At 44.7% G+C, this 288,358-nt stretch overlaps 1 protein-coding gene across 2 annotated transcripts; it reads left to right on the top strand.

The window, feature by feature from the left end:
• The first annotated feature begins 81,731 nt into the window (after positions 1–81,731).
• On the top strand, positions 81,732–217,688 carry DUSP10 (dual specificity phosphatase 10). Of its 2 annotated transcripts, none has more exons than XM_076334615.1 (4): positions 81,732–81,747; positions 192,260–193,105; positions 211,546–211,923; positions 215,377–217,688. In XM_076334615.1, the coding sequence occupies exons 2-4, from the start codon at positions 192,304–192,306 to the stop codon at positions 215,640–215,642; spliced, it is 1,446 nt and encodes a 481-aa protein (XP_076190730.1). In that variant the 5' UTR covers positions 81,732–81,747; positions 192,260–192,303; the 3' UTR covers positions 215,643–217,688. The 2 variants fall into 2 exon arrangements, with proteins under 2 accessions (XP_076190730.1, XP_076190729.1); XM_076334614.1 differs by lacking the exon at positions 81,732–81,747 and adding an exon at positions 190,575–190,616.
• The last annotated feature ends 70,670 nt before the right edge of the window (positions 217,689–288,358 follow it).

Genomic DNA, 288,358 nt, shown 5'->3' with positions numbered 1-288,358 from the left:
CAATGCTATGCTTGGATCCCCCTCCACCCTGCCATGTTCAAGTAACTGGAGAAGCATCGCAGAAAGCAAAGATTCCAACGAGACTGAAAGGCAGCTGGCCCCAGCGCTGTCCAGTTGGTCCCTGTTGGTCTGAGTAACAGCATAGCTTAGGGACACCGCACGCCTGCCACTGGGCACAAACAGCAGCCTGCACCATCCTGAGTGTCCCTTATTTTGCTTTTGACAGAGCAGCTGTCCCTCCTTCTGTCTGGAATAAGTAGCTCTCACCCTGATTAATAAATATCCTGTGAAGCCACCTGAACATCTAGGGGGAAAATCTTATTTCCCCTTCCACTCCCCCACCTGCATCCCTGCTGCTTAACAGCTTCACTGAGCTGCGTCCTGTCCTTCCCCTTCCCCATGTGTCTGTAACAGCTCTCCCTGGGTAGCTGCAAGCTGCTCTCTTCTCATCGGATGAATAAAACATCACGGATTTACGTCACGATAAAACCTGCTTGGCTGCGCTTTTAAAATCTTCTGTTTATTTATTTATTTATCTATCTATGGCATGCGGCGCTAATATAATTTAAATGGTATATTAAAGACTGATGTTACGAAGTTAAAAATGTGGGGTTTTTTTCCCTTATTGACTGGTGTCAGAGTACTGCTGGGGAATATTACAGCATGCGTTTTATTATTCAAGATGATGCCGATGTAGAAGTTTCCTGACTCATCTTTCACCATTTCTCTGACACTCAAGGAATTTTTTGCTGGCAGTCAGTGTAATATACATTAAAGAATTATTGTTACAATGTATTAGATTATACAAATGTGTTACTGTAAACCAGTGATATTTTTTCAGTCAGTAACTTAACTCATGGTCTCTATTGGAGTGAGTGAGTGTACTTTTAGGCTTTGAAATGCTGGACACTGTCATTCAAAAGGAGAGGATTTTCCTGAAAGAAACAAAAGTATACTTAAGATACTGAAGTGCCTTCCTCCTCTTCCCATTTGAGCTAATATGAAGTTTTTGCATATAGTCTAATAGGAAGAGAATGGGTAGGATGACAGATGACTAGACAGACTTTTGCAGCCACTTAGTTTTATATCCATGGAAGGCTATTAAGTTTCTGAGGGGAAATATCTCGTTTATGTCTCTGTTGAAACCATTTCATCTCAGATGTGATCAATGAATCAATGGGTTTCTCAGGATGTGCTTGTTCCCGTCACCAAAAGGAAACCGTGGTTCGTCATGGGAAAAGGTAGTCTGACCCAAAAGCCTAGCCCATAGTTGAGAGCAGGATTATGAATCTGGTAGATAGTTGAGCCATGTTTTAACAAGGCAGTATGGCTAATGTAAGGTGGAACCTCCTCTGGTTCCTGAATGCAGGAAGTATATACGCTGTTAATGGCTTGGGTTAGAGTATTTTGATCTTTGGCTGAAAAATTGACATTTTCTGTGGAAATTTTCTCTCTTCTGCTCTCCAAATTTTGTCACCGTCTCCACTTGACTTCTCTTCATGTGTGTTGAAGTCACGACAAAATGCAGAAAATGGGCTCCTGATCTCATGGAAATCAATGAAAACATCCTGTTGCCTGCAAGGTTGCAGATGTTTCACTCATACATATCTCTGTATCTTACACCAAGTAATCACATGCTTTGGTCTGTAGTTTGCTTGTCCCTGGATCTTTTCCTGGTTCCTTGTCATTCTTTCCCATTTGATCAGTCCTAAAAGTAGGTTTATATATTTTATAGCATGTCCTGTGTCTTTTCAGGGACTTTCTAGTCCAGCTTTGACCCAGATAGCATAAGGTTTAGGTAGGAGATCCAGTTTCAAAAGCAACCTCAATTAGTAAAGGTCCAGGTTACCCATCTTCCAACGTGTGGGGAGGACAGATCCTACTGAGACATTTATAGGGCTGGAGAAAATGTGATGATGCTGTCCAGGTTTGGGTCTGGCCACTTACAGTCTTTCAATAGGTGCTTTGTGCTGCTTTTGACACTGTAAATATATATATATATGTATGTGTGTATATATATGGCAAAAGGCAGGTTTTGGCACTAAATATGTAAAGGTCATTTACCAAAAGGATGGTGTTACTTCTTTTGGAAATGCACACTTGAGCCAACATATGTGGGACAAAGCAGAGCAGCCAGTGGCCAGGCTGAGCGGGGTCTTGCCTTGTTTCTGAAGTCATTAGGGCATGATAGCTCTGGAGGAAAGATTCCCAGATCTTTGTACCAAAGTTATGGCAGAGGCAACCAGAGCGCTGCCCTTTTTGCTGGGTGCAGGCCTTGCTCTTTGTGTACATATCGAGTTGTGTTTTTTATTAAAGTTAGACTTTGAAAGCATTTGAACTGGCAATGGTTTTTTGTAAGCTGTAGAGGTGTTTAAACTGAGGTCAAGCAAACAAGCGAAGTGCCATGATGGTTTTGTGGGACCAGGTCGAATTTGATAAGAAGGATGAAATGACTAAGCATGTGCTAAGCTTTATTGCTACTCAGTGCATTACCATTTCAGTTGTGTCAGTGTTTCCATTATAAATACCTCTTCTCAGGGGAACTCAGCTGTACATCTCATTTGGGGCTGGAAAATTCCATTTAGAGAATGCTATTAATTATTTAAAAATACACATTTGCTTTTTAGGTCAAGATTTTCAAAGTAGTGATTTGCAATGCTCACCATGAGACAGTTCAGAGAGGCCTGATTTTCAGGTGGTCACTGGAGATAGGCAACTAATCAGAAAAATAACAATCCTCCCTCTCTGCCCACCCATTTCCAGATGCACCTGCTCCAGTTAAGTTTCTGAAATATTCATGTCTGCCTTCTGTTTTTTTCTTCCTCTCATCTTTTGATGATGACCAGAAGCTCAAGATGGGTGGTTTGATTTATTTCTCATGAAGAAATAAAAGGCCTAAGATCAGAATGTGGCCTGAGTAATATTTGAACTTCTTGTATAAAAAAGAGATGGAGTTCACTCTCGTGTCCCTGCTGCTGCTATTCACCACATCTGGCTGACTCTCCTAAGGCAGTGCTATCTGTTTTATTAGATGTATTCATCTACTGCTATGTACGTTTGGTGTGAGTTCTCCTGCAGAAGATCAGGGTCTCTCAAGCCACGTGCAGGTTGGTCACGGCTTGTATTATTCTTCCTGTACTGTGTGTATGTCTGTGTGCTTTCTCACAAATGGGTGACTGTCCGCAGACAGCATTGCCAGTGCTGAGGATTTGTACTTTCTCACCCATTTATGTTCCAGACCGAAAGGACAAGCCGAAGCCCAGAAGGAAGGAAGGTGAATTGCATAAGCACTTGCTTCTGGCAGCACAGCAGGCAGCCGTGCAGTTGGCAGGCGTTGCTAAATACCAGTGTCTGGTGAAACCATTACAGCTGGTTAGGTTACCATGCCATATGTAACTGGAGAACCATTTTGCTGACTGTTGGTGAGCAGGAAACCCCCTGGCAGACAGTGGCACTGTGGGATAAACTACAAAGAACCCAATGTAACTGATTTTATGACATGCGTTGCGTGTTTTTCCTGAGCAGCGGAGAAAGGCCATAACTTCAAACCCTCAGAAACGGCATATGCAGTTGCTCTTTGTGTGTAGCAGAAGCAGATTAGCAGATGGCATTTTCTGTCTTTAATCTATGAAGCACACTGAAAATTCAGGAACAGATTCATGTGCCTTTACAAAGACAATATTGTGCCTGGTAAAGTCTGTCTGTTTGCCCAAATGCAATAGCATTTGCTTAAAAGAAGGTGCTAGAAGAAGCCATTAGCAATGTTATTCTGAGCAGGCCCATACACAAGTTCAATATACTGGAATGAGAAAAAGCTCTTCTTCAGGGTAGCTGTAAAAGAAATATTTGCAGCTTGACAGATAACTCTGTAGGATGTTATTCTGCAGTGAGCTTTGAGACCAGAGTAGTAGCATGCTTGCTTGTATATTCCATACGGCGAACTTGACGCCAAAGCACTGACACACAGCTGTCCCCCATCATTCTGTTTTTTATGGCTTTAACAGGCTATTATAAAACTAGCGGTGAGATTTTGTCAATTCTGATAATAAAAATAACACATGCATTTTCACAGTGTGCTTTTCTTGTCTCCCGTGTGCCTTCTGGAAATTTATCTATAACAGTATCTTTTGAGAATTGTGGTCAGGGATCATTTTGAGGCTACTGAAAGTAAAAGATGATGGGTAATGTATGATGTTTTTCTTGGGCAGTAGCTGAATTAGATAGTTGTCTTTTCCAAATCTAGAGGTTTCCTGTATTTCAAGACAATATAGAAAATGCACAGATAGAAAATGCACTGTAGTGCTCATCATGGGCAATACGGTGCATTTTCTTAAGCAATGTGTCAGTGAAGTGAACTCTTTGGGATGGTAAGGGGCTGATAGGCAAAAACCTGTCTCAGATTAAGAGCCAAGAGGAAGCTTGAACCGAGACAGCTGAGGCCAACCCCATGCATGAGGGAAGAGGTTTAAAGTCTGCTCTGAGGAGATAGGAAAGCAAACTATATATGCTCTGTTGTATGCTGGGAACAGGTCAATGTCCCAAAAAGTCCTGAGATCAAGACCATCCCTTTCTTCTGTTCTTGGTACCTACGAGTCTCTGCCATGCAAAATGTTGAAGAACACAGTGTGAAATGCTCTTGCATTTTGTAATGTTGTTACTATATAGACTATAACCGTTAGTTTGTTGTCTCAAACAGCAAAAACCTTTGAAGCAGAATCATGAAGCTAACACTGTATAAACTCTTAATGGGTCTTAGGAGCATGTCTCCCTTAAATTTGAAATAGCGGTTCTTGTTTTGACTTGCAGTCCATACAGTGCACTTTTTCAGTTATTCCTGAGAATAATTATCTATATTTAGGAGGTAACTCTGTGATTTTCCTCTGAAATAGGAACTGGTTTTGGAATTGGAATGACAGGTCTGTGACATTTTGCTTCAAGGACGTTCCAGTCTTAGTTTTTCCAGATGTAACCCAATGCGCTTAGAGTTGGAGAAAATTATTTTTATCTTTAGTGCCAGAGGTTTAGCTAGTCAATACAGATTTCAAATTGCTTTACTCATGCAGATGTTCAGCAGGACTTGATGGCTTGAACTCTCCTCTTTTTTATTTTGGTGAGTTGTTTGTGTGTTTTACTCAGCGAAATAATAAAAATAGTCGGCTACTTGATGATTTTTCTTCTAATGACCAGTTTGGGATTAGTCCCATAAGATGATGTTAAGAGAAAGTATTTTTACGCTATAAAGCATATAAAGGGAAGAAGATGTCTTGGTGGACCTAGGTCCATAGTTCGCATTGAGAATTGTCAGCATATATTATATGCTTTATTGCTTAGATGAATGCGTTACTTAAGACTGAAACATGGTTCTTGTGGTTTGAGGGTGCATTTATTTAAATGGTGCTATTCATATTGCAACATATAAGAACCCAGAAGGAGGACAGCCACACACTAGAAACCAGAGGGTGGAAGCAGCACCAAGAGGGTCCTGTGCAGAAATTTAGTTTCAAAATGGAAGAGCTTTGCAGGCTGTTGTCCACTAGGACACTAGGAATATGTCGATAGAACAGGTAGCTTTCTGAGACAAGCAGCAGATGCCAGCAGAACTAGAGACAGCCTGCGTCGGGCTGGGAGCACTGTGCTGTGGAACATGTCTTCACGCTGTCACCTGCTGCAGAAGACCAACATCTCCATGATGCTGGTAGAGATGTAGCTCCTGACAGAGACCTTTGCCTAAGCAAGGCAGATGGGGAAGCAATTGTTGGATCTGTGTACTGAGCTGGCTGTACAAACCAAGATGAAGAACTAAACATGAAATCTTTCTTACTCTCTTCCTGAGAAAGTAGTTGAGAGGTAATACTGTGTGGGATCAATGCCTGAAGCAGTGGAGTGGCTGTTGAAAGTTTATGATTTTTGTGACCCTGAACAAAACAAGACTGTGTGCCTGTAAGGTAGGGTTTCTGTGTTTTTGACTTACCAGATGAAGGGGATAGCTAGCTTCCCCAGAGAGCTGGGAGCTCCGGAATTGCCGATGATGGGCTTGCAATTTCGGTATACTAGAGAGGTTTTAAGGAGAGAAAAAGGCAACCCTAAGGAAGTCTCTCTAGAGAGCAAGGTGATCAGAGTCCCCAAGAAAGGCTAAAACAACCACATACACAATACCAAATGCTCAATTGTAAACCAAACTGATCTAGGAGGCAAGTGGGAATGGCGGCGTCCTGATCTTGTTATTCAAGATGAAAATGGCACACAGGGTAGGCAGAAAAATACCCAAACTGTGGGCAGCAGTGTGAGAGGTGTGGGAAATGATACTGTTTTATTTCAAATGCCAGGAGAATGCCCCAGGGAAGGTAGGACAAAGTACCAGGATATCTTCCAGTGCTGCATAGCCCTAGCAGCACTGATAAACAGTGACCATGGGCTGGCAAGGTGTGACCAAGTATGGTGGCCACCATACAGGATGGAGAACCAGCAGTGCTCCACACACCTCCCGCTGAGACCTCCATGGAGAGCATCCACAGGGCTCCAGGGAGGAAGCCTGTTGGGAAGAGCTAAGGAAATCTTGCATTTGTGAAGTTTTGCAAGTAGCGGAATCTATTTAGTGTCTTGTTTCCCTTCTCTTTAATGAAGGGAAAGATGCACGTTATCTGGCATGTTCTTGTCACATGTTTTTGATAGATATAATTTGAATCCTAAAAGATGAGTGTGAAGGGAAGGGAGATTAGAAAAATAAGCTGGGAATTAATTCTGGGTTCTGTTTCCGTTTCTGTTACTGGCTTTCTACGTGACTACGAATGAATAATTTCATATGTAATTTCCATAGAAATAAGAAGGAGAATCCAGACCCTCATTGCTCAGAATGGATGTGAAAAAACGCTGTCCTTCCACACTGTCTATTTAGCTTAGTCATGCCTCAGGGCAGACTGGGACCATCTCACAGAACATGTTTGTCAGGGGTACTCTTATGTGTTCTTATAGTGTCCTGGATGGGGTCTGGAGGCTGGAGAATATGCTGCAATAAAAATAAACCTTTATTAATAATAAAAAGGGGTTCTGCTGCAACCAAAGAATTCATTAAAGATTAAGCTGGTATTAGTGGAGGACGGGCGTGTCTGTGTTTTATATGCATTATTCATGTAGACCCCCTCACCAGAAATACATGTTATTTACTCATAACTTTTTCCCAGAAGATTTCTCAAAGATTTGTTTTGCTGTCTTGTGATAAAATTTCAAGGTCACGGAAGAGATGCTTTTAGTGGTGCTCTTACAACTGGCATTGTAAAATTTTATTTCTTAGTGAGGTGCTGCTAGTAGAAAGGCTGATAAATTTTAATTTCTATTTCATACCGGTACATTGGCTATAACTATCTAATTGCACCTGCACAACACTGTTGACAAGCTTGCTAATGGATTAAAGGGAGCTGATGTCATGATAGCTACAGAGAGGAGATACAAGCAGAACATGTAGTTTTCTTGTCCAATACATTGGGGAGTGCAGACCAGTTGCCAAAAATTGCAAAGATTTTTCAGCTTTCAGGACAAAAGGGCATGATCCTGTGGAAAGCAATAGGAGCGTGATGGAGCTGATGGCTGCATCAGAGGTGCCTGGGGAGGTGTTTAAAGGTATAACAGGTAAACCCAGAGAAAACAGTCATGGAAAGCAAGAGAAAATAAGATTTCAAGGGGAGGAGTGTGGCTAATGGTGTGTTGGAAGGTGGGCAGCTCGAGGAAGGTGAAAATGAGCTGCTAGTCGTGACCTTTGAGATGGGGTGAGTGACTTCCATGAGCTGTTTCAGCACAGCGCAAGTGGTGGGAGCTGCTGGGGGGGGTTTCCAGGAGAGAAACTCCAGGGAGCTGCAAGTATAGACGCTTATCTTTCTAACAATGAAAAACTCTCCCCCCTCCCCCCCCTTTTTTTTCCCTGTTTTTCCTTAATTCAGTAATGCATGGAAAGCAATTAAGGTCCCTTGCAAAGGAGCACAGGACTTGGAGATGCAGGACTTTGCTTTTACTAGCTGTGATAAACGGTTTGCTGGGCAACCTGGGCCAAGTGCTTTTGTTTCGGTGTGTGTACACTATCTTGCTTATGGGGATAACAACATCACTTTAGCTTTCTAGAGCAGGTTAAACATCAGTATTTGGGATATGCTGTACTAGTGATAAGTAAGTTCTTTCCTGACAAACTTGAATTCTCTTAGTTTTCAACTAACCATTTTTAATGGCCAAGAGGCTACCTGAGAAGAATTATGCAGCTGATTTGTACCACTTGACAAATCACATGGTTTGGGTTTTCTGTTAATAAGAGAGAAAAAATGTCTCTTATAAAATATAGGTCTTTTAGATGATTCTGGTGCTTAGATAATCTCTTCTCTTGCTGTTCTTCAGCACAGCATTGTAAACATAATTAGTCCTTTGCATTTTTCTCATTTAATTGACTCTTCACTGCATGCATCTTACCATGCATTAGAAGCAAGTTGAAACATTAATTAATTTGAGCCATTTCACAGAGCTGAGGGAACTCATTTAATTGTCTTATCACTTTGAATTCAGAGGCCAAGCACATAGTGCCTGCTTGCTGCTTTCATGTGAGAGCAGTCTGGCAAAATTCTTCACCTAAAATGAACTTGCAGACATGTCATTTCTTGACTGGCATCTGCCATTTAATACCTAAATTTCCCATCTAGAAATGCAGAAGACTTCACTATGTATCCTGTACTGTGTATGGATTAGCACCTATGTCTCTGGATTCTATTTACACTCCCTTAACATATTTTATAATTCACATATGGGTACACTGATTTTAAAAAACAACCACCAAACCCCGCATATTATCTTTCATTTTCATTTCTTTGTTCAGTGCTGAGTATTTTCTTACAAGCATTTCTGTGGATGAGCAAAGGGTTCCTGCTGTTCCTTATGAGACCTGTTTTTAATCCTGTCCTCATTATGGACAAAATCTTTGCTTTGGTCAGGAAAGCATCCTGCTGCTGATACCTGCTTCTGTGCCAAATGCTAGGTTATAAGCAATCAATGCAGTACAGGAAACAGAGGTGAATATGATTTTCAAAGGGTAACCAAGGCAAAATTGACATCCTGTCATCTGGCACGTTAAGCTAGAAAAAAGGCTGGGGCATCAGGAATTAGCACTGTGAAAACCTAGAAAGGAGGAGGGGAGACTTTGAAAGAGATCCAAATAGATCGCAGAAAATCCAGATACTGATTCTTCTATCTTCCTCCTGTTCCTTGCTAGAACAACCTGATAAACTTGTGCATGTTTAATGCTTCACAGGTGGTAACCAACTTCATTAGGTAGGGTAGGGAGGAAGCAGTGTTGCTACTTGTGCAGCTGGGGCTTGATTTGATTTACTCTGATTTGCACTAGTGTGATGGAGCATGAACGCAAGGCACCTATCTCCAGGTTTCCATTACAAGCCTAAAAATATAAGCTATCCATATATGAGAGCTCTGGACAGGCTGAAGCTGTGGAGTTGGAGGTTGTGTGCTTTGCAGATTTCAGGAGGTTTGTTAGTGATTGTCATTAGTAAGATCTCTGTCTCATGATGGACAGGGAACCATGACTGTATCAGTCTCTAGCATTTGGTGGGTGGAGAAAGACTCTGGCTGCCTGCATAATGTGGGCTTATGAAGCTTTTTACTGTCATCTAAAGGTTAAATCATTAGCAAAAAGAAACTTATTAAAGAACAGAGGAAACTGTACAGACAAGTTTCCTGGAATACTTCACTAAATCAGAAGGAAACCAACCATTTCTATTGCATTTGGTATCTTTCTTTATGCCTGTGCCAGATGTTCTAGGGTGTGAGGCCTGAGCCCCTCAAAGGGGATGGAAAGTGTCCTTCTGCATCTTGGATTGCGCCCCGGGTCTGCTGTGCACTGGAGGTCGCACAGATCTGAAGGCACACTCCAGCTCGCTTGGCCTTCATCCTGGTCTAAAACAAATGTACTCATAGCCGGCTATCAGAGCCATGCCAGTTTCCCCGTGTAACCTTTCCTCCTGTTTTTATACCATCGTAAAGAGCAGCAAGGTAAAAGGCACTGGATGCTTTTCCCATGTTAATATTAATTCAGTTGTCCACTTCTGTTTTTATCTGTGGCCAGTTTCTCGTGTCTGTTATATCTAACTAGACAAGTGCTGACATTCTTCTCTCATGCTTTGGACTATGCTGTGAATGGATTTATGTAAGTGTCTCTCTCTCCTGCTCTGCGTCTTATTTTACGGCTTGATGGATAGGACCATTTCAGAATTATGGGATCCACAGTAATGCTGCTTTTAGTAGCCATTTTTGTCAAGTCTCCTTGACAAATTGCAGATGAGTGTGTTGTAATTAAAATAGTTTGAAAATTTTGCTCACTGATCAATTTTAAATAATTTGATTATTGCTAAATTCTGTGAGACTCCAGTAAAGTAAAAGCAATGGGGAGTGTTTTGTTATTGGAGTGGCTTTGTGTTTAGCATGACTTGCATAATACTTGACTACTCCTTTTCAAATACGGTTGTCTGAAAAATACTCTGGGGTAATTTCTGATTCTTCCTTCTGTGCTCTGGGAAATGAATAGAGGAGAATCTCTTGTGCCTTGTGCAAGTGCTCAGTGCACTGCTTGTTCTTTGGAGGCGTTTTGGACCCAAGTGTCAAACTCGTGATCTCTGCAGAAATTTACAGGGCCACTGCGAATTTTTCCCTGTTCTGATAAGTCTCATGGCTTGTGGCGAAACTGTTCACTGAAAAATTTTCTAGAGTACTGAATTAGGTATAACAGCTTTACTGTATTCCTGTTTGGAGGGAAAAAGGAGGGCTTTGGGGTAACAATGGGCCTGGCACTCATGAAATATGAGCTTGGTTCCCGTTTCAGCTGCAGTCTCTTAGTATGCTTGTGGATGAGTGACTTCACCTTTGTTTTTCTCAGTTGTCTCATCTGCAAACTGGAGATCTTAATGATCCCCTATTCTGTGAGAGGGTTTTGGTATTGCATTTGAATTCATTATCATCTGCAAGGGGCTGATATTCCACGGTATCAGTAGAAGACAGCAAGTTGCAACGTGTGCTATCAGGTGTAACACATGAATGGAAAATGTTTCTTGTACATAGGTTAGCCCCTTCCGTGATAGAAGACAAAAAGTCCAAGGAAAATATTTATCTCTGGTGACAGCTTAGTCTACTTGCCATGTTATTTTTACAGGTAATTTTTTGGATATGTTTTTAGCTGCCAGTCTGGTCTGTAACAGAAACTGTTGGCCATGGGAAATTTGCAGTGAAGCACCAGTGTTAAACAACAGCAGATCCCTTAATTTTCCCAGTGTCCTTCTTGTCTAATAAGAATAATGAGCTTCCCTTTGAACACTGCAACCCACGTCGCAGGACGCTTCCATGTTTCTCTTCAGTTTTACTCTTAGTTGACTGCCTGCACCATGGGAAGGGACTTTGCTCTGAACAGGGCAGCTTGGTGCTGATATTAGGGCAGTGCCAGAATCCCCAGCTTATAGATGGATGCTCCCCAAGGATTTAGGTGGTCCTGCCTCACTTAAAGGCTCTCGGGCTGCTCGTGGCATCCACCTTGTGTGTCTCATTCTTTTTGTTGCATTATTCACTGGTAGTTTTTCCCCTCCTTGCAGAGCAATCCTGAAGATATCTGCACTGAAAAGGGTAAGGTGTCCTGTGTGTTTGGGTGTACATAAAGTGTTTGGCCAGGGAGTTCCTAATGTGGCAGGCAATGTGTAAACTGTAATGAAACTACCCTTCCATGATGTTTTGTTCCTCTCCAGGTTACTTTTTGCTGTCAAAATGAAATGTGGTGTCCTTCTAAAGTGGATCTAACACTGCAAATGAGGCCCAAACACCACAGAATGATCTGAATTGATTCACACATTACACTCTCATTAATGCAATCTAATGCAGCACTTGCATATGCCGAACGTGTTTGCTAAAGATGGATATTTACAGACCCTTCCTACTTGCATTACTCCTCCTTTGCCTCTGCAATAAAATAAAATGCAATTACTTTAGCAGTCCCTGTATCCTGCAGAAGTCATTAGATGTTAACTAAAATAATTTCTTTCTTTCCTGTCTTTAAAACAGATCTGGAATAGTTTTGCTAAGGGAAAAATACTATTGTTTTTCCTCAGAGCTACGGTTATGCCCAAATCAAAACACCAGATCTGAGAATCCTTAAACTTGGGCTCCAGACTCAATTTGTAATTTAAAGGATGGGACTGATACCTCTTTTGATGGGGAGAAACAGCAACTGCCCGGTCCAGAAACTGGGTATTGCTGAACTCTAGGAAAGACTGTACATGGACATAGAGTTGAATTTTGCAGCTGAATCCTTCTTTATTCTGTACAGAGCTTACTAACTAATCTGATGGCCAGCTTCTCAAAAATGTTCATTTTTTGCTTTGGTACAGGCCTTCATTTGGAACTGTGAACGTGCAGTAAAGAGCTTGACTGAGCTGTTTGGGAAACCAGTAAGTCCTTTAATTTTATATTCCAAAGCTTGCCTTCCCCTTCTCCTCTAACACCAGAGCTCCCACGTCAGCTGTTCAAATGAAGTTGAAAGTCAGGGAGATCTTTGTGGGTGTGAATGACAGGTTTGGATTCTCAAACAGCTATGCAAGATTTAAAGCATAGTTTAATCTGTTCATCAAGGACTCAGAAGTTGACTTGCTTTATTTTTCTGGACCTTATTAAAAGAACCGGTGTAATTCCTCCCTCCATATCACCCCAGCCCATGTGAGGAGAAACTCAACTCTTGTGAATCCTTGGAGAAATGCCAATGTATCAGTGCAAAACGAAGCCTGAAGAGCTTTGTCTGTGCTTTATGAAGATAGCAGATACCTTGAGATGCAAGTGTGGGGCCCAGTCTTGCACTTCTTTGGCCATTCAACACCTGCCACTGTACTCTGGGGATGATTATACTGCACCTTTAAATGCAGGAAACCTTTCAGGCTGCCTTTGTGATGGTGCTGATCAAGTGATAAATATTCCATGCCTGAAAATGTAGTAGGTGCTTCTCATTTGCCTTGCTTGCAGGAAGCAGATGGGGTAGTTAGTGCGGACCTGGCATCTCGCTCTCCTTCTCGGTCAGCACGTTGTAGTTTTCAACAGCTGCCAAAATAGGAAAAGTGAAATAGATAGGGTTGAGAGGCTGACCGAAGAGCCATCTATATGACCATTAAATTAATTGGTCAAAGTGGCCATAAAACAACAACAGGAACAAGCCCTGCTTCTAACTTACTCATGACCTGAACCATTGCTGTAAATTCTCTGCTTGCAGCTGCAGCGCATGGCCAGACAGTTGCATTGCTTCCACAGGTGGAGTTGGGCTGTTCTTTTATCACACCAAACTGCTTGTCAGGGCCTCCAGCTTAATCATGGCAAGTAGCTGCAGTACCTGAAGTCTGGTGTTTTGTTATCAGACAACTGAAGAAGGGCTTGTAAGCTAAAAGCTTGCGATCAATGAAGGAAATAGCATGTTTGAGGAAAGATCATTTGCTTCATTCATATTAACTTTGTAATCTTCAGTGCTGATGTTTTTTTTAAATTCTGTAGCACTGCATCTTCCATCACTGTTGTGGTTTAACCCAGCAGGCAGCTAAACACCACACAGCTGTTAGCTCACTCCCCCTGCCCCACCCCCATGGGATGGGGGAGAGAATCAGGGGGAAAACAAAAAAGTAAAATTTGTGGGTTGAGCTAAAGACAGTTTAACAGGACAGAAAAGGAAGGGAAAATAATAAGAAGAATGATAATGATAAAAGAATATACAAAATAAGTAATGCACAATGCAATTGCTTGCCAACCAATGCCCAGCCAGTTCCCGAGCAGCAGTCACCGCTCCCCAGCCAACTCCCCCCAGTTTATATACTGAGCATGACATCACATGGTATGGAATATCCCTTTGGCCAGTTTGGGTCAGCTGTCCTGGCTGTGCCCCCTCCCAGCTTCTTGTGCACCTCCAGCCTTCTCAGTCAGTAGAGCATGGGAAGCTGAAAAGTCCTTGACTAGTGTAAGCACTGCTTAGCAACAACTAAAGTTATAAACGTTATTCTCACCCTAAATCCAAAACACAGCACTGTACCAGCTACTAGGAAGAAAATTAACTCTATCCCAGCTGAAACCAGGACATTCCCTTACTCTGGTATCCTCCTTTAACTAATAAGAAAGGACAAACAAACTTCCCAGTGGTTTCCCACTTTCATTGATTACACTACTTGCTAGAACTTGCAGGTGTGCTGCCCTTAGCCTGGGCTGAAAGGGAAACTCTCTGTGCAAAAGGGGACTGTTGAATCAGGTGAATCCCAGCTGCACCAGTACTGCAGAAGGACAGAGCTAGAAACACGTTCAGCACTTGTTGTAAAACCTAAGTTAAGGAAGTGTATCTTGCAGTGGTTTTTGAATATGGTCTGGTTTCTTTTACTAGAGAGTTCTTGAGGTGGTGTTATTTGAGATGTTTAGCTCCTAGAGTCACAGTGTGGTTTCAGGAATGGGATTAAGTGACCCACTGGAGAATGGGGCTGGCATTAGAGCTCAATTTTCACATACAGTGACGATAAGTATATGCTTACTGCTAGGCATCGAGTAAGAGCTTTCTTCCCTTCCCTGTGTTGAGCTTAGCTACTGACAGCTGATGGTGTTTGGCCCTCTGTACAATTAATCATCAATTTATGATTATGATGTATAATAATTATGCTCTGGAAAATGGAAAAAATTATATGGAAAATACCAAAATTACTGGGAAGTGCTATAAAAAGTTACCAATTGAAACTATAAATCTAACATTAAATTTCTAAGGTTTACTCCTAAGATAAAAATGACCTTTATAAACGATTTCCAAACAATGAGCTCTTAATCGGTCTATCACATTGAGCAGTGAAACCATCTGAGAGGCTTGGAACATGAAAGGTAGGAAAAGCAGCACTTGGTCTTTTAAGGGGGTCAGATTTTCCTGTTGGAACCTCAATAGTTCATACCACAACGGGGCAGAGAATTTAGTCAGAGACAGTGGAAGACCTCCTGAAAACATCTTGTGAAATCTCCAAGAATGGCTGTGTACTTCATACTCAAAGTTACGACTGAGGGTAAGAAAAAGAAGTTTGCATTGTAGCATGATTTTTTTGAAGTGTACACATCTCCAAGAACAGACTTACAATTACAATAATGTATTTGTAGTTACAGCAACGGGGCATCTGCATGAAATCCATGTGCAAGTTTCCAAAGACTGGCCCATGGTTTTGGGTGTGCTGCAGCTTTGTTTTTGACCCTTTGTTCAGTGTTGTGGGCTAAACAAAAAGGCCAAGTGCTGCAGTGTTGTTGTGCCTACCGAGGAATTTGGAACAAAGCAATCCTGTTGTACTGCTGGAGTCACCTCCCAGTGAAGGGAGGATAAGTTATCCCATCATCCACTTTTTCAAGTGGTCTAGAATAGATGTGTGAGTAGATTCAATTTATTCACAATCCTCTGCAAAATTTGAGAAATAACATGTATTAAAATGCTGATGCCGATGAAGTTTCGTCTTTCATCCACCTGACTGACAGCTGATCACAGAAGAAACGCAGAAACTTTTCACAGTGGCAAGGCATGAGTAGCCATGACATTAAGAAGATCCATAAAAGAGTTTTGCAATACATCACTCAGGTGTTGGATTTATTTTGCAGCCTCGTGAGAGGTTTTGCCTGAAGCACTGTGAGTTCAGTGAGTGATAAACTCCCACCATTTTAATTGGAGCTGGATGAAACACACTTGCTGCAGGGCTCAGGGTGCTGCTTCTGCCAAGATGTAGTTATTGCACAAAACTAAAGCTTGCATGTGTTCTCTTTAGTATTGTGCTGGTTTTGGCTGGGATAGAGTTAATTTTCTTCACAGTAGCTAGTATGGGGCTGTGTTTTGGATTTGTGCTGGAAACAGTGTTGATAACACAGGGATGTTTTTGTTGTTGCTGAGCAGTGCTGACACAGAGTCAAGGCCTTTTCTGCTTCTCACACCACCCCACCAGCAAGCAGGCTGGGGGTGCACAAGAAGTTGGGAGGAGACACAGCCGGGACAGCTGACCCCAACTGACCAAAGGGATATCCCACGCCATATGACATCATGCTCAGCATATAAAGCTGGGGGAAGAAGGAGGAAGGGGGGGACGTTCGGAGTGATGGCGTTTGTCTTCCCAAGTAACCATTACACGTGATGGAGCCCTGTTTTCCTGGAGATGGCTGAACACCTGCCTGCCCATGGGAAGTAGGGAATGAATTCCTTGTTTTGCTTTGCTTGTGCACGGGGCTTTTTCTTTACCTATTAAACTGTCTTCATCTCAACCCATGAGTTTTCTCACTTCTACTCTTCCGATTCTCTCCCCCATCCCACCGGGGGGGAGTGAGCGAGTGGCTGCGTGGTGCTTAGTTGCCAGCTGGGGTTAAACCACAACAAGTATATAACTGGAAAGTATGCTATAAAAGTTTCTTCCCTTCCTCCCACCATTTTTGTTTCTGTAAGTTTCTTCATGCCAGCTAGCTTGGCAGGGACAAGAACATGCTGAGAAAAGTTCTCAGTACAGTTGGTAAGCTTTGCATGTTGAGGTTTATTTAACAGCAGGGATTGCCTTACATTGTGAAACATGTACATAGAGAGTGAAAGGAGGCTGCCCTTTCCAGAACCCTATGGAATATAAGACTTGGAATATAATATCACCTCTCTATTAATGTCAAAGTGATCCACTGGTCAAAGGAGGGATTTGCTTGGGTTCGGTCAGACCCCAGGGTATGTAGACCAGTTCAGAGAATGGATTTCCTTGCTGTTTTCCCTCTGGTCTTTGAGAAGGTCAGTCGTCTTTCTTGTCCTGTGAGCTTTGCACCTTTCATGCTGAGACTCAACACAGCCTCTATGGAAACAGCAGGCATGATGGACATGGTGGGGAATTGTAGAGGAAGGTCTTAGATACAGGCCAAGAAAGTGGCAGCCGGGTGCTTTACATACACCCCATGAAGACCTGGGAAACCCTGCAAGTATCCTGGTTATTAGGGAAGCATTGCCCTCTGGTTCTTAGAGGAAAGCTCCTCTTGCCATCCTCACAGTGATGAGACTTACTGGTGTTACTGGCACTCATTATGTTTGAGTGCACGGGGGCCACCTTGGTGCTTTGTAATCATGGCCTCACCTCAGAGGTGAGTGATACCAACCTAGACAAGGGCATTTGAAATTGGCATGTTAACATGCAGAGGTTACTTTCTTCAGGTCCCTAACTAGAGAGATGAAGCTAGTAGAAAAGAGACCAATCAGCCCAAGGTGAAGCAGGTCTTGTTTTATAGTGCATGCAGAAGATGCTGACGCAGGCCGTTGGGTGTGTAGGCAGCACTGAGCGTTCATCTCGCTGCCTGCTCAGAACGGGGGAGTGCATTTCTAAGCCAGATACTTATTTTTTGAACCTCATTATTTTCACTCTGGAAACCACCTGGGGTCAGGAAGTTGAAAGCATTGACTGAACTAAAAAGTGTATACTATTTTAACATATAAGTTAAATGTCTGAAAAAAAGCCGGTGAAATCCACTGGGCAGATCACACGTTCAAGACTGAAACTTGCAGCTTCTTGTTTCTTGTCAGCATTTTCCAAAGCGTGGTGGTTCAAGAAGTATTTGGGGCATGAACCTAAAACCATGCAACCTAAAACAGCGTAGCTACCTTGGCTTGCCACTTGACTGATGATGGCCATGAACAGTAGAGCTTACTTGATGCACTGTGAGTAGAGGAGTAGGCAGAACACACTGGCAACACCCCTGAGAGTCTTGCATTTCTCCTGCTTTAATTTGTAAATCAGGCTATTGGTACATCTGTGAAACAACTGATCAAAAATCCAAGATGTAAAGATAGATAGTGAAGCTTTCTGTGGTACATCATACAAACGAGCTTAAAAAGAGACATCCAAGTTGTCTTAAGCAAAAATACCCAGTGACTCTGCACAGTATGACTCCTGCATGGCCATGTTAAGTTACCCTTGGGAGGTGCTTTGGATCCCTGTGGCGTTCTCGCACCTGCACACATGCTATTGTGCCCTATAAAAAGGGAGAAAAGAAGAGTGTTGTGAGGCTGCGTTTTTAATGTCTCAGAGGATTTCAGTGGTAGAGTTAAAGACTTGCTAAGCTTTGGAAAGAAGGTGTCATTTCAGCACTGATCTAAGCCAGTCTGAGACCATACTGCCCCTGAAAAGGGTGGTCTTGGTCTTTATGAAACAGTATCGTGTTCCTAGCATCTCTCTTGGGTTGGAGGGGAAGACTGGGTTGGACTCATGTTGTGGGTAGGTGCGAGACTGCCTTTTGGCAGTTCTGCCTTTCCTGAGATCCTTGATTTGGAGATAATCTTCCACTCATTTCACTGGGAGCTGAATCAGGTCCTTAGTGATGCCTAACTATACAAATGAAAATAGTGGTGTTGTGGAAACAGAAAGAGAGATGTGAAAAGAAGGCCATCTTAATCTTTGCTCGAAATCTAAATACTCTGGTCCCTCTTTTCTGCATTAGTCTCTGCTAATGAAGATTATCCAGTGTTTAGAGAGTGCCGTAAAAAAAAAAAAAATTCCAAAAAACCCCCAAACCAAAATAGCATAGAACAAATCTATCAACACTCTTCTTGGAGGAAGATAACAAAGTTAGAATGTCCTTTCAAATTCAACTAGACTTTCATTTAAACAGAAAAATTTTTCCCACATAAAGAACCTTCAGGGATTTAGTTAAAATCTGCTAAGATAAAATATATACCACATCTCACTCTCCTCAAAAAGCCTTATTATGTTCATTCCCATTAACTCCTTCCTCAGGGTATTTCGTATGTCTGCAGAACATATTATGGCCATTTGGTTCTGAATGTTTTTGCAGGACTGTCACTGAATTTAAGTCAGAAAATGGCTAAAACTGTGAACATTTCAAAGACTATAACAAGAAAGTTTCAGTAATAAATAAGTCCGCAGATAGAAATGTCTCACTAATTCCCTGTCAGGCCAGGCACAGTCAGAGCTTGAAGGAGAAGGTAAGACATATTTTATTTGATGTCTCCTGATACGGTGCTATCCAAGTGAAGCTCTGCCAACATTTTCACTTTAATTTTGCATTGCAGAACCCTGCCGGAAGTTGTCTGACTGCCGTTAATCATTAATTTCTTTCCAATAGCAGCCCTTTCACCCTCAGAAGTAAAGTTGAAAAACTGGCATTGACTCTGCTCTATCCATCATTTTCATGTTATTTACCCTTGAATATCTGTGTGGCATATCTGTGTATGTCCAGCTTCCTCAGCGGGTAAAGACTTTAATCATGTTCATGAGGAAGCAGCATGGTGATTCTTGTACCAAGAAAATTCTTGAGGGTTAGGTAAAGCCTCTTCATAGATACACACAGTGGAAGAGTTAAAAGACTTCATGCTTATTGACTCAGATGGCTTTTATATCTAAGTAGGAGTCCTTTCATTTTGAAGTTCAGTTCTCTCGCTTTCTCTTGCAAGGCTGAACATTTTATCTGTGAATTTCCTACTGGACAAAGGAACGACGAGCTCCTGTTTCTCAGGAAAATGAGCTGCTGGGTTCATTATCATCAGCTCTGTACAAAATGGTTTGCCAGACGTTCCAAGCATGAGGTAAAGTCCCTTCTGGGCCTGTGCTGCAGTCCTCACGGTGGGGAAGACAAGCTTTTGAAATAATTTCAATTTTTATTCATTAGCATGTATAAAAATAGGACATTTGATCCATCCAAGAGCAAACAGCCAGAGTATACTGTGTCACCCAGCAAAAATACAGGACAAAAGGGCGGAGATGCAAGGGAGCTCAGCAGCACTGGTTCAGAACAACGGTCACCTGCCCAATATCCTCTGCCAATGGCAGATATTTGGAGGATAGGCGTATGCAAGACTTTCCACCAACTTTTTTTTTTCTGATCCTTTTTCTCCTTAGTAGATCTCTCTTCCAAGTAAGTGTCTGGTCTTCTCTTGGATCCCTCTAAACTATTTGCAACAATAACATCCTTTGGCAAGACATTCCACAGGCCGACTACCTGTTGCAAGAAGAACCATCTCCTTTACCTTGAGGTTGGCTCCTTCTAGCTTCACTTTATGGCCTTAATTTTTGTATTGGAAGAGGCAGTGCATAATTGATGCCTGCCTATCTGGTTCTGGCCACTCTTGATTTGTAGATCAGACCTTTTTCCATACTAAAAGGACCATATAGAAATTATTCCTTGTAGGGAAGTCGTTCTGTAGCTTTGGTCATTGTAGTTGCCTTTCTCTGAATGTTTTTCATTCTGATGCAGCCTTTTGCAGTTGAGGGAAAAAGAACCACACACTGTATTGAAGATGAGGAAAAGCCATAGATAGATTAATACAGTCACATAATTAGGTTTTATATGTTGTTCATTTCTTCTTGATAATATGTATTCTTTTATTCTCTTTTATTTGAATTTTGCTATTTTGATTCCTACTGAGTTGACGTTTTTATGGAACTAACTATCCTAATGCCAAAATGTTGTTCCTGGCTGTTAATTGTCAGGTTTGAGTCCATAATTTCCTGTGTGAAGTTATGATTTTTTTTTTCTCTCTATGTGCATTGTTACCTAAATTGTCACTCATCTGCCATTTTATTCCCCAGTCACCAAATCTTGTATGGCCTCTTAGTAAGAATGAGGGCAGACTAGGAATAATTGCTGTCTTGAATAATTTTTTACCAGCAGCAAACTTTCTCACCTTTTGCCAGTTATTTATAAGCGTATTGAATATCAGCACAGTTCCCTGAGGGAATCAGCTGATGATCTCTCTCCATGGTGAAAGCTTACCCTTTGGTTTTTGTCTTTTAACCAGTTATTTTTCCTTGCAAGGACTTTTTGCTTACTCCATAGCCATGCAATGTTGCATAGATATGATTAAAAGAAAAAAAATCAAAGTAAATCATCACCAGAAGTAAAATGTCTGCAGATGAAAAAACTCCAAGCAGAGCCAAACTGTGCCCAAACAATAAATGCAGTTGCATAGCAGTAGTAATCGATGTCCTCCCAACAGAATAATTTAAATCCACACAGTCTGTATATGCTTATCCCAAAATGTAATATGTCATCCAGTACTCCAGGCAGGGCATCCACTGGGCCACAGAATGAACTGCCAGGCATCTGTAAAGGGGCACAAATACCTAGTTGCAAAGGAGAAGAGTGTGTGGGGTTTGTTTTGGCGGGGTGGGGCTGGGGTGGAGTGTGGTGGTTTTGTTTTTTTTTTTAATTTCACAGAACTATCTCTCTGCTTCTGATCTCTCAGGATCATCCTAAAGGGAAATGCTGAAGTCTGGTCCTAAAACTTATATCCCCACTGAGAAGCAAAAATCATGGTGCCTCCTCTTGTATTGCACAGGAGGTATTTCCCCATTGCTTTCTGTCTCTTCCAGAGGCCTGTCCCCTAGCTACATCCTCTCTTCTCTACCTGTTCTAGCAACCAATTTCTTTCATACTGATCAGGGAGGCTTCTTAATCCAGCCACTTCAGTAATGCAGATTACAGTGTCACCCACAGAGAGATGCATCAAAGCAGCATGGTGGAGCGAAGTGCAGTGGTGGCTGGGAGGAGCAGCCTAGAGTTTGAGGGCCAAGCAGGGACAGGAGGAGCTTTTTACACTGATTTTGCTGAAGAAGAGCATGATTCCTGTGTATAAACCTTTAGCGTAATTGTGTCTAGACCATACATTGCTTAGAGTTTGTTAGTTGCCTGAGAAAATGTGGAGATTTGAGCCTGAAAAGATGTGTTTTCCAAGCTTTATCAGATGGTAAAACAAGGATATTCCATCTCCCTGAAAACCTCCCCTTCCTGTTAAACTGCTTCCCTATTCAACCTGGCTCTTGTTTAGCAGAGTTGCCATGTTCTTGCAGGTCTCTTGTTCTGGAGTTGAGGTAGGTAGAACAGATAGCGGATGTGTGCCCTGGTTTTGGCCAGGCTGGCAAGACACATATGCGGCAGAGCTGGGAGTGGCAGTCAGGCTGCCTAACTCCTCACATACAGTTGTGCGGCTGTGGACACCAAGCACTCTCCACTCAGATAAAGTCCTGTAAATCCACAACCAACTGGGAGCAGGATCATAGAATCATAGAATCATTAAGGTTGCAAAAGACCTCTAAGATCATCGAGTCCAACCACCAACCCAACACCACCATGCCCACTAAACCATGTCCCTAAGCGCCTCATCTACACGTCTTTTAAATACCTCCAGGGATGGGGACTCAACCACTTCCCTGGGCAGCCTCTTCCAATGTTTCACCACTCTTTCAGTAAAGAAATTTTTCCTCACATCCAATCTAAACCTCCCCTGGCGCAACTTGAGGCCAATTCCTCTCGTCCTATCGCTTGTTACTTGGGAGAAGAGACCGACCCCCACCTCGCTACAACCTCCTTTCAGGTAGTTGTAGAGAGCGATGAGGTCTCCCCTCAGCCTCCTTTTCTCCAGGCTAAACAACCCCAGTTCCCTCAGCCGCTCCTCAGAAGACTTGTTCTCCAGACCCCTCACCAGCCTCGTTGCCCTTCTCTGGACACGCTCCAGCACCTCAACGTCCTTCTTGTAGTGAGGGGCCCAAAACTGAACACAGTATTCGAGGTGCGGCCTCACCAGGGCCGAGTACAGGGGCACAATCACTTCCCTACTCCTGCTGGCCACACTATTTCTGATACAGGCCAGGATGCCATTGGCCTTCTTGGCCGCCTGGGCACACTGCCGGCTCATGTTCAGCCGGCTGTCGACCAGCACCCCCAGGTCCTCTTCCGCCAGGCAGCTTTCCAGCCACTCTTCCCCAAGCCTGTAGCGCTGCATGGGGTTGTTGTGGCCGAAGTGCAGGACCCGGCACTTGGCCTTGTTGAATCTCATACAGTTGGCCTTGGCCCATCGATCCAGCCTGTCCAGGTCCCTCTGCAGAGCCTTCCTACCGTCGAGCAGATCAACACTCCCACCCAACTTGGTGTCATCTGCAAACTTACTGAGGGTGCACTCGATCCCCTCATCCAGATCATTGATAAAGATATTGAAGAAGACCGGCCCCAAAACTGAGCCCTGGGGAACACCACTCATGACCGGCCACCAACTGGATTTAGCCCCATTCACCACAACTCTCTGGGCCCGGCCGTCCAGCCAGCTTTTTACCCAAAAAAGGGTCCTCTCATGGAAACCATTGGGCAACCTTAATTATAGGCATCAAAATGGGCAGCTTGTCTGATAGCCACAAAATGGCTTTGTTGCTAAGGTAGCTTGGTTGCACCAGGTTCTTGGTGCAAGGACCGCTTTGCTATTTAGCACATTTACAGGCAAATCTTCTCACGTTTAGGACCCCCAAAAGGCCAGCCAATAATTTTTTTATGAAAGGCTTTGTGTTCTTTCAGTCGGTGCATATCCCCACTGTTTGCTGAGCTATGTTGTATTTATAGGCATCTCTGCTTAGAGGATCTGTTTCTTATTTATTATCTGAACACCTATTCAACAAACAGGTATTGAGTCAGTGTCAATGCATCAGGTCAGTTTTCTAGCAGAGCAAGTCGATGCATTTAAAAAAAAGAAGTGACAATGATGTGGATGTTCAGGAAATACCTGTAACATTTTTTTATCCAAACAATTTGATGCTGTCTGAACACCAACAGATATTTCTGAGAACAAAAAGGAGAATGTCTAAAAGATCTTTGCCTGGTGCTGGGTTGAGTTTACTGATTAGAGCCATGTGAAATGCCCATCCTCACGTTGTCCCCTACTCACCTGCCTGTGCTTGCGGGAAGGACAGACTTCTGCCTTGCTCAGTCCCTATCCTGATCCCCACTCTCAGGCTAAAAACATGACCATCATGCAGCATTTCTTGAAATCAGTCTCTGTCCAGATGGAGCTACAAATAATAGCTGTGTCAGTCCATGGCCTCTTTTAGTTGTTTATTTTGTTGGGGGAAGCACTGAAGTCTCAAAAATGTTGACTCTTATAAGAGGATGTACTGGGCATGCCCATATGAATAAGTGATCTGTAATTGTGTGCAAGTGCTTCTACTGGCTCCAAGCATATTTTTGCAGGTGCCCCATCTGGGGAAAAAATGGCCACGAATGAGACCCTAAATCATGTTAAATATTGCAGAGAGCATATAAATGAAGTATTTAAAGATTTTTAAAAAAATCCCGGATTCTGAATTTACAAAACACCATTTCCTCCATCTGCACTCAGTGCTCATCATTTTGTTACAAAACCACTTCATTCCTTCATCGCTAATAGCTCTCTTTGAATACTGAATTGCTTCATTAGGCTCTTTTATCCCGTGAATGAAATTCTTCCTCTGAGTCAAATAGGCAGTTCTTTATTTTTCCCATTGATTTTTAGTTAAATATATCAGACTGGTTCTAAGTAATCAATAAAGCAGCGTGGAAAGACTTCTGATCTTTGAAATTGTGTGGCGTAGGCCTTTCTATTATAATCCCTCTTTCTTTTGAAATCTTGTGTTTAATGGAAGGTTATTTGCCACCGTTTTAAGCATATGGCTACCCTGTTTGCTTTCATCTGAAGACTTCCTCCTTTCCCCACAAGAGGGAATGGCAATTCCAAAAGCCTGATTCCTACTGCAATATAACTTGGCAGAGTCACTGCTAATGAGAGGGGTCACACTTGTGTCAAACAGCTGGAGGAGTTCGCAAAGAGTTGGACTGGTTTGCTGAATTAGCATGTCAGTCAGTGGAGAAGTTAGAAAGAAAGCTCTGCCTTGTGCTTTGATGTGATAGCTCTTCTCAGTTGTTAATAGGAGCTAAATAACCACTGTTACGATGATATTGTCTGCTGTAAATTCGTCTCCCTAATTGATCTGTTGAGCAGACTGCATGTTTCTAAATAGGGGTGTAAGATGCTCCCTTCTGTCTCACTGGTTTAACAGTCTAAGTAAATGAATACAGATGTTCTAATGCTCCCTTAATGAGTGAGTGGAAAACCATGGATGATTTTCTCAGCCGTATCATCTCCCTGTAAAGTGCAATGTCTTTTGGGACCTGAAAGTCTGGATTTGGTAATGAAACAGTTACAGGTTGTTGGTTAAAATCCTGCCGAACGTGGGCCAGAGGACTCTCTGATTTACTGCTCATGGCTTTAGGGAGAGGTGAGAGGGACTCAGGTTATGGGTATGCCAAAAAATTGTTGCAAGGAAAGCTAAGGCCATCTTCAGTCCAGTGTGTGTTAGCAGAGAAGAGCAGACGCTTTGCTCCAGGACACAACTGGGAAGTTGCAGTCCTGCAGTGTGTTGATCGCATTGCCTCATATCAGTTTAGCTGTCAGGCTGCCAGAGGCCATGATGCAAAACTCACCGTCCAAATGGCACCTTTATTGAGAGCCAATGGGAACAAACTCTTTTTTGTGTTAGGTTGGACTAAGTATGGCTGTATGGGAAGTGGGTGGATAACAATTGCGGGTGCATTTGCCCTCTTGGTGTAGCTAGATAGGTAGTTTCAGCCAAAGTGGTGTTTCTGAGAGTATGTGAAACCATGAAAGACAAAGGCAAAATCCAAATAAGAGCAATTTGTTTGGTAGTGCACAGGCAGAAGGAGACATGTTTATGAGCTGTCAGATCATGACAGTCTCCTTGAAATCAGCCCCACACTAATGCAGACAGCACAGTATGTTGTTGTGGCCAGCAAGGAGCTGATGCAGGCCCTCATGTCACTTAGCATGAGACGCCAGTTCTGATATATGGGTGGGCTGGTGTGAGTTAGTGGCTGATAACAAGATAGCATGTCCACTCCTTCAGATTTAATTTCTGGATGTGTTTCTGATGTGTTTTGTGATGCTCCATAAGTTACTTAACCACTCTGTGCTGAAGCTGATTGTAAGACTTTAGTTAATGTTTTGGGGCTGATCTAGAGTTTCAAGCGGAGCTCCATACTATCACTGAATAAAACTGTCGGCATACTGTAGGCCAGCATTAGCTGTGATATAACTCAGGGTCTACAGCTGCCTGACCTAAGCACCTGTTATCATACAGTTTCTAAGCTTGGGGAAACAAATAGTGTCCTTAGATCCGATGATGTGCAACCCAATAGGGCCATAAGGCTGCTGTCAGAGGCCCGGTGCAGCTCCTTGTAGTGGCGTTCTCTGTTCTTAATGAAAAGCCCTTCCACGAGAGCGTTTTGCTTTTCCAGACCCGGGATTGATACTTCACGTATGAGTCAACAGCTGCTGAGCTGAACTCAAACCACTCCAGTCTGCACCAGCAAGCTGGCAGCTAGCATTAATATCCCACAGGCAATGGAAGCAAAACAGTGGTGTGTTGAAGAGCCGGCGAAAGCGGGGAGTTGCTGCTGTGCAGCACAAAATCAGAGGCCCAAAGTTACCATGTGCAGAAGTGGGTCTTTTTGTGAACACTATAAACACTCACAAATACATATGGCTTCAGCGTGCTGGACAGGTGAAATACCACATAATTAAAGTCAAGTGGATTCTTATGGCTGTTATCCAGCACAAAAGCAAACCTTGGAGCTGGCTTCCCAGCTGACATAAACCAAAGCCAGGTGAGGTTATTGAGAGAAGTGTGCATGGGACTCAGGGAATAAAATGCTGTCACTCAAATCCCATCTGTGTGGGTGGCCATGTGGAAGGCAACCTGCTTCTCTCTTGCGGGCTTTGAATAATGACCTCCACTTGCTGGTAGTGGGGTAGCAACACTGGAGTCAATTGAGCTATACCAGTTTACACCTGATGGGAATTGGTAAGGTGGGGATTGGTATATTTACTGCCTGCCTGGCAGGCATGAGAAGGGATATTTGTGCCATTTACAAATGTGTAGAATATGATTTGTATGAGTGTTAAACATGATAACTTCCTTCTGTGTGACAAAGTGTGGTGGGCAGTGCTGAGGGAGTGCTGCTGAAGCAAAGCTGGGAGGTTGAGGCAATGTTGCTTTCAAAGCAAGGAGTGAAGAAGACTAACCTAAAGGAGAGGAAATACAGAGCAACGAGTGAAAAGAATGAGGGTAAAGAAACAGATGAGACTGAGATGAGACTGGTTTGATGCTTGTGATTTTGCCATAATCACTAATCCTGTTATTGCACCTTCCTGCCATAAACATGCCTTGACTCAACATGCCTGGGGTGGAGACAGAAAGGGATGGGGTGGCTTCCTGAGCTTGTACGTGAATACTTCTGCATTAACTTGTTTTTACAGTGAAGTAACTATTGGAGTAAATTAAGAAAAGGCCTTCAAATCCAGCTCACCTCAGCATGGTTGTTTGGATGTCCTCTGAGAGGACAGCAGAACAGCACTGGCATCCACACATCTCATGCAGAGGGGTTATTTCTAAGCTTGTCCGTCAGTCCTATATATGAGAGGTCGCCCCTTAACAATTGTGTTAGAAATATCAACTTCCTACCAGATCCTGTAACAGAGAACTCAGCAGCGTCTCTTCATGGGAGAAGATGGCAGCAGGACAAAGATGTCCTCCTCCGGCCATTTGAAACAGAAACAGTCTTAGTCTGTTGATGTCAATCCAAATAACCACGTCAATGTTGTTCCGCATGTATTGAGGTTGTCTCTCTCTGCACTGTGATATGAGTTGGGGCACCAGGTTTTTTCTTGCAGCTATGTCTAGGGTGCTTAGGAGAGGCCAGATGTGTAAGATGGTCCAGTGAAGAAAGTACCATAGTCTTAAAAGTTAGTAAGCTGCTTGGCACGGATAGGTAGTGAGCAAGCATCTATACTGCCTATTGATAACCTTTACCATCCCTAGTATGCACTTATGTGACTGTCTTCTTGGATACTTTACAGTATCCTGATGGCTGCTTTATTGTGCAGTGTCTCTGGTATTCCACAGAATTCAGGATCCTTGGGAAACCTTTGCTGTAACCTTGGCTTCAGCTTGATGGAGACAATCAAAAGCAGGGAAGCTTGTAAAAGGAACCTGATTTCAGCAGAGAATCCCTCTGGACAAAAAGAACTGCCTGTGAGCAGGTTTAAGTGTGAAGGTATTGCAGTGGGGTTGCAACATGCAAAATGGACCTGCTCCATTTTAGTTATACTGTTAAAACCAGTTGTGACTTAAAATGCTCTAGCACTGAGACTTACTTCGTAGAAACAGGATTTGCTAAAGTGATCCCCTTTCATGGTGACATACTGAGTTGTGAGGCAATTGCAGTTATTTACACAATGTGTAAATAAACTTGCTCCCCTGACTGTAAACTGTGTCCATTAGCCTTACGGCCTTGTAATGAATCCTTTTAAAATATGTAGCCGGGCTGTGCTTCTAGAGAGTTAGTACTCACCTGACCAGAGTCTTTTCATATTCCAAGATCTCTCTTGTATTCCTCCTTTCAGTCATTTGCAAAGCTGCCGCTTCGGCTCTTGTAAACTGTCTCCTCCTGCCATGCACTTGCAGTCTGCTTCTCCGATTGCTTCTCTGATTGGGTGATGCCAATTTAGAGCTGCAGCCCAATGTCCTTTTTTTAGTATAGATTGCTCCCTCTGCCTACCTACGGCATGCCTTTCAGTAAAGCACATACGGCTCTTGGATACCAAACATTTATGCGAGTTGTAAAAATGTCATTTAATGGGCTTGGTCAGATAGGGAAATTTCTGCACTTTATTTTCATGAACAGTGGCTGATATAAGGAAATGGTATTGACTTGTAGTTTAGAAATTCTAGATTTGGTAGCAAATTTTGGAGAGATCATCCTACCTGTTGTGCTTAGGTCTGGGATCACTAAACAAAACAGACTTCCCTCCTTTCAGACATCATATTGCTGCCACTTGTAAACACTGTTGTAGAAGAATGACCCAGCTCCTTCTGGAGGTCTGCAGAGCTGGATTTATTGTTCCCTGCCTGTTTGCTGCAGTAGCACTTAAAATCTTTAGGGCTTATGTTCATGTTAGCTCCTTGAATCCAGAATGAACATTTAGATGGTTAGTACTAGTATAAAAAAGTTGCTCCAATGAGTAAATAACAAAGTCACTGTTTGTGCTGGTTTTGGCTGGGATAGAGTTAATTTTCTTCACAGTAGCTGGAATGGGGCTGTGTTTTGCATTTGTGCTGGAAACAGTGTTGATAACACAGGGATGTTTTCATTGTTGCTGAGCAGTGCTGACACAGAGTCAAGGCCTCTTCTGCTTCTCACCCCACCCCACCAGCGAGCAGGCTGGGGGTGCACAAGAAGTTGGGAGGGGACACAGCCGGGACAGCTGACCCCAACTGACCAAAGGGATATCCCACACCATATGACGTCATGCTCAGCATATAAAGCTGGGGGAAGAAGAAGGAAGGGGGGGACGTTCGGAGTGATGGCGTTTGTCTTCCCAAGTAACCGTTACGTGTGATGGAGCCCTGTTTTCCTGGAGATGGCTGAACACCTGCCTGCCCATGGGAAGGAGTGAATGAATTCCTTGTTTTGCTTTGCTTGGGTGCGGGGCTTTTGCTTTGCCTATTAAACTGTCTTTATCTCAACCCACGAGTTTTCTCACTTCTACTCTTCCAATTCTCTCCCCCATCCCACCAGCGTGAGCGAGTGAGTGGCTGTGTCGGGCTTAGCTGCCGGCTGGGGTTAAACCACGACACTGTTGCATAAAGAAATAGGTATCTTCTGTCTCACGTTGGTCTTTGGGTTGTACTTACCATCGTGGTGTCTGAGTGCCTGTCAGTAGTACATTCAATTGTGTGGGAGTAACGTATCAGGTGATGAGTGGCTTGGCTTCATCCTCTTCCTCGTGCATATGCAGAGGAGCACTTAGCATTTGTTATGTAAATACAGCATGTGTATGTTTATCTGTGAGAAGCAGTTTTGGTTTTGCATTTGGCTGAGAAAGTGGTGACATTTGCAGTTGTGTGGCCCATTTCTTGTGAACTCCGGTGTGCGATTTGTCCCTGGTTGAATGAAGCTGACAAAAAACTAAGCTACCAGTCTAGCTGGCTTTAGCCTTCTGTATATCCCATTAGCTCTCCTAGCTTTTAGGACCTCAACAGGGAGGCAAAGCCCACTCCCCCTTATTGTCCCCTGTGGACATATTTAAGGGGAATGCTATTAAAAAGCATCTCTAGAAAACTTTCCACGCCTTTACTTCTTCCTGCAAGCTTGGCCACAAGAGGGATTGAACCAGCTCAGCTTTCACTGTGCCCTTGCTCAGAGCTGTGCTTGCCAAGGAAGGACCCCACAGGATTTGACTATTGTGGAGTAGATGCATTACTAGGAAAAAAGAGACAGCTTTTACGGGAGTGAGGCTGTATCTTAACTACTGCTCAGTCACTTGGGAAGTCTGTAAAAGCTTTCTGAAACTACCAGGCTCCTCCCAAAGCACCACTTGATCTAGTGTGTTTTCAGATTCAAAGCTGAGCCTATAAAAATCATCCCTGTACAAAGACCACCCAACTCTAGCAGGGTGTGCAAAGAAATTTCTGTTTATAGTTTAGTGCAAGGGTCAGATAGTTTTGCTATGGTTCAGGTTATCCATCCAGAGAAAGCATGCTCTTTTGCTAAGCATGGGATACATGAGTCATTTCTATTACCCAGACCTCTAGACATAACATAAAATAGATGGCATGAAATAGTATTAAAGATATTAAAGATGGGAGGAAATTAAGTGTTTTCCCCCTTGCATTCTTGAGCTATAGAGTAATGGATTTCTCGTGCAAACTCAGCTACTAATGCAGACATAAGAAGTGAGGGCAAACAGTAGAAACCTCAAACTGTGCTGTAGGATTCAGAAAACTCAGTCAAGTAAAAGGCAACACAGAAGTGCTTTCGCAATACAAATTTGGTGATTAATTTCCTAGCAGGGAATTAGCTTTTATCTACTTTTATAAAATGTTAGTAAACTGGGTTTATCTTAAGCTGCTTAGAATTTGTGACCCTGCCAGTATCTGGCATATTGCAGAATTTTCTCTCTTTGTTTGAGAATGACCCATAAGCCCCCAAATCTGTATTTTTCCTTTTTCGTATTTAAAAGTTTATTCCTTAAAAAATAAATTCCTGCTCAACTTGTGCATCCCCAGTTCAGGTATTTTCTATCATCCATCTCTGTTACGATCCTGTGGAATGGCTAGAGGGTTCAGGATAACAGATCCCACACCCACCTAAAACAGAAAGAAATTATTTTTATCTCCTTTTTTGAAAGGTGTAAATTGTAAACATCAAATTCCCTCAAAACTGGAAATAAACTATTTGAAGGAGCCCCTCTCCTCATTAGAGACTGCACTTAAAAATACTGGCTCCCTGGTATGCTTGGGAACATTTACATTTCATTTTTAGGACTTTTTCCACTTAGTAATTAATGCTCATCCTTATATAACACTTGTGACTGAAAGCACCGTGCAAAGGGATAAAAACAGGCAGTCTGCCCCATTAAAAGATGAATCTACAGTATGCTGATGGACTTGCTCCCTGAAATTCTCTAGTGCAGAGAAGGTTAAAAGTTATATGTCAAATATAATATTCTCGCTCTGTTGCACTCAGTGACTACAGACAGTCTTTTAACTATTAAAGTAATAGAATTTAAGGCTAAGTATTTTAGCAGTTTTTATTGATGGATTTCTTAAGTTTCTGTTTCAGAGGTTTTGTGATCATAAAGCAGGATGGAAGGAGTTTCTGTCTAACTAGTGTATCCAAGCTTCATTCTCATACGATCATGCACATGCATCCATTTAGGGCCAGTGCACCGTTTCCTTCTAGTAACTAAAGATTGCCTGACTTTCATGATTGCTCTGGAAGTCAGAAATACTTCCCATTTGTTGGCTAGAGGAAATGAATATATTTTGTTTCAGCTGGATTGGGTCTTGCTATATGATTTACTGTAGCCCAAATATGTTTCTTATAATTTTGAAATCTGTGAAGTCGTATCGATAACATAAGCTTCAAGTCATGTCTCAAATACATAGCTATTATTTTATATCTACAGGAAATGCAAAAGAAAGAAATGCAAAATAATAGAAAAGGAAAACCCAGTTACTTGACTTACCTTCAGCAGCAAAGAAAGTTTCCTTTCTTTGTCGAGATGAGGATAGAAACAGTCCATAATCCAGCTTGTTGAAATACTCAGTAATTTTCTTTTATTTTACTCTCTGAAAGTACACACCATTTACGTAGCGCATCATGTATGTAAAAGAGATTGGGAATGAACTGAGACGTAGTAATCAATGCCAGCCCTAATTTCCCCAGCAGGAAATTAGTTGGGGCAGAGCTGATACTGAAACATGTGGGATGTCTGTATTATCTGAAGTAGAGCACAGTTGGTTGTTTCTGTCTTGAAAAAAAAACAGGCTCCTGTTACTTGGAAAGGGCAACTGCGTTTATTCACTATTTTCTCCTGGGCATCCCAATATCTTTCTATGTGTTGGCAGCAGAAGACTATGAATGTCTTTTTTGGAAACCTCTGGCAGATATATCTGTTTTCCTTGCAGGTGACTGAGCCCAGGACCAGCATGAGGTCTTGGTCTCTTTGGCTGTCTATAAATTGAAGGATGACTCAAGTTGTGAGCTATAGGCCACTAGAAGGTTAAGGTGGCGACTCTGGTCTTTCATATACACTCTTCTGGCCAAGGGGCATAGATGCGTTCGCACTGCTGCAGCTGAGTGTGATTCCTGAAGGAGATGCACTTAGTGGAGTGATTATACAGTTGAAGAAAATACCAGGACAGCACAAAAGGGTAGAAAGATGACTGTGAGATCTACCTTCCTGTGATAGAAAAGGGGAAGTTGTTCTGAGTGAAGAAGAAATGAACTTCAGCCTGCAGTCACTGATGGGAAGCGGCTGATCTGTAGCAGCTACTTTCCATTGCTGTAGTACAACAAACCAGCTCTCAGGAGATCAATACCGTGGTGTGGAGCCAGACCCTCCCCCTGCTGTATCTAGAGCTGGCAAAGCAGCGTGGATTCAGGACTGAACGTGGGACAGAGATCAGGGAATCCCAGATCAATTTGACTTGTGCCCCTACTTGCCTGTATGTGCTTAAGCTCCATCCTGTTCTCATTTATCCTCCGGTGACCAGATGGCTCTGGCCCTCTATGCTTTTTCTGACAGACCCATTTATTGCTGGGAACAATAAAGAAACCATCCATTTATTGCACAGTAAAGAGCAACTTTGCCTTGTATATACAAAATTATTTTGCTGAGCTTCAAAGGATAATCAGACTTTTTTTTTAAAGAAGGAGACCAGTGGCAGGGGTTTCTCTGCACAGGCTATCAGCAATCCCTACCAGGCTGGCACTGTATGCAGTCTCTGACATAGCCCCTTCCATTGCTTTGCATGGCACGCATGATGGATGGCATTGCCAGGACTAGTTTCCTGATGTTTTATAGTACTAAGGAAGAGACTGTCTTCTCCTAAGTTAACCTTACTGATTTTTAACCCAACCATTAGTCTTCATAAATGATACTGTTTTCCCCTTTGGCATGAAGCAGGAAAGCCTGTTGAAAACCACAGCATCCGTTGTAAGGATGGACATATTCATCACTTAAGCCTGGGGCTCAGCTGTGAACACAAGTAGGACTTCAGAAGCCAAAATATATTTGGCTAAACTTTTTTATGTAATGGTTTCCTCAGAACTCCAAGCTGTAGTCAAACGTTTCATTAAAATGCCTTGGGAATATACAAGAAAGCTCTCGATTGTAATGTTTGCCTAGGGAGTTTTGTTTCAGTCTTCAGCCTAGATTGTCCTTAAAGCCTATTGTACTGCATGAAAGGTAATGGAATATCTCGAGGGAGAGTCACAGGCAATTCAGATTCATGCCAGTGAGTTCCTGTACCTCCTGCCTAGAGCCTTCCAGCAGCCACAAATTGAGCTGGATAATATGGTCATTACTGCATCTCCTCTTCAACATGCTCACTGCAGCCAACATGAACTACTTGCTCTTGTGTTGGTTATAGTGGCATTTCTGGTACATGTCCTCAGAAGCAGGGAATGTATCTTGATGATTTTGGTAAGGAAGTGGAAGCGCTGATGTCATTATTACTGTTATTTCAGTTTAGCCAGTTCCCTTTTACCAGTCTATCCAACTGCCAGTTATACCAGTAATACCAGTCTGTCTAACAGTCAATCTAACAACCTCCCCACCATTGTGGTACCCAGCTTCTATGTAGCCCTAAAAAGATACAGGGACTGGTTCTAGCCGGTGCTCTCACCAGGGCAGCAGCATTTTATGCTCAACTTCACCCGGACCTTGTTTGTTTGCAGATAGCCAGTGCTTTTAGCACTCGATGGGAGGGGACGTGTTCAGTCGCAAAGCCAGAGCTCATGTGCGAGGGTAGCTCTCTGCATGCTCCTAGGCCCAGCTTTTTGTCTGGCAGCACAAAGCGATTTGCAAAGAGGGTGGTTCAGCTTTCTGCGTCTTTATTAAATTGTTTATTAGCAGCCAGTTCCGGGTGAAGCATTTAATGTAAGTAAGTTGATTAAATAATGGGATGCTGTTCCCCTCTTATCCCAGCCACATGACAGGTTGGCCATTTTCAAGTGACTTGTTCTTTCCCATTAACAAGCAGAATAATTCAAATGAATCGCTTCCAGAAACAAGAGAAACTGGAGTGTCCCCAGTTATTCATGCCTCTCTTCCATCTGAGCATTGCTGCAGTGGGCATGCAGTTGTTCTAAACATAGGATATGTTTTCTTTCAGGACCGTTTTATCCTTGACAACCCATCAATCACCTGGAACAAAAACTCTGTTCCACCTTTCATTATTTTTCTAATCATAATGTCTTTTCTAGATCCATAATTGTTCTTCATGGGTTATAAAGCTGGCATAATTCGCTATATTAAAAAACATTGATACCGATTTATGTGGTTTCAGTTATGCAGTGTACATTTCATTTTATGTCCAGTCTGGGGGTAGAAACCTCTCCACCCTGAGTATGTGCTGTGCAACAGGACCCCTGCTTCTTTTCTTTTATTGCTCCTATGGAGAGAAGTATATTTGCTTTCAGAAACATTTCTGAAGCTTTGTTTTCTCTTGACAGTCTCTGCCTTCCACAATCACTTTATTGCCTTGTGGCATGCTAGGGCTGATTTCATGGCTTGTTCTGTGGTTGTGGAATATCTGCTGTTTCCCAGGATGTCTGTAAAACAATCTGACAAACCAGCCTGGTGCTTAGCACAGCCCACAGTTTGCTTCATTGCTTCGGATGGTTTTAGTAGCCTTTGAAACCCATTAATGTGCACCTCCCTCATATGAGCCCTATTTGTAGTGTGTCTGTGCATCGTTAAATGCAATTTCAATTTTGCGTTTTTAAATTGAGGTTGAAAGAGGAGAGAGCAAAAGCACATCTGCATTGTACATTGTGCTCCGTGGGCATACCACCGTGCTCAGGGCATAGGTGTTCTCCACGGTGCAGAGCCATACTGAGCTGTGGGGCCCAAAGGCAGGGCATGAGACTGGCTGCACAGTTTGTAGCTCACTGCATGCTGCTGCTTCAGGGACAGCTGTGCAGTGACGGCAGCTCTCTCCTGAGGAGCGACGCTATCAGATGCGATGGCTGAGAGTGCAATCCTGCTCTTACTTGGAGATGGTGGTGAAAACCCTGCTCATGTGGCTCTTCTTTGCCAGTTTAGACAACTGAGTTCCTATCTGCCACTTGATCATCCCAAGTTAGTGCTGGCTGTGGCACTGTGGGGTTAAAGGAATTTTGTAACTCTTGTCAAGATCTAAAATCCCTGTAAAACAATGGAGAAATGTTGGATCCTCGCCTTAAATGTTACTTACTGCCTAATACAATTTTTTATGGGCATAAGCATTTGCTAAGTTTTAGTCTCAGTGAGGTATAAGAGGTCTGTTCAATGCAGCTTTGGAAAACACGCTCATGTACAGCTTCTTTCCTGGCAACTTGCCTTCTTCTCCACAATGTATTGCTTATCTCATACAAGAAACGGATAGCAGAAAAACGCTGTTCTTTTTTAAAGCACCATTTCTTTCCCCTTCCACGTTCTTGAAGCGTGGGAGAGCATAAGCCTGGTCCACTTAAGAGCATGTTATTGTCTTTGGGCCAAAATCTGTTGTGTTAAATAGAAGTAAAGCTATCTAAGGCAGACTTTTTACTGTAGTTGTGCTCCTCTACGTCACGGAGGCTGGATCCAGCACTTTGCAGAAGGCCAGCTGAAGCTAGTGAATCCCGCAACAGTGGTCTTTGCCTTGTAGATCTGAGTGCATCCTAAACAGCCTGTAGGTGAATTGGAAGCTGTGGACCTGAGAGCCCTGGAAATCCTCTTTCTGCCTTTTAAAGGGTGTCTAGGCTGGGGGAGAAAATGTTTCTCAGCTGGCAAGGGCTGCTGCCTCATATTTTGATCCACGAGGACTGTGATAGTCTCTCATTTTATCTTTGCTAGTGAACTAGGTGATGTTTGTGTTATCGTCGGGACCTTGGTTTAAGGCACATGCTAAGCTCCGCATCTTATCTGTGTACTCTGACAGGGGGAAGGTTCATGTGTACATTTTAAGTTGATGCCTTTCTGGTATCACCAGCTGTCTCTCATTTCTTGCATCAGAATAAGAAGGGAGATTAATTATTTAACTGAAAATGTCTCTGGATCGCTTACTTGCCTGAGATTATTGATGCCACGACCCCTCGGGGAGGGAAAGCTGAATAGTAGTGGCTGATAAATGGAAAGTGTTTCTCTCTCATTCTCCCCTGCCACTTTCTCCTTTTTCCCTTCTCCAGTAATGTATACAGACAGTTTTCTGAAACATTCACTGTTACCTTTGTTGACAAGACCATCTAGAGGCACCAGCTAAGTTTCTGTGTTTCTTGTGCCAGGTACACATTGAGAGCCCAAAGAGCTGAACAGGACACACATAGACACGATGGTCCCAGAAAAAAGACAGCATTATTACAATTTTATAAATAAAACACTTGAATAGCGTGGACATTTTATAATGGGCTATCCTCATTAATATAAAGATTGCTGCTATCATCAATCATTTATGTATTAGTCTGATAGCAATTAGGGAAATGTGGTATTTATAGTAAGCTAAAAATTACACATCAGAAGCCACGGAGGTATCGGAGAAAACAAAGGTTATATATGAGATTTTGTCATACAACTTTCCAAAGGCTGTAATACAATTCATAGTTGCAGCTCCAAACTCCAGAAACATGAAGCTCCTGGCAAAAGGTCAGTTTTCTGCTCACAGTTAAGTGTTCGTCTCTAGTAACAGAGCTGATCTGAGGTTACAAACTGCAGGATTTCTCATCTGAAATTCCAAGGAGGGAAGAATAAGGCATTCTGCTTGCGGTGCTCTCTTACACAAACAAAAGAATCAAAATAATACCAGCTTTTGAACTGCTTTTATTCATATTCTCCTTAGTTTTGGTTATGTTTCTTTCTAGGCTTGGAAGGCTTTTAATTTGGGATGCTGGCAGATATCCTTAGGAAATTTCAGTGGTATCTAAAGTATCCTTGAATCTCTTTCTTCTTCCTTTTATTTGTGACAGCTAGGGATGCTATCAAGGATAGAAGTATTTTCAAATATTCCAAGTCTGAGATGAAAAAGTTCTGATGCTTTTGTTCAGACTTTTTCTAGGCCAAACCCCTTTAAGCTGAAAAAGGGGGTCCTATACGAAGAGTTTTATATTTTTCCTAACATTTCAGCACTTATCCTTCCAGTACCACACAGCACCTAGAAATTCAGATTTTTCTTAAAAATGAAAAATGGGAACAAAGAAAATGGCCTCATGTAGGAATTTTGTTACAGTGTGGATGAAATTTGACCATAGTGTGGTGCTGATTCCAAAGGGCTCCTGGTTTTTCAAATGTTTTCTCCTGGGTCTCTCTCTTCTGGCTACGCAGCTCAGAATTGCAGCGGGAGGTCCAAATCCTGTTCTTCTAACCACCAAACTGCACGTGTGTGAGAAATGGCGAGTGAGTTACAGTCAAGCAAAGGAGTGAATTTCTGTATGGATTTCTTCATTTTATTGACTATGCTTACAAGAAATGCAGTGCTCTCCATGCATCCTGTTGGCTGCAAATGCCAGTGTGAACCCAGACATCAGAAGCTCCTCGTACTTTCCAGCCCATTCCCTAAAAGCCCCCAAAAAGCCTGCAAGAGCAATGCTCATACTTTTCTCCCCCTAAAAGCCCAGGACTCACCTCCAGAGGGCACTGCAAACTTGCTGTGCTGGTGGTCACCATCATGAGATGTGCAAGAGGGAGCTGTTCAACGGGCATTTTGTTGCAATTAGCGGACATAAAAATATTTAAGTAATATTTTGACTGTCACTTTGATTGCAAAGCACGTGTTTTTAGATATAGCTTGTATGCACTTTGAACTAAAAAAATCCCTGTGGCAGCTGTCTTTTGTTAACATGACATTATTGTGCATATAGAGTGAATGTGAAAAACATATATAAGCAGCAAAGGAACAGATCTAAGTCAGTCATGAAAAAAAAAAATTAATATAACTCTTGGGTCTTCTTTCCTCTCTGCTAATTTGCAGCTGAACAGCTGCTATACAAGCAAATATTCATACAGTAAAAATATACAAAACCAGAATTCTAAGGAGCGGTACAATAGTGTTTACAGACTCTGTGATAAACCCTCTCCTAACATTACTGAGAGACACTCCTTACCTTCCCTAAGTAGTGTCCAGAGCAGACAGAAGCATATGGGGAGGGAATCGAGGCACCGAGAGGACAAGGAGAAATCTGAGTGCTGGGGAAGGTAGATATGATTATAGCATTAGAAAAGTGCCGCTGCTTAGTGTTGCTTATAAGGCTGTGTAGGAAGCCCATGGCAGAGATGCTAATCTTATGGAATGATGAGTTTCAGGATGCCACTTCTGTCATGAGTGTTACTGGGTTTTTTTTGGCCTGCCCCAATTAAAATGGCTGCAGAAGAGCACAGCAGCCCGAGGGACCACTGCAGCTGTGAGGCATGAAGTTGCCTGCTGCTCTGCTGCTGGCCATGTTCCTCGGCACTTGCACGGCAGAAATCCTCTCTGGCTTCACGATCCCTTGGTGTTGCTCTCCTCCACTTGGCTGAGATGAGCTGGGAGGATTGCCAGTCCAGTGCTGAATCACTGGCTCTTTACTGGAATTGCCCCGCTCTGCGTACTGGAGTATGCCCTCCCGGCTGCCAGCTGCCCGTGCCTGTTGGTGAAAGAATTGGCAGGAAGGGTTGGCCCTGTCTCAGGATGTGCCTCCCCCTCTGAGTGAGTAGCTTGCTGGGGTACCGGAGGCAGAGTCAGCGTGGCACTCTGCCTGCCGGATTTGCCACGCTGAGACTGTATTAGCTGGTGATGTAGCATTGCACTTGTGTGCAGGTGTATCACTTCCAGTGCGCAGGCTGGTGCAGGTGCCCTGGTGCAGCACTGTGCCATCTGGACAGACACGGTGAGGCTGAGCTTGCGAGAGAGCTCTGAGGAAGTCCAATGCCAGGAGCTAAAAGCTGTTTTAGCCATAAATGTCTCAACTGTGCTGGAGTGGGAACAGGCAATTTGCTCCAGGCTATCTTGTTGGTGGTGGGGGGCAATAAGCAGTGTTCAGAGAGGTCTCCAGCTTGGGCAGGCAGCTCCTCTTGCCTCTGGCTCCAAAACAAAAGGAACCTCGGGCAGATCAGCTGAAGTAGTAGGCAGGAGAGCACATTGCAGCCAGCCAGGGCAAATGGTGGAGAAGCAGCCAAGAGGTCTTGGATGGCATGGTCACTGGGATGGTCATGCGCAGCTTTTTCATAAACTGGAATTTGAGTCCTGTGGAAAATGGATGCTTCAGTAGTTGGTTTTGGTGTAATGGTTCAACAAAGAGTGAAGATACTAAAATTTATCATGAATTTATAAGATGTTCCAAATTATGTTCATACTAAAAGTCAAAGGGTTTTGTTTCAGCTTGATTTGAGCACATCCGCTGGATCAATCGTAGTGCCTTAGGCTTCCCTTCTAATTTGTGGCTGGATTCATCTCCATGGTACGCAGCAGCAGTTCAGCTGGGGAGGATATCCCACGGCATCTTCTCAGATTAAATCCAAGGAGAGAACGCAGAGAAAGGAAGGGGTAGGGGAAAAAAGAGAGGAAGAATGTGAGATATCAATTCTCCAAGACAGTGTGGTAGATGAGGCAGACAAAGATTAATGAAAAATTGACCTAAAAAGAAGTGTTTGCAAATGGGTCAGCTGAAGTGTTTCAATTGGGTCAACAAGACCTGGAACAAAATCTTTCATTTTGGTTTTCTGATTAAAAATAAAAATGACTGCCTTTTCCTTCAGAAAGCATTGGCAGAAAATTTCCAACCAGCTCTACTGGTAGCACAGAAGAGAAGTTTCTTTCTCTGAGCTGGTAGCAAATTTCCATACTCAACTCCTGGTCTTCTAGATAAGACTCCTCTTTTGCCTTCATAGTTGATTTGGCCTTTTCGGGGAAACCAATGGCTTGGATTTTGAGGGAGGCAAATGCACTGGGATCTTGAGATGTTTTAGCGATCCAGAGTACCCTCCTCTGCCATCTGGACTCCATCCTTTTTTTCAGCTGAAAATACATGTTTTCCCCCACATCTGCAACAACCCTGCTTTTTGTATTCTGGTCCAGTTTTGTTGCCTCTAGCCTCAAGATTGTCCTTTGAATTAGGGGTCCCATCTGTTGTTATCCTGAGCAGCACAGAAATAGAAAATCCTGCGGGCGAATGGAGCGTTGCTTTGCAGGACCAGACTGAGCTCTGCATCCAATTTAATGCTCAGTTTAAATTCTGTTGAATATGCACCTTAGATCTTTGTTTTTCAGGGGCAATGTGCCAAGTAAATGGAAATTTGTATTTGACAATTTTCCATTTCCTTAAAAACGAAACACGCTACTAGTAAGCAAGCTAGGGGGATGGGTGGGGAGCAGGTTTGCTGAGAGGCAGGGACGACTCTGAGCACGTAGTTGCCCATGCTTGTCAGTGCATCTTTTTCTTCTGGTGTTTGACATTTTGTACTCTTATTTGCAAAACTGGAACCCTGAGGAGGCTGTGTTTGTGGGCAGAACTGTGTCCAGCCAGGCACTGAGCTATCCTGTCTTACAAAACCCATCTGCAAACATTTGGCCTCTGGCCAATTTCAAAGCTTCTTTGAATAAATGTATGTGTATGAACTACTGTGTAAACAGTTCCTGGGTGCACTAAATAGGAATGGCATGGCTTAGTGCCTATTTGATGGCGCATTCTATGAAGACATCTCACTTGTAAAACAATAATACGTCCATTAGCTGAAACATGTGACTTGGGGGTTAGGCAGAAAAAAATCCTTAACATTCAAAATCCAAATCTTGATCTGAATTTTATAGCCTCCCCATCTTCGGTAACAGCAGAAGACAGTTTTCACATGGCTACTGTCCACATCTTTCTTTTACTACACCCCAGTGGGATGTTCACACCATCACTGTGCAGTTGAGTCCATTGCTGAATGGATGTGGGCTGGGAAAGACAGCTGGCCAGACTGGGACACTGAAGGACTCATGGTTGAGAAGCAATGGCTTTCTCTTTCTTTTTGTCTGCCCAAGCTTGTCTCCAGTTAAGAAGGCCTATTTCTTCCACATATCCAGATACCAAAACCTGCAAGAAGATCCCTTACCCTATAGCACAGCAGTGTTACCACTGAGTAGTACAATATGCTTCAAGGATCCTGATTTTCAAAATTAATACTGATAAAAGGTGGGTCTGGGTAGTAAAGTCCAAGTATAATTCTTGATCTAAGTCCTCCATAGTCGCAGGTGTTCAAACCCTGGGCTTTGGTATATGCCATTGTAAGAGACAAGAGCCAGCTGCAAAGTTCGGGTCAGGAACCTGACTGAATTTCAATGAGTTACAGGGATTGTCCAAGCAAGCGGTGGTTACTGTATGTACTGCTGAATTCAGATAGAGTCATTCTTTAGGGAAAGAGAAAGCAACAGAGAGCTTGTCACTCACTGTGTTTCTTTTGGATTGGAATAAAACTTTTCAAACTTTAAAAATAAAGCTGTGAAAAGCAGCTACATTTTATGTAGGCTTCGCACCATGTAAAAATTAACAAGAAAGCAAAGGGCAGAGATTTTACCGCTGGAATCTGAATCAGATTAATTTTCTGGATTTGGCCTTGGCTCAGATCTGAATGTAATTTTAGATGCAAAGTCCCCAAAGTCTACAAATTTGAATCTTCTGTCACCCTTGGATACTACCAGCGTGTCGTAGACTGTATTGCACCCATAGTATGAAAAAGGTGAAATTAACTTATTTTGCGGTTTTCATTACTGTTCATTGTGAACTCAGGTTTCATAAACCCCTGGTATCTCTGGCGGAAACATGGAGTACAAATGGTAAGAATGACCATTTATTGTGTTCTCCTTCTTGGGTTCCCATCCATCCTTACTGGACTGTAAAACAATCGAGAATGTGAGGAAAACTTGGTCACCTACATCCTGTTTCATCCTGTGGCATGAAATGCTGACCTCAGTATTTCCAAGCTTGTATCCAGATTGCGGCAGGAGGAAGGATGATAGAGGTGAATGTGCATGTTTGACATACTTGATGTACAGGTGCAACCATGCAAACTTGATCATGTCTGTTTGCTAACATTTGATTTCATTTTTCACTGCAGCTCAGAGATAAACACTGTGGCTGGTACTCTGTGATTTTATGACCAAGAAGAATGTTTGTGGGTATGCAGACCAAGGAAGGGAGAACCATATCTCATTTTTCAGGTGTAAAAAGCCCCTCTTTGCAATGGAGAGAGAGAATTTTCATTCCCTTTGTGTAAAACATGATCTAGTGTGGCTCTTGTCTTCTTCCATCGCACAAGGTGTGAGTGGTGCCTGCAGGATGACAGAGGTGTTGGGTAGCACTGTCACTTCTTTGCAATTCTGTGTTCTTAAAGCATGGAAATGGCCCAGCTCTCTTGGCATGGCAGCGCCGTGAAGGTCAGAGCATGTTGTATTGGAAAGAGGCATCCTCCCTCCTGCACTGGCTGATAGAAATCCCAGGGAGGATTTTAAGCAAGGGTTTATTTGAAAACAGATGAAAGCAAGCAAATTAATCAGCTAGCAAAAGGAAAATGATGTTCTGGAAGACTTAAGCAGTCTGAATCATGAGCCAGACCTGCAGCCAGAGGCAGTGGCAGGCTTGCCAGCATGAATACCCGAGAAAAATGTGGAGCGGGGCACTCATGTCAGTGAACAAGACACTGCAGCAGCCTGCTGCTCAGGTCTTGTGTTTGCAGTCAGTAGTGGGAGGGAGGCAAGATGGACATGCTGCAGTTGATGTTCTGCAAATGGTTCCTCGGCGGTTACCATCCATCTGAGAAAGAAGAAGAAACACAAAAAAAGAAAGCCCTTTTCATATTAACAGTGTTCCTCCTCACTAAACCACTCAATTTATGGCGCTTTCAGAAAGAAATTGAAAAGACGCCGGTTTGGTGCTGCTGAGTGCATCCAGTTTTAGTGTTGTGCTTTAGGGTGTGTGGTCATCCTAAAGGAGCTTCAGTGCTCTGCTCTGTGTCAGGGGCCAGCATGTCACTAGCAGGGTCAGTGCTATCATCTGGCTTGGAAGACCTTTACTTTACCACTGAGTTGTAAGGTTCAGGATGCCTTTCCCCTCTGCTTAATTTTTGTACTGGTAATTTATGAGGGCCAGTAATTGCAGCCAAGAGTGGGTAAATCGATCTGTTCACCTGGGCGGGAATACTGTAATATTCTGCTTTTCTGGGAGAAATAAACAAATCTCTCATCTCGCAGTGTTGCTGCTGAGAGGAGACTCTGTGCTGGAGTCTCCACGTCTTGGAAGTGGGTAAATGGGAATAATACGTAGGGGATATGTCAAAGAAGCCTTAGAAATATGAGTATGTATTAATTTCTCTGTTTTGGCTAACTCAAACATGCTAAATGGCTCCTCCCATCAGCTGGGAGAAACAAAGGAAAAGTAAGAATGTGTATTTACATTTTTTAATGAATTTGCTTAGACTCCAGTTATTCCTGTTCTGAGTTTACTTTTCGTTAGTAGCCTCCTGGTAGGAAAGTCTGCTGGAAAGATGCATTTGAACTTAATGTAGCAGTTGATCCACAAGACATCAATCTTAAACTTGCAGTCCTGTGATCTTGCTGTGGAATCGTAATACCAAGAGTCACACACAACTATTTAAACATTAAAAAAACCCACCCCATACGGCATGGAGTTATCATTCCTAACACGGAGCTGCAGCAAATAATTCTTTACCAAGGGTTTTTTTAACACAAACAATTTTCAGTAACAAATGCCTTTGATAACATTTCCAACTGTTTGTTATCAGGAAACACGCAAGCAGAGAGGAGGAGATTTACTGATTAGATGAGATGTTTCACATTTTTCACCCACTGCAACTTGCATCCAGCTGCAGGCCTCAGTCTGGAGGCTGAGATCAGTCGGCAGCGAAGGCCAGATGGGGAGCTCCTTACTGATCCCTAACCTGGTGTCACTGACAGCTGCGGGGTCATTGGTGGGAGCCACTGCTCTGCAGTGCCAGAGAGTCACATCTTGTCCCTGAAGAATCTTGTTATTTTCCTTTGCAAAGACAAATGACTTTGCTTTGCACAGTAACTCATTTCCCGCTGATGGTGCCCAGCACTGTTTTTTCCAGTGAGGGGTTAACCATGCCCTTGAAGGACCAGCAAATTGCAGTTCAAGGGTTCGGAAGTAGCCACTGGGCAGACAGCTGCTTCCCTTAAAAGGTTACCGGCGTGTATTGCTCACCACCACACCGTCCACCCTGAGAGAACATCCTCACCCAAGCCTTTATTGGAGATCGTTCTTCTCTACCGGTCTATAAATAAGCAGGTGATGTCAGCCTGTTTCTCCTTTCTTCCTCCAGGCAAAATCTAGCCACAATGAGCAAATAATAGGTGAGATTTGGAGAGGGGATGCTGATGGTGTTGGAATGCAGGGTGAACCCAGGAACAGGCACTGCTACTGAGTCAGAAGATGACATCAACACTCCCGCTCCGCTGACAGGTTTGCTATCTGCAAAAAAAACGGGCTTAGGCCTGTGCTCCTATTGTGTTACAGTTAATGCTGACATTCACTGGCAAGCAGCGGCCGCTGTTAGTTAATCTGATCAAACGTTTAATGGGATGGATAACAGCAATGTAAATTCTAAAGGGGTGATGCCATGCTCTGGTCTGGAAATGAAAGTGGGCTCAGGTCGCAGCGGGGAGTCACCCTCTCACTTCCCTGCTTATCTGGGTGCATGTCCTGGTTGGGGCAGGGCAGGACTACAGATGCTGTGGGCGGAGCAGAAGCAGCTTCTTGGCTGGGAATGAAACGTAAAACTGTCCTCTTGCCACTGTTCCTCTCCAGCTTTGCCTTTCCTTCAGACTTCAAGGAGGTTGTTCAAAGCATCGGGAGTAGGTGCAACAAAATGGTCTATGGAGAAGAGGGGGATACTTGTCTGTCTTCCGTGCAGCGGCCCATCAGAGAATTTGCAGGTTAGAGAGTACAGTCCTGTGGGGATACTTTTTCCATGTGCCTGTGAGATCGGAAGGATGGCTGCAGGGTGAGAAGCCCTCTTCCATGGGTCTTCCAGATCAGAAGACTCTGCAACATGCAGTGTAGCCCTCCCTTCCACTCCCACTCCCCACTAACACAGGTTTTTATGTAGTCCTTGTCTCCTGAGTCACAAATACTGCACTTTTCTTGCAGTATAGTGATAGGAAATGAATATATTTCTGGTGAGCAGAAGCAGTGGCTTGTCCTTGAAGACCTAGGGGTGGGTACACCTCCTCTCAAAACTGCAGTGGGGGCACACCTTCCTGAGCTATGTGGAGAGTCCTTTTGCCTGATCTTACTCACAAGTCTGTTTGATGGACCCCAGGTCCTTGTGACCTTACTTTGTTGTCTCCATTGGGTGTGTGGAATTAAATGGTGGCCCCGTCCATGCTGCATGTTACTGTATACCTTGGGACAGAGGGTGATCTCAGTAGGTACAGGCTGACAAACTGCAAAGTACTCTGGCAGTCATATGCAACAGCTCACTACAGAAAAGTTTCTAGTGAGTATTCTGGTGAAAACAGGCTTTGGGTTAGATTTTTCCCTGTCTCTGTCTGTAGTCCAAACCTCACAGCCTCAAATGATGATGAGTTTGAAACAGAGATAAGTATGAGGCTAATCTGCTTTCACGATACAAGGTGGGAGAAGGGTAGAAAATCAAGAACCAGAGATCATTGGGCTATTAAGATTTTCCTGCTTTATTCATTCTTCCATTACTAATCAATATGTTGCTTTATAATTGCAAGAGCCAAAGATGAAGTTTTACTCTGCTCCATCCAACAATCTCCCACAAATCCCAGGTCGGGGTAGTTAGAATCTGCTATATTCTGCTTATTTCCAGAATAGACTAGAAAAGCCACAATAAGGCTTATATTTCTCTTCACTTATGGGAGGCAAATGGAATCTGAAACTGACCATGAATCATTTATTACCATTTTTTAAAGACCTTTACAATTTACTTCCTCCACTCAGAAACAGAGAACCGAGTTTCCCCAAAGTATTTTCCAGTATTTGCAGATTGAATGAAGGAAAGTACTAGATGATGCAGATATAATCTCTTGAACATTAAACAAAAATCAGCAAGGCAAAGTCCAGACTAGGAATCCAGTAGCTTTAATAGTTGGCATAAGTCAGAATACCTCTGAGGAGGATGCCACTTTTTTAGAAAGCTGAGGAGGTATTATAATGCCCTCCTCCTTTGCCCCCTTTCTATCTTGCTTTGGCTGTTGCAGAAGAAGTTGCTTCAATGCCACTGTTCATTCCACGTCATGCATTGCAATAGTGCAACACCACTCTGATTAGGTTCACAGCAGGTCCATGGGGAACCGCTTGAATCCCAAAGGTGACTGAAAACCAGCCCCTGAAAACACATACACCAATACTGAGTTTTATATAACCCTTTTTTAGACACAATCTAAATCTGAGGCTACCCCTCTTTCAAAAGAAGTGCTTTTTCCCTAGGAAAAAAAATAACCAGCCTCTTCCAGACAATTATTTCCAGGCCACATAGCAGGAGTGAATGATGTGAAATAATATTTCAGTAGCAGCCCTGAGTAGAAGGGTTGCATAACCAGGAACTGTCCTATGTCAAATCTCAATGGATGTTACTAAGAAGACAGGGCATTTTTACTCCCAGCTAATGTAGGTAGTGTGGGTTTTGTGTTGGTTACTCACGCAGTCCATTTTGTTGTGGCATGACTATTTGTTATAGGCGGCTGCATAAGTAAGCCAGTAATTACCTTGTTTGTAATGTTAAGCCAACAACTAGAACAGCTTACTTCAAGTTAGGTTACATGGATTTAGCTGGACTCTGCCACTGACTTAGTATGTGGACCCAGATAATCCATTAATTTTCATGCAGCTTGTTATTCTGCATTTCATTTAGAAATTGTGACATCAATCTTTATAAATCCCTTGGTCATCTTTGACTAACTTTTGTGGTAGGAGGTCAATCCAAACACTGTTGTTACAATAAGGAGGGTTTCTGTTACAGGGGCTTAGGAGTTCAAGGGAAAATAATTGCAGTTACATTATTGAGTCTGATAATTATGATCAAGCCTTGGTAGCTTCCAGTTTAGCAGCATAATCTGTAGAAAGGTTCTCCTTGCCAGGTTTCCAATGGGCTTTATTTGGTATCATGACTGTGAACACAAAAAAAGGCAAGACAACAACTTCTCTGTTTCCAGGGTGATTTAAAATAATCTGAGGGAGCGTCAAAATTCACATCTGCACCCACATTTTAGTTTCTTCTCCCTTTGCTGCTCAGTGATGGTTCTAGTGATGATGTTCAGTCAACTGCAAAGTTAGTTGATCCAGATCTGTATTGAAAGTCCATATTTGGAGCTCTAAAAGCTAACAGTGTATAACTGATACTTAGATTTAGTGGATCCATCAGTAATTAGCCTAAGCATGCTAAATGGCTAGGCCAAGTGGGGCAGAGACATCTAGCATAAATGATATTTCACTGTTCTTCATTTTTTATTGAAGTGCTCATAATGTCTTGCCGGATGCCTGGTGTAATATATGTCCCTGTTCTGAGGAGCTTTGTTTAAGAACACCTAGGAAAGGATAGGAAGAAATATGTATGTATTTTTAAATACAGATCAATTAGGTTCCCTGAGGAAGTCTGGCAAAGTGACGTTTCCAGGGGGGGTTGAAAATGGGAAGTGTCCCTATGCTGTGGTTGAGCTCAGAGGTGAGGAACAAGGCACAGTCGCATGAAACAATACATAGGGTCTCTTGGTGAAGAGGCCAACAAATACAGATGTGAGAACATTTGTGTTTTGAGAGCAAAGATTTACTAAGAATGCAGTATTATCTTGAGCTGTAGCCTCAAAATCAGCGTCTGTGATGCCGAGGGGTTCAAACCAGCCCTCTTTCTCGGCAAACCCATTCCTGTTTGCTTGTGAGATGCCTTTTCCGTTGCACAGGCTAGTGCGTGTATTATATATGAAGATACTGCTTCGGTAGGCAGGCTGAAAAATACTACCTTGGACAATTTGTGAAATTAAGAGAGATGCGGAAAGTGAGCCCTGCTTTTATCTTGTGCACGTGGAGTTGAACAAAAATGGCTTCCTCAATCAGCAGCACATTAGCTTTCATCCCCCTCCTCTAGCTGACATCTTCCATCACTGAGCTGCTCTCCTCTTTGATCTGCTTTTTTGTTTTCAAACAGCTTATTCTTTCATCAAGAAAGATCAGCTTCTCCTGTGGGCAGCACATCAGTAAACACACGAGAAAAATGGAATAGATAATAATATGAATTTATCTGCTGAATAAGTTCCTGTTCCAGAAAACTAAGCAACATCTCTTTCTCTCCAATGACATTTCATACTAACAAGGCTATGAACAAAAGAATGTTAATAGCTTTAGGGTGTTGTACTATTCAGTCACTGTTCAAGGTGGAAGGATTTGGATGATAAGGATCCTAGCTACTCCTGGTATTTTTAGCAGGAGCAACAATAGTTAAATGACGATATTTTAATGTGTTTGTGCCTTGCATTTCACTATGGTACAGTCAATTTGTCTCTTAGGAAGTGGTACAAAGCAGCTTGAAGTCTGTGCGATTCTTTCAATTAACTTTAAAAAGCCTTCTTCCAGGCCTTTAAGTCAAGGTCAGTATTGGAGTTATTCCCATAATCTATTCTCTAGTGAGATAGATTAATGAGAGGGCATTACATCCTCTTTCCAGATGGGAGGACCAAGGAAGTTGCAGCCCCATTTGACAGTGGTCAGTTAATCAGCCGCAGCTCTGGGAGCACACCTCCTTCCATGGGTCTGCACTGTCTCTTCCGACCGATAGCGCAGTGGCTGAATCCTAAAGGGTCCTTACAAAGCTGCAGGCTCCACCAAGTCATAAATGAGACCACATTTTAATTAAAACATTGACGTTATAAAATATACATGGCACAGTAACACATAATATTTAGGAAACTTTAGTTGGAATTACATAAGAGTTTGTTATGCAATATTTAAAAGCTGTGATATTTCACCTAGTTTGCTTCCAGTGTTGCTGGAGAGTCCCTTCTCCAGAGCCCTTCCCTGGACCACATCCTACTTCTTGCGGCTATTTTCATAGCTAAGCTATGCAGATATCTCACTGTGGATCTTACCTTTGTTGGCATCAGTGGGTGTATCATGAACACCTCACTTATATTGTGGGCTCCCTTGCTTCATGAGTGGCCTTGTTAAACTCACGTAGATGCTTGTGAAGTTGGTTATCCTGTGGATGGTAGCCAAGATTAGATTTCTGGCTCAAAATTCATCACTCCCGCTTACAGACAGTATCATTCCTTTTAGCTTTTATTTATTACTCTTTTAGTAAATGTATTATAGTGGAAGAAATTATCATGACAGCTTTGGATAAAAGTGTCCTTGACATATAACCATTATCATTTCTTCTTATCGTATGCCAAAATGCATCTGGTTAATTTACGATTCATGCTGTGTGAAGGACTTGCCTATATTCTATAGAAACCTTTGTGATTTTCATCCTGGCTTTAGACATCTGTGGGCTGTCCAGTGTGCCCATAAACAGTGGTTTCCAATGGGATGTCCTGACTGGGGACAGCTGGGGTTCATTCTCTCTAAATTCCCCTGCTATGTTCCTTCCTTCAGCATCACAGGTGTGATGGGAGCCGTGAAAACAGCCTGGAAATCAGCCCATCTTTCCTGCCTGTTCTCTCATTTGGTAAATGCAGAGACTGGGGTAGGGAGTTTTACTTGTAATATGCCCTGGCAGGGGGGTAAGGCTTAATAGGCTTTTTTTAGTCTCCAAAAATGATGATCCTCTGATTATTCCCATGTTTACTCTATCTATTAAAGGATGACACTTCTGTGTACAAGTCCAGCAAATCCAGGTCTTTCTTTGCAGGGAACACTCTGTTAATGTCTTTCTGCATGAGCCCCAAATACTTTGTTTTCATTATTTAGGCTCCTACTGACTATGGGGAAGATCAATAGCCAGTTGCCTAGTGGCTGTCGTTATCACTTCATGGCAGGTGATATAGTAGTAGCCTGCACTGAGTATGTTCTCCCTCTACTTTAGACACATAGTTTATCCATAAAACTAACAGTTTCTTCACGTTCAATTTGTCATCCTTGCCCTTGAAAATAGAAGCTGATTTTTGAATACACTGCAGTGTGCAATATACTCCCTGTTCACTGCAGCAAAAACTGATGAGTAACTGTGGGGTTGGAAGAGGAGAAAGACATGGCTTCCAGTAAATAAGAGCAACTGGAGGCAGAAGCAGAGATGCGTAGATGGGTAACAAGGAATGCCAGGTACAAGAACTAGATGTTTTGTCACTGAGTTTTCCTCTTTGGCACTGCTGATTAAATCCCCCAATTGGACATGATGGGGTTGAGAAGCTGCACTTCCATTTCATGCTAAGGTTTTCAGACTGTAGCGCTCTTCCTAGGAAATCTGTGTCTCGTTTCACTTGCTGCACAGCTATACTGGAGGTCTAATGTCAGAGGCAGTCATTGACCAGCCAGGTTTCAAAAATCACACTATCATTTATTGCAATATGTTGAACATCTTCCTTTTGAAAATATGTCTCATTTAAGGTGTCTAACACTGAGCCTTCAGAATTGCCGGTTCCTTTGGAAATTTTGGCTTTAGTGGTGTAAGTAGGGCACTGCCCCCCTCTCCCTTCTCTAGGGAAATGGGACTCTGTCATCCTACTTGGTGCAGCTTGTATCCATCTGGCACTGCAGCCATCTAAACCCAATTAAAGAAGGCACAAAAAGGAAAAAGCAGAGAAAGCTGATTTTCTGAAATTGTACTACCTTTTGTTATTAGTCTCTGATCAGTGCTGTGGTAATTAGTGACAACAGCTGAGGAAATGCTGGTTATTACAGGAGGTGAATGTCCCTATGTGTCATCTGAGTCCAACTTGCTTATCTTCAAATCAGAGCATGGGGTCATTAAAGTAACATAATATTATTACATTGATGGAACAGGCAGTCTGCTAAGTTCTTGGATACCAGATGGTAAATGCAGCTTGAGTTGGCAAATTGTTGCTCTTCTTCCTGCCGTGCAAAGGCTTTTTGTCTACAAGCATAATAAAAACAGAACAGAAAACCAAGGAGAAATTTCTTTAATCAAGCATGAGAGATTTGAAAGAAAATAATAACAACAAGAAAAAACTTAGACAAAAGTACAAGAAGAGATTCTGCTCCAGTGCTTTCTGATTTATTCCTCATGGGAGCTCTGAGGGCCAAAGCCTGCTGATTTTACTGTACAGAGAACCCTAATGACCTCAATAGGAATTTATTAATAAAATAAGGTATCACTGAGCATAAGGCTGTCCAGCTTTATCATAGTGGCTTCTTTTACAAATATTTCTGAAATTCTGCAATTTTCCTATAATAATGGGAAGAGATGAGAGTTTTAAAAAAGGTAGTATTAATAAACAATAGCAGATGATAGGACCAGTCATGTTGATGATTGGTCTATAAAAGCGAAACCTTTAAAATTTTGGAGCTGCCTCCAGACACAAGCTTTGTCACTCCAAACTGAACAACACGAGTCCTTGGCAGTATGCTTTAGAAGGCAGTTCTGTCCTGGTGGGGAACTCATCAGAGGGAAAGATAAATCTTTCCATCTCTAATTTCAAAAATCTAGGAATCCTTCTGGGGCCTCACAAAAATAAAGAAATTATAGTGCCTCTCCAGAACACATAATGTGCCTTGAAATGCAATCATAAAAACCTCTGCAAATCTAAATCCCAAAGGCAACCAACATATTTTGGTGGAAATCTTGAGAGACTTAAGTTGCCTAGTCTTCACTATACAAACAAATAAATGCCACTTGTCCTGTAATTTTCATCATGGGATATAAATGCGTTCGGTTTTATATGTTCTCAAAGATGAGGGCTCCAATTTCTATGAGTCCAGCATTTCTTTTCGGTGGTATCACTCATGGCTGCATCCTGTAATGCATTTAGACATTGTGGGGAGTACTTTAGTCCGTGAATGATACCAGGGCAGTCTCTAACTTGGTTACGTTCAGATCTAAATGCAGAATGTAATTTCTTTGATTTACTTTTTTTCAGTAACAAGTCTTCCCAACATATCAACATATTTCTTCCTGCATGAATAGGGATATAAGTAAATGAAGCAATTCACGGTAATTTTGATACAAAGGAATCTGTGCAGGAGGATGAGGACATCCATTGAACTGCCCTCTGCCTCTTGCGTTCTGTAGCACACCCTGTACCCTGCTCTGAGACTCATTGCTTTGTGCCTGAGACCACAATAATGGTTGTACAGGGTCAGGCCAGAAGCCCACCTACCTCCATGTCTCTTCTCTGACAATGGTGACAAAGCAGACGCCTAAGGAAGAGTAAAGAAAAGGGCAAGCATCTAATGATACTACTTCTACTCTCTAATGATTTGCAGGTCAGGGATTTCCTGAGCCAGAAGATGTATCATTGAATTTGGAAAGTGGGCCATTTGCCCCAGACAAGTGGTTTGTGATGTGATTGTCCCATTCATTGAGCTGGCACCATTTAGAGAGCATTTTGATCAACCCAGATTCTTGCCTCAAACTAGAGTGCTCATTTGAGTCCTGGTTATTTATCGTTGTTGTGAGTTTTCCTGTTTGTGGCCTTCTCATTTAATGATGAGTGCTGCAGATGGCTTATAAATTGAGACATATTTTAAACTAAGTATGAAGCTGGTTGTGTAACCTCAGCTGCCTTGGAATTCATATTGGGGGAAAAAAAAAGAAAATAATTTCCCTGCAAGTACTCAACAGACAATCACTGCTCAGTGAATGAAGGCATGGATGTCATTTTACATCAGCTATACTTGCTTACATTCCTTGTGGCTGGAGGCAGAATTTAAGAAGCCATTGGATATGGCTGATAGAAGGAGGTAATAAAACAGCACAGAAGGAACAAAGAAATGCAAACTTAAACAGATAACAGCATCACTCTAAAATGAGCTCTTCCTAAGGTCTGTGTTTTTAGGGAAAAGGAATTGCTTACCTTCTGTATTATATTTTCTGCTGCAAAGACAGAAAAAAAAAGATAGCAGTGTAGTTGTAGTTTAATACTCAAAAATCAAAGGAAAGTTTATGCTGTGAGATTCTCAGGATGTGATTTACCAGTGCCTTTTCCGTGCTGTGTAGCTGCTTTCATGGCAGAGGGGACTTTGATGGGCAGAGGAAACATTTTTAAGAGCTGCTGTGCAGCTCCTGACCTCCTTTGTAAAGATGCCCAGTTTGCTCCTCTGACTGCTGATTCCTTGCTGGTGTGCAGTAGCGGCATTTGTGATAAGACTTTTTACCATCCACAAATGAGTAGAGGATCTGCATCATTCTGACAAATGACGACCTGACTTCATGTGACGTCGTCACATTGTGGCTGTATTGCATGATGTGGGGTAGTGGGAACAATACCAGCAGGGTCAAGGAATTGCAGTCTGATGGCAAATGATGCAGACCTTCTTCTCAGTGACCCGGCAGCTCCTGCAATTGCATTTCACTTGCTGACCTGGCTTTCCATCAACTGTTAAACAAGATCGTGGTGTAACCATGTAGCTGGCTTGAGCCTAAGCTAAGTACCAGATGGCTGGGAGGAGGGCGGTTCTCAGAGCTGCTCCTCTGATGTCACGGGTCAGATGTGTGCTCAACTGGGAATGTTTTCTTCTATAATTTTTTCAAGAGGTGGGCTGCGATTCCGGGCAAACTCCCCATGAACTGTTGTGCATCTTCTCCTGTCTAGGCAGGATGAATTCTTTTGACCTTCGCTTTCTATAACAAAAACCCACAATAATGTGTACTTTCAAAAAATCTTCAAAGGCTTTCAAGAAGAAAATTTGTCACTTATAGCGAGACAGTCAGGGTTAGCACTATGTGTTTAGTGTCATTTGAGAAGCTGTAGGGTACCACCTGGTCTCTAGCTGTCTGTCCAGAGGGGTGAAGACCTCTCATGGATCCTGTGCTGTATCTGCTAGATCTGTGTGGAAGTCTCAGATGCTCCAGGACAGCCCAATGCAGCTGAACTGGGGCAAGTGAAAATAGCCTTCAGCTGCATCCACTTGTCCCGAGGTGGGACACATATGTGCCAATGCTTTACACATGGTGGAAGGTGATCAGATCCAGCAGTGGTGAGTGCAGTGTGAGGACCAACACAGCGGGGAAGCACAAAGCTTCCCCTGCCCAGTTCTATGGCCCAGTTGCAGTAAGCCTGCAGCAGAGGGCAGCCAGCAGGCCGGACCTAAATATTACACCAGTGAAAGTTTTAACTAAATAAGAGCTGAACTAAAAAAGTAGTGTAAAGTCATTATGGCTTAGATCACTACAGCCTCATTCTTGAATATCCTCTGGCTGCCTTTTGCTGTTTTGCCAGCGTAAAGCTGCTGCAGCTGAGCACAAGCAGCTGTACTAGGTTACAAATGCTTTTATGTTTCTGGAAAAAGTAGAGTGCTGGTGAAGCAGGCTCGTTCAGTGCTTTGTATTGATTTTCACCAATGCAAAGTGGGTGTAAAACACTACCTGATTGATCCTGTCCTCCTTCTTGTTAGCAGAGGGGTAACACCCCAGGGAGGTTGGGGGTTTAACAGAGCTGCTTTAATGAAGCTGCTAACAAAGAGCATAAACTGGCTCTCACCAGGCCTTTAGACTGGCCCTCACTTGCTCTTTCACAAGGCACATGCTGTGGAGGATGGTGGAACCCTATATCCAAGGTAGCTTCTGACTGAGAATACAGTTTACAAAAGCATTTCTAACTGGGCGACAAAACTCAGCCCTCTAAAACCCAACCACCAAATGCTGCCTGAGCAGAAAGAGGTGTTACAGCATGGGCTGATTTGTTTACTTGTAGAGAACACAATGCTGGTGGCAGCTGCTTTCTCATCCTGGGAACCAATTTAGCATCCCCTTCCCCATATGACTCAGACAACAAATTACACTTTAATCTAAATCTTGTACATTATTCCTACTACAGTAGCTGGGCAATTTCCCCATTTCTTTTTTCAGCATCTCCCTTGGATCCTTTTTATCATCTGTATTGTTTCATATTAAATAAGTTATTGGGTTTACCGGGTAAGGCATTTATGCTCAGCATGAAAATGAGCAATACGCAGATACTCTCCTTAACGTTATTTCCCTGTGAACAAACAGAGCAGGTAGCCTAAGATGCAGATTTACCTAAAGCAAAGAAACAAAGATGATGTGAGGAAGTATCCTAACTGGAGGGGACCATTTCCTGAATATTCTGCACATTCTTCACTCATCAACTTTCAGTCAGCCAAACATGCATTTGAAGTCCCTGTGAAAAAACAGGCTGGACAGAGGGGGTGGGGAAAGGGAGAGAATTTTTATCACCCACCGAGTTGGGCCCACAGCCTAACTGTGGCACAGGTCTCTGCTGCAGTAAGATTATTTAGGAGCATGTCTTCATCAGGGGATCTTACAATGCCCAGCTCCTGAATATCCTCTAGTGTGCTGATCAAAGGATGCTACAGATCATGGAGCAGAAGGGTTACCTTGAAGTCACTGAACTAAGTTAGACAAAACAAGAACTTGAATACCATATTTCTGCAATTCCAGTGAATTTTCTAGATTTTGAGCTACTCATTGCTCTAGTGAGTCTGAAGAAAATTCCAGTTTGGACCAGAGTTCATCGAAGCAGGTCTGTACATTCATGCAAAAAGTTTATATGAACAATAAACATTGCAATGAAAAACAGTGAAGGCAGAAAATTCTTGGTAGGCTTTTGTGGAAGTGATAGCTTCTGCAAAATCCCAGCGATCTGAGGAGAAGCAGATGTTTTGATTCTCCACCAGGAGGCTGTGAAATGAAATTTTGATTTGAGTCTGGCTGCCATTTGTCTGGGTTCACCTTAGCTGCTGTTGTACATCATATGATGGTGATGCTCTTGGGGCATCCAGAACACCAAAGTCCCTCTCACAGGAGGCTCTGAAATGACTCAATTACAGTTAATGGGAAACCTAAACTATTAGGAATGTTGAAATGTTTAGTTTGGATCAGAAACTGTAAAAATCTTTGTTCAGCATGCTGCATTCATGCACATTTCCATTTCCTGGTGTTATTTTCTGTATTTCCTATTGTTGGCATTTGCGTTTAATATGATCATAAAGTTTCAATGCTTAAATAAAGTGAGATGAAAATAAATAAACAGAAATAAGAGCTGTTCACTGCCTGTCTTGGATCACTGGCTGGTAGGAGGTGCCACAGGACACAATAGATCATCTGTGTGTGACCGTAGCAAGTGAAATGGGCATGGCACAGGCAGCAGCACTGACCAAGTAGTGCAAGCAGTGAAGTGGTCTTGTCAATGCGAGCAATTCAGATTATTCCTGGAGAGTTTATTGTCTTTACAGCATTAATTTTAACTGAGTTAGACAAGAATACATATTTGTTCATAGTGCTTTTCAAACTGCTGTGTATGATTTTCACTTTCAGCTTGAGAGACGTGTTGATTTACATGACCGCTGTATCACTGAGATTTTTTCATAGCACTTTGCAGGAAAATTTCGCATTTGTGTTGCAAGAGAAAGAGCAGAGACCTGACTGAGGCTGTAAGGGTCCAAGTTAGAAATAAGAAGCCATAGGGTTTTTTTCCTTTCCTTCTATATGAATTCCTACACATTTATGTTATTGTATGGGCTTCAGCAGAGAGAGTCTTAATAAGCAGACCCCAAGAGGAGGGTGACACCTATCATGCCTAATTTCTCCATGAAGCTGGGACTGTCTGTTGTTTCCTCTTCAATTCTCTAACTCTGGATCATCTTCAGCTCTCCCAGGGCCTCTCCCACCTTCTTCATGGGTCACCAGCAGATCCTTCCCTCCAGGGTCTCCCTCCCTTCACCCCATCCTACATTTTAGTCTGTTTTCTCTGACACACTCCCAGATGACTCACTGCCAACTTGCAGTTACTCTGGTCAAGCTCCCTGGATGGGTGTCCCTGCCCTCCCTCCGTCCCTCCCAGCAGGTTTGCGGATAGCCCTGAGCTGCAGTGTGAGTCAGCCTGCTCCGGGATGGGAGAGCCCACGTTAGCAGCCACCTCGCAATTGCAGCCTGTCAGTGCCCCACATCAGGCAACGCGTGTGAATAAGAGGGACTTCCAAGACGGATTGATTTATGTCCTGTGTTTTTAAAATCAATTTGAATCCAGCTAGAGATTCTATGCCACAATTACCCTCTTCCTCCTTGCTGCTTATATGGCACACCTGCTTTTTATATTAAATTGCAAACTCTTGAGGGAGGCAAGTTCTTTTTTTAACTCAGTGTATAGGGCCTAGTACAGCTGGGGTTGTTTCATGGGGATTTTGTCTGCTACTGCAATATAATGATTAAATAACAATGAAAGGAATCTCTGGGGCTAACACATCTGCCTTAAAATCTGGATTTTCGCTTGGAATTATATTGCTTCATGCCTAAATCCAGGCTTTGCTGTGCTTGCATAATACCATTTCATGACAAGAAAACTGCACCGCAGCAAACTAAAGGGTATTGATCACTCCAGGAAATTCGAAGAAAAGCAGCAATTTTAGAAAAAACATAATTCATTTGTTTTTCCCCACCATTGAATGCAAAATGCTGAGTAAACAGTATGGGGGAGCTCTGGAAACATGAGTCAAAAAGCGTGGTGTCCAGGGCTGTCCAGCACTGTGAACAGCACTGGGTCTAGAGACTGGGTCTAGAGAAGATACTTGTTTTTTTCTGACTGACAATCTAAACAGACAGTTGTTGGGTTGTCTATCTTTTACAGCTGTCTGAGGCAAAAAGGTAGGTGTCACCCAGTTTCATAGTTACAGTGCTGAACGTTGCTCCCTAACGTGGACACATGACTGGTCCTGTTCCTCCAGAGGTGGAAAGCTTAGGCACATCTTTGTGGAGCGCAGACCTCTCGGCTTTCTTTGCCTGCAACCGGCTGGTTAACGCTCTGCAGCCTTTATTGCTACAACAGCTTTTTTGTCTCCTTGTTCAGAAGCAAGTTATACTTTATTTCAAGTATAGCTTCATGGTAGTTACATGCGTAAATTCATTGTTTTGTTCTTTCTAAATGCAAGATAATACCCAATTTCTGGCTAAATTTTGTCTTTCTCCCCTGCTGCTTCTCTTTCTCCATCTCTTGGGGGTTAAGAAAAGTGGGAAGACCTGAAAACAACTCGGCTTCAGTTTCTTGTTCTAAATGGGCAAGGTCCCAGGCATATACTTGTGTGCTTCTCTCCCAGCTGCCTCAGTATGAACACACCAACTAACAGACTTCTGCAGGACTGCACTGCAATAGTAGAGTCTCCAGTGTTGGACGCAGAGAAAGGTAGTAGTTTGCTAGTGGTTCAATGTCTGTTTTTCAAGTGCTTTCCTCTGTACTTGAGTAATGATAGTTGAACAACAGCCCATTAAGAAGAGGGGGATAGTGAGGAAACCCTCTTAAGGATGATATTGGGGAAGTATCAGACCTGCACCACCCACATTGTACACATGTACACTATTTACAAAGCAGGTATCGCACAACCTGGAGAACAGAAGGACCAATTTGCGTCTACAGGCTGCATTATTTAATACATGCCGTTGGAAAACTGACCTGAAATGGAGACAAAAGTTCATTCATATTTGTTGTAACGACCTTCAGCAAGAGTGGCTTTGCTTCTCTCCGAGAAGATGATATGCCCCCAGTGAGCAAGCATCAGGGCTCATTTACATGTAAACTCCTCGGAGCCCATAGCAGGCTTCGACTGTATTTAATTTATTGGTCACTCTCTCTCTAGCAACTGAATGGAGGAAGATGTCAGACATTGCCCAGTTTCACAGTTAATGGGTTGAACTTGTTTCCAAGGTAAATATTGGACAGCTTCTAGCTCTTGGTATTTTTCCATCTCTCTCCCTATCCCTTTCTTGATCTCTACAATAGTAAATCAAGGGGGGGGGGGGGGGGCTGTGAACACCTTCACTTCAACTCGCTGAGCTCTGAACCATTTACCTGGAGTCATGGGGCTTGGATGGGATCAGGTGCCTTGTGTGAATGAAGTCACCTTTAGTCCTAGATGCTTGCAGTACATTCCCACATTGGCCACGTCCTATAAAATAGTCTTCAAGTTGCTCAGGATACATGATTTTGGGAGGTGACTTAATGGAATCTGGGGATTGTTTTCCAGCCTCTGCTGTGTTGTGAGTTTGAAGAGTCATTTTCTTCTTTCCACCTTTTTCTTCTCTGAGTATTTTAGTGTCATCAGTAACACATCTGTGCTAGCTGCAATAGCTTGTAATAATTCTAGGTGTTCTGTTGTCAGGGTGGTTCTATTGATTTCCTCACTGGCTCACTGGCTCAACACCTTTGAGGGAGCACTGATGAAACTTTTTCCCACCATTTGCGCATAAAAGGTCCAGCTCAAATGGGGTCTGCAGATAGCCATGATTTCTGGTGTCCTAAAGTACTTGTCCATGTTTTCTGTCTTGGTCTCTGGGGGCTTGGCTCGGCTCTTTTCTAAGGCAATGCCAGTGGAGGTAGAACAGAACAATGTAGTGGAGGATTTCACACCAAGTATTTCATGTCTGTCTTTCTCTGATGATACAAATTGTACTAGGGGTAAAGTGTGGAGCAGACACGTCAGATAATGTGTAGTATTGGGGTTTAGAAAGGAGATTCGTATGAGCAGCAGCCCACACCCTTGGGAGCACTGCTGCACAGCGCATTGGTGCACCCTTGCTTTCACTTGTCCTGCTGGAACAAGGAAAGCAAGGCACTCCATTAAATGAAGTAAGATGACAATGTGTGCAAATAATACCTTACTTCTGAGCAGTCGAGAAAAATCACATCAGCAACAGTTGCTCTGAATGAATAATGTGATCTGAATATTGTGATTTTATAAAATGATTAAGTGACTTTGTGCTTTGTTCTCTTTCACTGAAATGAAACAATTCATTCCAGTCTTTTGTCTTTTAATAGTATATTTTTTAATACTCTGAGTTGAGATAAATTTCCTTTGATTCCACAGAACAGATGATAAGAGAGAGAATTAAAAAAATCCAAAGCCTTGTAGTTAAAAGACTCAGGTGAATTAAACAAGAAATAAGGCTTAAATCAGCTGAATCAAATTACTTCTTGGTTGTGAAATTACCTCTGAGTTATGAATCAGAGGATTTGGCTCCTGTTTCTCATGAACATTTATTTGTGTTTTTCAGACCTAATAAGTTACTTTGCACTTGCTAATACTGCAGTTTCGTCTGAGTTTTGCAGATGAGCTCCTCTCCTTGTGAGGCAGGTACATATTGTCTTCAGTTTACTGATGATTAAGCCAAGGCACAGAGTAGCTGAAGGTCACACAGAGGGCGAGCCAGGGCAAATCCACTAAGCAAATGTAGGACTCTGTGCCTTGTCTAACCTATAACAGCTTGACAAGCAAGTGAGCTCATTTCCACAGGGTCCTAAGTGTGGCGTGTAGGTCAGGTCGGTAGGTTTGTGTAATTTTTAAAAAGATTTATCAGTAGATTTGGGTACAGTATGAGCACATTGCTGGATTTTAACCCATTTCTTGATTCCAGCTAGGTTTCAGGCTTCAAAAGCAGCATCCAAAGAGACAGGATGTATTTTTATTTGCCTTAAAAAGAGCAGCCAGCATGACATCATCCCCTTCAACTAGGCAGGCACTCATGTCCGCTGTGGAGGGGGAGGGAATACACTGCCCCCAAATCTGTTGCTCTAGAGCAGTCTTTGTGGATGTGAATAACATAAGTGATCAAAAGGGAAGGATCTTCAGTAGGAAACGAATAGTGGGGTTGCAGAAGGGAAGTCTCTTGCTTTGGCTTTGAGGGGAAGAAAGAAGAGAAACTGCAGGAGTCATGAGAAACCAAAGCATGAAATACTCACAGGGAACAAATGGTGGGTAGCTTTAACAACCATTTTAGCAGGGTCAGAGAAGAATAAAAGGACTTATTGAGTTCACTTGCTGAGACAGAGTTCACACAGTGCTCATTTGGCTGGCAGAATGGAAAATGGCAGCAATCCTGGGAGTTAAAGAACAACCCTTGGGCTGCAGACACATGATTATGTGCCAATGAAGAATGCAGTGAATTAGGGACAGCAGAACAGAAGCAGCGCTACTTTGGTGTCATGTTTTGCCTTGTTCTTCATTCTGAATGTTCTAGTTGCTTTTGGAAACATCTAAAATGTGCTATAAAAATGTGGTAGTTCCCTCCTCATGTCCAAGTCACACTTCTGTGGGAGCTGCCATACCTCTGTTGCATGAAAACATCTTGAAGGATAGTAACAAGAGGGAGATTGAGGTTCCATTCATACAAGAGTAGTTATTTCCAAGGCTACTGAAATATCTTCAAAGCAAGAATCTGTTTCAGTTCAAAGAGTTATCCAACATTTGCTCATTCTTGCCGCTGTTCATTCACTAAGCAACTGCCATCATGGTTTTTATTTAGGGCAGGAAATATTCTGGCATCACAGGGCCTATGCAACAATAGTGCCCTGTCTTAATGCCTGCTATGTTTTTTCTTAAAGCCTTCTTCACATAACATCACTCCTGGCTGCAAATATTGGAGGAGCCATAGATTTGAGACGCTTTTTCTTTAGTGAACACCAGGTTATCATGGCCTTCATTCAGGGCCTTAAAGAACATTGCCAGAAATCAATATAACTTTCCACTAAGCTTCTCATTGTAGATGGTTGTAGCACGACCCCAGTTGGCTCACACACCATGTTCCTCTTAACCTGGAGACTGTCTTGCTGAGCTTCACTCAAGGAACCTGGACTGGAAGTGATTCAGGGATGTGGAGCTGGACCTGCGTCATGGCAGTGTGTGGGAGCTCTGCCCTTTTGTGTCTGTGGCAAATGATCTTGGGATGGAGGCTCATCAATAAGCACATACGTAGACCACAAATGATTGCTGAGGTATATGAAGGCAGCCTGACTTCTCTTTGTGAGGCTTTACTGTGCCTCCTCGTGAACATATTCAGTGCAAGTAAATTATACTGCCGTACTGTGTTTAGACTTGTTAGATCTGTCTGGACCCAAATCTAGCCAGCGCTAGCCTGATCCCCTCTCTGGGGAGCTGTGCTTCTTCCATGTTTGTGCCCATGCTCTGGAGGAGGCCACGGGATGGGGGGGAGGGTGAGATCAAAACTTCACAGCATCTTGGCAAGAACAGTTTACAGGGGAACTTACTTATAAACACCCTGAAACCTGGTCTGTCTGTGTAAAACCTGATTCTCTAGTGAGAATAATTCCTCCCGGAATATGGTAGGATGTTTTCCTATCCCCTGCTATGAACTGACCCTGCTTCTGCCTCTGTGGAAAATGTGTCAACAAGGGCAGATGTTTGAATCTTGCTGAACTTCAGCTCCTGTGTCTTTAAAAAAGCAAAAATACCCCAAATCTTTATTACCTGAAGCCTCTGGGTTGGACCCATTTGAACTCCATTCAGAACGAAAGCCTGAGATATGGGGGAAACTGCCCAGAGCCTTCCAGGCAAGAAGAGAAGAGCCTGACTTGTTGTTTGGCCTTGACTCTGTGTAAGCGCTGCTCAGCGGTAATGAAAACATCCCTGTATCATCAACACTGTTTTCAGTACAAATCCAACACATAGCCCCACACTAGCTACTATAAAGAAACTTATCTCTATCCCAGCCAAGACCAGCACATACATGTAAAGGCACATTTGGATCCATGTTAGAGCAGAGGCTAAAGATCTCCAGTTACTTAAGCCAGTGATTATCAGCAGATTTCAGGTACCTCAAATATCTCTGGATAATCAAGGCTGTGTTTTGCTGTCATACCCAAGACAGGGAAGTGGAGTCACTGAGAAGTTTGTTGTAGACAAAATAATTATCTTCCAGAGTTCAGAGAAGATATGGCTTGACGGTCCTTAGTTTTACCTGCTGGCACATATGTGTGATACTGAATTATTGCGTGTGGTGACTGTGAGCTGTGTTCAGGCTAATTCTCACCAACCTTCCAAATGCGGGTTCATACAGATAAGTGTATACAGCATAATTTCTGACCAGGTCCTAGGGCTTAGTAGCTAGGTACCTCTCGCTTCACTTGCCCTCTAAAAGAAGACCTGTTTTACTGAGTCAGGTGTCTTGGCCTTTTTTTTTGTAATAAGCAACTGTAGCAAACAGGCTGCCTTTCATCATTCACAACTCAAATTACATTCTCCTTGTAGTATTATGGGGCATTATAGCAAAGTCGATGAAGGCTTTTGTTGCTAACAATGAAACCGACCAAAGTTTGTCACTGGCTTTAATAGGAGCATGATAAGGTCAGTGTTGGGGGCATAATCAAAGCCTCCATGGGATCTGGCATATCATACTGAAGTTTTTTAGCATCTGCTAACCTTAATTGATTTGCACACAGGACAACAGATTGACTGGGATGTTCTGAGATGCCATATTGTCAAGCCCCACCAGTTTTCTGGACATTGCACTAGAAACGTCTCTTCTTGTTTGCACATCTTTCATCATGAAAGACCAAGCTGTGTAGAAACAAGCCAGCCAAGTTCAAGCTGTGATCTCTTCTGCCAGGCTAGTGCCCAGCAGTTCTATTAATTACGTCTATTCTGGCTAGGGAAAAAGGGCCAAACAAATGAACTTAAACAACACATGGGGAGGGAGTAATTGTACAACCATTTCTTTAGTTCAGAGCCATCCAGCTCCCTGACGTTAGTTGTGTGGTAGCAGATGCGGTTTTGTGAAACATCTGGTTACTGAACAGAGGCAAGATATTTAAAAAAGTGTTTTAACAGCTTTTCCCCACAAGAAACAGAGTTCCACAGCAAACATAATTCCATATAAAATGGCTTATTGGCAGACTGAGGTGAAAAAGGGCATCTGTGGTGCTCTTCCACAAGTGGCAGGCTTTCTGGGACCTGTGGTCACCCAGGTCTGGCAGATTTTGTTCTCCACATCACCTTGAAAAGACCACCTAAATTCCCTTCCCTTTCCCAGCATTGATTTTGCCTTCTAATTGTCCGTAGCTGCCTGTTAGATGAGAGCATGTAGCACCCAAATGCAATGCTGAGGAAGTCAATGGCATTGTATGGCCACCATATTTCCTATAAGCAATCCTGTTGGTGACAGGAGAGGCTTTAACAGCAGTTTCGCTGAATGGATTTTTTCAAAGTGATGAAGGCATCTTGAAAGGATTACAAACTGCATTTATAAGGTTGGGAACTGCCACTTTTTGGTCTAGAAATATCATCAGAAGTCTTGCAGGTTTTTGGTAAGATGCAGCCATTCTATAGTGTTCCTTATCAGCCCCTGCCAAGTCCAGAAGAAAATCACTAGCCAAACCACTTGGTAGGTGAAATGTCATGTAAGATTCAAATTTACCAGAGTTTCAGGTTAGATTATTTGTTATGCTTACAGCAAAGGGCTGAAAAGCTCAGAATGAGTTACAGCATCATGTCATACATGGCTTTATCCATCCATGGAATTAAAAGCATTTTATAAAAGCTAATTGCTGCCATCCCAATTACAAATGAAGAAGTGGAGGCATTAAGAAACTTGCCAAGGGTAACAAAACTAGTCACTGGGAAGAGCTGGAAACAGGGCCTGGAACCCAGGAGCTGGGTGTTACTCAATATCCTGGGCCACATTACCTCCCGGCAGTTCAGAGGTGAAATCCTAGCTCCTCTGAAGCTGTGGAGGTTTGACAGCTGAGTTCACTGAAGCCAAAATACAATCCCATAGAATTATTCTGCCTTTGTTCAAATTATCCAAACTTCTTGAGACAGTCAATCTGTCTGGACTCTTTAAATGTCACAGAGGCTTTGGTCCTTCCTCTGTGCTGGGGCATATTTCCTTCAGAAGAAAGCCCAGGCTGGGCAGAGTAGTGCACTCCACCTCAGCTGTGATGTAGCCTGCAGGTTGTACCTTCTCCAGTCTAGACAGGAGCTGATTAACTCCATTACATACATTGCACAAAAACACCTTATTAAATAAACTTACATAAACGTGTATATTTTTAAATACATTAATTGCTTGATTTGTCCTCTTGTAATTTTTTTTTTTTTAATATGAAACAAAAAGACGTGGAAGTAAAATTAAGGAAAGTTTCCATTGCTATATTGTGTCGACCAATGAGTATTACAGCAGATATGAATGCCAAGGAAACAAATACACAACCATAGCTGGGGATGCAAATAAGCTTCTATTAACTGGAGCTCTAAAGATCAGAGCAGCCTGTATTTCTTGGACCATGTTCCGCTCACTTTAGTCCTTGAGGATTATAACTGAAAGTATCAAAAGCATTGAAGATTGGAAGCAACTATCTACTCATTTGTTTATTCAGTACAGGAATATGTTTGCATTAGGAACCCATCCAAAAGCAACTTCTTCTATTAAAAGGGAATGGGTCACAGCAGGACACTTATAAATGGATTTCTTCAGTAGCAGGCTGCAAACACCCATTATTTCCATTTATTTTGTAAATGAATGAGATTTTTACTTTTTCATGTATTACTTAAAAGAAATAAAACACAAGCAAAAGAAGTCAAATATGTGGAAAAATCACAGACATGAACAGATACATTTCCATTAAATTTAAGTATTAAGTACTTCAAGTATTTAAGTATTAAGTACTGTTAGACAAAGTGATAGTGCCAAGTGAGCACAGAAACTAAGCAAGCTATCTCCTGTATTCAAAGAGCAGCGAGAAAGCAAGTTAGTCAAATAAGACAAAAGTGATGCTTTGTACTTCCATGGCTCAAAGGGAGGAATGACCTTTCCAAGATTGTACAGAACCAAAAGCCACCACTCTCATTCATCCTGAATCGCAACTTGCTCTTAAATCCGTACTTTTGAGCTTGGTGGAACTGTTTGTGGAATTACATGTCCAGAAATTTGTGGGGGAGTCGGGGAACGTTCTCAACAAGTCCATCCCTGAAGGGCATTTGAAATTTAGCTTTTGTGACTAGTTGAATTGAACACAGCCACAGCCTATGGAAAGGAAACAGGAACTGAGATTAGGTTTAAGTTGCCGGATGTGCAAATTTGCCAGGGTTTTACTCATGTTGCTTTTTATTTCTTCCAGGTTAAAGCCAGCACACGGACAGTTTGCATGAGCTGGCTGGTGGGCGGTACTGTGTAAAGTCATGATAAATTGATTGCGGGTCCGAGTCTGAAGGACTGGGGATTAGGTACAGCAGTGGAGCAGGATCAGGATTTTGCTGTCTCTCTTTGAGAGTGTTTTCCCTTTAAAGGTCATTTTGGCAAATTTATATAATGTATAATATAGGTTTTTGATCCTGCAGAATTGAAAATGAGTGTGCTAATCTGGAAGGTAATTGACAGTCTTTCAAGAGGATGCTTAAATCACGCAGTTGTTTTCTAAGCAGGACTCTGTTCTGTGATACTACCCACGTTGGTCAAAAATTCTTCAGAGAGGATGCCATTCTCTGTTATATTCTCTGCACGTAGAGGCTGATAGAAGCAGAAACAATAAGAGAAGGGCATTAGGAAAGTTTCATATTTAAATTCTGTTTTAACTGTTGTTAGAAGGTTGTGTCAGGTCTTATTTCCATATTCAACACTGGCTTGCTTAAACAGAGTGAAATCTGCAGTTCCTCAAGTATTATACATACTCATCTCTTATTTGCTGTTTGGGAAAGATGTGGAATTCTTACATGAATAACAGATAAGTGAGACCATATGTGGTATAATAGGTTGTACTCCTATTATGTTACTCTTGGCACCTCTCATATCCTCTGAGTAAGTATAAAACTGTGTCTCCCTCTTCCCCTCACAAGAGCATAGACTCAGTTCTGCATTTGCCATTGTGCTGACTTCTCATGTACCAAAAAAATCCAGTTACAAGCCTATCCTCAAGAGTGTGCGTGCACCTCTTAAAAAGTGATTAATTTTAACATGGCTCACTAGGGTGTTTGGAGAAAGAGAGATGTCATGGTGTCTGGCCCTTTTGCTTGTTGGAAAGGCTAGGCATTTGAGAAAGAGAAATACGAGTGCTTAAATCCAAATCTGTTTATATTTTTAACAACCTGCATTTTGAAGGAGTGTTAAGCTAGTGGGGTGATTTTGGAGATCTTCATCTGAAATGATGTTGAGGGTTCCAGTTTAATTGGTGAAAAATCAGTACATTTAAGAACAAATGAACAGTAATACAAATAAAGACAAATTCACATGGGATCAGAGGCATGAAACTGATGCACTGCATTGCAGGCAAAACTTTAAAGAAACTTGGATGTAACCAGAACTGGGAGTGGACTTTGAGGGCCACGACTGGGAAGTAATGTGTTGTTTTGTCTTTCTCAATGAATCAAACAACAGTATCTTCTAATGGAACTTGAAAGAACCGAAACAGCCAAGCCCCAGGATGTAGGGTGCTATCTTAAGGATTGCATCTAATCCGCAGCCACTGAAAAATGTTATGATCTTCAGAAGACCTTACTGAAAAACTACATTTGTTCTCCACACGCATAATTTTTACTGGGAAGGAGGAGGTGGGGTGGGGTGGAAAGGAAGGGGGAAAATCTGGTTTCCATTGGAAATATTTTTAAATGGAAATTTCCAACCACTTCTATAGTTAATGAGGAAATAGAGCATTTTGTTGCAAAGATTTCATTGGGAAACAATTTCCGTTTTTCATCAAAAAGCTTTCCAGCCCAATTTTTCCAAGCAGCTTTAGTTGTCTCACATAGCGGCTGCTTGGAAGCTGATGGCACAGATGGGAAAGAGCACAGCTCCGCTGGCCTCAAGAGCATAGCATCCTGTCATGGGGGAGCTTCCCCAAATGTGGGGCGGTAGGGGATTAATTGATGTGCAGAGCAGTTCTGATTACACTCATCGGAGGGCAGTGGTGCACACACAGAGTGACCCGCTCCGTGCTATATCAAAGGGTTGCACAACTTATTATACATGGCAGAAAGATCGTTTCATGCACCAGTGAAATGCAGTCTGTTGTGGGTTGGAAAATAGCAGTGGCTGGACCTCAAAAAGGGCTTAGATTCAGTTTGGGATACCATAGAAAAGTCAACATTTGCTAACAGTTACCAGCCTATTGGTAGCTGAGACACCACATTTTCCATTTATACTCAGAGCAGGAAGTAACTGTGGTCTTTTCATATACCAGTGTGGTAATTTTTCTGGCAAATGTTCACTTTTTAATGATGACCACTGTATTTTCCATTGTTTGTGCTAGAGCTCTGTTTACAGGTTAAGGCAGTTGCGATGCTCCATACTAATCATTCATCCATATGGAAATACGTGTAACATATACTTCTTCAAACACTTAGGAGAATACTCACATAGAAAATATACAGAGGGACAAGAGGAAAATCACCCCTCCCAGTCCTTCTGCAGCCCTTGACTATACATCTTCCATCTTCTAATTTTGCTGATACATATTTCGTTCTAAATTATCCTTATGGCTCGGACAAAATCAGACCAAGTCAATATAAAACCAGCTGATAGCTGTTCACTTCCTTGCAGGTCAGCTCTTTCTTCCTTGTAGAGACAAGAGCCTGCCTGTGCTGTCCAGTGTTTTTGAGGTCTGCTGCATCCACAGCTGAAACCCTGACTTCAGCCAGCAGAGCTGAGATTCAAACATCGCAGCAGAGCAGCGCTGCAGGCCGCTGCTGCTGGCTGAGTCACTGCACCAGCGCTGCAGAAGTCCACTCGCAGGGCACAGCTCTGCCCATTTGATCTCTTAGAAGGGGTTTATGTCAAAGCCTTGTGTGCAGCAACAAGCCAAGGCCACTTATTTGACCTTGGGCATCTCATTTTTGACATAATTTGTAAGCACTTTTAGAAGCACAATGAATAGGATCAGGGAGGATTTAGCTATAGCTATTTTCATTTTTGCCTGCTACAAATGCTGTGATCCATCAGCTCAGCTGGGGCAAAGCACCCTGCTGCCAACTCACAGGTGTCTCTGTTGCTCAGCAGAATACAACCGTGTATCCTTTCTTGTAAATGATTTAAGGCCAGGTTTTACCAGTCCTCTGGAAAGGAAGGAAGCAGAAAATTTTCCCCGCTTTGGGATGGAGGGGGTCTCAAAGTAGGGCTATGCTCTGTCCATGTGGCTGCTACGTTGTTACGGTTTTTAGGGGAGAAGTGTTCGCAGAGAAACTCAATCTCTTCCTGCCTGGAGGGAGAGCCTTTCCGCCTGTGTGAGAGCAAATACCACCAGTGACTGCTCCTTAAGACAGACACAGTGAGGGCTTTTAACCACTTCACCCAGTGGAGAAATATTCCCAGTAAAACCACCAGTACTGCAGTCTATTTTGGGCTGCCCAGGGATGTGTGATCCATCCTTCTTGTGCAAGCAGGTGAGTTGGTGTGGCCGGAGGTCACCTTGGCTGAATGGGGAACCCCTCACTGCGCTTAGTGAAAAAAACAAGCACTAAGGAGATGTGGAAGAGGGGACAGGACATTGAGGAGGAATATAGAAGCATCTCCTGGGCTTGCAGGGATGGAGACAGGCAGTCCGAGCCTCGTCTGGAGTTAGAACTGGTGCGGGGTATAAGGGGCAGCAAGAGCATTTCTATTGGTACATCAGCAGCAGAGGGAGGGCTATTGCTGAGTGGGTTGGGTGGTACTGTGATGAAGGATGCTGGAAAGATTAAGGGACTCAGTACTTCCTTTGTCTCAGCTTTTCCTGGCAAAGTCTATTCTCAGGCCTCCCAGGTCTCTGTGTAGCAGCTCAGCACCTAGAGAGCTCCAGCACTCATGGACCCTCAGTGCTCATGAGATGCAGCCCTGGAGAGGAGCCGCTCTTGAGCTGCTCATGGGCTCGATGTATCTCAAGACCCAGTGGTGGCCAGACCTGACATGAGGACTGACACAACACAAATTGTATTGGGTGATAGCCTCATCCGGTGAAAGGGAAGCTCCTTTTATCCTCCCAACAAGCAGGAAGAGTTTGTTGGATGCTTCAGAGGGTAACAGATTTATCTTTGGGTGATGGTTAGATGATCACAACCCAGCAGCTGTCTCTCACTAGGCAGGTTTACAAAGACTACTCTCCCTTCTAGGCAAATTCAGAAAGCCCAGATTCCACCTGGCTTGGTATTTTGCAGTCACAGGGAAATCAGCAGGGAGCTTGTATGGCTCACATGAGAGGCAGGCAGGACTCTGCCCTGGGGCTCTTGCAAATGCAGGGTCAGTCTTCTGAAATTACGGAAGTTGCATCTATTTCATGGCATTTGAAGGATCTGACCTGTTATATTTATTTTGCAGATGGCTTCTTTGACCTGCTGCTGTTTCTATTTTTTTAGATGAATTTCTCAAGAAACATTTCTCTATTAAATCAGGTCATTAAAAAAATTACCTTTCCTTCCTGAAACCCATTGCGGTTTTTCTGTCTAAGAAAACTGGGACATACAACTATCATTTCCCATGTGCATGATCACAGAACAGTATCAGCAGAGACCAGGGTCATTTTAATAAAGCGACCATTGTTCACCCCATCTTCAAGGTGCTAAATAAACAATGGGTTTCCATAACCAGAGAACAAACCAAGGTCTTGTCAAAGAAAATATTTCAAGCAGAAAGAAAAAACTGAGTTTTCAGGTTGTGTTTTTTTTCCCTTAAGTTTTCAGGTTGGGTTTTTTTTTTTCAGTTTTCCCAAATTAGCCATTATTTGTCTGACTGTAATTGTATTTGGAGCCCAGATTTAGGTCATATGGAGTGCTTGTCTGCATGAGCTCAGAAGTAAGGTGTCAGCTTTTCCAGTAGATGGACTCCGGAAGATCTTGGGAAGACTTGGAGGCCTTGCAGCACACTCGTAAGCTGACCGCATCCAGGAACAGCACTGGTTGCCAAGGGAACTACCAGGGAAAAGCCCATGCCCATGTTGTAAATGTTTTTAACACCCAGGACAGGGAGGCTGTGGACAAACTGCCCTTCAGGGGTGTTCCTGGGTCTGTTCTGACTCAGAGATCATGTTTGAGAGAGCTAGTTGCAGAGGCTGAAAGCGTAACAGAGAGTATTTTAACAGCCTAACCAGTTATGTTCTACTTCTCCAGACTGCTTCTGGGCACTGAGCCATTCACTCATGTAGACTTTATCATTTTTATTGCCTGCAGCACCGAGACACCGAGGATTGATCTTACCAAGCGCTGAATATGCTTAAATTCCATCGCACTGCCTTCACTAGGGGTGATGAGTCTTCAGTATCTTATTGGCTCCAGCACTAACATGCTCTGAAATGAGAATGCTGGATCTAGACACTCTTTGAACTTAGGGAATCATTGTGGCTTTAAGTCCCACCCTGTGGGACTGCTGAGGATAACGGTGGCATTGGGTTTGGCTGTGGTGGTAGAAGTCCTATTACTCTGCTATTCTGAGAACTGAGCTTCACCCTCCCTTCTGAAATGGGTGCTGGGATGCAAACGTGATCCTTTCACAAGAGGTGCCTGGTAAGACTCCTGCTGGAAGCACGCAGAAGCATGCATATGGTCCTTACATGGGTAAACAAAATCTTGGGATTAAATTCTGAACCTTCCCCTTTCATAGACCCAAAGGTCCGTTGATTCATCGCAAGTATCATGAGTGTGTGTCTGGAAAGACAAAAGGACTGAAGGCAGCTTTCAGAGCAGTCTAATAAATCTAAGCTCAAAATTTCCCCTGAAGCCACCGTGTTTAAAAGTCAGCAAAACAATTCTTGTTGAAGAAGAGTCATTGCCAGAGTGATTAGTTTTTGTGCACCTTGTGGAGGGCCTTACCTGACGGCGTAGGGCACACTTTGTATGCCATTGCAGTCCTCTTGTTCCCACCAAGAGATTATTGTGATCTGAATCGCTGATGATGCTTAACAAGCTGAATCGCCAATACCCTGTGGCGAATCTTCTGCTTCGTACTGCTGGAAGCACAAAAACAGATGTCCTGGACTTTCCTGGCTCTGTTCCTCCAATGCTTGCAGCAAACTTCACAGGTGACTGCGTCTTAGCGTCACCCACCATGCAGATGAGATCTCCATTGGTGACCGTTTGTTCTGTTTTGACCGAGACCAACAAGCGTGGACACAGATCCAGTACAAAATGACTAGCAAAAGGAGGCACATGCCACGATCTTGTTTAACTTAAGGTCATTCTTCCATGTGGCAACAGGTTGTGAGGGGAGAGGCAGTGCCGCTGTGGCTTAGCAGTTTCACATTTTCCCCTTGGTGTGTTTGCAAGAGACAAATCAATAGAGAATTTGCAAAGCTGTGAGGAGGCTGTAAAATTTTACAGCCATGACCGCAATACATATGAGCGGCAGAAGCACTGGTGAATTATGCAGGTTATGCCAAACAGGCAGTGATAAAACTTTTATAGCCCCATCCCATGTTTTGTACGTGTCACATCTTTGCCTGGCTTTGTTAGGTTTGTTTTTTTAACTTTCTATTGAAACTAATTTGTTGCTATGGAAACAACTGTATCCATTAAACTGGGTGGAGCTTACTGACACTCTCTCAGGCTAAGATCAGTTCATCATTTAATTTTAATGATGTATTGTAAGAGTTCCTGCAGCTTTGTCATTTCGTTGTGGTTTCATCCATCCCTCCCATGCCCCTTTTGTTTTTCCCACCTACCTGCTGTCTCCGCAGGTATAGATGTAGTGAGCTTTTTTGAGCAGGAGCTTTCTTTGTTTACGCCGTCTTTTAAGCAGTCTCAAATGTGCTGCTGAATTAATCCCAAAGGATAGCAATTTAGTTGTAAGGAAGCTTCATTTCCCTCATTTTCTGTGGTCAAAGAGAGGCACAAAAAAGTAAAATGATTTCTATGTAGTCACGCAGTTAAGCAGTAGTAGAGAAGGATTTCATACTGTGACAGATATAGATATCAGTCTATCTATCTATCCATCTATCTATAGATAGATTTATATACATATATATTCTTTCCTCCTCCCATCCCCCCAGCTCTTATAATGCTGTAATTTATGGATTTTCTAGTTGCGGAGGAGAGCAATTTACCCTATGGTTACTTTTGTTTTCCTTTTGGTGTAAAAACTCTTGTGGTACTAAGTCTATAGGATCTGCTAAGAGATAAACTGAGAGTGAACTCAAGGTTAAATTGCAATTTTTAAGACCGCTACCATGTGATTTGGACCTGAATTTCTTAGTACAACAGCAGCCAGGCTGAATGTGGATTTTGGAAGGACAGATATATTCCTTTTGGGGATTATACTGGAGTCAATTCCTTGTTTGCCAAAGATAAGTCTGAAATGATGGCAAACATTGAGTCTCACTCTTTAAACATCTGAGGGTGTGTGTTATACATAGAAACTGGGGGCTGGGGGATAGGTATTACTTTAAAAGGGGGTGAGCTGTTATTGACAATACAAAAGCAACATGTATTTATCAAATGTCTATACTCTAGAGGGATAAAATTATACAGAAATCATTTTCTCCCATTTTTAGAGGAGATCATTTGGGAGGTGGAACATAATGACTGTTAAACAGCATTCAGCAGTACAAATCTGTGGCCCACCCGATGATTTTATGAAAGGTGAATAGTTGCATTAAAGTCAACAGTATTTTTAGTTGTGTATAAAGAAAAGCTTTTAGATATGTTTTTGTATTTGTGGTGGGTTGGTTGACTTTGATTTGAAGTGGAGATTGACCAGGTTTAAGGTACAGCATCTACCTTGTGATTCCCTAGCTTTCCGTGTGCAACTTTAAGGGCATGATTTAGAGGAACGTAATGTGACTGACTGATTTGGGAACAGTTTATACTCTTGCTGTTGATATCATGTGTGTTGCCATGGGTCCAAGGACCCCTCCTCCATCCTCGCACAGAGCACTGACTCAGTGAGTATCAGCCCAAGTGTCTGGCATTTATGAAGCATCTTCTGTCCCAGTACATGCTTTTCTCCAGGCAGCGTTCAGCGCCGTCGGTGTGGCTGGGATGGCAGGGGCAGCCAGGTGGGCCAGCACGGCCTGCCCTTGCGAATGAGAGATGGGAAGTAGAAAAAATACTGATTAGTGCACTAACGTCAGCCTCTAGATGAAGAACTGTGGTACATTCCCTGCCCATACAGTGGTGGTTTCATCCAGACCCTTCCTTCCCACCAAGTTAATCACTCTATGTACAGCTTGTAAATGGTTTGAAATTGTGAATGATATGTTTCTGAATAACCGTGAACGTTTTCATGGGTACGTCTTTAAAATTTTACACAGATGGTTCAGTGGTTAGGCTGTGATTTATCAAATATTTGAACTTTCAAGGGATCTTTTCCTACACAGCAAATCAGAATATTGTTGTGAAAAAATTTCCTAACTTTCTAGCATTTCTACATTGGTCCTTTCAATGGATGGGGTCGATTTTTTTATCATTTGGAGCAGAGAAATTCCAAGGCTGATGAAACAAATGTTTAGGCTTGTAATTTGTTGCCTTCAGGTCGTTGGGATTTATTATGGGATTTATTATTTATTATTTATTATGGGATTTATTATGATTTATTATGATTTATTATGATTTATTATGATTTATTATGATTTATTTCCTTGGATGTAATGTTAAACATGCATCAAAACACCTAGCGAGGAATGGGCAATGCCGAGAGCGGTTGCTCGAAGCAGAGTAGCTCATGGGGGAATTCAGTGGCGGACCCGGGGGGTGCCCTACGTTCTCCGGGCAGCAAGTATGGCCGCTCTCGGTTATCCCCCACCGGGAAGCGTTTGGGAGCTCTGGGTAAGGAACCAGCACCACAGTGCACAGCACCAAACGCAGCTCCTCTCACCAGCCCATTTGCAGACGTTTCATCAGTGCTGTAGCACTGACGTGCTGACGTACCAGACAAGCTGAATGCCTGCTTTTCAGCACTGTCTTATCTGTCACCTCTCCCGGGGAGCATTTTCCCTGTTGTTTCCAGCCCTGCCCTCCTGGTGGGACATGGCTGCCGAGTAGAGGTGTGGTAGTGGAGACCTGTGATGTTAATTTTGCCCTAGTTTTTTGGGGGCGTCGTGCTTCTGTGCCTGAAGACCTGGAGCAGAGCTCCACTGATGCTGCTCCAGCCTTTCCCGCTGCTGCTCCCCTAGGCTCCTGGAGCGGGGCAGAGCTGTGTGTTAATGGGGGAAATGGTGGTGTTGGGGATCCCTCTGTCATCCTCCACAATGCCATCCTCAGTCAGACTGGGCATCTGGCAACCAAGCGATTACACAGCTCTGGAAAGAGACATCCCCTGCCACGCAGGGGCTTGTGAGGCAAGGAGCAGACATGTGGCTCCAGGCCATCTCCAGGTGCCTAACAGGACCTATGACCTACCTGGGGTATGTTTGTCATCTGGAAAAGCGTACCACTTGTTTTATTGTTTTAAAGGCTGTTTTCACTGGCTCACTATTTTAAACATTTCTACTTGCAGTCCCTAATTTAAAGGAGTTTGGTTGGGCTCTGTCACTGCTCCTGGAGGGAGCAGACAGCAATCCCTGGGCATCAGTCGGCTTTGCTGGGGTGTCGCAGTCGATAGATACCCTGGGAGCTGCAGACCAAGGCTCAGGCTGAGGGATGAGTGGAACCAATGGAGTTTCTTCTTTATTTATTTTGAAATAAAAAAAAAGGGAGAGAAAACCTGAATAACCATGTTTCTCAAGTCTCGTTTAAACACGAGCTACTTATCCAAAGCATTGTTGCCTGTAAACAGATCCTGGGTCTCCTCTTTTAATAATATCTGACTTGTCAGGGTGACATCTGGTAAAGAACAGAACTAAGCTGTCTGCTGCAAGGAAAAGAAAGGAAGAAAAGACCTCAACTTCTCAAAACCACTTAAGTTTTTCCTTTATGAAATACATTGATAAATATAGTTCAGCTAGCACCCTGCTGGTGTTATCATGTCTGAGAGCTATGGCAAGCTTTCAAACAAAGCAAGCAAAACCTATACTTAGAAGCAACCTTCAGATTTTTCATGCAACGCACAGAAATGAAATGGGAGTGATAACAAAAGGGGGAAGATGGTGGCTCGCCTACGTGTGTCTGCCAGCCCAGCTGCTGTGTCAGACTTTCCTGTGAAAACCCTTGAAATCGTGATTTCCAGGAATGCAGCTGTGCCTGCGCCTCCCTGTGCACCACCACGGGCGCATGCCCTCATGTGTCTGACCTTTTCAGAAGTGTGTTGACATGTTCAGAAATAAACTTTGCGATGTAAAGATAACGTATTGGATTGGGAGGGGACGAGAATAAACAAATCAGTCCCAAGAGAACAGTCCTTTAAAAGCCATGGTGAGCTCTTGCAGGGGTCTGGATGCGTGCTCAGGTCTGGCAGCTGCTGCTGGCATCCTGCTTCTCTTGTGTCTGCGGGGCCTTTCTGGTGCTTATCACTGCAGGATCGAAGCACCCCGCGCGTGTTCATCAGCTTGTCCTCACGTCACCTCTTGTGGGGTGGGTGGCGGGAAACTGAGAGAGGGGGAAATGAGCTCACCTCCCACTCCTCTCACCTCAACCGAGCCTTCACACAGAGAGATTGAGTGATTGCCCAGCCTGGAGGCTGCTGCTGCAGCTGGGAGAGCACCACATCTCTTGAGCCCTGGCATGGGGCTTCACTCCCGGGACCCCCTTCCCCCAGGTCTTTGCAAGTTGTGTCGTTTCTAAAGCCTCAGAGGCTGCTGATTTCCCCTTCACTGTCTCTGCCAAAAGTAAAGGTAGCACAACGCCTTTTCTGAAAGGCTGGCACCTTGTCACAGGCACTCTATCGCTTTTCATCAGTCTGGTGTTGTGAGGAGAGATAAGCTTCTTTATCAGTTCACAATAGCACCATGACAAATAAAAATCTTTCACCGCAAAATGGAGTTTTGTTATTTCCCTAGACCGCCTGGGTGAAGGCCCTGTTGGGAGCCCTGTGCTCTCTGCAGGTGCCTTGGAGATAGTCCCAAATGCCCCCATTTGGGAAGGACTGAAGGTGTGCGCGTGGCGTCCACCTGCACATTGCCACAGACCGTGTGTCAGCAGTGGCTGGTGCCGCATCTGGTATAACCTGTACGGTCACGATTCCCTCGTGTATCTTCTGGACTTCGTCCTGGCTTCATCAGGCAGGGAGGTAAGGTTGCCAGGAGGTTAGAGTGCCAGACAAGCGCTCAGAGGTTAAATTCCTGCTGTGGCACTGACGACTGGTGCTACTTTGGCCAAACCATGGAAAACATGGTCTTGCAACCCTTTTAATCACACAAGTTGTTTTTAATCTTCAAAACATGTCTTATGATATAAATGGGAGTGGTTCTATTCAGTGCTTCCAAAGACCAGCAGCTTTTGTTTTACTCCAGAGATGTACACCTAAGTCCATCAGGAAGGGTGTTTAAACTCTGGTTGGGTTTGGTTGGGGAGGGGTGGTTGCTTATGTTGGGCTTTTTTAATTAAAAATCTTGCAGACTTGCTTGCATATGGCAAAACGGTGTGACTAAAACTACTTCTGTAAAATGAAAAAAGTGTATAGTCATGTCTGGTCATCTTGGGCAGCTACAGAAATGGGTAATTCTTGTCATGGACATTCGTATCTGTTTAGTCATTTACTGAAAAACTTTGATTTTTCCTATCAGACAAGTGGGAAGCCACTGATCTGAGCCAACAGTTGTGTGGATTTCTCCATGGGACAACAATTCTTTTTATTTCACTTTTGACTCATTGAAGAGAAAGTTCTTCTAGCAAAGCCCTAAATGATGCACCTAAGCAATGTTTAGCTAAGTTTTCTCCTCATTTTCTTATTATCTTTCCTCCTTTTGCAGCAGATGCAATTTGATTCTCACTGCTATTTTGAGAGAGATTCTTGGTGCTCTTTAATCAAGAGCAAGAAAATGGAAAAGTGCCAGAGAAGCACATGAAGATTAGGAGAAACTGGACAGAGCAAAGTATAAATGCTATCCCATTTTAAGAATTACCATTGACTGCAAAGCAGCCGATGAACATTTTCTAATATAAGCTCCACTATCATAGCTGTATAGAGGATTTATCTAGAACAGTGACTTTTTTGGTAATTTTCTGACCCAGCTCACCGAAGGCTGAGCTGTGAATACCACACCTTGCTGACTGCTTTCTTTAACATTTTCTGCTGTCTTAGCTAACTGTTGTTATTTCTGTCACCCATCGTTCATTGATCACTGAGTCAGAGAATGATTCAAATGTTATTTGAACAACGATGTTTGAAGATTGTTTATCAGTGACTCTGTGTCTGTCTGTGGGAGGCACATTTTGCAATATGTGCTTCACATTTTTTCCCTCTGATAATCTGGAGACCTGGTGGTGTTACAGGTCCGCCGGCTCACCTCACCTCTGTGTGACTCAACTTCTCCAGGGATCCTACTCTTTTCTGAGCTCCCCCAGTGAGACGCACCAGCAGAGGGTTAATGTTGCTGAGCTCTGGCACCAGCGTGCTTGCCTTTGCTTAAATATATAGCAAGTATGATGATCACTGCCTTCAGGAGCCGATAGTTAATACGGGTCCTACCTCCTTGCAGAGAGGACGAGTGCAGGATGGGGGAGAGCAGCGTACTGCCAGCCCACGGGAACGGCAGTGGATGAGGCAGAGTCTTTTTGGTCATCCTCATTCTGTTGTGAAGTGGTCCTGAGAGACACCAGCCTTGGAGAAGCAGCTCACTGTTGCTTTTCTCCTGCTCCTGGAGCTTTTGCCAGCTGCTGGTTTAGCTGAGCCAGGGCCCCGAGGTGTTGATTTCTCTCTCAGGAGGGTGAAGGGCTATGTTCACCTTTTCAGTGAAGGGCACGGCCGGAGGTATTTTCTGTGCACTGTCACTAGAAAGCCACACCATCAATCAGGCTTTGCTTTGCAAGGTCTACAAAAGAGCCTGGTGTGTACAGCTCTCTTCACTCTCCCACGCAGAGGTTGGGTCATGCCAGTCCGTGTAACCCAATAGTTACCCCATGGGTAAGCGGTATCAGTATCATATTCCATAGGAGAATGATCTGACCTTTCTTGTTTATATGGTAAGTGTGTCCAGGAGGCTTCTTTGTCAGCCCGGTAGTCCCAGCTGCCAGCTTGCAGTGCGTCTTGTCAGCTCCAAAGCTCTTGCCGGGGCTTTGAAGTTAACAAAGAGTTATTTGGAGTTATTTGGAGTTACAGGGTTCTATTTCATAGAGAACCCCTGTGCATGGCTCAACTAAAAATGTTCTCCTGAGTCAGAACCTGCACATTCAGCAATGCTGGAGTGGTGGTGGGCTGTAACAGCAGACAGTAAATGCAGGTCAGTTTGTCTCTGTCTCCAAAACCTGATGAAGATGAGCTGGTCTTGATAATTAAGGACAGGCCATGGGAGGTTGCTGCTGGAAAAATCATCAAGAGCTCAGAAGGGTTTATTTTAGTTCTCGCTCAGTTGTGGAGCATGCAGGTAAAGACAGCCTTTGTATGGGACCAACCCTCTCATCCATCTGAGACAGTAGGGCCTTCTTGGGTTTAACACTGGCAAAATATTTGAGTGATATCTACTGTTCTCTGAAGAGAGGCTCAGTTGGCTCAGGTTTTCCCACACTGCCCCAACGTCCAATCCCCATGGTAGGTGAGTAACTAAAAGAGAGAAACTGAAGTTCTTCAGAAGAATGTTCTCAGTCCATCTTTACTCGGTTCACAAATGTGGGTGCCCACCCAGTAGATCTTTCTAGTTCCCAGTATGCTAACATGATATTTTTCTGCATAAAATAGCTAAGAAAAAAACATCTTGCTTAATGTTACACAAGCAACTGTGTTTATGAGACAGAACAATACAATTCATCTATCAAGCAGATTTTTTTCTTACAATTACAGAAGCATCTCAAAGCCCTTAACTTGTTTAAGGCGCCTGTGTGCTGGCTGTTAGACGCCTGCACATTGTCTGAGACTCTTCCTTAAACTGATAAGAGTAACAGAGAAGGGAGAATCCCTGTTGTATAGGGTAGAAATTAAGTGATTCACTCCAAGTCACAGCTGAGGTCCGTGGTAAAGCTGGGAACAAAACTCTAATCCTCCCCAAGTCTCAAGCCCTTCCCTGCAAATACTCCCTTGCTTTATTACGCTTTATTTCATCCATAACAATAAAATAATGCTGACTGTGCTAAGGGAGTCCTTTCATGCTTTTAATGCTGATGGCCAAATGAGACATGAATGTATGTGAACAATAATTGCAACTGATTAATTATGGCTGCAGCGTACCTGACATCACATCTGTTAACTCTGATGCCTACTCGGCTTCATTCAGGGTAGACTATGTTGGTTGTCATGGTTTAACCCCAGCCGGCAGCTAAGCCCGACACAGCCGCTCACTCGCTCACGCTGGTGGGATGGGGGAGAGAATCGGAAGAGTAGAAGTGAGAAAACTCATGGGTTGAGATAAAGACAGTTTAATAGGCAAAGAAAAAGCCGCGCACGCAAGCAAAGCAAAACAAGGAATTCATTCCCTATTTCCCATCGGCAGGCAGGTGTTCAGCCATCTCCAGGAAAGCAGGGCTCCATCACACGTAACGGTTACTTGGGAAGACAAACACCATCACTCCGAACGTCCCCGCCTTCCTTCCTCTTCCCCCAGCTTTATATGCTGAGCATGACGTCATATGGTGTGGGATATCCCTTTGGTCAGTTGGGGTCAGCTGTCCCGGTTGTGTCCCCTCCCAACTTCTTGTGCACCCCCAGCCTGCTCGCTGGTGGGGTGGTGTGAGAAGCAGAAGAGGCCTTGACTCTGTGTCAGCACTGCTCAGCAACAACGAAAACATCCCTGTGTGATCAACACTGTTTCCAGCACAAATCCAAAACACAGCCCCATTCCAGCTACTGTGAAGAAAATTAACTCTACCCCAGCCAGAACCAACACACTGGTGTAAAACATCTCCCAGGATCCACCACTCGCTGTGATTGCATGAGTGTGCGTCTGATTTTCCACAAAGCAAAGGACCTCTTTGCAAGAAGCAAAACCACGAACTCGTGGGCTGTTTTGGGTCAGACTGTCCCTGGACCTGAGCAGCTGTAGGAACAAATTCCTTTCTTTTGTGGGTGCCCTGCCTCGGGGGCTCAGGCAGGGCTGGGCTGCCGAAAGGGTGGGAGGGAAGAGCGGCACGGCTTTTTTTGTGTGTGTGCCCAGGCCATCAAAACCACCTGGCCAAGGGGGCAGCAGATGAGCAACCTTTAAAGGGCACAGCAATTGTGTCCTTTCTGTCTCGTCATCACTTAGCTCCTCAAAATAGTCCTGTGTCTTACCCAGGACCTTACAGGAAACGGTTCTCCATCTCATACCAATATTTTTCATTATAATTCTCATTTCACTCCAGGACTAACCTGAGACCTTTTAATTTTTTTTCCCCATACAGCAAGCATGAGGCCAGCCTTAACAAGCCCAACAGACAGTGGTGCTGGCAGTTGCTGGAGGTGGAGAAGACAGGCTGCAGTCCGTGCCCTCAGGAGCCCAAACTGAGCATCTGACCTGGGTTTCTGAGGACCAGGTGGGTGTTACATTTGCCAGGCTTTGGGCTGTTCTGGGGAGAAACCATCCTTGGTTTTGGCCATTCTTTTTTATTTGTCAGAAACTTACTCAGTCCAATCCCGGGTGAGTTTCTCAGTAAGTTTTCTTACAGAGGCCTTTACTGGTTCTTCAGGCAACATTGTAAGTGAGGAGTATTAACACTGAATTACTGCTGAAACAAGGTTTAATTAGCAAGTGAGAAGCGAGTCAGGTTCTCTCCATGAAACCTTTCTTGATACAATTAGATAAAGAGAAGGTAGGTAGCATTCAGCTTTCAAGATTTCTTTATCTTTGGTAGCTCTCACGGTCTTCCTCTGAGGCCCAAGCTTCTGGCACGGAACTCAGCAATTCTAATTGATGCATGCAGATAGGACTGACAGATACACAAAGGTGTGGGCTGATGTATAGCTATTATCGGCATTCGTGTGGAGTGACTGGGGCACTCACTTTTGTCTTTGCAAGCCTTCCCCAACGAGCGCCAACAGAGTCCGCATATTCCCACTGGCCTGCAGCACCAGGCGTTGCTGAGAAATTGTTACACCCGGCAGCAGAAGTCAGCAATGGAGGGCAGGCGGTAAAGGGTGTCAGACTCAAAAGGGTAGGGAGAAGTTTTGAGAAGATGCTGACAATTAGGGTTAAGTTTTCAAGGGTTTGGCCCTTAGATAAAGAACTTTGTGGAAATAGTCCCTGTTTTAAAAAGAGCTGCACGTCCATTGAAAGCAGTGACTGATGGTTGTTAAGCACATCTGGAGCCCTAATCTTTCATTCAGGCCACGCTTTCTGTCTAGCTAAGGAAAATAAGTAAGTCACATGCTCTTATTTATCTCTCCTCCTCAAACACTCAGAGATTTGAAAGCTACAAATGTAGAAGTAGCAGAAGGAAATATTTTCTTCCACACAAGGCAAAGTTCCCCTGTGAAATGCAAGAATTCAGCAGGGTTCAGGGAGGGAAGAGAATTTTATAGTTGGACCTTAGAGGAATTAAGCAGCCAGCTGTAAAGGAAGGTCATGGGTTTGATGTCTAAGTTTCTGAGTCCTTTTGAAGATCACGTGCTGTCTGGAGAACAAGACCATCCACGTATATCTTGGATGTTTTATTTATTCTTTTGGTTGTAATGATTGGATACGAATATAATGTCACTTATGAAGAACAAAGCCCAGAAAGAAACTTGTGCAGTAGGCACGTGCTTCTATTGTTTTCTTTTTAGACAGGAGGAAGCAGAGCCATGCGATTGCAAAAGAGGGGTCATATCCCTAAGTACTCTTGTCTGTGTGAATATGGCTAAGTTTATGTTCATGTTCCCCACAGATAGGCTTTAAGTGCCCTGAAGCCCCTATGTCATGTTAAATGCAGTACCAGCTCAAGGCTGCTGAAAATGATCTCCCACTGTGTCAGAACTGCATGTTTCATAATCTCTGGGTGAAATACCATTTTATCATACTTCAGGATTTTGTTCTCAGAGGGGATAATGCCTACTGTACTCCTCTAATTGTACTACTATTTTTTCCCCTAGAGACAGTGAATGTCTTTTGTAAAGGCCAGTGATTTTCTCTCTGTGGTATGATATACCTTTTCAACTTCAGGAACCTCTGCTAGCTCACCGTCATGGCTCATTATTCCAATTAATCATTGATGACAGTAATACTCACAAAAATCATAATACTTATTTATTCTCACTTTCAAACAAGGATGAGCCAACACAGTCATTCTGTTTGTAAGTGACTTGAGTAGAGTTGGCGTGTCAGATTATTGCTTTACTACCCACATTGATAAGGTGTATATGCAGTAGTACATCTGTTGCAAAGCAGACGCTCAGTGATTCCATGCAAAAAGGCTTGAGTCAGTTCTCAGAAATCTTTTATCTGTCAATCAGATGTGGAGATGACACAAGATTCCCCACATGATCACCCACAGCATCTCAACCCCAACCAGGTAGGGCTGACTTAAGGAGCACTTGTAGACTTTATTGCATCTTCACGCTCATTTTAATTTCTCTGTTGGGACTCCTTGAGGACTGGCCCAGATCTTTGCATTGAATAGGTCCTTGTGTTGTGCTCTAAATAACTTCACCAACACACAAATAAATAAAAAAATCTGTATTTTTTTATCTGTCAGGTTCCTGAGTGCACTAATGGGCCTTGATGGCCCTGAGCAACCTCACCTGCGGCCTCCAACCACACCGGTGAGCCCCAGGGCTCTGTTTGAGCTCAGCCCTGGGCCTTCAGTCTTTCCCTGCCAGAGCTATGTTAGAGGAGTGCTGATCTACAGCCACAGCCATAGAGTACTTTGCCCTAGACCTCAACCTGCAGACTGACTTCCTGCCTTGTTGCCGGGGATCTCCCTGGCTGTCACTGGACCTGATCCTTAACCCCGACTTGTGGATTGACTTCCCAACTTCACCTTGGACCTGCCTCATCATTGTGATACTGCCTTATGGTCTGGACTCTTGGCTGGACCTGGCTGCCATCTCCAGGTCTGTCCTTCTCGGTACTGTGGGATGATGGGCCCTGGCTGCGAGGTCCCTCCTGGCTTGCCTTCCCTCAGGGAGCAGCCCTGTTCTTTCTGCTCCCTGACATTTGCAGACCAGCCCACACCTCCCATATGAAAAGACTGCAAATGATTTTATCTAGTTCACCCGTTTGTCTTTATGTGAATGCAGCCTCTCTGGAGTACAATGTGGCCGCTTGGTAGAAAATCAGCCTACAAAGCCCAACGCAAGAGAATATGCAAAGGGTTTTTCACCAAAGAACCTGAGGAAATTTCCCCTCTCTTCTCAAAGCCTGCGTGTAATACAGATCTAGTCTCAAGATCTTATCCAATGTGGTAGCCTGCCTAATATTCAATTTGTTTACTTTGTTGTGACAAGTTAAGAGTCCAGCAGTTAATGAGCGTGTTAGCTGTCTCACTGTGTGGAAGGTGAATGTAGAAGAAATGTCAAGTGGGTCACACAGATGTAACTGAGAGCAGAACTAGGCCCTGTATTTTTGAGAAAAGTCATTGAGTTAACTTTTGAGGTGTCATTTTCACAAGTCTGAAGAGTTTCCTATCTCTCATTGCGTTTGCCACGGTGGCAAGTGGCCAGGAAAGCAGAAAACATTTGGTTAACAAAATGACCCATTTTGCACTGCCTGGACCACGTTTTCTTGGGTGGGAGGTGCTTCCACAGCTAAGCAAGTCATGGGGCAGTTCAAGCAGGAGGGAAAACCTTCCCATTCCACTCTGAGCTCCCGAGGACCCCCATGGCAAAGCAGGCCTCCACAAGGCGCATGAGGGGCTGCCAAAACTTGCTGTCATGTCTCCTCATGGTGAGTGCTTGACATTTTCAGTTTGCCGCTTACCTCTGCTGCAGTGTTCCTTCTGTGTCTCTCCCCTGGGTGGACATGCTTAATGAAGATGGAGTGTGGGACAAGTGGTTTGACTCTCAGTGCTGATAAGAGCTGTATTTGGTGCAACAGGGTATGAGTTGCTAAATTCCTAAGCTCTTTGTATCAGGGATGTTTAGAGATCTCCTTGTAGCTGGAGTGGAAATAAAGGTGTAGGTGGCCTAAATGTCAGGGAGGTTCCCCCCAAAAAATGCAGGGGTTCCCATTCCAGGTGAAGGTGTCAGCCTGCCCCCTTCTTATAGTTCTCTCCTTTCTTAAATGTTCATGAATGGCCACAGGTAGCCCAGAGTGGTTTTCATTGGTTACCCCTAAGTTCAGATACTGCAGTACTACATTTTTCTTGGGCAGTTCATAGTTTGCCCTTCCTATTGCTGTCATAATTATTTGTAGGGGGTTTCTGCTTTACTTGCTTGCAACATCAAGGTGAACTTGAGTGCTACAAATGTGGCAACAGAAATGAGTATTTAAAACCAGTGCATTGTGTATTTGTAGGCCTTCTGTGGCTCATTCCCTCTACTGTCAAATTAATTGATGTTATATCCTTGCTACTTCAGCTTAATACAAGCACAGATTTTGAACTGGACCTTAATGTCGTTGTGAACATTAACAAAGGATAGTGGCCTGCTCTCAGATGAAATAAAAAATCTTTATAGATGTAATGTACATATTTCTTCAGCTATTCAGTAGGGAGTTTCAAAAAGTACCACCACCAGAGATTTTTCTGTTCCCACTGGTTTAAACCAGAGTATGCTCAGATACTCTAGTAATGAGTAACAGCATAAATTCTTAAGTCAGACAAATAATTACTTTTTGAGACAAAGAAACTTTGGGCTTTTATTTATGTCTACAGACTGTAATCTCTTCCGTGCTGAGACTTTCTGGGTGTCTAAAAGGCATCCAGTCCCCTGCTAGCTCCATAGGGTGGTACACACTTACTTACCTCTAGGCAGTGCCTGTAACATATAGGCAGTGTCTACAGTACTGGTTCTCCTTTGGTTTATGTAGGGTTGGGTGTCAGTGTTGACAGACTCTGTTGCAGCAGGACTCTGTGTGCCCTACAAGTTGCTTCTTCCATCTGTTTCAAAGTTAAGTACCCTCAGTAATGCATGAGCCCCTTCAGTCTGGTGTGTGCTTTGTCCTTGGGACCATCAGCAACACTTTCCCCAGTGTGGTGTAGCTGTTGCAGAGCACCGGGCCCTCCTTATGCCTGAGCTCAGCATCCCAGAAAGTAACTGTTCAGGAAAGAAAGCAGTGTGAAGTTATTGCAGGGACAGACTCACTGTGGCTGAAAGTGAGAAAATGAGAACTTTGAATTGATGTACAGCAGAAAATCACCACCTAATGCACAGTGCTGGTTTCAAAATTGGAACCCAGGTCAAAATCTTACATTTTCCCCCCCTTCCTATCTAGTCCTAATGTCTAAGCTTGTTTTTTTTATTTTTTTTTTATTCGAGGGGTAGGGAAGACCATCACAAACACAGTAATTTGGCAAAAAAAAAAATTTTTCTCCTCTCTTTAAATTCAAATTCCTTGAAGGTCCCATGGGGAAAATTTTAGCGATAGAAACTGTGAGGCAGAAAATGAGAAAATGGAAAAAGGAGAAAACCTTTGGTAGGTATATGATAAGACAAATGCCTGGAAAATGCACTGCACTGTGAAGCTTCCTTACTAGTATCCCAGACAGTCAAAAGCAAGGGTAGCACATGGAGGTTCATTTAGTCAGCTGTGTTATAATTTGAAATTTCTTTAGAAGGAAGAGCCTCAGCACCGTGGGAAGTCCTCAAAGCAGCTTGAATTAAAGAAGGTTTCAATAATTAGAAATTCATTTGATGTTTGTAAGCAAGGCTTTGTGACATAGGGTGTGAAAATTCATTAGAATTTTCAATGATTAAATAGTCATTTTGTGTCTTGAGAATGACATTTCTTTCCCATCATCTCACCATTATGAATACAGGGAAGAAAATATTTTTCTGGCTGAACATCACACACATGTTTTAGCCAAAGGGTTTCTTTCTAAGAGATTTTGAGGGACTCACAACTAGCTTTTTTCCTTACTGCCTTTACTCATGTGGGTGTAAACATGGTGTTACTGCATAAAAGTGAGCAACATTGCATGAATGTTGCCATGTATCTGCTAATCCCATTTGCCTTCCCCATACTGTCTGTGTATGATCTTGTATGTGATTTGTTGATGGCACTGTGGGAATGAGGTTTTCCATTGTGTCCAAAGAGAAGAGTGAACATATTTGTTTAATTTTCATGTGAAAGTTGAATATTCATCAAAACATTTCCTTTTGGATGTGTTTGTATACCCATTCCTCCAAGAAATTATACAAAAAGTCATTACAAAAGGGAAAAACAAAATATTACATTTGGCCTGTCCTGAAAATCTGTAGTCTGATTTTTTTTTTTCCAAATGAAATGGTAAGTGGAGCTGACACATTTCACTTCCAATGAAATAGTGTTTCCTGATACTGCACTAGAAAGGCCTAACTAGCACTAATTGGGAGGCTCAGTTTGTGTGCATGGGAGGGATACTGGCTTCACTGGATGAAATCATTGACCTGTGTTTTACTAGGAATCAGACTTGATCAGCGATCCTTCCTGGTTTTGAAGTCTATTAAAAAGATGTCTTTCTCTTGATTCAATGGTAACTTCTTTTTTTAAGAATTGAGGCTTGGTACATTTCTTTCAGTCTTAACACAGAAATGAACACTTTATAGTCACTTTCTGGTGTCTGTCCATGTTGGGAATCACCTGTCTCTGGGAGGCATACTTCTTGAAATGAGATATAAGCCACTCCAGCTCCCTTGCAGAGAGGTGAAGATACAAAAACCAAGATAGCTGTGATAGTCGTATGCATCTCTGGAAAGAGAATGGTCAGGGAGTAAGAGCAAGCTGCCATGCTGGGCACTCATTTGCTGTAATCTCTGCAGAATCTGGCCAAGTGTTACAGCTGCTAGGCAGGCAGAATTACTCTTGCATCCTACGCTGATCATCTGAAGGTTTCCAGTGATAATTGCAGTGGAAAAGATTTTTTTTTTTCCTTTAAGATCCTACTTAAAGCTAGCTCATGTTTGTGAAGTGGTGAAGGAAACGGTTTCAAGTGTTGTTCCTCTGCAGTGACTTGCCATTTAGAGAGTACAATGTGGGCTCTGGTTGGTATTTTATCATGAGTGCTAAAATTGCTGCAGGGCTGTGCAAGGAAGATAGTTCACCGCTGAGCTGATGCACAGGCCTTAAGAGGGAGGAGGTCTGTGCTCCTCAGCTAGTCTCACAATAATTCCTGTATGGAGGAGAAAAGCATTAACCCTGTTTCACAGAAAGGTGACTAAACAGACCAGGCCTCAGATGTGTGAAGATGTAGAGCACCTAGCTCCCACCAAAATCGGGTGGGCTGGTCAGGCATCCATAATACCTTCAGGAGGTCAGCAATAAGCAATATGCCTAGAGATAGTCTGTGATGGAGCAGGACGCTGATCTAACATATCCTCAGCCTCATCTTCACTTTTGTCTCTTCACTTGCCACTGTGGAAATTGCCTTCCCCAAACCATCCCTGCACTTTAGCACTGCTTGAACAATTATCTGCTTGAACTTCTGGATCAGGTTGAACACGTGTATTAATGAGACTGGTCCTCCGATCTGTTCAGGAAGGAGCAGGAACTCTCCAGGGCTCTCCTTTGGTTGCCTGCAACCCCAAAGCTGTGGCAGGGTCACCATGCTAAGTTGGGGATAGTCTGTGAGCAGAAAAGTAGGGTAGACAATTCCAACGATCCATGTTTCCATTTTATTGGGAAATTTGGCCTTCACACTTCTTTTGGCATCCAGTACCGTTTTTTCTTTTCATGCTTTAACTTCAGGCTAGATTCTCAGCACAATCCAGCTGAAGGGAAACAGCTGTTGGCCGAAGTCCTCTGGAAGGCTCTCCCTTGAGCTCAAATCTGACCATTCTTGGCATGAGCTCCTGCAGACAACAGGTGACTCATTTTGCTTTGGAAAATGCAGCCGTATCCTCTGCTGTCTCCTCAAATGCTATAGGAAATTCATAGAGCAATTTCAGCTTTGCCTCTTCTGCTAATTGAAGAGAAGCTCTGTGCTTACCCTTTGCAACAGAGCCAAGCCAATCCGGAATACACATTTGATCGAGATTATCCCTTTACTCTTTGGTTTAAAGTAACACACAAATAGAGCAAATGAACAAGGCTTGCCTCCCTGCCGAGAGATTTAGCGTGCAAGCCACGGCCACTTTAAAGGGATGCTGGTGGTTACTGTAAATGAATTAGTAAAGAGAGTCAAATGCCTCCACTAAATTAGACTCCTGTTGAGTGACTGTTGAAATGCTCCACAGATTTACAGTCCAGACCTACCTGAAACACTATGGAATTAGCAAAGAAAGCTTGGGGGTGTTTTTTGTATCCCTGATTGCCCTACCTCCCACACTAGCGATGTCTGTCACTGGAGGCAAACAGGACAAGCTTTTATTTATCCTGATTTATAACAGCGTTTTCCAAAGTGGCTTTCTGAAATTGTAAACAAAATGTTCACACAGTAAGAGGGAGGAAACGCCAATATATTAAAATCAATGTACCAGATTGTGCGCTATCCTGAGAGTACTTTTGGCCAGGGGATGGAAGTGACCTGTGTTTGGCTGAACAGGGGTTGATTCTCCTCTCTCTTGCTATTTACGCCAACACAAATGTGTAGCATCTTTGACGTCAGTCCACAGAGAATGGGCACGAGTACAAGGGCAATTGGGCCCGCAAGGTTTCCATTTGATCGCTACCTCAGGCAAGGGGGAGCTGTACCTGCAACGGGCTTCACCTCCTAAATTAGACCATCTGCAGAAATGCTGGGTCTCTGTGTGGAGTCTCCGGCTCCCATGACAGCATGGTCCCAAAAGGGGGGAGGAGAGAGCAAGGAAACTTGGCTCAGGCCCATCTTGAATAAAAGCCACCATCGCAGATGAGCTGAGTTTACCCCCCAAAAAGTTCCTCTTTTCGGTTACATTTTTCAGTCAGAAGAGTCAGATGGAGTATTTGTGTTGGCTTTCTGCCTTGGCCATGCAAATTCTCAGGGGTGGGGAAAATGTTAGTAAACTAGTAAGTATCCAAGAACTGGAAGAAAATAGGTTGGGTTGTCAAAGTCTTTTTAACCTCTTCTGAAAAATATTTCTTCTAGGAACACTTTCCTGTTTGGAACAGGCGCCTAAAAAACAACAACCCCAAACACTGCAGAGGTGACATGTCTTTTGCTGCCACTGCAAAACTTTTTCTTAAATCTGGCTGATTACCTGCATCCCCAAATCCCTACTTACATATGTAGTACATCTTGTTGGGGCTCTGTTGCTACAGTCACTGAGCCCATGCTCCATACTGACCATGCTCTGGCTGTTCCTGCTCCCTGATGGTGCTCGGTGTGCTTTCACCCTCCAGAGCACCTGAAGGTGCATGTTTGAAGCCAGAGTTCAAATCCATCTGCCAGAGAGAAGGGGAACGTGTATGAAAACCAGCCCAGGAGTTGTACCGCTCCACTGTTTCCCATAGCTGCATGGATGTCACTGATGTTGTTGATAAGAAAAGCTGAAGGGCAGCCTTTTCTGTGTCCCTGGCACTGAGATGCCGTGCAAGGTCCCAACTTGTGGAGCAGACTCTGGTTGGTAGCATGGCAGGCTTTGCAGACAGTTTGTGCTGAGGCTGGTAGCTGGAGGGGTACGCCGCTGGTCTGAGAGGGAATAGAGGAGTTTTGGCTTGTAGTGTTGGTTTCTTGTGTTCTCTGCTGCTTTTTTGAGCATAGAATGGGATTTGGATTTGAGGCGGTGAAGGAGTTGTGGCACAGCTCTGTCCTGGGTGGGCAATGGGAGGTAAAATGATGATGGTCTGGGGCTGTTCCTCTCCAGCGATTGTGCTGGGTTCCTGTTATGGGGAGGCTCTGGTCCACTTGGGTCCTGCTTGTCTCTCCCCGATGGGGCTCTTTAACCCAGGAGAACAGCAAAGCCTAGCTTGTGCTATAAAGTGGGCACAAGGCCTTTGCTCTACCAGCTGTCTCACCTCAGTCAGTGCTGGGGTGGAGAGCAAATGAGTTAATTGCCTATTGCTGTGAAACTGAGGCCTGTTGCTGAGGATGGGGCTCCTCTCCCAGCTGTGTTGTGCTCTCTAATGCAGGCTGGAGCACACTGGTGTATGTACACAAATCATGAGCTTATTTCTCCATGGGGTTTCTGTGCAGCAGCACACAAATTCCAGAATGACTCAAGATTTCTCAACATATGGGTCTTATGGTAGCCACCCAGCCCTGTGATCTGTGTAACCCTCATCTGGTGCAAGCTGGTGAAATAGTGGTATTTCTCCTGTTTCACCAGGGGCTACTCTGAGCTGTGTGCCGAGAGTTTTTGGGGCCATTGGAGCCTCAGCAGCCCTCTAAAGGACAAATAGCCCTTTAGTGCTGGAGTGCATATAACAGCTGGTTTGCAGTGTGGGTGTCCCACCTCAGTAGGAAAGGGAGATGAGCGCACCCCCTGCCCACCAAGTCTTCACTGGATATACAACCTCCCGCTCAATGCAGGTCTCAGCGTAGGTGGAACATTTGTGTTACTTGTTTGTCTAACTGTGTGTTTCTGAAGACAAAAATTAGGAGATCAAAATATCTCTTGGGAAAGACTGATGCTCCTAAACTGGATGCTGTGAAATGCTGCTGAAAGAATTCACTGGTTTGGGAGCTCAGCTGTGTGGGTCCTCATCTGTCTGTCTCAGTGGCACTTTCACAGGCAGCAAAGCTACAGCGTTGACCCTACTTACTCACCAGACAAGTCCTCAGTTCTTGTTCCTCTCCCTTTAGACTTCCTTTCCCCCCCCGCCTCATTTTAGCTTGAGGTAATTAAAAATAAAAAATGCTGGGTTCTGCTTTATCACAGTCCTCTGGGAAATGTGTAGTGGGGACCATGTAAGTTTCATCAGTACCTTTATAGTAGGGCCCTTGCTAATGACTGGCCTCTGGTGGGTGGTGACAATGCAAATAATAAATAATAACACTTGGATGGAAAATTCCGCAGATGAACTGAAATGGTTTCTGAAATGCCTTTCGAAGTGAGAAAACAACTGTACCTCAGCAGAGAGCCTGCAGTGAGCGGATCCATCATGCATAAAGGAGTAGAGAGCAAAGGGAACATCTGTGAGTGCTTAATTCAAATGCTGAGGGTCCAGAAAAACTTGGTGAGTAAGATTGTATTTCATATGATCTGGAAGTGTACCAAAGAGTAGTGGAACTACATAGGAAGCAAAAGATATGCTATATGTGGCTGCTTACCCTTTATGGCACCTGAATTTCCTGGGTAACTCAACTCATCATGAAATGTCAGCATCAGAAATGAGAAACACTAGCATATGAATTCTGTCTTATGCTGCTATTGCCAAATGTTATGCGGATGCTGCAGATGAGAAAAACCTACTTTCCATACAAAGAAATATTCACCATGAATGAAATGCATTTGTTTTATCGAAACATGATTAGCTATCCACCAGAGCTTTTTTCATTTTTGTGTCCATCTGGGGATTGCCACCTACATCCTTGCTTTTTCGTTATATGAAGAAATAACAGATTTCATATGTGAGAGAATGAAATTACCTCATAGGCCTTTTCTGACACATGTGGCAGATCGTACCTTCTCCCTCAGTGACAGAGTGAGTCATTCTGGAGTAAACTTGGCTGGTTTGTAATGAAATGAGCAGGGAATATTTTTTTGAAGCAGTCTGAAAATGGGCTCAAATAAAAAAAATGAGTTCAGCTGTTTGCATCATGGCTTGTTCCTGTTCCATGACTGTTCTAGCAAATTCAGCTGGCAGCTCCCAGCCCTGCTTGCTGACTGGTGCTTTACATCAGCCCTGCTTCTACTGGAGCCAGCGCTGTGTAGTGCAGGGTGAGGGACTGCTTGCTGTGCTTGGGAGGTTTGTGATCAAGGCCTGCCCATAAATCTGGGCTCACCCCATGAAACTTCTAAAAGTTCCAGCTGAACAATGGGGAAACTGCACCAATCCCATGTGAGCTATGCCACAGACCTTCAGAAGTGCTCAAACACCAGACTTGTCATGGTTTCAGTTCACTTATTTTCCTGCTCATTTTTTAATAGCTACATTGAGAAAACTCACAAAAAAAAAGTGCTGATATGAAAGCAATCGTAAAAATCATTGGCACTGTGTTATGATTTCTGCCCACAGCCCCAGACTGTACTCAAATGGGACAGGTAATTTCAGTAAGATCCTTGTGGCCATGTTTTCAAGTTCTTGGCTCCTGCTGAAGCCCATGAATGTGGTTAAGGTGCTCCCAAACACCTCCAACCCAGCACATCTTCACTGTGATGTTTGTCAAGGGTTTGGAGCCTGCTCTGCATGCCTGTGTGAGAGCTCTAGAAAACATAATCATAAATTTAGGTGCCCTGATCTCCACTTCTCTTTATTTTCTAGACTTGCTTTGGTTGTAGAATCTTCGAGAAGTCCTTAGGCACAAGGATGTCCAGTATCTAGACACCCAGCCCATCTCCCTGATCTCCACTGGCACATTTGACATGAAGTCTATCAAATAAAAACAGAAAAGAAAAAGACTTTCATAAAGTTTTTGCATACTGTAAGGAAAAGACTTTTGATCAGTGAAGACTAATGCTTCTTAACATGGGACAGGCTAGGTGCTATAGTCTGTTTTGCTTTTGCTGGCTGATCTTGGGCAAATTAATTCCATGTAACTGGGCCTCCTTTTTCATTTACTCCTCCTGTAAAAGAGAGGGATGCTGAGCATCGCATGTAATGAGGCGCTCAGATGTCATGGGAGTCAAAGGCTTAAGAAAGTTTCTTGGAGAGGAGAGGGTAAAGATAGCAGATTCAGTAATCCTCAGATATGTGCATTTTCTAAGTTTGTTGGCTGTTTTGTTTAGAAAAAACTTTTGTAAAGATTCAAGGAAGAAAAATCCTCTTAAAGTTTCAAAACAAAATATTTGGATTTTTTAGCTGGAAATGTCTTGTTTTGCAATATTCTTCAATGTGACTTAGATATTAAAAATATTTTTAAATGGCTGGAATGAAAACTTTTTTGTTTGATCTTAAGTATGGTTCACTAAACTTCTTCAACATCTTTTAAAATGCAGCTAGATTTTTTTCTAGTTGGAGCTGAAATGCCATTTTGTCACATCTTTCATAAACTAAGAAATCTGTTATTGCTACAGCTCTAGCCATAAACTCACTAGAAATATACACTTGCTGTACAAAAACAATATTAAATTTACTGTAGAAATTGGCCACTTTGACTTATCTGGTCAACCCTACATAAAGCATGTATAAAACTGAAATCAGACACTTTACGCTCTGGATGCCTCGTAAGATTGATATGTGCAATCTACAGTTTAAGAGGTGAGGTAAACCTGAGGTTGTGGCTGCAATTGCTTCTCAATTAAAATACGATGCTTTGTTGTGAATGATTAACGACCGGGAGTCTCTCACCACCTCTGTTTGTGGAGCTGGGTTTGGCCTTCGTGTCTCCCCAAGACTGAGCTCTGGACACAGTTGTTTTTGATAAGCCCTGAAATTCCCAAGCTGCTTTTCTTTTCTGCAGAGAGATGCTATCATGATTTATGAAAAAATCAGCTCCTGGAGTTTGTTTTCATTGGCATGCAGACAAAAGACTCCAAACCCATTTTTGTAATAGAGAAAGGTTAGGTGGGAGGCTTTATGCTGTGCTTCTTGAGTGGAAAACTTTGCAGCTAAATTGAGAATAATATTTTTCCATCTAAACTGACCTTTATGCTGATATATCCTCTGTCATCTTGGGCTCTTTTAAACTGTGCCTAACTTCTACAGGCTTACAACTGTTCTTTATCACTTGCAAAGGAGACAAAAGTACTAAGGACCTTGTCAAAGAGAGACACTTTTGTTCCTCTTTGAAATTAAATGGGTCTGTGCTTTGGCCTGACTTCCAGCACCGCCTGTGCCATTGCCATGTCTCCATGTTGCCCCTTCATCAGCGTGGTCTCATTTGGGCATGCTGTGTCCACCTGCTTTGTGTTTCCTGAAGGCACTCGGGGCGAATTTCTCCTCATCGACATCTCTGCCATGTTTTGCTTGGCCTGTTCCTCGCTTTTGGCAGAATTGGGACATTTAGCTGCTTGTCTGGGAGGAGGGGGTTGCAGGAATAAGTGAATTTGTGGTGCTCTGAAAGGGAAGATGCTTTGTGTGGTTTTGAGGAATGGACATTTTGAAAATAATGTAGTTCATAAAAATAATGGAAACAGCAATAAAATAGTGGAAGGAATTCTAAAGAAAACTAATAATAAGAACTTGCTGAAGCAGGTTTAAGTGGACTGGATCTTTCTCCCTAGTCTGAGCTCTTGGTAATGGCACAACAAGTAACAAGTATTTCTAGCTATACAGTGGCAGAGCCAGATGGCTCTAACTGTTCTCCATTATAAACCCCATACAGACCATGGGGGGATATCCCTCATGCTGTAATAAGGTAAGCTTATCAGTAGGGTGGTTTGGTTTTTTTTCAGTCGCGATACTAACTACTCAAAGACAGGTAGTTTGAGACTTGCAATTTCTTTCATCGCTGTAGTTGGTCCAGAAGCTTCTGACACAACTTTTCCTTTTCATTTACATCAGGAAAGGGAATTAATTAAAATAAAAACTTTCTACAAAACGGTCCATCACAGGAAATGGTTCTGGGAAAACTGGGCGGGTGTCTCCCATCTTCACTCAGGGCTGCAGGCTGGTGGGAGCCTGCACCCTGGGAGCTCCCAGCGCACCAGCTCACTGGCCAGAGGCACCTGACCCCAGAGCCCCAGTCACACAGATGACTCCAGGACTGGGATCTACCCTTTGATGGAAATTTCAAAATGCTGGGCTTTTCTGTTTAATGGCTATTTTTAACCAAAGGGGAAACAAATCTCAAGAACACATGAAACTTCTACAAAGTGGAATTACCAAGAAATTCTGGAAAGTGCCAGGTGGAGATTGTACTATCTCCAAGGTTAATACCTGCCCCTGTGACCCTGGGACGTAATTACCATTCCGTGTGTGTGTATGGGAACTTCAGGTAAAATAGTCTGAAACAGTGTGTGTCACAGCCCCCCCCAGAGTGGTGTGCTTACAGCAGCAAATGGGAGGTGGATGTAGCATGAGGGACCCTGGGAGTGTCTGGGGGCTACAGGCTTTCTGGGGGTGTTTTGGTGTACAATGTAAGGAAGGGGAAGACTGCCGATGTCACCTCATCCCTCTTGCTTTTGGGGAAGCAGCCTTTGGAGTGAACCATCTCCTGAAAAATGCTCAGGAATTGCCTTCAAGCAGTCCAGACAAAGCCAGCTGTCAACTAAACGATGTGGATGATGAGGGTCCAGTTCTCCAGCTTTGATTTAGCAGTAACACAATACCCTTCTTTACTGACAGTGCTCAACCCTGGGCTGTGTGTTTGACCGCAGCCCTAAGCAAGAGCCATTCATCAGCTGAGTTGACAGTAGCGTTTTGCTTTGGAGCAGTGGAGTGGTGGGGAAGCGAATCCCCCACTCGCTGCTGTGTTGGTTTGGTTCGCAGAGCAGTTTTGGTGCGTGCAAACAAAAGTCTTATAGGAGGAAACAGAAGCGGAAGCTCTGCTCTGTACCTCCTGGCATCAATTTCCCCAGCCTCTGTCATCCAACCCTTTGAAAGCAATTCATAAACATTAACTGAAGTGGTCTGCGTTTCATGGCAAATCACATCCTATTATTTTGAATTTAGCAATCCACTGTGCTTTGTTACTTGTACCAAAAGATGGGGTAAAAATCTACCTCTTCCGGTGGTGTATTAAGACTGAGCAGAGGAGAGGGATGATGGCAATCATGTGCGCTTAGCTGTAGACATCTGGTAGAAATGGCTGGGGAATCCCAAGGAGCAGAAAGCATTCCTGCCCAAACCCAAATTAATGCTGTGGGATTCAAGTGGCCAATTTCCTTTAGGTTCCTTTGCAGTTCCCACTACCCATAATAGTAACTGTGCTCGCGGTTGTATAACAACTTTATAAACTCCATAAAGCATCATTGGAATAATTAATTTGTGGATCTCCACCAGGTGAAAACTCTTAATCAATTTGTCCATTTTTGGAAGCTTCCAAACAGCCTTTTCCTTCTTATTTTCCCAGCACAACTCACTTTTATGAAACCTACTTGAGAGCCTCTGACTTCTAGGCCAGAAACAGAAAGAAACATATAAAGAACAACTTTCATTTGGATTGCATCTCAGCAGGCAGTTTGCTTCTATAAGGTTAACTTGACCTGGGTTGTTCCAGCAGGCAGAAGTGTTTTTTCATAAAGGTATGTTAATCAACCCCTCTCAGCTTTTCAGATTAGAAGCTGACTTCTTCCAGCCTTCTCCAATGTATAGTTCATAGGTAGCTTGATTCTTTATCTTTTATATCTGACCAGCTCTTATTTACATCAGTGTAAATTGAGAGTGATTTACATTAAGCTAATATAGTTTCAATGGCATCATAGTGGTTTAAAACAAGGAGGCTGAGATGTATCACTTATTGGGCATTCACGTAATGTTTGGAAATCACTTAAGGTTTGTTTTCTTAAGGTTAACAATGTGCATCTCCTTTACTGAAAGAGACATTCCACCTTTTGGAGTTAATTTGTACCTCCCTTTTCAACATGTTTCTCTTAGCTATTGATCAAAATATTTGCACTGTCTGTGTAAATGCTCCAATAGGGCCAAATTTTTCCTCAGTGCATTTTTTCCTCACTGGCTCCTTTGGAATGGTGTCAGGAATGAACTTGTTTCATTGTTTGTTTCCAGTTATTTCTGGGATCACGCATACAATCCCCACAGAGCCTTTCTTAATTTTTCTCATAGGTAAAATCATTTTTTTGCTTGCTGTTACACAATGTGTTATTTGCTTCACTTTTATTGAAATGATTTTGCTGGCTTTCACACATTTTATACAGTTGTTACTCTGCTATTAGAGCTTGCTTGCTTTAACAAAGCAAATGGCTTGCAAAGCATTCTGCAAAAATGTACCAGTATTCAGTATAACACTGTTAAACTTCCCTAACAATTCTTCCACTGATGAGCTTCACTGTTTTTCTCTGGGCCCCTCACATTGATGCCCGTGTAGGCTGTATAGTGGTGCTGGGGCCAGTGGCCCACACAGTGTTTCTGTTGGCCTTGTAGATGTATTCTGTGGATCACCAGTCTGTGTAGCAATATGTATAAGCATTTCTGTACCTTCCGCTAATATACGTGGAGAATTGTTTTTCTTCTCCTGGCTATATGAAAAAATAGACAGTACTCTTGGCTCGCAGTGCCCTTCCTTAGCCCTGTCACACTGCAGACTTAGGCTTGTCTGCCTCTGCTCTTGTCCTTTTTTCTCCTCATAGCTTCTAAGCAGTGCAGTATTTTTGGGGTGCATGCTTGGGTCCAGAGGACTCTTGGGTGTTTATCTTTTTCAGTCTTCCCTTTTCCTTTCCCTTGGCTTCTGGCAGACCTGTGATCAGTTGAAGTCAAAATAGCCAGCTGAATGGCCACAAAAGTCCGTGATTGCAAGTGAAGACCCTGTTTGTACCAGCCCTGTTCCTTCTGAGGAATATCTTTTCCCTGGAGGGAGTTACTGTGGGAATGAGCTGACACTCGTTTGGATCACAGACAGCAGAGTCAGGCACTGTGGAAACTGTAGGCCCTTTTTGTAGAGGTTTTCTGTTGTGACTCGGACCATGTGGCACCTTGGGAAAAGCCACTGCATAGCTCCTCAGATGCCAGGATGCCTGTGCACTGTGCACAAGGTGGGCAGGGTACCTGGTGCCTCTCATGTCTGTTCCTGGGGCAGAGCTGATGGTGCCCTTCTCCATGCGCCAGGAGCGAACCTCAGAGCAGCCCAGCCCTTTGTTCCAGCCAAAGCTGCTGCAGCTCTGGAGATGGCTGTTGGGATGGGATTAGGAGGCCAGGAGGAATGTGTAGCACTGCATCACGTTACCCCGAGATGATGTGGAAAGCCTCTGGGGAGGTTTTCATGGCATGGCTGGACAAAGTCATGGGTGACCTGGTCTAGTGCTGGTGGTAGATAGTGTTGCTCCAAGTGTGGGGCTGGACTGCAGACCACCAAAAGTCTCTTCCAACTGACACTTCTATGAATCTATGACATTTGTTTTGATGGAAAACCAAACGGACAATTAACCAATGTTGCAAATAAATAAATAAAAAGAACAGAAAAGCTACAGTGTGAAGTAAAACAGAACCATGAAGAAAGAAATGAGATGAGAGAATGTCCAGATGTTTTGCAATAAATTCTAATGACAGATTTAAGCAGAAAAGAAATCGACCAAAGACAGGCCTTTGAGCATCTTAAGGGAAATAAGTTATTTATTGAAGTTAATGTTGACGTTAATGGGACTTTACAGCAAGAAGATTACAGCAGCATCTGTCGAAAGCTGCACTGACAGACATGGTAGTGAAACAATAGCCAGGGAGGTGAAGGAAAAACAGAAATGTATTACAGCTGGGGCAGTTGTAGGATGAAATGGGTGAAACACAATGAGAAGGTTGTAAAGCTTTTTTTTTTTTTTTTTTTAAGGCTGTTCTCCAAAAGTGATGTCTCACCTTCAAAGACCTGTATCTTTGAAGGCAAATAATTTTGGCTAAGGAGTCCTTGAAACATTGCTGTACAATTGACATAAAGGCAAATCCCCATTGCTATGCCTCCGTACGTACTCTGTAGACTGGCTCCAGCGAGGTGGCATCCTGCTCTGCAGCAGAGGGTGGTGACCTAAAGTACAGGCTGGCTTGTGGTACCAGCATGTAACACTCTGTGGGTCAATGCCTGTAGGAACTGATTGTCTCATAAGGACAGAAAACACTTTCCTGAGAGCTATAGCCAGGAAGAGTGGAGCAAATGTTCAACAATTACGGGTAAGGTTGGGAGAGAGAGCATGGCTCTTCCTCTTCCACTTTTGGGCAGAGGGTGGAGTCATTCAGGATGCATTCTTGATGTTATTTTGGACCCTGAGAAAGCCGAGTTTTCTCTTCTCTTCTCTTCTCTTCTCTTCTCTTCTCTTCTCTTCTCTTCTCTTCTCTTCTCTTCTCTTCTCTTCTCTTCTCTTCTCTTCTCTTCTCTTCTCTTCTCTTCTCTTCTCTTCTCTTCTCTTCTCTTCTCTTCTCTTCTCTTCTCTTCTCTTCTCTTCTCTTCTCTTCTCTTCTCTTCTCTTCTCTTCTCTTCTCTTCTCTTCTCTTCTCTTCTCTTCTCTTCTCTTCTCTTCTCTTCTCTTCTCTTCTCTTCTCTTCTCTTCTCTTCTCTTCTCTTCTCTTCTCTTCTCTTCTCTTCCTCTTTTATTTATTTACTTATTTTTGGTTGCCACATAGGAACCCCAGGGAGGGCAGGCTTCTTGCAGCCCAACCCTAGGAGCTGTTGAGTGAAAATTATGTAAATCCTGAGAATGTTGTATGTGTGACAGAAGCTGTTCAACAATGATCTTCCTCTGGTACGACAAGGATTCATTAAATGTAACTGCTTGGGATCCAAGAAGGGCAAAACAACAGGTGGAGGCGCTTCAAAAAGCAGCTGGAATGTGGCAGCCAGTGTCACCCGAGCCTCATTTGCTCCAATAATGAGGCACCCAGTGATACAAAACCAACATTGCATTTACAGTTATGGCATGATAAATGTTCTCCTGTGCTTAAGAGCGTATCACATAGTTTTTATTCCTGTACATGGAGATTAAAATAATTTGATACGAGACCTCATTTTTGCTCATCCCAGTAATGGCCAGGAAGTCTTTGTAATTTGGTCAAGTGCATGAGTGAACCGGCCGTTTGACAAAGCCCCTGAAGTTGCTGTCATTTGCTCAGCTGCCCACTGTGATGAACTGATTTGGCGTAGCTATGGACACAGCATGGCAGAACAAGGATCCATGTGCACTGCAGGAAGCATGGTACTTTTTGGTTTCTTTAAGCGGAGAGATAATCTCCTCCTGGCCAGCTGGCAAGCATAGGAAACCATATGAGGTTCATGTCCTACAATGGCCATGGGCAGGTGTATCGCTTCCAGGAGATGGCCTTGATTATTCCATTACAAGGACAACAAAATGAAAGTTATCCAAAAGCCTGGTGTCCAGGAGACAGGGAACAATGTTTGAGTAGCTGTCTTATAGCATGTCCTCCAAAGCTAATGCTTGGGCCTGATGAAGGACGTACCATCTGTGACCACAGAGACTAACTGAGCTTTTCTGAGATTATTTCTGTGAAGAGTTTGTCTCTAGCACATTGTTCTATGAAGATACACTTGGAATGGTAAATGGTTTTAAACTTATCACAGACTTTGGAAGGAAAAAGCATCTGGGCTTCATGGAGGAGCAAGAAATAACATAAGGATGCTGATTATACCGTTGTGACCTAAAATAAGTCAGTTTAATTCAGTGCCTGGCTGAGTCTTAAACCAGGCATACGTTAGGTACTCTGCTTATGGTGAAAATAAACTCTTCTGGTGAAAATACAAGGGGACATACTGTTTCACAGGCTGCCTCAAAATGTTAATGTTTGCTTTTGCTCCACCTGAACTTAAAATGACAAGTGTCTTTGCAGCAGAGAAGAATTGTGTAAGAGGAATAAAAAACCCACAATAGGTATTGTCTGCAATGCTGTCTGGCTAGCATGGTAACAGTGGTGTGTAGAGGTAAGGCTTTCAATTTCCAGCAGTTAAGAAAATTCCATTTAAAAAAAAATTAATTCCCACATCTGGAGCTGATTTGTCAGACTAATCCACAAACTCTTCTAGTGCCAGTGGGTACATTTGCCCCAATATTTATTGCATCTAAGCTTTCAGGACACTATGATCAGAACCACAAATGGAATAGAAGAGGAGTAAGTCTGTGGTGAATTCAGAGCTGGGGAAAAAGCAAGTGAGCGCAAAATATCTGTTGTTTGACATAGCAAAGGACAGTCTTTGCTTGGGGATATTCAAGTTGAGCATATTGATTACTGAAGTAATTAACACATGGTTCTTCATGATCCATTTACCCTTTCTACCAATATATGTTCAGGCAATGACATTCCAAAATCAGGACTGCTCTTGCTTTTATTGTGGCAAAGATTTCAGAGAGAATAAAAATTATCATACCAATTTCAGACAGCACAGCTAAATTAATAAGCATCCTATAAAAATGAATTTCTCTCTTTTTGGAAGGAGAGCTGGAATTTAAGGAAAAATTGTTGAACTGAAGTGTGAAGGTGAACTATGGCCAGAGAGCACAACTGGTATATGAAGCTAATTGTTCCGTTGTTTTGAACAGACCTGAACAAGAACATCAATTAGAGGAATTTTTATCCTTGAAACTTAAAATTGTCTTCAATATGGCACAGGCTTGGAACCCCAAGAGAAAAGACCAACAACAGCTTTATCTTAAAATACAGGTTTGGGATGACATATTGTTGTGACTATGGGGTCAATGGTCTATAATAATGTTGAAAAACCTATTTCATTTAAGTTAACAGTAGTATGGTCTTCCATTGGCCAGGCCTTATCGAAATTTCACTGAAGTAAATTGAATTCTTTGTCTTAATGGGCCCTCTTAAATGTTTTGGGTAGAGTTATCTGAAGTTTATATAGAGAGAAGAACAAAGAAATGAAGAACTTTTAAGGTGTTTGTTCTGTTAAAGAGTGTCTATGTTTTCAGGTTTCTGTAGCATACTCTGGTGCAAATAAAATGGCAGACATAATTTAGACAGGAAAGGAGATCTGATATCTGTGAAAGGCTCTGTACCCAGAAAACAAGTTGTAAGACCAATAGGTTGTACTCTTTGAAACTATGTAATTGCTTTTTCCTGTGGCATGGGGGAAAGCAGACTGTGAAGGTACAAGGTCATCCTCCTGTTTCTTGTGTACATCAGCAATCATCTTCCAGCAGAGAGATTTTAAGATTCAGCTGGGTCCTGCTCTCTGAACAGACTCAGATTCAGGCTCCTTTCAGTCCTTAACTTTGATTTTTACTTAGGCAGTCATTATTGCAATGGGGGAAGATAAACAGGAGCAAATCCTCTTATTTTCCATGGCTTTTTTCCTTTCAGCCAGCTATATTCTGTGAGTAACCTAGTATATGAACCAAGAAAAGGAAGGGAGAGGGGTTAGGGAAGGAGGAGAAATAGCATAGTGAGTCACCCTGTCCACTATCTGCCTGAAGATCTATATTCTGCTCTCTTCTTAAATATAGACATGATTTCATTCAATTATTAACTCTTGCCAACTAAACATTTGGTATGAAGGGGGCTCTTGGATGCTGATTCATAGCGATGGTTCTCTAAAGGAAAACTGGAGCAATCATATAATCTCTGCAATAAATCTTGACTAAAGCAGAAGATATGTATTTAAAAATGCTTTTATTCAGTGCCTGTCACTTCTGTGTCCGTTAAACTGAGCAACACTAATGACAACTGATAGGTGCTTTTCCACAGAGATTGTCTCGTGGGCTCCAGACCCCACTCAAGTGATGGTGTTTAAAGGATAACAGGACTTTCCTTTAACCTGTGGAAGCCTCCTGCCACACACCTAATCTCATGGTGGTTTAATATTCCATGTTTGGAGGCTCACACTGTGCCAACTGCTCCTGGTACGTCACCATACTCACACAGACTACCTGTGATTTCAAATGGCGTCTCACCTAGGCAAAGGGGTAATAACCTTATCTTAAAATCAGATGGAGGCATAACCCAAAGGTATCTAACACCAGGTTTTCATTCCAATGTGGGATGCTAGCTCATCTCTGTAAGTCAGTAAGCAGAAGCACATACTCACTGGATCTGCCTTGCAAGGATGCCACACTGTTAAATGTTTCATTACCTGTGTGCTGAGGTGTTGAGGATGCCGCTGTGTCAGTAAGGTGGTGTAAGGAAGTTCAGTGAGACTGATTTTAGTGGTTTAGGCTTCTCCACCATGAGATATTTTGACAAGAACAGTTTGAGGGCTGCATCGGAAGTTTTAGGATGGGAAGAGGTGCTGGGGAAGGCACTATCATCTTATGAGTAAATTAATGCAGAGACATGAATTTGAAGCAATAGGTAGATAGCATGTTAAAGAAGAATTTCAAATATCTGAGCTGCCCTAAATTGTCATGGGAAGAGTTTTGAAACTCCAGGAAATTTCCTGACTTATTTTAGGATCTGAAAGCTGGGTGGGAGTCAATAGTGGGAAATACTTTATTCTTCCATGGGAAACAGATGACTTGACATCTGTCAATCTTGTATCTGTGATGGTGGTTGAAGGTAGATACTCATTTAATGCTCTCCTTCCAGATTGATCAAGTTTTTGGTTGCAGGGGGCCTTAGATGCTGAAATCAGAAATCAAACAATACATCCTGCACTCAAAGGCACTGTGGAAAAATATGGTTGCACTTTGAAAAATGTATGTTACTCCGTTTCCTTTTACCTTGGACAGGCCAACGATACGTGTTTCATCTTGGTTTTTGAAAATTATTAGCATTTGTTTCACCTTGCTTGCAAAGCTTCACTGACAAGTGCAACTTTTTCTTTTTGTAGTGAACCTGTTTCATATTTCCAGGATCAACTTTCTCATTGTTTTTTCAGGAGTTAAAATGCCATGAAGAAGGGGAGGGGAGTAATAGCTCTTGCTCTCCTCAAACAAAAGCTGTGTGAACTTCTACCATGCAGGTGGCCAAGTTAATCCAGGCCCTTTATTCATAATCTGCTTTAATCGTTTGAGTTTAGCCTTAATTGCTGGTTTGGGTTTGTTACTACTGTGCTGGACTGGTGGTGCAGCAGACCATAGCCCAAAGGAGACCCCCAGACTCCTTTCTTCTTGTGGCTCATCACTTCCTGCAGCTTAAGCTAGGTGTGAGCAAAAGCCATAGTAATATTTGAATCCTCAGATCTGAAAGAGTTTGCCTCAGATTCAGAGGACCCTGTCAATCCAATTTGTTCCTGCTGTGGGAGGAGAACAGGGCCCAAAACCTTCTGGAAGATGAAGTGGTGCAGCACATGCGATCAACCTGCCACTGGCTCCCAGGTGAGGGGGCTGCAAAAGAAGAGACTTTGCTTTCTCCCTCTAATGCTGTTCTGTTTAAAGGGGGGAAATCCCCACTGGGAGACAAGGGAGAAAGAAAGATAGTGAATGGAAATGAGTACAGCCAGAAATTCACAGACCTCAGATGCATGCCCAAACCAAGCTGCGGCACGCAACGGTGCACTCAGCAAAAGGGCTGAGCTGAGGGTGGTGGGAGTGGAGGGATGCTGCGCTCTAGAAGGAAGGCTTTAAATCTTTTGTTCCCCAAATTCAGGCAGAAAAGCAAAAGGTTGGAGTTTATTTACCTTCTTAGTTATTTTGAGGACAAGAGTTCACCGCCTAAATCCATTCTTTCCTGCAAATGTAGTAGAATCTAATGTATTTCTCAAAAGCCATTCTGAGTGAGCGCACGAGAGAAGGGAGCTTACTGGCATTCATACTATTACTTACTTAAATGCAGATTTGTGTAGTGAGGCAATTATGTATTGATTAAATTGCACAGCAATGAGAAGCGTGTGAGCATTTCCTTACCTACCCAGTAGCATTGACTTATCAAGTATGTCTTGATAAGTTAACATAGACAACAACTATAGGCAGCTACTGTCATTTGCACTGCAACCGCATGTTATAAAAGAGTATTCTCAGGCAGAGAGATGAAGCCAAAAGTAATTTGATCTTTGCAAGCATCTGTTTTGGACAATTATTGCTGATTAAATTTATTAACAACCACTGGGGAGCATACAACTCACACTTCAGATTTACCTTCTGTGGGAAGGAGCGCTTTGGCAAAGCTGTGTCTGAACTTGAAACAGGAAAATGAGAAAAACATAAATCTGGTTACCATTTGTTTCTTAGGATTCACAAAGAGTTTGCAACAAACCATGGAAGCACTAGGGCTTTTTTTAGCAAGGGAGGCAGAGAAAACAGTTTCAACTTGGAAGGTTCACAGCCAGCACTTGATTTTTATAACATGTTGTGGTTGTACACAGGGAGGAGCTGAAGGCAGGAAAAGTACTGACCCTGAAGAGGGTGATCATGAACTGTGAATGATCAGTGCAGTCTGATTCATCTACAGCATTTATGTCTATCTATGGAAAGATATAAGGACATCAAATGCTACACTCACCCAGTAATGCCAATTATTTGTTAAGGAGCAGATTCGTCACTGTCATTATTATTAGTAGTACTACATTAGAAAAGCAAAGTCCCAAATGAGATCAGGGTTCCTTATCAAGATGAAACATGTATCATTGGCCTGCCCAAGGTAAAAGGGAACAGACTAACATATGTTTTATGTGCAACCGTATTTTTCTACAGTCTTGGTACAAATGCACAGTAAATCCTTGCCTGCTTAGATAAATTTGAATTGGCTCTAGCTATACATGCGTGCTTATAAAGATCAGTTACGTGTATGTCCCTTGCTGGGAGTGCTCTCCCAGCCCTGGCTGACAAAGGAAAAGTTACTGACAAAGCTGTCCAATTACGCTGTGCAGGTTACACAAATGTAAGTCCTGCTTCATGTAGAAAGAATTACTTTGATGCCAAGTCCAAAGAGGAAGACCTTAGGCCACAGAACTCGCCATCTGAGCAGATCAAGTGGGAAGGTAGAGGTTCAAAAAATTATTTGCTTCAGGCCATGCAGTGGCTGTGGGGTGCAGCGAGGACCCCCTCAGGACCCCATGCCCTGGGACACACAATCTCTCATTCACGAGCAAGCGCGGTTTCTTCCTCCAGCGCTGCGGGGATGGGCTGACGGGGCAGCACTGCACCACCTCCAAGGGCTGTGATGGAGAGGGAGCCTGGGGCCCATTGCTGCATTTGAGGCATTGCAGAGCACACCTGGCATTCAGCAGGTGCTTGGTGTATTCCAGTCACCGTGTGAACATTAAGGGAATATTCTTTGCTGTGCCATAGTGAAGTAAAGGGGATAACAGCACTAATACAGCTGATCCCTGTTTTTCTAGCCTGCATGTTTTCCTTTACACTTGACCTTTACTGGCAGTAGAATTATTCACAAGGATGTTGGTTTGTCTTGTAATTTCCCATCTAACGGCATTTTTAAGAGATTTGTTAAATGGAACAAGGTTGCCTGCTGCTTGTGGCATGCTTCATTCTTTCTTTATTCCTTTACTTTTTAAGGGCTGTTTGGTGTTTGGCTCTGGGTAATGCTGGTTTTAATTGCTCTCCTGAGTTGCTTGGTGGAAGCTTGGAGATGTTGCTGGCTGTTAAGCTGCTTGCCAGTTACGTTTGGTTGTGTAATTGCCCTGTGCCTCAGTTTCCAAATTATTGCTGGGTTGAATAGCATCTCTGACATATTCAAAATGTTTGCAAAAAAACAAGAAATTGGATATGCCATCCTCCAAACTGGTTTATCTGAGTGCTTAGGCAATGTGAATATAGGCACTTTGATTACTTGATCCCCTTTTAAAAGAAGCTGACCCGTGGAGAGATCACAGGGATGTGCCATTTGGAGCCCAGCCTCAGGCAGTCCTGCATCTGCCATCTGGAACTGGCACCAGGGCTCACTGCCACCCCTCTGCCCACGGAGCCTGGGTGGGTACCCAGAGCTGCACCGTGCACGCATCTCCCCTGCGCCGTAGCATCTGGGGCCAAAAGGGGTTTTTGATAGTATTTTGAGAATGGATAGGACCAGAGACACTATTTTCCCATCTGTATTAGTTCTTCTATAGAGAGCGACATTTTAAAATGAACCAGTGGAAAATGCTCACAAGATGAACTGATGAATTAAGGGCCCAAACCATGCTTTCCCTGTGCAGTTGCAATTTCCAGTGCATGTAGGGGAGGATGGGAAGGACTCAAAGGCTCGTTTTGTAAGAGGGGCTTGGCGTTCCCCAGCTGCCCTGGTAGAGCAGACACCTGGATCTGTGCCCTTCCTGCTGACTTTTCTTCTGCTTCATGACATCAGCCTGAGTATTCCCCCAAGGAAGGTAATACATTTGTATGGCGTACTAAGGAAAGTGAAACTCGCCCCTTGTAGGTGATCTTGTAAAAGCTGGGAGAACTTAGCTTGAATGTTTTGCCTGCCCTGCAGTAAATGGTATACAGTCAGTTTCCACAGCAAAGGCATTGCTAACCTGGCAGAGCCATCACTGGTGTTAGCAAGCGTGAAGTTATTCTCCATATGCATGTACTCGGTTAGCATGTCCCCTAATTTATTATCTGCTAGGGTAAGCTAGTCAAATTACAAGGACATCACTACGAAAGCAGCAACATCATCAGCTAGGTTATGTGTCCTTGGTCCTGCAAGCAAGTTCAAGTTAACAAGGAGCTTGGGCTGAGCTGCATATTCTGGTTCTATATGTGTAACTGGCTTAACTGCCTAATAACCAGGCCGCTGCTTTCTGTGTGCTGCATGTCTGCTCAAGGCTGCTGCTGCTGCAGAAAGGACAGACAGCCGTTCTGGGCCCATTTCAGCACTGACTGCCAGCCTGGGTGTCCTTGTGGAGTCCTACTTCTGTACTTTCCTTTTATTAAGCTCGTAGTCTATATGATCTTCTGAAGACTATGACTGTGTCCATTTGTTTGCTTGCTTGCTTCTTCTGTAGACAAGCAAAACCCTTCTCATATTCCCCCACATCCTCTCCTAAATTCCTTCCTTTCAAACCAGAGGGAGAATGAACTGCCTTGGGATTCAGAAGTAGTTTGAGTGGGGATTTCAGGTTGGCCCATTAAAGACATGGAAGAACCCCCAAATCAGGGTTGGAATGAAGCCTCAATTTCCCCAAGTGTGACTGAAGTTTAGGTCTAGAGTTTTGTCTTAAGTCCTGGTCTGCCCCTCTCAGGTGGCACAGACCTGGTAAGTGCAAATGTGCTTTTTTGCCTTTTGAAGGAAATAGCAGTACTTGGTTTGTATTGGAGGGAAATAGACAGTGTTACGTTGCTCAGACCCCATTGATTTGCAGGGAAGTTGTACACTTGATGCAGGAGAGCCTGTAACTTGTCACTCTCACACATGAGTCCAAGTGGCTGAGGTGAAGCCTATGAAGATGTAGACGGCAAAAGATTTGTTAAAGTATCACATGGCAAGTGTGTATTATGTGTCTCGCTGTTCTGCTGGTGAAGGAGCCAAATGTTGAAGTCCTGAGGGATCAGTTACTGTATGTGTAACCCTTCTGCCAAGGCATGACTGGCAGCAACAGGAGCCACATTCAAATTTTACCCCATCTAGAGACCCTGTGCTCAGTGGGCTGATTTTCCTGGCACAAACAATTGCCTGAAGAAGCAGAATTTTGTAAAGGCAGGGGAAACAGGAGAGTGTCCAAATATACTGTGCCTCGTTCCTTTTTTCCTAAAGAATGTCTAAATTAAAAAATTTTAAACAAGGCATCCTTAAAATGTAAAACAAGGCCGCCCTCCTCCTTTTCACCCCCTCCCACAGGCTATCTATCACTTCTTTGCCCTTGTTCTGGAGGCAGTTGGAAGACCTCTTCCTTTCCCCGCTCCCCAGAGGAGTGGAATGAATGAAGCAGAGCTGACTGGCTCAGGCTTCCCTACGCTACACCGACTGCAAACTGATCTCTACTTCATGACAAGGCTCTTTCTTTGTTAAAAAAAATGCCCCCCAATGCAGTAAGAAAATGTGTATAAAATAAATGTCTCACAAGCCTTTGATTTATTTCCCTCCCTTCTGAAATCGAGAGGTTGCTTTTTCTCCAGGTCCACTGCAGTCAGTTGGGTTGAACATTGCCCACCATGGCAAGGCAGCCTCTGCCCTGTGGTGAAGGTAGTTGCAAGCACCCATACAAACTCTCTGTAGCAGGAGGCAGAGGATGGAAGCCACCGAGCAAAAAGCTGCACAGGACGGTGCCAGAAACAAAACCAAAGATGATGCCCTTCAGGAAGAAAGCTTTGCTAGGTTTTGGTCTGGGGTGTTCTTGAAGGAGATAGATAGAGAAGTAAGAGTGAGAACAGAAAAATAAGGAAAAGAAGCAGAAACAACTATGAAACACTGACAGCAAGGAACAGAGAAAAAGCCTAAAAGTAGCTTTTGGCAGCAGATTCCCTTTGGTGCACGGAGAAGCAGGACACTGCATATCGTCCCAAACTTCTTCAAAGGTTTTCAGTTTCTCTTCCTACCTGGGACAACTTGCTTGGTGTTTGCATGCAGATGGGTAATGTGTTCTCCTGATGTTCAAAACAGTCACAAAGTGACTGGGGTGAGAAGGGAGAGAGACACGTAGGGAGGCAGAGGGAGAGACTAAGGTGAGGCTGTTGAAGGACAGCTCAGCTGAGCCAAGGTGAATCAGAAGGGAAAGGGAAATAATTGGGTAGTGAGGGGAGAAAGGCACAGGGGCTGGGAAAAAAACAAGGAGATGTAAGACTGTGGGTAGGAGGCATGGGGATGGCTTTTGGGGGCTTTTTGGGTCCCCAAAATCCATCCCAATGACGAGCCCGGCTGGCTTTACCAGCTCCACCAGCAGGGTGAGGCAGGCTCAGCATCAGCAGCAGGCGCAGAGTCAGACCCCGGCTTCCACTTTATTTGAGGCACTGATCATTCGGGGCTGTTTTAAAGGCAAGCAGTTCTTTAATTCATACATTTTGCTGCTGTCCTTATTCATCTTTCAGAGATTAAGAGAAACGTCTAGGAAATGAGTGTACCTAAAATCAGCCTTTAATTGCCCTGTGCATGACTGTGCTGCATGAGTTCCCCGCATCAGGTGCTCGGTGATACCTCCTGCCTGTATGAGATAAAGTTTGCTGGCAGTGTTTTGGCTGGGTCAGGGATGTAACCCTGCAGGCATTTAACGTCCTGGAAGCTTGATTAACGCTGAAGGGAACACTGAGGTGCTTTAGCTCACTGCCGTTTTCACTTCTCATGCATCAAATGCATGGAAACATGCCGTGAATGCACAAAGAAGAATATTTAATATCGATGATGTAATACTGTGGCATTGGTTCAGGGGCTCTCCAGCATTATTCAACACATCTTCCTCAGCAGAATGATGTTAGTGAAGTGAGATTTTATTAAAAGCAAGCAGCTCAGTGTATCGTTAAGCATTCAGAGCGACATCTCCATTTCCTTTCTAATGCTGTGGTGCTGAAAACACATCCCATTTCAAAAGTGAATGTTTAACTACAAATGTAATTTGCGAGAAAATAATTCTTTTTTTTTTTTTGTCTCTTTGAAATCTGCTGAAAGCATGCATATTATCAGCATTATATGCTGCCTTTCTTGCAGGGTTTTAATTTTCTTTTTCTTTCAAAGGAGCTGCTTAAGAAAGTTGTTCGAGTGATTTCTCTCCAGCTATTCTGCTGAGTGATTCCTAATTACCCTCAGCATTTGAAAGGTGAATGGTACTCTTATATAATCAACATTAATAATTCAGCTTAGTCCAAGAAAGCTTACTGCAGCTAGTTCTTTGATGCCAGAAAACCTCTACTAAAGCATTCATTCTCAATTTAATTCATAAGCTCCTAATAAAGCCAGTCCAGCCAAAGTATTTTAACTTGGCTCCTACAGTTAAAAATGCAGCTGAAATTATTTCGGGTGGGCTGTGGTAAATAGGTATTGTAAATTTTAGTAGAAATTTACTTTTCCACGCTGCTTCTGGTCCTCAGGATTGTCTTCTTTGGGTTAATAGAAGATTCCCTAGAAATTATGTGTATGCAAACACACTTTCTCCTTCCTTTCTTTCTGTATGCCTTCTTTCTTTCTAACTGCCCTCTCCAGTGGAACTGCTGCTTTACGAAGTGATCAGCATAAATGGAGGTGAACAGCGATGATATTCTTTATAACACAAGCGTGAAAGGTCACGCAAGATTTCCAGAGTGACTTCCCATCACATTGAGCCACCACAACCTACTATTACAGAGTCAACACAGTTACTGGAAGACAATGATCTTGTGTTCTTTTATTAATGGGAAGAATGCACCAACAGACTGGTCCTATCAAAACTGCAATGTAGAGAAACTCCAAAGAAACAGAAATATTTTACTTTTATGATAGAGAATACTTTCCATAGGAATGAGTTTTATCAGGTCTGATGGTGACATGCAGAAATGTAGATGTTTACCTCAGCACGGTCCATGCAATCTGGTATGAACAGAGGTCCTCTGAAAGCAGTTATTTCTTTGACACCACTGTGCTTTCTAAGAGCAGCTACTGGAGGCGGATGAATGAATTTCTGTCAATCACATGTCAAAGTTTTCATGTTTTAATTTATTTCCTCTACGCTAGCTAATTTCAAAGGGATGAAGGTGAGCATTTGTCTTCTGGGGGCAGAAGAGGATGCTGGTGATGTGGCAGGAAGGTGGGGGTACAAAATGAGGTTGGCAGGCTGGAGTCCTTGAAGGTCCAACTGCTCATTTGCAGCTGGGAGCATATGTCACGTGTACCTGTCTTAGAGATTCTCACTGGCTAGAGAAAGAAAAATAGCTCCCTTCTTTCATTCTATGCTTTATAATCATTACTGAGATTTTCAAAAGTTGGGAGAGTCAAGGGAGGTATTTGCTATTTGAGCACCTGCAAAAATAGCCACTCCAACTCCAACATAAACAATGAAAAAAGCATCAGAGGGAACATTTTTTAAAGGAAAACAAAAAAGGTACCTCTGCTTGAAATGCCTAATCCCGAGAATGTGTTTGTGGGAGTATCATCATTTCTTAAAGGTATCATAAAGCTCAGCTGTTCAAAGCATTTTTACCTTATCTGTGGAAAATGAGAGTTCTGGTGAACGTTTCTTCACGCTTTCCGTTTCAAGACTCAAAATAACATGTTCAGTCATAGTGGTTGAGAGAAGTCATTTCTAATAGGTAGAAACACCATCTTTGCATTTCTCAGCTTTTCCATCTCTCAGATGGGCATAATATTTGCAAACCCCGTAGGTGCACTGGAAAGATCACTGGGTTGTAAAGTGCTTTGATACATCAGGATGTGAGATGCTGCAGAAAAAAATACTTTGATTTTTCTTTTTCACTTGTGTAATATGTCCATGAGCATTCTTGCTTCAGTGTTAGCATGATTCTTGGAGTCTGTCAGTGCTTAAAAAAAGGTAGTGTTTTTTTCAGACTTGATGGTTTGCCTACCTTCAAAAATTTGTGATTGCATGTCTCAGGATTGAAAAACACTTGACTGATATTGAGGAAATTGTACCTTTGTCCAAAGAGGGAAAATGATCCATGGAAATGACCATTGCTGGTAACACAGAGGCAAAAGTAGCATACAATATCCTAGTGAGGACAGCAGACAGCCAGCACTTGGGTTTCCAGCTAAAGTAAACCTGCATGGCTTGGCACAGACCTGGTGCTCCTGGAGTCTGTGGGGTGGTGGCCCATCTTCTGCAGATCGGTTAACGCTGCGTATTTGGCACTGCCCGTCTCCTCTGTGCACTGTGTTCCGTACTGCCGTGTTTAACTCTTTGCCAGGTTTTGAAGTGGATGGGTTTCCCAGCTGAACCGTTTACTTCAGCTGCTTGGAAGTGGCTGTGGCTGTTTGTGTTGTCCCCAGCGAGGTGGAAACCAGCTGAGAAAAGGCTGGAGCTAGAGCCTCCACCTCACTGGCGGCTGGCACTGCTCTCCCTGCCCCAGGAGGGAGCTTCTGACATAGCCAGGGTGGGATGGTCTTGTACAGGTTTTTGTAGTTCGTCTTGCAAAGAAGGAAGGGCCTGGGGTTATTTTGAGACAAGGGAGTCCTGCCTGCTCCAGACAATGAGACTTGCCTGGCTCAACTTTTTTTTCTTTTTATTGCAACAGTTGTTATTAAGCTTTTGAGAGTTCATTAATTATGTTGTAGCAGTCCAGGTATTAAATATTACTGTGATTTTTTGGCTTTTAAAAGGGTCTAGAAAACTTCTTTGGAACAAAATGTTTAGTATAGGCTATTTAATGGAGTTCATTTCATGTTTGTCTATTCAACATTATGCTTCATTAGCTGCGGGCTTGTCGTATGACGACATGTAGTCAATCAATCATGTACCATTTGTGGTTATTCTGCACATAAAGCCAGTTTTCTTTGTTTTAGTGTCCAGACTGGTATGCATTTTTCTTGTGCTTTTCCAGCGATGAACCATAGATAAGACCAGTTGTTAGTCTCTGAGATATCTGTCTGCTCAGGAAACTGTGCGAAGAAAACAAACTGCCTCCTTAATTAGAAGGCTGTGGCTGCTCCTGATCTGAATGACTAAATATCCTTTTTCTCTCAAATTAATATGTTATTACTCACATGAGAAGTCTGATTGTTGTCAGCGGGAATTACTAGTTAGTGCTGTGTGGGAGGACCCAGCAGAAAAACCTGTGGTTATCCCTGGTTATCTTTGCAAAGGAGTAGTCTTCATGGAGGTTCAGTGGCCTTGAGGGCTACCGTGTGGAAAGGGCACAGTGCGATCTGGAGCCCTGTCGATGGAGCCCCAAATCTACTGCACATTTGAAGGGATAGCATTGTAAGCCCTTTTTAAAAGATGAAATATTAGTCATTCCTTATAGCTGCTTCTCGTGAATGATTTATAAACCTTATGGCTGTTGGGAAAAGAACTGTGCAGCATAGATTTCAGGAGGAAAGGGGGGAGGGATGGTAAGGTTACGTGGAGAAAAGATGTAAGTCAGGAAAATTGCTGTTACTCCAAGAAATCCCTCCGACCCATGAAAGACATGAGATTTCTACCTACTCCTTCCCACTGTGAATTTATTTCTCTGGATGCATGACATTTTTGAGGGTTGGAAAATATGAGTGCGGGTTGGGAAGGAAGCTGTGGAGCTCCCTGCAACAGTCAAAACCAAAGGTAATTGTTAGCTCTGCATGGACATGAGCTAATCTAGAGCCCGTGCTTCATACCAGTTCTTGCTGGCCAAATGCAGTTGTGAATAGTCAGAAAATGATACAGTGCCGCAGCCAGTGCCCTAGCTATACGGGTAGTTAATCATCAGCTCAGAGCTTCTCTTCTTCCATGCAGCTTCATTCTTAACACTGCTCTTTGCAATCTTGTGACTTTCTCTTTGTGCCGAATAACAGTTAATTATTTTGTTAAATCCAAGTGGAGATGCACTGAGTCCTCGCTACTCAAGAGTCATATGATGTTGAGCAAAATGCCAACAATTTTGCTGCTGGAGAATGGGGATGTGAAATACAGCATTATCTTCTGAAGCAAATAGCCCCACTGGTTTTCTATTTGTGTCCATGTACACATGACCTCTTTTGACTTTGAAGTGTAATTGAAAGGAGAAATTCATTTGCTGCTATTTGAATTTCAGTCATGCCCACAGAGAGGGAGAAGAGTCCCTTTGGGATGAACCTGTAAGCAGTCACTACCTAAAAAATAAAATAGAAGTAATAGTGAAGTTGTGTGGGGAACAGGTGGATAGATGGAGTTTCTCAAGGTCATAGGAAAGAGGTAAGATAGCAAGGTCTCCTGAGTTATGCCTGGTAGTATAGCTGCTGGGCCATCGTGCCTCCTTAACACCAGAGTCACCTTTTCTGCAGCCAAGTCATAGGCTCTCTTAGTTTGTGAAGGCAAGCTTCTGCTCCAAATTGGATGGCAAGGACTTGAGCAGGAGTCACACATGTAAGGGAAGCATCCTATGCAGCAGTCTTGGGACACGCTGGTCCTTGATCCCCTTAGCCAAGTAGCATCCAGTTTAGCCATGCTCCAGCCATTTGGTGCATTCGTACCACACTGGTGAGCACAATACAGGAATATCTCCTATATCTGGGGTGGGGCAGAAGGGGACACAACATGGGATGTTGATTTACACCTTGATTCAGGATTCCTGGTTTCTTTCTTTTTAACTCTGGTATGGTATTTACGCCTGTGGGTAGGTGGAAATGGCAGTTCCTTGTGTTAAGCAGCAGCTTAAGCCCGCTAGTTTTGGTAATTCATTGGTGTCCACAGCGATAGGTAGATGTAGAGGTAATCCTAGCACTGGCATCCATTGGCTATCCGTCTGGGTAAGGGAGATGCTCCGTTTTATCCATAGTTATATTAGTTTACACAGGAACTCTGTTGTTCAAAGAGTAACCATTGCTCCATCTGAACAAAAAACTAGGCAAATGTTGTCTCCAGTAGTAGCATGGGCATGGTCAGGAGACCAGAAGATATAAGAGTTAGGATGAAAGGACATCTGTGTATGCTCACACGGATACGTGCTCACATACCATTTTTCCCAACATTTGGCCAACTCTACTGATGTGAGCTGACTACAAGTGAATGGGACAAAGTTTTTGGCTCTCCCTGTGTGTGTTTTGCTCAGCTCCACTGGAAAAGCTTCTAAGAGCTATTTGCTGCTAATCATTCTCAAGCAACGAATGAATGGAAAAGTATCTTACTAGAATGATTTACTGTTCATCATGCATAATAAATGAATAGAGTTATTCACTGGCAGTCACACATCTCTGGCTAATCCTTTTGAAGGTCACTCGTACCAGTCGCCAGTCTCTTGTCACAGCTACTGCAGTAGGGAGCAACGTATTGAGGATAGGGAGTTATTTAAAAAAGTGGGATGAGGTGCACCGGTGTGGATTTGTTCTTCACCCTGATTCCTACACCTCACATCACTGAGGACTAGCAAAGGGAAGACCAGAAACAGATGAAAATGTAACAACACTGTTTGAATTATTAAATCATCGCAGCCCCAAAAAAAGAGATGTCAGTGTTAATTGGTCTCTAGGGAAGTCAGAGCAGAACAGTTTGTTCTGGGATGTCCTCTCATGCCCAGATATTACACTAACCAGGTTGCAGGGCATCTGCAATAGCTTCCTCTTGGTGCAAAACCATCTGACTGGAGGAGAACTGGATTGCAACATATTATTAGCATTTTTATTATGTGCTACTTCAAGTTCTTAAAAAAATCCCCCGATCTGAGTTTTGTGTTGTAATTTCCTTCCTCAGTTCCAGAGTCGGACAGCACCAGAGAAGAATAGCAATGTGACCTCACCCATGAGAAACGTGCAAGGAAATTAGGCTATCGTAATGACCTGGAAGGTATACTTGGGCACTGCTCACTCCCAGGGACTAAAAGAGACTTTAACTGTGTTACCACCCACCTCTCACAGCTACAGCAGAGTCTGCTGGTGACTCTGTTCCCTGCCTGAGTGGGTCTGAGCACCACAGAAAGTGCTAAATGTCTACAGATCATTTGCAATGTACTAAAAATATACCTTGTGTTTCAACCTAAGGGAACCCAGACTGTATCACCCACCCAAGGGCATACTGCATGCCAAGGAGTGGCTGAGGTCTCAAGCACATGGATCAGAGCTGTGGATAGCAACACCAGTGAGTAACGTGTTGTCCCAGCTTGACAAGATTTTTCCCTGCCGAGGGGTCTGTGAGTCATCTGATGTAGACAGGTACAGAGCTGCTGGAAAAGGCAACATTTATTTCCCATTTCCCATAGGTGTGAGGTGATCATACCACCTGAGAGGCAGAAAGTGATTAGAGAGAAACTGAGAAACTTGCTGTCCCAGTCTTTCTTTCTGCCTCCCTTTGTTGCTTTAGATAATCACTCATTTTTGGTTCATTGCTCCTGGGCCTTGACTGGCTCCTTCGGTGTGGCTGCAAAGGCCACAGTCTTGAGTGACTGCCTTGCTGCCATGGCTAGGGCTCGGTATTCTGCCTTCTTCTGCCAGCTGGGCCAGCTATCGATCCCGTTATTCTGAAAGATGCTGATCTTAATTAAAGATACTGAATATTCCTGTTTGACAGCAGGGTACTGTTTAGATATACTGACAAGGAGAACTGAGTAAATGGTACCTATTTACAGCATGCACGGTGCCTCAGTCTTTATACAGCTTCATTGATAGCGCTCCTGTTGTCTGCAGGGCCAGAAGCTCAGCCTGTTCACAAGGGTGAACCTAAAGCCCCGGGACTCCATGAATCGCTGTAGTGATCTGCTTTTTTTCACTCTGGATTCAGAGCAAATCTAGGTGAGCACAGACTGCTGTTATCCATTTCAGGAGCCTGGCTATACTTGCAGTCTGTACTTCAGAAAGTAACTACAGAGGTGTTGGCTGATGTGTCTTAGGTAGGAGGATTGAGTGAGTCTACCTTGAGAGCAATAAAAAATGTACATGCAAGGAACATCATTCTTGCAGAGGCTGTGCTTAATCCACAAAATTACTCTCTTCTATGGGCTAAAGTCAGCCCCCATGGTATCTCCTCTCTTGGAAAAGTTTCCCCAGATATCTCCTGTGGAGATTTCAGGCATGGGCCACACCATGGTGGTTACTGACTTGCCCACCTCCAGTCCTGTCTCTGGGAGTGTGTTTGTTTGCTGTACTGGTGCATCCAAAATGCAGGCAAATTTCAAAGGGCCCATGTTGCTGCTCTGCAGCAAAGCCGGCTGAGGATTTATTTTTGGCAGGCTGTTAATAAGTAAAAGGACATTGAAAATACAGGTCACAGAGTACAGCAGTACTCCACTCCTGCTCTTCTCTGCTGGGCTCAATGGAGTGATACTAGTCCGGCTTCTTTCTCCTTTCTCTGCAGCCTTCCATTTCAAAACCAGTTTTGCATGCATTCAGGTTGTAGGGATGTGGGAGTTCGGTTTGCTCGCTTGGCAGCTCTGAAACCTGAGCCCCCCTTCAGAACCTGAACCAGAACCGAAACCTCCTTCTCTGTTTCCTCCCACAGATTCCTGTTTTCAGCTGTGGGGAACAAACCTGTGTGCACATTTTAATTTTTTCTTTTTTGCTCACAAAAAAGACACCTTCCCTGCCCTGAAAGTCCCAATGATAAAAAAAACAACCAAGGAGCTCAATGCCATGAGTCCTGCTGCACACACAGACATTTGAGTACGATGTCAGCCAAGCTGGTCACTGCAGCTGTGCTTCAGAGGCTTAGCTTGTTGTTATCAGGGTCCAGCAGGCAAATGGCACCCTGAACTTGGCTGCTGCTCAGCTCCAGCTCTAAAATCCTCTTTCTCACCTACCTCCAAGTTATAACAATGCAAGGCCCATGCTAGTTAGGAGTGCAGGTGGGAGTAACCCATAAGTGGAGGAGATGAGAAGTTTGGAAGTAGGCTAGACTGTTTCTTTTTCCAATGCCTAGTTGCCCTCCGGAAGTGCCTTCATCGTGTTAAGTCACATCACTGTTGTTCAGCTTTCTGATGGCACCTGCCTCATCCTTCTGCTTCAGTGGCACTGTCCTTTCTTCCTCTCCCCTTGGTACATCATGCCATTGCTACTTCATTTACCATCATAAATTTATCTAGCTGTGCTACTGGTGGGTTTCCCTTGTCAGGTTATACCAGCTTTCCTCATATATCCTCTATTATCCAAGTTACACTGCTGGAGCTTGCTTTCTTTTCAGGCCTTTGGCCAGTCGGTGTCTTTGTGATGTTCTGATGGAAGGGAAAAGGGCACTGTAGATGTAGAAATGGGGCTGCTTTGCCCATCTTTCCCTTCTTCCCAACATCTGCTCAACCTCAGCCTGCCAGACTGGCCCAGACATCTCCCTTTCTTCTGGCCATTGCCTCTCCCTCTTAAAATCCCTTATCACATGGTATTTTATTGTATGATACAGTAAGAAAGGAGACAAGGTGAAGGAAAGAGTGAATTTTGTCAGCATTCTATCAAACTTCAGTAGGAAGGGATCATGGCAGGAGCCCAGGTGGAAGGAAAGTGTAGGGCAAAGGGAGAGGGAGAAAGTAATTGTAACCTGCCACAGCAGTGACAGATAGCAAAATCAAGTAGAGTCAGGCTTACAGTGCAGCCGATTATTCTGCCAATAAAGATATGAGAGCAATTAATATCTTCTTTTGCCCCAGGGTTTATTTCTCCTTATTTATAACACCATTACTGAGAGAGAGACAACATTGCAGAACAACTGCTTGCTTCATTTCAGAAGCAAGGAATGGTGGGTTGCTCCACAGAAGCGGAAGGAGTGAATCCTGAAGTGGGATATGAAAAAAAAAAATTTTTTAGCCTGAGCAGAGGACAAACATAATTGAAAGAGTCTGAAATGGACGCAATAACAAATTCAAGATAATGATGACAAAAGAGGCACTGTTTCTCCTTGTGATTTCCATAATGATGGAAGTGAATCCATGCCCAGTCCTGGAATCTCTTAGAAATTTTCTAAATCATCAATTACTGACAATATTCTTGTTTTTTCTTACTTTAACAAGGTATCTCCCACTGAATGGTTGGGTTTTGTTTTATTTCCTTCTTTCTGTTCACGGCAGAGTGGTCTAGATTTTCCATACATTAAATTTTCAATGGGAAAACTATTATTTACTTAAGCTCATTAAAGAAATTCCTCTGCAAATTTCAGGGTGGTAACCAAGGGCTTCTGATTTCTATTTTGAACAGGGAGGAGTCAAGAATATTCCAGATATTCCTCAGCCTCCAGGCAGGATAAAGCGCCAGATTAACAATGTACTAGGGATGTTAATGGAGAAGCTGGAGAGTGAAGACAAGCCTTGCGCTCATTTCTAACACTGTTTGGGCATTTATAAAACACTGTACAAATTTGAATTCCTCTAGGATGTCGTAGCCGGCGTCGTTCTTACTAAAGACTGGGTCTGTTGACCACATGACGCCATGGGGCAGCTGGACCACCCATGACTCTGTGTCATTTTCAGTCATTTTATTATTTACCAGAGGGTAAATTTTACCATACTAACATGCAGAAAGTTCATTCTTCTCCAGACAATTTTACAACTGTCTCTTTACAGAAATGGTACTAGCTCTCAAGTCATTTGTTCAGATTTGATGTGATGCTGTAAGAGAAGAAATTTTATCAGCTCAGCTGTGCAGTGGCTGATAAACCCCTCTAAGGCAGTACAAAAACAGTTGTAAATTAATATGGGCTATGTAGGAAAACTAAGAGCAATACTGAGTTACAAGAAGAAAAGTTCCACCAGATGTCTCCTGTGCTGTGGAGAGGATGCCTGTCTACCCTAGATTTTCAAGTGCATGTCCAATTTGGGGCTTTTCTTAGGTATCCAGGCTGAAACTTGATTTCTTGCAAATGCTGAGCCTCAGAAGCTCTCATAGACTCCTGGTGGACTTGAAGACCAGGCAGACCATATTGGGAAATGAGGTACTCTTTTCTCAACTCTTTCCAAAGTTATGACATCTGGTTTTAACGCTCAAGCTTTTAAGTACTTTTCATGAAAGACTGCAAGAGACCACCCAGAATAGCCACCAGCCCAATGGTTAGGAAACTCATCTGGTTCTTCTGGTGTGGCTCTTTTTCTCTGTTTCTGGTTTTGAGAAGAAATTCAGCCTGAAGCTGGAAGAATTTCATCAAATACTGTTGTGACTAACAGCATTGCATACCAAACATCGACATGAGAAAGGGCATCTCAAGTTGTAATGACGGCAATGAGATCAATATGTTGCTTTTTCTGCAGGGATTGCAAAAGTCTTACCAACAGTAGTTGAAGCATTGTAACTCTGCTGCGAGAGATGGTATGTAAAGGTTCCTGCAGCCATATTATAGATCAATAAATTTGCTGCCAGGTGTTAGTGACCTGTTTTTTGGCATCAGTTGATTCTGGAAATCAAGCCACCTGCAAGATGGCCAAATTTGTACAATGAATCAGCAGTGCAGAGAAAGAAAGTTAATCCCTGTGGTCTGAGAGGTGGCAGCTGGGCTGAGCTTCCTCTCTACAGACATGCTGCTCCTTCATGGAGGAATGGGAAGAGGAATTAATGTTAACATTACGCTCAAGTGCAGCTTTACGATCTGTAGTTCCCTATAGTGAGAGAAACCAAATGGCATGGACCATTACAAGGATCTGTAAGGAGCAGTCGTGCGTTGTGATGAAGATGAGCTGGACTGGTCCCTGCATTGTTCTTCTCTTTCTCTAGCTTCCCTCCCTGTAAATGACTCCTGTACACATTTTACGCCTACCCAACACATACGGAAATAATTAAAAAGCTTTGGAGAGGAAGTGTTTCCCGTGATAAACCAATTCTCTATTGGTACTTAAATGCTGTGGAAAATTGACAACAAATTGACTCTGACAGGATTAGGGGTCCCCGGTGAGGGATTGTGTGGAATCTCAGGAGACACCTGCCGCCCCTGCAGCACTCCCCCTGCGCACCTGCCTCTTGCACCGCAGCAGCTGGCCAGGCTGCCCGACTGCCTGCTTTCTCATGCGAAGCAGTGTGAAAGCAGCTTTGCAAAACAGAATAGTCGTCGTGTGAGACTGGAAGGACTTGCCGTGCACCAGCCAGTGTCGGAGCAGGGTCATTGTTGGCTGTGCCAGTGCAGGGCAAGATGCTGGCCAGTGTTGCTGGACAGGAATAGTGCTTTCGCAGTCTAACTAAAAAAATGCCATTGAGTTGTGCTTTCTACACCTGTAGCAGTGACAAACCTTCTTTTTTTTTTTTACTTTCTAGGTCAGGGTGTTGAGAACCTGGAGGTAACTGTACATGAAAACCAATGACACTGTGTGCAGGGAGAGCAGCTAAATTCATCACGGTACTAGCCTGTAGGCCCTGCTTTATGTACTTGTGTTCAGGCTTCTCTAACCAGCAGTGCTGGATTTTGTTTTTTAAGCCTTTTTTCCCCTTCTCTCCTCAAACACTGAGCTCTTCTAGAGCAGAACCCCACTGCTTGTGTTGGATGCATCTCCTTTATGCAGTGAGACAGGCTGTAACAAAATTTATTAGACTGCATTATAGAGTGGTTCATTCCCTTGGTAGTTTTGAGTTCATATAACCAAGCAAGAGCTGGAAGGCAGTGGCGCTATCTACAGCTTAATGGCAGCCACCTGAACCCACTAATCACTAGCCACATGGGGTTGGCAGGGAAATAAAGGCTCATCACCAGTCCATGTCATAACTGTGGTGAGCCAAGGTGTTTTAGGTCAGGAGTGCTGGAAAACACTGGGTTGCTCAGCCCTGATTATTTGTAGCATTTCAGCTTGTGATCAAGGGCAGCGAGCAGTTTGATCCGACTAAAACTTACCACTGGTACCAAGTAAGATTCTGCATGTTACGGGCTTGTTATGATCCTGAAGTTTGCAAACCTGCTGGTACATCCAGGCTGTTTTATCCTGGGAGAGAAAACCCAGAGTGAAATGCCTCTGTCCTCTGCAGTGGTTATCTCAAACCAAGCTCTGCTCATTTTGGCCAAGTTTTACCTCTGCATCTGCAGCTGAAGAGGTCCTTGAATGCTGTCAAGGCTGCGGGAGGGCAGTAAGTGTTGTTGGGGGGAGTTGTGGGGGGTTTCTTTCTTGTAGTCCATTTGGGGCTGGTGAGCGAAGCCAGGACTGGCAGTGTAATGTGGAAGCAGTTATTGTGTGTGATGGCTTTGAGGTATAAGGCCCTATTATAAACCATTTTCTGCTTGTGTTATAGTTTTCAAAGGCTTAAAGCTTTAAAGGCTTAAGGCTTGTTGCTGTTATGTTTAACTGGACACACGGCTAATGTCTTGCAAAGCTGGGGGACAAAATTACATCTGTAGAGAATTCACCTGCTGAGCCTGTATTTTAGATGTTTAGTGTAAACTACTGGGGCATGTGTAGCTAAATCTGGATCTTTGTTTTCTTTCAACATTGTGCCAAACTAATGCATTTGAATGTGCTGTGTATGAGCTGTGGTCATTTACTTCTGCCAAATAGATTTTGTTTTGCTTTCCTTGCTCTGTAATGCTTCTGTCTTGTTTTATTAGTAAACCAAAGTCACCTTGGGTGTAGACAACCTTGTATGTGTAGGATTGGAGTTGCCAAATCTGCCAGGTTTTCCTGGAATTGGTTATCACTTGGTTTTAAAGTTTGTTGAGAGAGAAGCTAATAATATTTTTAAAAAAACTGTCCTTACTAACCAGAGGCTTTTGCTGCCACCTGTGAGAGCTGGAGAGGCCCTGATTGCAGTAGAGGCTGCCCTGGGGGTCTCAAGTTTGTGGTTCCTCCATGATCCACCCCTTATTTAAATAATAATTAAAAAAAAAAAAAATCCTGCAAGCTATCAGTGGAGTGGATTAAACTTGGTGTTTGGGCATTGTGGCTTTGTTCTCTGGTGTCTTACTGGGTGTGGATACTAAATGTAGTGTTTCCTTGATGGGGATGGTGTCCTATCACTGGTGGATTTTTCTGGGGTCTGATAAGGGTCGAGCTCGCTCTGCCTTTTGGTTCAGTGAAGGCTAAGTATTGCTTCCTCCTTTCCCTCCCTCCAATACAGGTTTTTCTTTGGAAGCTGCAAGGGCTTAGTATTTCTGGGAGCATCTCACTTGGTTATAAATATTTAATGGGTTCAAGACTGACTGTGGGAAATGTGAAATGGGTTCAAGACTGGCTCAGTGAAAATATAAAGGAGTTGAAAATGTGGGAAATAACAAAGATAAAAAGTGATATTAAGGTGCTATTGAGTGCCAGTGGGCGGTGATATCTGAGGGTCATTTGTACCTTTGAGATCTCATGCACTGCTCAAATCCCAGCAGAAATACGTTGGCCTCTGTAGTGAGGAGATGGATCTGCTGGTGTCGGCCCCTGTGAAGTGTGTGTGAAGAGGAGGAAGGCTCTGCGGAGAAACCTGCTTTAAGTTAACTGGGAGATGTGTTAGGGTGCCTTGAAGCTCTTGTCAGGTCTTGGATCCCATTAGTCCCTGTTGAGGACTGATCTAAAGAAGCCTTAATGAGGGAAGGATCTTGCTCTTGGCAGAGGGGAACGCTTCATGTTAGATTTTTTTTTTTTTTTAAGTGAATGCAATGGTGCTTGTAATCCTCCATCCCTCCAGGCATCTACTGGGAATTGTCTACGAGTGGGTTTCTGGGACCAAACCCTTCAACAGGGAGGGGGAAAGCTGCTAGTATCATCCCTGTGCATGAAAAGGGAAGGACTGGAGAGCTGAGATGAGTAGGAGACATTACAGGCATGCAATGTGTTGATGGATCTGTGTGCGGTTTAACAAAAAAACCCCAGACAAACTTGCAAAAATTCAGACGAGGGCCACAAACCCAGGGTTGGGGTTAAAGAGGATGCCTTCTTGTGGTGAAATCCAGGAGCTCAGCCCTGGCAAGAGGATCGGAGGAGGAGAAGTCTGAGGACAGTGATGGATGGTAACTGGGGAGAAAGCAGTGAGGAAAAGGTAGGACAGGGGTCAGTACTTGGAAGCCAAATTCAGCAAACTTAAAGTGGACATCGGGCACAAAAAGCTAAGAAAGCAATTGGCCACTGGGATGAGCTGCCATGGAAATTGTGGACACTTGATCTTGTTTTCAAATCATGAGTATCTGCCTAGTCAGAGGATGAATTTTAGCCTAATCTGTCTTTGGAGATTGAAATCGGCGTGTCTGTTGCTGAAGTCTGAGAATTTGTTGTAGACTTGAGGTGAATGCCACCAGCTGATAGCACAGCTGGATTATTACAGGCAGTTATTCCATAATAACATGTTGCCTCCGTTCAGCCGTTTGTGTGGGGTGGCCGCTCTTACTCTAAAGTCTCCATGCTAGCAGGATGTTTATAGGCCGCAGAGTGGGATGTCTTTGACAGGAGAAAACGCTGCTGTTTTTTTAAGTCTGACTGCCCTTTGTTTTGGTGGGATAATACTGTTTGTACTGACACCAAATGAAACTTCAGTGAGTTCAACAAACAATGCCAAAAATCTGTTGTTATGAATTATAAGCTTGTGGCCTTATGGTCAAGTTTCCAATTAGAGCAACACAGATTTTTGAAAGTGTTTTGCATCTTAGAGTCCTTGTGTCTGGAGGAGGGGAGGAGGAAGATGTGGACCAGGACAGCCCAAGCATTCAGGTCAATTCATCATGTAGTTCTTGCTTCTCTTCCCAAAAGAGAAATTAGAAAACTGAAAACATTTTAACATTTGCAAAGTGTTTCTGGTTTTGTTTTTCTTGCTTTGAAATTAAATGTTCGCTACAATTTAAAAGCATCAACTTGTCTCCAGTAAAACTTTCACTTTGGGGTTTTGTAAACCCTTCATTTAACTGGAGATTAAGATTTCTGTTTTAATAACTTTATCTGAGAAAAGTATTAGACCATTGGCTGGGGGGTGTATCTGTGTCTTGAGAATGGAGAAATCAGATTTTTGAACTGCTCTATTTCCAGTTGTCATTTTAATTGCTGGCAAATTCTATACACTCTTCTCAAGGCTTTTTTTTTTTAAGTAAAACTCTTACTGTGGAAAGGGCCTGATAAGAAGGAACTTTGTCTTGGTATAGACTGCCTCTGACTCGGTAGTGCTGAAAAGTTACTTTGCAGGACTTTGTTGCATTTTCACAAAACTGGAATGAAATATGGTCAAAGCACTGATATGTTTTGCTCTCAGAATGGGTTTACTTGAATTCTAACTTCTTTTTTCCCCTCATTCAATCAGAAAAGAGATGATAAAGAACAACTCAGAGTACATAAAAATCTGTCACACTGCAGAGTCTGGAAAAAGCATAAACAAGAAGGCAATTAAGGTCTGGTAGCCCTGGCTTTTTAAGAGTAGCTTGGCAGGAAAGCTTATTTAGATAGAGAATGCAAGGTTTGCAGTGCTGAATTCAAATGACTTCAGTGCCACCTGTGATGATTCAGTCTCAGTAGGCTGCTCTTCTTCAAGAGCAGTGAGCTTGGGCGATGCCCTTTTGATTATGTCCCTTGGTTATGGCAGTGGCAGAGTTGATCAAGGTCGTATGAAGCCCGTGGGTGGATTTGAACAGTGAGCATCTTGTGGCCTTTTGGAAAGCTGGCTGCCCTTCACGCAGGACTCTGAGAAAAGACAGGGTGCGTAGGTGAGCAGTAGCCCTGGAGAAAAGGGTCTGTGTGCATCAAGCTCTGGCTTCAGATGAAATATCCTCCTCCTTTTGTTGAAGTTCCCTTGCTTGGTGTGGTCTTCATCAGCAAGGAAACTGCCCACCATAAACCTCACGTAATCCCAATTTCAGATGGTGGCAGGCGGTGAAATAAACGATGGTGCTAGTGGAGACGACAGTTAGAAATAGCCACGCTGTCCCCTGGCATGGCTCGGTGGCGGGGAGTTAGCCCTCGGTCAAGAGGAATCAAATTAGATTGTAAAATACTGAAGCAAATAAACCAAGTTTACAGACCCTTTCCCTGAAACAACCTTTCCTGTGCCTTACAGTGCCATTGCCCCCCAGAACCCCCTCCCATCTACCTGCCAAGAAGCCCCTCTCCATCGGGGCCCAGCCATAAGTGCTGTGAGCGATCCACCTGGGCGCCCGTCAGCAGTCCATCGCTCCTTCACAGGCTATTAGCTGCCCAGAAATCCCTGGCTTCAGGTTGTCCTTCCTGGTACAGCAAAGAACATCCGTAAGCTCATCCTGACCTTAAATCACAACCAGAAAGTTCATCACAGCTTAAAACCAGCCATAAGGAGAAAGGGCTGGGTGATGGATCTGTCCTCTGCTACCAAGTTAATGCTGGGGCTCTCTTGTCCTTTGCATTTCAATTAGTGCCGTGGCGGGCGTTGTGTAATGAGACGCTAATGCACTACTAGAAATTACAAGAGGGTGGTAGCTCTGCTGGGTGGAAAAACATGTCATTAAAAAAGGCTGACAGCAGCCAGTGACAAACCACAGCAGGCGGTGTATTTAGCAACCTGGGCTCCCCGCTGTGCGAAGAGGTTAAGAGGAAGGAGAGAGATCATTCATAAAAGAGCAAGAAGGTCTCGCTTACTGGTAAGTAATTTCTGTCATGCTGCTTCACACAGAGCATGCTAGGGAGCAAACCCAAACCACAGTGGAAACAATAAATGAGTGTGTATGACACTGCAGACCAGGTAATAATTACTTTCTGTTCCTCTCCCCACTTAGCTGTATTTCTGAGGAACATGCACATCTAGTAAAACTTAATGCAATTAATAACTTTATTGTTACTACTAAACTGTATTAAGTGCCAATGATATACACTGAATGAGTGTTTTCTATTACTCCGTTTATTTGAGCAGGGATTGAAGTTTTTTGCAACAAGGCCATAGTTATCAACAGTATTTGAGATCGCAGCATAAACCTGGGAGGAAACATCTTTGGTCCCATTGCTGTACCTGCTTTTTCTCTTCCCTACAAGGTTTGTCTCCTAAGTCACAGCCTTTGTCTCCCATTCCGAAAGCTATCCGTTTGAGGTTACACTCGTTCATACCCTGTGCTTTCGATAAAATGGGTGCCCTGGGTGTGGAGTGGCTCGGAGGTGACAAAAGCTCCAGGCTTACTGAAGCAACTCTGTCAGTGGCTATAGCTTTTGAGGCTCAAACCCATAATTGTCACGGCTGGAGCCCAGGTCTGGAGTGCTCTGTGCAGCGAGGGTGGTTAGAAATGTCTCTTTCAGGATGTGCATTATGATTTTTGTCTTGAACCACCTGTTGAATGGTGCTTCGGGGATGAGTCAGAGTCATGTACTGAGTGAGTTCCCTGTGTAGGTCTCTCTGTGGTGTGGGGTGAATGGGGCAGGACATTACAGGGCAAAAAACCCCTACAACACCCACCAGAAGGCTCTTGAAAATACCTCAAAGAGCAAGTTAGGAAGTGGCATGTTGCTTAGCAAAAAGTTGAAAGTGTAGTAGGATGCTTCTGTTCGGGTGAGCAAAAAGTCATCGTGGTTGTAAAGGAAGAGGCTTGTGTTGAACACTTGCAGTTCTGCCCTCTGCATGTGTGCCAGTTGGTTCAAGTCTCTCCTTAACACTTGTGGAAAATTTTGGGGAGGCAGCAGCCAGCCCCGATAGTGGCGTCCCTCCGCAGTATGGACGTATGTGCCTGTATTTGTATTTGTGGTTCAGGCTTCTTTTGCGTTATCCTAATTCTCAGTTTTCATGCCACAGTTCCCATCTTTATTTCTGCTTCCGGTGCCTTTGTGGTGGTGTTTTTTTTCCCTTTGCTTACACTCCCCTTGATCCTGCTCTGAGTTCGCCTCCCTTGAAGCAGAGATTTGTCCTTGGATATTGCTTGACCTGCTTTGCCAAGGTGTTTATCTTCTGCAATGCAGATACCAAACTTTTCCGTTTAATGTTTCCCCAGGCAGTTTGTTGGCTGAGGCAGTGCATGGAGAGGTTCCTTGGGGAAGTGTATTAGCCTTCCCTGACCCCTCCAGAAATTTGGAGAGAAGGTCAAGGGGTGCAGAAAATCGGACCAGGAGGTATGTGGAGAGGGGAGAAACAAGCAAGTTCTGCACTAGCAACAGGCACTGCAACTGCCTGCTGCTTCGTGAGACTTGACGTGAATTTGAGTGGATATTTATTACTGATGAAAAGAAAGCCAAAAAGGACTTGATTTTTCTGCTCTCAGGCTGAAAAATTCCACAACGACTTAGAAGAAATTAAATCATTTGCAACCAGTGGTGACTTTGAACTGGAAGGGGAGCCTCTTATTTCACGGGGTTTGGCTGTGAAAGCATCTTGTTAGGCAGCAGTCAACTCCTTGCAGGAGCCTTTAGCTGTACAGCACAGATATAACCCCCTGCTCCACAATATCATTTCTCCTTATGGAGAAATGTTACAGTGAAATGATAGTAAATGATATGGCGTGTCTCCAAATTATTGGTTTTGAGGGGCAGTTGTTTCCATTCCAGTTGCTGCTCCATCACTCAGCACTCGCGTTGCATAATTCCCGTTTCATTTACTGCTGCTTATGACAGGGGAGCTCAGACCAGCAGCCAAGGCCGGTGCTAAGAGCACCTAATCAAATCTAGTCATGCAGGTCCCTGTCCCCTGTCCACAGGCTGGGCAAACCGCAGAGTGTTTCAGGGCTGCAGCAAAACTGGACTCACTGTCCTCTTCCTGGCTTTAATAGCAGCTAGAAGAAATAGATCCATGGATGCATTGCCTCTGCTGGTACACCACCCTGCCACCCCCCATCCCCCTTACAGGACATAAGTAGTGATGGCCCAAGCACAACATCTATGCTGTGAGGCTGTTTTTCCCAATTATTCACCCCCCAGTAGTGTGTGCAGTCAGTGAGGGGCTGCTGGGGCCCGACGCCTGGGCAGCCTGCTTCAGGCAAGACTTTCTTGGAGAGTCCTATCGACCAGAGAAAGGAAAGGGGTGCTGTTTCCTCTCTGAGTCTTGCAGGGCTTTGGTGGCAGAGGCAAATTAAATGCACAGTTCTGGCTTTATCCCATTGCTTTAAAATGTGTGTTTACATTGTCCTAAAGGCATATTTTGAGGCAAGGAGCAGGGGCTGTGTGTGTTACTGCATAGGAGACCCCACTAACTCATGGCAATGCTAGAGATTACCTTCCACGCTGGGCAGTAGAAATGCCTCAGCTCACCCAAAAAGCTTTTGAAACGGCTCCAACAGCAGCCCGGCTGCCGAGGCTTTCGTGCATGCCGGTGCGATAGAGGGGACGCCCGCAGCCTGACGGAGGAGGAAGGATGAGCACTCTCACCGTCGGTAGGTGACTGCTTTCCTCACAGGCTGTTGTGGTTGAACCCTGGCCGGCAGCTCAGCACCACACGGCTGCTCGCTCGCTCGCTCCTCCGCAGTGGGATGCAGGGGGAGAAGCGGAAGGGTAAAAGGGAGAAAACTCGTGGGTGTGGGTAAAGGCGGTTCTGTAATTAGAAACAAAATTGTAAGGAAAAATTGCTGACCACCAACCGACGGATGCCCAGGCAGTCCCTGAGCAAGGGCAGCCCCCGCCAACCTCCGCCGCCCAGTTTTATTGCTGAGCGCGGCGTCGCGTGGTGTGGGATATCCCTTGGGTCAGTTGGGGTGAGATGTCCCTGCTGTGTCCCCTCCCAGCGTCTTGTGCACCCCCAGCCTGCTCGCTGGCAGGGCAGTCTGAGGAGCAGAAAAGCCCTTGGCGCTGTGCAAGCACTGCTCAGCAATAACTAACACATCCCTGGGTTATCGAGGCTGTTTCCAGCACAGATGCAAAACATAGCCCCGTACGAGCTACTCTGAAGACGTGTAATGATGAAGCTCATCGTACGGTCACGTCTTGGGACTTATGGTGCTCCGTCTTCAAACTCTCCTGGCCTTCACTAGGCCACGGCAGCACTTGAGGCCAGTCTAGGTTCTGCCGGTCCTCCTGGGGCGTGACGGTCCTCGCCAGAGCAGCCTTCCGAAATGCCAGGCCCTGGATGGCGGCCTGGGGGAAAGGCTGGAACAAAGAAGAGGTACCCTTAGTGCAAGAGGCTGCGGTTGGATCAGGTGGCAGAGGATGAGATTAGGCTGCACTTCAGCAAAGTGTCCTTCCCCACGGGGCAGGGCTGTGCAGGCGCCTGCCTCTGCCCACAGGCTGGAGGGCAGCGGGGCCTGACGCTCTTTCTCCTCTCTTTGTGCAGCTCCCGGGCGCTGAAGGAGCTGTGGGTGGGCACACTGCTGGGGTAAGCCGGGGGAATGCTCCAGGCACAGCCGGATGGGGGAACACAGCTCCCCAGCCGGGGAGAGGTGCCCCTGCGGCTGCGGGCAGCTCTTGGGCACAGCTGCCCGACGAGAGAGAAGAGGCGGCTTGGGGCTCACCCAGCTCTCTCCCTGTCCCTCCCCGGTGCACAGGACACCAGAAGGAGCCAAGAGAGGCCGAGTGAGCCGTCTCCTGTTGCTCAAACTCCTTGAGAAGGAGCTGAGCTGCCACCGTGCCGTGAGAGTCTGACATATTCTTTGGTTGGCCCCCAATACTCTCTGAGAGCAAGTTAATACATCTCTTAGCTCGTCATTGTTCGTTTTCGCTGTGGAGCATTTTGGAAAGAGAATATCTCTGTGTGTCTTAGCCACTCAAGTGCAGCAGTGACAAGCAGCGAGGAGAAGCCTACACAAAGCCATAATCTTTCTCACTGCACACTTTGCTCACCAGGTGAAAGCCAGCTCCTTGGGCCTCTCTGGCATTTGCAGGTCCCCTTCAAGTCATGGCTCTAGCTCACAGTCTTGGAGACTTGGTGCTCCTCCAAGTTTCACCTTGTATCAATTCCCATACAAGGGAACTGATCTGTAGCAAATGCTGGGCGCCACTGAGCAGAGCAGCATGTGCAACAGGCTGCAGATGAAATGGGATGCACCCAACTCTTGACTGTGCTTGTGATGCATGTTTTTCCGAACCACAACTGCGTTGTTCTCCAGGCCACTGTTGCAATTTTAACCCGGTCTGTTCACAGCCTCTTCTGTGGACGTATCCTTCTGAATGCTGTTGCCTGTGCCCTGCCCCAGCCTTAGCTGCTTTGCACCCTTCTGCCTTTCTCCAAATGCTGGCGAACATTTGGTGGTGAGAAGGGCACCAGGGCAGAGCTAGGAGCTGCAGAGTTGTGTGTGACAAGGCCATGTGTGTTGGCTGCCCTAAGTGTTTTCCTGAGGAAGGTGCCAAATAGAGGATAAATCCTTGTTGGCTGGTACCGCTCCCTGGGAAGAGCACTTCTCAGGTCTGTCTTGGTAAGCTGGGCGAGTGGCAGTGATTTGGGAAAGGTGTCTTTATTGCAAAAGTATGATGTCCCAGCAGTGGGTCATCATATGCACCATCCCCTTCTGCTCCAAACTATTTCCCTGGCTGTGGGAATATTGCCCCTACCTAGGGGATATAGGATAGGAGCCCTTACCACCCATCATCATCTCCACAGATCTCTTCAAGCCCCTGCAATGAGGGCTTTTCGAGCAAACTTCTCTTTTGGCCTTTCGCATCCTTCCAGCGTTGCAGGTCTGCAGCACCTCTGCAAATACCCCCCAGGAGCACCTGGGAGTGACAAACTGCTGCTGTGTGAGGCTGGTCAGGAAGAGAATGATGCCGTCCAGGAAGGAGAAATATTAAAGGGGTTGAAAGAAATGGCTTGCTGAGGTGGGTGAGTATTTCAGGACTTCAGAGTTGAAACCAAATCCATCCTTCACGTAGGGATCCTCTTATCTTCAAAACAGTGTTCTGGCTTACACTGGTTTGTTTTACATGAGTGGATGATGCTTTGACTTCTCCAAATTCATTTTGACTTCTGTAGAAGTAGCAGAACATCCGTGACCTTGTGCTGCATGCATGCAACTGTACTACAGCAGTGTTGTTGCTTGTGTTTGAGGATCATAGCTTCAGGGTGCTGGGCACTGCAGGATAAACACCATCCCTTCTCCTCCAAGCAAAATGCTACAGGAAAAAAACAGCTGTCATAGCTGGCAGCTGCTGGAGAGCTATCTACAGACTACATGTGAAGGAGAAGCAACCAACTTGTCAGCCTCATTTTGTAGCACAGCTTACCAGGTGTTGGAGCTGTGATGTGAACATATGATATCTCACCTCCAGCAGAAACCACACCTGGTGCCTGGAGCAAGGCATAAAAGGTGTAATTGCCAGACTTGCTATTCATAGAAAGTATGGTAATCCCATACATGATGATGCTCAAAAATATTTCTACATACAAAACGCTTATGACCTTGTGCCTGCAGATACATGAAATATGCCTAAAAGCATAAAACTGTTAAAGATACGTACTTCTAGAGAAAGAACTTGGCATGCATTACATAAGAGCTCTCAGACAAAGTACATGAGCCTGTGCTGTCTGCCTCGACATTCATATCTCCTTCATCTGTTTCGTGTTGCCAAACTCGTTTGTTGCCTTTTGCTTGTCAGTGGAGATAAACCAGTGCTAATTTAGTCCGCAATATTTTTTTTTCAGTCTTGTGCTATGGAGCCGAATGCTCTGCTGAGATAAATAAGCACCCACCTTAGTCATTAGCCGGGGCAGCCGTGGAATAAGCTGGCTGCTGCTGTGCCGGGGAATTAACGGCTGTCCTGTACCCGTGCCACGGTTGGCATGTGAAATTAGAAAGTGAGACATGAAATTAGCAGCTGATACAATTGTTGCTCATTCTGCTGACAACAATGTTGTATGACAGTGTAGGTGTTTCCTGCAGCCCAGTGTGAGAACCTGCAGGCCAGTTTCCATTCTGGGTTTAACATTTAGGGTTGAGATTACACAGAACTGCAGAAGCAGCGCAGTGAGGTGTGACCTTGTGTCTGGGCTCCTGCACAGCCTCAAAGATTACTAAGGTGCTTTTAAAAAAAAAAAACAAACAACAAAACATTAAAAAAAAACCGCAACAAAACAACAAAAAACAACCTTGCATATGCCTTCTTTGTGTCTCCACACAGGAGCAAGGACAGGTTTGGTTAATTGCCAAATCCAATTGGAAAAAATAATTTTTTTAATATGAAATCTCTTTGCTATGGGAAAATATTTCAGTCCAGCCATTTTTTCTTCAGCTGAGCATGTATTGTGAAGGAAGACCCCTAAGAGGTGGAGAATAATTTCCATCCCACTAGGGAGACGGGGTGGCTGGAGCATGGAGGAGAGGGAGCCGGCTTTCTCCACAGTCACATGGCAGTCAAGGCTGCAGTTGGAAACTAGACCCAGACCTTTTGAATTCTGTTCTCTTGCTCTTTCTGTTTTAATATTTTCTGCCACTTCCCGATGGTTACCACCCAGTCCTGCCATTTCAACAAAGCTAATGTTTTAAAAACTAGAATAAAAAGATGGGGAAGGTGTTAAAGATGCCAGGTGGAGTCATCCATGTCCTCCTTTCAGATGCAGTTCATAGATCGTGTAGGAAGAAAAGTTTCTCCTCCTTCCAGTTTCAGGCCGTTAATGTATTTTGCCTGTGGGTATAACGGGCTGGCTGGGGCCTGGTGAGCCTGGGGAGGAGGCGATTGCTCTCACGGCCACATACGAATGTGTTTAGTTGCAAGAGCAACGGGCTTCATGCCTGCCACAGTTTCTGCTCAAAACATGCCCAGTTTGTCAGCTCCGCTTCTGGTGCAGTTCAAATGAAAATTCTGTAGTCGGGAACGGGCATCGACTCCGACACATCTTGTATCTGACAGGTTTCAGCAGTGAGTGTGTGAACCGGGATGAGGGTCCCAACAGCGGGGTTTCCGCCGGTATGGAAATATGCGTAGAGTGACTGTACGCTCACCTTGAGCTGGCTGCTGCGGGCATCCCAGGGATGGGGACCAAAATATGGCTGGGTGGCATTTTTGTGTGACCAGTTATTTATTAAAAAAAACCAACAAACAAACTGGGGGTTTGGGGGGGTGGGAAAAACCAGGGGGGAAAAAAAAGCCTGATCCAAACAAACTGGGGGGAGCAGAAAGCAATTTCAGGTCAGCCAGATGACTTTGCTAGTCAAATGTGGCCAGCTGTTTGAGTGAAGATTCTCTTGGGAAAGTTCAAGCATTTTATTTTAGACTTTTAAGCAAAACTCTTCTGTTTCTCAGTGGCTTTTGTTCAGGAGTTGAACTAATTGCAATTACAAATGTAAAAAGAAAAAAAGAAAAAAAAAAGGGGCTGGTGGGGATGGAGAGGAATGAAAGCAAATGCTGAACTTGAAGTCAAGTGAGTGTGAGGGGTGGGGAGGGGTTGGTGAGAGCAATGATATTTTAAGTCAGGAGTGATGTAAGGTGGGGTCTTTCCTTCAGGTTTGTTTATTTTCTGGCTTTTCCACCAAATTGTAAAAATGCCTTATTTTGCATGAGTATAAACTGTAGCAATCTTGGTTCAGAGATGATTTGTACAAGTTAGTGTTTGTCAGAGGAAAATGAGAACAGCTGTGACATCCCTGACTTATGCTAGGGCTTCACCTGACCTCCAGCATGGAGGATGATGGATGTTTCTTCCTGTAGTTTCTTGGAGATGAATTTTCCACCACCTGCCTCTCACATCTGATGAAGTCTCTGACATGATATAAGAACATGGCTTTTTCAGGCTCTTAATTAAATGTTCAGGCTGGGCAAATATTGCTGTTTACGAGCAGCTAATTTTAATTTCATATATATATAAATACAGATAAAATTATGTAGAAATAACATATTAATATACAATTAATAATTTATAGTATTATTTTAATTAATATAGTAATATATATTAAAAAATTAGAAGTTCCCCTCCCAGGCATGGGAAACTACTACCTTTGCCTTTGGTTCATTTTGCCTTTTGCCTTGGTCCATTTTGAATGTATGGCAGAGACTTCGAGGAGTTACTGAGGTGATTACTCCTCAGATCAGTAAGCAGATAAATGGATCATGTCCTCTTTGCTCTCATATTTTTGAAATTGATTTGCAAAATTCCACTTTCTAATCTGCCCCCTTAATCCGAGCTCATGACTGTTTCAGGCTGGCTCCTGATTCTTTGAGTGATCAAGTAGGCTTCCTCTCTTTGTTCCACTGCTAAAAATACAAACCATTCGACAAAGCTGCAATTAATATTTTCCTGTCATCATGTCCTTTTCTTTATCAAGCCTTCAGATCAAGTATGGGTATTCAGATGCGAAGAAGGCATTGCTTCATGATTTTACCCTTTTGGTTTGGTGGTAGTTGGGTAGGAAAAAAAAAAAAAAAAGTCTCCAAAAAGGAAAAACTCAATAGTAACATAATGTTAGCAAGTCTTTTAATTTGATAATGTGGTTTTGGGGTTTTTTTAAATGAGAAATCTAAACTTCTAGAGGCTTTTATTTCTGAGGATGATGAAAATTAGCCCTCTGGGAAACAATTCCTCCTCAGTGTAGCTCTTTAATTTGCCTGTCTGAGCCCTTTAATAATGTTACTGCACCCTAATTGGAAGTCACTTGAAGGCAGACTAGGTTTTGATTGTGATTGATTTAATAGATCCTCATTGTAGCTGGTCTTGAGAAACCTGTCTTGCCCTGGAATAAAGTTATTAATAGGCTCTGCTGTATATTGCTGATCCTTGGCTGTGCGGAGGTACAGTCTTCATGCTTTAATTTGGCCTCATTGTATCTTGTGGTGATTTATTCTGCAAATTGGGTGCCGTCATGGAGGAAACAGCAACGGCTTCTTTTGCGGGACATCCCTGTAGAGCACGGGGACCATGGTGCCAGGAGCCACTGCTCCTCTACCCACGACCTGCTGCCAGGGTGGGGCTCCAGGGGTCTGGGGAGCCTGGGAGCTGCAGCCTCCCGTCACCCCATCTTTCACTGGGGAAGGATTTGCTTAACTGGGGTGAACCCAATTATAGTCATGCTGACACATGGTGCAGCCAGGACCCTCTGAAGGTAGCTTTCCAGATGTGTTTAGCTGATACTCCGCCCCCCCAGGCCTTTTTGCACTCTTAGTGTGCCTGTTGATTTCCCTAGGACAGCTTCCACCAGCAGCGATGAAGTTGGGTCTAAATCAATGCAGAAAGGGTCAGAATTTGGCCTTCTCTCTATATATAGTAAGAAAGTAGTAGTTACTCAGCTTCCCTTTCTTCACATCCTACTGGAGCACAAAACATTCCTGCTCACTGGCTCAGTTAAGCTACAGTCTAATGTTGAACTGCATTAATTTTAGTTTATAACTGGAGTCTGAATACCGGCCAGAGCCATAATGCGCTCTCTCTGACAGGCTCACATTTTGAAGCTTAAGACCAAGGGATCTTTTCAGCAACCCCATTACTAATTCAAGAGCAATGGATATTAAAATGTCAGTCAGTTTCTTTTAATTATGCCTGTAGCAACCTGGGAGAGCTACTGATTTTGTTTTGAGAATGCTGTCACTTTTTGACAGGTTAGAAAGAAGCCTGGGCTGGCAGGACACCTGACCTGCAAAAGCACCAAGGTGAGGGCAGGCTTGTTGGAATAAAACTGACCCCTACCCCGCTGTAGCTTATTGCTCCTGGCCCAAACCAGGAGCGGCAATTACCTGAACCGACATGGTCTAATTGTAAACACTTGCGCTAACCTTTTGTACCATGCGGTGACAGGTATGACCCAATTCCCCCTCTGCTTGGGGCGACCGAATGTGCTGCCCGCTTCGTCCAGCGGATGACCTTGGGGGATGATACCCGCGTGGCTGCGGAGCAGCTCTGACCCTGGGCATGAGACCCAGCTACCTGCACTTTCCCTCGTGTAACATGGGACATGCTGTTTCAGTGATGTAAAATGCTGCCTGACCTCGTAAGTGTGGTGTTCATCAGCTAGCTGCTTTAACATCTTGCTGAAACTCATTATATTTTATTTTCCAAGCAAGTGAGCTTTGGTTTCTCGTGATGTAAGAGAGCAAACAAGTTGTGTGAGGATCCTGGCCCTTACCTACAGAAAGCATTAAGGAACACATCCTGGTCCACAGGAGCCTTACCGCTGACTTCAGCGGGTGTGAGATTCAGCTCTGTGCCTAAGCTCTGACGCACTTTGTGCTGGCAGACGCAGAGAGATTTCCCTCGCACACATGATGAATTTACACTGCTTGGCTACACATCACTTGTACTCATTCCTCTTCCAGATGTCACGCAGCTCTCGTGCTGTGCCAGCCGTGCCAGCTCTTCGGCATACTTCTCCATCGTCCCTTTTGAGGGACTCGCATCTGTCTTCCCCCCCCCTTTTGCATTAGCTCTGTCTCATTTGTAATGGCAGTAAATGAAAAATGCAAAGTGCCGAGTCACGGGGTAACGATAACAAAAATGTCATTTGTGCTGGACAAATTAATACTGTGTTGCCTATAGCATGATGACTGACCTCCTGTTCAAAGGTCTGTCAAAGATGGTAAGAGTTTTGCATGCTGACGTTGTCTCCTTCCCCTAAAGCATGTTCTGCAGCATCAGCTTACTGCCTGCGTGCCCAAGGTGGTCATGACCAGCTAGCTCGGTAGCTGGGGCAGTGTACAGCTCCCTGGGGCTTGCTGCTGTGGAACTTGCTCAGCCCCTGTGGATGGGTCCTGGCTGCCTCTGCTGCATCTGTGCTGCCCTCCTCTGCCTCTGTCATGGGAGGCATCTCAGTGGTCCCTGCTGCCCTGGAGTTGAGTTGCAGGGTAAATTGTAGGAATTTGTGCTCATCCTTCCGGGTGGATGCAGGGGGATGGTGAAGAGATGCTGCAAGGTTACCAGCATTATTATGGTTTGTTTTCTGTGAAAACAGTGGCTGGTTTCAGATGCTCACCACCAGCTTGGTGCAGATGCAGAGTGTCTCAAAACATTGATCTCTCTGTCCTTGGGGGTGGGGGTGGTGTCACCTCTAGTCCATCTTGTCCCCTGGTACTAGATAACCAGATGACTCATGATGGAGAGCTGATTTTACAGCTAGAGGGCCAGAATAGCTCAGACATGGACCATCGTATACTTAGATAGCTTCAGCTAAGTATACACACTCAGTCAGTGTGTACTGATCATACAGCAGAGCCAGCAGCCCATTGCATCCACATGACCCCACAGATGTGAGTGTCCACGGGGACACTTGGGATGTGAGGGTGTGGGGATGCAGAGGGCAAGGGCAGGGGAGCAGGGAAGGCTGGGACGTGAGTGCTGGGGGTTTGCTGTGAGCTGTTAGGGAGCAGTTGGAGATGGATGACAGTCAGGACTAGGGTGATGTGTGCCACTGCTGAGAGGAGCCCAACCTCAGACGTGGTGCAGGGGTTAGTGCATGGGGCTGGAGCAGGCAGATCTTGCCCAGCTGCAGGAAATGAAGGTCAGGTGTAGTTGGTTAGACCTGGTGAAATAGGGGGGTGAAAAGCTAATGCATCTAAGGACAGGAGCTGGCTAAAGATGCAAGTGTGGTATGGCACAAGGACCAGGCCCTGCCCCACCTTGCATGGCCCCAGCACGTGAGCTTGGGTGCAGGCATCCCGAGCTTGCAGCAGGGTAGGGCAGGCAGCCGGGTGAAAGCTGTGGCTGCCCCCAGCATCTTCAGGGGCAGGTGGGACATGGAGAGCTCTCGGGGGCACGTTGCAGCAGGACTGAGAGTGAAGCAGTGGGGTGTGCTGCTGATCCCGATGGCTCCTTCTCTCTTTTTGTGGGTCTCTGTTACACTTGTTTAGCTGATGGGTTTGGAAAGTCTCCTCTGGGGCTGGGACGTGGCCTGGTGAAAGAGCCATTGCTGGGGTCAATTGCCGTAGTCAGGAGCAGGCTGTGACTACTCAGTCACCTTTGTTGGGTTCAGGTGCAAGAGAGCACTGGGTGGGCTTGCTCTCTCCATCTGCGCTGAGAAACCAGGCTGGCATTTGAAACTCACGCAAACAATAAATGTGGAAATGCCCCATGTAGGTATTCATACAGAGGAAAAAACATTAGAAAGAAGCTTCTGCAAATGGTGTGAGTGCCAAAATGTTCACATGAACCAGCAGAGGTTTAAGGCAGACTGAAATGAAGAGCTTGTTCCTCTCACACTTGCCTGACTCATGAAACAATTCTCTAAATCTAACGGGAGTGCCTTTATACTGTATGTTTGTCAGCAACAAAACCAAAATCTCTAGCTTCTCCTAGTTAAGCAAGGAGTCAAAGTCTTTCTGCTTTTCCAGGCTTTAACCTCCTTTGCCAGAGACACCCTTCACATGCTGGGTCACCACCACATGCTGTGCAAGCACCCGAGCTTCAGGAGCATGCTCTGTTCCCAGAAGCCTCTGAGGATGTAAAATCCCTGAAGGTCTTTTGGTCAGACCTTTTTATTCTTTTTTTTCTTTTTGTTTTGTACAGGCTTACTTTGCAGTTGTGGGCTGTGACTTTCAGCGTGGCTGTGCCCTGGATTGCCCAGTGCTGGGGGGAGGTTTTCTACATGAATTGCTCTGTATAAATAAACCCATGACAACAGTGATGAAAAATGCAGGCTTTTGCTGTAAAAGTGCATCAGCTACTTCTTATTCTTAAAGAATTCTTCCACCAAATCATCACAAATCATCATTCCTTCCTCATTGCTGTGTTGTCTGACAACAATATTTTTTTATAGAGACAAAAAGAAGATGCATACAAAAAGCAATAACTACATAGGATTCTAAAAGTCTGTTGAGCAATTGCCCCCTGGAAAGAATAGCTTTACAGCGTATGCACATGAGTTTTAACTCTTGGCTGCCATTTAAACTAAGTTAGTGTATCTGCTATCACTCTGGCTTTTTTTGCCTGGTTCTAGGATGCTGAAGATCTGCTTTTGTCTCCCCATGGTGTACATCAGTGCAAGCTGCTTCATTGCATCGTGGTGCCCTAGAGCCAGAGGGGAAAGCTGAGGATGGGAGTGTTAGGCTGAGGCTAGGAATGAAGGTTGTGTTGGTAGCACCTCTGGGCTAAGAGTGCTAGATGTGGAGCAGGATCCTGGTGCGAAGTAAAATATCCAGCACGCAAAGAGGGTCTCTATGACTGCAGGCTGAGTGAGGGGGAAACAGCCTCAGCCAGGCTACCCTTGTCTTACAGGTCTGGCACATTGCAAGCGGCTGGGTGAAGGTTTGGTATTACCTGTAGCTGTCCATGCACATAGCACACAGCAATCTTTCACTGCTGAGGGTCTGAGACTACTTTATGGGCACTTGGCAAGAGGTGTTTATGCCTTGCCTCCTGGCCTTGCCTTGGTTCAACATTCTTCATTAGCCCTGTCTCAGCACCTGGAGGATGCTATTGCACCGCACGGTTCCTCCGTTCAAGCTGCTGCAAGATTTACTAGTTCTTTAGCTGCTGTTAATAACGATGCATTTGTCATATGCTGTTTAATTAGCATGGAGCATGAATCACAATAAAGGAGAGGAAGAGAACCGATGTAAATGCCAGCTGATATACCAACAATGTGGCTGCGAACATAAAATACCTCCATGTACTAGCCACACAATACCAAGGTCCCTATTAACATAACGTATGGCTGAATAAGCATGGGGAGAGCAAGGCTGCACTGATGCTGCCTTTTCCCCACAGGCACAAAGAGCAATGGATCACCTGACCTTGGAGGGACAGCTTTCCCCCCCCCCCCCTCCAGACTTGACACCTGCACAGCATTTGATACCTGTTATCACAAAAGCGCAAATAATCCCCACGAGAGGCCTTGCAACGCGTCCAGGACGTGCATGTCCGTTCTGGTTTCCGAGCTCAGTTTTGATACCATTGAGCTACAGCACAGGGCAATTCCCTACTAATTTTTTACTGGTCACAAAGGCATTTTTATGAATTCTCATATCCGGTATAAATAAAACCATGCTGCAAAACTCAACTAAACCCAGATGAAAAAGTGAGAGAGGACAGCCACACAGAGGGAGAAAAGTCAGGGGGTGAAAAGTCACTTCTCTAGTTACAACTTACAGTTCACGTAAGTAAACTCCAGTGAAAAGGAAACTCTGAGCCGTGTGAAGAGCCATTAGTGGGCTGGAGCATAAACCACTAAGTCTGTAATAATACCGGTGATTTACTAGAACTGATTGCCAGATCGAACATGCTCAAGAACAGGCCTCATAAAACCCAAAACAAACAAAAAGAAAAAAAGTTTCTCTTGTACGTAGAGGCTGTCAGTGTCCAGCTGCCCCACAGCTCTTAGATGCTCTAAAACCTGACAAAATCTACCCTTGAAGCCACTCTGTTAAGCACCACTCTTCCCTCAACCACTTTGCTGCTGTGAGGCATTAATGTCTCTTCATTAAACGTGATGGAGCCAAGACTGCCACACCTGCTGTGAGCTTTGAGCATTGCTGGATGTGCCAATGGGACCCCAATGGCCACAGCAGTCGTGCACATAGGGCGGTGCGAGTGGCTGTGGGCATAGCTGCTGCAACAGCTGGTGAGCCCCAGTTGGCTCTGGGAGCCCGGCTGAGCGGGGTTATTCCTCTGATGGGGTGAGGGTTTGCAGGATTTGGTGGATGCTGTTCCTGAGAGGCTCTTACAAAAGTTAATGTTAGGTAGATGGTTAATGCTGCGGATTGTACCTGGGATCTGTTGCTGTTAAAAATGAAACGACCCCAAACAACACTGGAAAACATAAAAACCAAACAAAAATACCTCTTTTGTCATCAAAATTACGCTCCCTCCTTTCATTATTGTCTTTTGTGTGGCTGTGCCAAGAGCTGCTCCGTGACTCATGACCATCCCATTGGGAACGGTGTAAGTGAATACGTGACATCTGACAAAGCCACCGTGAGAAGGCGCGTACGGGCGGTGTTGTGATAAGTGGTGAGGTGACCTCTGATCTCTTATGTTGGTCCCAGTTTGTCATTCCGTGTTAAAGGCTAGCTCCAGATTGTCCCTGACTTCATGGGAGTCCCTCTGGAGCGAGAGGCTGGCCATAAATCCTCCTGGGGTGTTTTAGTGCCTGTGGATGGATTAAGGGAGGAGTTCAACAGGGATATATGTTACTGCGGGAAAAGTTATGAGACAAAATTAGTGCTACTGTTAGGCATCCCAGAAGAGTTTCACAAATTCAAATGACCATCTTCCCACTCTGCAGGCTCTCTTTAGCTTGTGATCACAGGCGTGGTAAGTGAGATATGCTGTATTTATAGTGGTTGTGGCCACTCTGCCATCTTTGATGCTACAATTAAGGCCTGAAAGCTGCATAACTTACTGATGTGTCTCACGAATGGCACATCTGTTAAGAGATTCTTGTTCTTAAGCTGAAAATGTAAATACTTTAATAAAAAGGACATAAAGAGAGACACATAGATGTTGACAGGGTTGAGCACCCACCCTGTCTGAGTGAAGCTTATGTCTTCACTCATTATCTGGGGCTTTGCATCAAGCAGGCAATCTTGAGCTTAAAGACTGCTGAAGTCACTGATGTGTTCCCTGTACTCCCCCTCTCCCAGGCTCTCTCTTCAAGCCTGTTCTTTCATCCCAGGGGCAAAATAAAGCAGGTATTCAGAGGCTGAAGAAGGTGTTTAAAAAATTCCATGCTGATGGGGTGGAAGCTGCAGCAGGCGGCTTCAAAGGGAGGCTTTGGGCCACTCATCCAGGAGGTGCAGCCAACCCTGCCCAGCCAGGCGGGAGAGGGATCATGGAGCCACCACTCTGTTTCTGGACTGATGGCCTCGGTGTTGTGGCAGTTGGTGTCCTTGTAAAATGCCTGGGACCTCTGTAGGGGCAGCACTGTTGGGACCGGTGGTGGCTCAGCCACCAAGACCTGGAGGATCCTTTTGGTACAGGATTTTCCTCACCCTGCCATAGCCAGCCCTGTTTCCTGATTCACGCATGGTCCCCGTGGCCATCACAGCCATGCTACCACTGGTGCTGCCAGCATGGTTCACGCAGGCACGTGGGTGGAAGGGCATGGTGGTGAGGAAAACCCACACCCCTCCTCCTCCTCCTCAAGGCAGTGGTGATAAGAGAGAGCTTGTCTCCCTTATCTCACTCTTTGCCACCTTCCCAGCAGCATCGCCTTTTTTAAAAATAGTTTAAAACAGTTTATAGTCTGCATAAAAAAGAAATGGAAAATATTGTGAGTTCAGGGGCTGTAATCTTACACATTTCTGTGAATTTATGAACGTATCTGTGAAAGCACCCATCCCACGGTGAGTCAAAGACTGTCCTCTCCTCCTGGGCAATTTCTCACAGGATAACAGAGATTTCACTGGGAGGTGTCTTCTTGGGGGCAGCTGTGCCTCTGAAGTAAGTCCTCTTGTAAGGACTTCGTGGGCAACTCTCCTCTCAAAACAAATGAACAGAAAAAAAAACCCCATCCTTTTCCTTTGTGTTACAGGGAGGTGAGGGGAAAGGATAGATCCCCAGCAAATTTGGGGGATGCTGGAACTGTACGAAAGGGCAGCGCTCATGCTTTCTTAACTGTTACTCCAGTGCTAGCCTTATGCAAGTGTGACTGTTCTTGAAGACAGCAGATCACATTTTTATGGCAATACCATCATATTTAAAAATAATGATGTAAAATTGTGTGTTGAACTTAGCTCAGGCTTATTTTGGTTTTATATAGCTTTTTGCTTTTTATGATTTCATGGATCATATAGCAAATTTAGTTTGACTGCCTAGTAAATATAAGTAGGCCTGTAGAAATTGTACTATTTGGCTGTGTTGACTACATTTCAGAGACACTTTTGAAAATAATCTGCTTTGGCCTAACATGGTTCCTGCTGACGACGACAGCAGAAGGCCCCTCTGGATTTCAGCAGCAGAGGGGAAGGGGCACTTCAGTGCTTTTGCAAATACTGCCTTTAAAATATCGATGTAGAGTAAATATCCACAAATATTCTTGAACTAATGCTTTCCTAATGTTTGTGCCGTGACTACGTTGCAGCTCATTTGCAAGAACTTGCAGCAAAGTGCTTCCATTCTCCAGACTGTTCTCCTTAAGCGTTGTAGATCTTTTTTTCTTTCTTTTTTCCCCCCACCTTAACCCATATCTTGTTCTTTCTTTAAGTCAAGCACAGTTTTCTTCACACCACGCAGCTGCCACACTGGTCGGGTGACTTTTTGTTTTTCATGTTTGCTCCGATGATTTCACTGAGGGGTTCAATAGCTGACACCTAATACATGGCGCTACCTTGCCAGGTGTTGCACAATAAATGCAAATACCGCTCAGAGGTCAAAGCGAAGTGAGATTCTAGTGGCTTAAATCGATAGACCTTAGGAGGTACGTGGCACATGTTATAACTCTCCAGAAACCTTTATATCTACTTCATGAATTTTTGAGCAATAATGGTAGAAATCATTTTAGAGATTTCCCCTCCCTTCCCAAGTTAGGCTAATACCATTTTAGACACAACACTGCAGATCTGGGCAACCAGTTTTAAAAGGGAGTGGGTGTAGATTTGGGGGATATTTCTGAGTTAAGACAAAGGTCTTTTTTTATTTTATCCTGCAGAAATATTTGCACCAGCCTTAAAAGGACCCTTCTCCTTGCTCACAACTTGCATGTAGAAAAGTAGCCTGACTTTTTTGCATCGGTGGTCTGGCCGGCCCAGTGTGGACAGCAGGGTCTCACTGCCCAGCACAGCCGGCTGACTGCTCTGAGCATGTCAGAGCTATGCTGGGCGCCGAGTGGGAGCACCACCGTGGAGGTGGTGTTATTGACATTGGCTGGCCTTCTAGGGTCCAGGACCAGCTTCCCAATGTTTGCTTGTGATGTGCTTGAGATACGGTTACCTTTTGCTCCAGGCCGTTCTCTGGGTGAAATATGGGGCTGCCCAACCTTTAGGTACCCTAAGATGGACAGTCCCACGGTGCTATATGGTCTGCGCTGTTATGTGGTCTATACTGTTGTGCAAGCCTGGAGCCTTTGCTCATGCCCAGGCACACATTCTCTAGAGCAGGGTGGCAGAGGAGGCCAGACTGAGGGCACTGTAGGTGGATGGGAATTGGCTCCATTTCTCCAGCTGATCTGGCTGCAGGTAAACACAGGAGCTGTCCCCTGCGGGGACCATCTAGCCCAGCATTTGGTTTCTGACAGCAGCAATAGGAGAAGCTGTTTAGGGAGAACAAGAATTTGGCTGCTGTTCACATTCCCAACCCTTGTACCCTCCCAAGATTTGCAACTGTTGTGTGAGGGCTATTGAGTCTATTGATCCCTTTAGGACCTAATACTGGTTTCTTGGCTCTGTGAAGCAAGCTTCAGGTACCTGGGGCAATACAGACATCGTTCTGCACAGTCATGCCTTGAGCAGCTAGTCTTGAGCTCTCTGACATAGAAGCCGGAGCCACGTGTTTGCATTCAGAGCTCGCATCTTATTCATGTGAAGTGTAGCCTCACAGCAAGTGTTATCGGTGTTAACAATCCACTTCTCCCACGGTAAGTTGCTGACAAGTCCTACTGCTGGTCTTTCAAGGGAAATAGAATAGATTAAAGTTTAAGTATTTTAAAATAACAAAGTCTTGGAATATATGAGAAGTGGCGGCGTTATTGCAGAACATGGGTTCAACTGATGTGAAGGAGTGTGATGGGCTAGTGCTCGCTCTTTCTGGCTTTGGTCTGGGAGGTGACAAGGGGTGAGACAAGTGTTATTTGCAAGCACTTGTGAAGAGAGAACTGGCATAGCTCCTGCTGTTTCGTGCTCCTGCTGTTTCGTATCTCCTGGGTGATGAATGAAACTGCTTACAAATATTTGTCTCCCTTCTGCCAAATTCCTACCTTCTGCACATGTTTCTGGGGCTCTTCCCTCCTCTACAAAGAGGGCCCACAAGCCATCCTAGGGGGCTGCAGCAATCCTCTGCGTGCAGAGCTTGGGGCAGCCTCTGGGAGCAACACTGTTTAAAATGCTGGCTAAGGTATTTAGGGGAGCAGAGGGGTGCAGTTTGCTTATACGTTTGGCATCCAGGAAAAAGTTTTATGTGAACAAACAATGTGTACAAAGAAGCATTTGCTCAGGACTTGAGTCCTGGCTGCTCCTCATGGACCCTGGGATTGAGCACTGGTTTGGTGTTCCCGGAGTGGCAGAGTTGAGGTGTGTAACTCAAATTTAAAGCAGAGTAGACTTACCGTGACTTGCGCTGTGTTAAAGACTCTTCGGATTTCAAACAGTAGGTTAAGCTGTGTGCACAGATACAGCCTTTCTACATATTTTTCTTGTCAAATCAACAGGGATCAGAAATGGTAACATGTCCTTTTTGTAATCCTTGGATGTTTGTTTCTTTAATCATCTTCTTTATTCAGGCCTGATTGGAAGGACCCTTTTAGGCTCCCTTTGACTTCAGCTGGGTTTGGATTACCTTTGTAATGCTACCTCTGCGCAATGGGAACCAGAGGGTGCATAGGATCCATGAACGGAGGCCCCATTGTGCACACGTGGATAAATGTGTAGTGAAAGGTCACCAGAAGCTCCAAAAGCTAGTAATTGAAATGGATAACCCTGGGAATCCTGTTACCCTTCCCTGGCTGAGAGCAAGGAGTGATGCCAGCATACGTAGGAGGTCTGTGACAAAGCTGTGGCTTAGCCATAGTTATCCAGAGCCTCATCTTTGTTTGGAGAAGAAAGATTATTTTGCAAATTGGCAGCCTTACTGCCTGCCACAACTAACTCCATGGGGTGTCTGTTTGGGCTCTCGCATCCTGAACAACTACCATCTAATGAGTCCTTCTCACGTTAGTCTACCTAAAGGGAGTAGAGGAGGGTTTCTCATCAGTACTCCTTAGCAGATTAAGTTTTCTGCTCCAGGGTGAGCTGCTGTTGCTGATCAAGTGGTAAAAAAGAGGAAATATGCTAAGGAAAGAGGGAATGGAGAAGGGGAGAGGAAAAAGACTTCCAAAACACCTACTAAAAACAAATTACAAAATCAGTTTTTCTGCCCCACAGAATACACTTCCACTGGAAGCAATGATGAGGGACTAGTTATTCATGGCCTTGTCCGATCCTTATTTCATCCCTTACGTGGTATGGTTATGTGTGTCAAAATACATGCCTGATTAGCATCTTGTGTACAAACTAGGAGAACTTGGAACCACTCTGAATAGTCTTTTACTTGAAAAGAAAAAGTTAGCTGCTGTCAGTTCTGTTTTCTTCCCTGAATCTCAAGATACTGGTAAAGTTGACACAAAGCACCACTGAACAATATACTAGTTTATATTGGTGGAGAATATAAACCTAAGCATTACCATACTGAGTATACTGAAATACAATACAAGGCAAGCTAACTGACACTTGGAATATTAATGAGGAGACACAACCAGAAGGGTAAACAGAGACAAATAGTGTAGGACTTCCCACTCTGGAAACAAGTATCATCACTTGCTGATGGTCCACAGAGTTGGCTGAGCTTCTTGAGTTGGCTCAGCTCCTTGTCTCCAGCTGCTAAACTACATTCAAAGCAGATTAAAAAGATATTGGAGATGTTCCTTATGTTACTCTCCATATAAACAATGGCTTTTCCAGTTTGCTAGTGAGAAGCTGCAGGTGACACAAATATTGGTAGAGGGGCAAGTGATGGAGCTCTGGAGAAAGGTGATCCTCTTTTGCAGAGGATTCAGACTTCAAAATCGGGTTTTGTTGTAGGTTGATGGAGTTGGAACGCTCCGATTTGGAATGAAATTCATAACTTTTTACATTTCCCACACAGGAAGGCAGGGGTGAAGACCTGTGGCTCCCATTTCTATGATATTGTGCCTGGTTTCTATTGCGACTTTGTTGAAATTGAACTGTTTTCCCAAAACATTTGGGTTAGGGAAACTCCAAGGGAAATTCCAGTTCAAAAATTTTTCCTGACTAGCACTGGTAAATTATGCTGAGGATTTTTCAGCTACGCTGAGCGGTGTGAATTTCTTTCTTAGTGTGCCCCAATCAGAGTATGTTTTACAGCCATTTGCAAAGTAATGAACACAGGGAAATGCAGACAAACCTTATAGAATGAATAATAATATTGTGGAAAGTAGCAACCCTTAAAAGGATTTAGGGGTAAGTGAACACAAGCTCCAATGTGATAATGTGGCAGAAAGTCGAATGAGGCTCTTAAGCTTATAGACAGGGAAGTTAAATTGTGGAGAGGGGTGACTTATGATACTGGTAGGCACAACAGTGGAACAGTCTGTCCGGTTCTGTTGATCTCATTTAAAGAAAACGTGTGGAAAAAGATGGGCAGAAAAATGCTTAGGAAATGATTCTTGTGTTTGGAGAAAATGCTGTCCGAAGAGAGTTTGAAGAACTCATCACACTTCACTCGTCAAAAAATAAGATCAAGAGGTTCCTTGGTTATGATGTATGGACCCAATACACAGGGAATATAGCAGGTATTGAATCTAAACAGACACTGAATTTAGTGGAAAAAAACTATAACAGAAACCGTTGACTGAGAGCTGAGGCCATTTAAACTAAAAGTTAAGAAAATGTTTTTACTGGTCTGTGTCAATCAGTCACTGGGAAAACTGTTAATGGCAGCAGTGGATTCTCGTCTCTGGATGTCTTCATAACAAGACAGGCTGTCTTTTAGGAAACAAATATATACCAATTGCTCATGTGGAGTAGTGGGTTCAGCAGAAGAATAAATATCTGAATCTGAAGGAGCTGTGATAGTTTACAGGCTAGCTTAAACGATCAGATGATTTCTTTAGTCTTAAATTCTAACAATTATGAGATGGGATCATGAACGGTAGAGGAAGTGTCTGAGGCACCATTGCAGCTTGTCATGACATTGCTTGCCATTACAGTGTCAGATAGCCATCGCACTGGAAAATAGCACAATAAAAATAATAATAAAATCTTTGCCTAAGAGCAAAGATCAGGGAACAATTCCCTGACTTTGGAGTCCTGTTTCCTTTGAAGGCTGGTGGAAGATGGGACCCAAGCTCTCCCCTGCCCTGGGAATGGGATGCGGGCGCCCGAGGGGTTGCAGCGTTGTCCCTGCGATGCAGAGCCTGATGTTGCCTGGTGCCGAGCAGCCTCATGTCAGCGTCACAACAGGAAGGGACCACTTCTAAAGCAGTGGGAACATGCCTTATTTTTGTGTAGTCTCAGTACACACCAGACATGCTTTTGCTGGTAAGCCTCCGTGCTCTGATCACTAGCTTCCATCACTGCTGGTTAAACAGCAAGCAGCGAGACAAATCAAGGATAGACAGTAACGGGTGATGGAGATTTAGCCACTGTGACCTTGAGACTTGCAAGTGAGCTATCGCAAAGAGTCAGGAAAAGTGCTTCTGCCTCTTGGGGAAGGGACATAGATGGCATTGTTTTATGTCTCTTGATAACTTGCCAATGAATTTTAGTAACACTAGCCTCACAACGAGGTCAATCAATCAATCAATTTCCATATTTGCAGCATATTTACAAGAAATGCCTTAAAGCGCTTTCCAAAAATACAGATGTCCCTGTGAAATCTTTAAATAAACAAGAGGGCTAGAGAAGGAGGAATCAATACAATTTTTATATATGTATTGATATTTCATATTATATATTATCTGTAAATGGATGGTCAGATTTTATATAATATCTTATATATAACCCTATAAAAAACATCCAGTTGTGATGCAGTCCTCTACTTGCCCTTTCTTTTCCATCTGCTAAAAGGTCATTGTGTAAATGCTGGACAGCACAAATCACACTTCCTCCTGGCTGGAGAAAGCAGTGGAGCTCTTTCTTCTCAAAACTCCTGATTAATGATGCAGTAAACCAGCTATTAAGTCTTTAAAAATGCTAGTCTAATGGACAAACTGAGGCATCAGACTAATATGCAATAGAAACCTTTAGATTCAAATTATCTGTAGAGTGGTACTATGGTAGGTCTTTAACCAAGGCAACAATATTTGGGGAAATCAGCCAACTGGGACTTGCAATAATTCAGATTCTTAAAAAATGGTGAACTATCATACAGGAGTGAAAGAAGAAACTGAAGGAAGAGCATGGGATTCGGACACAGTATGACTCTGTTTCTTGTGAGGTCTTGGTAATATTTATCATTGTGCATATCCAGATTTCTGAAAGAGGCAGGAGATGATAATTGAGCCATAGGTAATAGTAGCAGGGAGTTGAATAATAAATTCTATGCTCAGTCAAGCATTGCTTAGTTTCTGTCTGAGTTTCATTTCCAGCAATTGCTAGACAGTCAAGATTGAACTCCAGACAAGCAGAGGTAGGACCTGGATTGCATCAAGAATTATGTGTTAGTCATGAGAATTACAGTGTGATCTATTATTAGAGCATCAGAAAATAAGCCTGTGAAGGAAGGGAGATGCTGAAAAGCATAGAAACAAGACCTGAGAGGGATCTCACCATATCCAAATTAAAGGAAAATAGCAATCTTACCTCATGGCAAATAAATGCTGCCTCACAAAATAGGAAGGCTGCCCCAAGTCCAGATGTCTCTGGATTTCCTGCCTCCTTCTGAGGATGTGTTGGTCCTGAGCTTCCTCCCCTTTCCAAGTGGGTTGGGTGTGGGGGCACAGCTCTCCAGCCCTGGAGGGACCTCTTGGAGGAAACCCTGCTCTAATCCAGACAGCTCTGGCTGCAGGCCTCAGCTCCCTTTGCTTGGCAGTGCTTCCTTAGCCTGCTCTTGCCTTTGGTCCTGCCTGAGCAGGTGCCCTGTTGATTCGGGGCCAGATCCTGACCCCTCGACTTGACTTTCTAGCTTGACCTTGGAGCTGCCTTGTCACTATGGACTGGCTTGGTGGTCTGGACTCTCTACAGAGCCTGGTCACAGCTTCTGGATAATAGCTAGCAGGGCTGGAGTCCCAGGCATGTTGTCCTGGTACTGTTGGCCTCAGAGGATGTGTGGCTCACTGCATGTGCAGGATCCTCTGGCACAGTGCCATGTACAACAGCGGCAATGCATCAGGACATGTTGGGCTCACTGTGAAATCACCAGCTCTGCCAACACTTGTACTTGCACAGCTCAGCACAGACTGCCTCCAGAGCTCCTTCCCAATTTATCACACTCATGGTCTGTACCTCTCCAAAACTCACTTCCACTTCTAACGTGAAATGTTTTGGTGGGGTTTAGTGCAGCATCACTGTTAAGTTCCTTGTCCTTGCAGGCCGGATAGAAAACCTTAACTTTGAGTTAAGCAGTCTTTGAGTGTTTAGTCACACACTAGAGTGTTACCAGGCAGGAGATTCCAAAACTGAAGGTTGACCTGGCACAGTGAAATTCTACAGTCTACCTTTGCAATTTGGAAGAGTGCACTCAGTTGTGGAGTTGCGTGTTTGTGTTTTGGGGTGTTTAGGTTTTTTGGTTTGGTTTGGTTTTTTTTTAAAGTAGAAATGGCTACAAAAATATAGTCCTTTCTTACTTATAGGGACTTGTAAATTGATGTTTGACAACTTTTGCCTTGGAATGGGCCAGGAGTTGGTCAAGAGTTTATGGGTCAAGATTAGCAGGCAGTCCAATATGGGTGCCGTTGTAGTGGGTATCTGCTATGGACCTCCTGATGAGGAAGAAGTAGTAGATGAGGCCTTCAAACAACTGAAAGAAGCCTCACATTCATAGGCCTTTGTCCTCATGGGGGACCCACACCAATATCTGGTGGAAGGATAATACGGCAGGGCACAAGCAATCCAGGAGGTTTCTGGAGTGCACTGATGGCCATCTCCTGGCACAGGTAATCAAGGAGCCAACAGGGAAAGGTGATTTCCTGGACCCAATACTTAAGACAAGGAAGAACTGGTCTGGGACATAAGTCAAAGGCAGCCTTGGCTGCAGTAACTATGAGGTGGTGGATTTCAGGACCCTGAGAGGAAGGAACAGGGCAAAAAGTAGCCCTGGATTTCTGGATAGCAGACTTCAGCCTCTTAAGAGACCTGCTTGGAAGAATCCCATGGGACATGGCCCTGGAGAGAAAAGGGGTCCAGGAGAACTGGGTGATATTCAAGGATCACCTCCTCCAAGCTCAAGAAAGGACCATCCTGAAAAGCAGGAAAATGAGCAAAGGGCAGCGGGAGGACTGCATGGATGAGCAAGGAGCTCCTAACTGAACTTGAACATAAGAATGAAGTGTACAAGAGGTGGAAACAGAGGCAGGTGACCCAGAAGGAGTATAGAGTTACTCTCTTGATCATGCAGGGATAGGATTAGGAAAGCCAAGGCTAGCCTGCAGTTGAATATGGCAAGGGATGTGAAGGGCAATAAGAAAGACTTCTAAGGGTATGTAAACAGCAAAAGGAAGACTTGGGAGAACATGGAGCTGCTGCTGAATAGGGCAGGGGAACTGGTGATAAATGTCATGGAAAAGGCTGAGGTACTAAATGTCTTCTTTGCTTCAGACTTGACCAGTAAAATTAGCCTTTGGGAATCCCAGGCCCCTGAGACCAGAAGGAAAGTCTGGAACAAGGAGGACTTACCCTCAGTGAAGGAGGATCAGACTAGGGAGCACTTAAACATACTGGACATGCACCTGTGAGGCCTGATGTGTTGCACCCATGAATGCTGAGGTAGCTGGCTGATGTCATGGCAAGGCCACTCTTGATTATCTTTGACTATGTCGAATGATCATTATGACTGGGAGAGGTTCCTGAAGACTGAAAAAGCAAATATCACTCTTATATTCAAGAAAGGCAGGAAGGAAATCTGGGGAACTGCAGGCTGGTCAGCCACACCTCAATCCCTGGGAAGGTGATGGAGAAAATCTTCCTGGAAGGCATTTCCAAACACATGAAGGACAAGAAGGTGATTGGGAGTTGTCAGCATGGATTTACAAAGATGAAATCATGCTTGAGCAACCATGTTGCCTTCTACAGTGAGATGACTAGCTTGGTGGACAAGGGGAAAGCAGTAAAAGCTTTTTTTGGGTGTTTTTTTTTTTACTGTGAGGGTAGTCAAACACTGGCACAGGATGCCCAGAGGGGTTGTGGAGTCTCCATCCTTTGAGATACTCAAAACCCAACTGGACACGGTCTCAGGCAACCTGCTCTATCTGGCCCTGCTTGAGCTGGGGGGTTGGACTAGATGATCTCAAGAGGTCTCTTTCAACCTAAACAATTCTGTGTGAATTTATACACCCTATGTAGGTTTTGCAACTGAAAAACCTCTCAATCCCTATCACACCAGTCAGTAGCAACAATGAATTAAATAAAAAAGGTCATTTTTTAAAGCTATGATACAAATTGCATTGAAGTCATTAAAAAGTCCCATTGATTTCAAAGGGCTTTGGCTTAGTTCCAATACTCTTTATTTAAATAACTATCTAAATGGACTGATTTTCACGAATATAGGGAATGCAGCTGCTCCAGAGGGTTTCACTTGGCTTTGATCAGGCTCTAATTAGTTGTACTTGTTTTAAATGTTTCTAAAAAGTTTGAAAATTTGGTATTATTTTTTCTCCTTACAGTCAACAAACTCAGTAATTCCTGGAGGGGTATGGTTTAAACTTTCCCTAGAACTCAACCTTTTATATAAAATAACTTTAGACAAAATATTATTATAAAATACAACTTTGAATATGAAAAATCAGCAGCATGGTAGAGAGACAGTTCTGTAATCATAGAAACAGGCCAAGGGTTTTGGTGTCTCAGGCTTGTAAGGGCAAAATTCTGGGGCAAAGTGTTGGAGAGTGTCATCCAACAAATGTATACCATGTCAGAAACCAGAGATGGGAATGACTGGGGATTGGGAGAGAAGAATTGGACCCCGCTTTCCTACAAGTGGCAACTGTGTGGGAGACAGTAACTCCAGTGACGGATGGTTTTGCCTTCTACTTAGTAGGTGCAGGATGTATGAATGATGATGTTTCTGAAAAAGACTGGTAATATAATATCCTAGGCTGACTAGAGATCTGAGATTCGTTATTGAAAAACAAATGGGAATGCTGAAACTGTTTTCTGAACACTGGAAAGCTGAGATGCCAGAGGGAAAGTGACATTCTGGTGAAAGGTTCATCAGCTATTGTCATACTTCATTAAAATCAATGAATAAATACCCTCAACAATTATGCCAGTTATTAACAGCTTATGAATGTGTAAATCTCATTCTTAAAGAAGGTCACCTGGGCAGTCTTTCCTATTCTGCTACCAAATGTGTGTAATTTCTGTATAAGTTATTTTGCCTTTTCTACAACTGAAAGTATCCATCGGTTAAATGATTATAATAAAAAACAGGCCTTTAGCTCACAGGGATATATTGTTATTAGCCATATTGTAGTTCCTACTAAGACCTCAACATTTTTCTTACATAAGTACAAGATGTTATTACTTTTTCTTAAAAATATTTTATAGGCCTATATGCTATTTCAAATTATTACTATATCTTAAGGTTGATGTAGCCAGAACATCTTGTGTGGTGTAGATTTCTTCTTTGCAAGCGTTGGTAAGCATCGCTTCATCTATATTTCTTCCCTATCTGTTGCAAAAGCAAGAAAAAAGCTCTGGTTGATGCACATGACTATGGGGAAAGACAAAGGGGAAATATCCAGCCTGGTTAAGCGCAAACCAGAAATATCAAACCAGACAGCTAGCTAAGCAGACAGGCAGATAAAAAAGATAGGGATTACCACAGAAATACACTGAGAATTAAACTCAGCTCAACTGGAGAAAGGCACTGAAGAAGTAATGTCCCTTCTGAAGATACCTGAATGTGTAAGAAGTAGCATGAGATAAAGGATAGAAAGGTACACCTGCCCACTGTCACCTGTTTTACTCTCCTAGTGAAAATTCAGGGTATAAATATAACCTTAAAATGAATACTTGTGTTTTTCTGCTGTAATAACAATGAGTGGAAGTAATAACAAGTGCCAGAAGAGGAAGAGGTTGGTTCTTTAAATGGTCAAGCCAGACTGTAGCTGTGACCATGACGGACCAGCCAGAAGGGTTGTGAGCAACAGTGAATGCTGCTTCTTCCCCAGAGAACACTGTCACTGCAGAGCCGTGCTGTTAGCCCAGAGCCAATAGCTCACCTGCAATCCACCCTGAACCCATGCGCAGCAGCACATTGAAACTCAACGTAGTTTGCTGGCATAGTTTGAGAAATAACTTCTGCGCCTCCTCAAGTGCAAGCATATTATTCTGTGAAAAAATTCGTTCTTCTTGAATGAAAAAGACAAAATTCCAGCATTCATCATTTCCACCATTGTAAACTCCAACGAAGCTATAGATGTTTCAAATTTACATGAATGTAAAAGAGGGAAAGATTCAGACCACGAACCTCACATTTTTGGCTCACAGACTTTAAGCTTGTTAAGAAGGCGCAGATGCAATGACTGATAAAACCGAAGCCTACGCTTTCTTGCTTTGCTATGCAGGAGAGGAAGTGGTTTTTCATCTAAAATGTGATACCACAAAGAACTAACTTTTTCCATGTCTGAGTTATACAATGTTCTTTGTAGCTAGATTCTTGGCACCCATCAAAATATGACTAATAAAAAGACTGCGCTTGAAGAGATATGTGCAGGATCCAGCTACTAAAATGAAGTCGCCTTCATCTTAGTGTAGGCATTCCTTATCAGAGTGCTTCTGGGTTTCTTAATATGAAGGGTTGTTCATCCTCTCTACCTGGCTTTAACTGCTGATGCGGTGCAGCAGCAAGATACTACTACGAGAGGTAGCTGTCTGTACCTTTAGCTGCAATGAAGACCTGAATCCATGGGGTACCTATCTGCTGCTGTACATGTCCATACTTCATTGCACCTCTTCACCCCAATGGAAGGGTTGGTCCTAACTGTTGGCCTCTCTTTTCGGGAGCAATTGGGAAGTCTTGTGGGGTGAAGCTCTTGGGTTTAAGGAGAAAGCAGATGCTGTGCCAGATGTTTTTGCTACGATCCTGTACCTGAAGATAGTAGCGTACAGAGGAAAATTTCCCAGGGAGGATGGACTCTGAGATGTGGGCAAAGGCTTTCTTTCTGTCCTTTGGTTTCAGGAAAGGGTTGGGGGTGCATGCAATCTGGGGAGGGAACCATAGAGCAGGGATTGCTGGGGGCTCTCTCATAGCACTCAGAACCAGCATGTTTCACCTTGACTGTTTATAGCAATCCCCAACTGCCGTATGTTCCTGCTTCTCAGCCTCCTTGAGTGATGTCCTCTTGCCACATATTGTGATGGACTGAAGAAATTGTGCTCTTTCAGCTTCTGGTCAGTCATGGCAACTTATAGGGGCCATGACTAAACTGCGGGGCAGAAATCCTCTGCAGGTGCCCAATGAACCTGGCTGGAGCACGCTGAAGCTGGCTTCTGGCCTAGGCGATTGGTTTTCTTTCACATACAAACCAGGCTGTTGAGAGGCGGAAGGAGAGAAAATCCTACATACCTGGGCTCCTTCTAGCATGGAGGTGGGTCATACATAGTCCTGCAAGCTCCCAGGTCCCATAGTTTAGATGAGGCCAAAGGCTAGCTAATAATTAAGTCTTTAATTTAGTTTTATTTAGTTACTGAAAACCTATTAGGTCTAATTTTAATTGCAGCAAGGCCTCTTTGCACTAATCTGAAGGGGTAAAGGTACCTCTTAATGGTATAAATTAGTTAGTTTCAATTTTAAAGCACTGCTTTAATTCATTCTTCAGTGTTGAAGAGTGAAGAATAACTGCATTGGCTTCTTGTTATCACTGCTTGATGTATTCAGACCATATATGTGCGTGCTGGCGTATCTTGGCAATGGCTGGAGAGCATTAGTGCACACAGCAGAGCTGTGGAGCTGACCTGAGATTTCCAGAGGGTACCAGAATTAGGGTTTTGTCTCTGAAAATCATTTAAATTATCTTTTAGTTGATGTTTTAAAAGAGAAAGTTTTGAAAGATGCAAATGGAAATTTTCTAAAAGCAAAAATCCCCTGAAGCCCCACACGCTATTTCTCGGGATGCCTAGATAAGAGTAAGAGTTTCTTGCTCTTACACCAGCCTGCTGAAACAAGGCATTTTAAGAGCTCTCTCCCAGTCTCCCTTGACTACCCCAGTTCTTACAGGGGTCTGGTGATGTTTGGTATTTCAAAGTGCTTTAAAGATCCCTGATGAAAGATGCTGTATAAATGCACCTTTTTTACACAGAAAGAATACAGTCTGCTAGGACTCTGTGTGTGTTTATGTCTATGTATCTATATATCTATATATCTATATCTTATTCCCATGCCCTGACTGCCCATCTAGGGTGTAACAAAAACCTATTTTCCCTCCGTGCCACTGGGCAGGGCTGGGAGAGCAGGTAGAGTCATATTGCCGCAGCTGTCTGCACGACGCAAAGAGCAAAAAACTTCTTTACAAAGAGCACAAAAACACCCTCTTCCAGGTGCAGGGTTTGTGCATATAGGTGACTTCCATGCAAGAGCAAGGTGAAAATGAAGGACTGCTGGTGGCTGAATTGCAGCAGTCTCGTACCTGATCTATTCCTTTACGATATGCTGCTGTCTGCTTCATCTTTGTCTCAATGCTGGGGTGACCGCCTCCCACCTTGTGTGGTGTTGTCTCTGTGTGTCACTAGCTGGTGCTGCCATATAATCAGGGGTTTCTTCCAGCTGCATGAAAAAATGCGTGGAAAGGGCACATATTCAAGACATACAGTACTAGTTGAAAGCAAGCCAATGGAGTAACCAACTGGCCAGACAGCCTCAGCGTGTGCATCAGACCTTCGTGTGTCAGAGAATGATTATGAGATGATGGGGAAAGGCAAAGCAGCGGGGGACAGGTTAATTGTTTGGGTGCTTTTTTCAGTCCTGAATTTCTATAATCAAGAGACCTAAGGGTTCCTAAATGTCTGCTGATTTTTGGCTTTGGAGAAGTCAGGGTAGTGGGATGCAGAAGCTGAGGACTAGGTTTCTTCCCATTGCTCTAGGGTGAGTGTGCCCAAACAACCACGGAAATTGCATGCTCCAAGGGCATAAAAGGTGTAAACCACAGCTATTTACATGCAAGAGGTTTCTCATCAGACTCTTGTCTCTGTCGCCCAGATTTCAGATGACTATGTAGTAGATAAGAGTGTAGGAAAGAAGCCATCAGGCCTGGATTATCTTCTTGCAGGGAAAGAGAGAACACAGATTTAGGAAGTAGACTACACACTGCACTATGGTTAACCACATCAACGAGTGAAAAGTCCCCTTGCTTATATTAACAGCAAGATCATGCTTACCATTGTAGTTGATAAAGCACATTTCACTAAGCGTGTTTTCTGTTTCCGTCTTTACAAAGCATGTAGGGCCTTGAATACGCTGCTGGAGAAGTCCCATCCTGCTGCTGCTGTAGTCCTTGGGCCCTTTCAAACTGGGGTGGGAAGCACAGCATGGGCCTGAGTCTCCTGGGAGTGGGTCAGCTGCTGGATCATGGGTTCTCCAAAGTCCCTTGGCTTTGGGTGCTCTGATAATTGTGCTGTTTGCTAACTTTTGTGTTCTTGATCCTAAACTTAATAGTCTTTATAACGTCTTGCATGTGTAATTGCGGTACATAGAATGCAGGAATCATTTGATTTTCTGCACTGGCAAGCAGCCTTCCCTTAGGATGAAGGGACTGTTATTTAACAGCCCATAGAAATACATACAGCAGCTGGAAAAGAAGTAAATAAGGAAACAGGAAGCAAAGCTTTTTCAAGAACTGAAGAGGCAGGACTATTATCTAACACTTAGGGATGCTCTCTATCCTTCAGGATGCTTCTGTGGGGTCCTCTGAAACTGGGCTAGCCTTTCTGTTCGTTTTAACAAAGGCTGGATGGGCTCCGACACAGTAAGTCCCCAAGAGAGTTGACAAAGGCTACCCAGGCATGTCAAGGGGGAGACCGCAAAATGGCATTTTTAGCTGTAGCGCCTGATTTCTTTCAAGCTGGCACCACACCACCTTTACGATGGAAAGAGAATCAGCCAGGCAGCTAAACTTGTACTTCCTTCTGATATATCAATACATTTTGTTAGAAACAATCAGTCACTTATAATCCTTATACGACAGCTGCAGTTTCTCCTCTCAGCCTCGCACACTGTGCCATTATAAATAGATTGTCATATTCCTTGCAGCACTAAATTGCTTTCTGCATTCCCAGTCCCTGGGCGGACTGATTGACTTGGGAATCCTGCCATTTTGGTAGCCCTCCAGAAAAAGCAATTACTTATTTTTGCATCTGTTGCCAAACCTGTATAAGTATGTTACCATTAAAAAGGCAGTATTTAACCACAATTACCATAAAGGGGTATTTGATATGACAGTTGTTTCCTGCTGTGTTATGTTTCTCTGTACACAAACAGCAAATGGATGGTTTTAATTAGAGGAGGGGGGCCTTCCTAGCGATATCTGCACTGCTTTGAACATAAAATGCATTCTTGCTTCTTTAACCAACACAGTGATTAAGGATTTAAAAGTGCAGCCCACAAAAAAAAAACCAGAAGTATACCTGTTGTAGGGAGTCCACAAGCACAGAGAAATATTTGGGTATATTGAATGACACCTCCTGCAAGTAAATGTTAACTGCCTAAGGGTGATGCTGGAAGTGGAGCGGTCATGTGGCTGTGGGATACTTTACTGGAAGAATAACAATATTCATAGCATTTGCCTGTCCTATGGCCTAATACAGAAATGTATGCACAGCAGTGTGCGGGGCACTCCAGAATCGGGGATATGTCTCTGCATATAACAAGATCTATTGCCATAATGACTTGACCCAGCCTTGGTGAGTCAGTGAAAAACTTCCCATTGAGGTGAATGGGCTTTGGATCATACCGTAACCCTTTAAAAACCTTCCAAGACAATGTGCCTCATGCCCAGCCCTGCAAAACAGGGCACTTTGTGCTGTGTGGTTCTTAATGAGGCGGTGTCTGTTGCATTTTAATAGCATCCTCTTAGGCGTTGGCCCAGATCAGAGCTCCTTCAGTGGCTGTTTAGACACTTAACATTGAGTGCTCGTTGATTAAAACCCAAACACAACCTCAGAAGCAGGGACCAGTCCATCCTGACCAGGCTCCAGACTGATGTCCCCTCCATGCTTGTTCTCTCCCCCTTTCTATCTAGTCCCATGAACGGTGAATTTTTTACTGCTTGGTGACAGAGCTCCAAGGGGAGAGGTGAAGAGCTGTTCTTGTCTCTGTTTCCCTTCTTCAGCAGCTCTCTTCATAATCTGGACTGCATTTGGGCAATTAAATGCCCCATGAGAAGGTAGGAGATGGGCTGAGAAAGGTGCTGAATCTCCCCTTCCCAGTCAGCTGCTATAAAAATGCAGTTAATATACAAAGGCTAAAGGAGGAGGTGACATCCCTAAAGTTTCATTTTTTAGAGATGATGACCGTAGGAGAGGGCAGACATGCCTGCTGAATTCGTCCCTCAAGGAGAGTGGAAGATGGAGGAGACATCTAGGTTATAGCTGAGGCTTAGGGAGGAGATTATCAGGTTCCCCTAGGGGCAGGTCTCATCGTGCACAGGCTTTCTGATGAACCTGATGAACTTGCGGTCCAACAGGGATCTCATGAACGTATGTTCCTCCAGGGCTTAGTGGCAGGTAGAGACTCCATTTTGGGTCACGGCTTTAAACTTGGATGCTTCACCTCTGCTGAAATGCTTTGTTAAAATGAAAGCTAAACCCAGAGACCTCAAAATGCTTTTTGGAATGGGTAAATACAATTATTTCATAGGGCAGGATTTCTAAGATAGCAATATGTCTAGCATCAGGAAAGGAAGCCTTTGGTATTTTTCCCCCCAGTGATTAAACGGGTAGGTGCTTGAGGGTTTCAGTGAAGATTAACCTGAATCCCACTGAGTATTTATCTGTACTTTGAGGTATCTGAGTAATCTGAAAATACAGCCTCAGGGGATTTGACCAGAGCCCAACAGAAGGCAGGTTTCAGATCTGATAACAGAATATGGCTTTCCTGATCTGCTGCTCGCTCCATGGGCACTGACGGGCTTCTGCTCTGCTGCTTCTCTTGTCCGCTTTTTCGTGAGGGGTCCTGTTTGACATGTATTTTGGTATTGGATTATAGACAACAGGCTTTTACTTTGTGACTGAAGGTAGAGGAATAAGGAGCAGAAATCATTCATAGTAGATACCTATAAAGAGGTATAGATATACAAAATTCTATTTCTTTGATATAAATAAGAATTTAAAGTTACTTAATAGGCTGTCTAAATACCATTTTATATCTAGCCTGTGGAGAGTTTTAGCAGGCTCAGTCTATTTAGACTGAGCAGAGACTTATTGCATACTAATCAGAATACTGACTGATTTAGCACATTTAATGTTTTTCATCTAGCTAGTAGGAATCTCTTTAGTTGTTCTTTCTCTCCATAAATACTTCTTCTAATGTCCAGTGCTCTTTTTTAATATGCAAGTCCTCTGTCCTGAATCTGAAGAACAAGATTAAACAGGATGCTTATGATATCGCTTATAAATAAATAGCTCTACACCATTAAAAGCAGCTGGATAGTAAGTACTGTAAAATCAGCATCTTTTTGTACTTTCAACCAGAGCATAAATGAGCTTCATGGCTTGGTGCAACATCAAATCCAAGTCTGGGATAATATAAGTGCAGAGATCCTAGAGTTTTTTCCAAAACCAAGAAAAATAAAAGATCACAAACCATTACCTATCTACTGTATTTTTCCTGCACTACCTTATTGCTGAGCTGCAGCGCCTTATCAGCACTTCCTTCTGTCATTCCCTATTGCCACACACCTACAAAATGCCTGCAAAGCCTTCGACATGAAGTAGGAAAGATGATGCCTGTCTCCAAGTTATGAAGATTGTTTACAATCCAAATATTTGAAGATGTTGCTAGTTATATGGTAACCAGAACCTGTGTAACTCAATGCTTTAATTAAAGGTTTCTGTTGACTGAAGCATGGATGATAGCTGATTTGAAAACTATTGCTGTAGCTAGGTTTTATCTACCTCTAAAGCCGACACCAGAAAACATGTAAGTCAGAGTAAACATAAATTTAAAAAAGCTAGTTGCTGGCTGGTTGCTGTGCAAATGCAATCAGCTATTGGTAGTCTGGCAAGATGGGAGGAATATCACTGATGGGGAAAACTGCACCCTCCAAGAAAGCCTGCTTCTTGGATTTTCTTTTATTTTGTGACTCTCAATGGTTTTAATCTCTCCCAGGACTCTCTGTCCACAGAAAATGCCATCTGAAAAACTTTCCGTGGGCTCTTCACAGCTTCTGATCTCCTCTGTGGTTTCTTCAACATTGTTGCTAGTGGTATTGGATTTGGAGACTTGATTATTTGTGTTAGTGAGAATCAACAGGGCAAGCAGGTAATGAAGGACTTGGCTTGGCAGTGCAAGGGAATGAGCTCAAACCTTACCATCTTTCTTGTTCCCAATAAATGTGAGCAGAAATCTTCCCTGAGAGCGATTTTAAGAAGGCATCAGCTGCTCTAGAGATGTATACAAACCTCTGGACCTTTTGAGGTTTGCCCCCACTTCTTACAATCAGGAAAGAAATGCATGACTCTGTGAGGAAGGTATTTTAAGCTTATTTTCTTTAATCTTCTGGGTTCTGTGGCTGTGACTCCCCTGAGGTCATGCAGATATTTTTAAATTAATTCTCACTGCTTGAATAACAGGGAAATAACGTCTTGGTTTTCAACTTCTGTATTCTCCAGCTTCATAACTTTGGGCACTCCTCACGTGAAGCTGAAGTCGGGCTGTTTCAAGAGTCTTTTTGTATTTACATTAATAATAAACCTTCCCCCTCGAAGAACATTTGCCATACTTCAAATGTTTATTGTTCAGCTGGGCCAGCTAACAGCTGTATTGAGCAAAGCCCCTTGTGACAACCAGTGCATTCCTGGGTGATTATAGTATACTGCCAACGACTGTTTAATGTGTACGTTGCGGTAGTATCCGCACGGCCCGGAGCACAGCTAAGGGGAAAAAAAAACCCCTTGCAATCTGAGTATGAAGTCGTTACATAGGGATATAAAAAGCAAGGAAGAGGCTGTTGCATCCCTGGTAAAATGTCTTCTGTCCCCTCTTGCACTGAATTTGTACCTGTTTTCTGACAGGAGAGCGCTCAGCCTGTGTACGTGTCTGCCACTGCGTGGAGGCTTTGGAGCTATTTTCCCCCGAGATGGCTCAGAGCTTTTCTCCAAACCACATATGCATCAGAAAATGGAGTCTGTCAAAATCGACGTGTGTTGTGGGAGCACACCAGCATTTGGGGGGTGGCAGGAGGGGACACGTGGTCGCTTCAGCATAGAATCACAGAATCATAGAATAGTTTGGGTTGGAAGGGACCTCTGAAGGTCATCTAGTCCAACCCCCCTGCCGTGGGCAGGGACATCTTCAACTAGATCAGGCTGCTCAGAGCCCCGTCCAACCTGACCTTGAATGTTTCCAGGGATGGGGCATCCACCACCTCTCTGGGCAACCTGTGCCAGTGTTTCACCACCCTCAGCGTAAAAAATTTCTTCCTTATATCCAGTCTAAATCTACCCCCCTTTAGTTTAAAGCCATTCCCCCTTGTCCTGTTGCAACAGGCCCTGCTAAAAAGTTTGCCGCCATCTTTTTTATAAGCCCCCTTTAAGTACTGATAGGCCGCAATAAGCTCTCCCCGAAGCCTTCTCTTCTCTAGGCTGAACAACCCCAGCACTCTCAGCCTTTCTTCACAGGAGAGGTGTTCCATCCTATGTAAACAAAAAACAAATCGGAACAGAATATCCTCAGTTTGTTCCGATAGGTGCCAGACTGCATTGATTTGATGAGACCAAGGCATTTTGTTTAAACCTGCAATGCTCCTATTACTTTTTGCTCGGTCTACTTATATTGAAGGGAATGTTAATATTAAAACTCATCAAAGGCAGCAGTGCTTTATATTGTGATATCATTGTAGAAGTGAGGTATTTTCACACTTCTGAATTGATTTCTTTTAAAGGAATTTCTAGCTAGCAGGAAAAAATAAAATTTGGATTTTTTGTGTTTATCATGACACAAACTCGGAAACTCTGGAGGTGACTACAGCTTCCTACCTAACTTGAACATGTCCTTGTATCTACACCATTTCTTGCTCTAACCCGTGCCAGATGGCAACATCTGAAAAAATACATTTCCAGACCAAAAAAACTTAGGATGATTTTATTTACTGGATTAATTTATAACCCTTTTTAAAGTTTTTGTTGTAAGTAACACAGTGGAGCTCCCACAGAAGGTGTTGGGGCTTGCAAGAGGGAGGGGAGCCATTTGCCCTGCCTGGCGCAACATGAGCCTCCCGCAGCCATCTTAGTGCCCTGGACGCTACTGGCACCCCTGAGCAAGTCCTGCACAACCCACCTGGGGGCCCACACTAGGGTCCTGGTCCCACTTTGGGGCTTTTAAAAAAATGCTTAGGTTTTTCCCTGTTTCTGTGAACCCATTTCCCCTTCTCACTCTCCTCTCATGTGCAAGCAGAGAGGTACGACCGCTGCATATGACCCCCAGGGAAGTACAGCCTCACCTGGGTGCTTTTCCAATGGGACTGCACCCATGGCAGTGCAAAGCCAGACAAGCCTGGGGGCTCAGCCATGATCCCATAGCGGGCAGCAGAGGAGCATCGGCTGGGGTAGAGGAAGGTATGGTTTGTCTCCTCGTTTCTTCCTCAACAACTGCCTCTGTCACAGCAAAGATGAAGGCATTGGAGCAGACCAGTTCTCAACTTTCTTAATAATAGATATTTTTTAAATCATCCATGGTATTTAGATTGCTGCCCTGCCATGAGCTACTGTCTTACTAATGTCATCCAACAGGCACACAGGGAAGAATGAATTACCACAAGTTGTTAATAAAAACAGTTTTAGCGCTTGGGATTGTTTCAAACATGTTCTGTTCAGGTGGATTTTTGTGCTAAGAACAATGTTTCTTCTTTACCCCAAAATCTTCTAAAACAAAAGAAAGGGCTGTGTAGATATTGATTGTCTTTCAGCGGCTCCTGAATAAGGAAGGAAATTATATTCAGGCAGGCCTTTTAAATCGATTTGGAAATCTCATCTGGACTTGTCTTGCATGAGAGTCCTCCACTAGTCCTCTGCAGCATGCAAGCTGGCTGTTCTCCTCAGATAGACAAATAATAATCTCAAACGTGGATTAAACTGACAATTGGCTTCTTAAAAGAAGTCTTTATTTAATGGCTGTATGAGAATGAATGTTTCCAGCAAGTCCGCAGAATGTGGACTTGTGTTCTTCACTCCCACAAACCCGCCAAGGCAAGCGCCACATGCTTACAATGGTGGAGGCAACCACCAGATGGCTGGAAACATCCCGTGCCCCATGCCACTGCCCGGAACACTATCCTGGGCCTTGAAAAGCAAGTCCTATGGCGACATGGCACCCCAGAAAGAATTGAGTCAGACAACGGGACTCATTTCCGAAACAACCTCATAGACACCTGAGCCAAAGAGCACGGCATTGAGTGGGTGTATCACATCCCCTGTCATGCACCAGCCTCTGGGAAAATCAAACAGTACAAAGGACTGTTAAAGATGACACTGAGAGCAATGGGTGGCGGGACGTTCAAATATTGGGATACACATTTAGCAAAAGCCACCTGGTTAGTCAACACGAGGGGATCTGCCAATCGAGCTGGCCCTGCCCAGTCAAAACTTTTATGTACTGTAGATGGGAATAAAGTCCCTGCAGTGCACATAAAAAATATGCTGGGGAAGACAGCCTGGGTTATTCCTGCCTCGGGCAAAGACAAACCCATCCATGGGATTGCTTTTGCTCAAGGACCTGGGTGCATTTGGTGGGTGATGCAGGAAGATGGGGAAGTCCGATGTGTACCTCAAGGGGATTTGATTTTGGATGAGAATAGCCAATGATTTGAACTGTATGATGTTAATTGCTGCATAATATTATATGTCATATCAATGGTATTACAATAAGAATCACCCAGATTAATGAAGAATGAACTTCGATGAAACTGAGCAAAGCACAGTGATGATGGAACCAGAACTGACTTCAACATGAAACAATCCAACACCACATACCATCCTCATCTCTCCTGCCCTGAAGGACTGTTATGACAGATGGAGCCCAAAGTCATGGACTAAATGAACTCACCAAACATTTGAGAGGGATGGCCCACAGACTAAGGGAATGATATCTCTGTGTGTGTGTGTATAAAAAGACAGGAAAAACAGTGGTGATTAATGGGAATGTATTAGAAAAGGGAATGACATAGATGGTATAGAATAAGGGGTGGATACTGTCCTGGTTTTGGCTGGGATAGAGTTAATTTTCTTCCTAGTAGCTGGTACAGTGCTGTGTTTTGGATTTAGGATGAGAATAATGTTGATAATGCACCCATGTTTTAGTTGTTGCTAAGCAGTGCTTACACTCATCAAGGACTTTTTAGTTTCCCATGCCCTACCGGCTGAGAAGGCTGGAGGTGCACAAGAAGCCGGGAGGGGGCACAGCCAGGACAGCTGACCCAAACTGGCCAGAGGGACATTCCATACCATGTGACGTCATGCTCAGTACATCAACTGGGGAAAGCTGGCCGGGGGGGCCGCTGCTCGGGGACTGGCTGGGCATCGGTGGGAGGGTAGTGAGCAATTGCATCATGCATCACTTGCTTTGTATATTTTTTTTTATTATTGTTATTATTATTATTACTATTTTATTTCAATTATTAAACTGTTCTCATCTCAACCCACGAGTTTTCTCACTTTTACTCTTCTGATTCTCTCCCCCATCCCACTGGGGGTGGGGGAGAGAGTGAGTGAGCGGCTGTGTGGTGCTCAGTTGCCGGCTGAGGTTAAACCACGACAACAGCTGTTGGACTCTTGTCTGCTAGTACCTTGCCAAGAAAGGTCTCTGGACTTCTCCTTGCTACCTTGATTTAAGTGGAGGTCTTTTTGATGCCGCTTCTTTTTTTTTTTTTTTCCTGAAGTGGTGAGTTTGGAGGACACCTTCTCTGGGACGGGGGAATGAGATACAATTTTCCCCTGAATTCCTTTCCTTTCCTGTTGCTATCAAGGCTTAATTAGCTCAGAAGGATCAAAGGGATGGCTGGCTGTGTTTCCCAGTCAGGCAGGATGCAGCCCGTAATGGCAGGGAGGTGGTTGCCCATGTAACTGATATTTCTGATGCAGAGCAGGGAGACAAGAGATGGAAATGGCTGTGAGCTGAAAATGAATCTATGAGCCCTTTGAAAGTTTGCGGAAAAGATTTCAGGCCCTTCCCCAACTGTGAGATGGTTTTGATATAAATGAGTCCATCAGGCCTTTGGCTGAATGAGAAAATGCTGCTACTTGGAGAAAATGCTCCATTGCAATTGAGCCATGAGATGCCAAGGCTCTCAACCCCAGGGAAGGGAGCAGGCATGACTCTGCCAGTGCCTGATGTCTGGCGGGACGCCCCAGCACCTCCTCCCCGAGGCTGCTACAGGGGAGGCACTGCTGCAGCAAAATTTCAGCTCTGTGCTGGACCTTGCCCCACGGATACTGTAGCCTGTGTATATATTCTGTCTGTAATATTTAGGGGGAACTGTGGCGTGCCGATAGGAACTGGCTGAAAATGAGGTGGCTAATCTGCTTGGACCTGCAATATATTTCAAATCTGACCTTTGATATCTCTTGCTGCCACTATCTCGTGTCTTCCTTTATCAGAGACTTCCAGTCTTATGTCAATTTTAAGACATGGGCTGTGGGCCTTGGGCAAATATTCACTGGTGATTAGGAGGAGACTTTAATGAACGCAGCGCAGCAGAAGTACTCGCACGACAGTGGCTTTTGAAAAACCTTTCCCAGGGCAGTTGCAGCAAATCTGGGGCATGCCATAATTTCGTTCACTTGAGATGCCAGCTGCAAGGCATGTTGTTCCATGTGGATTTTCTTTTGCATTTCACCTGCTCAAAATGTCCGCTCTGCGGCTGCTGGGGCTTGAAATGAATTTGGGAACTCATCCAAAAAATGGTGGGTGGGTGTGTTTTGTGGGTGAAGGCTAGCGGATGAAAATCCCTGTCAAATGAGGGGATACGAAGAAAAGACAATCCCAGTGCATACCCAGCCAGAGCCAGGGCAGAGGGAGGATTCATTTCCATGGGGTGCGTCAAGATGCTGACCCAGATTTGTGATGCCGCAGTGGTGGGTTTTACGCAGCGCTGACTGCGCATGCAGCAGCTCAGCAGGAAACAGCTTGTGCAGCACAAATGTTTTATCACATCCCTTCCAGGGTGGGGAACAGACTACCTGGAAGTCCCTGCAGCTTGACGGCTGGATTGGGAATTGCTTCCTCCCTTTTCCCCTCTGTAATTACTAAAACTCTGGAGAAAAGCTGAGTGGTGGGGTCTGGCTTCAACATTGGGTGCATCTCTGAGGCCAGCTGTGAGTGGGTGGTTGCACCGGGTAACCCCCAGAGATTCCACATGAATCACTGAAATTAGTGGGGTTGTAGCGGTGTGATGGTGGCATCAGAGTCAGGCCCCCGGGGACATATACACTGGTGCAGAGCTGGCTGCAGGTCTGTCCGACTGCCCATGAACTGCCTCATTCAGAGTTTATCCCTTTTACCTGCATCTTAATTAGTTGCTATATGACCAATAAACGATCACTGCTTAATCTTAGTGTTTCCCCACTATCAGTCATGTAAAACTGTCAGTATTATTTTATGCCTGATACAGTTCTGTTAAAGGAAATAGTGCTATTCAAGGACACACATGATGCAGAATTTGGTCTGACCTACAGCTTATTTAATAAAAGCTTTGTCTGTCGAGTGTTATCTTCCTCTTTCTGCTCGAGTTACAGGACTGCAACCTCCTTTCATTTTCGCTTACCTTCAGAGATCCAAGCTCAGACCTGTAGGAAATACCAGAGAAAAGAGAAAGGCTGGACTTGCTGCTAAGGCAAGTCTAAGGTCTAACTCAGGCCTGCTGAGAACCATTTCCACTGTCATGGACTTACGCTTCCCATTTTTGTCTCCTTTTCTCCCTCTAGAAAGTGGGAATGATTGTACTGGCCTACCTTACCAAACTATTAAACAGCTCAAGGAGTTGAGACTTAGAAAGAGCTTGGAGAGTGGCAGACAAAGTACAAAATGTGGCAGCATTGTATAGTCCTTGAGGAGATTGTGTTCGCTCTATCACACAAGGCCACCGGGAAGGTCACGGCAATTTGGGTTCTTGTTCAGCCCTCCTCCCCGGGATTTGGAGGGAGACTCTCAGCCTGACCTCAGCAGTTTGCTAGCCCTTGGGTCTGCAGACCTGACTGCATGCAGCTGTGGGGCAGCAATTGTTGGGATATTTCAGGTTTTTTTCAGTTTCTATTTCTGATGAGGTAGCAAGAGAAGAGACGATGGTGTGGCTCCTTGTAGTTGAGCACAGGAACATCACTGCTCCTCCAGTTCTGGCAAGCGAGTCATGACCGATGTCCTAAGTGAAAATTGTTCTCCTTATGTCCCATTAGAAGCTGCGATGGAAAGTTTCCTGCAGATACGCTTCTGTAGCAGCTCGGCCAAGGAGGAGTGGGGTCCCTTGCACGGGGCAGCTTCAGGCTGGCAGCAGGGACCTGGTTTTTGGTACCACGCTGGGGCCCCCCTCCGTGCATAAGATCACGTTGCTTTAATGCTTTGTGAGGGGAGGAGGCAGCTCTCCTCGCTGCTGAAGGCCAGCACATTAGTGCTGCGTGGTGCCAGCCGCGTGTCTGCCCTCAAACATGCCCGGCGTGGCTGCCAGCATTGATTTCGTTGAAGGGAAGCCCTCAGTTTATCGGGCCAAACTCTTTTTTTGTGCCAAGATCTGCTTGGCACAGGGGAGAGGGGCATTTGTCAGGGACTGCAGCTATCCCTGAGGTTTGCTGGTAGTTTTTAAAGCTGCTGCGGTCTGTGAATGGCCATGGCATTCACTTGGTGACCGCAGCTACCAGGTCACCCAGGAGAGAGTTGATCACCCTAGGCCTTGGAGGGCTGCCTCTTCCAGCCAGCCCAGTGGGATGAAGGAACGATCCCACCAGCGCTGTGCTGGTTAAGGCCACCTCTCCATAGCGGAGCACTTAGCGTGGTCCCTGTGGTCAGGACACGTCCCCTTTGCCTGGCTCAGGCTGCAGAAGGGCTGGGAGCATGGGGAAAAGCTGGGTCTAATAGATGTGATTTTCCCTCTTGCTGCCTCTTTAATCTGATCTTCCCCCTGCCCCTGGTAGGACAATAAATGCCAACTGAGGCATGTCTAATTCTTCCCTATCTTCCTCAGCCTGTACTTCTTTCCTTATCTGAGTGGCCAAAAATAACCTCTGCCTCCTCTCCTTTCCAAACGTTGTTCATGGAAGATTGGTCTCGCGGTGCCCATGTAGGAGAGTAAAGCACACAGCTTGGGTTTTGTCCGTAGACAAAAGGGATTGAACTGCAATGAGCGGGGGATTTCCAGAGGCGGGGTTCATCTGCAGCTACTGGGGATTTTCCGAGAAGGATGATCCAAAGCGGAAGCCTTGTGTAGACCTCACAGCATCTATTTGGTTCAGCTGCATTGCATGGCCCATGTATCACGAAGCATTGCAGGAAAAAGTTAGTGGTTTGGATTCAGAGGTGTGTAATTGCATAAAGACATGACTAGAGTATATGAGGAATGTTTTTTCTTTTTTTCTCTTCTGTGATAGATTTCTTGCTTTTATTGCCCTCTTATTTTGACGTGCTTGCTCATGATTGCTGGATGCTGGTGTGAAGAGGGTGACTGAAGCGCTGGTGTAGAAATGCCATGTGTGAAAAGAGAGACCTTGATATGGATAAATAGAAAGGGGTCAAATCCTCACCAGAAGATAAATGGGTGCAGAGCCTCTGCCTACAAATGCAGCCATCCCTGTTTATGCTTCTCTAAAGACCTGCCTTGGAGAAAGACAGATGAGCTAGGGAGCTAATGTACTTGCTAGGGAAAGTATGATGAGAGAGGTGTCCGTGTGTCCCTGTCAGCTCTCACTTGCTTTCTTGACTAACTGGACTCCTCCTCTGGGGTGGAGGACATGTGGTGGGCTGGGAAGTTGTTCCCCTCCAAAGGTGAACCTTCCCCGAGGCAACCGTTCAGGCCAGAGTGACTCGGGCACAGGGCATCCCATGACCATGAGTGCACTGGGGAGGTGTTGCGGGAGTGGCAGGGTTTTTACTCCAGCCAGGACTCTGAATAGAAAGGGGATGATGTGGCAAGAGCCTACATGATGCAAGTGCCGCACATGTCTTGCACGTCTGGTGCATGAGGTATGAGGAAGCATGGGGAAAATTCTTGAGCTTTGTAGACAGCTTTATTCATATCTCCCAGATAAGGATGGACTGTGGCGGTGGTTGCAGGTAAAGCTTACTCCTCTGGGTGACTGGGAGCCCTTGTCACACTTTCTGATTCGCGTTAGCTGTAACTGAAAGCTTAGGTGGGATAGAGATGCCACATGGACCTTGCGCTGGGTCTCTGCACAAAGGGGAGTCTGAAAAGTCCGCGTAGGCCAGTTGCATGTGGGAGGTGGAGAGAGATTTGGAGGAGTGTGTGAAATGAGTATTTGTCCATTTTGAGCTTTAAGCACTCAAGGAAACTTGGCAATTAAAAAAAGAACAAAAACCTCAGCCCTCCACCCCGTTAGTTTCTGTGCATCCATGCGTGTGTATCTATATATGAAGAGTTATTTTAGAAGGCTGTTCAGTCATCTCCCATCCTCCATCTCTCATTCATTCAGTAGGGCACTGCTGCTCCTGGCATACCGGTAAGTGGGAGAATGGTAATGCAGGCCACACCTTAGGGCTAACAAAAGTGTCACCTGAAAGTCAGGATTATAGCCAGGCTTTTGACATAGCGATCTCCCAGCATGACACTTCGTAAAATTTTCTTTTTGCCGTGCTGCTGCTTGATGTTCAGTTCTTCCATTCAGCTGGAGACCAGTGAGAAATCTGTGGTATCTTCAGTAGGGCCAGGATGTTTATTTCACTGCCAGACCTGGAATACAGATTCTTGAATGCTGTGCACCACTAATGCACCGTTGAATAATCCTTGTAATTATTTCCCAGGTCTTTTTTTCTCAGGATACACATATCCTGAGCATATATTATCCCAGCAAGTATCGCTGCCCTGAGAGTAACGGGGAAGTTGAGCAATATCAGAGCTGGTCACTTGCTTCTCTGACATTTGGTCCACCAGAAATGCTCGAGGCATGTGGAGCAAAGCCTTCAATTAGCAGATTGTTACTACTGGGTCTGGTAGTAATGGCAAAATATCTGCCCTTCTTTGGGATTAGTAAAGGGACTTCTTGATAGCTTCCACTATCCTTTTGTAATTAAAGGCATAAGCCTCAAGTGGCATAAAAAGACAAAACTCCCTTGGTGTCATTGGAGCTACTCTGACCAGCGTGACAGGGGACATTGGCCTCATTGTTACCGTTGGCCTTGGTTACTCATTTTTTCAGGTTTCCACTCAGAATTACTCATACCAGTTTTACAAATGGAATATGTGTGTTGACTAAGCTGGGTTGGATGAGTCTAACATAGTTCATTGTATCTTATGCTAACATGAGTTGTTGTTATTTTTAATGTACTGATTTATGAAAAGTGTATATATTGGGGGAGGATGAGTATTTTACTATATATGGAGATCTCTCCCTGTAATATCACATCAACTTTCAGGCAGCCGATGATGCTTACTATTTTGCATGCAGCTATATAGAATTGGATTTAATGCTCCACGGGGCTATGCAAAATGATGCGCAAGGGAACTGGGAGGCAAAAAGATTTTTAAATGCACTGTAATATCTAGCTCCCAATGCCTGTGCAGAAAGGAGCAGTCTGAGACATTTGGCAACACTTGCCCACAGCTGTCCCAAGAAATACTGTCCCTGCTCTTCCTACTGTACAGTGGGTGTGCAGTACTGCATTACTGATAGGTTATCGTGCTCCCCTGACTCTGCAGGACCTGGAATACCAATACCTGGCTTTACACCCGTGGTGGTAACTGGTTTCTGGAATCTGTTCGACTCTGAGAGCCTGCAAGCCTGGAAAAAAGTCCATCGCGTAGAAAAAGTGTATGAATCTTTTGTTTTTCTGCCAACAAAGAGGTATCTTCAGAGGAAAACAAAAATAAACTGGCTGAGTTGGTCAAGTAGATCTGAGCGGAAAAGTTGAAAGACCCATATCCTGCCTGTGAATTTATATTTATGCATAGCGTGTGCTCAGATCCTTTGTCTAAGCAGCGGGCTCAAGGGATTATGGAGCTGTGGTACTGCACCACCAGGAAGGAGTCTTGTTCTTGAAATCTCTCAAGTCCCAGGGAGGACTGCAGCATCCGTAGGGTATGGCCATGTTTTATGGCACATCCACCCGCCTGCTGTTAAACTGTGGCACTGTGAAACCCTTAGGTACATGTTATACCCTCTATTGGTGGTGGCATTTCAGCAAAACCTCTCTTCCCCCGCCCCGCAAGGGTTACGTATTATAAATCTCTTGGAAAAGAAAATCCTCTCTCTGCGACCTGGCAGAGTGTAGGCTGCATGCAGGTTGGAGGGCAGTCGCTAAAAGTATTCACTTCTTTTTTTATATGCTGCGCCACCTTTCCAGTGTAATTACCACCTCTGTGTCAGTTTTGATTTCTAAACGGTTAAAGCTCATGAATCACCTTTTGTTTCCCTTTTCCATTGCTTGATAACAAATGTTTTTCCCTTAAAGTGTTTCCTGTACTGCGAACGTCTGACCACGACTGATCAACTCCAGTCATCACCGTCGTGAATGATTGCAAATTGTGCAACATTGTCCCTTGATGAAGGCGAGTGAGCTCATCGGTCAGACCCAAAGGTGACTCCTCTCTCAGGCATTTTTTTCATTAGCAGAGGAATAAAGTCACAGAGGAGCAGGAAGGGTCCCGTAATGGGAAAGATCAAACCAAAAGATTAGGGAATGGCTCACTGAAACTGCCTGAGATTATCACAGTCCTTTTCACTTGGCTAACTAGCACGTGAATTGAGGAAGTTAGGTCACCAAATTTTTATGGTGCTTCTCTCAGTGTGGGAGTATCCCAGAAAAATTAGGAGGCAGCAAATGTGTGAGGAGTAATAACACTCTGTTTTACACAAGGCATAATTAACACGTGGAAATTCCTTTCAGAGAGAGTCTCGAGGTCAAGAGGCAAGCAGGATTGAGAGAGTGAATGAAACACTTAGAGGGCTAATGAGACTGCTCCTAACAACTCTGTTAGAAGGAATCAAAAGCACTAACGAGTCTCGCCTTCAGGAGCATTTGCCAAGGCTTGGATATTGTAGCTGTTCCTTGGTTGTCCACCGAGGAGTTCATTCCATCTTTTGCTGAATGTCTTTGCTCTCCAGAGGCTCAGTATCAGAGTAGGCGGGTCACTGGGATTGCCACAACGCCAATTCGTTTGTATAGCACGGAGGGAATCACCAAAAGCATTTTGTGTGTGTGTGTGTGTGTGTAAATATACCTATGCACACTATGTAAATTGAAACTATTTAATATGCATCGTTCTTCAGACATCACTAAGTTTTATGGCTGAAAAGTCTGAAGTCATGACATTGTCAAGGAGAAAAGTTGCGTTTATCACCTTTTTGCTTGCAGGCTTCATTTTATATACTGACCTCAGCAAATGTAGCAATGAAGACAGCAGTATCAAGGAAAAAAATCAAAACAAAGCCTCCCAGCTGCTTACCCATGCATGTTCCCAAATCCTACACTGAGCTAGGTTTGAATTTTGCAAATCCTTTCCTTTATAATAGGCTGAACAAGCAATAAGGTTAAAACAACCTCCTTTTCCCTTCCTCTCCCCGCTCCCTCCCCAAAGCTGCACTGTGTAAGATCCTCACACCAAAGTTTGCAGTTTAAGCTAAAGTTTCCGAGCTCTTCCTGATATCCAGATTTCTTTGGAATGCCTCAGTGGAATGTGCACATCCCAGGCCTCTGAGCAGTGGCTCGTGGTCCCTGCTGTTCCCTGGCGCGCCAGGCTGCGGGACATTGATCCAGCCCGGATGACAGAATGCTTGGAAGCCCTCGTCGCTCTCCTGAGCCCAAGCTGAAGTTTTATTTATACAAAGTTTGCCAGAAAAACTTTAGTCATGAATGAAATATCCATAAGATCACACAACTGTCCTCCTAAACTTTTATTTCATCTATTTTGAAAGGTTGTATAATTTTATAATACAATGCAGTCTTTTAAGAAATGCTGTGGATGAGAGATGACTTATATTTGCAGTGACGAATGGAACAGATGAAGAGACCTGTTGTTTATTGTCCATCATGGCAGTTGCATACATCCTTCGCCCGATGAAGCAATTCCTTATTTGTGTATCGAGCACTTATTTTTTGTGTGTGCTGTGTTTAACACAGAGGACATTGCTCACTCCCGTGGCATTTACAATTAGTGCTAATCACAGGCAGTATAGTCAGACACAGGTGGTATCTAAACCAAAAGCCAAAGGGGTGCTGATTTTGTTAAACCTATAGGCAGGAATGTCACTATTTCCTTCACCGGGAGCAGTTTATCCCTGCCACCGGCACCCTGCCCTATCCCAGCCCCTCCTGGGAATGAAGGTGTGATCTGAGAGTCGGGAGGGGGCCAGTCAGTGGACAGGACAAAAAACAGGATGCCTGGGAACTGCAGGACCCCTCTTTTCTTCTGGTCTTGATGCCCTGATGGGAGAGTGGCGCCAAGATGAGGGCAGAGGAGAAGCAGTGCTCGGGCTAGAGCATTAGATTCGGATTAGAAATGTGTGCCCTGGCAGGGAAAGCTTTGTTGATTCATTATCAGAGCCTCCATGGGTCTGAAACAATTTTGCTGCACATTTCTCAATCCCTGTTCTGCTCGTCCTGCAGATAACTAGGCAACAGGCAAAGACTCTTTTGAGAAAAAAAATGCTAGAAGTGAGCAACAGCATCACAGCAGCAGCTGGCAGAGCTGCTGCAGATAAAGGCTTGTGATGATTTCCATTACCCTGTGTTTGAGTGCTTACGGTTCAGCCATTAAAATTAGTTTGGAGCTAAAAACTGGCATTGAGTTGCTCATCCCTAACACTGAACACACACAAGGTACATTTTTTATAGCGTAGGTTCCCCATTCTTGGCAAAATTTATAGTAAATAGATTTGCCCCCGTCCATTAGCTGCAGGCACAGACTTACACACACCGTTTGCAGGTACGGGGCACAAAGCTATAGGGGAAATTATCCAGGTGTGGACCCAGAGCTTGTTCTGTGTCCTCAAAATGGACAGGGTCATGTATGACTGAACATATAACATACCCCAGAGCTTCTCCACGTACGCCAGTGAGAACAGCACACGAGCACGCAGTGCTGGCGTACTCAGCTGTGCTTACTGGTGGTTCTGGACATGCGGCTGGGCTGAGTTGTGACATTTGCTGGCCCCTGTTTGGCCATGATGCCAGAAAGAATTTTTTTTTTTTTTTTAAAGATAATGCAAACTGTAAGTTTCAGTTCTTTACGTTTTTAGTTTTGGAACCTGTTTAGTTGATGATCTGTGCCCTTACGAGGGTAATAAAACTCTGGTTCCCATCCCTTTCTATGCTCCAGCTGCTCCTGGGCAGTGCTGCTACTGCTAACAGTTGCTGAATCGTGATGTAAGTCTGCCCATGTGGGCAGGGAAGTACATCTTCAGTAATATAATGGGAAAAGTCCCTTTGGAGTGCTTATTTCTGAAGAGGTCATTCTGCACTGTAGGAAGTAAAGAAATAGAGAAGATAAATCTTCCTGAACATGTGTTGTGCCTGTACAGACACACGGGGATCTGGTAGCTGCTATCGTCAGCGCGTATGTCTACTGCAATGCCTCTGGAAATACCTCTTGGAAAAATTGTTCTTCCTTAGTGATTGTCTGTGGTGTTTCCGAAATACCACTTGTGCCTGACCGCTGCTTATTGGGTGGATTTTCCCTGGCCAAGCAGCGAAGCAGAACGGGGCCGGGATGTGGAGAGGAACGGGGATATCTTACACCAGATGAAGGGTGTAATCCCCTTTTTGGGAAGGGGAAGAGACAAAAGGGATCAGTGAGATGGTGAGAGAGAGTTTTCTCTTGCAGGATGAGTGCAGGGATGGTAACTGCCCCTTGCTGAACATGAATCCCATAATGGCCATAGGGCTCAGCAGACCCACGTCTGTTGCCCCACCTGAAGATCACAATCTACTCACAGCTCCCACAGGGGCTGTGTGACCATGACTTAATTAACGCTCATCAAGAAAGAATCTTTCACTTCATTATATCATCACTTTTTATTTTTACACTCCTTCAATTAAAACCGTGAGTAATTACTCGCACTGTTGACTTTGGCATCTCCTCTTAGATCTCCTGCAATAAGCAGTGGACAGGGGGGTGACTCAGAACAGTGGAGTGATCCGGGGGCGGCATCTAATTTAGGCAGCGATGGTTGGGTGCCTCATCCGGGTGGTTTGGGTGCCTCATCCAGATGGCATGGCTGCCTAGAAAGGAAGGGGACTAAAATCCTGAATGAAAGTCACTCGACAGGACTCAGAGCAGACCCTCGTGATACCTGGCGTGACAGTGTTTGCTGTAGTACCGCTGCATCTGATGGGGAAGAAAAGCTGTTATTTACTTTCTTCCTGGCCAGATGGGATTAGTCATATTTGAAAACTACTTTAATCAGACTAATAGTAAATGCACTCACTGGGCTAGTAAAAATCCTTTTCCTTTTTGAGGAAATTCACTTGATTTGCCTGATGCAGCACGAATGATTGGCACAGCTCGGAAATATTTGCACAATGCTCTGTCCTGGTGTACAGGTGATTGTTGTACTTGGCTTTGCTATCGAAATCTTTCTCTTCTGCTACGTTACAGCCACTTAGACTGGCTTCCGCAGCATTTTAAGGATGAGTCACCACCTCATGAATAACATACAAAGTCCTGCAAGTTTACTGTATCTTTATTATTAGATCTCTGTAATTAATGGCCTTATTTTGGAAAAGAAGGAGGGGAAGCAGCGTTCTTTGAGCATGTTTATAAAAGCAAAATTGAGCAGGGCTTTAGGAAAAAGAGCAGATTTTTGAAACAATGGTGAAAAACACCCAGGCATTGTTTATGCCATCAGCCCATCTCAGTGTGTTGCTGCGGGATTCAAGTAGAACTGAAATTCTAATGCGTGCCCTGGCACACTCTTACTGGTTTGATCTTGGGGCTGAGAGACATCTGCCCTGGATTCTTCCTTCGGTGTCTGCTCCTCACCCTTTTATGTCCTAAACTGTTTTTAAGTCACCTGGGATCTCTAAGCCACCATGCCCCCCCACCTCTTGGACAGGATCCTATCACTCAGATGGTCACTTTGGAGCTTGTAGGGCCACTTCCGGGTATGGCACCATCTGACTGGCTTGCAAAGCGCCAGGTCCTCTTTTCCTCATCTCATGCAGGTGGCATGGAGGACTGGTCAACGTACTGACAACGCTCTGAGGACACACAAGGTCCATTACTATGAGCTCACTCTAAACTGTTCTTCAGTGGTGAGGAAAGAGGCCAGCCTGCGGTCGTTGCCATGTGGATGGTGTGGGCAGCACTGACTCAGCTGTGGAGGACTGGCACTACCACTGTTTTCATCTGTAGTGACTCTTTCCAGACAGAGCTGAAAGGATGACCCATGAGTTACGGAGATCACCTGCAAAAGGCGACTGTGGTGAAGTGATGCAGCAATACCGTGTTGCATGCTAATGATCCTTATAGTAGTGACAGCCTGTCCCACACCTCCCTGAATACCACATGCACCGTTTCAGGTGCTGCTTTGATAAAACAAAGGGTGCTGTGTTTAAAGCTTGCCCATCCAGTTCCTCATATCTGCAGTTTGCTGCTGAACAGAGAAACAAGGGCTGGGCTGACCAAAACCAACAGCAGACACTGAAGTGAAGCTACAGCTGTGCTTCTTGAGAGACTACCATAGGCAGAGCAGAGCCACGTAACCCAAAACTGTGGCATGAACGTCTCACTAAGAGATGTCTTTCCACTACATTGCACCTGCTGCAGGGCAGAGTGCTGCTGGGATCTGGAGCCAGGGCCACTTCTTGCTGGTAGGGATTTTATAGTCAGCTCAGGAGCAGCCATGTGGCTGCCTAGTGAGAACGCGATACTTAGAAAGACTGAAGGAGCTCATCAGAGGTCAGGAGAACTACAGGAACTGGACTGGAGTAAGAAAAAGGACTGGTCAGCTGTTGGCTGCATGCCGAATTGCTTTCAGCGGGTAGCAGGGGGAACAATGATTATTGGTCCAACCAACAAATTAATCTCTCAAGGAGGTTTCTAAGTAGATGGTAGGTGTGGTGATAATCCTCAGTGGGCTGGGGAAGCAAGCCCGTAGTGTGTAATCTCCACTGCTGACATCTGTTGTGTGAGTCCCTGCACCATGGTTTCACAATCCATCAGCTGCAGGATCATCAGCGTGGGAAAACAGAAGTCATAAGAAATGCCTGGGATGTTAATATTAATCCTAAACAAACTTGGTTTTATTTTTTGTACCTTGCTATATAAGAGAAGGGCACTGGGATTTCCTATTAGGAGCAGCCAGCCTAACCCAAGTGTGGACAATTTACCTTCTAAGCAAGAATAAGCATTTTGCACAAGATCTGTATTTACGGCCAAATACTGCTTGCTGTACTCTCACAAGTGGGCACGAGGGAGCCAGCTTCCTCTTCTCCCTCGATTACATCATGTTGTTTTCCTTCTACCAAGAGTGGTAGAAGCCTCTTAGGAAGTCCCTCAATCCCATGAGTCAACTGAGCAGGATTTGCCTTAAAATTTTTACCAGTTGCAAGCATTGATTATATTGATTAGCTGATTATACTGTCCTCTGTTATCTGAATGACCCACACTGATTTATGCGGTAAGGGCATAGTCTGCCTGCTTAAAGTTTGGTCGCAAGCATGAACCACAGAGACAGGCTCACCCGGTAAGAGTGAAATTGAGCTGTAGTTTTCTCCTACCATCTTTAACTCTCACTGTCCTTCCCTCATCACCCGGTGGCTTTAATATATTCACCTCACAAAGGAAGAGGGGACACCTGAACCACGGCGGAGAACGTGCCGTTCCCCTTTGAGCAATGTCCTTTTTAGAGGCTCGGCAAGGCCAGTGCATCGCGCTAAGCTAAAAGCGGTGGTGACCTCCCAAGGAAAGAACATGGTACCAGCAACCTGCAAGCTGGTGTCCTCCATTGCCTTGCCTCACCTGCAGGGATTAGCGGGGGTTTGGCCTCCTGCACCCCCTGCGGGAAGTCCTGGCAGCCCCCGGTATCACGGTCGACGGGCCGAAATTAAGGGGGATCACAGGCATGTTGTGGGACCCAGCTGGCAGCTGTGAGAGCAGAAGGAAGCGAGGAGTGGTTTTCTGGTGGGAGGGAGGCTCTGTGGAGGCAGGAGATGCTTTTGATTAAACTGTCATCCCTTTCAAAGGGAAAATCTCTTCAATGAAAGCTGCATAAACCCGCGTGGGGCTCATTGGCCTTTGGTACAATAGACTGGCAAGGGAAGCACCCTCTGTAGTTAAACTGGTTTGTTGTATCAGTGTAAGGAAGATGGTGAGCGTAATTATTGCTCACCACCTTGGGGAAGCGGAGGAGGAGGGAAACAAGCTCGTCCTGTGACCCAGAGCACTTTGCTCATTGACTAGCGAGATGAAAGTTTGGAGCCCATTAATATGAATTCCACTTTCCCCGTTGCCTGACTTTGGCTGCATGGGGGTGACCGCTGGTCGCTTGACTGTGGTAGGAGTCATGGATTTTGTGAAGCAGGGTGAGAGCCCTGGGCGGAGGGTGCCGAGGAGCCTCTGCTGTACCTGCTCGCCCTGCACTGGTGATAAAGCAAGCTGTGGCTTGCGCTGTGGTAGTCATAAGTAGAACAAGGTCAATGTGACAGAAATAGAGTTGATCTCAATAAGATCCCAGCTCTTTCCTCCTGTTAACTTCTCAGTTCCAATTTTAGGATTGCTGTAATCAAGCCAAGGAAGAGGCCATTTATCCCATGGAGGGGAAGTTGCTTGAAGCCCAGGCAGGAGGAGAGGGGTCGCTTGAAAATGTACTTTAAGAAATGAGTCTCTGGCCCACAGAGAGGGTCTGTGCGGTTCAGGAGTTGTTCTCGTCCAGTCATCAGTGTGGCCGCGCAGAAGGTACATGGGTCAGAACAGGACTTGTTCTCCTTCCTTTCTGGCGGCAGTGGCACCAAAGGAGGGAGGTGGTTGGGCTGAACCATCTAGTCTGGCCAAGCAAAAGTTTCCACGTTCACAAGTCTGTACATCCATTAAACTGTTAAAACTCTGGCTTTGCGCAGAGCCTCCCCTGCCTGCTGCCAGAGAATATTGATGCTCTTTTCGTTGGAGGCAAGATGCTGACAGCTCTGTCTAATACAGACGGAAATGGGGTGGAGTGGAAACTGGCACTGAATGCTAATTTAAATGAACAGCAACTTACAATACAAAGCCTCCACCGTAAACAAATTAGTTAGGATGTTCTCTTAGGACAAACATTCGGAGTGGTTTTATGATAGTTCAATTAGTTTCCTCCGAAACACCTGCAAATGCCAGAGTGCAGCGCTGCTGACGGCTGACTTTACCTTGCAGCCTGCCTGTGCGCATCCTCCGTCCCCTCGTCTCCCCTGGGCTGGAGGGAGGGCTGGGAGCCCGGGGTCCTTCTCCCTGGTTAAGTGGGTGAGTGAGCCATGTCGTTGTTGCCCCTGAGAAAGGCTGGTGCAGGCTCAGGTGGTCTTCGAGCAAAGGAGCAGAGCCGGTGGTTTCACCGCATGGGTGGTGTTTTGCCAGTGAAGCTCTTCTGCTCTGTGCCCCTGGGCAGGGGCAGAGCTGCCCACCCCGGTGGCTGCTTGCTGCTGCCCCTCTGCTGTTTCGGCACATATGCTGGTGCAAATTCAAGAACTGACCTGGTGCGAGAAGAGGTAGAGGAAGGGGGATCCATGCCTCTTCTGCTGGTTCCTGTCTCCATGGGATGATCTCCCCACGCCACATGCCTGCGCATGTGGATGGACCAGTGCAGAGCAGGCAGTGAGGCAGGAGCAGCAGCCGGAGGTGACGCAGGCACAAATGCTGGTTTAAAAAGTTGCTTGCGAACCAGGACTGCTAGCGACGGTTATCTGGGCTGCAATTTGCCCCTTGGTGGGCAGGTCACTCATGGCAGTGAGTGGGGCTGGTAGGATGTCAGCTGTGTTATAAAGGCACATCTGCTGTCTAGCGGGGCTTCATCTGGCCATGCGGCATTGCACTTTTTCACACCCCTGACCTTCAGAGCCTGGCCAGTGTTTGCAGCCAAGCAGGACCAAAACTGCGGTCCAGGTGGAAGGTCTGATGTGAAAGCTTGTTGTGGAAGACGAGAACCTTCTCACGTAAGACAGGAGCTGCCCTTCCCAAAAAAGGGGCCGTACGGGGGCCGCTGTTGAAGCAGCTACAGCGGCAGTTGAAACAAGCATCTCCAAAGATCTGTTCCGGTACGCTTCCAAGTGCGGATAAGCCATAAAGGTCATATTCCCGTCCTGCTTCCCCTTTTGTTTATGGGAGTGGAGGGAGAAATATGCAAGACAGCATTCTCACTCTTGTGGCTCAGGAGGGAGGAGCCACATTGGCCCGTGAAAGAAAAACCAGGAGGGAGAGCACACAAAAGGCAAGAGCTGTCACTTCTGGCAGGCAGGCAGCTGTCCTCCCCAGCACGAGGAGGAAAGGGCTTGGCTTTACCCGGCTTTGCAAAGGAGCGCCAGGGCTCAGGTTTGCCTGGGAGCACACCTACAGCATCTCTCAGCCGCGGGCCTGGAAGGACCCTCGGAAGCCCCCTGTCCCGCAGTGTCAGCTGTGGCATGCCCTCGCCTGCCCCGTGCACGTCCGTCTGCAGTTCCCAGGCTGCCAGACAGGACAATCGGATATTTGCCTCTGGGAAGGAGACCTTGTGCCAGTGCACTGAAAGGCACTGAAAGTTTGCTCTCACTGAATCGATAGGGTGGTTTGGGTGCAATGGAGAGTGGGATTTGGCCCAGCTGGCTGTCAATAGCGCTTCATCTTTCTCAGCTCACAGTTATTGTCAGGACAGCAACTATTCATGCACTTATTTTCCGATAGAGCTGATTTGAATAATTCACCTTCCCTGATCTCTTTTTGAAGCCAGGAGGGACTAGCCTTTATGACCCCAAACTGCTGAACAGAGCTGTAGGAGTGGCTCCAGCTGGACTTTCTCCAGTCCTCTTGCTTCCTAGCTCTGCTCCCCATCACCGGTGTCTTCCCCTTTGGCTCTCCTAAGGAGAGACAGAGCGAGGGATCTCACTCAGTCTCTAAGAAAAGGAAGTAAGACTGTGTCTGGCCTGAACGCGATTTATAAATAAAGACCTTCAGAAAGCAGTTCCCTTTTTCTTTTCACACTCTCTTACTCCTTCCCTTCCTGGTCCTCATGTCCCTTCCTGCACGGCACAGATGTGCTGCCTGCCCCCTCCTGTTGACGTGCTCCTGGCATTGCTTCGTGCTGGTGATGTGGGAGCTCTAGGAGCACACCTGAAGACTTCTTGTGACTGGAGTCTGTTCTGATCCCTATGGTACATGTACCCTGGGGAGGTCAGTTACTGCATGCTCACCCAAACAGCTGCTGCTTAAACAGGGAAATCATAATGATAAAAGGACTGTAAAAAAAAAAATCTGTGTCTGTCCTGCTGAGGTTCCTGGCCAGGCTGCAGCCAGAGATGGCTGGAGAAGCTTAAATACAAGTGAGCAAGCTGGACCCAGGCAGGTTTGAAAAACTAGCAGACTTTACTGAAGCAAACTCCTATTTAATCATTCTTCTGTTCCTTTAAAGGTGGCATATACTGCCAAGTAAGTGGAAATATGTTTGTTTTGAAGCCCTGGGTAAATGTCCTGTAGAGGAATTAAAATGTCAATCTGTAGCTGCATTTGTTTAATGAAACTGTATAAACAAGGATGTGAGCACAGATCATCTTCTCACTCAAGCACCACGTCTTAAAGGTGTCGAACCACTTCCCACTCCTCCCAGCGCACAGCTGTCCCCACGCTCTGCCAGCAGAAGGGTCACGGGGTGTGCTCACGGGGCTCCCCTATTTCAGCTGCTGTTCAACCTAACCCATCCCACCTGCAGCAGCTCAGGGTGCTTGCAGGGTGGTCTCGAGCCAAGCTCTGCCACCAAGAACCAGAAAGGCAAGGATGTCTGCAAGGGCTGCGGGGTGAGCGTCCAACCACAGCCACATGGCAGTGGCCGAGAGCTAAACTCAAGCAGATATGTGTTGACTTCACCTGTCTGACCGCATGTGTTGTTGCTTTGTTTAAGAGATGCTGCTCAACGCCGTGACCTCCTTGTCCGGATGGTCCTGTGGTGGTGTGCTGGTTCTGGCGGGGGTAGAGTTAATTTTCTTCATAGTAGCTAGTATGGGGCTGTGTTTTGGATTTGTGCTGGAAACAGTGTTGATCACACAGGGATGTTTTTGTTGTTGCTGAGCAGTGCTGACACAGAGTCAAGGCCTTTTCTGCTTCTCACACCACCCCACCAGCGAGCAGGCTGGGGGTGCACAAGAAGTTGGGAGGGGACACAGCCGGGACAGCTGACCCCAACTGACCAAAGGGATATCCCACACCATATGACGTCATGCTCAGCATATAAAGCTGGGGGAAGAAGGAGGAAGGAGGGGATGTTCAGAGTGATGGCGTTTGTCTTCCCAAGTAACCGTCACGCGTGATGGAGCCCTGCTTTCCTGGAGATGGCTGAACACCTGCCTGCCCACGGGAAGTAGGGAATGAATTCCTTGTTTTGCTTTCCTTGCGTGCGGGGCTTTTGCTTTGCCTATTAAACTGTCTTTATCTCAACCCAAGAGTTCTCTCACTTTTACCCTTCCGATTCTCTCCCCCATCCCACCAGGGGTGGGGAGTGAGCGAGTGGCTGTGTGGGGCTTAGTTGCCAGCTGGGGTTAAACCACAACAGGCGTGCCCCGGGGAAGGGACACCTGGCATGGCTGTGGCTTACCAAACCCACGCAGGCTGCTTACTGTGCAGCAAAAGCATCCATGTGGAGTTAGAGTGCCATAGCTATGGCATTTTAACTTCTCACCTAGGTCATATTATAGCAGCTTCCCCATATAAAAAGCAAGCAGGAGTTCAAGGATACTATGCTTACTACTGGATCTCATTTTCCCTATAAACTCATTTTGTGCACAGTTTTAAACCCACTCCCTTCCTTTGAAGATGAACTGTTTGTCTAAAAGGGGTTATGTTTCTTCTCGTACTAGAGAATCAGTTAAGAGGGAAGTTTGTATTTTACTGAGGAAGGTGCCTTGAGAAGAGACTTAAAAAAAAAGGGAGGGGGGGAGAATCCTTTTCTTGCAAAAGGCTGACAGAAACTAAATCACGTGGTTTCTCAGCTTTGCCTGTGTAGTGAACTGACATTCCTGCTGAGGACAAACGAAGGCATGATGTGGTGCATTAGATCATATCAAGAATCAAAGAGTGCTTAAAAAAACAAGTGGGCAAACTTAAGTAGTGAACACATAGAAGTTCAGTCTGGCCCCAGGAAGATCTGCTTTTAGCTAGTTCATGCGATACCTGCTGAAGTGCAAGATACTGGTTTGCAATTTAAATACTGTGCTGGTTAGCATCTTTGCTTTCCCCATGTTTCCCTATTTTCTGCTTCATGGTGTAAGCTGTTGTGTAGCTTTGGGCAAGTCATTCAACCTCTTGCTTCCCATTTCTGCCGGTAAAATTGGGAACTTTCTTTGCTCTGTTTAAATCCCAGTCTCGGGAGTCACAGGCGACTGTCCTTTATTGTCTTTACACAGCCTGTTACGGTGAACACCTAACTTTGGTTGTTACTCTGGTCCTAAAACCGAAATAACGATACCACTGAGAGGGCGGCACTGACAGCAGCAGACACACGGGTGCCCGGTCCTGCTGTCGTACAGAGCACAGAGCATGCGGTGGCCACAGCGGAGGGATGTACGGTCTCGTACGTCAGGTCAAATCCTTTCCTCACACATTTCAGAGGAGATCTGAATGTTAAGGGGGGGCAGGACAGCAGACCTTCCTCTCCACTTAAACTCAGGGTGGGTGCTGTACATGGCTGTGTTGGCGAAGGTAATTTTTTTTTTTAATCCCAAACAAGAGAAAAGGTCCCTGATTGTAGAGCGGAAGATAAGAATGGTTTGACATGGAAGAAATCTTTCAATAACAAGGGACTCTTTAGCTTGAGAGCACTTAAGGGATGTCTGTGTTATTGGCGAGAATTTTGATGGCTTCTTTTTCACATCAGTTTTCAGCGTGTGTTTTTAGCAATCTTTACCCTTTTTGTGAGGTTGAACGGGTTTGATTGGATTCTATGCAATTAGTATACTGTGAGAGTTTGTGAGGATTTGCTTCAATTCTGAGATGATTTCTCTTTGTCTGCTTGTGGTTTTCTACAAATATCTGCGCAAGCGCACCATGATGGCAAAAGCATTTAAGGAAAATGAATGTCAAAATCCTGTGTGCTGCTACTGCTGGAAGTGGGAATTTAACTAAGATCTGCCAGCTTTCATAGTAAGAATTCTTGTATGCTTTTCAGAAAACAGAAGTTTAGTTGTTAGGGGATAGATAAGTCATGTTTCTTACGGGTGTTGAATTACAGAAAGCAAAAGCATTTAGAAAGCTGTTCATTGAATATGCTCAGAAAAGAAATCACAGTGGGTTGTGGTTTCTGAGAGCAGGAAAAAGGCCAATCTTTTGTCATAGGCTAATAAAATATATTAAGGATAAAGTCAGTAAAAGTTCTGTAGGAAATCCTCTGAAACCAGGGACGAATAGCAACTTATAGTCAACATTCTTAGAAAAATATAAAGTTAAGTCAAATATGAGACAAAATTACATTTGGCTTCCCTTTGTATTGCAAGAAAACTTGGCAAAGGCTGAGTATCCTTCAGAAGGGAGCAGTGCTTGCCACGGGTAAGCTCTGCACGGCTCTTCTGTGAGGTGAGCTCCTCCATAAACAAGTCACGAAACATTTCCTCGGTTCACGTTGTTGGTACTGAGAAATTTGTTCGGAAAGTAAAAGATAGCTAAATCAATGATTCCAAGTGTTTTCTAGCAAATGTTTGCTTTAGCACACGTCTAGCTTTGGGAGGGTGCCCAAACACAGAAACACCATTTCCAGCTCCCCTGGTTGGAAGGACCATTTCAGGCGGTGATTGAGCACAAGCCCACGGAGAGCTCCTTCCCCAAGCGCGAGCGTGGCTTGAAAGGACAGTTCTGAGGGAAGCGTGAGCTAACCCTCCTCTCTGCGGTGAGCCCGGTGCCAACCACAGCAATCCACGGACAAAGAGGAATAGAGAGCATGAAAAAGAGACAGTGGTGTCTCACGCTGGCACCTCCGGGGAACTGAACCGTGTTTGTGGAGAGAGTCTGAGACCGGTGCATTTCTCCGTCGATCTGTTCACTGTCTGGTTGGGGAGGGCAACTGCTAGCGCAGTAATTACATGCCGGTATTAGAAGCCCAACTTGCCTTTATGCTGGGTATCACAGTGACTTACATTTTATAAGCCTTCAGAAGGCAATACCTCCGGACTGCAGTCTTTGCCGGTGTGAGGATGAAGCCACTCCATGACTGACTTGCTCAAAGTCTTTGCCCACGTGTTTGCTCTCAGTGGGAGCAGATTGCTGGAGGTGAAGCTGTTGCATGCGAGAGCCTCGCCCCAGCTCCCCTTTCCTCTCCAGCGTGCAGGAGAACTGGTGCCCTACTGTGGCATCGCAAGACTGGAAACCAAAAGCCTGAGTCTGTGCTGGGTGAGTCACTGTCCTGCGAGGAACATTTAGGGGAAAGCAACCGATTGTTTAAGGGATGGCTGTGAGGAGAATGACTCGACTTGCTGTTTAAGTTAGAACTATTCATCAAAAAAATCAAGTATTCAGTGCTTCTGAAATCTTGTTATCTGTGAGATTTTTTTACTCTGAATTGCTGAATGATGATATTACTGCATTTTATACTATTTTTGGTAATAGTCCCGGTTGGAATGGTAGTCACAGCTTGAAAATCCCAGTTGAAAAACAGATTCTCCATGTTCACCCCAGAACCAAAATCTTTGGGGGCTAATTTAGGTTCAATGTTATCATACTCACAACATCGTATCTGCTCTAACTTCACCCTTCCTCCTCTGGCTCAAAGGGTTTGCATTCCTGGTTGTAGGTGAAACTCTCCGGCACTCCCTCCGTCAGGGAGGATATGGTGGGATGCATCGTTCTGGTGACGCCACTTTCCCTGTCTCTGAGGTGACGGATTGATATGTGACGGATTGATACGTGAGGAAAGGTGGTTGCTGAACCAGGAGATGCTAAAATGGATTGCACACTGGGGAAGGAAGGGGTGCAAAAATCTCGTGCTGTTGCCAAGTACTGTCCTAGTGTTTGATGAGTTGATCCATACAGCTCGAAAATCAATTTTCACCTTTTGCCTGGTAGTGCACCCGTAGCGAGGGTGAGAGCTCATTATGTCACTCATATCAAGGTCTGCCAGAAAGGATGAAAGGGATTTATACTTGTCCAAGTAACTGGTCCCTAAAATCTTGTCCTCAAGCCTGTATCGCTTTCCTTTTTACACTGGGAGAGTCCAGTCTAATCCGAATGCTCATGATCTTTGCCGGACAAGGATGGACTGGCAGTATGCCAGAAGCTGGAGTTGATCTCAATTTGCATAACACGGAGCAACTGGATCCATCTTTAACATGGAGGTCAGGCAGGTGGAGACCTACGCGCCTAGCCGGCTCCGAGCTGCCTGCGGGGGACATCTTCTGCCCTCCCCGTGATTTATAGCTGCCATTCAGGGAAGTTATTGTTTTTTTACTCGAAGTAGCTTCTGTGGGCTTATTTTTGTTAGAAGAGGATTGTTTGGAAAAGCAACTAAAAAGAAGCCTCCTTGATTTGACACCGTTTATGTATCACTGAACTGCTTGTTGCGGGGGCTGGGGAGGACACGCGGTACCGCCCCACCGCCCCGAAACTCCAGGAGCGAGGGGCTTTGCTCTCCCTGCCCTGCTTCGAAGACGGTCGGTGGTCTCGCTGGCCCCTTCCCGTAGGTCGTGTATAGCTCTGCCTGTGGAAACGATGCGTCTGGGCTGTGGGCGCCTGCGATCGCTCGCTCTCAGCTTGCTTTCTTCGAAAGGCAGTTTGGGGGGGGGTGGTGATGGGGTGGTGGCACGCGCCCCCGAGGTGCAGCTCCCTGACGCGGAGGCGGCAGGCCGGGGGTGACTGGGCTGTTTGTGGCTTTTCCTGACGAAGGGACCCATTCGGGACCTTTAATCGTTACGTTTTTTGCCAACAGTTTCCCTCAGCGGGTGCGCGGGTGGGTAGCACCGGCAAGGTCAGTTTACTACCCGGGCGCTTCCAGCCCGCCCAGCGGCGCTGGCACCGCGGCCGCCCCGCTGCCGCCTGCGCGCGCGGCCCGCCCTGCGGGGGGCGCTGCCGCCGGGGGCGCGCGCGGCCCGGCCGCCTCCGCCTGTCAACGGGGAGCAGCTGCTGCCCCGGGGCGCGGGCCGGCGCTGCGCCCTCCCGATTGGCTGCCGATGACATCACCGCCCCGGCGCCCGGCGGGCCGGCCACGCCTCCGTCCCCGCCCCGCCGCCCGCCGCCGCGCGGCCATTGGCCAGCGGGGCCGCCCGTCGCCGCCCGCCCCGCCCCCGCCGAGCCGTACATTTACGCGGTAGCAAAAGAGAAAGTAACGAGGATGGTGCGGGCGGCGCGCGGGACGCGGGGTGGGCGGCGCGCGCGGGGCAGCGGGCGCGAGACGCAGCGGCGGCCGCGCGGGGCCGCGACGCACCGGGCCGGAGCGCGCCGCGCCGGTGAGTGAGGGCGAGCGGGGCGGGGCGCCCCCCCCCCCCCGGGACGCGGGGCTGCGGGAGCCCGGGGCTGCGGGAGCCCGGGCAGGGCTACCGCGGCGGGGAGCACCGGCCCGGCCCGGCCCGGCTCGGCTCGGCCCGCCGCGCGGGTGGCGGCGACGCCGGCTCCCCGCGCTCGGGGGTAAAACTTCGGTTTCCCGCTCCTCTTGTGCTTCTTTCTTGTTTCCCCCGTCTCTAGCGAGAGGAGCTGGGTTATCTCCCTCGCTTATTTAATTTTTTTAATTGCATCAGGCGAAGACGCTCGGGGCTTGTTTATCCTTTTTCTAAACGGCGAAAAGGGCGAGGGGAGGTTTGGGAGAACAAGAATAGGCTGGAGAACCTCTCGGGTGAGCCGCTGCCGCCGCCGGGGCCGCTCCGCCCGGCACCGGGACCTCCGCCGTCACCGGGCGGGTGGGTCGCGGCACCTTTCCTTGCTCCGGAGGTGCCCGCGGGTTTGCTCCGGTGGCTGTTGGGGGGGGGAGGACGGCAGCGTCTTGCCGGCCGCCCCGGGAGGAGGTCTCGCTGTTCGGGATGGGGCATCTCCGTACCCCATATCGACGGGCCCGGTGCGAAGCTGGAGGGAGAGGCGAACCGGTGTTGCAAGCGCTCGCCCGCTTTTGGGGATTTGGTGGAGTTCGTGAAGTTGCTGCTAGGATGTGTTTTCCAGCGAGAGCCGCAGCTGCTCCGAAAGTTGCTGGGGAAGGGGAGGCACTGTCTCGGCTTTCTTAGGTTGTTTTGCTCTTGTTGTTTTCCTTCCCTCCCGAGTGGAAAGGAGGGGTTCCTAATCGTGTGTGTTGTCTCTTAGAAAATGACAAGCCAAAGGCTGGGCAGCCTGTGACCTTGGCTGGGGCGGAGGGGATCCCTCTTTCTAGAAGCTGTGAAACGTGCTGTGGAGGAGGGAACTACTGCTCCGGGACTGCTGGAGAACAGCAGCCTTCCCGGGCCTGGAGCTGGGGGCTTAACTGGGGCTGGGTTAACCTCTCCAACAGGGATGGAAGTGTGAGGCGCACACATACTTTTTGTAGAGATCTCCAGAACCTAATTTTCCTGTCTTCTCCTGGGTGTTTTTTGTTTAGCTTTACGTGTTCAAGTTTGTGACTGTCTCAGGGAATTTATTCACAAGCTAATTTTATTCCAGCTTGCTGGAAAAGTTGCATATCACCACTGACACATTCAGCTCCTGTGTGTTCCTCCCAGTAGTAGAGTCAGCCCGGTAGTTGCTTCCCTTGCAGTAAGCAACGGGAACAAGAGAACGTGCCTCTCTGTCACTATCAGTTGCATGCCTTGCAGCCTGGCGTTTCAGAATAGCTCAGCACCATCTGCATGTAGACAAATGCCTCCTCCTGGGTGTAGCTGCACAGTCCAGGCTAGTCGCGTGTATTCTGCATGCCATGTGCACACATGCAGATAGCTGAAGTATTTGCTGCAGGATTGGAAAAGGTTCTTTAGCAACTTATGTGAGCTGCTAACTGTCAGAAGGGGTTGTTACCCGTGGGTAATGGATATTAGCAAAGTGAGTTGTCGTATCTGTGGGCTTATGTGATTTCATGACCTGTTTTCATCACCTTTTTCTTCTTCCCATTCCCCCTCCCTTTTTTCTTTTGCAGGGTGATCTTGAGTTCTTCTTAACTTGCTAGTGCTCAGCCTCCTCATGCCTCCATCTCCTTTAGACGACAGGGTAGTAGTGGCACTTTCGAGGCCAGTGAGACCTCAGGATCTCAACCTTTGTTTAGACTCTAGCTATCTTGAATCTGCCTCTTCTGCCGGTGAGAGCCACTCCAGTCTGCTCGGCGCAGCTGTCGTGTCCCTAAAGACTGCTAATCTCACGTATATGCCCTCATCTAACGGCTCTGCACGCTCCCTGAGTTGTGGATGCAGCAGTGCCAGTTGCTGCACTGTGGCAACGTACGACAAGGACACTCAGGCCCAAACTCAAGCGAGCACCAGCAGCACCAACGCCGGAGCCTCCACCGCCTGCCCTGCCAACCAAATGGTCAACAGCAATGAGAACGCTGGCAGCTTGAGCCCGCTGGGCGGAGTGGGGAGCCCGGTCTCAGGCACCACCAAGCAACTCGCTAGCATCAAAATCATTTACCCGAACGATCTGGCGAAGAAGATGACCAAATGCAGCAAGAGCCACCAACAGAACCAAGGGCCTGTCATCATTGACTGCAGGCCGTTCATGGAGTATAATAAGAGCCACATTCAAGGGGCTGTCCACATTAACTGTTCTGACAAGATCAGCCGGAGAAGGCTCCAGCAGGGCAAGATCACCGTCTTGGACTTGATCTCCTGCCGGGAAGGCAAGGACTCCTTCAAGAGGATCTTTTCCAAAGAAATCATAGTTTATGATGAGAATACCAATGAGCCAAGCAGAGTAATGCCTTCCCAGCCACTCCACATAGTGCTGGAGTCACTCAAGCGGGAAGGCAAGGAACCCCTAGTCCTAAAAGGTAATCTTCCTCTTTGCCCACATGTAACCTCATGGTTTGCTTTGCAGCGCGTGTACTCTGGTGTCAGCCTTGCTGATGGCTGAACTTTGAAAGTGTCTGTTTATCTCTAGGAAGGCCTGCGTGCTTTGAGTCACCAGTAGCAAAGCAAATGCCTTCTGTGGACAAATCATGGAGCTGCTGGTAGTGGGGAGATGCTTGCTTTTTTCTGACTGTTGTCCTTGAGTAGCGGACGGGGTGGGAACTGGAAGGAGGAGGAAACATGCTTCCTGGTGTCTGTCTGTGCAGACAAAGAATTTCCCCCACTACTTGCTCTGAGTATTTATAGCCCAAGGGGCAGAGGTCCAGGAGGGTATACTTCTCTTTTAGCTCGTCAGGCTGACCTTTACTTAGCAGCCTTATTTTAGTCCATATAAAACTGAACTCGTAGGTGCTGGAGATGAGCAGTGGGAGAGTAGAAGAAGGGAGGAGAAAAGATGAGGGAGGCCACTTGGTCTGAGGCACTGCATCATGGACTAGTCAGCAAAACTTGAGGAGCAGTCAAGCCTTGTTTTGGTGGTATGGGGTCAAAATAATGGACAGAGGGAGATACTTCTAAAAAGTGATCTGAAAGTGTTGTGTTTACATGTATGCGTGCTTATATATGTATATGGTTTTCCTGTAAAGGCTTCTGTTTTAATGTGGTGTTTGGTCTATCCCTTAATGCTTTGGGGGAAACGAGCCCCTCCAATTAAGAAAGCATCCAAGGACACTTCCCTTTCTTCACTTGATTCTGTAGCTCCTATTTATAACAATGCTGCCCTCTAGATTGAGTCTCCTTTCCCCTGGGTGTTTATGCCATTCAGAGGCATGGTTGGCAGAGACTGGCTGTGGCACTGAGAAACTATGGAAGGATTTGTTGCTTGGCTCATACTGTATGTGTTTAATTCACTTAATTTTTCTGTACAGCTTACTACTTCCAACCTACACAATGTGGCAGGAGAATGGATTAGGCTGATAGTTTATCCCCTTTCCTCTGTTTGGTTTCATAGTTTTATAGGAGCTAAGGGTCCTGCGAGATCCTCCTCTGTGGATGTCTCTTGTGGAAGCTTAACATTGCACTGAACTTTCTCCTTGCTCCCAGCAAGCATATGGTCATGCTAGAGTTGCTTTGACACTTGCTACAGGTTCCTGGTATGCTTTTATTGAGTCTCTCAGGTCATGATGGTGCCCTTCATCTGTAAAAGAGGGAGAGGAGGTGCTTTGCAGAGTGAGGTTACCACTGAAGTCCCGTGTTTCTGGTGGTAGTCATTCTGTTGTACAGCCCTTGCAACTAGATGTATGGCTGTAGTCTGCAAGCCCTCCTATCCTTAGAAAAGGATGGTGGGATGCTGAAGGTGTTTTTCCTTGGTGTTTCTCTGAAAACACTCATGCTCCTGTAGACCTGTTTTTCAGTACCTGAAGTAAGATCCTGGCTGAGATGGAGCCATAGAGCCATTGCTGGGCAGCACGGAGCTGTTGGGCCCCGTGGGCAGGTTGTGGGCAGCCCACATTCCAACCTTCTCCTACCTTTTAATGCTGGTGGCTGCCCCTGGGTGTTGTGCTGGATTTAACTGAGTGCTTGTGGGATTGCTTGCATCGCTTCTGGTTTTCAACCACTGAGAAATGTTAGCATCTGCCTTGAAGACCTGCTTAGCAGAAATCCCCTCCCCAAACTGTTCTGCCAATAGATCTGGAAGTGTGCTAGAAGACAGAGGAAACCCAAATCCTTTGCTTTTTGGATGTAGTGATCAGCGGGGCCAGAGCAGACCTCACCTTGGGGAAGCGTGTAGTGAGGAGCTCCCCTCCCCTCCTTTGAAGTGGGGCTCAAACTGGGGTTGAATGGAGTCTAGTGTATGATAAAGCAGCATTTAGGAAGGCTGTGGTTAAGTTTCTGAGCTGGAGGAGCGGTGCTGGAAGTGCTCGTTATTTAGTTTCACTTGTCAGGTAGCGTTTTTTCCATCATGCTTCAGTAGCTCGGGAGCTGGCGTGTGCACGCCCCTGGGTTTGGGCACCGAAATGAAACCGGGGGTAGCTGGGAAGCCCTCTTTGCCTCCATTTGTTATTTCGAGCAATTTCTCCTGCTCGCTGCAATCCGGTCCTAATTTATTGCTGGCCCATCTGATCCCCCGTGTTGTGTTTGCAAACACTGGTTGCTAGCCTGGCCGTCCAAGTTTATGTCCCCCTGATCCGGTGCCACCTTCTCCATGTTTGGTGCTGCCTGTCAGCCCGTGGCCCCGTTGCCGTTTTCGTGGCGCGGTGTCGTGTTGTGGGGCGAATCTGATCGGCAAAGCTGAGGGTTGAGTTACAGCTTTGGCTTACAGCACGCTGGGGTAGCAACGTGGCCCTGCCTGCATTTAAGTTTTAGGTGCCCGAGTCTTGTTAAGCAGCAGAGAAACTCTGTGCTGTTTCCAAAGGCCAGGCTGTGATCTATAGATAAACATATGTATGGGGCACCTTATTAGGCTCAAGTTAAAAAGAGGTGGCCTGATTTATTTTTAATGTAGCAGACCAATATATAAACTAGCACTGTGATGAGAGTCTTGGGGTCTTATGTATGCTGTGGTATGGGGCGATTTTAAGACCTCTGTTCCTCCCTTCTTATCCATGCCTCTCTTTGCTGCTTCCTTTAACATGGAACATTTTGGTTTTTGTCATAAATATAACATTTGCATAATTTTGACTTAAGCTCTTTAATAAGCAAATCTTTGCTTCTTTGTTCACAAGGCACAACAGCACTTGAGACAGGCATAAACCCCCTATTTTTACAAAAAGGAAAAGAAAGAATCATGTACTTCACAGTGCTGCTACATGGGCTCTAGCAGCCTAAGCTGTCAGGGCTGAAGCTGCTGCTCAGTCTGTTTGTATACAAAATAGCAGAAGTCATGTTTCCCTGCTGCACCCGCACACCTTCGCACTAGACCATGGTATTGTATGCTTAGTGAAACCTAAATGCGCTTTTTTTTTTGCTTAGTACTGGGAAGGAGAGGAGGGGAAAAAACAGTGATGTTTCACTGTTTCACACACAGCCCAGTGTCCCTTCTGCTTGAGGCCAGTGGCAAAGCTGTTGCTAGATTTGGGGAGGGGAGAGCATGGCAGTGCGGCCCCAGGCTGGCTCAGCAGCCCTGGCCCTCCTTGGCAGGGTTGTGCCCCTTTCTCTCCTGCAAACCCAATGGCGAGGCACGGCTGCCTTCCCTGAGCGCCTCAGCTCATAGCGAAAGTGGCCTGGAGTCTCGGGGGTTTGTGTGCTTGAGTTTGCTACTGGGACCTAAAAATAGGAAGTGGGAAATTCATTTGCATTCAGATGAAAAGTATTATTTTACCCAGAATGAAATGTTTAGGTTTGGAGTTGAGCATCTCTTTTCCAAGTTAAATTAAATCTACAAATGAAATGAAAATGAAAAATTGAAGCATCTGTGCCAACACATTTCAACAGCTTTTAACACAAGAGGAGTTGCCTTTGTCTCCCTGGCCGGCGTCTAGTGGTATTGTCTTCATCCTGCCCTTCCTCCCCGGCCTTCGAGCCCCAGCACCAGAAGCCTTGTGAACCCACTGAAGTCTGGTGTTTAGTTTTTAAAGGCTTCTGTGTTTGACTGCAGGGAAACACCAAATTCAAAAGCAGAGGTGCAAAACATAATTTGACGAATAATCTTCTCCCCCCCCCCCCCCCGCCCCCCGCATGCTGTAAACTGGTGGCTGGACTGCTGCAAGGGGGATGGGGAGGAACTGGCTGGTGGTGATAACAGCTGGTTGTTTCTCTGTTCTTGTTCCTGGTCTGAGGAGCTTATTTATGCTCTGGCTTTCAGTCTTCTCATTGCTCATCTAACAGGGAAATAAATGAAGTGACTTGCTCTCATTATAGTGGGGAGTATAAGACCTGCCAGCAAACCACTTCATGCTTTCTGCCACAGTCTAAGAATAGCTTCAGACCTCTTACCACACCGAAGTCACATATCAGTAAAGTTGATACAACTACAGAGGGACCGAGACACCTATAAAAGGAATAAGTACCTGTTTTATGTTGTCCCATGTTCGTGTAAAATACTATGATCGACTGCCTTTGGAATACCTGAGCTGGTCATAATCTGTTGCAAATACATTATTTATTATTATTAATTATATAATTTAACAGTGCCAGTGTTACTTTAAACCCTAATTGGATTACACTGCACAAGTGTATTTGAGAGTAAAACTTGACGCAACGGTCAACAAATCCAGCTGACCAACAAAACACGTGCCTGGCACTTACTTTCACTGGAGATCTCCACTGAATACTTATTAGGTCATGGTTATAATAGGAAAATGTGTATTTTTAAGTGTTAAGTAATGCGTGTGAAGCATCCAATGTGTTTAAAACTGAAGTGTGGTCCCTCTGTGCTGCAGAAGAAATCTGGCCCCATTAGTCACCGGGGGGAAAAAACTTCTGCTGGCTCTATTAGGGCTGAGATTTCACCTTCAGTTTTCAAACTCTGATTGCTGGAGCTTAAAGTATCTCTTTCTCCGCTGGAGTAGATAATCTTATTGGCCATAACGCTTGAAAATTGGTTGTGTGTGTGTCTATGCCTTTTGCATACAGATAAATTGGGGCAATAGTGTGGTTGGAGACCAGTCTTTTCTGTACTTCGAGGGGATACTTCTAAAGATGAATGTACCTCTAAACTTTGCCTATTCAACGGTAACGGAAAGTGTAGCATTTCCTCCCAGATGGTGGCATCTCAGAGTTCAAAGTGCTGGCTTGCACAGTGCCTGTCATGTTTTAACTGTCCTTGGGGTGGAAGAGAGCAATGACACTTCCTTGGAAAGAGAGGAACATCCTTACCCTGTTGGAGGTGAGACACTCTACTAGTAAAATCTTTATAGAGTTGCTTGCTGGTGTGTCTTCTGGCTTTTAATTCTTAAGGTGAGCACAGCCTTTTTGAGAGGCTCAGGGTGGAAGAGTAGCTGTATTTGAGGTTTGAGTGGTGTCTGGATGTTAATGGATACAGATAGACTTTTTTTTTTTAGGACCTTCCAAAGCAGCAGCAGCCAATATTTTTACTATGCTTAGGAGCACAAAAGTCTTTAGCAAGATTACCTTGACTTTGTTATGTATTTGAAGTGGGGGATCAGCCACTTGTCTTTAGGCTGTGACTCTTTCTTTACTCTGTGACAAGCCACATTATAATTAGGTTTTTTATTTAGGCAAGCAACTCTGAAGTGAAGAAATACCATAAATAGGAGCAGCATGCACGCAGTCTTAACATTTGTCTGTTTTGCATGTTTACCAGCCAACCAGGAGGGAAATATTTCTCAAGTATTCAGTATGGGCTTGCAGGGCTATAGAAGTCACGCTGTTTAAAGAAATGGATTATGGTAGTCTGAAGATGATATAATGCATTGTCCCTTTGTGCATAAGATAAGATTATGCGTGGATCCTTGGCCTTGTTGGGAAGTCTCTGGTGGGCCTGGGAGATCACTGGCTACAGAAATCACAAGGCTGACCTGAATTTTTGAGAGCAGCTGTTTGCCTGGAGCTTTGTTTCTGGGTACTCACCTGAATCTGTCTTCAGTGTTTTTTGAACACCTCTGTAACTGTAAAAGTTAAACTTCTTTTGATGTTCTTGTTATCACAAAGGTGTTTGGTAAGCTGGGGCTTAAAGCAGAGCGGTGGATGTCACCTTTCCCCTTCTCCCCTAAAAGTCAGAGCTGGCAAAGAGTCCTGTTGAGAGGAGGCTGGGTAAAAGTGCTGTCTTGAGCATTGCACTCGCTTCAGCTGGCAGGTCTTGCAGGTGGCTGCCTTTCACCTGGTCTTGATCCAATGAATGTTGATGGTTATGGTGGTAAAGCTCATGTGCACCAGTGCCTTTGGGTTCGGCCACCAGTCCTGGCTGTGCCTCTCAACGCACCCTGTGTGGCGGCAGAACGGGGGGCTGCTGTGAGGAGGAGGCATGGAGGGGTTCAGCAGGGTTATTTCTGCAGCTGGAAAGTCCCAGGGTGCTTGTGGTTTCTGTGCGGGGTGGCTGATTGATGCTCTGTGCTTCAGTAGTGAAGCTGTGGGGTTTGTATTTTTTTTTTATGCCTTGTGACTTTTTAGTACAGGAAACTCTTTGCTTCAATTAACATCTATGATTAAGGCAACTTCATGTCTGGAAGCATCTCAGCCCACTGGAGGTTTTGGTGTGTCCTCCCCTGCTCTGAAAGATGTTGGTTTCCCCAGGAGCACATGTCCCTCCAGAAGGTAGTCTCTGACTTGGTTCTGGACCTGTACAGCAGCATTTTAGGGCTTGAAGGACAGGAGGGAGGAAATGGGAGAAGTAAGTGTCTCTTCTGTGTGGTGCAGAAAGGGGGTGATGTGGCTAGAGGGATAACTATGTCTAGATAGCAGGGCAGTCTCGGGGCCAGGGGAGCTCTGGCCAAGGCCATGCAATGGTCATTCTCCCGCTCTGTGACTAAGCACGCACAACAGACTTGCTGTGAAGCCTTGGACAAGTCATTTTAATCTGTCGGGGTTTTCTTTTTCTGTCCTCTGCACCGTTTGTAACACTGAGCTCATCTTTCTTGTTGCCATCAGGGTTAAGTGTGGCTGACTCAGGTTCATCCACTGTCACAGTGGTGCCCTGGAACAACACAGCTGCCTGTTGCAGAAAGTTGGGGAGAGGTCTGCAAGCACCCCCTTCCCCTCCTCCCTTAAAAGTACATCTTTGCTAAAGTAATAACCTGTAGGCTCTGATTTGCCTCTAAAGGGTTTTTGTTCTTTTAAAAATTCAAGGTTTGTTTTCATGTCTTTCTCTGCTTGGATAAGCAGGTTACCTCCTTTCTAAAGGAAAGCCACTCCCAGTGAAGAGACCAAGATCCAGAAGGGGCACAAGCTTATGATCTCCTGGAACTTATTTTTTTAGTGATGCCCTGAAGAACATGTCCCAGGGGAGTGTGTGCAGGGAGACCTGAGCCAGCAAGTCTGCGGGAAGCAACGGGGACCTTGTAGGTCTGGGTGCCACTTAGTCCCTCTTGTCCTGAAGGAATGAGCCTCCGATTGCTGCTGCTTGGGGCAATGCTAGTCTTGTCTAGCTCAGCTACACCCACAACTCCCTTGGCTGGGGTCCAGTCAGCTCATGTGTCCCCTGCACTGGGCTCTCCCCACCAGAGGGGTCTGGGGTTAGCGTCGTCAGGGTGACTATAAATCTGTCATCACCTTCCGCAGGGTGGGGGGAACATGAATGCACTCAGTGGGTGGGAGGGCTTGGGAGCCACTGCTCACACTAGGGTTTGCTGTTTTGCATGTATGCATAACTCTGTTGCCAAAATAATGGCTTTGAAGGAGGAAATTGGAAAAATTAAATTAAAAAAAAAAATTATGTGATGTGAACATGTTGGTTCCAACTCTTTTACTATGCTCTAGCTTTAGAAAGCCTACAGCGTGCCTGGGTTAATTCCCACTTGATTCACTGCAACAGAGAAGAACCACTTCTAATTAAAGGTAATAAGAAGAACAAATGTTACTCCTTGTCCACACACAAATTATCATATATGTATATTATTTTTCATTACAATGGCTTAGAGATTTGGAAAAAAGGAGATAACTTGCAAGCTTCTGTCATATCAGGCAAATTGGTTGTCTCCAGTTTATTATGCCAAAGTGTGATATTAAGCTGTATGTAAGCAGTTGACCAGTAATATTGTAAAGCAAAAGCTGTTAGAGCAGTTGACCTGTACTGTGTTGGTGATGGGCTCTAATTCTTCTTGGTCTAATTACTCTTGGTAATGGGAGTCTGTCTGCTCAGTTGATGGAAACTAAGAAGCCGCCTTTTGCCACTGCTTAGAATTTGTGGGTGTACTTTAGGTACAAAACCACTTAATGTGATTGTTTAACATGAGGTTAATTTTAGGTTCATAGGTGTTTGTGTTAGTCCTATAAGGCAGCATGACATGTCTGTTGAGGGATAACACAGTGCTTATGCTTCCTGGGAAACGCTGCTGTTAACTCACTTGTGGAGACAAGGAGACCCGGGTTGGTTTAGCTCTGGCTGAAGAGATTCCTTGTTTGATTGCTATTTAGCTCTGGATTCTGTAAATGTGTCTTTTTTTTCTTCTTCTTTCCTTGACTCTGGAATACATGGATGCAAACTGGGTCAACTTTCTCTTGGCCTTTGGGGTTTTTAGGGTCTAGCCTTGCCTCCCTGACCATTAGAATTGGGATTTAAGTGCCAGCAGGGCTAGCCCTGAAGTTTGTGTCAGTGTGGGGGCTGGCTTGCACCATGCTAGTTCCAGTAATTTGCTGCTTTTGTTTTTGGACAGTGTGGCACTGGAATATGTCAAGACAGCACCCTTTATTTTCTCTGGGTTTTCTTCATGTGCTTTGAAATACCTTGCTGGAAAGTGTCAAATCAGAGTCAGTTGTTTCTATTATTTCTAGCCAAAAGGATAGAAACTCTTCACTTAAAGAGTTTAGGTCCAGCAGGAATGGATGGCACTGCCAAATGCTGGTGTGGTATATCAGCACCCTGTTTTCCTTTCATACTACGGCAAATGTTGCTGGTGTTTCTGATGTGGAGGAGCAGTGGTTTGGACTGGAAAAGAGCCTGTGTTCATCCTTGGGAGAAACAGAGCAGCCTGCTCTGTTACAAAGAAGCTGTCCTGAAGAGGTTGCCCTTAAAAGGGTAAAGTGAATAAATGGATGGCTGAACCATGAAAATGTCAGTGTTCTCTAAAATATACGAATTAAACACTCCTACGCATCCAGGACTACAGATGTCTGACACAGTGCCGGGACCCTTCTTCCTCTTCAGATGCGCTGAGCCAAAGCCCGCTGCGTTGCGCTCGTGTGCAATCACACCGGCTGCTGGCTGTCTCCAGGCCAAGTGGGCTAGTTGCTTGAGGGATGCACGTGGTGATGGGCAGGGAAAGAATTGGTAATAGGTTAAAAAACAAAACAAACCTGGTGTTTTGGGCAAATCTGATCTGCTCTGCCTCTGTCTGTGAAAACAGACTTGTAGCTTTTTGTCAATATAAAACCATTTGTGGTATCTTTATTGTATTAAAATAGTTTCTGTTCCCTCCCCCCTCACTTCCCCTGCCTCTTTTGTACATAGCTTTAGCATTTCTTGATGACCTTTTTGTTAATATGATTTCCAGTGGGAGCATTTCACAGTAGAAGTATGTATTCCTTCAGGGTTTATGCTGACATTTCCAGTGATTATTTAATTGGACTTCATGTTAGCCTACATCCCCACGGGAACGCATACTTTTGCTATGAGAAGTTGTAATGTGTCTAATTTTGAGTTTCTGCTATAAATGCTTGCCCTCCAGGGAGGGTAAGTCCAATCGTCGTCTGTTGCTGCGGAATCGTCACTGTAGTGTGTTTGGGATGTGGGGTTTCTTGTCTTGTTCCTAACTACATTATTGTATAGCTTAATCCTCGTACCAAAACTGAGAGCAGGCCTTCTCCTCTTTCACCTTCCTGACCACTCCCCAAGGATAACTCAGTGCTTTGAAGGATGCTGTCATGTGGTTTATTTTCCTGTGAATATGCTCTTTTTTTTTCTTTCAAATGGGCAGACTGCACTCACTCAGCATAGGGGGATTTCCGGTTACAAGCTGGAACCAGTGTCTTGAATTCAGATATGCGGTCCAGAAGTATTCACAGCGACTTCTGGACAGGCTGGTGAGTAGTCCAGAAGTTGGAGGCACCTCTTGGAAAAGCTGGCAAGTAAGATAGGGGAGGGATGTGTGGGATTGGCATGGGTGGCCTGCGCCCAAAACTTAGGGTCTGAGGAAAAAACTAAGTTTAAGACAAAAAAAAAAAATCTGAAACTGAAATCCCAAGAAAGGTTCGCTAGTGGCAGGTTAAAAAAAAAACCTTGTTTCTAATTGGAACTAATTTGAATGATTTAGTGGTCCTCAGAAGAAAAGGGAAGGGGTGAGAGCTGATGGTGGAAAGAAGCAAGTCGTGTTGTGGTGTGGTAGGCATTGGGGGTGACAGTGTGGTTGAGAGCAGGTGGTGGCGAGGCAGGAGGAGCTGGGAGTGGAGCGGTGCAGAGCCAGCACCTCTGGCACAGCCTGGCAGGGGAAGGGGCTTTCAGTGACCTCTCTCCTGCCTCCCTGGGACGTGTCCCTAGGGCAGCCGGCCGTGCTGTGCCTGGTGTCAAAGTACAAAATAAGAGTAGATGAGACCAGGGACTCCAAAGGCCAGTGAGAGAGGATGTGCTGTGGCAAGGGGCATGAGCCATAGCGAGATGAAATTGGAAATAACATGCAAACACGCGCATACGTGCCTTGATACTGCGGGGAAACCTTTCCTCTTTATCCAGTGTCACACTCTTGACTTCTAAAGGGACCTCAAAGCGGTTGTGTCAAGGATGTGCTTGTAACTCCTCTAGGCCAGAATTTGTGTACAAACCGACCTCTCAGGATAGTTCCCACATGGGAAAAAACCCAACCTTGCAAGTTCTCTGGAATGCAGGGTTTTGCCTTTTTTTGAAGTGCCGTTGGCAGCTCAATTAGAGGGAGAGACTAGACTAGACTGAGTGTATCGAGGTGGAAGCTGTTCTTTGTGAACTATGTTTACTTTTATTTTTTCATGTTTGTTTAAAGCTTAATCTTTGCGGCAAGGCTGATGCTGAATGCCGTGTGGGCGACAGGGAAGGAAACCCTGCAATGAGTCTTTTGAACCTCCTGCAGACAGGTGAGAAATACACTTGCAGGACCAGAAAGTCAGACTTATTCTACTTGCTAGTAGCAATAGAAGTAGGAAAACCTTCAGTTACGCCTTTGATTTTTGGAAAATGGGGCAATGTGGGTTGTTAAGGTAAATGTGGATACTTATGTTGTAAAAGGATGGATTTTTTTTATTTCCTCCCTTTCTTTAACAGCAGGAATGGTAACATGTAAAGCAGTCCTGGTGTCGCTGTGGTCTCCTTGTACTGCAGAAGGCTGGGCTCCCCTCTGTTGTGGGCTTGACCTCACATAAATCTCCCTCCAGTGTTTTAAAAACAAACAAAAAAACCCCCACAATTTCCTTGAAATCAAAGGAGCAACTCCTAATGTCACCTGGGTGAGTGTGGTCTGATAGGTCCCCACCCCTTTTGACAGAAGGGAGTTGCCCTTCCCATCTCAGCTTCCCGCTGTCTGGGCCAAATACAATATTTTCAACCATGTCGAGCTTTCTACAGCAGTGAGGGCAAGCCCTGAGCGCTGCTCAGCAGCAGCTGTGGTGAGGAGAAGGACATCTGTCTTGGAGAGTAGGAACATTCCTACGGTGACCTACTTGGATTAGCCCTGTTGCCCTAGAAGAGGTGTGGGAAGCATGGTTTGCCACAGCGTGCGGAGCCCTGCTTGGACACGGGAAGTGGCTGTCTTGTGTTGTTTAGGGAATTTGGGCATCCCTTCTTTCAGCACCTCAGGATGAACAGAGAATAATCCCCAGTATGCACCATGAACCGTCTTTGCTATGGCTAAAGTGGTGCCAGCAACAGCTGTGGGAAAGTGTGATGGTTAGATCTTCCACCGCAAGGTGGTTTTAGCTCTTGTGCTCTATGGGTGCACTGCCAGTGCCTCCATGCCCTCCCTGGTAGTGCCTTTGGTACCCAGTAGATCTACCCCTGCTTCAGGCTAAGGGAGTACTGCAAAAGAAATATGGAGAGTTAGGTGCTTTTCTCCTGCTTTTACTCTTTCCGTGTCATCTGGTGGTGTTGGAGATAAGGTAGTGGGCCTTTGATTTGGTTATGGCCCAGATACAAGATCCTTTGTGCACAGCCATAAACCTCTGCAGATGTGGCTGTGTTTGTCAGTGGTATGAAGAGATGGTCTGGGTGGTTGCCCACATCCTGGGAGTGGATTTGGCGTATACTGGATAAATTCTGCTTCAACCTGTACAGCTTCAACCTCTTTTCCTTGGTGGAAGCAAGCAAGCTGTGACGGATTTGCTGCTAAAAGCGAACCTGTGTCGGACAGGGAGTGGTGTCCCTTGGAGTGCCTCTGTGCTGGAGCTTGCTGGTTCCCCTTGCGTGGCAAAGCACTCCTACCGTAGACCTGTGACACTTGAAGCTACTGCCTTCAAGTAAGCTCAGCCAGCTTCGGCCCTTTGTAAACCTGTCATATGAAGGTCAGCACAAGGAAAGTGATGCTACCGACCTGCTGAAGCCAGTGGGGACTGTAGCCTGAGCCAAAGGGGAGGAATATGTGACGGTAAGGAAAAAAGATAAGCCAGCACGGTGCTCAAAGGTAAGTGCATCTCACCCGAGCATGGTGCTACAGTCCACAGCATGCCCTGCTGTGGTCCAGGAGCAGCCTGAATGCTGGCAGTAAAGCAGTGGTGGCTCAGCACCAGTGTGCCACCCTGCAGCAGGATCTCTAGGCACCACTGGCAGCATAGCATGGGGGTGGCCCCGGGGCCCTGACCCTCCTGCCCAGGTGGGGAAGGGGTGCAGCACCAGGTGGGTGAAGCAGCTGGCAGTACCTGGCCTCTATTCTTACATGCCGGAGTCACGTTTGCTTAACCTTGAGGCATCCTGCACTTTGAATCAACTTGACACAAAGTCATCTGTTCGTTAATAACACGGGAACAGTTTAATTGTTGTCTTAGTGGAAAAATACATGAGACTGTCATCAGCTGTTGCTTCTGGCAGTGCTTTTCTGCAGTAATGTAAATAAATGAGGTCACAGGTTTAAAGGAACAGGCTGTACTTGCACAAATTCAAAGCGTCATCTTAAACAGATATACACCAATTGTCCGAATAGCTCTATCCTGCACCCCAAATGATAGCTGTAACATTTCAACCTTAAACACACTCAAATGCAGCCACAGGAGCTCAGTTTGCTGTGTTGGTACTGACAGGGCACATGCTGAGTGGGTGTTTTAAAACTTTGGCTTCATTCCTGAGCGAGCAAAGCTCTTGGTGGCCGGAACCCCAGTATCACTGAATTTTCCACTGCTCCCCCCATGAGAGCCCAGCAACTCAAGAATAGGGGAAGTTAGACTGAGCATCTCTTCTTCTGATACTTCACAGCATCCTGGGATTTCTGCTCTTGTTGCGCACGCGCGTGTGTTGGTTTTATTTTTTGAGATGGCTTTGTGGTATTGTAATCGAGGATGAGCGGATCCAGAAATCCTCCTGGACAGCTTTGAAAGCTGTATAAAAGGTCTGTTTGTCTCCTGGGACCACGTGTTCTGTCTAAATGTGGATCCCTCATCTGCAGTCTGTCATGTATAAAAATATGTTCCTGTTTGTAATCGTAGCGGGAACACCCAGTACCTGCCACGCTCAGAACAAAGTATGGCCATGCTGATGAGGTAATGCAAAAGTATTGCTTTATGGTGAGGGTATTTCATGGTAACTGCCTCTCTATAAGCTCCCTCACTACAGGGCGAACAAGGTCGCTCCCTGTACTGTGGGGTAAGAGCCTGTTTCTAGGTAAGAGGCATACTGCAAATCTACCAAAACATATTGTAAACCCACATCCTAGTTTGTATATAGTCACACAGCCATAGAACAGCAGTGATGGTTGAAAGAGGTGCCAAAGGAGACACAGAGGAGGAGGACAGGTGTTACTGTACTACTTGTACTTTAATTTTCAATCTTCTCTTAAAAAAAAAAAAATTACTTCTATGAAATGTGTGTGGGTAAGGCTTGTTTTTCTTGCTTTCTTTGAAGGTGACTGTTTCTATTGCAAGGTCATGGTCACTTGTAAAAGCTGGTTGCCTAGTTTCTGCTATACCTTCTGTGCCTGTTTTGCATTGTATTTGCCCTCTTCTGATGGCGAATGACAGACGCCATGTTTGGCATGGTTTTATGCAAGCACCATGCTGCTTGTCTTTTTTTATTTGTTCAGAGCTGCTCTGGCTCCTGTCCAGCTGCTCACCTGGCCTCGTAGCGCTGGTGCAAGCCCCAGGCTCCTGGGTGGCTTCGGAGCTGGGAAATCTGTGTGCAGCTGCTGCCTGGGTGCTGCTCAGCAGGGGATTTTGAGGAGCATTAAGCGATATGTTTACGGGCAGATGGCAGCAAAGAACTCAAACAAGTATGAATAGCTGGAGCATGTACGGTGCTGACTTGAGACTTCCTAAAAGTTTTGATGTCTTGAACAATCCAGTCTGTCGCTCACTAACTGTTCTGGCAGGGCAGGATGCTGGAAGATGTCATGCAGTGATAACTACAAAAACATCTGGCTCTTGTATCAGTGGTGAGCAAGAGCCCTCGGTCTTATGTTGCGTTCCGCTAGAGAGCAGGCAAGGCCATCTGCCATGAAGGGTCCTGCTTCACTGATTCATTTCCTTATGGAAGAAGTACCTTGGGTTCCCCAGTGTGCTGGGCATCCTTGCATGTCCATCTTCATTCAGATTTGGGTAGGTTCAGTCCCCCCTGAAAGCCTGCCCGGCAGCTGTTTTGGAGCAGAGTGTGCACAAAAGCACTTGGTATGTTCTCCGCATCCATGCGTGGGCTGCGTCAAACTGGCTGGGTGGTTCAGGCTTTTTCCCGTACTTTGGTTATTAAAGCTATGTGGTATGTTTAAAGCTAGAAGAGACAGGTTACAAGCATGACGTTCTGTAGAAGTGAACATTGGTGGCTTATCTAGCTGCTGGCATTTTCATTTGTCACTGAAGGTGGCTACGCAGCTGAGTCTAGGCTTCATGGCTGTTGTTCAAACTGCACTGCTATGCATGCTAATGGTCTTTCCTGGTGGATATATTATATTGCCTCTCTGCTTAGGCTGCCTGTATATGATGAATATTTGCATATTGCAAATAGCAGCTGAAAAGCTGCTTTCAAAATGCAGCTTACTTTTGTGCTAGTGAGAGGCTTCTGCCAGGTTGTGCTTCTCCTCCACACTCCCTGTTAACTGCCCTCTGTAACACTCGCTTCATGCCCCAGGTTTAGGAAGGCTTGAGCAGCTTCAACCACAAAACAGCTTCTGTTACAACCACAAGTGGAGTCTCTGCATCCATGCCTTGAGCTTCCTTGTGATCTGGAGTTGCTGTCAGTAGCAGTGATATTAAACTCGGCAAGGACCAAGACATGAATTGACTCTTAAACCAGGCTTGCAGTAGCTATGTGTTGGTCTCCTCTCTGGGTACAGCCTCTTCTCTCCCACCTCCTCTGCCCCACTGCATGAAGACTTTAAATGCTGAAATAGCAGCTGCTTGACAAAGGAATACAGATGCACTTGAATACCCTGTACATTGTGTTTACGTTCACGTGGAAAGTCCATCCCTCTTTGACTCTTTCTGACTAGTCATAATGAATTTTGCTTGGACCTTTTTTGGGAAGTAGTCTCAAACTTTAGAAAAACCTGAGCATTATGCATGCATGAGCTCCACTTAAATTACACTAGTGCCTCATAAATCAGCTAGGAGCAAGGATTGTGTGTGGTGAACATGGCGAGAGTGGATTAAGGGAACAGCACTCGTGAGGTGTCTGGATCCTGTTTTGGGACCTGCATGACTCATATGGCAGTGCATATCCAAGCTAAGCTCCTACTGTTGGCTTTAGAGTTCAGCTTCCCTCCATGACTGCATCTTGCTGCATCCTTTCTGGGTGCCAGCGTCCTTGTCCAGTCCTCCCTTGCTCACATGTCTAAGCCAGTTCAGGTTAGTAATCCTCTCCCCAGTAACGTGGTGTTTCAGGGATGTTTGCTCTGAGAGTTGCTTGGGTATGGTACTTTAAATATTGCTTGAACTGACTTTTTAACTCCCTACCCACATGAGGGAGGAGAACAAGGAGAGGGGCGGATGTGGACTGATGTTAGGAAAGGTGACCTCTTCACTGGCAAATGTCAGGAAAGAAATTGTGGGTGAAGCTATTGTATGATTGGCTACTCCACTTGTTTGGGTATCTTCCATGTGGCGTGTTTGCAGTCGCCTTCCCGTACTTTGGCCTGATGGTCCTGCTGGAGTGGTAGGGATTGCCCTGCACCTCTTGATCTTTTCTGGGTACAGTGATAACAGAGGAGCTCTGCACAATGTAATGGTCTCTTGTCATCTTCTCCCTGTTCTCATCTGCTGGACCAAAGCTCACACTGAGGAAGAGCTGGTAACAGGAGTAATAGTGTCTTCTGGCCAACAGCGCAGGCAGAGGCCCCAAAAGGAGGACATAGGTGGTAAGGAAAGAGCTTGCTCTAGACTCTCCAGCTCTGCTGTATCTTACAAGGCGGCTGGTGAAGCAGGATGGTGTCTGCCGTGCCATCAGTGTGTCCACATCTGAGTGATGAAGCAATGGGATACTATGCCCGCCTATGGTTGCTTACTCCCAGAAGGCTGCAGGAGAGGTAGAAGATGAGTGTTGGCTCTGGAGTCACAAAGCAACTTATTTTTCAGGGGTTTTATTGGGAATCCCAGCATGCTCTAGTTATTGTTTAAACAGCAATATTTAAGTTGAATGGATTGCTTGCCTGTGCAGAAGGACGGGAATGTGGGTTAGGGCTCAGCCTTTAGCCCAGACTCTAGGCTGGGGCTGTTGGTTTGGATGAGACTTCAAACATCTTCAGCTTGGGGACCATAGTCTTGTTTGTTTTCTTGAGTGGATTGAGAAGATTTTTCAGACCCGGTCAAGGCCAGGTGGTGCAGTTGGCAGTTGAGCTCAGATTTTTGTCTTTGCTCTTCCTTCCATCCTGCTCCCCTGTTGTAACAACTTTGCGAGTAGAGATCTTTAAGGCAGATCTGTTTGCTCTGTGTCCTGTAAACACCAGAAACAGCTGAAGACAAGCATGCTTTCGGGGGGGGAGAAATACTCTGTGTTTTGTGGGCAATTCGAGGATTTCTGGGAAAATGAGTTACTAGCAGCATGTGAAGGACAGAAGTCTGGACATTAAAAAAAAAAAAAAAGGCACTTGTATTAGAGAGGCTTAGGTGGTTGTAACCTAGTCTGGGTGCCTCATGCCTATTGAGTACTGTGTAGGGCACAAAGATGGTCCCTGGGTGGTGGGTCCCACCCTACGGGCAGGCGTGTGGACACTGGGAGTTGCAGCACTCAAGATGTAGGCATCGAAGCCCTTTGCTGTGTCTGATCCAGAGCCCGTGTGACAGCATGTTTTGCTCTGTTTTAAAATCTTCCTTCGCTAGATCACTGTGAAAGAGCATGGAAAAGACAAATAACCTCTTTTTTTAAAAAAAATAATATTATGGGAATGGTGGCATTTATTTTGGCTAGTGTAGCTCTTTCTAGTAACTTCAGCGTAGCTCTCCTCCCCCCCCCCCCGCCCAGGTTTTTTTTTTGGCTTGCATTTAACAAAGTGCAATTGAGTCTGAACACTTGGCCCGTCTTGATGCGGTGCATGACTCCAAGTATCCTGGTACAACATAAACGTGCGCCTTTGTGGGCGAGGCAGGGGGGATATATCATTGCATTTCTCCTTTTTCTGCCTCTTTCTTTTGGAGGAGCCACCTGTTAGCATTACATCAGCGGCTCCCAGGAACGCCGCCTCCTACCAAAGGCCTTACACAAAGTAGTTCTTCTTGTATTGTTTGCGCTCAAAGAGCTGATGTCATGCCAGCTGATGTCATTGTGTGCTTTGTGTAATTGCTATGGAAACCAGGCAGGTGGGGAGCCTGTGGCTGATGTAATTGCCGAATGAGGTGTAGAAAGAAGGTCTGCTTTTCTTGCTCCAGTTCTGTGGAGCCACCCTCCTGGAAAAAAAAAAGGGGGGGGGAAATGCTGCTTGAAAAATCCAGGAAGACGTGCAATAGAGCCAGGGGAGGCATGAGCCAAAAAAGTGACTTCTCCCTCCCCCCTCGGGTCCATTTTCCAATCCATATTAATGTCCTAAAAATAACTCTTGCTAGATATTTTCAGGCAACCAGGGCAGAAAAAGGAGAGCTGTTTGCCAGATGTTAAATGAGCACCTCAGTCGCTGTTAGGTTACGAGGAGCTGTTCTCTTTTGTTCAGCCGCACAAATGCATCTGTACCACTCCCCAGAGCGATGCTGGCGTGAACTGCACCCGCGCCCCCCCCCCCCCGGGGGTGTTGGATGGGGGGATGCTCTGCAGGGCTGCTCCCGGCAGGCAAATCTGCTGTGGACAGGTAAAGCTAAAAGACTGTCCCAGCTGGCTCGCTGCTCTGCTTTGGTGTGCTGCTAGCCCATTTGCTCATAGTTTTGTGATGTTTTCCTTCTTGGAAATATGCCTTTTGTTGTGTGTCCCCCCACCGCCTTTTGCTTCCTCCGACAGGCTTGTAGGTGAGGCAGCCCCAGCACACTGATGTTGCACAGAGGCGTGTTTGTCTGTGAGCCTGTTCCTTGGCACTGTCAGCCTTGTGGAGGGGAGGACAATGTGTGCCACTGACTCATGCCACCCTTGCCCTTGGCGGCCGTGCCTGGCATCGGTCACCTTGATGGTGGTGGGGACAATAGAGCCAGCTCCAGTCCTGGTGGCCCCAGCGTGTGCTCTGAAGAAAGGTGGGTCCAAAGTGTCGCTGACCTTGGTGTATAACCAAAGTATGTGCTTGGTCTCTCTTCCCAGGAGGACTCAGCGGTTTCAAGCAGAACCATGAAAACCTCTGCGATAACTCCCTCCAGCTGCAGGAGTGCCCAGAGGGGGGAGGAGGGGGCGGTGCGTCCGCTGTGCCCCCCACACTACCTCAGTCCATCCCCACCACGCCGGACATAGAGAATGCTGAGCTCACCCCTATCCTGCCCTTCCTCTTCCTCGGAAATGAGCATGATGCTCAGGACTTGGAGAAAATGCAGAGGATGAACATAGGCTACGTAATCAATGTGACCACCCACCTGCCCCTGTACCATTATGAGAAAGGCATGTTCAACTACAAGCGGCTCCCGGCCACTGACAGCAACAAGCAGAATCTCAGGCAGTATTTTGAAGAGGCTTTTGAGTTCATTGGTAATTACTCTTGACTGGAAATACTCCTGTTTGTTTGGGTTTTTTTACCTGTTGTAAGAATCTAGAGTGGATTTTATGCTTTGCTAACTACCCTGAAGGCTGCGTAAGGCCATATTTACTTTTGCTTAGGTTGTCAGAAATGCCGAGCACCTCATGTTTCTACTCCTCATCTCTGGCATATCCAGTTAAGTAGCCTGGGGGTACAATTTTTATCCATTGATAGTGATGTCTACCTCCGGGCTTCCAAATTCAGGAAACCCCAGAAAACTGAGACTTTTGTCATCCCCTCTTCTTCATTCCTTTGTATTCCTAGTTTCCACAGTGGCTTCCAGCCAATTTTTCATAGTAACTATTCTTAATGATGGCTGAGTCTTTCCTAACTTAATTTCCTGAGAAAACTGACAAACTTTAACACTTCACTTGTTCTACCGTTAGACTTAAGACTTCAGAGTGTATGTGTGGATGAGTGGATTGTGATGAAAACTTGTATTAACAAGCCTCTAAACCCTGTAGGTTATGCGAGAGAGTTCGCTGCAGACATGCAGCTTGTTGGGTAGGTAGAAATGACCCAGCAACGTTACCCATGTTGCTCTGAACCTCTCAACGCTCCATGCAGCACAACCCTCGTTCAAGTTTAGGGGTGCATTCAGCTCTGGTTGGTCATCTAGGCTAAAGCCAGATGGCCTCTTTTAGCAAGGCTGGTCAGTGAGAACATCAGCATGTGGTACTGAAAGCTTTTGAGGACCTTCCCTTGCCCCTCTATATGTCTTTGTGGGCACAGCTTTTGCAGTGTAGTTAATGTCCACTTGTGCTTCCCCAGCACAAGTATGTGTCCTGAGAGGTTTTCTGAAATATGCTGGGGGGACCACTGACATATAATTTAATTTTCTTGTGCTGAGTCTGGGCTGATCTCTTTACCGATACTTCAGGCTTGATGGTGGAGGACTAGACAAAGGAAGTGTGCTTCTGTGCTGTGTCACAGCTTAGGTCCTTAGCTGACCCCATGCTGACGTGGGTGCAGAGCAGCCTTCCTCCCTGCCCTCAAACCATCAATGTTTATGGCCCTTGAGTCAGGGTGTGGGTACGCGGCTCCTGAAACTCAAGCCTGCTTGTGTGCTGGCTCTGTGGAGGTGCTCTTGGGCTCAGCAAGGATTGGGCCTCAGTCGTGGGACTGGGTCCCAGGGCAGGTGGTCCAAGCTTAGCGTATTATTCTGAGCCCATCTGCCCCTGCCGTATGCCTGGGCAGGGGCTCGCTGCTCTGAAGCAGACAATTCATCAGCCTAGTCCGGCTGTGTTTCGGTTGGCAGGGGGTCATTGTGTGCTTATGCATGCAGTCTGTAGCCATGCTACTTTAGTGAAGGTGAATAGGCAAATCGCTGCTTACACTGCAGTTCAGATGGAGTACAGCATTAAAGCTTGAGTCTTACCACTGAGCGCTTCTACCAGGAGCCCTTGGGCTTGTCCTCTACAGTGTAGAGGACCAAAGAATCTCTACTTAAAACCAGATTTTCCCTAGTGTTCCTAACCTAACCCTGGCTCTGTCAGTAGTGCTGTAGCTCCCCAAACTGCCGATTACTGTGTGCGTGGAAAGGTGAATGCCCCTTTTTGGGTGAAGGGAAGCCCTCTCTGAGGACAGGGGAGAGGGAACCTCGCTTTGAACCTTTGGGAAGAAAAGCTGGGTCAAGAAATCCAGTAAAACCTTAAACTTTGAATTCAGCAAGATGGGGAGATGCAATAGGCTAAGCTTACATAAAGAAACTGCAAAGCTCTGTTGAGGTCCTTTGGGGGTAGGAGGGAGATTTCTGCACCCAGCATCCCTATGAACTGCAAGATTAGAGCTCTTGAAACCACTAAAAGATAGTGTTTGGCTTATGACCTTACCAAGGGCAGAGAAAGCAGCCTTGCTCTGAAAAGGTTTAGAAAGTGTTTCAAAACCCATTTTACTTTCCTTTTTAATAACTACAGCTTGAGGGTCTGTTTTTGTTTTTAATAAACAAATATTTCTCTGTTGAGAGTTTTTCTCCAGAGCAAGTTTAGCCAGCTGGGGAAGTAACTAGTGAAAGCTTTCCCTTCCTCAGGGTAAACTTTAAATTGCATTTGAGAAGATTTGGAAATGTTTAAACAGCAGATCGTTGGCCCATGTTTCTTTAAATACGTCTTGAAAAAACCACAACCAAACCCAGGTTTAGCTAAGACTAAAGCCATAGGAAGTGAAATCATCAAAAACTCTCTGGGAAAGTGTGTCAAAATGCGTTAGAGAGTTTCAGCTTTCTGAAATACTAACTAGCAAAAATGTCTAGAGGGAAGCTGGCTTCATTTATACTTTCACAATACAGGTTGAACATGTGGGGTGGGATGAACCATACTCTTGGTGGGGTTGGATTCATGCCAAAACTTGCAAACTAAATTCATTCTCCTCCTGCGGATTAAAACAAAAGAAATAGATTGAAGTGTCACATCTTGGAAGTTTTATCTCCTGTTTTAAAAACAAGCTGTGGGAGATGAGGATGGTATGGTAGTGACTCTCTTCTTTCTTGTGTCATATTAGCGTATCGTTCCAGGGGCTCTGTCCTCCCTAAATCCTGCCCAGGTTGCATCCCTCAGAGTGATGTGTCTTGGTGGAAAGTGTGTGATTGATTGTGTGTGTGTGTGATTGTCGTTTCCCTCCCTCCCTACCTCATCCTTTCCCCACCGCTGCCAGTGAGAAGCTCTGGAGGGGTAGCGTTCAGCAGAATGCGATGCTGTGCTCGAATCGCGAAGAGGCAGGGATGGCAAATCCCTTCTTCACACTGCTGAAGGTGACCAAGTCAGAACAGACAGAGCTTGATGTGCAGGCAGTGAGGAGTCAGAATTTGAGGTCTTTACCACTGGAGTCTTGCTGAGGTATAAACTCGATCCAGCTCCTGCTTTTGCAGAGACACCACAGCAGAGTGCCCCGTTGAAGCTCATTTCAAGAGTAGCTTTGTAAAAGTCTCAAAGAATAGGGCTTTGAAACAGATGTATTGTTACGAATTGAATCTGAACATACCTGTTTTTTGAAAAGGTGGCGTCCTGCTTTGAAAGACAGGGAGGTTGAGATGCTGACATAATGCAGCGGCGTTGCAACAGAGGTGGAGATGGAGCCCGAGCTGCCTCATCATGGGCCTTGACCTCCTAAATAAATGCTCCCTGGCAGCGCATGTGAGCAGCGCAGCAGTGTGTCTCAGTGTGCAGTTAGTCTAATAAAGAGATAAAAGCGAACATGAGGATTTTCAGTGTTAGACTGCCCTGTGTGTTTCACATTCAGTAGCTCTGAAACCCTGAAGTTAAGATGGACTGGAGGGGAAGGGGAGGAGATGCTGCTGTGCTTGTATCAAAAAAGGGACTCTTCACATGAAGTTACTCTTAATTGCACTGAGTTTTTTCTGACTTACAAACTGGCAAAAGTCTTACTTTCCTCTTTTTCGTTTCCAGAGGAAGCTCATCAGTGTGGAAAAGGTCTCCTCATCCACTGCCAGGCTGGTGTCTCCCGATCTGCCACCATAGTTATCGCGTACTTAATGAAGCACACGCGCATGACCATGACGGATGCCTATAAATTTGTAAAAGGCAAACGACCAATCATTTCCCCTAACCTTAATTTTATGGGGCAGTTACTGGAGTTCGAAGAAGATCTAAACAACGGTGTTACACCGCGAATCCTCACACCAAAGTTGATCGGCGTAGAGACTGTTGTGTGACGGCGAAGCTGTGGGGAGGCAGTCAATGAAGGGGTTAACCTATTCTTCACCTGATTGGGGGCAGTGATGGGTGGGTTGTGGGTTTTTCTTTTTAGCTTTCAAGGGGGGTTTTGTGGCAAACTTTTTGTGAATAAAAACCTTTTTTTGTAAGGAAAGGTTTTTAAAAAGAGATCCAAGAACTTCGCCGTGTTTGGGATGCTGTTGTGATTTCCTTCCCAGACTGCGGCAGAGCAGGGAGGCTTCGGAGCAAAAGGAGTACTTCTTAAAATCAAAACAAGAAGAAAAAGAAATACTGGGCTTTTTTTTTCTTTTTATTTTTCCCTTCTCTCCAGCTACTTATAGAGTTTATGGCTAAGTAGTCTGTGCAGGTTCATAGACTGAAGAAACCTAAGTTGAAGATGAAACACAAACAGCCAAAACAAAGCAGGAAAAAAACTCCCTGAAACATAAGGGCCTTTGTTCTGCAAAGGCTTTGCTAAAGATAACCTAGCTAAACACTCACTGATGCAAAGGAAATCAGAGCAGCTTAAAAAGGCTGCAAGGCACTTTTCACGCTCCTGACTCGAACTAAAGAAGAAGAAAAAAAGTTTATTTGGTGTGTTTCATGTTCCAGTTCTATTTTTCTATTGTGGGGTGTAAGGTTTTAACAGTAAGGGACTTTGATCATTCTATGCCATATGCCTTCACTGGCTTCTTGTGCAATAATAATTTGGGGTTTGTTTTGAGTGTTCAAAGCAATTAGAGTTGGCTGCCTACTAATAATAAGATAATAATTTTTAAAGTCTAATAGTGCAACGGCAGCCAGCTTGGTTCAGAAAGGATAAATGAGAGCAATTATTTCGTTCCTTTATATGATTTTGATCCTGGTCACAGTGCCATAAACCTTGTTACATATGTATATCAGAATGTACAAAAAAATCAAGAACGAGCAAAGTTTATTTAAAATATTTTTCGCACAAAATATTGGTGTGTTTCAGTTGTCTATGTAAAAAAAAAATTTGATTATAAAACAAAAAACCTTTTGGAAAATGTGTGTCCTTTTATTTCTTTAGCAGTTTTCCATTTTCTTTCTATGGGATGGGTTTTTGTTCTGTTCCTTTTTGTTTTGTGTTTTTTTTTTTTTTTTTTTGTTGCAGTGTACATCCCCCTTTGGCAAAACTGGTATCTCGTTTGTCATCTCCTCTTCAGTGTTTCGTTCCTGTCCTCTGCTGGTGGAACACATTTTCTTTATTTTCTACTGTACTCTTGCATCCTTCAATTTCTGTAACCGGATTTTTCTCTCCTGGAAGTACATCAGTTGTGGAGCTGTTTAGCTGAATTAGCACTATTGGTGAGGGCTCTTTGGGACAGACCTGTTATTTCTGCAGCTCAGTAGCCATTTGGAAAAATAAGAAATTAAACATTCTCCATAGATCCCTCTTCATCTTCCTGCAATTAGCTTATCTTCTATGTTACAAAATTGTCCGGTTTCTAGAAATACATTGGTCTCTTGTGTGCTTTTCCCTGGCCTCTCTATAGCCTGCTTTTTTAGCAGTTCCATGATTCCTGGGAATCTTCCTCCTGGGATTTTCCCCTCTCTCTCGACCATCTTTCCTTCATCCCCCTCCTTTTCCAGCTGTGTCGGTGTTAAGTGTGGTGTGTATTGTAGGGCTGATGTTTCTGCCTGATGGTGTCCCTTAGGTGGCTGACTTTTGCTTTCTTTGTTTGTATTTACTTTTTTTTTTTAATTATATGGTATAACCTGATCTGTTCTGGACTGTTACCAACTCTAAAGCTTACTTGTATGAGCCTAAAATGAGATAGAAAACGTTTCTCGTATGATTCTGTTGTGCAAACTGATATATCCCAGGAAGTCTGGTAGCAGTGAAGGTTTTTCCTAGATGAAAACCTAGATGGACTGAACCAAGTTTAAAACAGGACCTGTCGGAAAACTTATGTATAATCACATTAGACATGTATATTTTTGTGGACATTTTACTTAAAAAATGTTGTTACTATACAGATATTTTCTTGAAACATCCCTTTATTAAATTATTTTTCTACTGGAATTGATTTTTTTTTTTTAATTTTTTTCTTTTCTATGATCAATATTGGTCCTTTCACTGAGACGCCCTTGGCAGCAAGCATTGCCCAGGTGGCAAAACCTCTCGGACTGTGACCGCTCCTGGGGCTAAGGAGAGAGTGGCTGGACAGAGAAGTCACTGTTCGCTGGTTGGGAGCCTTCGTGCTCCAGGAGGAAGGAGGTCCTTTAGCTGAGATGGTCTCCCTCCCTCCTGCCCCCATTTCCTTGTGTTTCGACTCAACCTCTTCCAGCTGTTCTCCATGAACTGCAGGTGCAGGTTGTTTGATAGCAAGGAGGAGGTTAGAAAACCTCTTTGTTTCTTGCCAGAGAAGCAAAGCCAGCAGCAGGGCTGAGGGCTGGCTGAAAAGTTGGTCCTTGCAGCCTGTGTTCGTGGCTGTAAGTGCTGCGTAACGGTGCCGATGCTCCGTGAGGGACATGGGTTATTCAGCAAGAGGAGCATGCGAGCTGCCTACCTGGGACACAGCTCTCCTAAGTGTGAGGGGAAGGAAGACTAAATTCAAAATTGGTCTTCCCTGTTGCTACTGTTTTCTTGATCCCATGCCAAATGGCCCGATGCGAACATCTCCAGCGGGAGGAAGGGCCTGACACACCACCGTGACTCACAGCGTCCTTTCTGGTTCAGCCTCGGCCGCCACACGCTGCCTTGGATCAGGATCAAGTTCACAGCCATGTAAGTTCTTGTGTTTGGTTCTCATTTAAGCCAAAGAATAGCCCTTGCAGCCCTGAGTAAGTTGCTGGCAGCAGAGGATCCAATGCATTTGCTTTGGTAAGGCTGAGCAGCGCTGCTGCTGCATGCACAAATGTGGTGTTTGGAGAGCTTGCTCCCTGCTGCAGAAACCCCGTCAGCCTTTGTGCTCGTTGTGGTGAGAAGTAGCGCCTGATTTTGCTCTCCAGTGTGATGAACTTGGAAATAATGGGGCAGGGTGATGCAAGGTTGTGAGTGAGTGGAGCTTGCTGTGGGTCGGTCAGTAGCGGAGACAGGCTGGATCAAGCCCCTCCTTTGTGCGGACCCGTTCCCTTGGAGGGTGCTGGAGGAGAGGAGCTCAGGAGCGTTCTGTCCTGCTGAAGGCAATGCTGGGAAATGGCAGCCTGGGAATCACTTCCCTGGGGGACAGGCTGGGGAGAAATGCTGATTTTTTTTCAGGCGGAATTTATTGAAGCTAGTGAATGATCACTTGACATCTTTATGCCTGAGGGCAGGAGAAATTCAGTTAGGGTTTGTATGGAGTGTTAGACCACCAGGGAGCCCTGCCTGTGTGCACGTGTGTTGGAGATGCCTCCTTTTCTGGTACCCGATACGATGCACTGTGAATATGTGCCTGTGTATCAGTAGAAAGTCCCTGTCTGAGCATCACATGCTCCTAGCCAAAAAAAAACCCAACTAGATTTGCCCTCATTTCCAGGAGGAAGCAAGGCTGAAGGGGTGGGGGCCACAAGCTGCAAAGGAGTTTAAGCAGACATTGGCGTTGCTTTGCCACAGAAACCTCCAGAAAGGTTATTTCTGACTTTAAGGTCAGAATCACTGATCCCCTGCTCTTACCGCTGGCTGCAACAGACTCCCAGCCTCTCCGAGATGGGGCACGGTTAAAACAAAACACAAATCAGGAAAATCATTTGATAACCTTTGATGCACGCGTGGGTGTCAGCGAGGACAGGACCTGCTTTTCCCCGCTCGGTGTCAACGTTATGTGCTTGTGTGCAAAGTATGCTAAAATAGGTACAGTCCTGGAAAATTGATTACCTCATAACTTATTTTCCATTTCTCCCCTTCAGGAGCTTGGGGTAGACCCCCGAGTGCTTGTTTCTGAGAGCATGGCCCTTGAGGCCCCGGTCTCGTGAGTGGGTCCCTGAGATCCAACTTGCGAAGCAAGGCAGGGTGTTCGGAGCAAGTGCTGCTTCTGGTTGTAAATTTACAAACTGGGAACTCTACCAAATGGTGAACTATCAGTGTGTATTAAAACCTTCCTGTAAATCTCTATTAAAGCTAAGACTGTTCAATTCATTGATCTTGCAAGCTATCCCAATGTTAAGGTTGGACTTTTAGAGCCAAGAGATTGTTTAACTTTCCGTGCTAATTATATCGTATGCTTTATTCTTCTGGGTCACACTGGGGACCAAACCGAATCCCCCTTTTTGTCTTGGCAGTTGATTTTCTGAGGCTTCCTATGCCTCTACCTTTCACAAATGTGTTAACGTCCTTTGGGGAAAGGCAAATCAAAGGTCCCTCTCCTACCCACTTGACAGATATAGGCTAGGAGTGTTTCAAGATGAAGCAATCGTGTAGGAAGCGCGTTGTTAACTTATGGTCACAAGATCTGCCAACGACTCATTGTAGGGAGGAGTGTTCAAAAGCACACACAGGAGCTGACGAGACCGAGATAGGAGCCACCAGGGGTGTGGGAAAGTGCTAAGCAGATTGGGAGCGTTTTGGCCTTGGGTCTGCTCGGCCATGGTGAAGCTTGCTCCCGGTGTGTGCACTACCAGCAGCAGGAAAGCCTCTGGGAACTGAAGATGCTGATTCAGTAGGGAGAACAAAAATAAAGTGTGCTGTCTCTTGACTGAGTTAAGGAGGTAATCAACAAGAGATAACAAATGGTTGATGGCTGTCTCATTAGCAGGTATCTGCTTTCCTGTGGCACGTTTGCCTGCTGCTCCTGTAGGTGCCACAGAGGAGGTTACCGATGAACAGGTTTCAAATGGTTTGAGCACAGCCTGACATCAGTAGCCAATAATTAGAGCCATTGGTTTTCCCCCTGAGCACGCTGCTGCTGGCAGCAGAAGGAGGTGGTTCAAGCCATGCTGTGTTCCCAGGAGTGGTCCCGGGTGCTGCCAGCCCCAGCATCCTCCCACTGTTGGGTGTAATATTAATCTCTCTGCTCAATCAGGTGCTCCTTTTGCTGAGGGGTTTCTTTCTTCTGCTATCTCCACTCCCTCTGTTGGACTTTTGTCCCAGTGGAGCATAAGATGGAGGAGCAGGCTCCTTTCTTGTCTTGCTTTAGCTGTCTTCTGCATCTTTTCCAACACTGTCATTCCTCAGACTAGAGGAAAGCAATTTAAAGCCAGTCATTTTCAAGGTGTACTGCAGTGGGATGAATGTTTTCAGCCACCCTGATGGGCTCCTGGTTTGATTTGGGTATTATCCAGGCAGCATCTCTCCTAGGGAGGCCAGAGCCCGAGACCTTCTCCTGCAGCAATTCCTGCTTGCAAGCTTGCAACCACCTCATTACTAGAAACAAGGGACACTGTTGGGATGACAAAATTGCATATTGTAATCACCTGCCGAGCAGCATGCCGGTCTCTAGTTGGTGCTGCCCAGGGTGGGGAGGCCTGTCAGGTGTGCAGTGAGCTGTAGCAGGACTTATCCATTATGCAGCCAGAAATCCTGCTGGTGACTCAGTGACGCATCTGCCTTTTGCATCTTTATGGAGCCAGTATCCTGGAGTGTGTAGAGATATGGTCCCTTGCCTCAGAAGCTGTCTGAGCTCCTGTTGAACTTGGCTGGATTCAGTCTGTCTTAAATCCTCCACCGTGATATGCCCATCTGTTCAGCGTGTTCCCGGGCTGTAATGTGAGTTTGTCAGAGTACGCACAGAGCCTGTGAGCTCCTGCCTCAGGGCTGGGTTCGTTTCAGTGCTGAGGAAAAATAACTTAAAGTTTTATTCCTGGGGATAAGAATTGCTGTATCTGGGAGGGGGAGAGTTCAGCGTAGTACAGAAACACTTAAAAAAAACTAACATGAATCAGGGAGTAAAGTTAAAACATGTAACAAACTATTTCTGATAGATAAAAGCACTAAACCAGCGGTTAAATGTAATTTGACTCATATGCCTTGTCTTCACACTTCTGTACCTTAGCTTCTTTGATTGTCTATATATAAGAGGTGACATTGGAGAGCATGGATTTATCATGAAGGTTTATTTGTCATGGAGAGATGAAGGAGCTGTCTGGCACTTGGGGGTTTCGTATCGAGTTGCGCTTCTGGCAGACGCTAGTGGAGCGTTTAAAGAAGATCACATTGTAGAGCAGAGTAGTAAGTTGCTATAAGGATGGACAGAGGTTTGTCCATGATGCAGGGACTCTGAATAGAGAGCCGCTGGATTTGTAAGATCTCTCTCTGGTCCAGGACACATGCAGATACAAAATGTCTAGCCAGAGGCATAGGCAGCGCCTTCCCCGAGGGCATGTTCTGGCCATCTGTTAAAATCCATTGGGGTGATGGAAGAGGATGCTGGCGTGAAAAATCGTGAGATAGTGGCAGCTGATCTGAGGAGCTTGCCTGGAGCCATTTATGTTTTCAGAGCTCTGAACAAGGTCTGACAGTCCTGAACAAAGCTTTGCCCTGCTAGCATCCATTTGAAAGCTCTTTTCAAGGCATCCAGTTTCAATGCAGCGCTGTGCATCTGCCTCGCGTTGCTTTGCTCTGTCTTGTCATACTCCCAACACCTGAGACCAAACTTTTGCAGTTACTGATAGTAGCTTGTAGGGATTCGTTTCCAGCAGGAGGCAAACAGGTGCTGAGGAGCACACTGACAGTTTGTGCTCCTTCTCCAAGCCCTCCTCTCTTTTCAGCTGTGCTCCTTGAGTGGTGAGGGCTGTGGTGACCATCAGGTCATGGCATGGAGTCCAGCTGTGCTTCAGCTGTTGATCCTGCTGGAGTGCGACCTATGGAAAAACCCCTCTGGGCTTTGCTCTTCTGGGCTGGGGTCTGTGACAGTGCCTGAAAGGGAAACTCAAGCACACTGGGTGGGCTGTTGCTGCCAGCTGACTCGGCTGAACTCCTGCCTGCGTAGCATCGGTAAAAATCTCAGAAATCTTGAAATAAGAGCCCAGTTCCTACTCTGAATTTTTAATGCATATTGAGGATTTGGTGCACAGTCATGAATATGTAACCTTTGTCAGGGAATCTAGGCAGATAAAATGTTTATAGCTCTGTAGGATCTGTATGAAACATTGTATGTTGGCTATAAGACAGGATTGGGTTTCTTTGGGAGTCCTCTCTGCCCCTAAGTGTCACCCACGCTTGTAAATAACACTGTGGAATCAGGAGGCAAGACCTCATCCTTTAGATGGGTGTTGTCCCTCCCATTTTGCAGCTGGAGTGGATGAGGGGGATGTCCGTGGTTACAGAGCAGAGTGAGGAACAGAGCCCAGGAGCTAGAAGTCCTCTTGCTTTACTAATGTCACAAAACCGTTTCTTAAAACTTCATCTGGTTGCTGATAAATGTGGTGATTAGCTAGAGCTTCAGACGCTGACGCCCTTCTCCTTGAAGCGGGAGCAAATTAGGTCCTCATTGTGTCCGGCTGTCCTATACGCACTGAAAATGCCAGAACAATTTTAGCTTCAATGAAGTGACACTGAAGTCTTATTAGTGCCATTCACTAAACCCCTTTCTACTGCTGTATGAGCGTTAGCAAATGGTCCTCTGCACCTTAGCTCTAAACGAAGAGCAGTGCATACGTACGGCAGCTTACCGTCCTATATTTAACAAAGCCACGATTACATGGAGACATAGAAGGGGCTGATAAGCCGTTCGAGTACTCTGCAGAGAAATGGCACCAAAATAGTTGTAGTGTTGTTTCTAATTGCAACGGATGAGCAGCCTGGCTCATTAATCCTCCCTATCAGCAGCACGTAGCCTGTCTGCACCAGAATAGCCCTGATCTCAGCAAACCTGCATCCAACCCTGGCCTTCTCTTTTTGACGTATTTGGAAAAGACAAGCTTCCAGCACAGCCTCGAAGGGACTCCCACTTGGCCGGGCTGCCTTTCCACGGCAGAGACGACCCAGGGCGTGAGGGGGTTTGCGGCATTTTGGGAGACTACTGGGGTGCACATGGGTATCTGTGCGACCCTGACTTTAGGCTGAGCAAGAGCGCTGGTTTGGCAGGTCCCGCAGCGTAGGTGGTCATGCTGGTGAGCAGTGAACCATCGCACCAGCATCTCATCGCTCAGGGTGGTGGGGCTGCTGCTTATGCCGGTGACCATCAGCTTGTGCAGCACAAGCACCTGTGTGGTGGGAACCGCGCTCCCTGGCCCTACCAGCCCCGGACATGGCTGGCATAGCTTTACACCACTACAGCCTCGTCTTTAAAGCCAGAGGATGTAATTCAGAGGGAGCTGTTGGGCAAAGGGCCCATGCTATCGTGCTTCTCCCTTCTCTTTTTCCCCTTCCTTCTTAGACACCTGCACAAAGCTTTTCCAGGGGCTATAACGAGCACTGTTAACAAGCCAAGTCTGTGTTTTCTTGCTGTCCTCAGTGACTTCAGTCTAAGCTGTGTTTGCAGAAATTTTCTCTCAAGAGACAGTGTGAGCTACTCTTGAAAACTGGACCTGAGTCTTTAATAGCACTCAGTACTGTTGCAATCATCCTGAAATCCTCACAGTAGGAGCCTGGAGTCAGGTACTACATGGAAGAGAAAGCCAAGGCTGGGGTCAGACGGTGACTTGGGAAATGTTCCTGCTTAGGGCAGAGGCTGGGCAGTGCATCATGAGATGCAGAGTGCTGCCTCCTTGGTGTTACAGGATGGAGGAAAGTCGTGCAAAGACAGGGAACATAGTGACAGGGCAAGCACAGGTGCGATGGTACCACTGTTTTGGCTGCTAAATGGGGATTTAGTCTTCTGCACCCATACGGTATGCAGATTCTTAAGCATTGTGTGTGCAGGAGATTTGGTTTTGGGACAGGCTAATGCCTGTTGAAAGCTAGGAATATTTTCCTCATCTATTTTCTTCATTTTAATTGTGCGTATCCTATTGGCTTTGAAGACTGAATGGCTAGACAGCAGCATCTTATAGCACGCCCCGACGTGGTGGGAATGTGTCAGCTGAATGCTGGCAGCCAGATAGATAGCTAGATAAACCACTGCGGAATTAAGTAAATAAACGCCTGCTACCTTTGCCTTGCTTTCACTAGGGTGACCGCACATTGTACATGAGGAAGCAGAGGAACCATGACTTAGTGCAATCTGTCAGAGTAAGGGTCATGTATGGAGAAACTGGGCAAAAGGATTTCTGGATCATCCTAAGATCCCAAGGAAATATACTATTGTATTTTTGCTTCTTTAATCTCTCCTATTCTATGTTTCTGTCTGCTAGATGCCTTCAGTAGCACTCCAGGCACATAGTCTACACCCACAGAATGGTGATGTTTTGCCTATTAAAATTCTCCTTTCTGTTTCAGCTGGAGATGGTATTTCTCTTTGCTTCCTTTTTCACCTTTAAGGTGAAAAAAATTCAGGCTTTTGATGATTGGAGGGTGGAAAAGGCATAACCACCTTGCTGAAAAGTACCATGCGTGGGAGATGCTAAGAAGAAGAGGATGGCACACACAGGGAAAACTGGGTGCAGAAGTGAAAGTCCCTCCTCACCTGGCTTTGAGGGAGAATGCTGGATCTCTGCTGAGTGGTGGGGAATCAGGACCACCACCTCTGGCAGTCGGTATCTGGAATTCTTGAGATGAGCTGCTGACCAGGGAAAGAAATGGGTCCTGGGAGCTGGGCTGGAGCAAAACAATAATTTTGCTTCACGCATTTCTTTATGATACCATTGGCCTGGTTCAGAGAGATGGAAACAGTGACCCAGATAGTAAGGGAGTTTCTACACGGCCGAAAGTCCACCTAAGTCCCCGCTCTGGGCAGCGGGGAAAGCTGGGTTGAGATAGGATACCTGCAGAAGGCAATGGAGACATTGTGTGTCCATCCAAGGGTTTGAGATCCTCCTGGAGTCTTCAGCTTCCCAGGGAGGGCCTGGGGCTAGCTGCATCCTAGTGACTGAAAGCCGGTTGGGTCCAACGGGCATCCTAATGCTGGGAGACAAGGCTGGATGTTCAGCCCATTGGCAGCTCTGCCCACCTGAGAACCATCTTGGCTTCCCTGCAACCCTTTTGCTGTGAAGGTTAAATTCTGTTGCCTCACAGAGGGGACTTGGGCACTTTGTCATCACCCTGCTGGCTCTGTTAGTCTCATTGTGGTTTCCTTGCACTCATCATGACAAGGCTCAGGTTTCAGTTCCTTATAACTTAGCTGAACTTGAGCTATTTGGGGCTAAAATTTTCCATGCTGGGTGGGTGTCAAGGCTAAGCACCCCTTTGTGCTCATCTGAAGCTGATTTACTCTATTTCCATTGTGTTCTTAGGTAATTCCCTTTTAACTTGAACTGACGAGAATTTTTGGAATAAGATGTTTTGATTTTATTCATTAGGAAAATGAAAATAATTTCATTTTCATTAGGAAAATGATTCATTTCATTAACAGCAAGTCATTGCATGGAATGCATAATTCTAATAAGGTTTTTGTTTAGAAAATAGTTGGAAAGTGTCCTGGTTTTGGTTGGGATAGAGTTAATTTTCTTCCTAGTAGCTGGTGCAGTGCTGTGTTTTGGATTTAGGATGAGAACAATGTTGATAACGCACCGATGTTTTAGTTGTTGCTAAGCAGTGCTTACACTAGTCAAGGACTTTTCAGCTTCCCATGCTCTGCCAGGTGCACAAGAAGCTGGGAGGGGGCACAGCCAGGACAGCTGACCCAAACTGGCCAGAGGGACATTCCAGACCATGTGATGTCATGCTCAGTACATAAACTGGGGGGAGTTGGCCAGGGGGGGCCGCTGCTCGGGGACTGGCTGGGCATCGGTGGGCGGGTGGTGAGCAATTGCATTGTGCATCACTTGCTTTGTATATTCTTCTTCTTCTTCTTAGGATTTTATTCTGTTTCAATTATTAAACTGTTTTTATCTCAACCCATGAGTTTTCTCACTTCTACCCTTCTGATTCTCTCCCCCATCCCATGGGGCGGGGGGGGTAGTAAGCGAGCGGCTGTGTGGTGCTCAGTTGCTGACTGAGGTTAAACCATGACAGAAAGAAACCCTTTTGATAAGGTCAGAGTGTGTCACTTCGACCTTTTTAGCAATGAAACCGTTTGATTGCTCACCCCAAAAAAGGACTTCATCTTCTGAATGCATATCTAAAATGAAATAAAGCTGCTGTTGGAAAGAAGTGCTTTGACTTTTGTCAAAACTTTTTGGTCATCTGTAAATGAACCATTTTTTAAATGGCTCGGTGCAGGCAGTTTTTGAAATGATGGTGTTTCTTCCAATAAGGAATGTCAATATTTCCCAGTGGGTAATAATCCCAAATAGTAAATGCGAGCAGAGAGAGAGGAGCTTTACCTGACTGCTTCATTTGTTTTACAGACCTTGAAGCACCCTGAGGCTGTGGAGGTGCCTCCCCAGGGGCTGGTGCAGGGTCCGTGTGGGTCACCAGTGGGACCGCTAGTGCACGGTGCCTGCCTCCATTGCCTGTGTCATGAGTGTGACCCAGATCTGTTAATGATGTCAGAGCAGTGTGCTGACATCCTGAAATATGGCTGCTGCTCTTCCAGGTGAGTCTGAGAGTTCACTCGTGGTTAGACCCAGGTAGGAGAAGGGTCCAGCCTGGCCTTGGTGGGAGAGAGAAAACAGAAAGAGGCTCCTGTGTCCTGTTTGTATTGTATTCAGGCAGTTTGTTCTGCGGCATGGACTCCTGAGTCATGCTACTGCTAAACCAGACTTTATGGGGCTATGGTTGAGAAAGGAAAATGTCCGTGTCAACAGCTGACAGCACTTGCAAGACTGCTGCGTCTTGCCTGGAGGGGAGGTGTTGGCAATGTATTTGTTCTACCAAGACTATGTGGTTGCAAAGGGGTGCCAAATAGACATGTATCCCTGAATCGGGTCTTCATGTGAAGGTGAAATTCTCTTTATAGAAAATAACAATGTATTCTTATGTTCATGAGAGATCTTAAAAAATATTGACTTATAGAAGCTCCCCCAAGTTTCAAGCTTTCCCGAGCTACTACTTCAGTCTCTTCAGCCTGCCAGAGTTAGAGGGAAGCGAAGTTTTCCTTCTAGATGACAGTTTCTAACATACTCTATGCCGGTATTTCTTTTCTTCCTTCCTAATGTTTGTTTGCCTGATCCCCTTTGGAGCACTCAGCTATGTTTACTGGGAAAAGCCTTCACGTGATATCCTGAAAGTAGTAGGAGAAGGCCTTACAGGAGTTTTAAGTTTGTAGTCTTGGGAAGTGCAACTCCTCCTTCGCTATTGACTCTGGGCATGTGTTTGAGCTGGGCGTTCAGTGTGGGATCTCCATGTGAGGGTTCATCCCAGCTGGGACCCCTGGAAACTGTCGACTCCAAGCCAACATCAAGAACAAAGCATGCTGCCGAGGGTGGTGCTGTGGCTGTAGCAATGCTGTGTTCCCACTCTGAGGGATGCAAGCTCCTTCAGCCCTTTCCTGGAGCAATTCCTGACCCAAGGCTGGCCACAAGCCAGTGCAGGGGTTACAGCAGGGGCAGATCTCCCTGATCTGGGATCTCATCTGATAGCTATGTGAGGGGAAGTTTCCTTGTTTGTGGTCCTCTTTCCTGGCAGGCAGACATTTATGTGCTGAAGTGTGATCTTAATTCTCATCCTCATCATTCTCACCTGTAAAATGAGGGGAGGGAATTGCTTATGTCTCAGCGCTCAGTGCTCCTCGCAGAAAGTGTGGATGGAAGAAGTTAGGTTGGAGGTCCCTCAAAGAGGAGCTGTGTCCTAAGGAGCAAATGCCTTCTCTGGATTCACCCTGAAAGCACTTGAAGAGCACTTGACGCTGCATGTGGTAACGGGATAGGAATGCTTATTAACAAGAGCAGGAACATTAATATGTTTGTGAAACAATATTATGCAACTGAAGTCAATACAGTGCTTTGAATTGCCAAAGAGCAATTCAAGAAGTAGGGAGTATCAAAGTTCGTACGCTTGAAAGCCAAGGGCCTCATGTGGCCCATAATTGACTTGTTCAGCTCCGCTTTCCTAGTGCTCGGCCACGCCGACAGCCTTGTGCCTGAAGTGCCGTGCTTGTTTTGATCTTGAGTGAAAGCATATTTTTCCTATTGCAAGATGCTAGTAAGAAATCAAGGTATGCCTGAATACCAGGCTAGAGATAAAGGTAACACATGGCTTTTATAATTCAGAACATTTAATTCATCTTGGGGAAAAAAATGTTCCTGTTGTCTTTTCAGCTATATGACCCCCATGCCTTCGCGCGTAATTATCCTGGGTCATTCAGAGATGCAGCAAAAGGGTTTAGGTTTTCACTAGGGATGATTAGTGCTAAATTAAAGGAGGCTTGATGTTTAGTGTAGTCAAGAAAATCGTGAAAGGAAGAAAGCAACATGTTGAAGTTGGTTTCTCTGATAAAAGAGAACAAGCGGTAAAAGCTGGTACAAAGACCTGCAATGCAATATAAGAAAATTAGCTGCAAATGTGCTGAAAAGAACAAAATGGTTCATAATTATGATGAAACCAGTCCTGTGGAGAAGCTGCTATCTAAGGTCAAGTTAGAAGCAAGCAAAGTATGCCAAAAAGGGATTTTAATATATTGATAATTCAGATATATATTCTTTAGTTGGTAATTTACCTCTTCTTTAAAAAGCATCTGCATGTTGTTTGCAGGACAGCTACCAGGGGCATTTTTTTCATTTCATATAGATAATTCCACTGATGAGGTAAAAGGTATCATTTAAAAGAATTTTCCAGCAACATTTCTCTATTAAAATGTGAATTTCAGAATTTCATGTCGTCTTTGCACAGTTTTGGTTTTGCATGGATGAAACTAGGATTACCTCCTCTGAATTATTTTATAGACGTTTATAGCATTTTTTTGGAAGTTGCTAGGAAAATCTTTACAGGCCTGTGATCACAGCATTAGCAATCTAACTTCCTCAAAAGCGTCCTTGCAATTAGCATTTTGAGTAAATTTTTAAGAAGGTGAGAGAGACACAGTCTTTCTGCTGTGGCATTTTCTGCATGTTTTTGAACAGTGGCCTCAGGAAAGATGTGTGTGGTTTCTTGGAAGACCCCAGTTAGAACTTGTCCAAATATTCAACGTGGCATAGCTGAGCAAACACAAGTTCGGAAAGCAGGAAAATGGAGGATACAGCTGAGGTGTCCCACCTGTCGGGCTGGTGACCCGGCGAAGGGAGCATGGGCATCCTCAGCTCACCAAGAGAGGTGGCTTCTCATCCCGGTGAGACTCAGTGGTGGGAAGTGACATAGCTAGAGAAACAGTCTGGTGCTTCTACATTTACAGCTCCATGTCCTCTACCAAAGTCCAGGTGACTGATGAGTTTGCAAACCTCCTTTTAAGCATCCTATTTTCCTTTTTACTGCCTTGGGGCTGAAGTCCCCAAAGCTGCTAAGCTCCTGCAAAGTGAAACCCTCTCAAACCACTGATCTCAAAAGCCCTGCAAATACTGCCTGAAGCTGAAGCTCTCGGGGAGCTGGAGGCTTTGATGCTCCTTCCACGCACCTGGTTCCTGTTGCTCCTCTCCCCAGGTTCTGGTTGTGTTCTGTAAATGGAAACTTAGAGATAATTTGTAAAGAAAAATATCTTTTTTTTTTTCCTAGACCCCCCCCCTTCTTATTGTTATGTTTTGAACACTCAATTACCCTGTTGCAGACAGAATGCAATATTTCTCAGAAAAGATGGTCCTTTTTTCTTCCTTATCAGCCCCACTCTAACCCAGAAAATAAATCAGTGAAAGTTCAAATTCCAGTCTAGTTATCAAAACCACAATGTTGGAGCAATTACAAAATAAGTCTGCCTCTCTGTACCCATGCTTTTAAAATTACTCACTAATTTTGGCAGTTCAAGCCAAAAATCTATGTACCTATTTGAAAGCGGCTACTTATAAATCCAGATTTTCAAGCTTTGTTATGTTTAGCACGAGCTTTTTGGATTGTGGTGATCATTGGTCATGCTTACAGTTTGACCCACCTCAATCCACCGGCAGCATGTTTTTCCCACTACTGGTAGTTCACGCTGTTTATTTCGCTCTTGCTCAGCTTTGCTCCTTCATCTTCTCCTTAACTGACCCTGAGGGTGAATGCCACGGCAATAACTTTCCACAAACAATTAGCTAGCCTGCTTTCTGTCATCCTAACCACATAGTAGCTGGTTGATTGCCTAATTTTATTTCAAGCTTATTCAGTAATCCTTTAAAGGATTTCTTTTTGAATGCAAATAAGGGGATAATTATTTAATGTAATTATTTTATTAATGTACTTTACATCTTTTTTTTACCTTAATTGTGTTGAGGTTTTTATATCCTTACTGCATTACAATCCTGATAACAACACTGGGTTTTGAAATGTCAAAGAATAACTTAAATTACTTTTAAGTTGGAAAGAAGTAAACCTCATTCCTTGCTTCTAAGCTACTCTGACCTGACAAGTTTGATTTCTGAAGCACCGTGTTTCCTGTGATCTTCTCCCTTCCTAAGGGACAGCATGGTCTTTAAGTTTCTACTTGAGAAACTAATTTGGCTTTGAGTTTGAGTGTTAACTCTGTAGCTGTTGGTGATCGGGTGGCTTGGCAGAAGGGTGATGGGGTAAGTCCGTCTGCATTGTCAGGTCACTTACCAAATCCAGTCCAGCCAGGTAGTTTCCAAAAGCTGAGAGATCTGTGGCATATGTGAAATGCATCACTTAGTTGTGATTTCAGCATCAGTAAAACCCAATTGTAGGTTGGAACCTGCAGTCCTCCATTAAAACCTGCTCTTTTTACTATCTAAGCAATTTAATGAGTGGCAGATCAGTCTGCATAGTTTTCATTTAAAGGCATTGTTGTTCTTGGTCTATATGCATGGGCAGGGAAACTGAGCTACCTTTCCTTTTATTTAATTTAAAGGAATATAGTGCTACTGCCAGCCCAGATGAAGTTCTTTGGCAATAACACTCTCGCCCTCAGTGATCACTTGCAGTCTATGAATGTTACTTAAAAATAACAAACAAATCTGCTGCCAGAATCTATAGAAGCCTTTTCATAAATCCTGAAACAAACTCAGGCCATAGTAATTGCCTCCAGGCAGGGCTGAATAGTGTTTCTGAGTGGCAAAACATTTGGGGTGAGAAAGGGTTGAATTAAATATCTTGAATGAAGCAAATTTAAAACATTTGAGAAAGAAGTAGCTTCCTGGATAAGAAGCAGAACCAGAGTCCTCTCTCCACATCTGTCCCTGGTTGATCATGAAAGGGGGGACTTGGTTAAGAGGACATAGGTTAGGACTGGGCTTGCACAAGAAATGGCATTTTCTAACTGACTGGAAAGGGTGGAAATAGGCAGTTGGGAATGAGAATTTTTATTGGAGGAAATGATGGGTTGATGCAATTGTCACACAGTGCTTAAAAAGGGACTTGGAAATGATCTTGAGTCCGTGACATCTGCACCTTGCCCGAAAATGTCTGTGTCAAAAACTGTGATAACTGTTCCAGTTCATTCTAAGGTAACAGTGAGCTTTCCCAAGAGATCCTGACATTCCCGATACTTTCCCTCGGAAAGACAGGTGCTCAGGGAGGGTGAGATACCGTTTCATGCATGTATGAAGTGCTAATGCTGTTAGAAAAGTCTGTGTTGCCATGTGCTTTGCCTCCTATCCCTGTGGCAAGTTTGCAGAGACTCCTGACTTGAACCTCAGTGACACAAGGGTGGTGAGATGTAGCTCCCGCGCTGCCTCTGATCTCAGGGGGCTGCATTCCCCAAGCCTGCAGGCTGGGAGCCGCAAGGGTATACGGGAATCCAGCCTTTCATTATAAATGTGGCATGAACTTGGAGTAAAGCTGAAATTAAAAGGGAATTGAAATTCATAAAATGCTGGATGTCACATAAAACTAAACAGCCAGCGACTGGTGTGAAGTACAGTCTCATCTTAAAATCATGTCTTATCTAATTAGATGTAATAGGATCAAAATATCACAATTAAAAATCATAAAATGACAATAATTGCAGGAGAGTGAATTATAGCATGACTAAAACTGATGAAAGTTGGTGTCAGTTTTCATGCATGCATTGCTAGAAGTGGCTAAAGCAGCAGCTGTGGTGAAACACAGCTTTCTTAGAGCTACGTGAGAGAAAGGTGTGGGCTACTCACAAGTGTCTGGGTTTGGGGTTTTGATTATACACCAGTGCCCTGTTTTCAGAAAACAATGAGCTGGCTTCCTCAGGAGGCTCTCCAAAATGACTCATTCTCTTCCAAAACATGAGTTTTTGGCTGTGGCTAGGCAGAGCTGTGAGCATTGGTCATGTTCCTGCAAGTTCTCATGATCCCGAACCCACATTTTCCCCAGCTTTGTGGAGACCAAATGGGTAAACATGCAGGCTGAAGCTCCCCTAAGCTTATACTGTGTTTTCCTGGAGGGTTACAACAGAATATGACCACAGAGTGAGGAGTCCTCGTCTTCCTCTTCCCCTTTCCTTGGAGGGAGGAGATCTTGCTGTTCATGGCAGCAGAGCAGTGCTGTTGCCAACTGAAATGCCGTGGTTGCCTCTGGCTCCACAGCATGAGTACGCCGATGTCTGTGTTCTGTGAAAGTGTTGCTCTGAACAGGACCTGTCAGGACTGACGGTACGGGCCATTTCCCACTGCTGGGTAGGGCAAGACAGATGCTGGTGGGAGGGAACTCCATGGGCAGGAGATCGTTAGAGCAAAATTTGGGTGGTTGCCTGCTCTTTGCTGAAGAGGCAGGGAGACACTTACCAAACACGAAGTGATGGGGCAGTAAGGTCAGCACACTGTCTTTTTCTTTCCACAAGGTACTTGGTAGCAAAATTTCCAAGGGCAAGAACATTTAGAAACTTTTTGGTAAATGTTTCTGTTTTGGCTTGTTTAGTTGGATATGTTTGTTCAGTTCCTTCTTGCTATCTGTAGTCCTAAAGTCTTGTAAGGCCCAATTAAGGAGGAAAGAGACAGGTTTGCGGGTGCTGGGACTTTTTCATAACGTGATGGTGTACTTGTGGAGCAATAACTTTGAACGGCGTGGATATTACCATTTGGCCTTGACAATTATGTGCCTGTGTATGAAAAAAGCAGCGTTCCCAGGGAAAGAAGACCAAGAGAATCGGGAGTTGTTAAGAAGAACCTCAAAGCCAGCAACCAGCAGATGAGATCATTAAGTCTGAGGGTAATGTGGTTCATGGGAAATGTTTAGCAACTAATTAATTTTCTTTTTCTGCTTATGCAGACACTCTTTTGGGTACTGCCAATGGGCGATTAAAGCACGTCCATTGCTTCATGAAGTGGAAGCTTACCAAGTCCCTGCGTATGACTCAGTTGATCTGACGTATGTTGGGGTATGTGGGGCTCGGCGCGTGTGTATTCCTACTGATCAAGGGACCCTACACTTTGTGCATTCAGGCTCTCTTACCTCCTCAAAGGCTCTCTTTCATTATTTGCTCTTATTTAAAAGCACACTCTCGCAGCGGGTGAGGAGGCAGCTATGAGAAAGCAGTGACTGAATTACTCGATGCCTCTGAAGTGTTTGTGGGTAGAGGGAAAGAAGGAAAAGCAGAGGAGATAATGACTGTGCTGTCTTTCCAAGAGCAGAGAATGCACAAGGATGCACAGAAAGACTGACGACATTAAGATACTACGTGCTGATCTGTAAAATATTTGAGCTTCAACCATACAGGAAAAGAGGGTGATGCCCCCAGATAACAGCCACTGGCATAATTTAGTTTCATTGTGACCATTAAAATGTAGCATGCCAAAAAAGGCTGTGCCTCTACATCTGCCTGTGCATAGACATCTAGTTATACATAGTAGATATCGAAGAGCAAAGGCAATAAATACCTCCAGGGGTCTGTGTGTGGTTTTGTGTATATTAGTAAATACTCTGCTGTTGTCTTTTAGAAAATTAATGAAATCTGGGTAGTGAGAAATCGGTGTTATGTTTTGGCTGGCAAGCAGCAGTGTGATGATTTTCCTCTCCTCCCCCCACCCCGTGCAAATTATGAGGTGTGTGGATTAGTGACATAAGAATGAGTAAGGTTTTTCTGCATTTACTTACATACAGTCTAGTCCAAGTATATTTACCGAGGGGATACAGTTTTTCCTAGCATTAAATCCCAGCCCGTTACAGCCGTGATTCTCAAGCCTTTCCAGTAGGTAAAGCTCCTTTTCCCGCCTAACCATCAAGAAGTGCGGTCTCAGCCCTGTCTGCCCCCAGCCCTGTTAACGAGTCCCAGGAGAAGAACATATGTATTTTATGTATGATTGATTAGTAAATTCCATGGAGACACAGTCCTAATATTGCTTCAGGCAGCTCTTATGAAAGTGCTGCTGCAAATGAATGGATGCCTTTTATATTATTTTTTTTAATGGAAAAACTGTTCATCCGTGAGGTGTGAACAGGCCCTATCACCACCATCACCACCACCCGGTGAGAAAGGGCCACAGCCCTGCTCCCCAGACTTTGTTAGTTCACTAGCTGCGTCTCAACAGACTCTAAAATAGTTTCAGATTTTTACCACCTTAGTAAAGACCTAGTCAACCTGACTGGGTTATCCTAGATGCCATCTGCATACAGGATCTTCCTGTATTTCATGCCAGTGAAGCTGCCAGCCAGCCCTCCAAGCTATCTGAGACCTCCTCTGGGGCAAGGCACATCTCAAAAACCTAAACCAAAGGTTTTCCTCTGACACAGAGGAAAGCTATTGCTTGCGGTCCTCTTGATGAATGGGAAATACCTAAGGAGAGGGACTGGATTTTAAGATTAAACATAAAAGCACCCTAGAGAAACACAGATTGCTGGAGACGGGGGCTGTAACAGTAGCTTGGCCATGTGGTATATGTCCCGTGACACAGAAAAATGCACTGCTGTTTCTGGATCCGTGCGTGAAATGTTAAACGGCGATGTGTTGTGCAAGCGAACAGCGTGGCAGTGCCCCATGTCCCCTGGCAGAACCTGTGCTCTCGCAGGGAAGCAGGAGAAAATAACAGGAGGGCTCGGGGTGCTGCCTCCATCCCACAGCAAGGGAGATGATTAAAGGGTGCAAAGCTGACCACAAAGCGAGAAAAGACAGAAAGATATTAATTAACCTAGAAGCTGATTAAAACAAAGCCCTCTCGTTCGTTCCAGCCTTGAGCACGGCAGGCTGTGATGAAGCAGCCGCCTGCATCCACCATTCTCCTGGGGCTGGGGAAGGGGGGGAAGGACAAAAGTTGTAGTGCTGCATGAGGGAAGCATAGGTAAGAGCAAGCACTTGAGACTAACTGAACCTGCCACAGGATGTCACGCCGATGTGCACGGATGCATCCGAGGGAACATTTATCTGGCAGCTTCAGATTCGACTTGCGGAGGCACCTCTGAATGCAAAGTTCAGGTAGTTCAGTGCACGGTGTTTCCCGCTCCTCTTGGAGAGGAAATGAAGTGTGTGTGCATGTTTGTGTCCCTGGCTCTCCAGCATTGTCTGCCTGTTTACAAACTGTGCGCACTGCGATTTTGTATATATTAATACTTGGCAGCTTACATAAATAGGCTTGTCGCTGATGCACAAGAAGCAGTGGGCTCCAGCTTTCCTAACTGTGACTGCTCTGCTAACAGAAATAGAAAACAGTTTTTAAGTCCTTCCGACTTTGAATACTGCACTGCGAGCCAATCTTTAATATTAAAAATAGCATTTCCTTAGAGTCTCTTTTGGAGTGGCTCTGTATCTCCGCTTTCCCTTCCTCTTCTGTGCTTAAATAAAGACTGATTAATTAATCAGGCTTTTCTCTGCATACATGATGAGGATTTCTGGCAAGCAATCTGATATTGCTATCTTCATGTCCATTGAAATTTAGGGAAAGCAAACTACTTGCAAATGACTAACAGTGGTGCAAGACAGTGCTGCAGGTTTTGAACAGGGGAAATGATGTGTAAAATATTAGATAGGTGCTTTATTTGAACTAATCTGGTATTATTTTTTTAAAAACTGAATAATGATGTGATTGCTTGACCTAATGCAGATTGATCAGACTTTCCTCCTTTTTCCACCTGTGCACCAGTAAGGTTACACATGGTGTTATACCTGACCACAGCAATATGAAAAATTTCAACTGTGAAACTGGATTTTTTTTTTTAACTTTTATTTAGTCATTTATGTATTTTTACCACTTTGAGGGCATGCAGTCCGTGGGCGGTCCCCAAGATGGGGTACTGTACAGTGCCATAGCTGACTAGCCCAACGGCAGGTTTTTGGTGCCCAAAGGGTAGAGCATCATGCAGGTAATCCCACAGAGGAGCCACCATCTGTTGCAGGAGCTGAACATGGGGACGGGTGACCCCAGAGCTGGGCAGGATCAAGGCTGTGCACAGAGCAATTGCCTTCTCTGACTTCTAGTTAACTTCTGGGTGGAAATTGGAGCCGTGGCTGCCCTACAATGCCAGCTGGCTGGAATGGGGGGCCACGTCCTCTTAGGAGAACATGCGCTGAGGCACGGAGATGACCCGTTCAGCAAGAAAGGACACAATGGTATGTCATGGAAGGTGTCGTCTGGTCAGGGAGCCCACCCCCAGGAGGAGAAAGGAGCCAGAAGGTACCCAAATTATAGCTCCCACGAACCTTTGCCTGCTTAAAGGTAAGGCTCATATGTGAAACTTCACTGCGGACCTGAGCCCGATTTTGAATCATGCAGAGGTCACACGAGGTTTTTACAGGGACTTTGCAGCATTTCAGTTTTGTTTATGGCTTTTGGGGGTGTCTTTTTTGCTTGATTGATTGGGGTTTTTTTTAACCTCCATATCGATTGGAATTTGTGTCTGAAGCTTTTGGAGCTCATTCCTTCTGAAAGCTCTGCCTAGGAAGATAAAGAGGAAGGGTTGTTTTGATATCTCAGTAACAAACTAGATCCTCTATCAGTGTGACGTGTTAGATAAAATAAGATCCCAGCCTGGTGTCAGGAAGCGTGTGCTATATTGTCATCTCTGTACTGACGTATTAGGCAGCCTTGCTAATCGTTTCGTCTCCTCCTGCCTCTTCTTTCTCGCTTGTAAATTGAGGCTGATGATGCTTGCCTCCCTTTGTAATACACTTTAAAACCCACAGAAGAAGATTGCTGTGGATGATCAAAGGAAAGTCTGATTGTGCTGTTCAATACATCAAAAATGTGTTTTATTACATGAGTTCTACTACTGGAAAGCTTGAATTTACATTTACAGTGGTATCAGTCTGACTGAAAGCTCACTGACGTCAATGCAAGGCTTTACGTTGATTTCAAAGGACATTAAATGAATCTTTATATAAAGATGCATGCTTCATTTTTTTTTTTTGCTGACTGCCTTATTTGCCGTTTGCCCAAAATGACACTTAATTCACTTGAAGTATCAGAGGATATACAGCGGATATAAAATATAGCAGTGGCTGTTCTGGTTTTGCAGCAAGAACAAGGAGAGGGACTCCACAAAAACTTGGAGATGAGTTCTGCTCGTGGTCATCTTTTGTAATATTGGGCCTCAAGGTCTATTAGAAAATAACATAGCACTTCCTCATCTCTGAAACACAGCAAAAAATGGGGACTGGAATCCCAAGCTTCTCGCAAGATTCTCCCGCTTCAAACTACAGAAATGTCTGCTGGGTCTTCCATGGCAAATCACTCACAGCGATTGAATGGCAGGCATTCAACATGCTAAGAAGAAACAGCATACTTGGGCACATAAAATACATAGGTATATGCACTTTTTTAAAGAAAATACCAACACGATGGATGATCTTGAATTAATAGGGCAAGAAGAGATCAGCGGTCACTTATACACTCTGTCCCTTCCCTTTTGTTTGCACTGTCCGAGGAGTCTTTTATGCAGTAGGCTAGGTGTATACATGAAACCTCTACCCTTGATGTTAAGTCTGTCCATACATGACCTACAGTAGCAGTGAGTCATACACGTACCAGTGAACCTACCCCTCTTAAAAAGGCTGCCTTTAAAGACACTGCTCTCCCTTCAACACATGGAAATAAAGCAATTAGAGTCTTGTTTTCTAGATTATTTCCCCTGCTAGTCAAGCCTTGATTTTTAAGATCTCCAATTATCCCTTTAGAGGCAAGTAATAATCCTGACAATTTTTTTTTCAACTGATTACAATTATACAATAGCTTTAGTCTCTTATTTTCTGCAGCAACTCAAAGACGTATGCTCAGCTGAGTTATTTCAGCAAAGAATCAGACCCAAAGAGGTGCAAACTGTGGCTGGGACATGGGGCTGCCATGGACAAAGAGGTACGGACAAATTTGCCATGGATAAATCCATAACAGTGGAATGGCAACATTGTCTCGGCAATGCCCTTGTGGCACTTTTGGAGGATAGACGCTCACCTACTCGTTTTCTTTCTGTATGTTTTCTGGCTCTCGACTCTAACCTGATTCCAGGCATTGCCTGGCTGGAATTGCTAAGTGTATCCTCATTTTAACGTCCCTTTCTCAGAGTTGGTCCACCTGCAAAGGACTGGTGATGAGCACTTTTCCTACTGCAAGGTAGTTTATTCACTTTTCCTTAGAATAACCACAGTTATGGACAGTAGCAATTATGGATAAGGTTTGATAAACATCTACAGCATTTTCTCAGGCTCCAAAATCAAATGACTCTCTTCATCATCACACTGAGGAATATAATAGGTTAGAGACAATAATAAATGCATTTGCCAGCCTAAGTCCCTTCAGAAGTCAGGCTGTAGTCTTATGGGCTGTTCTAGGGCTTTTTTCTGTTTCTCATGCTTGTCCTTCAGAAAATAGCATGATCTTTCTTTCCATCTCTCCGCCAGCCCTCTTACCTCTGTTTTTTTGCTAGTCTGGTGCTTAAGTAGGACAACCCTTCCTATGCAAATATATCTTCCTGTGGTCTTTATCATGACCTGCTTTGCTGTTGATGTTTTAAGGAGACTGCTGTTTCCAAGATATTTCCATTTGAATGTTTCATGCTTAACTTTGAATGACTTATTGACTCTACAGTCATTGAGGCAGTCAGTGATAAAAGAGTTTTGCAATAACTTCTCTGTGAGAGTCCTTGAGTTGTACACAGTATTGTGTAAACATTTAGGGGCAAACCAGGGGTGTTTTGTACTTAGATAACTTGTGCATCAGACAGCCTTAGGCATTTTCATACATGCTTTTCATTACGCCTCACAACACCTTCTAGTTGCGTTTCAGAGATGACTAAAGCGAGACACAAAGTGTTAATGGCTTATTTGGGGAAATGGTAGGAGTGAGCAATACAGCTGGCAGGAGGCTTCTGGAGTTCTCCCGCAGCTCCTTTATCCCAGCTCGAGTTTAGGGTGCCCTAATTCCCACCAACAGGCAGCAGTGCTTCCTCTGCTGTTCACCTCAGGGGAAAAAATGAATGTTGTGCAACAGGATGAGTTCAGCTGGCTGGAGAGCCAAGTGTTCGGCTCATCAGAGCTGAGGAGGTGGCAGAGCATCAATCTCAGCAACCCTGGGCTTGCCTTTAGCTCTCAGAAATGCGTCGAGTGTGTTTTAAGTCTCAGGTGAGCTTTAGGGGTCTCCTTCAGGCACCCAAGAAAAGAAAATATCAAATCTTAGAGATTTATTGAGGGAGCAGAACGTGAGTTTGGCAGACTGGCACGATAAAGCCAGTTTGGGCTTTGGCACACTGGATTCCCTCTGGAGGAAAGATGTCCCGGCACAAACTGCAGCCTGGCTAGGGGACGGAAAGAAGGAAGTTTTATTGCCAGCATTTCCCTGATGTTACCATTTCTGCTGGATTGTAGGTTAAGTGTGACCAGGCTACAAGAAACAGGTTAATATCTAGCCTGGCTTTCAGGTGCACAGCTTGTTGTTCCTGTGCTCCCCGGTCACCAAACGATCTTTGTCCTTAAAAACCACTTTCCTGGGAAAATCCACAATCAAAGTGGGATGTCTCCTCCTTTATGCTTCGTCCATCAACACAGAGCAAATTGGGAGGCTTTCAGAGCTCAGAAAGGGTCTACCAGCTTAGATGCTCTATCAGACCCTTATAGGGAGCAATGGGGATGTGAGCAGTGGCTGTTTTGGCAGTTAAAACCTGTGAGAGCGGGTTGAATGGATAGCAATGCTGCCACGAGCACCCAGCTTCACCGCGCAGTGGTGTGGGGAAGCAGGATAGGACAGCTCAGAGGGTGCTGGGACTAACTCTGCTGAAGTTCATGGCATGGTCCAACTGCTGGCCGTGGGCCAAAGTCTCGCTTGTGAGGGGCCTTAAACACACAGCTGCCTCTTGTCTTCAGAGGGAGCAGCCCATCATGCTTTCAAAAATCCGCCCCACTTGCTCTCAAAACATATCGAAGACTAGTAGAAAGGCCGTTTTTATGATGTGTGTCAGTTCACCTTTTTCTTTTGCCCTGGCCTTTTCGGATATTGTTGCTGAGGTGGAGTTGAGCCAAGTATTGAATTCTAGTGCTGATGTCTGCTGCTTCCAAGAAACTACTCTTTCAGCAATCGGCATAACAAATGTACAAAGACATATCCATATGGAGCTACTGTGAGGTCATGGGATAGCACAGAAGCCTCAAAATGGATTAAAAGTATATATTTTTGGGAATTATATTGATTTCCTTTTTTAAATTTCAGGGTTACAAGCAGAATTGTTTGGAGAATACATAAGAATGTAAGTGAGCGGCTCTTGTGTTGCAAAGGTCATAACAATTCCCCGGAATTAACTATAACACAAAGTCCACTTTAGAGTTGATCTGGAGCATAGCTTTCAGATGATGATTATTTTTTTTCTTGATTTAAGATTCCCGGTGAGGGAAGATCCATCACAAGGTATGGGATACATAATCCCAATGATCAGTTATTCCACTCTTGCTTTGTGTTTTATTTCTAGGATGAATTTGCCTAGCTTCATCTTCCATCTGTTGATTCCTGCTATATTTTTGGTTGTTGAATGTAAGAGCCATTAGTTATGGCAATTGTGGAAGTTGGTGATTAAACTGTGATGAAAACATTTGTAATGTTCTTTTCCATAAATTAAGTAGATTGAATTGTGTACATCCTTCATTCTTTAACTGTTTTCATTATTCACTGATCCCTTTACAGTTTTTCAGCTGCTTTCTAGGCATGTGGATACCAGAATGGAGCACAGCAGTAGTTGCAACAGAGCCAAATGAGAGGTTGTTTGAGCTTCTTGATATTCCCATTTGCATGCTTTAGATATACTGATCACAGTAAGTCATGGTGGATTGATAATTGCCGTAAACATAAGCCTTTTTCAAAAGCTGCTGGTTCCCCAGTGAGCGTGGCCTGGGTTCCTCCCTCAGGGGTACAGAGCTGCTCGGTTGGCTCTCCTGGAGTGGGAGCTGTTTTCTTGTTCTCAGCTCACCAGCAATTCAGGCCACCAAGCGTCAATGCCTCTCCTCCTTACTTGCTAGCCTGTAGATCTCTGTCTTTTGTAACCCTGGATCAAGAGTGATTTTGCTTGTGCTGCGAGGTCACTGACAAAAAGTAGAAAATAACACTGGGTGAGGACTGGTTCCTACAGAAACCCACAAAAACCCACCTGTGTTTGGAAATGATCCCTTATTTACTACTGCAGCTGATGATCTGACCGCTGTCCAGGTTGAGAGCCGCTTGGCATGTGCCACATGGATTTGTATTGCTGTCATTCTTTTGTGCAGAAGGCAAGCTACTGCAGAAGGATAAAACCTATATTACCTCTGTTATGAAGTCCCACACCAGCCATCCTCTTGAATTGGTCAAAATCGGGCCTCTCTGGTACGATATACGTGTTCTTGTACGCTCCTGGAGCTTCCCCAACATTCAAAGGTTTAAAGATTCAGCTCCAGTGATCTTCTTAAAACTTGAATCTGCATTAGCTTTCATTAAACCTTCTCCTGTTATTTTTATAACACAGGGTATTTCATCACCATATGATATGAGCCGATGCTCTTTTACCTATTTCTGTAGCACAGAAATATGTATCGACTGCTACTGTATTTTCTTCATTACTACTGATAACTCCATGTTTCTGTATCATTTGCTTTTCTTAGCGTCCTCAGAAAACCCCAGTCCTCTTAATTTAGTGCTAAATTCAGTTTCTTTTTTCAATCGTCTATTATTTTCCATTTAAATTTGTATTATCAGTTAACAACTTCTGCACTTGGCTATGTATTACAGCTTGGGTTTTTGATGTTGTTTCAAGTGCACAGTTGCTCACCTCTCTTTAAGCCAAGGGCTTTTAAAATTATTGAATGGTTTTTGGTTTGGTTTTTTTTGGAACGTGGAGTCTTCATTTCTAGGTTATTTAGTAAAATGCTCTTAAATAGTGATAACTCATGTCTCTATGTGTCTTTTTTCCATCTCACTGCCAAATATTTTTAGCTGTGTGAAACGGCAGGAAGTAAAGTTAGATCAGTGGTTTGGGTTGTGCATTTGTTATGTTCAAAATGAATAGCCAAAGCATTCGCATGTACCAAAGTGTAACCACTCGATTTCTGTTTTGGTTTTGTGTTTCCTTGTTATCTGCCGGATCGAGTCAAGATACAGCCTTTTTGAGTCAGGAAATGGCTGAAATTGTTGTCAATAATTTAAAAAATATGGGCATATTTTACTTCTGGCAGTTTGACACCTCCAAAACAAGATCCTCGCACAGAAATCCTGGTCGTAATGCTGAATGAGAAAGCTGTATTAGAGAGGGATGCTTCAGGAGCTCGTCGCCTTGTTCCTCACATGGTTTAGAGGTCTATAGGAAATAATGACTCATTAATCTGTCCTGTATTTTTTTGGAGTATTGACTCATATATTTGTATTTGTTGCTGCGATGTCAATGACAACGTAGTGCCGTATTTAACAGGAAAAAGCTACTTCTTCCAATTAAAACCTCTCTGTATACACAGTTGTAGCCAAGAACAGATTTTACTGGTTTCCCCAAGCTGTCTCAAATTTTGTTACATCTTTCTTTATTCCTTACTTTCTCTCTAATAACCTGTTTCTGTCTTGTGATATTTACATGCCGCTCCCAATGACATCTATAATTTATAAGCCTTACTTCTAGTGCACTGAAAGATCAAAATAACATCCAAAGAGCATGACGCAGTCATCTCAGCTTTGATATTACTTTATTTTTAGTTGTCCTCCCTACACAGAGCAGCATGACATTTTCTGTCAGCTCTCGCTACCAAATTTCTAGCCTGCATTGCCTGAGGCCCAAATGATTATAAATTTGTATTTTTGCGGTGGACTATTCACTGGAGCCTATCTGCTTAAGATTTCACTGAGAAGTTAGCAGCAATCACTCCTGAAAGAGCTGTTTTTTCCCACTAAATATTTTAGCTGCAGATTAAGATGACAATTTCACTTCAGCCTTTTTGCATCTTTTTCAAGATGTGTGAGATGAGGTTGTCTTAAAAGCAACAGGGCAAATAGTAATGAAAGAAATATTTACTTCTTTCTTTCTTTCTGGTATTAGTTCCAGTTAGCAGCTCGCTAGCTCTCATTGCATACTTTTCTCAGCACTTCAGGGCTTTTAAGAGCAAAGAGAAATGTCACCAGCAGGGAAGCCGAGTCACTCAACTTTAGACAGCAGATGAGTGGCAGAACTGGAAATAGGGCCAAGTTTTCTAGTCCCAGTGTCTAAAATGATGCTTGATGCCTTACATTGATATAGCAGGCTAAAAGGTATTTTTCTAACCTAATGTATGCCCAACAGTTTCAGTATCTTCAGCTCCTCGTTGCGCTACTGACAGCTGCTTTCCAGCCGGCTACAGGGAGGGAAAGGACCAGCCGGCTGCAGGAAAAGTCGGGATGCAAAACTATCTGCCCTGTCCTAACCTTTCCAAAAATTGCTTTGTGTGATATTTCCACAACTCCCAGTCCCCGATCACCGGCGGTTTTGTTGTATGCGCAGGAATTGAATGAGGAGCTGAGGCTGCTGAAGGACAACATTTATCATGGGACACTGCAGGTGTTATTTCCGTGGAAAGGGTTGGTGTTTGTTTGTGTATTTCTATTCTTACCTTCTGTATGAAACCTTATCTAAAGCACTTCGGTAACAGCTGGAACTGCCAGAAGATTTCTTTGAAAACTTTCATGAGATCAGGTGTTTTTTATAGATAAAACACCTTCCGACTTTAATGGAAATCAGAAGTCCTAATGATTATGCCATGCACTCTGAATTCCCAGGGGGGTATTTTTAGGCCTGCTGTTAACACTGCAAGCTTTGCCCTGTCAGCTCTCCAGCAGGCATTTAAGCTTTTCTGAAAACTGGTTGTGTGTTAGCTTCACAAGCCCAGCGATGTACTTGGCTTGGTGTGCCCAGCTCCTGGGATGGATGGCCAAGCGTGACCACAGCAAACTCCTCCGGGCACCCTTGCTGCATGCAATGCCAAGCTCTGTTCCGTCTTCTCTAACACAACCTGCTGGACACAGCCAAAGTTGGTAGGCGACTCAAAATACTCAATAAAAATGTCCTGGCCTTTACTAGGCATCTTGCACCCAGCCAAGGGCAGGCGGGTTGGAGAGGGCAGGAGTTGTGTGGTGGGAGCTTTGGGAGGTGATTTGGAAGCTGAAAGCAGTGGGTCCATCAAGAGGAAAAACATTTCTGGGGGAGCCAGGAGGAAAATAGAAAGGAGAGAGAAAGAGAGAGGATCAGGTATTTAAGCCTGAATTTGAAGTAGAAAAAGAAATAGGGTGGGGTGGTGCTAGAAGGATCCAGAGAATGGTAAAAGGATGAACTGTGGGCAAGGAGGGTATAAAGAGGAGGGGATTTTGCATTAAAAGAGTGCTAAAAGCAAGAGAAAGGGAAAAGGCTATGAAAAGGAAAAGAAGAACAATTTCTCTGCCAGACCAGAGATGTGAGATTGAGTTGGTTTGTAGCCTCTTTAGTATTTGATTACTTGGGAAGCCAAGAATTTGTTATATTTGTTTTTAAGACACTGTCCATTGTAGGGCACTTCCTGCTAAAGGAGGGACTCACAGCCAAGAATTTGGGGTAATCCAAAAAAAGGGATCAAGCTGCATGGGTATGATGTAATATCCATGATCGCATAAAATACAATGCAAATATGTAGGGGGCATAAAGGCTCCCGCATTAGGTCATTACCAGGTCAGTAAGGCCCATAATCTTAAAGAGACTTAAGTACCCTTACCTGCCTTCTACAGTGCCTGTATCCATAGCCCATGGGAAATCTCTGTGCATGATTCAGCTATCTACAGTCCCTATGTAACATATGTGAAAATTAAATGCCTAAGAAAGACTTTCTTAGAAACCAGAGTAAATTTGGCATGCTATTTAGACAATCAATATTTCAGGGCAGGAATATAAAGATATGGGCTATAGCCAGGAAGATAAATATGTATGGACACAGCATAACGTGACCAAATCCCATCTGAGACTTTCCAGTACTATGTCAGTATAAATGTCTACTTCCCCCGGGGCAGAGAATCGGCTTCGAGGGATGCGTCCCGTGAACGGAAAATGCTATTGCAAACTTTTGGAGTTAGGAAGGTGTTAAAACCTCAGCCAAAATATAAAGTTGTATTACATAAGGTTTGGAAAAGTGCAGGCTGCCTCTCCTCAGCTAATCTGTCATAGCCATCTGCTGGCTTGCTGTTGTCTCACAGCAAATACAAGCTGGTTTAAGTTAGTTTAGTGGGGTTTGGGTTTTTTTTTGTTCTGTTTTTTTTTAAGGGAGGGTTAAACTTGTTCAGTCACTCTGTGCTGTTTGAGGTGAGAGTGTGCCAAGGAAAGTTACTGCTAATCAGTTAGCATGCTGTACTGTGTGTGTTGGAGCCCACAGGCTGCTGGGAGCAGCTCATCAGGCATAAAATAATCCCTATTTTAGCAGATTATAAACTCTGAAATGTGACAGTACTCATATTTAAAACAACATTCTGTTTTTGTTATTCTGGCAAAAAAAAGAATCAAGTGGATGTAATTGTTGCCCAGTCTCTAATGACTCTTCATGTGAAAACAAACCAGTCGATTGGAGTAGGTGGCTTCCCAGCCAACGTGCCCAGTCGGGTGCAGGGGACGGGTTTGCTCTCCCAGCCCAGCCACCGTGCAGGGGGTGACAAACGCGCTTCTCCGGGGAGTGCTTGAAGGGGGGTAATTCAACGAACGCGTGCCCTGAGCATGGGTCGTGGGCATTTCTGCTATAAACAATGGTATAAACATGGTTAAAACTCCATGGAGAAATCACTTTTTTTTTTTTCCTTTTTTAATTAAATCACTTAGGAGGAGTCAGAACCATGTGAGCAGGCAGATGAGATGATAATTGGATTGAGTAAAGAGATCAAACTCCTTCATTTCTGTTCACATTGCTCTTGGGACTATCTCATTGCGTGGCTTTATGTGGATAAATAATACAAGCTTTGGCATTGCATACAGGCTGTGCTGTGAACCTAATACTCCCTGAAAGTGGAGAGTTTTACTTAAAATAATTTTCCCCTACCTGTGTGCCTTCAATTCTGTTTGCACATGTTCCACCAAGTTTCCTTGAGTGGATGTGCCTGTTATCCGGCTCGATTTCTCTGCTGGCACTTGGAGGGAAGCTGCTGCTGCCCAGACCGCAGAGCCAGTTATTTGGCAGCCAGTAAGCCAGCTGCAGAGAGAAACTTCATAAATGTCATTAATTTGGAGGCCTGCTCTGCAGCTACAAGTCACTCCAGTTATGTAGGTCCTGCACCTATTTATAACTTAGCAATCTGTCGCTGGGGGCTTTGTGCAATTCTTTGCTACATGCCACATGGGTTGTAATGTAATAGCTGGATATATTATAAGATTTCCTCTACCACTTTTTAGAAGCAGCAGGTGCAGTGTCAGCAGACAGCTCTGATAACAAAATGCAGGTAAGGTGGGAGCTGCTTCATGTAACGCTCCCTCCTGGGAGCCAGCCGGCTCCGCTACGTCGCCTGATGTTAAGAGGACAGTGGTTTGTTACCTGCTGTGTCAATGTGCTCTCAGATAGAATTGAATAAGAAATATGAAATATATTGGTGGAGAGGTGTCACTTTTGCAGTAATGAACAGTTGCAATGTTCTCTTACAGTTTTTCCATGCAAAACCTGGGGAGGAGATGTGACATCACTGCCCGCTTCCTACCCAGAGCGTGGCAGTGCTGGGTGCTGTGTGGATGACACCCCCACCCCCCAAGAAACTCCACAGTCTGTGACAAAATGGTCCAAGACATGCAGGAGACAACAAGGAAATAACGAAAGGGTGCTAGTCAGCATCACAAACAGAGGTCCTAGGGCAATCGGGAACCTACGAGCTGTCAGGTTGTCTGTGGGTAACTTGGCAAGAGAGCGCTGCAACGAAGACACTTTGTAGATGCTTATAGGAGTTTCTCAAAAAAAAAAAAAAAAAAAAGTTTTTCCCAAGACACTCTTGCCTACAGGGAGTACACTAAGGGCTTTCGAAATCGAACCTCCAAATAAAATCAGTCTTGGGGAAAAAACACAGACTGTTTGCTTACAGAGGTTCTTGCTTTTGTGTTCTGCCAAATCCAGAAGCAGGTGAGACTGGTGCTTGGAGAAATGAGGTCTTTTGTTTCTGCCTTCATGAGGAAACTGAGTGGAGGGAGAAGGAAAAGGATGTGATCTGGCCACTTAAGGGAAATTCTATGTTGTCTGCAGTGATACGCTCCTTTTAATCCTTAATTGCTTCTTTTGTATGGTGTCTGTGGATTTGAAGCTGAACAAACACCTGATGTGTGGGCTTGCACAGTCCAGCCAGATGCCTTCACAGCTGCTTCGTAGCAACAGAGATGGTTAAAAGTGATTAGTTGGAAAGCCAATATTTCATATATTTCTTGGGTGAAATATGCTATATATAAACAGGTTAGAAAACACTCAAATTTTGTGTGGGGGTAGATTCCCCAAATGCTAAGCATTCACCCAGCATGTACCTCGCATTTGTTGGGATATGCAGTGCAAAGCACTGTGCTCCGAGTGATGCTAATTATGCCCATCAGAGCTCTGCGCAGCTCCTGCGGGCTCATTCTGCAGCTGTTGCAGTCAGTGGGAGCACTGGCTGGTGCTGCTAAAATGAGAACCGCTCTGGTCTGGGGAACGGCTGAACTCGGATCCACCTCTCATGTTGAAGGTAGACCCCAGCATGCCTGGCCATGCGCAGCGCCCTGGGAAGGGGAATACATCGCACCTATTATTGGTAGTGACTTGAAGGGATGCCAGCTTTCAGGATATCCCCCCTGTGAACCTTTGAGGATAAAGGGAAGGCTATTTCGTGCAGTGCTGGCTGAGGGACAGCTGCAGCTGCCTGTGCCTGCCATATTACCCTAGAAAAGGTTCTCAAAAAAAGCGCCCCAAAACAACACTTTTTGATTTCTCTTTTTATAAGCCAAAGCTATAGGCTGAGTGTAAATTCAAGGGAGGGCAAAGACTTCCTCTAGGAAGACTGGTGGAGGTAGTCTGGGGCAAGGACCTGGTGGGGAAGGCACTGAGACTGGGATGCAGTGGGGGAAGGAGGACAATCGCACAGGAATAGTGAACTTGGAAGAAATGGAGGGGCTTGGGAGGGAGCCAAGTGCGTTGGGGCAAAACTGAGACTGGAAAAAGAGCCAAGATAAGCAAGGAGTCAGCAAGTGAGAGGCAGAGGGTAAAGAGACCTGCTCTAGAAAGACACTGGGAAAGAATAGGGCGGAAGGACCTGAGCACTGAAGCGTGTCCTCCACAGGGTCTGAAATGGGTCTGAGCCTTTGTCCTCCACTGCCAGAAAGCAGCTGCAGAGCCTAGTGTGAAGACCTGGGCCTCACCATCCTCTGCTAGCTGGACCTCATGGGGTGACCCACTGGTGCCCCTCTGCAGCTGAAGGGCAGAGATCTCCTTGGGTGCTTGCATCCTCCTGAATCTCACTGAAGAGAATTGGTGCATGCTACCACAGTCACAGTGTTTGGTAGCTGAGATATGGAGCATGCGGTGTGTGGGAGAAGGGGAAGGTTTGCCTCAATAGCTCCTTATTGAACAAAACAGAGGCTAGGAAAAAAAAATAGCATGGCATTATATATTAAAGACTCTGTTATAGTAGACAAGATTACCTTAATTTCTTCCTCCAGACAACTTTCTGATTGCTTGACTTTTTAGCCTCAGTGCCTTTTGGAAGATACTTGGAGATGTACTGTAACTGTGAAATGCCATGCAACAGAAGAGGACAATAAGTTTTGCCCACCTTGTAAAGTGTTTATGGGCTTCACAAAGGGATCTCTAGTTGGTAATCCTATGCCTTAGCCTTTGAATCCCCTGGTGTTTATTTTCTAGTGTGATGCAATTCCATTTCAAAAAGGGTTTCCAGCTCCAGGGAAACCCAGGCTTTAAACCAGGCAGACAGATTTTGCCCCTCTCTCCCCTGACATCTCTTCCAAGTGAATATTTTTATAGTTTGGCCGTTCAAAACAAAGGAATCGGTGAAAATGTAATGCTTATCAGAGGTATGATGTCATTCGCATTGTGTCATAGATGTCATAAAAGGGCAATAATTCATGGGATCCTCCCTGGTGCTACAATGACATGAATTCCTCCTGCCTGCAAAGTGTGTCTGGGGATGATGTAGCCGTGGCAGTGCTGGATGCTGTGGAAAGGGGGCAGGGGCAAAAGTTTTAACAAGCTTTAACACAGTTTTTATGCTCAGCTTTGGCATTCTCATTTTTTTCCTGATCTGCTGGCACCTGAACATTTTGTCCTTTAGAAAATGGGGAAAAGCTGTCCCTGGGGCTGAACGCTGAGGCTGAGTGTGGAGGAGGGACGTGGTTTGCTGTGTGTGGATGCTGACTGTGAATTTGGGGGGGGAATGGATTTTGATGAAGACTGGCTGCCTGGAGCAAAGGAGAAGTGGTTTGATCCAGCACACATGCTTGCTGTATTTAATCAGCATTACAGAGAGATTGAACTGAGATCCCTATGGGATGCTGCTCAGCCAAGTGTCCACGCACGGGGGGATGTCCATGGTGAGGTTATGCTTGCAGGCAGGAACAGTGGAAACAACACCCTGTAATCTCACCTCTACCCACACTTCCACCCACGGGCCTGACACAAGAAACCTTCTCAGCCATCCAAACAATTGCCATGGCTAAAATGGGCTGCATTGTTTCCAAAAACTGGATGAAATACCCTTATTTTTACACAGGATGATTTACATGAAGATCATCGTGTAATCCCACAGCTGTTAAATTCCCTACCAGGAGAGCAGCCACGCACATTAGCTCCCAGGCTACAGGGTCCTGCGTGTGATAGTTTCCATGACCTGTCATCTGAGGGGGAGGCGAGGGTTCAACAGCAACAACCGGGAAAAGGGCTAAGTGGTTAGGGGCAAATCTTGCTGCTTTCCTTCAGCCAGACCTACCGATCGCCAGACAACAGCAGCACCGAGCGCGTGATACAGTGATTTATGCTGCAGGTTCGAGTTATGCTGTCTAGTTGTTTCTATATCCAGGATAGAGCAATATTAAAGAACTGCATAGAAATGAGCAGGCATTAAGTCTGCATATTTTTCCAGAACTTATTCTGAAATCCTGGGCAATGCAACAAAACTAGTCTTTCATAGGCAGTTCCTGGTGTGCTTTCTGTACTGATTTTTAAGCCTGCTAATTGTAATTGGAATTATGGGTATGGTTAAAAAATTCTATGGGTAGGTTTATTGCTGCCCTATAATTCCCAAACACAGAAATGTAGGGGGTACCAACTAAAACTAGATGGGTGCCTGGTCTGATCCAGGACGGCTCTTGCCATCATTCTCTGCCTCAGTTTTCTCCCCTGGGAAGTGGGGCTAATGGCTGCATCTGCTCTGTAGCTGAGGACATGGCTCTGGCCAACCCCTGCGTTGCAGGAGGCTCCTGGGACTGGGTAACCCGTGCCTGGACTCCTTGTCCCAGGTCCAGGCTTGTCCCAGGACCTGTTTGTCCTCTGTCCTTCGGTGTGGACGAGGTCAGAGTTCTGTTAGGAAATGCATTGGGGCTCACCAAAGGCGGCCCTAGGAAAGATCTCTAATGGTCTGGGCACACTTGGAGTCCCTGCCTGCCCCTGGAAATATCAGGCTCACCCTAAATCAAGTCCAGCTGGTGCTCCTGCTAGCCCATAATGTAGAATGATAGCTCTCCTGGTCTCAGAGCAGCCCCTGATCTCATCTACCCATCTGTGAAGATGCAAACAGCGGTATTTCCTCTGGAAGATGCTTTAGCTCTTCATGAAAACATGAGATTTGGGTTTCCAGATCCCCCTAGCAGACAGACAATCCTGAAACAAGGGGCTGTGGCACCTACAAGGAGCTGTAAAGACTCACCTTTTCCCTCCTCCAAAAGGAACAACACAGATAGTGTTATACTTAGCGATATTTTCTGTAATCCTCCCCCTCCTCAGTGGCCATACCACAGTAGGAGTCATCAACAGGAGACACATACAGGGGACACATTATCCACATTAAAAATATTTTGCTTTCTGGGGATTCAGTTTCTGTGAAGGACATACAGTTTCATTTAAAATGCAACCATGCCATGGACTTGGCATGAATTTTGTCTCCTCGCTATTCCAGTTAATACTCAAAGTAGGCTGACTTGCCCATTCTCATCAGGGTTTACGGTCCCCATGTATCTCCAGTGCTCAGGTGACTTCTGTTTCCTTTTATCCCAGGGAGATCTGTTTATATCAAATCCTGCTACATAGCTCAGCAAATGCTTTGCTGATCTTACACTCAAGGGAAAAAAAAAAAGTATTTAAAGTTAAAAGTAAGAAAAAATGTCCTTAAGAAGTGGGGGGAAGAGGCTTCCTGATGACCAGCCCTTCCCAAGCAGATGGGTCAGCCTGCGTGGCCTGACACAAGCTATTGCATTCAAACCAAGAGTCAGAAGAGCTCCTTTTCACCCCAGAGGGCACAAAGTCTTCCCGTCAGAGCTGCAGCTCACATATCTCTGGTTTGTGTGTGTGTTTTATGGGGAAGCACTCGCAGATTGCACTATCCTTTATTTACTGGCCTCGGAAGGGTGTAAGGCAGCAGTGTCACTGCAGTGGCTGCAGGACAAGGGACGTATGTCACCGTGGGAGGAATTTGGGGCTGCTGCTCCTTTTCCTGGCTAAGGAGGCGATGGCTGTGACAGGCATGCCAGAGCCTGGGTTCGGAGTAGAGAGATCTGCTTTCAGCACCCCCTATTTTTCCTTGCAAGAGCGCAACTCATTCCTGGAGGCACCTCTTTGTCTCAAAGCAGCACTCAGCTGTTTGCTTACAGGGATGAAGAAAGTGAAATACCCCCCTCAGTTTTCTGTATGACCTGCTTGCTGATGTCTAGCCTTACATGCCAATCTCAAGGCAAAATATAAAGGGAAGAGCACAGATTTTCTCCAAATTATACAAATAACAACGGATGGCCATGTTGCACCAATCTTACTTGAAGGAAAGTCAGATTTGTGCATCTCGCTCAGCTGTGATGAGTGCCCCCCTCTGCCTCTTGTGAGACTTCTGGAAAGGACTGCACTTTCTGTAAAAAGTAAAATGTTCTGCTTAAAACTGACAAATTTTGTGTAACTTTTCCTTAGGCTTGATTTTTGCTCTGGGATTTTTAAAATACGCTTTTAATTAAAAAGAAAGCTTTATGTCCGGTCAGTCCTGATTAAAGGTTCAAAGGCAATTCGATGTCAGGTCTAGTTCTTCCATGCCATACTGCTCTAGCCCTTCCCACCACATTTTGCTGTTTAAAAGAGAGCCCTTGATCTTTTCCTTCACGTGCCCTTCTGGTGCTGGGAGGGTGGCAAGGTAGCGGTGACTCGTTCCCTAGATGGTGCACTTGGAGTTGGGTGGGATCAGTGTTCAGAGCCTGCATTGGAAGAGTGCCTGTCCAAATCCTACCAAAGGCATGACCTTCAACGTAGCATCAGACTTCAGCTGAAATGCAGATCTGACAATGTGTCAAAGTACAGTAGCATAAATAAGATGTTGGCCATAGATCTCCTGATGACAGATGTAAGTGTAAGTATAAAGTGTGCTTTCTAAAAATAGCATACATGTAGAAGGTGCTGGAAGTGCTGGCTATTGGAGGGGCTTAAAAGTAGGTCATAGATGACCAAAAGAATAAAATAGCAATGTCAGCAACATTCATTGTGAAAGTCCAACATTTTAGGGCACCTGCACACTCTGGATCACCTAGGGGTGAAGTGGCACCTGTATGTGACAGATCTTTCTGCAAAGGCACGATACAGGATGGAAAGTCAGGCTGGAGTTACATCTGAAATGCACACAGGTTATCCATTTAATGACGATGAGGCACTGTCATTTTTTCCCTCCTTTAATTCCCTATAAAGGAGGCAGAGTTTTCCCCAAGACTTCCTGCTTTCTTTTCTACTCTCTGCTGTTTTGAGATAGTTCTTCATTTGCTGCCGATCTGTTCCTGCTTTGGGTAGTGCTGTAGATGTGTTTGCCTAGTAATTACTCTGATGGAAGATGTGACGAACCATTTGTCTCAAAAGTGTATGCGTCCTCTTTAGAGCCAAATCCTGCTGCCTTTGATCACTAGTCTTTATTGCTTCCCTATTCCTGTTGGTTTTGGTGATAGTACTGGTAGAGTAAGGTACTAATCAGGCTGAGCAAAAGTGACGAGACCCGGCCGTCAATGAGTACTCTGTGCCAGCGTGGGGGTCTGCCCTCATTGCACAATTGGCAGCCAGAGGTCCTGATACAACAAACATGCACAAGAAAGATAGCATGAGCGTACCTTACATAGCCCAACAGTTTGAAGGATCTGGCCTTGGTTAAACCGAACCTCTCAGTTAAAAGCAGCAGAGAGTGAAAATAAAAGCTGAAGCAGGCTAAGAACTGAACAGAGAGGCTGCTAGCATTTCATATGTATTTTTACCTTACAGTAGAAGATGAGAGAGGTATGAGTTCACCCTTTAAAATGTTCTCCAATAACACCTCCATGCTCCCCAATGATCTTTACACATTGAATATTTGAAAAATATACTTGGCCATGTTCTGTGCCCTGTACTTTTCTGTGGTACTTACTGAACTGACACATAACACATAGACCTACCACTGGAATGAATGAACATGTTCCAGTGGGTAATTATCATTGCCGTCTCCCATTATTTTAACTATAAGAAATTGGATTTCCCCCCCCTTTTTCATTTTCCATTTTACTTTGCACCTGTAGTTAGACATTGTCCATAGGTAGTGTAAGGGTTCTTCCATTCCCCCTCATACCTCCAGCGAGACCTTCAATTAGTGAGAAACTCTAACCAGACAATTCCCTACCTGCTCATATTGCTTGTTTCATAGAGCAAGAGTTGCAGCGTTTTCCTCAGCAAGAAGGGGCTAAAGTATTTATTAAAATAGGAAATCATGCATTATTTTAAATTGTAGAAGTTAGCAGAAAATAGGAGCTACCTTTTTGGACCTGAAAGTGCTTTAAGAGCATTCTTGTAATATGAATGTGGTACAGAAAGAAAACGTGAATGGAGGTTTCTTTTATGGTCTCTTAGGGATTTCTAGATCAAATATAGTTGCTTGACAAGTAGGCAAATAGGTTTTATTTTTTGTAATCACCAAATCTTAAAATGCAATGTGATCAACAGCACTACAGTTACTGAGGGCTGAGTAAGAATAAATAGACAGTGAGTTGCTTTTTTTAGGGCCCAGCAGCCCTTAGATTAACTCTTTTGGTGCCTTTCTGCCATGCATTTGCTCAAAGTAAACAATTGCAGTGTCGCAAAGGATTTCTGAGCTAATGCATGGTGATCATAGTCTGTCATCCGTTTGCTTCCAGCCCCCCCCACCTCACTCCATCAAGGAAGAACATCTGGATCCCTTTATAGTGGCCCAATGAGTCTGCAGCCGCTGTGCTTGTACATACAAAGGTGATGAACTTGGAAGTCTTCATTTTTCGAATGATTAATTCTGCTTGGCTCTGAAGTTCTTTCTGTATGAGAGAAGACAGACATGTTGGGTATATGCGTGTGTATATACGCCTGGAGACATATCTAACTCTCTCTCTGCATAGAGTATATACATAAGATGTGACTATCTTGTTTCCATTGCACCCCAGACAAATATAAATTGAACAGATCAGATGCTTGGCTCCATAGCAATGTCCTTTTAAAGAATGCCCCGTCTGTTTTCCTCATGAATGATCTATCAAAGGCAGAATCCTGCTCATACTGTGGAATCTATATGCTCCAATGGCTCTTGAAGCAGTTCTTCCAGAGTGCCACCTTCATTATTGCCTGAGTAGTCACTCATGAGTAAGAGAAGGCAAGCCATCGAGCATTGTTATCCTTTTCTTTCATTAGCAGAGATTTGCCATTTCTGTGCACACCCCAAGTCACAACCAGTTCTTCTACTTTAGGTTGCCAGAATGGGCAAATGACTGCCTGGACTGTTGCCACTGATGTTACTGTTGAGCCACCTGGATGGCTGATGTTTCTCCATGGAACATCCAGGCTGCCATGAGACAAGTTGTCTTCTCTACAACACCCTTTGCAGTCCTCCGCAGGCTTAAAGTATGTTCCAGGGCATTACTTGGCTGATGTGGCAGCGACACACTGTTAGGGTTACAGAGAAAAATGAATAAAAGGAAGTGTAACTGCTGAACTGAGGAAAAAATGGGGTGACATTTTTCACCAATCTGCAGAGAGCAGAAGGGAAGATCCTGCCAGTGGAGGGGTTTTTTTGTTTGCAGTTGTGAGACAGTAACTTCATTCATAGTCAATTTAACTACTATAGTTGCTCTTTAAAAAATAAGAAGTGTTGCTTAGTGATTCAGCTGTGGGGAATGGTGATTTTCAAATACAGCATGGCCAAAATTTCCCTAGATGAGTCTTTAAACCCATCTTATAATGTTGCTATCTAGTAAGTGACTGGAGCTCTCCATCAGCATGAACTAGATTGGAATTTCTGGAGAAGTATAAAAGACGGCAACCCTAATTCTTTGCCCCAGGCACCAAACGATCAGTTGTGATTTTGCAACAAAGACCAAAAATAAGGAATCTGAGTTTTCTTGAGCTTCCTCAGTTAGTGTTTAGCTAGCAAAATAGGAAGCGATACATGCTGTATGACTCTTCTATGGCCAGCACATGAAATGATGGTAGAAGAGTAGGGCCACATGGGCTGGAGTGCAGCATCCCATAGGTTGAACAGCACCAGCCAAATCCAGGGCCACCCATTTCCTCTTCAGGAGCTGTTGAAACACTGGGCTACGTGGCCACCCCTGTGTGAGCACAGAGCTAAGGTTAAACTTTCCTTTCTCCCGAATTCAGATGTAATGAAGTAAGGTGAAGCATCTCTTCACGCAACAGTGTGGTGAACCTACCAGACTTCTTCATCAGTAAATTAACTCAACCAAGCCTTCCTGAGACTCACCATCGCTGAGCCCTCGTATCATCTCTTAGAAAGGAGGAGAGGGAACAGCAGGCACAAGCTGCACAGTTTAGCACTGACTCACTGTTTCAGACTTTTCTTTATTTGTTTATCTTAAAACAAGGGATGGAGGAGGGAGGACTGGCAGAGGAAGTTGAGATGAAGAATTCTCCTTCAGGCTGTTGGAGAGCTGCAACATTTGCATCTCCTATTTAGGTTCAAAAACTGTTCTTGCCTCTGCTCTGTGGGTCCATGGTTGGTGTCATAGAGAGAGCTGTAAACACACCTGGGAGGGCCTCTGCTGTAGGGTTTTGCAGTCTGAAGGGGCGCACACCCCTACATTTCTCTAGTACTCAGCTTTCAGATTGTTTTAAACAGTTTTGAAATATCAAATTATATAGTAGTGTTGAAGCTGATACTTTGATCTTCAGGGAAGTGATGCCGAGCCATCCTTGGGGTATTTTTACTGCGGGAAAACTCTGGTTTAGGAAAATGTCATAGCAGGCTATCAGTTCTGGCATGAAACTGCTAGCAGGCGGATTTTGTGATGGGAAGTGTTAAGTGGGTTTTGCTGGCTCACTGGTGCAGCTGATTTGTTCTTTCACTTACATAAAAGAGAAGTGGGACCTGCCCTCAGGCTGGCGTGAGAATTTGCTTTTGGCGTGGGGTGGAGAACTTGTAACAGGAACAACAAAGCCTGAAGTGAAGCCTCAGGCTGAGGTTTTACACAGCATATCTAGAGAAGCTAGGGCAATGTTATTTTAGCTTTCTAGGCCTGATTCTTAGCCAGTGTGACTGATTTCAGCGCAGCTGTTATAGAAATCGTAAGAAAGGAGGTGGAAGGGACTCCAAAATGTCATGTTCTGCCACAACCTGGGATTAGCTTTTTAAGACCATCCTTGAAAAACAGTTGTCTTACCTGCTCTTGAATTCTGGTTCAGCCTCCTGCTGCCATCTTTGTAATGCTGCATTGGCCTTGGCTTTAGAGGTTTTCTTCTCTCTCCCTGCAGTTTTAGACCACCAGTTCCTGGCCTGACTTGGACAGGGAAAATGGCTTTCCTCTCCCTCTTTCCAGTGATTCTTTACATTCAGATGGCTTTCATCCTGGCTCCTTTCATTTTTTGAGGAGCTTAGGGGCTTTCCCCAACGTTAATATATGTGGAATTAAGAAAGATAGTTTGTGTGCAAACAGAGTGTTGCCAACTTTTACTGGAGGATCTCGCAAAAGTTGCAAGATTTTTGAGTGGGGAAAGAATGAATAATAGCCTTGACTTGGGGAGAAAAGCAATTCAGGTCTGGATCCATCCTGGAGAAACTCCTGGCTACGCTGTAGTATACTGACTCGTCTTTCTGCTCAGAGTAAAGAAGAGAAAGTGATGTTCAGATCCACAGATCTTATCTACAGCTATGCCTTAAAAAAAAAAAAAAAAGGAAATGTTAGAATATTGTGTTTAATTGGGTATAAGTGCTTTACTATTTATCTGTCTCTGTTTCCTCTACTCCCTTAGGCATCCTTGTAAATTATAAAGCAGGGATTTCCCTAGAGCTATAATTTATATTTGACCTTTTAGTGAAGGAACTTTAAAATGACATTGCATTTCAAATATGAACATACTACCTTCAGCACTGCCCCTGTACTGACTGGAGGCTGTGGTGGGAGCACTTTCAGATCCCGGCTGCCCAGCATCCACCAGCCACATGCGTCTGTCCTGTCCCCCGACCCAACTGCGGGGTCAGTTCTGCAAGAGCGACCACTGCTCTGTCTTCTCCCCACTGTTATGATCCTCGCTATTTCCCATAGCAGCTTTAGCGAAGCACTGACAGGGCTTTCATTGTGGATGCAGCGGCACATAGGGGAGTACAAAAGCTGAGCCAGACAGTGGTGGCGGCTCCTGACTACCTGTCCTGCTTCTTCCACAGACTAGGGCCTCCTTTGGGCTGTTCTATAAGCAATTGATCATTTCAGACGTAAGCACCAAATGCTTTTAGCAATACATTAAAATGATCATGCCTAATCTTATACCTGACACGTACATAGTTCTTCACACATTTGAAAGCGAGGCTATTAATTAGTTCCCACAGCTCTAGCTGTGAAAGATGATCGCTTTGCTGTTGAAAAGAGCATACTGAATTAAATAAACCATGAGACCAAGCAAGGGCACTTTTCCTACAGCCTTTTGAAAATATAAATAAGTTGTGACATTTCTATTTTATGAGGGAACTTGAGGTCCAGAGAGGTCAAAAAAGCTGTAGGTGCTGAAGTCCCATTCACCTTCTATTGTAGGTGCCAAGTCCGCACTGGAGGTCTCTGCACAACTGTGCTCTGCCAGAGTCTAATCTTGCTTTCACACCAACTTATTTTTGAAAATATCTCTAGCAGAATAATCTGATGCATAAGTAGATGAACAACTCAGTTTATAATAAAAATTCCTCTTGAGTCTTTGCTTGGGCCCTATGCACCATACACATAATTACATCTTCGGGATTGTTTTTTAATTTGCTTTCTTTTAACTTGTTCGCAACAACCCAGTGAGGGAAAAGTGAGAATTAAGTTGCCAGTCCTGAAACATCAGTAAGGCTGAATACATGAAGTAAGTTGTAGGGACAGACTGTAGCTCAGCCTTTCTGGATGAATGAAAGGATGGTTGAGGGGAAGGTGCAAGAACCACCCATTGCCTTGCTTCTCTGTGCAAAGTGTTAGTCATTATTCCACCCTCTGGTGCTCTCTGCCTGTGCAGACTACTCCAGGGTGTACAGCAAGAGCCTTGAATTCACAGGTCGTTGCAAGAAGAATAGTGTTTTACACCCCTGGCAAGTGAAATGGTATGAGTGAGGAAAGGAAGATCTGCCACCATGGTTTACGGTTCTGGCCTGTGTTTCCATAGCAAGTGTGAATGTATGGGATGAAGCTCAGACCACATTCAAGTCAGTAACTCCAGCCTGCTGGATGAAATCCTGCACCTGGGCATAGTGGCTTTGCCCCTTTGCTCACTCACTTTAGCTTCAACACTGCAAATTCATTGAGACCATTGGAATTACTCTTGATTTATGCCAATACTCCAGGAGACAGCTTGCAAGGCACACACAGGGTAAATTCTGATCTGCTCTTGAGTGTTGAGGTGCTGCTTCCCCACCACTGCCGTACACACCATTTAGATGCAAAACGAGCACAAAGACGCTGATGGAAGATTTCCCTCTGGCTCTGGGCAGCAGTGGAGCAATTGCACTGGAAAGGGGAGTTCAAATGGGATAACTGAGGAAGCAGGTGGTAGCTGCATAAGCAGGGGGAAAAATGAGTCACGTTTTTATTCAGATGAGTGCAATGTGATCGGTGTGTTTGGCTTAACAGTCATTTATATCTCGTAGGGTTGATTTCAAAAGCAGGTTATATTTTTTTTTCATTAAGGCAATACATAGTGTTTATTCTGCTTAATCAGGTGGCAGAAGGAGGACATAGGTTCATTCCATTCGCTCACCTTTAACAATGTGTGAATGATGTGTGGCTGAATTGATGGGTGATGCATCTTTCCTGGTCTTCACTGCATTAACTTACTCATTTATGTTTTTTGGCTGGAGCTGGGCTAAACGAACTAGGTGAACCAGGAGAGATGACAGGTAGAGTTCTGTCAACATGCAGGGTGTTTTGCCTTTCCTGCAAAACCGTGACCTCACTGCAAAGCAGACTTCATTGTGAATATAGCTCTCTTCCCCCGGCACATCCATGGGTTAATCCTTTTGAGAAGTTAATCCTTTTGTGTGCACGTGCAGGTTATGCAGCTGAGGAGTGGGAGTAAGCACAGGATTACCTCCAAATTAGAGAAGAAACATTTCCTGCCTATCTGTAGCCATGATAATGCTAAAAGTTACACTGTCTTAAGGGAATGGAGGCTAAATGGTGGTTCCCGTCTCCTACAGAAACAATATTTGCATTGGAGGGACATGTGCTCAAATTTATTTGATTATTTCCCCATTTAAAGACAAATCTTTTCTAATAACCTCTACCCTAAATAAGACAGGTTCACAGAGCAATAAAATTCCTTTAAAACCCATTTCTTTAGGCTTAATTACAATTTTCTCCTTGAGAAGTACACGGCTGGAGTAGCTCATTGCCTAACCAAGTAATTCAAATTACTGACTGAAAAGTCACTATGCCAAAATGCCCAAAGCATTCACCACTTGGACCAAAAGAGAAAAGCTCTGTCTCCATTTCAGTTGCTTGTTGCTGTACCATATATGAAGGTGACCCTCCACAACCCTTTTCCCAAGTTTTATATTGGAGCAGGGAAAGCTGAAAGGGATTTGTGCCAGCGGGATAGGTTTTCAGCCAGCTTCAGCCCCTGGCAAGTTACCTGTTCCCAGAACTGCTGGCACTGCAACTCCCACCTGGGCGCCTGGTGGCCAGTGTGCAGTTGTCACCTGCTGTCAGCAAACCTCCAACATGCCTTCAACCTAGAAAGATAAAAATACCTTCATAACAATAACAGAGCTTTTGTGAGATGACAGACTGTGCCATAAGCAAGAGCCAGTCTTGGTGGGGACCTGAATCAGGAGCCATGTAGGGTCTATGGCACCACTGAAAAGAGAAGCATGACTGATGTGGTGGCTTTATATCCAGTGTTGCTCCGTGACCCTGCCCAAGCTCTTCTCCCTGCCTGTGCCCCTCTCCACTCCCCTTTCCCAAAACTGATGTAGGTATGAAGATAAAAATAGTGCTTGGACATGATCTGGCCAAGGCCAAACGCCTCTTTGTGAAGGTCCCTCTTCATTATTAGGAAATGTCCTGTGGAACATCATACTGACCCAAATGGCCTGTCTGGCAGATCTTCTCATCAGGTTGAAGCTAGTGGTTGTCTAGAAAAAGTTGGAAGGAGGTAATGCTGAGCCCTGAAAAGCAAATCTGATTTCTCATTAATCAATTAGTACCTATCAGGAGGATGGGCAATACATACAGCCCAGCCCTCTGAGGCATTTCGTTCGCAGGAGGTCACTCTAAGTGGCTAATACATCATCCAAGGCTTACCTTTGCAGTTAAAATGGCATCTCTGCTGCTGTCAGTAGAGGAGACAAGGGTGCCACCTTCCTCAGATGCCTTTGAAAAGCTAGTAGAAAAAATGGCTTCTACTTAACTAAAGCACAGATGCTCCTAAAGCATTTCCTTAGTGACTGCATGGAGGTACGCTTAAACTAGAAAATCAATTCTCTGTCAATGCACTGCCGATAATGCACAAGCACAGGCGAAGGGGAGGTCTCCACTGAAGAGATGATCTTTGATCTTCAGGGTAGGTCTTCATAATTATGTATAAAAAGCTAAGTGGAAAAATTACTATTGAGATCAGGAGCATCTTAACATCTAAGTGTTTTTAAAGACCCAGTAAGACCTCTACATATCCTCAGACACCCTGATGTATCTGCACCTTCCTAGTGATAAAATGTTTTTGTTCCTATCAATCCCTTTTCCTGTACCTCTTCTCTAGTGCAGCAGAGAGCCAACAAGAGGCATATCTTTCAGATGTTGCCTGAAAGACACGTTGAAGGTGAAGCATGTGAGCACCTCTTAGCCTGGAGAAGGTCTCTCTGGGCTCAGGCCTTGGTGTGGTTAGTGAGGGCAGTCCCAGCTGAAGGCAGGGTTGCTCTGTGCACCCACTGCCTTTGGCTCCTGGCAAAGTCTGGCCAAGCTGCCCCCATGCAGCTGTGGTGTTTGAGGTAGAGTCATCCTACACACAAAGTCTATAGAATAATGTGCAGAAGGAGAAGGAAATGTCAAGTTTTTCATATGCAAAGAAAAAACAGGTCTTCTACCTGAAAGGTGTGTTTCAGGAGAGGGAGAACAGCAAATCAAGTGATAACCAAAGTAAGCTTTCCTTCTCCCAAGGCTGTGGTCAGCTTGGAGTTGGACCAGGCAGAGAAACTGCAAGTGTGCTTCATCCATCGTACATATCAGCTTCTGGAAAAGTCATCTTCCAGCCATCCTCCCTTGCAAAAACCAGAAAAAGTTATCTTTCTTTGCATAAAGCTGTCTCCAGTAAACAAACATTTTCCGGAGGAACTCTTCCACCAGGAATGGGGGAAAGTCATACCCTTCAATCCACGTCTCTTCCCACCCTATTTTTTTTCCTGTTTGTTTTCCCTTTTGCTTCTTTTAACCTCAGATTTCCCTGTCCTTTCTCTCTCGCAAGCTTTTAAAAAAATATGTTGGTATAGGAAATCAGGCTTAAGGGAGAGTGTTGTCTACCAGTTCTTCTCCTTGCCTTTTCATGGTCACTTCTGAATCAATGCTCAGTATCAACTAGATTTGATAAAAAGATACATGTCACAAATGTGTTTCCCCAAATACAGTAAATTTCATGAGAAATGGAAGCTGGGGAAAAGCTAATGAAGAAAAAAAAGCTGTTGGATGTTTTGCCATTTTGCTTGCAGCAGACAGTTGGCCAGTCAACACCCAAAATGCATATCCTTTGAAGCCATGACTTGTATCATCTCGTTTGCTAAGGACTGAGGAATATACACACTTTTTTTTTCCCCTCCAGAGACCTATATGATCAAGGACATGAACAGTAGGAAACTGGACTTCTGCTCTAGCCTCTCTGCTTTTTCTTTTGCTGTTCTCTTTGACTTCTCCAAATATAGTTTTCGTATGCTTTGAGCTCTGAGCTGAGATTGCCAGAAAGTTTGCCATATTGCTAGTGACAGAAGTGATGACAGTAAAAGGAGCAACAGGAGCTGGGCTGAGCTGTCCACTCTTTTCTTCTGGAACTTTTGGATCTTAAGTGTTTCTTGGTAGTGTTAGGAAGTCAAAGACTGCAGAATCATCATGTAATACATTTTGAAAGGTTGTATGTCATTTGTATGATCTTTTAAAAAGCATTTTCTTCTTGTTGTAAATAAAAGGAAAGGGAACTTTGGAATAAAACCCATTTCAAATTGAAAATTCTGAATGTTTCACTAAGGACATATAAAAGGCAGATGTTTCAAGGAAAATGTATAAAGATATTTTTCCAGTAAATAATTCAGCAAAATCAATTCGATTTCATGCAGAATTGCTAAACTTGCTTTTTTTTTTTGCCCAAAACAAATCCATAGAAGAAAAAATTTCCTCCAAGCTCTTGTCACAAAAAATGTCTTTGGTCACATATGAACCTGCCACTCATTTCCCTAATGGTACTTTTTAGATATGGCCATGTTTTCTCGTTGATGAGTTAATCATAAGACTAGAAACCAGGAGCTCACAAGTGCTAGTCTTTTTCTGACATTAATCTTTGTGTGGAGCTAGGTATGTCACTCACATGTAGTCACTCACAAACCTCTGAGGGTTTGTCTAGATTTAGTCAGCAGGGTGAAGATGCCCGTTGGTGGGTGTGAGACTTAAAATCACCATCTAAAAGCACAAATGTAACTGATTTTGAATAACACTTGTGAACTTTTGGAAATATTGCTCTTGTAGTCAAGAGGTTTTGGGCTTTGATACTGAGTGGGGATATGCTCCATTTCGCACACTGCCCAGATTTCCTTTGTGACTTTAACAGGTCACTCAAGGTTTGAGTGCTTCAGGCACTTCAGATATACTTCGCATTGTTTTTTGAGGACTGTCTAAAGCATTTGTTGCATGGTGGTGATAACACACCACCAATTTTTCCTTTCCTTTGTCTGAGTCCCAAACACATGTCTAGCTGTGCCGAGAAGCTGGTAGCACAGGAGCTTTCTTTTGTATAAACTGTAAATCTGTTATTCCCCTAATTCCTTAGGCAAACACATACGGAGTAGTGCAGGTTGCTCTTTCTCCTCTTCCAGTCTCAGCTCTTGCCCTGACCTGCCAGAAGAGGAGACCACACCTGAAGCAGAGGTCTACAAGTGGGAGGTTGCAGTATATATTTCCAAAGATGCGTTGGAATGAGCACAACACAATGTGGGAACAAACAGCGTGTTTGCAGCTGGCAAGGCCCGCTGAAATACAGCATGAGATCACTGATTTCATCCTTTTTAGGATAAACTTTTTGCAGTCACTCCTAAACCACTCAATCTGATGAGTCCCAAACTTACAGTCTCATCATAGCTTTGAAACAACACCATGCGATCCAGATGACCAGTGCACATCAGATGTTGTTGGTAAGGCTAGATCATACCCAGCTCATAGTCTGAGTATTTTTCATCAGGATTTGATGAAATGTTGTGAGTAATGAAAGAAGAATCCCCGTGCCAAACAGAGATGGGGAAAAGGTGATTTGCCAGGTGTAGCTGGTTGGGATTGGGGATATTGAAAGGAGCAGTAGAGTTCCTCAGCTGAAGAAATGGAAAAGCTCTTTTCACAAGCAGCTGGGGAGGGCCAGGAGGGACCTTGTTACCATATAGACGGACATACTGGAAGCCTTCCCTTAAAGCTCAAGCAATTTGAAAGAGACACGTGTATACAAAGAGGTGAGATCAAGTCACAGCTGGAAACGCTGTGTAGTCAAGGTGTCTGCACTTAATTGGAGGGATTTCAGAAAGACCTGTAAAATAGCGTAAAGCTCTAGGGGATGTGCCTTACAGTGGGGGAGCAGGATTTTCAATTGACTAGACTTCTCTAAGAAAAGGGTGAAAGCCCAGTTGTTGATGGTCTTTGTTTTTCTAGACAACGCATCTGATTTCTGAGGGCTTTTATAGCTTAGCAGGAAAAGGGGAGGACATCCAACGAGTGAATATTGAAATTAAAAGCAAACAGGAAAATAAATGCAATATTTGATGGCAGGCAGCTCTGGAGCACTTTCTGAACATAAATTGGCTAGATGGACCCCCTTGATGGGGAAACTCCAATCCTGAAAGGCATGTTCTACCTTCACCAAGGGCTTTATCTTGTTCATTCATGTAGTAAGGAAGTAGTTAGGAAGACAGACAGTTATGTGGTGAAATCTTATGGCCTGAGTTGTTAAAAGGGTTAGAGTGGATAGCTATAGCAGTCGTATTTGGCATCAAATATACACAGAAGGCTTTCTTTGCCAATATTTTAAATTCCCTGTTGACTAAGCTCTCCACAGCTCTACAGACACACTGTTGTCTGTATTGATCTGTGGTGCTCAACAGGAGTTTATTCCAGGGCTTACTTTTCTTGCTCAGTTAAGAAGTGTTGATTCATCCTTTTGCTGCAAAAGTGACTAATAACAAATGCTTTCCAGGAACCAGCCCCAATAAAACAGCCATAGACATGTAGCTCAGATTCAATTAAACTGATAGGGCACACAGTTCAGCTCCAATTTAATTATTTCTCATTTTACATAGATGAGATTTCTTATTGCAGTGAAACAAATTATTATTTTCTCATGGCAGTGCCTCATCTGCATGCTTTACTGCTTATTCTGCCCGTAGTTTAACCTAAAAGCAAAACAAAATATTCCTCAAAACTCAGAGGCTGAATTGAAGAGCTAATCTTTCATTAGTATTCTGGAGACAGTACATTCCTTTGTGATCTGGTTGTGCTTAGCCCTCATATAACACTCCCTGATTGAGGCTGTGTGTTTGACAAAATAGATTAAGCGTGACATCTGCCAGATACAAAACCCTGGAGGAAAACACCCCTACCTCTTAGGAAATTTTCATCCAAAATTCTGCATTTGGCCGAATTTGCAGCTAACTTAGGATCTTGCTGCTTAAACACTTTCTGATGCGTACTTCTGGGATGAAAATTTACATCTCTTCAATCTACCACTTACCTACCTCCTACTATGAATAACGCTCAGTCCATTTGGGTATAACATAGTAATCATAAAAACCAGTGGAAGCTGCAGAAGTTATTCATGCCTCTGTTTTTCTCTGGCACACAAACACAATGAATTTATCTTTGCAGAACCCCTGTAACTTGGAGGTGTCAGGGCAGCTTCCTACAGATGGAGAGCTGGAGCACACCAAGAGTGAAGAAATTGCCACAAGGCACAGGCAATGCCCATGGTCAGGAATTAAATTAAATTCCCTTGCATCTTAACCCAGTGCCTAAGCCACAAATCTGTTCCCTTCTTCATGTAGATTTCACTTCTTCAGGATGCAAAGCTGTTTGGCCTGCTATCCCCTGAGCTGACTATCAGAACAGGGAAGATATTTCTTTACCAGCCATGCATATGAAGTCCTGCGAATTTGGCACAGCCTATTTTACTTTGAGAAAAAGATAATGGAAGAAATTGTGTGCAGTTAGTGAAAAAAATACTATCCCTTCCACATACCTGAGTGAGAACAACTACTGGGAAGGACAAAATCATTCTGGGGCTTACCTGCCATTCCAGCCCTCACAAAAATGTCGAGTTTTTACTGATGTTAAATTCAGCAAAGTAAGCAAGATGCCATATTTATCATCAGTAACACCCTTATTCTTCTCTCTTGGAAAGCAGAGACGTATAAATAGTCAATTGTCTCTTCAAGCCACATTGACCAGCATAATAGCTGTGAAAATTAGGATGCTTTTAAAATACACAATTAGAGTGTGTGCTTTCATACAGAAAGAATGAATCAGCCTTTCCCTTCCCGGGCTTTCATTCTGCAGTAATTCTTCACACTTCCTCACACTGAGCCATAAATGCTAAAGTTCATCCCAGAGTAGTTTCACAACCAATGGGAATGGCTTAACGCAGCACTATCAGCCTAAATGCCAGTCCCCGTGGCTTATGTTTGTTGCTGGATTCCTTGCTGGTTCAGCAGCATGGAAACAAATGTTCTTGGGAGCTAATGCTGTCAGTGCTGCCCATCTCCTGGAGGCTGCTGGGAGGAAAAAGCTTGGTTTTGTCCAGGCTCAACATTTCAGACAATCTAACTCAATCATAACAGCATACATGTACAGAGATGTAACAAGTCACTTGGGAAGTAGGGTCTGTGCTGGCCCCACACCCAGCCGGGCCCTTTGAAGCCAGACAGCTCCAGCCAGGTATGGGCCAGCATGTGCACGAGCCAGCAGGGATGGGACGGGTCTGCCAACTGAAGGGGAGCAGGGAGGATGGCCCTGCCTCTTGACTTTGGCCTTTTACTGGTGCTGTTCACTTTAGTATCTGCCTACTTCTTACACAAAGGCAATAGCCATCTCCCTTAGGGGTTTCATGGAGTTTGTGCCATTCCCTCATTTTTTTTCTTGGTCAAAGATCTGCTAAGTTTAGTGGTTTTTCTTTTGTGGCAGGAAAGAAGAACAGGTTGGACTAGATTTAATTTCTCTCTCTTGCAGTCAATGGCGTGAGGGCTTTCAGCTTTGAGCAGGACTCCTTGATTGGGGAAAGCCTGTGGGAAGATGCAGGTGTTGCAAAGGATCTTCAAGGTGGGCCATGACCCAATTCACCAGTGCCCCTCTGAGAGGCTGCTCCTTGTGTGAAACGCCTCCCCCTTCCCCAGCAATGGCCACTGCAGCCAGCTCTGACTCATGGGCAGACTGACCCAAAAGGCAAGAGCTGTCCTTATGGTTTATAAGCCAAATCACAACTCTGTCATGGTTTTATAATAAGAATTGAGGTCTTTAACTGGGCAGGGAAGGTGTTTGGGAGCTAGCAGAGGATGCTTGGGATGGCTCATCTCTTATGCTCCCGGTTCAATAGAAATAACCCCAGGGCTCACATCAGCGAGGAAGGGACTGAACAGAGCCAGAAATGCTGTGATGGTATGTGGTCCCTGGGGACCACAGCCAGCTGTGTGATCCCAGCCTGATCATGAGGCAGCTACTCGTCTTTCGCCTTAAAAACCACAGCCTACTTGCTGAAGGCTTGCCAGGTAAACAGCAATAGCCCCAGTGAATGGAAACTGCTGAGGGGTCTTTTGAGAGAACAGGGTGGGGGGTGGCTTTTGAACAGCAATACGGACTGCATATGCTCCAGTTGCCACCTATGGTTTATGTTTCTTGGGGTCCATCCTGATTTGAGGGTTTTTCCTGTTTTACCTACTCAGCTTTGTGCTGCTGTGTTCTGCCTGCATCGTTTCTTAGCCCTGTTCAGCTGATACAGTTTGTTGGGACAGTACTGTTAAAGCCTCAGCCCCCTCGTTGCACATGTGATACAGACCATTTTTTCCCCTGCTTGCCCTGGTAAAGCTTTTCTTTCAGACACCATATTATTTCCTTTCACCAGACCATGTGCACGCTGCAGCCATGAACCATAACCCTGTGGTGAAAGCACAGTCCCTGTGCAAAGTCCCTGTGCCAGGAAGGTTGCAGGAAAACCTACGTGAGATGGGTGCGTGCAAAGGGATGAGGTGTGGGTGCCATGCGGTGGCAGGCTGCTTGCCAGCGAGGTCCCTGCTCATGCCATGGCAGCAGTGAGTGTAAACACAAGGGTTGGAGATGGGGAGTGGGAGATGTGGGTGCTGGTGTCCCCCCACTTCTCCAGGCAGAGAGGGAGGTGTGTGAGAAAGCAGAGAGCCGCTGCCAGGCTTTGGGGTGGGGAGCCCCTGCAGACTGCGGCCAGAGCAAAGACAGAATTTGGTCTGATGGAAGGAAAAGGGAAATGTCGAGCTGCATGTACACCAGCTGCTAATCTTGCCATCGGAAGCCTTTTTTTTTTTTTAAGACGCTTGATGAAAATACTTCTGTGTAATTTGCATTTGTATCCTTTGTGTTCTATAAAAAATAACTCATTTGCATATAGAGAGGAGACACTTCTTATACACAGTTGTCTACTTGGTGTATGATCTGCAAAGCGAATATAATGTTTTTCTGCTTCTGTGAGCTTTTATTAACAAATACAGAAAGAAAAGTAGAAAAAAAAAGAAGTTTGGGAAAAAATGCATATCTATTATGAATATTACCTTTCTGGTTGTTGTTGAGTTTTGAACATAAGATAACTTAGGCCAAAGCTTACTGTTTCAAAAGCAGCAACAACAGTGACTACTCTTGTTTCCTGCAGTTTATTATCTTTTGTTCTTTCTTTGGAAGTAAAATTAAACAGTTTATTTTTGCTCCCGCAGAACTGCGAGTTTGCCAAAGTGTAGACAACTTGCTATCTAAACTTTTTTCAAATAAACACAGTCCAGCTTCTTTTTACCCCCTAAAACTCACTTGCTGATATGCTCCAGAAAAATTTCATAAGCTCCAAATGACAAAATAAGGAAAATGATGTGCATGTTATTTCTTCAATTGTATCCCAGTGTCATCTTTATCTGTAGGATTTGCAAGCAAATTGACTTTCAGTCCTATCCTTTTCTGATATCTTTTCTGCAGCTGACGAGAGATTTGCAAGCAAATAGAGCTTTTTTCAAAATTTAAAGCAGATTTGCTGTTTCAAAGTTTGTATCTCTTTTGCATAAATACTTTTTTTTCCATAAGGCTTATAGGAAGCATTATCTGACAATCCGACTGGCCAACTTCCTAAAGGTTTTGCTTGTTTCCCATTGATTCAAAAGCATCTATAGTCTTCTCACCCTGCCTCCCCATCTCTCCCCCTCCCCAGAAGCCTCGCTAGTCTCATTTCATATGCATTTATGATATCTTTACCATGTAAACAGAATTTTTAAAGGGGAGTGAAGAGTATTTAATTAAATAGTTTTTCTCATGGGAGTCACTGCGCTATTATCGTTAGGGCTGTTGTCACAGTTAAGTTTACCAGATACTTTGCAGTGGGAAATCCTACATTGATTTGCTTACAGCCTGCCAGACTTCAGCAGTTTGGGATAACATCTTCCCTGCAAGGAATCTGTGTTTTAACTCCGTGTCACTCCTTTGTTCCATCCATCATGTTCAGTGAAGGAGATATGAGCTCTTTGCAAAATGTAGGATATAATTAAAAGCTGTATAATAATGAATGTGCAGAAAGGAGCGAAATAAAGTTCGAATGGGCAATTTAATCCTAACATCTCCTACCATTAGAGAACTTGCCTTTGAAGCTCTGTTTTCAAGGGGGTTTTCTGAACACCATTTATATTAGATTGACTTAAAACAAATTGCTGGGATATGGCAATTTTCCAGGATCCTTTTTATTAGGAGTTAGGCTCGGATCACCGGCTCATCATGTACCCAACACTGGATAGCTGTGCTCGCAGACAACTCCTACGTCAGCATAACTGATAAGGGAAGTTTTCTTGTCCTCTGCAATCCCCAGGCAGTGAAATTGCAGAGCAGCAAGCCAAGGCCTACAGAATAAAATAATCTGGAGGCAAGGTGTACAGCTCCTGCCGGGGAGTATCTCACCTCTTCCTTCCCTTCTCCTCGCTCTGCTGATTACGTCCATCCTGTGGTGGATCCTTATCGTGTCTGACAGCACCGGAGGATGTACAGATAACGCAGAGTCAGTATCGCATGCGTGTCTAATCTCAGTGGGGAGATCAGTCTCACACCACTCACCACAGAACTGCCAGGGCCCATAAAGGGGAAATTATGAAATTTATAAGCCAATGGGAGGGCACTGTCACGTTGAGGTCGTGCATCTGTGGCTGGAGTGGGAAAATTAAGTAATCCCTATGGAAAGCTTCAAAGGCAGTAAGGAAGGCTAGGGAAAATAATCCTGCTTGAAAATTTTCATGGGAGGTCTCATTTTGGAACAAAACGTAGTTCTCTTCTTTTCTTCTGACTTCATCTTTTTAGACGGCTCCTCTCTCTGCCTCGGTGCTATGGCCCTGCACTAGATGGACGCTGTTGGTTTTTCTCATAAAAGAGGAGACAGAGGTTTCCGGACAGACAGGGCTGGGCAGCGATGGCGATGCTCAGGCGTTGTGCTGGGGGTAGTGAGACATTGTCGGGGCAGGGGCAGGCAGAATCCACCTGCACATAACATGGCAAATCTAGTCTGTCTGGAAACCTCTGTCTCCTCTGTTATGTGCAGGTGGATTCTGCCTGCCCCCGCCCCGACAATGTCTCACTACCCCCAGCACAACGCCTGAGGATCGCCATCGCTGCCCAGCCCTGTCTGTCCCAGTCTCAGGCAGCTTAGAGGAAGACATTGCAGGGCAGTCACTCAGAGAAGCAGAGAGGTGCAAGAGGGATGGAAAAACCTGATTCTGTGAAAAGCTTGTCCGATGCTGCAATAGGTCTGCCCAGGAAAAATATCAGGAATTCGTACCAGTTCCTGTGTGGATCAGTCTTGAGAATTTGAACTGAAATTTATGAAAGCTGAAGTGAGAGAAATGAGTTTGACCCCTGACCTGAGCACAAAGCAACTCTTCTGGGTTGTTTTGCTGGAGTATGGCAGCAGATACGGAAACCTGACATTGCGAAACCATTGTACGTATTGATAACCTCCAAGGGACCTTTATGGGCAACAGAATAAATGGTCATGCGAGTACCAGCCATGGTCAATTGATACGCAAATCCATCTGCTGGCTTAATTTTAGCCAGACCACACTTGAATGGCCTGCCTTTCCCAGGCAGATTGGCACAGGGCTAGCCAATCTCCCCCCACCTAATGGTGGGAGTATAGAATCATAGAATCATAGAATCATTAAGGCTGGAAAAGACCTGTAAGATCATCGAGTCCAACCATCAACCCAACACCACCATGCCCACTAAACCATGTCCCTAAGTGCCTCATCTACACGTCTTTTAAATACCTCCAGGGATGGGGACTCAACCACTTCCCTGGGCAGCCTGTTCCAATGTTTAACCACTCTCTCAGTAAAGAAATTTTTCTTCACATCCAATCTGAACCTCCCCTGGAACAACTTGAGGCCATTTCCTCTCGTCCTATCTCTAGTTACTTGGGAGAAGAGACCAACCCCCACCTCGCTGCAACCTCCTTTCAGGTAGTTGTAGAGAGCGATGAGGTCTCCCCTGAACCTCCTTTTCTCCAGGCTAAACAACCCCAGCTCCCTCAGCCGCTCCTCATAAGACTTGTTCTCCAGACCCCTCACCAGCCTCGTTGCCCTTCTCTGGACACGCTCCAGCACCTCAACGTCCTTCTTGTAGTGAGGGGCCCAAAACTGAACACAGTATTCGAGGTGTGGCCTCACCAGTGCTGAGTACAGGGGCACGATCACTTCCCTACTCCTGCTGGCCACGCTATTTCTGATACAGGCCAGGATGCCATTGGCCTTCTTGGCCGCCTGGGCACACTGCCGGCTCATGTTCAGCCGGCTGTCGACCAGCACCCCCAGGTCCTTTTCCGCCAGGCAGCTTTCCAGCCACTCTTCCCCAAGCCTGTAGCGCTGCATGGGGTTGTTGTGACCCAAATGCAGGACCCGGCACTTGGTCTTGTTGAACCTCATACAGTTGGCCTGGGCCCATTGATCCAGCCTGTCCAGATCCCTCTGCAGAGCCTTCCTACCCTCGAGCAGATCAACGCTCCCGCCCAGCTTGGTATCGTCTGCAAACTTACTGAGGGTGCACTTGATCCCCTCATCCAGATCATTGACAAAGATATTGAACAAGACCGGCCCCAAAACCGAGCCCTGGGGAACACCACTCATGACCGGCCGCCAACTGGATTTAACCGGTTTAATTTATAATTAGGCAGCACCAATTGTGGGTTATTATTCAAATCTGTTAAAGACCCCATGCTGTCCTGCTGCGCTCCCTTTGCTCTCCTCTGGTGCTTGCGTTATCCTGCCCTTCCTTGCCGAGCCATCAGTCCTGCAGCGTGCACAACTCTTATTCATACAGTAAGTGATATCTTGCCCCACATTTGTGGTAACTTGAAATGGAAGGAATTGGTGTGTAAATTTCCCATTTGAGAGAAAAAAAAAAAAAAAGTATGTGGTTCTGCAAATATTATCCTATGTGATTTAAAAGTTTCATGTCCAACCCTGCTAGGGTTGTAGGCTCCTGGCGCTTAGGTTACCTGTTGTAGATTTTAGTAAGGAAATACGTTCCTTGATATTTTTTATGTTTGGAAAGTTGGTAAAATTAGACCCCAGAGCTACTTAGATGTGTTTTGGGAGTATCACTCGTCTTAAAGACTGAGTAATCTTTTTGTTTCCAAGGGTGTTTTCCTGCTAAGGACTAGAAAAGAGAACTGGAGGTATTCGTGCTTTTTTTCTTTATTGCTGTTACTTACTGTTCATATGCTTTCTCAAGCTAAGTGGAACCTGTTTCCCAATGAGCATATCTTGGGCACTGAACCTCCCCACCATCAGCAGATGTTGGGGCTGTTCAGAGTGGTGCAGTGCCTCCAGTGTAGCGTGGTGGTGGTCCTCCGTCTCATTGGAAGGATGTTCCTCTGAATATGCCAAACAGCCCAGCAGGAGCTTGTAAAAACACTGAAGAAGAAACACCTAGGAAGGCTCTGTGATAATTCCAGCTGTGATTTTAACTGGGGGAGTAAATTGCACATTGGGTACATGTTTGTAATAAAATGGGTGTGAGCGGCAAATTAGCATGACCTCTTCTGATGAGGAATGAGCCTTGCAGGCTAATAAAACAAATGCAGTAGGAAAAACAGATTACAGAAGGATGAAAGATAGCTCTGGAGCCCTCTTCCTTTAACTTCTGTGTCCCTCATCTCTACAAAACAGCTATAATGGAAGCAACGCCCATGTATGTCAGGGCTGAATTTGTCCCCAGGGTAAGTCAGGTCAGCGATGGGGAGGGTTATGTATTCGGTGATGTGCCAGACTGCTCTCCGCTGCTGGCTTTGCCATGTGCAAAAATGGCAGCGCATGACTGACGGTGCCCATATCAGCATGAGAACTCAGCTAATGGTGGGAGGAAATGGGTTTAAAATAATTTGTTTGAAGAAAGATAATTAATGTGTTGCCCATTTTATTCGCTTCTTCGAATAAAGAGTGAAACTCTTCTGCAAGAGCTGTCAGACAAGGTTTTCTACCAACATGGTTTGGTAGGCTTTCAAAAACTCCCCTTCGAGAAAGCAAATGTGAGGTTAGTGAGAAACCGCTGCAATTGGGAGGCATCGTAATTGCTGAAAGATGAAATGTGTGAAAGGATGGCTGTACACTGAAAACATGGTTTGCTGAAAATAGTCAAGTCTGTTCTGCTTACCTGCACACACTCTCTAGGTCACAGTATCTGTACAGGGTACCTTTGGGGACCCATAACAGAGTCCAAGTGCTTGTCTGTGCTGGCCCTTTGCTACAGGATGAAATCAGAAAAAACTTCAAACTGAGCCAGTAACCACACACACTGTTACGTGACCTCCTGGTTGTGGTGCTCAGTCCTGCCAAGACAAAACCTTGTCCCTCTACTGGGAGAAATCATGCCCAGGCACTGCTCCACGATAGCAATCATGCTTCATGATGGAGATAATTTAAATACAAATATTTTTGTTTTCCAAGTGCTCTGTTTAACTGTAGTGCCTCCTTGCCAATGCAGAACTTGACTCTGCAAAGTCCCTTTTGCTGCTTTTCTAAGGCAATTGCTCTGAGCATGGGAATAGCCACTGCCATCACTCACGGGTCCTTTAATTGCTACTGTACCTGCAGAAGCCAAAACACTTCTGTATGCAGTTTTACTCTATCTAACGCAGATTCACCTATATATGTAAGGGGATTACTTAATAATTCAGAGACCAGCTTATATAGCTTTTTGGGTGAGATGCAACTGGAGGACAAAAATGGGCATATAAGAAAATGTTCCAATTTTACCCTTACAAGGGGTGAACAGAGCAGATGTTTACATCTGGAGGTCAAGCTACAAGTACAGTAATTCTCTAGCCAAGAAATATCTAACATTCTTCCAGAGACCAGGAGAATAGCTTGTAAATTGGGTCTTCAGAGTGACTTCACTAATCAACACTAAGCAGACATGCAAAGACTGACATTAAGTGGGCATTAAAAACATGCCATTCTTCTCGGGGATGCTCTTCTGAGTGAGATGCACTAATATGGCCAACCGAGCAACCAAACTAAATTAGGCAATTTCCCTTTTATTCAGTAAGAGAGAGAAAGGGAGGAGGGAAGAACAGAAGCCTTAAAAATAACCCCCCACTGTAAACAACATTCAAAACGAATGTTACAGGTTTTATTATTATTTTAACTGCCTAATTCCTTCCCTTTGTGAACAAAAGCAAAGAAAATACTTAACATAGACAGAATTCTCTTTCCCTGCCTTTCGCTTTTTGTACATAGAAGGAAACCAGTTCTCTGAAGGAATTATATTTTTGACATTTGACTAAGCATCCAGAGATGCTAAGAAAATACATTCAGAATTTTATGGCTAGCCTTTCCCTAATGTGGTGTGTGAGGAATAAGAGATGGGCAAGCCAGCAAAGCAAGCAAAAAAAAAAAAAGACCCAAACCTGCATGTTGCTGCAAGCATGTCTCTCTGCCTGTGGCAGCACGCTGCCAGTACCCTGCACTCGCAGCCCTGGTGCTGACCCATGTCACATCGCTGCAGCTGCCCAGGGGGACCAAAGCAGTGCCAGGGAACCCACAGGCCTGGCTGGGGGAAACTGGGGGAAAGGCAGTAAATTATTCAAATGGCAGAACCACCCCTTAGAAATCAACGGAAGTGACAACAGGCAGCAGTCTTGACTGAGGAGGTTTAAGGGGGGATGCGGGCAGAAAGGATGGATCAAAAGGTCCCTGGGGGAGACGAGCAAGTAGCTGCCACATCCCCTGGCTGAATGTCACTGAGGAAAGCAGGGCATGCTGCACCCACCAGGCAGCCAGGCACGCATCATCTGCGCTCAGTGACCGCTCTGGGCACCGCTTTGTGCCCCGTGCAGCTTGCCTGCTCCCCCAGCCCGCCTCCCCTCTGCACCACCTGCCTGGCACACATCCCCTGGCCTCTGCATGCCTGGCTCAGAGGACGGGGTGGAAAATAGGTTTGTCCATTCCTATGTGATACGCTTGGATATGGCCCCTAATGTTTCATTATCATTGCTCTGATTCAGGGGTTTCACGGAGCCTCCTGCCCATCGCCAGGTAGCACCGGTAGGTAACGCTGTGGCTCGGAGGTCATTGGATGTGTGCTGCGTGTCCTAATGCGCTTTACGCCCCCAGCAGCGCCTGCCCAGCTCTGCAAAGCAGGACAGAGCAGCCCCTGGTTCGCTCACAGCCGGGCACTGGACAAATATAAAGAATCTCATTGGACCTCATTGAAGCAAACACTGAAATCCTCTCTTTTTGGTAAAATGCTTTCTCATGAACTTTACCTCGAGTGTACAGTTAGGTCCCTTCTAAGGTATTAAATTAAGGAATGAAAGTGTTCCTTGTTTGCAAAACTGAACAAGGAACTTTACCAGACTAAAAAAGAAATTCCACTTCACTCTTAGTTTGAGTTACAACATCTCTTTTCTGGCTTTCACTAATCCTTTTTTCTTTTCAGTGGTGTTTTTCATGTGGGCTTAAAGAAATACTACAGTTATCTATGCATCCCACAAAGTCAGTTTATATTTATTCACTCTGTCTCCTTCCACAGCCTTTCTAGCAGAAACAGCACAGTAGCCACAGGGGAGAAAATTAGCCAGGCAAGTTCTCCATCTGTCTCTTTTTCTATTTCCCGGGGCTATTTGACTGTGCATCTTTTTGTGGATATTGGTAGATCATTCTTGCATCATGCAATTTAAAACAAAACAACCCAAACCTACAGCTTCATCTACACAACTAACCAGATGGCCTTAACAAGGCTAACCTTGACTGTGGCTTCACTGGGTTGCGTGTCATGATTTGCTTTGTCTGAGGGAAGACACCGAAGGTTTTGACTTTTTTTCCTCGTGGTGTTTGAATTCCTGTGTCTGCCCCTTAAAGGTAGCCTAAGTGGTCTTGGGGAATGGCCCCTGCAAAAGCATGCTGCCAGGACGATTCTTCCAAAAGTGGTGGCTGAGGACAGTGGAAGGGAAAGCTTGTGTGTATATGTGTGTTTATATAAATCTATGGATGCATCACCTTCCCTTAAGCAAGGCGCAAGGATTAGGGATGTGATCGAAGGAAAGGAGCAGATGGGACAGAGTAGCATGAGCAGACCCATTACTTTGTTCTGCAGAGCAGTGAGAGCAGATTGTGGTGGGGAATAGGGGCAGCGGGACAGGGGGGAGCAGCGTTGGGAATCCTGCAGAGCTTCCAGGTGATCATGTCACAGAAAAAAGATAGGAGGACCGTGGGGAGCCTGAGTAGATGCTGGTCATACAAATAAAGAAGGAAGAGGCTAAGATCATCTAGATAAAGGAGGAGAGAAATTGGTGAGACCAAAGCCAGAGATCTTACAGAAATTGTGGACAGGAAGGTCCAGGTCAGGAAGATGCTGTGTGAGGAGAAGGTAGAGGTCTGAGACACCACATGTGTGAAGACAATAAGGGATGGGAGTGAAAATAACCCCCAAGTTGCAGGGTCTGTAAGGCTGCAGGACCCTTGTTTTTGGTAGTATTATTCTGTGATGACTGTTATTCACTTCATTACGAATTAGTTTGATGTATTTCCTCTCCACAAATACCACTTGGACACCCTTTGCATGGTGTTCCCGCATGGGGCTATGAGGGAAACCTACAGGACTCTGATTGGGCTGCTATTTCCATCGCCTGGTTCATCCTTTTCATCTCTTCTCCCTTGGCTGTCATTGCCAAGGTTGCGACAAGATTGCCAAGCCTGAAGCCGAACATCCAGTATCTATTCCAACTCAAAGCTCTTAGCTCCTCTGAGTCAGTGTGCTCGTGTCAAGAATAACCCAAAAGAGATATGGAAACCCCAAAGTCACTGCCATAAGTCACGCTTGTCCTAATGCCATTTTCATCTCTGAGAGTGGCCTGCCCTTTGTGTCATGTCCTGCCAACATTCCCAACTGTTGGCCATTTGTTCGCAAAGGGGAATGTGAAGTACACGCTCTCGAGAACCCATCCAATACCAGAGGTATTATACGTTGGTATGGACAAGCTGGGATGACTCATCTCTACCACTTCATCCCCGGGAAAGAAAACGAGCCTGAAACTGCATTAAAGGAGTTGCAGTTTGTTGCTGGGGAATGCCACTTGAAATTTTACTCATGTTTGGTGCTAGATACTTTCTCTGGTCATAGTTGCAGCATATCACAGAGCTGATTAATTTGTCCATTGTGAGTGACGCTCATAAATTTAGCCTGTTTTTCTCTGGTTGAGCTGTGCATGAAATGATCCAGGTTTCTTCAAACATATTTGTTATTCATAAGGATTCTCAGAATGGTTTGGACCAACACTTTTCTGCTTGCAATACGCTCAGGCCGATGACTTGCAATTCACTTTCCACTTTCCATGGTTTGTGATTTGTCTTTCAAGTCAAATGCTATTACCTCTGTTTGCCAGTGAGTGACAGAAACTTTATAAATAGAAGAGTAATGACTATTGAATAATGATTTTGTTTTGTATGAGGTTTTGGCACAAATTCATATACATTTGGGGATTCTAGAATATTTTTATGAATATCTTATTTTCCTCATAGTACTGAGACAAGTTCTGGTGTAAATTTGCAAAGCCAGCTGTCTTCAATCCACTTGTCCCTGGAGTATATCTTAATAGCAATATATTGAATTATGATAAGTTGCCTTGGCCTGTGCCAGCTCCATGTTAATCACTGTTAATGTTTTATGTTCTAAAAGCTGAAAATATGTCAAAGGACAGAGCAAACTAAGACTGTCTGTATAGGTTGCCAACTTGAGAGATGGATTTTGCTCCCCTTGAATCTGATAGTAAAATTCCCAAACCGTTGAGGCTGTTTCTTAGCTTACTGTTGTCTTGAAGGTGTCGTGGCACCTTATGACTTGAAAGGTTGTTTTTCTGTTTTAAGAGGGTAGCAAAACAAATTTTCAGTGCCATAACCCAGGCCAAATCCAGGCCATGCTAGGGGCTTGCATACCATTCCTGTCTCCTGACTTGCAACAATGCGTTTGAGAGTCACTTCACTCCAGCCTCTTTCAATCCTTGTGTCTCTGCAGACACAGAGCTATACATTTTAAAATACCTCAAAGCTGACACAAGAGACTTAATTTAGATGGATATTGGGGTTTGCCATCAGATTCCCTGGTGCAGTTACTCCTCCCAGAGACATCGTAGTTCTCTTCCCACCCACTGAAGGAAGAGACTCATTTTCATGTTTGTGGTTCCCATGTTCCTGGGAAGCTCCAGAAAGAGATGACCCCCGTTAAGAGTTTGGGGAAGGGGAAAGAGAAGAAAAGACAGGAATACAGCTCATTTCCCATAGCCATGGCCCTCCATAGGTCTTTCTTTTATGTGCTTTCCATACAGACCCAGTGGCAGAAGTCCTTAGTCAGAAATAATATTTTCTCTGGTGTGGCTATTATTCCGATTATTAAATTGATAGTGGTATATAGCAAAAACAATGGAAGAAAACTATGCAGAGGTAACCAGAACTCTATCTACACTTCAGTGGCGTCAGATATTAAATGAAGTAATTGCTTGGGTTGAAAGATATTCTGTCTTTTACTACTATTTTAATGGTATAAACCAGCTGTACCAATACTGAAATCCAAAATGACGTAGGCTTTTCTTCAGAGCATTTTCTGTACTTGTAACAAGTTCTTGTTTACTACTCTCTCTAACATAGCTATGGTGGCAGTATGTATTTTGGTTTTGTGTCAGGAATGGCAAAATTCAACAAGTACATATGGGCTGGGGCACATGAATAAATGAATTGCAGGTAAGCTACAAGGGGAACATACCACATTAACAAATTTGCATTAGGTAGGTGTGTGTCTGCTTTTGTCTTAATCATGATGTTGTAAATCCACAAACGTCACTACCTGCAAGAGTATGTGCAATGATGTGGCAAGCCCTTCTTCCCAAAACTCAGTCAGCTTTACTGGGTTCAAGAAAAATAGCTCCTTCTGACAAAGTAACTGACAACACCTTTCCTATTGCGAGACCTCCTCTTTGTGTCACCTGCTATGCCATCAACGTTATTTGCATTGCTGTGGTACCTAGAGGCCCCAGCTTTCAGCATGGGTGCCCAGTGCAAGGCACATTGCTCACACAGGAAGGCAGAGTGAATCCCTTCACAGTGCCACACCTGAAGCTGTAAGCCCTGCTGTAAGGACACAAACTGGTACCTCTGCAAAATGTTGCACTCCCCCAGAGGAGGGAACTAGCTTGGGTTTGGTCTAATGCAGGGTTCTCAGCATCCTGGTCCTCTGTGGGGCATCAGCATGCCCTCGGCATTGTAAGAAATTTATGAATAAGACAACACGTGAGAGACGCAGAGCATTTTTTTCTCTTCCTGGTACCACCTAACTAAGGTTAAGCAAATCCTTCCTGTTCACAATGCCTCATGTACCCTGTCCTTAAAATGGAGGTTGAGATAACAAAATCCTTTTGTGGAGTCCTTGGAGATGTGCTGGTGTTTGCTGTTGATGCATTGGGTGAGGCTTTATAATGTGGATCTGGCAGCATTAATACTAGGTTTGTCTGAGCTTCTACATGCAGCTTCTACGCTGCATCTCTATGTTTATTCTTGTTAGAGTAATGCAAAATTTCAGGATGTCTTTCAGATCAAAGTTTGCTAGTTATGTTGCCTTACCCGGTTGCTAAAGGCATTAGCAACAATTTTCTGAAGTCCTGTGAAATCACAGCAATTTTTTCTTTGAACATGCCACAGTCAGAGAATGGCAGTCATTTTCATCAAGAGCCTTCAGTGGTGCTGATAGTAATGCCAGCACAATGAATTCATTTTTTTAATTAAAATAGTTTCATTTTTCTATTTAAAATTATTTTAAAGCGGAGGAACCTTCTACAAGATAAAATACAGGCATTTCATTGTCCAGGTTCTGCAGTAAGGATAAATTATAATTAATAATAGATATGCGAGTACTGCAATATTACACAATGTAGATTCACAAGATTTTTCCATATATTTTGAAACGACCCATTTCTCTGCATGATTCATGAACCAGCTGTCTAAGAATATAATTGGGTCATATTAGTATTAATGGCAGGTATTTTGGTGAGTAATGTGCGCATTTGTTCTACAGTTTGCTCATTGCATGGCTAATGCAGTCCCTTGCTGTGTTGGTACAACACTGTGTGATAAGAGAGGAAGGATGGCAACACAAGTGGAAAGGAGTGAAGTAACTTGGTTAAAGCAGGAGAGAGCTCACTCTGGGACTTTCATCCAGCCTCAGCTTTTTTCAAGGCTTAGAAGCATCATCTAGTTTCTGTTTCGTATAGGTATCTAAAACCTACAGTCAAACAAATCAGTTAACAGCTGCTTTCTGCTGGGAGTCAGTCTGAAAATACAAGTTTTTCCTTATTTTGACTAGAAGTGTTCCTCCTGCCCTTCTCTGACATCTTGTATCCAGCCACTCCTGGACTGGACAAAGCTCAGAGCTGCATCTAATTTTTACTGATCGAATGTTTTTCATTTGTCTTGTCAAATTATCATTTTCCCTGAATAAGAGCGTACTTTACTTTGCTCAGAAACCCAAAAAGTTCAGAAATTTCTGAAAGCAGAGGATTTCCAAAACGTTTTGATTTCCGACTGAAACTTCACATGCACTTAGTATGTGACGTGCTCTTCCATGTATGTCACTAGTTCTTTATAAATATATTCTTCCACTTCTCAGAATGAGCTCAGAAGGAGGGAGAGGAGGAACATGGCATGTGCCTGTAAGTGCAAAGAAAGATACTCTCCAAGCAATCTTCACCTCAGCAGAGATGATAGGACCTCTGTGGGTCACAGGGAAAAGTTCACAGGGAGAGGAAGAAGGAGTGAGGAAAAGAGAAACCGTCCTTCATCTGGACCTTTAGTTTAGTTTAACCCATTGCTAGAACTGGGAGTAAATGTCAACTTGTTAAGGTGCCTAGCCTGGATTGAAGACCTGGGTTTGGACATGGTGAGCTGATTATGCAGCTCTGGTCTGCTGTGCGTGGCAAATAGTCTTCACCCTGTGCTTGAACATGCTTTCCAAGGCAATCTGCTTGTTGGCACTCAGCCTCCCAGAACCATCGTAAATGGGTCCGAGTTGTCATTGTGAATCAGGATAAAAATCACCCACCTCCTGTCCGGAAAATGGACATGTTCATTTTGTCCTGCTGCATGTGTTAAGCTTTTCTTGGGCTAGGGCTCAAAGTAGCTTTATACTTCAGATCGTTCATTATCAGCATACTGCAGCAAACCGAATGAGCAGGGATTACGTAACCACCACCGACCATTATCTTTTCCCATCTTCTTCTATCCCTTCAGAAGAAGTAGTGCAGAATTAATTATCATTCCTTTGTAAAGATATGAGAACATCATGTGGAACCTCATCCTGCACAGCTTGGTTTCTAGTCAAATGTGATTATGTAAAAACGTAATTCTATTGTTTTAACTTTGATTGATTCAGACACACTAGGCTTACAGCAATTAAGCTAATATAATGAACAAATCATCAGCAGTTATATGGCAAGTTAACAAGCTATAGCCAAAACGTTAAACTGCAAATGAGTAATGCTGAACTTTTTGCTGGGATCGTTTAAGGACCTCCTGGTTTAAAATCCTGTGCAGAACCAGACCTCTAATGTGTGCCCATGTAACTGATTCAACCCGTGTCTCTTCATTCATTGCCACCATCCTGTCTCTCACCTTTGAAGGCCAAGACAGAGGAGCAGCCTTACTGTGAGATGCCTTTCCTTCAGTCTTTGTCAAAGAGAACATGTGTTCCTGGTACCCCCACATGATGAGGAACGGTCAGGTTGCACACTGCCTCTCCTGCCTTCCCATCCATATTATCGCTGCCTCTGGCTTGCACAAACCAAAACCCGATCAGAGCACACACAAGGACACAATTCAGTGACAACACTTGGGGATAGCTGAGCCTGGGGGTCCACTGTAGAAATGGGCATGAAGTGGTAAGCCTATCAATTTTGGCCTTCTGCCTTCACACCATCAGGCAAGGCAGTCAAGCACAGACATATTTGTATAAAACAAAACTAGGGAGAAATGTGGGTTCCTAAATTATAACCTAGGCTTTTCCCAGCAACCACCTGGAGATACTTCCTAAAGGTATACTCTGTTGGTACAACTTTAGATGCTGGCGGACACAGTTGTTAACACTGGATGCAATCATAGGAAGTTTTCTCTCGTGGCCTGCTAACAAAGGTGTTTTGTCATATCCATGTAGACATCAGCTGATCTTGACAAATGAATCACCTCAACAAACAGAGCCATTGTCAAGCCTGATCTCTGAATTTTGTATTTCAGACTCGCTAGATGTTAGAAAGATACAGATGATATCTTAGCTGTGGATAGAGCTCTTCAGCTTTACTCTCTCAGGCTTCTTCCCTGGCAACTGTTGGTCCTGTGGGATCTACCTGATTGCTTACCAACCCTCTCTAGATCCCCTTCGGAAACTCGCAGAGTTTTGCTCAGACTTTATCTACTCAGCTGTTCCTTTCCACCAGCTTCCTTTCATTTCTTCCTGGTTCACACCATTTTACAGATGGTGGTGAAAGTTATTTTGAGGATCCAGAGTGGATTTCTGCCTTTGGATCCTCATTTCCAAAGGCGCACTGGGGACACCCGAATGGAGCCAAAATGTATCATGTGTCTCTGCCCGTCTCCATTCCAGAAAAAGCTATGCACTGGTTTCAAGAACTTGCTAAAACTGGTTTCTGTCCCTGAACACTTTTATCTTTAATGTGGTTAGGGTAAAATAAAACAACAATGGCAGGTCATTTGAATAAAACATTTGAAAGAATAAGGAGTGCTTACTGTCAGAGGCTCTTCGGTAAGGTTAGAGGTTTCCCTGGTCAGGCTGGTTTTGACCATAGTTTGTCTTGCAAGCTGAATCTCTGAAAGTACGGTGGGGTCTCCATCCCGTCCCATCTCAGCTCTTGGCTGAGCTGGTGCCATGCCATATCTGGCTGTACTTGGGAATAAGTGGATTTGTATTGGAAAATGCAGAGAAGTCTGAAAGTGGTTGAATAACACCTTCATGCCTGATCAGTTTTATTTTCATTTTTTATAAAGCGTAACAGTTGATGAACAATGAAATTACTGTCTGCAATTGCCGTAGACTACATACAAGAATCAATGTCAGAGTCCTCAATTGTGAACTTCTTTGCCCTGTCCCATTACCCTCTTTTGAGGAAAAACTATGAGTTTGATAAACAGCAGCGATGCTTCTGGGGTTGATGGCTTTGTGTCACTGCTCTAGATTCACGGGGCCACTGCACATGAAAGTTTAATGATTGCATAAATTTCAGGTGCTGTCTCTCCCCTGCTGCAGAAAACCATCAAATAAATTTATCTCAATGCTCTACTGCCTCCATAGGCACGCTGCAGGCTTCTCCATGCTGGTTATTTTTTTTCTCTCTTTTAACGCTTCGTTTAAATCACTGCTCACACCCACAGCTGAGAAAGACAGGTCATGTATCCAAGCACAAGTAATGAATGGGGTTTGCTGTTAAAGGACACCATAGCTTCTCACCTACTGGGAGCACGTCGTGGCATTAAACTACTCCAGTGAAGGCACCTGATGCCAAGCTGCAGAAAGACTGCTTCGGCATGGACAAATAGGAACTCAGAAGTCCTTCCTTCACTCTCATCGCCGTGTTGCCGTCATTTCAACAACCTGCTTAAAAGACATCAGCAAGAGATGAGCACCTGCTTAGTCACTTTAGGTGGAAAATGCATCAAAGCCTAATTTAGACAAAACCCAGTGGGCAAATTGACCCATTTCATGGTCAGTATTTAGGTTAGCCTGTGCAGTATCAGTGTTGCTCTTCAGGTACCAACTCCTGCCATATACATGCGTTTTTCCTAGGCCTTGCTTGATCTGTTCTGCCAGGTCTGGCTGACCACTCTTTCCCTGGGCTGAAGCCTCAGTCCTAAAGCAGAGTACAGCAGGAGACTCCCTGTTTCAGCACTTACTCTGATAGAAAACAGAGATGCACTAGACTTGCCTTAGTTTGCGAGATATGACCTGACAGCACAAAAATATCAGTGGGTAGTATGGCCTTACTTATACCAAAACCAGAGCACTCTACTGATGCGTCCTGCTCCCTGACCTGCCATCTGCAGCCAACGCCTGTGGAGGGGAACGCCCTGATGGACATACCCACCTCAGAGGAGCCCCCCAGTGACATGTGTAAACAGATCAAATGGGGAAAATTAGCATCTAAGACTGCAATGCAGCCCTGTCATGGTTTAACCTCAGTTGGCAACTGAGCACCACACAGCCGCTCGCTCACTCCCCTCCTCCCCGGTGGGATGGGGGAGAGAATCGGAAGAGTAGAAGTGAGAAAACTTGTGGGTTGAGATAAAAACAGTTTAATAATTGAAATAAAATAATAATAATGATATACAAAACAAGTGATGCACAATGCAATTGCTCACCACCCACCAACTGATGCCCAGCCATTCCCCGAGCAGCAGCCCCCCCCCGCCAGCTTTCCCCAGTTTACGTACTGAGCATGACGTCACATGGTATGGAATGTCCCTCTGGCCAGTTTGGGTCAGCTGTCCTGGCTGTGCCCCCTCCCAGCTTCTTGTGCACCTCCAGCCTTCTCAGTCGGTAGAGCATGGGAAGCTGAAAAGTCCTTGACTAGTGTAAGCACTGCTTAGCAACAACTAAAACATCGGTGTGTTATCAACATTGTTCTCATCCTAAATCCAAAACACAGCACTGTACCAGCTACTAGGAAGAAAATTAACTCTATCCCTGCCGAAACCCCCAGTGTGCAAGGAGGCTTTGAAGAGCCCTGGTTGTAGTTGGAAGGACAGGAGCAACACTGTAGTTGTGAGTAAAGGGCAACGTACCCTCATCTCCATAGTCAGAAGACAGGTTTGCTGCAAAAAGAAAACACTGCCTGTAAATACAGCAGCACCAGTGACTTCCTCACTGCAGAACATCAGAAAGCAAAGAGAACAGGCAAGGAGCTGTGACACAAGGGGACAAGCAGCATAAAGGTACATGGGAATGGTGAACAGATTCAGGAAGCAGAGTTCCTTCTTCTCCCAAGCTCAGGATGTCATGGAGCGTGACAGGAGGGAGGTGGTGACAACAGATAAAGATCTGATCGGCTCTGCCTGTAATGGCTGCTGCTCACAGCTCTCGTGGCCTTGGAGCAATGGGGACGATGTCCTCCTTTGCTGTGGGATCACAGCTCTGGTAAAACCCAGAACTGCCAGTAGTTTCTTTCTTAGGATCATCTAGGACCAGGTTGTCCCGGAAGGTGGAAGTGGGCAGTACAATGCCCCCTCCTTCTCTTCAAGAGAGGGATATGTAAGAAAAAATGTCTTCAAAGGGCACCTGAATGCCTGTATTGGAAGGGAATTGCAGGGAACAGAAATGAAAATCACAGACACAGGGAGAGCAGGTGAGAATTTGATGGACAAATCCCATTTCTAGGACAGAAAAATGGATCAAAAATTACCATCTGTGCAGGAGTTTCTAACATTTGGTTTGCTGTGAAAGAAGGCAAAGTGACTGCCACCTTTAAAAAAATAATAATAAAAAATCCCACTGTGCCCTTCACATTACAAACATTTTTAATAGCTTTTACATAACCTCCAGATTTGGCCCATTCAAGCAGCCTTGGTTTAGGTGAGGGAAGGTAGCCAGACACGAACTGTGCTCACTGAATTGATGAACTGTATAAAAAGCTCATGAGACATTTTCACTCCTAATTGATTGCAGAAAGCTTCTGTGACATGTGTCACCATCCACCTTCAGGAGAGCTTGACCCATGGGGGCTGTGGAACAGCAAGCTATGCAGCCCCTCAGAAAATCAGTTTGCTTGGGAAAGCACAAAATCCTCAGCACTCACTGTGTGCTGCTCTCCCTCCTCGCCTTTTTGCCTCCAAAGCGCTTTGTAAGAGGAGACTGGAAGAACGGCATAGCATCTCAAATGTAGCTAATACCTGGTGAATTATTCACAGTGTTATGGAGCAAAAGGCTTTTTCCCCATTCTGGCTCTATAATTATCTTAAAGGATTTTCACCAAGTTCTGCACTGGTTGTTACAGGGAAGCTGCTCTGATCTCAGCATGCAGCTGCCACTTCAGCATCCCTCTTGATTTGAGTGGATCTTGGGCAGACTGAGAAATATGGGGATGCAGCCATCAGTGATAGTGCCTGCATGTTCCTCCATGTCTGACCTGTGTAGTTTTTCATCCTGGCTTTTGCAAAATTTGTTTTAATGTTTCAGCTGGATAATTTTCCTGTTGATTTGCTATGATGTGAAAGGACATGGCAGCATTTTCCCATTGGTACTGGTAAAAGTCATGGTAATTCTCCTAGGAAGCCGCCACCAGTTGTGACCCTGCTAAGGAGTAGCAAGGAGAAAAGTAGATTTTCTTTTTCCCCTCAGCACTCTGCTTTTCTCTCCTCCCTTGCTTTGGGCAGCATTGACGGCACATCACTGCCCAGCACTCCTATGCACCTGCAAGCTGCAAAGGAACAGCCTCAGGTGCCAGACCTGCCTATTGCCTTCTTGCAGAGAGGCAGCAGTGAGATGGGGAAGGAGTGAGGGAGTGTTTGTTCGTTGTGCTCAGCCTCGCAGAATCTCAGTGGTACATGCTTTTCTCTTTCTGAGTGCCGAGATCCATCTTGAGAGAAAGGAGAGCTGAAACCACAACAGAAACTATGTAACATAGGAAGGAAGAGACAGGTTCCACTAGATAAACTAATTTTTTTGATATTTTCTGATCCTTCAGATGGCCAGGGGGGACCAGAGAAGCTTCAGCAAGGCTCTGAGGTTGTGATGCTAGCTACAGCCCACTCCAGTGATAGGTATTTTCTTCTTTCA

This window comes from Aptenodytes patagonicus, chromosome 3 (genome assembly GCF_965638725.1).
Source record: "Aptenodytes patagonicus chromosome 3, bAptPat1.pri.cur, whole genome shotgun sequence".
NCBI classification, from domain to species: domain Eukaryota; kingdom Metazoa; phylum Chordata; class Aves; order Sphenisciformes; family Spheniscidae; genus Aptenodytes; species Aptenodytes patagonicus.
The sequence above is the reverse complement of the archived record's forward strand: the minus strand, read 5'-3'. Positions and strand labels throughout refer to the sequence as shown.

Bases quoted from the DNA above. Each gene is read 5' to 3' on its own strand.
- DUSP10 (XM_076334615.1), top strand. From the start codon at position 192,304: ATGCCTCCATCTCCTTTAGACGACAGGGTAGTAGTGGCACTTTCGAGG. The intron at 193,106-211,545 runs GTAATCTTCCTC...CTCTCTTCCCAG, and splicing joins GGAACCCCTAGTCCTAAAAG to GAGGACTCAGCGGTTTCAAG. The intron at 211,924-215,376 runs GTAATTACTCTT...TTTCGTTTCCAG, and splicing joins AGAGGCTTTTGAGTTCATTG to AGGAAGCTCATCAGTGTGGA.